Source organism: Hevea brasiliensis, chromosome 14, assembly GCF_030052815.1.
Source record: "Hevea brasiliensis isolate MT/VB/25A 57/8 chromosome 14, ASM3005281v1, whole genome shotgun sequence".
In the NCBI taxonomy this organism is placed as follows: Eukaryota; Viridiplantae; Streptophyta; class Magnoliopsida; order Malpighiales; family Euphorbiaceae; genus Hevea; species Hevea brasiliensis.
The window spans coordinates 1,621,408-1,909,765 of NC_079506.1; the positions used below are offsets into that span (position 1 = coordinate 1,621,408).

A 288,358-nucleotide genomic window follows, 5' to 3' on the forward strand; every position below is an offset into this window, starting at 1 on the left:
TCCCTTCACGTCTCAAAGAAGCCATCGCCATTGTTGAAAGATTCTTTCAGTGAAACCCTAGAGGCCAGCGAGCTCTAGATCGGACCAGTTTGCTATAGCTGCGTGCTCAGGTGTATTCTTCCGCTTTAATTCTCTTCTCTCCTTCGCTCCGTTAAAATGAAAATGAAAATAATGAAAAATTGAAAATATAGATTTAGGATATAGATTTACACGGATAACACAACGCTGCCGTTTTAATCTGTGCAGTGTTTTAAATGGATAAAAATATCCTTACGTATTTAATATAATTACTTAATTTAATTAATAATAATACTAATTAATTAATATAAAATATTAATTGAATAAAATTTAGAAATATTAATCTAATAGAAAGTCTATATACTAATATTATAAATATGTTATTTGTGTTATAAAATATAATTAAATTATTAGGAATACTAATCTAATAAGAAGTTTATATACTAATATTATGAATTTATTATTTAAATTTTATAAAATATAATTAGATTATTAATTAAAAATTAAACAATATTAAAAATTCAATAAAACCCAAGTTAATTAACATATCTTCAACAAAAAATTTTACTAAAAAGGGTAAGACTAAAAGCTATTATTGAATTTAACATTTTATATTATATTATATAAAATATATTATTTTAATTATAATGGTATGCAAATTTTGATACTTATTCTTTATACACGCAATTATAAAATGAGTTAATAATCTTTGATTTTTAAGAAAAAAAATCCTATTTTTCTTATTTATTTTCATTTTAATGTTATTTTAATATGTAAAAAAAGTTATTACACATTAATTTCATATTATCTTAAATTATCAACTTTGAATTTTAAGGTGAATAAATTTTAAAATTTTTATCATTAGGTTAAAAAAAAAGTTAAGTTTTTAATGAATTTTAATATAATTTTTTAATATAAATTAAATATTATTATATTCGATGATAATAGTTTTATACTTATCATAAAATTAAATAAATTGAATATATCCATATTTTAGATAAAAATTTACAAAATTTAAAAAAAATTACAAATTAAAGATTATAAAAATGCACGAATAGATTTATCAATATGCCTACCAATTAAATGATTTTAAGAAAATTACATGTTACTCATGTAAAATATTTATTTCAAACTATTTTACATTTTTAATGAAATTTTAATATAATTTTAATTTTTACACTATAATTTAAATATTATTAAATTCTTTAGTATTTTTTATAATTACATAATAAAATTAAATGAATTGAACTTATTTATATTAAAAAAATTATAAAATTTTAAAAAATAATTATAAATAAAAAATATTAAAAACGTAATATATTTAAAAAATAATTGTAAATAAACTTAGGTTTTTTTTTCGAAATTTTCACCTATTGAATGGTTTTTTTTTTAAAAAAAAAAAAACCTTACATATTATACAAAATGTTTATTTAGAGTTTTTCTTTTTTTTTAGTTATTTAATTTATATCAATATTAGAATATGTAAGAAATGATATCGAGAATAAAATTTCTCGCAAATATTTACTTAATTGATTTTAAATATATTTGTAAATGGATTTTGTTATTATATAATACGAACAGTTGTAACATTTAAAAGTAGTCCAAAATTATGATAATTTTGTATAATTATTCTTAATGAATTTTTAAAATAAAAAGTATGGCTTTTATTATTTGAGGTTAATTTTTTTTTATATAAATCATATTAAAAATAAGAAAATTGTTATAAAAAAATAAGTATAATTTGTCATTTAAAATCTTAAAATAATTGTTTTCGTTATAACAATATTATTTGTATTTGTTATGCATACTAGTTGTTTAAGTTTTCTATATATAATTTTTTTTATATAATATTATATTATCATAATTTAATTATTTTTAATATCTAATTTAATTTAATTTTTTTGTCATAATATTAAATCACCATTACAATATAAAATATAAGAAAATAAATTAGTAACAAATATTAAATTAATTAATTAAAATAATATAAATAAAATACTATAAATACAATAAGAAAATATAAAATTCTATCAAAATCGATATCTGCGATTCTAATTAAATATTTACTAAATGAATAAAATTATATAAATAAGTTTAGAAAATTACACTAGAATAATTACGCAAATAACAATAAAATGAGAAAAGAAATATTTGATAAATTAGCTTCTTAAATATTAGAATGATCTAAGTAGCCTTAAACAGTAATATCCTTTTTAGTTTTATTTTTGAAATTATTTTTAATAAAAATTATGATAGTTGATTTAGAAACCTGATACAATAATAATTTTATAACTAATAATTTTAATTTTTAATTTATTTAAAAATATTTTTTAAATAATAAAAAATATATTTATAAATAATTGTAAAAATTAAGGGTATTTTTAACAATTCCATTACTCTTTTTCTCACTTTTAAATACATTACAAATATTGTACATAATAATTAATTTTCTCTAATATCTCATCAATTAATTTATTTACTAAATTAATATATATATATAATAAGTTAGATATTTATAATATAAAATTTATTATTTTGATGGTTTAAAATTATTGCTTCGTATAAATTTATATTATTAAAATAATTAAAAAAATAGAAAGAGTGGAAATAAGTTAGCATATAGCATATATTTAATAAATCTTAATCAATTATTTTAACATATCAATTATTAATTTCTATGTAAATAAATTTTTTTATTTTTTTAATTGTATTTTTTAATTAATAAAAATAATATTATATCAGTCATAAAATCTATTTTAATTTTTATTATTTTTATTAAATAATTACTTTATTTAATTAAAAAATAGAACATGTAAATGATAGTTCAAAAATAATCTATATCTAAAATTTTCAATTACATTTTATCAAAATCTATATGTTATTAATTAAACCAATGAAAAAATAAAATTTAAAATGTTTTAGTAACTCAAATAAGAAAATTTTAGATTACCACTTTGGCAAATACTAAAAATTATGTTATAAAGTTTTTTTTTAATATTACAATATAAATTTTTAATAACAATAATTATTCTAAGACCAATTCATAGTAATATTTAAAAAAAATATTGAAATTCATTAAACAAATTTTAATTAAAATATTTGATTATAAATGAAAAATTAAAAAAAAAACATAGTCATAAAAAATTATCTTTACTTTGAAATTTCTCATAAAAAATTAATAATTTTATTGCAATAACATTAAATTAAACAGATCTAACTATAAAAAAATATGTATTTTTAAATTAAAATTATTTCAATGATTTTAATTTTGGTGATTTCAACTGATTTATCTAGTAAATTAAAATTAAATTTTTAATTTTAATGATTTCAATTAATTTTATCAATAAACTTATTTGATTTTATTCCATAATTTGGACATTAAACTTCTTTTTCTTTTTCATGTGGTTAATAATATTTCAAAATTATTATTTTATCACAATAAAAATAATCTCCACCTGCTTTATTTGAGAAAATTTTATAAAATTTTGTTTTCATAATTATAAAATAATATAATTATTGCATACACATTAAAGGCAAAAATTTTAATAAATTGAAATAAAAATACAGTAATATAACAGTTTTGTCAGTTAAAGTTTGAGATTTAAATAATTGTCGTCATTGGAAAAAACAAGTCTACTTATATTTTCATATAATTTATCTATAATCTATATTATATATAAATGCACGAACGAGAATGAGGAGGCGAACTTTTAAATGAATAAAATATCTTTGCTTTTTTTATATTATTTAAAAATATATATTATCTTTTATTATTTAAATTAACATTAAGTTTTAATAAATTTGAAAATCATAGCCTACTTATATTTTCTATTATAATCTAAAATAAAATCTTATGAAAAAAAATTAAAATCATAAATTTACTATTACTTAAAAAAATAATAAATTATTTTCTCAAAAGGAAATAATTTAAATTTGACTAAAACTTAAAGTCACAATCCATCAATGTTTCTGATTTTAATTTTATGACCTTTCTATTCTAAAGCCAAAATTTTTTAATTAATTATTAAATTTTATTAATTTATTTTTATCTACAGTTTATAATCTATCTGTACTATAAGAAAATATAAATGAAGTAAAAAACTTATAACTAATTAAAATGGAAATGATTTTAATTTATATTTATAAAATTATACATCATTAGAAATTATTAATTTTAACACAATTTTGTTGCTTTTTAGTGTTTCATTCTTAGTTATTATACAAAAATCCTATTATTTATATAAAAAAGTATATTATTCAAATTTAATTAGATACTCAACTCAACTCAACTAAGCCTTTATCCCAAAAATTTGGGAATTGGCTATATGGATTAAGCTTTTCCACTCTGAACGATTTTGGGTTAAATCCTCAGAAATGTGTAATACTAAAATATAATTATAAAAATATTATTATTGAAACTTGCATCCTAATCTAATTTAGATGTTATAAAACTTACTTCTTTTAAATATTATAAAAATAAATTTCAATAAATCACATTAAAATATATTTATATATTAATTTTTAACAAAATGTTAATGTGATATTAATACTAATTAAAATAAAAAAAATTAACATGATAGCATTCCGTTAATGTATACAGGGATTGTGGCATAATAAAATTCCATAGTGTTAATTTAATAAAAATCAAAATTTTGTCCTTTAAATGAACATACATTAAACTATATAGTACATTTTTTGGAAATAATCTTTAAAAAAAATTATTATAAGAGTATATAATTTTTTTAAATTAGGAAAATATTATTATAGATATAATTTAACGAAAGTGTGAGTGAATTAATCAAATGAATGAAAATTTTAAGCTAGTGGGTACATTTACAATCATATTACACAAAAAAATATATATTAATTATAAATTATTGAAATATTAAAATATAGGTACACAAAACTTTAAAAAAACTTGCATGTAATATTATTTATCATTTTAACTTTTAAGTAACGTTTTCACATATTTATAATTTTTTAAAGAGTTAATATTATATTATATTTTTTGTTTTATATTACTTAAATTAATAATTTAATTTAATATTTTATATTGTAATTATATTAATTATAATATCTAACTTTTTATAAAAATATAATAATCGGTAAACTAATTAATATTTTCTGAGATAGTAGAGCCCTTATCATACATATAACTTACTCATGCTATGCCTCTTCCCTACTATAGGTACTTTATGGCTGTGCCCTTTCATAACATTATATGTATGATAACGGGACCGTCGCATCTAATATCAAAACAAAGATATTTCTGATACACATGATCCTTTATCGAGACAAATGTAGAGCATACGTATCTCTGACTACATAAGTATAATACACATTCTATGATTTTCAGGAGAAAGAGAAGAAAATTAGAAAGCCATGGATGAAAGCGAGAGATATTATTTCAAAGAAAGCTTGGAAAAACTTGATTACAAGCGTGAGAGTCTCCTTATATAGGCTTGAAGACTCTAACTTTTATAGGCAGCGGGTAGCAACACACTCTGACACTTAAGTAAAAGATACATAAAGTAAAATAAACACACTTATTACATAATATGGCCAATGGACTTTAACTTTAATTATGGAGTTGTTGTGATTGAAGTGCAGTATTGAGTCATTTGAGTCATCAATTCCAAAAAGTCCTTAGGCCATTATCCATGTTATGTGGGAGAAGGTGGGTCGACATTATCGATGGCTTCACGGGCTTCAATGTCCACTTTGGGTCTTGGGAATCTTGCAGTTGGATTAGACCAATCTATAGGTTCATCTTCAGGGCTCCAGTCGGATGGGTCCAAGGGCGTGCGGTTCACATGAGAAAGAGCCGAGGGTGTAATTATTTATCTCACGAGATGCTCGACCAACTATCTTCTTATTGGTGCCATAGCACTCTTTTCTAGGATTGAGCCATCATACGCTTTCCACTCATATTCACAGTTTTGAGACCAAAGGAGTCCATCAGGCCTCCTGGAAAATGGCTTGTGCATGATAAACATGGTCACGATAGTGAAATTTGAGTCTTGATGGGCCTTTCTTCAATTCTATGGACTTCTATGAGTCTTTTGAAGGCTGTATTGCCATGCAGAGATGGGCTTAAACCATTCAGAAACCTAAGCGAAGAGTCATGTTTGTGTTGTTGGCGTATATTGATGAAGTGCCAAGAGAGGAAACTCTATATCCATAGAATCTGAGTGACCATACACCATAGGAGCCATAGTTCCTCGAGAACAAGGTCTGTCGGGATGAATCTTTGACGAGGTTAAAAAGTTATCGGGGATGAAGAGAGAGGAAGAAGGGAGTAATCCTCTCAAGGTATTTCTAGCACTCAAGTAATGGAACAAATGGTCTTTTGCAAATTGGGCTATCTTTGGAATAGGTTGATTAGGAGAGCAACCTGAAGGGAAACTGTCTGGTGTTAGGATGAGGAAAACAAGGGTATCTGGAAAGGATGAAGAAGCCATTAAGATTAAGGGGAATGTAAAATGTGATCTGACGAGGTGAAGTTCTCTGGGTCTAGACAGGAGGTCAGGGATTAAATATTGCTTTCCCTTTATGTGCTGGACTGTGAATTTATATTTGGCGTACCAGTCCTTTAGCCTCAACAGTTGTGGTTCTGGAAGTGACTTATTCTTGAAGTCCAGAATCTTTGGGAAATATGAGTTGTCCATGATGACCGTGAAATGGTGTCTAATGAGATGAAACTCGAACTTTTAATACCATTCACTACAAGAAAAAGGAGATTTGAAGCCGAATATTCGGTTTCAAATCGATGAAATAGTTTCTAAATACATTTAGAAAGCGATTTAACAAAATATTGATTTTAAATCATAAGTTTCTAAATAAATTTGAAAGCGGAAATGGCGTCCGTTCAAATTACGAATCTATTTTCAAACCACTATTAGTTTCAAATTTAGAAACCACATATTCGGTTTCAAATTCCGTTTTAATTTAAAAGCGATATTTGGTTTCAATTTTTTGAAGCAGAAATTCCGTTTCAAATCGGTTTCTAAATTAAAGCCGATCCTTGTGTTATTGGATTAGAAAGCGGAAAAATTCGTTTTTAATCCGTTTCAAATTACTAGTAGAAAATTTTTATTTTTTTATTTAATATATTATTTCCTGTATTGAAGCATATAATATAATATTAATTTTAAATGCTCAATATCACAATATTTATAATATCAGGCTATCAAATATCAGTCAATATCAGTCAATATTATATATAAGTATGTGATGAAGGGTTATGACAATAATATCTTGTATGGAAAAATAAAATATCATAATAACAAAAAAACAAGCTACTTGTCATCAACAAGATAATCACTCATCACCACTATCAGCCTCTCTACCATCATCTTGATGAGTCGCATGTGGAGTTAGGGCTGTAAACTGCGTACCCTGCATCATTTGTGCCATCATGTTTTGCATCATTTGTTGCATGCGCTCCTCCAGTGTCTGCTCACGTTGTCTATATCTCTCCTCTAGCATCAACTCGCGTTGTCAATCTCTCTCCTCCATTGCAACCAAACTATCCTTGGCGTTGCAATAGTCGATGCAATTGTTGAATCTCTTCCTCCATTGCCTCATTGAGCACAATAGGATGCGATGAAGATGATCCATATGATGAGCTAGGGTAAAATTGATGCTTGAGATCAATGCCATAAACCTGTTCTTCTTCTCCCCACAACTTGATAATATAGTGCGACCTCATCTACAATAGGAGGTCCTGCACCCCTCTTGTGGTTGAGGCATTTGCTCCTTAAGCGCCAAAAATGCATCTGCATAAGTCAATACACATATTTTAAATTTATTTTCTTGGCAATTGAATAAACAAACTCACTTATTCATTTTTTCATATAATTGAAAGACATAAAATACTTGTTCACTTACCTTAATTGATTGCGCTCGTGAATCAACCATATCGGAGTGCCTTTCCTAGTGTGGGTCTTATGGAAAAGTTCATAAGGAAAAGGTCTTGACCAAGTTGGGCTTCTGAAAGATATAATGATTTTAGTGATGTTTATAATAATGTTCGATTATTTGCTACTAATATGTAGGCAGACAATAACAAAACTAGTAAATATGAAATCATTACCATCCTATAGTTAATATGAAATCATTACCATTCTATCTGCGTGAGTAGCATGTGGCCAGAACCCCCTGTGTGTCTAGAGATGCACCTTTAACTCCCCTATCTCACTACAGCAGTTGCGATGAATTGATGGCTCTTGGCTTTAAACTCAGGCTACTCCATGCCTCCTTCCATTTTGCATTGTACTATTAGGCACGATGACCTTGGATTTTCCTTTCTGACATTGCACATTAGGGCCTTATAGCGCTCTGTGACCTTACGCCTCAAGCTTCCTTTACTAGTGGAGTCACCTCTTGCCAATCAAAGTATTTACGGTATAAAATAAATAAAAATTAAGGCAGTTGTATTAGTATGATAATATTTTAGAAAAAATTAATGACATTTCCCTTAATTTTGGACAATCCAACCTAGTTATTAGGTATTAATTGCACTGTTAAAAACACTTCATATATTCTCAACAATAAATAACATCCACCCCAACTACAACAACTCACAACAATATATATTTTCAATATCACACAAAATTTGTACATATAGATCATTTAAGCATTAATATACTTCAATTGTGTTCTTTTACATTAATTCACAAATTCTCATCACTTAAATGATATTTGTTCATAACATTCTTTTTTGAGGTTTCATAAACTATGCAAATTAGTTATCTGATAGCTAATATTTAAATATTTATTTTATTACTTGAAATTCATCGAGTAAAACTCTTTTGTTTCAGGCGTGATAGTTTTCCAACAGTGCCCCTCTGGGTCCATCCTCTCCTTGAAGATATTCTTCATCTTCCTAGCACATTCCTCAGATGGATGTAACCTGTACAAAAGAAAGACAACAAATATATTGATTTTATGTAAATGTAGAAACACAGTACTTCAATTCCCAATGATATGTAATACCAAATCATAGATAAAGTTAATTAATTTTAAATACTTACGTGCCATTAATGAGCTTTATTCTTTTCTTTCTTCCAAATGTAGTTAGTGATAGGCCATCCATCGATGATATTGGTGCTGCCCCAAGTGAATGACCTTCATGACGGAGAGGTTGATCAATTGCGAGCTCGAGAAGATGGGGTAATAGGTGGTGGCGGTGGAGGTGGAGGTGTGGCTCGATCTTTGTGTTGAAGCGATGAGCCCCTCTGGATGCAGTGCGACCTCCCAGTGGATCGTGAAGGAACCTAAGGCTGACCCTGTGTAGATTGGTCTAATTGATCATTGGGCTCATCACGCAGTGCTTTGCCTTGGTGAATGACCCAACAAACCTCCCTGCGGCCGTTGCCTCGCATCTGCATAAATAATTGTATTAATTAGTTAGCTTCATTCAACTTATGATACATAATACGGATGAAATTAGTTAGAGTTTATACTTCAAGTTTAGAAATATAAATTCATTAAGAGAAATACCTAATTCTAATTAGTATCACTATCATATACATCATCGCATTCCTCATCACTTTACGAGTCAATTCAAGCTCTTCTTCATCTTCAACATCCTCTTCATTAATTTCAACTAGTACCGTTTTGATCATTCAAGTATTGTTGTTGATCATCATCATCGTCAATTTGAATCAAAGGGACTTCCATTTCATCTTCTTGAAATGGTTCTTCCCGTCTTGAGGGGTTGTGACATTCACTTGCTCGGAAGATCAATAAGATCTCGCTTTGATTTTGAACACACCAATCATCCTTGTCACGTTTTAAGCTTGGATATATGGAATAATTTACGGCGGCTTGGATAGCAAGAACAAATGGTTCATACCTATTGAAGGATCTTTTATGATTAATATCCACAAGTTTATATTTTGGATGAATCTTTGTTCCCACATTTGGTGTTGGATCAAACCAATCACATTTAAACAATACAGTTCTTTTGATTGGTAATCCAGGGTACTCAATCGAAGCACTTCAATTAATTGTCCATAGTAGTCACTTTCATTAGTCTGTAATTAGTCCTTGATACATACCCCACTGTTCATCGTTGCCCTATCACGAACCATAACCTTTAGTGTGAAATTTATAACCATTAACTACATAACTATTGTAGCACATAACACTTCTTAATGGACCATTTGATAGATCCTTTAAAAAGCGGCTTGATATATTGTTGGAGGATTGTGAACATATTTATTGAACCACTTATCAAATTCACGCTCTAGTTTCTCATCAACTTGTTTATCATTGATATTTGTATTGGCCATGTGTAACTCATTAACAAAAATGCTGCACACAATGAAAATAGTTAATTACATGTTTGGAATCAATAATGGCATTGCAACAATTATAATAATTGAATATTAGAAAAACTTACTCAATATGCGGTTTTACTTCTATACAATTCAACAAGATGTACATTTGTCTTTGCTTGAAATTCTTGTTACGTGAGATATCTAACCTTTCCTTTTCCCGGTGGCCTCTCAGGAATGAGTGAAAATTGATAGATTCCCTAGATGTTCATCCATATGTTATTGTATCATCATTGCGTGGAACCTTTCGATGCCTTGTGTTGACATGGGGTTCAAAATAATGGCCTTGAGAATAGCGATGCTTCTTAAACTAAATATGCATTGCATATGGAACCTTCTACTTTGACTTTATTTTTCACATTATTTTTAACTTCCTAAGGTACTGTACCATTTACTATTTAGTCACAACAAATTTTCATTTTCCATGTAATGATAGTATACAACAATACATTAAACTAGTTGCCTCTCAAATGGATACATCCAGATATTGCCAGACCCGACAATCCATGCTTCATAAGCCAAATGCCTGGGAGGTGTTCCATGGAGTCAAAGAAACTTGGAGGAATATACGCTCTAGTTTACATAATATAATAGGAATCTCTTCATTGGTTTGTAACATGGCTTCTTCTCTAAGTGTTGTTGAAGTTAACTCTCTAAAGAAATTGCTCAATTCGGTCAATGCTTGCCACACATTTTTGGAAGCAATTCCTAAATGCTATTGGGAGTAATCTTTGCATAAAGACATGACAATCATGGCTTTTCATCCCAAACAACTTTAGTTTCGCATGTCTATACACCTACCCATGTTTGACACATAACCATGCAGGAATCTAAGATTTTTAAGCCATTCACACAACACTGCTTTTGATTGTTTGTCTAATGTGTAACATGCTTTAGGATACTTTCTGTTGCCATATCCCTCTCTAACTTCAGTGCTGTGACAAAACTCTTTCAAATCTTCCCTTGATTTTGCATTGTCCTTCGTCTTCCCTTCAACATTCATCACGATTAAAAATATTTTCAAATACATTTTCTCTATATGCATGACATCAGGGTTGTGGCGAAGCATGTTAGTACTCAATATGGCAAATCCCAAAAAATGCTCGTCTCTTCCAACGTGTTTTTGCTTTGCAGCTGTTATTCTCATCTGCACCCATATCATGACACACATTAATCCTAGATGTTCTATTTGTTCTAAAATTTCCTCACCCGGATAGAATGGGAGCACTTTTTATGCTATCTTGTTCTTTCTAAAAGCAATTTTATTAAAATCTGAAAGGATGGTTAGTGGTAAGAATTTACGGTGATTGTCAAACCATGATTGTTTACCACCCTTTGTCAATGTGAATGCATCTGAATCGCCCCTACAATATGGACAAGCAGTCTTGCTTTTTGTGCTCCAACCGGATAACATTGAATATGCAGGGAAATCACTTATTGTCCATAATAACGCAACCCTCATATTAAAATTATTCTTCTTTGATGCATCATATGTCTCAACTCCAACTTCCACAAGCTGTTTCAACTCTGCAATAAGGGATTTTGTAAGTACACATCAATTTGTCTTTTGGGTTTCTCGGACCGGGAACTATTACCGTTAGGAACATATACTCTTCCTTCATACATAACCAAGGAGGCAAATTGTAAGGAGTGACAATGGTGGCCAAGATGAATATTGTTGTCGGTGACCGAATGGTTGAAACCCATCGGTGCAGATCCTAGCCTTACATTCCTAACCTCGTGACAAATGAAGGATGTGTTTTATTAAAATGCTTCCATGTAGTTGCATCTGAACAATGACACATTACCCCATCTTCATGGTCATGCTCAGCATGCCATCTCATTTCTTTTGCTGTTGCATTCGAAGCATATAATCTTTGCAATCTCTGTGTGAGAGGAAAGTAGTACATTTTCTTATGTGGCACATTGGTTTGAAAATTAGAAGAGCCTCGACTATGTCGTTTGAACCGTGGGTGGTCACAAAATTTGCAATTCGTTAACTCACTATCTTGTTGATATAACATACATCCATTAGTACAACAATGAATCTTCTCAGCGAGTAGGCCCAATGCTTGAACCAACTTCTTACGTCTTGTAAAAGTTTTGGTCATTAAATTTTCATCAGGTAACACCTCTTTCATAAGTTGACAAATGTCATCAAAACACCTTTACGACAAATGATGTTACGCCTTGATGTTCAACATCCTTGCAACAAGCGAGAGGCTGCGAATGGCTTTCACAACTGGCCACACCTCTTGATTAGCGACTTGTAACATGTCATACAATTTTTGGTGATGGATTTGGAGGCTCCTCCATTACATCTGAAAGAAATCAGGAGCTGCTGCATCCATTACCATTTGCTCATAGGTATTGCTTGTGCTATTATCAACCTCTTGAACAGACTCCGCTATCATAACATTTATGTTTTGACTATCAATATCACTTGTGCGGGGTTCCCCATGTAGAATCCATTTATAATAATATGGCACAAATCCATGCTTCATCAAATGTAAGAATTGTATTCTCATCGGCATAATTACGATTACGACACTTTCGATGATTACATGGACACTTGATTATCCCCATCCATCCACTCTGGATGTTGCTTAGCAAATGTTATGAATTGTTCAATACCTTCTATGAATTCTGAGGTCAATAGACCATCTTTTAACCTAGCATACATCCATCTCCGATCTGATCCCATTTTGCTAATAGCTGTGTAATAATTAAGTGAATATTAGTAATGATATGTCATATATCAGAATTACATCATATCCCCAATCATGCTTTGAAAGGTAAGGCCCTAACCCAATTAGAATTGTATCATCTCTACCAATAACAGACAAATAATGACATGTCATATATTTGTAAAAATTCAGTGAGATCTCCCATTAGTTCTCCAAGTGCACAACATAAAATTTGCACGAGAGAACAATGAGAGATGTTACAAAATTTCTACAAATAGAAAAAATTATCACCTCAAAAATTGATATGCATGCATCTACAAATTAAAGCGCCATATTAAAATATTACTTACATGTGCAATCTTTGAAAGCAACGGACAAAATAACGAGAGATAGTGACCAAAAGAGAATGAGGCAATTTGTAGTTCCAAAAAAAAAAAAAAAAAAAGCGATTAAATTCTTGTATAAAATTTAACACCTCAAAGTAAATAAATAAATAAATATAGTGTAATTATAAATATAGTGTAATTTACAATCACATGGGCGACTCACGTGTAGCTAAGATCCACGAGAGAAGGGACCTAATAATTTTCACCCTCTGTTGTTTACTTAGTGGGCACCACACCAATGCGATTAGGATATCTAATCTAATCAATTGCCACCTTGTCTATCAATTAAGTAATTCATATTTAAGAGTATTTTCATTATTTTCAGATAATTAATAATAAATTAAATTAAACATATAGATCATCAGTTTGATGGAGTCAAAACAAAACAATTGATGGTCTATAAGTTAATTTTGACATAATTTAAGAATGAAAAGTAATTTTTTTTTATAATTAAATTTAATTAAAATTTAAATTAAGATATAAATTTAGAAATGACTCTATTATTATAAAATTAAATTTCATTGATAAAATATTTATTATATATTTTATTTCATATATATAATAGGAATCTATCCAAAGTCGTTTATCATTAATTAATTCCCTTCTAGTTTATTAGATTAATATATATAATGATTTGTTTCTCACAATTGTTGAATATATATATATATATATATATATATATATATATATATATATATATATATATATATATATATATATATATATATTTTTCCATGTTAATTACCCTCATAGACATAGAATATGCAATAAGGGTGGGATCTGAAATCAAGAAAAGATTGAAAAGAATGGTGAGAGAATCTACAATTCCAATCTTAGTGAGAGTAATAAAATGGTTAAATAAGACTAGCATGCACATTTGCTCATGTCCTTAGTGCTTTATGCAAAGGATATGAAGACCAAAAAAAGAAAAACCTAATTTAACCTACCTAAACCCAAACTACTCCATAAACACACTTTTCTGTATTAAAGAAAATTGTATTTTTTATACTTTTATATGATTTGTATATTTAATTTTTTTTATTTTTAAAATATAAAAAAAAAAGAAATTTTTGAATTTAAAATATAATAAAAATAATATTTTATTCATTTAACTTAATTAAAATTAAAATTTCATAAATTTAGAAATGACCTCAATACTATCAAATTAAAATTTATTAATAATATGAGCATAGCAATTTTTATGGAGGAAAGAAAATTCATTACTTCTTTGTTAAATATTGTTTCTTTGTGTTAAAATGTCATGTAGAGCTTATTTTGAGATCCTTTGTTTTCACCGCTTTGTTACCATTTCTAGTTCAAGAACTTACCATTAGGACATCTGCATGAAGCCAAAGTAACATTGGTAGTCCCAATTTATCTAACATAGGAGGATCCCTTCCTTGGCTTCATGGTTCACAAAGGAAGCTACTAAATACAAGATGTATGGTGTGACCCACATGTTTGTTATATATGAGTCTTTATGTTTGTATTTTGGGTCCATGATGGAGAGTTTTACATTAGTCTCACATGTTTATATGAGCCTTCTTTCTGTGTTATCTTCTTTCCTGTGTTCATGAGTCTCGCATGGTTTAATTGCTATTTTAAGATTTTTCCACTAATTTTCACCAAAAACTCATCAACTCCAACAAAATTCCAAAAGAACGGTTGTTGAAGCAACAAATTCAACATCATAAATGAATCAAATAGTGAGGTAAAGTACCAAACTATTTTAAATGAAGCGTTTTGTTTGATTTACTATTGAGAAGCGCATGTGGGAAACTTAGATTTACCTCCATGTGAAGATCTTGATTAATTGCAAACTATGCAAACAAATACAATGCCAGAAATTGTTTGTTAGCAAGGGAAGATATTATCTTGGAACTATTAAAAATTGCATCTTCATATTGTTTTACTTTGTAAGCAAGAGTGGAGATAATAAAATGCTTCTCACTTGACAATTTATAGCGAGAATGTAGTGCTTTTCAGATTAATAACAAGCGAGGTTCAATTTTAGGTTTGGAGTGCGACTTGGAATGTTCTTGATATAGTGAAGGATCAACCATAGTCATTTTGGTCTTGGCTGTAGGCCTTTACGTAAGTATAGCATATAGAATCAGTTTTACAAAATTTTACTGCATTATTATAATTTTTGACTTGTTTGATATTTTGAGATTAGGTTGCACAAGGTGCTAAACTCGAGAGGGGCATCTCAAATAATTGGTGTTGACACTAACCGAAAAGCATGAGAAAGGTTTGATTGGCATTCACTTTAATCAAAATTTTAAATTGTGTTAATAAGGTAAAGTAATGTCTATGGATCCTAATGGCGATTCTGTTGTGGAGTGCGGCAAGGTTTTGGAATAACACATTTTATTAACCCAAATGACTTTAAGGAACCTATTCAACGGTATCATTAAACAAAACACTTGCAATTAGGACATTGTAGAGCTATTACATTATAGACATACTTTTAGATTGATATAAGGACATTTAAAAGACAGCATAATTAGAGCATTGTGGACATTGGGAGGGAAAGCAAATACTAGTGCGCTATTGATCAACATATTGCCTCGACATACGCAATGGGAAAGCGTGAACATCAAAAGCAACGTTCATGTCATGTAGAATTCTAAGTTCTCTCTCACTAAAATAAATCAACACAATGAAAAGCATATTATAAAATAGTAAATTGCTAAATTACACTGAAAAACTACATAAATTTACTCATTTAAATTTCCTACTAATAGAATGCTTAAAGGAAGAATAACAATAGCAAATAGGTTACTCTCTCCAAGAGGGGCCTGGAACAAGATTAGAACTTGGGTCTATGCCTAGAGGGAGGTATATACACTGTTTCACTATCATCCCATTATCTAAATTTTAATTTGTTTTTCGTTATCTTGAATTTTTCAGGTTGTTAAGAGTATTACAAATGGAGGCGATTACTCATTTGAATGTATTGGTGACCTTTGGAATGATTACATGACCTTACAATCTTGCTGTGATGTAAATGCTCTCTATTCGATGCTTGTATATATATATATATATGAAGAAGTGGTTGTCTGACTTAAATTTTTTTTGTCTTTCCTTGTGGTGAGAGACCTACCCACTTTACAAAATCACACTCAAAATAAAGCTGATTACATTAAACCCACGGTTTTGGAAGCAAATCGATCGATAATGGTTCAATTGTCGGTGAGGTGCCATACACGCAAATAATCACACTCAAAATATGCAGAATTCTAATAAAGATCATGCATTGAAGCCAAATCAAACCACAATTTCAGCTCAATAAGTACTCACCGCAAATCGAGTGCAAATTCATCCACGATCTGATCTCACACCGTCGGCAAATCGAATCCACAATCATCCCCGAACTCTGTCTCTTCCGTGAAAGGAAATTGGAAGCAAGAGAAAGGAGTTGCGATGAAGAACGAAGCATCAAATAACACCGCTTCTCTGTTAGATAAGCGAGTAATGGGTCCAAACAGAAGAATATAACTAATTCAGAGGCGTCAGGCAAGCAGGGGATCGAGAGCTTGTTGAATTGTGATTAATCAAAGACCAAAAACTGGATCGGAAGATGAAACACCCGAAACCAAATCAAGAAAAACAAACTCAATTGTTTCCAACTAAAAAATTGTGATTTTGCCTAGTTTCCTTCATATATGATGAGATAACATTACATATCAACTAAAAGAAACAAAATGACCATCAAATTAAATGGCAAACCTTAAGAGCAGATCCCACTCGTGCTTCAATCCACTGACTTGAGGAGATTTGTTCTAGAGAGCAAAGAAAGCTATTTGGGTATTTGGAAGAACAAACATCGCAGAATCGAGTGATATTAGATGAGAGTTTTTTTTTTCTTAAATAAATAAATGGCAATTAGAAACTGACTAAAATCGGTTTCTAATCTACGAGTTTTTTGAAACCGAAAATATTCGGTTTCTAAATATACATAAGTATACATAAACTTTTGAAACCACACAAATCAGTTTCTAATTATAACAAAATAAATTAGAAACCGATAAAACTCGGTTTCTAATTCCTTTTAAAATTTTAATAAATAAAATAAATAATAGATTAATTTTGAAACCAAAATTAATCGGTTTCAAAATATAAATAGAAGAATTAGAAACCGATATGAATCAGTTTCTAATTTGATTAAATTTGAAATCGAAAATAAATGATTTCTAAATAAAATTAAATAACACTTTAATTTTTGAAACCGAAAATAATCAGTTTCTAAAATTAACCAAAAGAATTAGGAACCGATGTGAATCGGTTCCTAATTTGACTTTAAATTTAATCGATTAGTTTGAAACCGAAAATAATCGGTTTCTAAATATTACTGGAAATAGAAACCGATAAAAATCGGTTTCTAAGTTGACTTTAAATATATTAAATAAAATACACAATTAGATAAATTTTGAAACAGAAAAATATCGGTTTCTAAATTTCAAAAAAGAAAATTAGAAACCGATAAAAATCGGTTTCTATTTTGACATTAAAATTCATAAAAAAGTAGAAATAATATTAATTTTGAAACCAACAAAATCGGTTTCTAAATATACCTAATAGAAATAGAAACCGAAACAAATCGGTTTCTAAATTAACTTTAAAATTTATTAAATAAAATATACAATAAATAAATTTTGAAACTGAAAGTTATCGGTTTCTACAATAAACTAGAAATCGAAAATAATCGGTTTTTATTTTCACTTTAAAATTTAATAAATAGAATAGAAATTATATTAATTTTGAAACCGATAAAAATCGGTTTCTAAATATAAATAGAAAATATATTCATTGTGGAAACCGAATTCAATCGGTTTCTAAATTAAATTCAATGAATTAGAAACCGACGTTATTTGGTTTCTAATATGACCTAATACAATAGAACTAATTTTGAGCCTCCAAATTAGAAACAAAAATATGTCAGTTTTAGATTTCGGTTTCTAATCGGTTTCTAAACTGATGCTAATTTAGCATTTTGAAACCGATGTTTTTCTGTTTCAAATTTCGGTTTCAAATCCGTTTCTAATCGGTTTTTGATAAATTTAACTAGTTCTACTCAATTTCCGTTGCAAAAGCCGTTTTAAATTATAAACCGATATAAATCCGTTTCTAAAGTCGGTTTCTGTTCCGATATTTTCTTGTAGTGTGAATTTAATTAATTTAAATTTAGATTGATGATTTGTTTAAATATAATAAAGTAATATTTAATATTAACTATATATATGTGTAGATATATGAGGTGAATCAAGATAGATCATGTTCCATATATAATTATCTAGGGAAGGCCAACTAATCCAAATTATGATAATAATTTTGTTTATTTCTTTATTTGGTGAGTGAACGAGTCGACTTCAAATCAAAGAATGAATTAAAATATTCCTAATTCGATTAAAAATATAAAATAAATAAGTCAATTAATGCCAAAGTTGTTAAGCGCATGAAGTGAATGAAAAAAAAAAATTATAAAAGACAAATCATATGAGATCTTTGCAAGGCCGCAAGGGTCAACTCTGTCGTTGGGGTTTTCTCTATAGAAAGATTAATAAGTAACAAAAGTTTCTTGGAAAAAAAAGGGAGGCCATCATCTCCATGGATGAAAAATTGTTTGACGTACTGTTTAGCAAGCCTCTGACGGAGAAAACAGATCTTCGGCATCAGTTGCTTGTTCCGTCCAAGGTCCTCGCCGACGACAAGAAACCGATTGGGGGTGACTTAATCATTTCATTCGATCAGAATGGAAAGCAATGGAAGTTTCCCCTAGCCACTCGCACAACTGATCGTGGCAAACCTTCTCAATACAAGAAACCAACGATTCCCGCAGGCTCGTGGCATCCATTCGTACAACAGTTTGGCCTTCGTGCTGGTGATAGGGTCATCTTCTATACAAGGAAACGCGATGGAGCTCGTAAGATTGAAGTACTAGGCATGAGACAAGCTTTCCGGCTCATGGGTAAGACGGTTTGGAAAGAGGTGGAGAAGGTTGACAACCAGGCTTCAACATCTCAACCAAAGGGACCTGCCTAGCTTCAGTCTTGAGGCCTTTAAGACCGTAGCTAGCTCCTAAGGGATCATTATCTATCCTTTGTGTCTTAGTTTAGCTGTTTGGTTATGCATGCAAGCTATATGGTGTTATTTTTCTTCTCTTATTATTGAGAGTCGACCGGTCGGGGTTATAATCGTTAGTGTCCACTCTAGAACCGATTTTCTAGCCTCTTTCACTTTTCTTTTTTGATTTACAAAGAATGGTCGAACTTTAAAAAACCGTGTTTGGTTGTGTGTACATGTTATGGTGTTGAAAATAGATTTATCCAAGTGTGTTTTGATATTGTGGGAGCTGTGCGATATCCAGGGATGTGGGAGATTGTGTATTGTAATTGTGTTAATAATAAAATTGTACTTTGTAATGAGGAGGTTGAGGAGGTGAGCTGGTGGATAAATTTTGCTGTTGCGTGTTAGATTTTATGGAAGTGGAGAAATTCTGTTGTGTTTGAAGGGAGGGCTAATAGACCTGATAATGCTAAAGCGGCTATTGCAGTGTTCTCTAGGCGCTGTGTGCAGGCTTCTGATCTGGCTATTGTGGTATTCTGTTGTGCTTTCGAGAGATTGGGAGGTGCAGATTAAACATATCTATAGTGACTTGCCAACTTAGGCCATTCTTGCTTTTTGGGTGTTGCCCAGTTTGAAGTTCCTCCCATTGGAGTGACCAGCCTTCTCCTTCACGGCATTTGTGATATTGCTGCGTTTGTGTTTCCCCTGTTTCCAAAATAAATAAATAAATAAATAAAATTGCACTTTGTGATTGTGTTTTTGAAATTGCGTGACTATATTATATAGCAGTGATGAATAAATTATATTTCTGACAAAGTCTCCCAAATGCCTAAATAAAATTGAGAAAATGCAACCATATATTGTAGCTCCTGTTTGGTTATGCATAGAAAAAAAAAATCCAAAATGTCTCCATTTAACCAATTATAGTAGGTGATAATAATAATAATAATAAGCAAAAGTCAAAAATAAGCATGCAGCTTTTGCTGTCCATCAACTCGGGAATCTTATTGAAAATCTTGCGACTGCCAAATGCCAATGGGCCCCATCAGTGATCACCTGTGAAGAGAAATGGATTGTTGAGATTTTAAATAAAATTTTATTTTACTTATCTTACTTATTTTACTCTTAAGTATTGGTATGACACATTCAGATTTCTGTAGAAGACCATCGATGGCGGTTGAGATCTATGCTGTATGGGGGTGTATCAGTGATTTTTGTGTTTAGTTATTGCATCCACTTCTTTAACAGTCCAAATATGAGTGGCTTCTTCTTCATTGGGCATAATGCTTGCATGTGCCACTTGCCATCACAGGAGCAAGTCCTCTAAATCTTGACAAATATACACCAGAACTTACCTCAGTCGTGTTTGGTAACTATGATATGGCAAAAAGGCATCCCTAAGATCCCCATAACCAAACATGTTTTTATGCTTGATACTCTTGAGTTTCAGTAATTGGTAGTTTGGGTTGGATTTCCTCTTCTTCTTTGTTTTCTTCGTTAATGTCTTCCCCGCCATTGTCAAGGTTTTTGGGATAGGGTTGGGTTCAACTGCCATTAGAATGGAAGGAAACAGACGACGACTTGGATGACAACCACTTTCTATTTATTGGCTTTACAGGTAGGTGGTGCATAAAAGAGTTTGTCAAAGTGATGGTACCACTTTAGATTCAGTCTTGAATATTTGGCATTAAATGAAAACGTCGTCGTCATCGCGCGTGTATCTCACATTACTTTCTATATGCATATTTGTGTTTATTTGTATATGAAATTTTAAAATTTAAATGTCTAGTGGATAAAATAATTAACTGAGGTATCTATTGGATAAAATAATTTTAATGTTAAATAACTCGTAAAATTAAAAATTTATTTAATACTTAAATCAACGATTCTTATGTGTCCAATATTTCTATTCCTGAAATGCTTACAAGTTGAGTCAACGCATGATTGACGAGGAACGATAATTCTCATTTTTAATAATTAGACTAATTTTTAATTATTAAGACGATAATTAATTTTTTCAGTCATTTGTCTTATAATATAATGGATATAAAATATTGTAATTAATTATTCTAAATATTTTGACTGATCTGTTAGCCAACTCTTTTTTTTTTTAAATTATTTTTAATCAAATTTCTTTATTATAATTATTTTTTTAAACAAAAATTTCTTTATTATTTTTTGATAGTACGATTGTGTGGGAGGCGGATCCCTATCAGCCAGTTCGGGTCAGGTTTGCGGATTTTCGCTTAAAGTGGGCCAATCTGAGGATCCGATTACTTGGGCTGGTCTTAACAAAACAAAATCACAGATCCGGCCCAACTCGAAAGAGACGTAGCTTCTAGCTAGGGTTTTGTTTCTTCACTCGACGCTTTATGTCTCTAACTATAAAAACCCCATCTAGTCGCTTGCGGGGGAGAGAGGTTCTTCGTGCCAAGTGCTGCATTTCCAAGGCTCTGTAAGTTTTCCTTCTCTTTTTCTCTCCTAGGCTTCACTCATTTCCATTGGCTTCACCTTTGTTTGTACCGAGAAAAAAATGCCCTTATGAGGGGGAGCAGAAAAGAAAAGACATTAGAATTGCTTAGGATCTAGTATTAACGGATATAGAATCACTGAATTGAAATTTTTTGCTTTTTTGAGATATCTAGGGTTTAATCTCGTTAATTGTTTGCTCTATTTTTGTTGGGCATATCGTACTTTCTCATACTAGAATTTTAATGGGGGATTTTTGGTAGTATTTATCTAGGGAATCAGCAACTATAACATGTTGCTTAAACCATTATTCTCGTTTCTTTTTAAGTATATCTATTGCGAATTTCTTTCTTCTGAAGCAAGGAATTTAAATTATATTTAGTTAATTAGCTGAAATTGCATAACACTAGATGTGTTCATAATTCATGGCTTTGTACTTGTTATCTTAATTATATTTCTGATGATCTTAATCGATGCTAATTGATTGTTTTAGTTTTTCCAATTTTCATTCATTCATTTATTCTATCTTAGCTGTATGGTAGCTGTATGCAAGGTCACAAGGGTCATCTCTGTCATTGGGGTTTTCTCTATAAATTAATAATACCAGTAACAAAAGTTTCTTGGAAAAAAAATGGAGGACATCATCTCCATGGATGAAAAATTCTTTGACGTACTGTTTAGCAAGCCTCTGACAGAGAAAACAGATCTTCGGCATCAGTTGCTTGTTCTGTCCAAGGTCCTCGCCGACGACAAGAAACCGATTGGGGGTGACTTAATCATTTCAATAGACCAGAATGGAAAGCAATGGAAGTTTCCCCTAACCACTCGCACAACTGATCGTAGCAAACCTTCTAAATACATGAAACCAACGATTCCCACAGGCTCGTGGCATCCATTCGTACAAGAGTTTGGCCTTTGTGCAGGTGACGGGGTGATTTTCTTTACAAGGAAACGCGATGGAGCTCGTAATATACACGTCGCGGCGTGAGACAAGCTTTCCGGCTCATGGGTAAGACGGTTTGGAAAGAGGTGGAGAAGGTTGACAACCAGGCTTCAACATCTCAACCGAGGGGACCTGCCTAGCTTCAGTCTTGAGGCCTTTATGACGGTAGCTAGCTCCTAAGGGATCATTATCTATCTTCTGTGTCTTAGTTTAGCTGTTTGGTTATGTATGCAAGCTATGGTGTGTTATTTTTCTTCTCTTATTATTGAGAGTCGACCGGTCGGGGTTATAATCGTTAGTGTCCACTCTAGAACCGATTTTCTAGCCTCTTTCACTTTTCTTCTTTGATTTACAAAGAATGGTCGAACTTTAAAAAATTGTGTGTACATGTTATGGTGTTGAAAATAGATTTATACAACTGTGTTTTGATATGTGGGAACTGTGCGATATCCAGGGATGTGGGAGATTGTGTATTGTAATTGTGTTAATAATAAAATTGTACTTTGTAATGAGGAGGTTGAGGAGGTGAGCCGGTGGATAATTTTTTATGTTGCGTGTTGGATTTTATGGAAGTGGAGAAATTCTGTTGTGTCATGAAGAGAGGGCTAATAGACCTGATAATGCTAGAGCGGCTATTGCAGTGTTCTCTTCTGATCTGGCTATTGTAGTATTCTGTTGTGCTTTCGAGAGATTGGGAGGTGCAGATTAAACATATCTATACTGACTTTCCAACTTAGGCCGTTCTTGCTTTTTGTGTGTTGCCCAGTTTGAAGCTCCACCTATTGGGTTGACCAGCCTTCTCCTCCACGACATTTGTGATCTTACTGTGTTTGTGTTTCCCCTCTTTCCAAAATAAATAAATAAATAAATAAAATTGTACTTCGTGATTGTGTTTTTGAAATTGCGTGAATATATTACATGGCTGTGACGAACAAATTATTTTTCTGACCAAGTTTCCCAAATGCATAAATAATTGAGAAAATGTAACCATATATTGTAGCTCCTGTTTCGTTATGCACAGAAAAAAAAAATCCAAAATATCTCCATTTAACCAATTATAGTAGGTGATAATAATAATAATAATAATAATAATAATAATAATAATAATAATAAGCAAAAGTCAATTATAAGCACGCCGCTGTTGCTTGTTCATCAACTCGGGAGTCTTATTGAAAATCTTGCGACTGCCAAATGCCAATGGGCCCCATCAGTGACCACCTGTGAAGAAAAATGGATTGTTGAGATTTTAAATAAAATTTTATTTTACTTATGTCACGACTCAATCTGTGGGTCAGACCGGCACTAGGACCTGGGCCAGCCTAAAGCCCCCGAGGCCCGTAGTAAGCCTAATTATTCCTTAGCCCAACTCTAAGGCTCATTTGGATCCAATTTCAAGAAAACAACCGGACAGAATCTGGCCATAAAATAGACATTTCAACGGGGTGTTTTTGACTCATCCGACCTGTAAACACAATAAATACTCAATTGGGGAGCTCAGCTCACCCTCCACATACTCATATCATCGTAAAAAACAAATGGGAGCTCAGCTCCCTCATCCAATCCATCAAACATGCATATAATAATTTTACAGGTCCACATGACAATTTATATTACAGACCCGAATCATTTAAATATCTCTAACACATGCGAAAATTCTAGGAGTAAATAAAATTACACAAATATTGATAAACAACCTGCGAAGGAGAAAAGCAGGTTAACCACAATAAAATCCTCCTGTAGCCTGAAAAAATATTGAACAGGAGTGAGCGTTCGACTCAGGGAGTAAAATATCAATTTTAACCATAATCTCTATAACTATCTAGAACTAATGCAACCTGTGGAGTGATATGCAACAGCAACAATATTTTCACATCATAACAGCAAAAAGGTAATTTGGAGCACTCACGCACCCTGTAACATCAATCATAATATATGGGAGCTGATCCCCTATACAGCTCTCTTAAATCCAACCTGGTGCTAGCGAAGAACTCAGCTCGGACTTCCACTTAATAACCAAATCGGGGTCCCAGTGAAAAACTTAAGCCGTGTCTACCCCGAAGGACCGGGTCCCAGCGAAGATCTCAAGCCGTGTCTACCCGTCCTATCCATAGTCCACACCACATCACAATCACGCCAACGCACGCACACTGCTTCAAATTACCCCAACAACATCCATGGCACGCTAACAGTTATGAATGCAACATAAATCGTGCCTAGAGTTTAACTACATAAATATATGCATATAAGTGATGCATGGGCATGCTTGAACATATAATAATATTGATATTACAATTAAAATTAATATTTTACTCACAGATTTGACAACGGTCACTGTGGCGGCTGGGCGGAGGAAGAAGGCTGTCCCGGCTTACCTGACAATTTTATTACAATCATTTAATAAATTTGACTCAATACAAACAAAGAAAAAGACAAAATACGTCCTAAGTCGTGCCGAAAATCCGGCAGAGTCTCCCCTATACCTAGGACCTACCCAACCTGTAAAAGGGCTCAAAACACACTTTTATATCCACAATCCATATATTCACAACTCAATCACATCACACAGCCCCTCCTGGGCCCATCAAATCAGTCATCCATCACAATATGTAAAATTTCAATTTAGTCCTTATAATTGATCATTTTTGCAAAAACTGCCCAAATAAGCTCTAAAAATTCTAAAACTTTGTCTCGCGGTCCTTAGCAATATTACTAAACTATTGCAAAAAGAATCATAATTTTCTAAGCTACCACGAATATTTTATGAATTTTTAATCCTATTTAAGCACTAGAAAATTACGAAAAAAACAAGGTTCGGGTTTACCTTTGCCGATTCCGACTTCGGGGACGCGCTCAGGACGTCCGACAATGGGGGTAGCCAAAACCTCGATCCACCCGAGACTTTTCCTAGCGGTCTGCATGCCGGAAATTACGCACTGCAATCATCAAATTTTCGCAAATTGAAGATACCTACATGAAGCCCATAACACAGGGGTTAGCACATAAATTTTTCAGAATTTTCTAAGCTCATTTACTGCTCGGAAAAAGCGGTCACGAAGTTAGTGGGACCCAGAAACTGTCGAAAAAATTCGAAATTTATGTCGCCGCGAAGCTCTCGACGAGTGGAGCGCGCTGGTACTCTCGGTTTTCTTGTGAGATTCACGGTTTGTGAGAAATCTAGCCCAAAAGTCAAAATTGGCTAAAACTTCCCGGGCAAAAATTGGACAAACCGCTCAATGGATTTCGGTGTTCTTGGTGTCTATGGAAAGCTCTCGATGAGTAGATGAGTTTAGACACAAGACCCGGTCCGATTGGTGGCCGGATCGGCCGGATTTTGGCCGGGAAGTCGAAGAGTCGCGCGCGCTGCGCGTCGCTTCTGGAGCCGTTTTCCGGCGTTCCAGGCGGCGGCCGGCCGTGGGGGAGGGGTGAGGCGGCGCGCCGGCGAGCTGGGGTGGCAGGGGAGGTGGCGGCGCGGCAAGGGGAGGAGGGAGGAGAGAGAAAAAGAGAGAAGAAGGGAGAGGGGTCGGACGCGCGCGGGGAGGAGGAAGAAAAAGAAGAAGACCGGTCCGATTCGACCGGTCCGATCCGGTCCGGTTCGATTCGGCCGGTTCGATTCAGAATACAAAATTTTGAATTTTTACTCTGCCTCGGGACCGAAAACGAGGTCCAAAAATTTCGAAAAAATTTCAGAAAACTCAGAAAAATTCGTAGACTTCAAATATATTTTTAGTTTTGCCACGTGGTCTTTAAATTGAATTTTAAAAATCATCAAAGTTTATATTTTTGGAAAATCGAACCCGATTTTTAAAATCCGAAAAATCTCAAAAAATTTCCTAAAATTTAAATAAAATTAAAATACCAATAATGCTCATAAAATAATAAAATTTAAAATTTGGGGTGTTACATTCTTCTCCCCTTACAGAAAATTCGTCCTCGAATTTTTTACACAAGGCAGAATAAAGCACATGATTATACATTGAACAGATAAGGGTACTTGTTACGCATGTCCCGTTCTGACTCCCAGGTGCACTCTTCCACTGACTGACTCCTCCACAAAACCTTAACCATAGGGATCTGTTTTGATCTCAGCTGTCTCACTTGGTAGTCCACTATGGCTACAGGTTGCTCCTCAAACGTCAAGTTCTCTTTTAGCTCTATTACATCCGGCTGTAGTACATGAGAGGGATCTGGAATGTATTTCCTGAGCATGGAGATGTGAAACACAGGATGAACGTGAGAAAGGTTGGGTGGTAGCTCCAACCGGTAGGCAACTGCTCCAACTCTATCAATATCCTCAAAAGGTCCAATATACCGAGGTGCCAACTTGCCCTTTTTTCCAAATCTCATCACTCCCTTCATTGGAGAAACCTTCAGGAATACATAGTCGCCCACTGCAAACTCCACATCCCTCCGTCTGGGGTCTGCATAACTCTTATGTCTACTGAAAGCTGTTTTCAATCGTTCCCTGCGTAAAGGAACTATCTCTGAAGTGTACTGCACTAGGTCTACATCATGCACCTTCGTTTCCCCCATTTCCGTCCAACACAGAGGAGACTTACACTTTCTTCCATATAGTACCTCATAGGGTGCCATCCCTATGCTGGAGTGATAACTGTTGTTGTAGGCAAACTCCACCAAAGCTAGCTGCTCATCCCATTGACCTCCAAAATCCAAAACACTCATGCGAAGCATGTCTTCCAGTGTTTGGATTGTCCTTTCGGACTGTCCATCTGTTTGAGGGTGGAAAGCCGTACTAAAGTTCAACTGTGTGCCAAGTGCCTCCTGCAACTTTCTCCAAAACCGAGAAGTGAACTGGGGCCCTCTGTCAGATATTATGGAAGCAGGAACTCCATGCAATCTGACTATTTCTCGAATGTAGAGTCGGGCATACTGTGCAATAGAATATGTGATCTTCACTGGCAAGAAGTGAGCTGATTTAGTTAAGCGGTCTACAATTACCCATATGGAATCATATCCTCGCGTGGTACGAGGCAACTCAGTCACAAAATCCATAGTAATCATTTCCCACTTCCATTCTGGGATAGGGAGCTCTTGCAGCTTCCCTGACGGTCTCTGGTGTTCAAACTTCACCTTCTGACAAGTCAAGCACTTGGACACAAAATCTGCTATGTCTCTCTTCATGCCATTCCACCAATAGTTATCTTTCACATCATGGTACATCTTGGTGGAACCTGGGTGGACATTGTACAGTGTATAGTGTACCTCTCACATGATTTCATCTCTGAGATTGTCCACATCGGGCACACATATCCTAGAACCTTGCACTAGGGCGTCATCATTGGCAAATCCAAACTCACCACCTTCACCTTGCTGTACTCTTTCTATGATCTTCATCAATTGATGGTCTCTGTGCTAGGAAACTCTAACTCTGTCTCTCAAGTTTGGTCTCACTGAAAAATGAGCCAACAATAACCCCTCATCTGAAAGATCTAGGCTTAAACCTTGATCCATCAACTCCTGTACTTCCTGAATCAACGATCTTTTCTCTACTGAAATGTGCGCCAAACTGCCAGAAGATTTTCTGCTTAAAGCATCTACTACTACATTGGCTTTCCCAGGGTGGTACTGGATGGTGCAATCATAGTCTTTCAGAAGCTCCATCCATCTTCTCTGTCTCAAGTTTAAATCCCTCTGTTGGAAGATGTACTTCAAACTCTTATGGTCGGTGTATATCTCTCACACTTCACCATACAGGTAGTGTCTCCAGATTTTTAGTGCAAAGACTACAGCCGCCATTTCCAAATCATGGGTGGGCTAGTTCTGTTCATGCCTCTTCAGCTGCCTTGAAGCATAAGCCACTAATTTTCCATTCTGCATCAAAACACACCCTAGGCCAACTCTGGAGGCGTCACAGTACACAGTGTATCCTTCACCACTCATAGGTAGTGTCAACACAGGGGCGGTGGTTAGACACTCCTTAAGCTTCTGGAAACTCTCCTCACAGTCATCTGTCCAAATGAATGGAACATTCTTCCGGGTTAACTTGGTTAGGGGAGCCGCTATCCTGGAAAAATCTTGCACAAAACGCTTATAGTAGCCAGCTAGATCCAGAAAACTTCGCACCTCCGTAACTGTTGTAGGCCTAAGCCAATCAGTTACAGCTTCAATTTTCTTGGGATCCACTTGAATACCTTCACTAGAAACCACATGTCCCAAGAATGAGATGCTTTCTAGCCAAAATTCACATTTTGAAAATTTGGCATATAGCTGGTGCTCCCTCAAAGTCTGCAACACCATTCGCAAGTGCCACACGTGTTCTTCCTCGGTCTGAGAGTATACCAAAATGTCATCTATGAATACGATGACAAAACGGTCCAAAAACGGCTTGAACACCCTATTCATCAAGTCCATGAAGGCTGCTGGTGCATTAGTGAGTCCAAAAGACATCACCAAGAACTCATAATGACCATATCTTGTCCTGAATGCCGTTTTGGACACGTCCTCACTCCTGATTTTCAACTGATGGTAGCCTGATCGCAGGTCTATCTTGGAAAAGAATCTAGCCCCTTGGAGCTGATCAAACAAATCATCGATCCGAGGAAGTGGATACTTGTTCTTCACAGTCACCTTGTTCAGCTGTCTGTAGTCAATACACAACCTCAATGACCCATCCTTCTTTCTCACGAATAGAACAGGAGCACCCCAGGGTTAAGTGCTCGGACATATGAAACCCTTGTCCAAAAGCTCCTGTAGTTGCTCCTTTAACTCCTTCAATTCTGCTGGTGCCATCCTGTAAGGCGGCATTGATATGGGGTTTGTACCCGGCACAACATCAATGCAAAACTCTATTTCCCTTCCTGGTGGCAGCCTTGGAAGCTCCTCTGGGAAGACATCCATAAATTCTCTGACAACAGGAACATTTTCCATGCTGACACCTTCTACAGATGCATCTCTCACCAATGCCAAATACCCTTGACATCCACGCCTCAACATTTTTCTAGCACTAATTGCTGACACCAAATTATATGGAGCCACGCTCCTGTTACCATCAAAGCTAAACTCTTCCACACCAGGTATGTGGAAATACACCTTTTTGTTCCTGCAGTCTAAAGTGGCATAGTGAGTTGACAACCAATCCATCCCTAAGATTACATCGAAATCCATTACTGGTAGAGGAACCAAGTCTGCTGGGAGGATCTTTCCATCCACTACTACTGGGCTACCCGGAAAAATCATATCTACATCTATGTTGTCACTAAGTGGGGTAGCTACCGACAAAGGGCACTCTAAAGTTGTAGGGTTTCTACCCAACCTCATGGCAAACACAGGGGAGACAAATGAGTGCGTAGCACCTGGATCTATTAAAACACGAGCTTCATAGGAACAGACCAGAAGAATACCTGCCACAACTGCATTCGAAGCCTGAGCATCCTGATGGGTCAGAGTGAAAACCCGAGCTTGACCCCTACCCTGAGTGGCGTAACTCGACATGACTTTTACCTCTGACCGCCTCCAAATCCACGTCCCCTTGTCCTCGGCCTGTTGGCATCGAATCGACTACTGCCATGGAAGCACCGGATACAATCGACGAGGAACATTTGCATGAGAACCTGTGACCCCATCCGTGGCTCATCAACACGGGCATTCCCTAGCAAAGTGACACAGTTGGCCACACACAAGCATACTCCTAAACCCATCATACAAGGTCCTGAATGTCCTCTTCACACCTTGTGCACAAGGTGCCAAGGAGGATCTGAACTGCACCAGGCTGCTGTACCAGCTCGAATCGTGACTACCGCTGGGATCCATACCGGGTGCGAACTCCCTGATTTGTGTTTGAAACCACTTCTCTTATTCCTGCTTCTTCCTCTGTAATTAGTTTGGCCACCACTATCTGTAGTAGCCATGTGGGGAACACCTGAAGAACCCTCTGCTCTGTTTTTCTTTGCCCTTCATTGTCATCCACAAAGATAGCTAATCTCTATCTGTCAGCTCGATCAACTACCACATCAAAAAGCGATCGGACATCATGGCCAGGTTTGCATACCTCTGTCAAGCCCCTTTAGGAATTTCTTCACCTTCATAGTTTCGTAGCTACCGTAGGGGCATATCCGCCAATTCCGTAAATTGCAGTAGCATATTCATCTACAGACCTGTCATTCTGTCTTAAGGCCTCAAAGGCCCACTGTTTTTTATCTCTGAAGCTTTCTGGCACAAACTGATTGATGAAAAGTTCCACAAACTGAGTCCACGACAAACCCTCCATCCGAGGTAACACGTAGTCATTCATCCATTGTCTAGGCATAGGCCCCATGACATGCTATATACACTCTATTAGTCTTCTATCGCCAATCGCACTCGTTCTGCTCGTCATAGGAATCCAAAAACTGATATGCATCGTCTGACACATCATAAGTACCAGGCACCAATTTCTTGAAATTGATTATCTGTTTGTAATGTTCCCCTCTTGGTGCGGTGGACTGCTGCTGCTGTGGAGGGTGGACCATATACTGCGCCATCATATCGATGGTCTTCTGCAACCCAACTAGAGTAGCTGCCATGGGGTCCATGGGACCCTGTGCCATAAAAGACTGATCTCAGATCGGTGGCATTGCTCTTCTACTTGAGCGGCTCTAGGCCTCCTACCCCGCCTCCTGGCGGCGCCTCATCCTGTGCTGACACCTCGTCAGGCACATCTGGTTCTGGTGCAGTGGCAGCTCTCCTGCTTCTACGCATTTTCCTGAAATTCAGCAGCATTAGCCCACAAAATTCAAAACTGCACATTACACAGCTCTATAGACTCATATTTACACACAATATATGAAGCAGAGACTAGAAGCAAAGATGACAATGCAAGACGAATGTGGACCCTATTTTCCGCATGTGACTCCTATTAGACTCTTCTCAACATTTTAGACAAACATTCCCTAAGAATCTGGAGCCTAAGCTCTAATACCACATTTGTCACGACCCAACCTGTGGGCCGGACTGGCACTAGGACCTGGGCCAGCCTAAAGCCCCCGAGGCTCGTAGTAAGCCTAACTATTCCTTAGCCCAACTCTAAGGCCCATTTGGGCCCAATTTCAAGAAAACAACCGGACAGAGTCCGGCCATAAAATGGACCTTCCAACGGGGAGTTTTTGACTCACCCGACCTGTAAAGACAATAAATACTCAATTGGGGAGCTCAGCTCACCCTCCACATATTCATATCATCATCAAAAATAAACGGGAGCTCAACTCCCTCATCCAATCCATCAAACATGCATATAATAATTTTACAGGTCCACATGACAATTTATATTACAGACCCGAATTATTTAAATATCTCTAACACATGCGAAAATTTTAGGAGTAAATAAAATTATACAAATATTGATAAACAACCTGCAAAGGAGAAAAGCAGGTTAACCACAATAAAATCCTCCTGTAGCCTGCAAAAATATTGAACAGGAGTGAGCGTTTGACTCAGAGAGTAAAATATCAATTTTAACCATAATCTCTATAACTATCTAGAACTAATGCAACCTGTGGAGTGAAATGCAACAGCAACAATATTTTCACATCATAACAGCAAAAAGGTAATTTGGAGCACTCACGCACCTTGTAACATTAATCATAATATATGAGAGCGATCCCCTATACAGCTCTCTTAAATCCAACCTGGTGCCAGCGAAGAACTCAGCTTGGACTTCCACTTAATAACCAAATCGGGGTCCCAGCGAAGAACTCAAGCCGTGTCTACCCCGAAGGACCGGGTCCCAGCGAAGATCTCAAGCCGTGTCTACCCGTCCTATCCATAGTTCACACCACATCACAAGCACGCCAACGCACGCACACTGCTCCAAATTACCCCAACAACATCCATGGCACGCTAACAGTTATGAATGCAACATAAATCGTGCCTAGAGTTTAACTACATAAATATATGCATATAAGTGATGCATGGGCATGCTTGAACATATAATAATATCGAAATTACAATTAAAATTAATATTTTACTCACAGACTTGACAACGGTCACTGTGGCTGCTGGGCGGAGGAAGAAGGCTGTCCCGGCTCACCTGACAATTTTATTACAATCATTTAATAAATTTGACTCAATACAAATAAAGAAAAAGACCAAATACGTCCTAAGTCGTGCCGAAAATCCGGCAGAGTCTCCCCTATACCCAGGACCTACCCAACCTGCAAAAGGGCTCAAAACACATTTCTATATCCATAATCCATATATTTACAACTCAATCACATCACACAGCCCCTCCTGGGCCCATCAAATCAGTCATCTATCACAATATGTAAAATTTCAATTTAGTCCTCATAATTGATTATTTTTGCAAAAACTGCCCAAATAAGCTCTAAAAATTCTAAAACTTTGCCCCGCGGTCCTTAGCAATATTACTAAGCTATTGCAAAAAGAATCATAATTTTCTAAGCTACCACGAATATTTTATGGATTTTTAATCCTATTTAAGCACTAGAAAATTAAGAAAAAAACAAGGTTCGGGTTTACCTTTGCCGATTCCGACTTCGGGGACGCGCTGTGGACATCTGACAATGGGGGGTAACCAAAACCTCGATCCAATTCGGAGACTTTTCCGGTAGCGGGTCTGTCTGGCCGAAAATTCACAGACCTGGACAACTGTCGAATTTCCTCGAATTGAAGATACCTACACGAAACCCATAACACGGGGGTTAGCACATAAATTTTTCAGAATTTTCTAAGCTCATTTACTGCTTGGAAAAACGCTGCGAAGTTCCGTGAGACCCACCGAAAAACGGTATCGAAAAAATTTGAAATTTATGTTGCCGCGAAGCTCTCGACGAGTGGAGCACGCTGGTACTCTCGGTTTTCTCGTGGGATTCACGGTTTGTGAGAAATCTAGCCCAAAAGTCAAAATGGGCTAAAACTTCCCGGGCAAAAATTGGACAAACCGCTCGATGGATTTCGGTGTTCTTGGTGTCTATGGAAAGCTCTCGACGAGTAGATGAGTTTAGATACAAGACCCAGTCCGATTGGTGGCCGGATCGGCCGGATTTTGGCCGGGAAGTCGAAGAGTCGCGCACACTGCGCGGCCGCTTCGAGCCGGCGTTGCCTGTGGCCGCGCCTTGGGGAGGGTAAGGCGGCCGTGCCGGGTGGCAGGGGTGTTGGCGGCGCGGCAAGGGGAGGAGGGAGGAGAGAGAAAAAGAGAGAAGAAGGGAGAGGGGTCGGACGCGCGCGGGGAGGAGGAAGAAAAAGAAGAAGACCGGTCCGATTCGATTCGGCCGGTTCAATTCAGAATACAAAATTTTAAATTTTTACTCTGCCTCGTGGTCCAAAAATTCCGAAAAAATTTCAGAAAATTCAAAAAAATTCGTAGACTCCAAATATATTTTTAGTTTTGCCACGTAGTCTTTAAATTGATTTTTAAAAATCATCAAAGTTTATATTTTCGGAAAATCGAACCCGATTTTTAAAATCCGAAAAATCTCAAAAAATTTCCTAAAATTTAAATAAAATTAAAATACCAATAATGCTCATAAAATAATAAAATTTAAAATTTAAAATTTGGGGTGTTACAACTTATCTTACTTATTTTTATCGTCAGTGTTGGTATGGCACATTCAGCTTTCTGTAGAAGACCATCGATGGTGGTTGAGATCTATGCTGTGTGGGCGTGTATCAGTGATTTTTGTGTTTAGTTATTGCATCCACTTCTTTAATAGTCCAAATATGAGTGGCTTCTTCTTCATTGGGCATAATGCTTGCATGTGCCACTTGCCATCACAGGAGCAAGTCCTCTAAATCTTGACAAATATATACCAGAACTTACCTCAGTCGTGTTTGGTAACTATGATATGGCAAAGAGGCATCCCTAAGATCCCCATAACCAAACATGTTTTTATGCTTGATACTCTTGAGTTTCAGTAATTGGTAGTTTGGGTTGGATTTCCTCTTCTTCTTTGTTTTCTTCGTTAATGTCTTCCCCGCCATTGTCAAGGTTTTTGGGATAGGGTTGGGTTCTACTGCCATTAGAATGGAAGGAAACAGACGACGACTTGGATGATAACCACTTTCTATTTATTGGCTTTACAGGTAGGTGGTGCATAAAAGAGTTTGTCAAAGTGATGGTACCACTTTAGATTCAGTCTTGAATATTTGGCATTAAATGAAAACGTCGTCGTCGTCGTCATCGCATGTGTATCTCACATTTCTTTCTATATGCATATTTGTGTTTATTTGTATATGAAATTTTAAAATTTAAATGTCTAGTGGATAAAATAATTAACTGAGGTATCTATTGGATAAAATAATTTTAATGTTAAATAACTTGTAAAATTAAAAATTTATTTAAGAGTTAAATCAATGATTTTTATGTGTCCAATATTACTATTCCTCAAATGCTTACAAGTTGAGTCAACACATGATTGACAAGGAACGATAATTCTCATTTTTAATAATTAGACTAATTTTTAATTATATAGACAATAATTAATTTTTGTAGTCATTTGCCTTATAATATAATGGATATAAAATATTGTAATTAATTATTCTAAATATTTTGACTGATCTGTTAGCTAACTCTTTTTTTTTTAAATTATTTTTAATCAAATTTCTTTATTATAATTATTTTTTTAAACAAAAATTTCTTTATTATTTTTTGATAGTACGATTGTGTGGGAGGCGGATCCCCATCAGCCAGTTCGGGTTAGGTTTGCGGATTTTCGCTTAAAGTGGGCCAATCTGAGGATCCGATTTCTTGGGCTGGTCTTAACAAAACAAAATCACAGATCCGGCCCAACTCGAAATAGACATAGCTTCTAGCTAGGGTTTTGTTTCTTCACTCGACGCTTTATATCTCTGACTATAAAAACCCTATCTAGTCGCTTGCGGCGGAGAGAGATTGTTCCTGCCAAGTGCTGCATTTCCAAGGCTCTGTAAGTTTTCCTTCTCTTTTTCTCTCCTAGGCTTCACTCATTTCCATTGGCTTCACCTTTGTTTGTACCGAGTAAAAAAAATGCCCTTATGGGAGGGAGCAGGAAAGAAAAGACATTAGAATTGCTTAGGATCTAGTATTAACGGATATAGAATCACTGAATTGAAATTTTTTGCTTTTTTGAGATATCTAGGGTTTAATCTTGTTAATTTTTTGCTCTATTTTTGTTGGGCATATCGTACTTTCTCATGCTAGAATTTTAATGGGAGATTTTTGGTAGTATTTATCTAGGGAATCAGCAACTATAACATGTTGCTTAAACCATTATTCTCGTTTCTTTTTCAGTATATCAATTGCGAATTTCTTTCTTCTGAAGCGAGGAAAAAATGAAGGACATCATCCCCATGGATGAAAAATTCTTTAAGATATTGTTTAGCAAGCAGCTCACGGCAACAGATCTTGAGCATCAGTTGATTGTTCCAAGCGAAGTCCTCAAGAAATGTCCAATTCTTCGTCAAAATGAGTTTGTGATCATTTCATTCGATCAGAATGAAAAGCAATGGAAATTTTCCCTAGTCAACTGCAAGACGGGTAAATATCCCACGCCAAAAGTGCCTGCAGGCTGGTGGCATCCATTCGTACAAGAGTTTGGCCTTCGCGCTGAGGACGCGGTGGTCTTCTACATAAGCAAACGCGATGAAAAACCTAAGATGCAAGTTCGAGGCATGAGACAAACTATCTCACTTATGGGTACTAAGGTTTGGAATGAGGTGGAAAAGGTTGACAACCAGGCTTGAACATCTCAAGCAAGGGGACCTGCCTAGCTTCAGTCTTGAGGCCTTTAGGGTACCTAGCTCCTAAGGGATCATTATCTATTTCTGCGTCTTAGTTTAGGCATTTGGTTATGCATACATGCTATGGTGTGTGTTTTTTTCTTCTCTTAGTATTGAGAGTCGATGGGTAAGGGTTATAATCGTTGGTGTCCACTCTAGAACAGATTTTCTGGCGTCTTTCACTTTTCTTTTTCGATTTACAAAGAACGGTCATACTTTAACAACCTGTGTTTTGGCTGTTGGAAATAGATTTATCTAAGTGTGTTTTAATGTGGGAGATTGTATCTTGCAATTATGTAATAATAAAATTGCAGTTTGTGATTGTGTTATTGAAATTGTGTGACTATACTCTATATATATAGCTGTGATGAATAAATTCATTTGCTTACAAGTCTCCTGGAAAATGAAATTTCAAAATGTATCCATTTAACATATTATCAGATTGTGATGCGAAACTGATTCTTTTATCTATACAGATGAACAATTCAAGGATTTAACATATGATATGATTGTCTTCATTTCTCTTGACCCTAATTTAACTATGCCAATTGCCAATGCCAAGTGTTCTCACATGACTCATAATCACATAAAAAAGTTATTAATGGTGCACATGGGCATGTGATTTATGGTGGAGATATCATTTGAAAGTTTCCATCAAAAAGATGATTTATTTTCGACCATCTCAGTCTACCACTATAAATTTTATCAAGTAGTCTTTATTTATATATATAATAAATTTTATTATTTTATATTTTAAATTTATAATAAACCGAGTCAAAATCTTTTATAAAATTTAAAATAATACACTTTTAACTCAAAATTCAAAGCGTGTGTCTTGACACTTATTAGCACGTGACCTAATTGAATGGGTGATATACCTAGAATTGATGTGGATGACAAGTGAAATGGCCAAATATGATAGTACATGAAAATTAATACAGAGCCGACTCAAACTAATATTACGTGACAAATATTTAATTCAACTAAAAAATTTAAGTTAAGATAAGTAATTAATGATTTAAATATTATATTAAGTACTATTTTTCAAAAAAGTGTTTTTGGTATTTTTTTTAATATAATTATTATGTGTTTTTATTATTCAAATATTTTTTTTAAATAGGAGTAATATATGAGAGATAAATCTTTTATTAAATAAGAGATTTAAATTTAAAATTATTTGATCACATTATTGGAGTGTATAATCTATTTATTAACTAAGACGAATCAATCAAATTCTTTATATCATTTTTTTATAATTAATTAATTTTATTTATATAAATTTGTAATATATTAATATATCTCTCTTTTGTAATCTATTTCTAATTAATAAATTAAAATATATTTTCATTTGTATATATAAAAAAAAAAAAAAAAACATAATAACTATCCAAAGAAGGTGCATCGATTTGGTCAAAAGTTGCAAATTGTTGTTAATTGATAAGGTAAATATTTGGTCTTCAGAAATTCATAAGATCAACTTAATCTTAAATCTTAAATTAATTTGAATTTTCATGGCATTAAAATTAATTGAACTAAAATATTATATTTTTGTTTTTGAGATTTTATTTTTATCTAAAGGATATATAAAAATTTAATTTAGTTATTTCAATTTTTAAAGTAATATTATGATATATCAGCCCCAATCAACCTCCTTACTGAAAGTTTGTACTTTTTTTATCACAAAATGAGGAACAAAGAATTAAGCAAATAATCCAAGTTTAGATGATGATCAAATAATAATATTGTTTACATTCTTTCTTAATAGAAATTTCTACTATATAGTTAAACCATATGTTATATATATATATATATATATATATATATATATATATATATGTGTGTGTGTGTGTGTGTGTGTGTGTGATTTGATTAATTATATTTCAGTTGTTAAGGGGAGCATGATCAACTCATCAAATCAATCTCCTGATTGAAGGTTAGTACATTAATTGAAACAAGTAAAGCTAATAATACAATTTTAGAAAATGGTCACTTGCTCATTGTGATTACCTTGTGAAGGTTATTTCTTTTGATGCTCATTAAGAAGTGAAAATTTCTTAATATTATACAGTGCACTAGTCACAAAAAGAAAGCCTAATTTTTCAAATGGTAAATCACAATTTAATTATTGAAATTCAGTAAAATTTATAGATTAGTTCTTATATTTTTAGAACTCGTCTATTTAGCTGTTAATATTTTAATAAACCTACATGTTAATTATTATATAGACATATTTTAACACAAAAATATCCAAATTATTATTTTTTAATTATAAATAATATAATATAATATAATAATAAAATTTCCAATTAAATGCTTTTAATTTAAATATATAATGATAAAATAAAATGATAATATTATAATTAAGTAATGAATGTTATAAAATGTTTTAGTGACATGTCAGCCTACATTGATCATATATATTAGAGTAAATTGAGTTTTTAATTTAGTCAATTTAATCAATTAATTATGTGTAATGTTATATTGATCATATATATTTGAATTAATAGTGACAATTATCTTTTAATTTATTCAATTAAATATATAATTGAGTCAATTGAATAAATTTGAATATATAATATATCACATTAATTATATATTTTGATCAATTAACTCTTTAATTAAGTAAATTGAATCAATCGATTATTAGCAATGTTACATTGGTTATATATATCTGAGTCAATTGGGATAATTATTATCAAATAATTTAATTAAATATATATATTTTAGTCAATTTAATCAAATGAGTATATAACATGTCATATTAATCATATATTAATTAATTTAGCCTTTAACTAAGTCAATTTAATTAATTGTTAATGTACAGTATCATATTGATCATTAAGTCATTTATGACAATTATAATTTAATTGCTTCAACTGAATAGATATTTGAGTCAATTAAATCAATTTGAGTATATGACATATTATATTGATAATATATTTATTCAATTGAGCCTTTAATTGAGTCAATTGAATTAATTAATTATGTGTATTATCACATTAATCATATATATTTGAGTGAATTGTGACAATTATCATTTAATTGATTCAACTGAATATACATTTGAGTCATTAAAATCAATTTGAGAACATAATAAAGTAAAAATATATTATTCATTTATATGAAAAGAAATTGTATTTTTTATTGAATCAATTCAATTCATTTAAAATTATAACGTGAATGAATTAATATATATATATAGAGAGAGAGAGAGAGTAGTCAATTTATTTAATTTAAATTTAAATTGATGATTTGTTTAAATATATTTGAGTAATATATGATATTAATTATATATACGTGTAGATATATAAGATGAATCAGGATAGATCATGTTCCATAATTATGTAGGGAAGGCTATGGTTGAGTATTCGGTTCAAACTGAATCAAATCATTAAAATCGAATAAACCAACTTACCATATTGTAGAAATCGAATAAAATTGAAATGAATGAAAAATAAACCGAACTGAACCGTTATCTTTTGATTCGGTTTGAACAAATCAATTTTTGAGTTTTCATGGATTTTTTAATTTAGACATAATTTTCAAGTTATTTGATTATATTTTAACTTTGATTTGAACCTAATAATCATTAATCAATGAAATTAAATAATTTATATATGTAAAGTTACATAATTTATAAATTTCTTATAAAAATAAATCAATTTAAAAATCAATAAGTAATTCGATTCGGTTCAATAGAATTTTTTATTTATAAAATCAAATTGAACTGAACTAAAATAAACGCAATTTTTAAAATGTAAAATTGAATCGAACTGAATTATCTTAAAAATTAATCTAAATTATTAAATTAAAGTAACTTAATTTGATTTATTTGATTCAAATCGAATAATACTCACCCTAAAAAAGCCAACTAATCCAAAATTATGATAATAATTTTGTTTATTTCTTTATTTGGTGAAAGAATGAGTCTATTCAATATCAAATAATGAATTAACAGTGGTTCTAGAATATCCTTAATTCGATTAAAAATATAAAATAAATAAGTCAATTAATGCCAAAGTGTTAAGCACATGAAGTGCATCGCCGTGTAAGCCGAGGACTAATTGACAAACAATGATTGAATGTATCCTTTTATCATATATGCACAAATAAAGTAGTGCAAGAAGAGCGCATTGATATAGAATGATAAAGGGCCCTTCTACGATCCATGATCATACACCTAGTCATCTCTTTTATTAAATTAATTTTTTTTTTATTTTATCTTTATATTTAAAAAAATTAAAAATCTAGATAGGAATAATGCGTGCAGAATAAAAATTGGGAACTCAATTATTTTAAAAAATTTTATTTAAATTTAATTTATTATAAATTTAAAATATAATTATATAATATTTATATATTTAATAAATAAATTTTATTATAAAATTTATATCTTAATTTACAATAAATCAAATTTAATTAAAAAAATCCTTAATAAAATACCTTTATGACGTTGAGAGTGAAACGTGGTAGTCCTAATACATACAAGAGGCAGAAGCCAGTGATTGCTAGTGGCTGGTTAAACTAGCAGTCGTGGGTCCTCGATAGTGGGACATCATTTGAAAGTTGAAACATTGTCTTTTTTAGATTTGACTTGTATCCAGTGCATGGACATCTTCTGATTCTGGAAAAATGATTTTTTTTTAATTAAGATGGTCAAAGGATATGATATGTGCAACTTGTTTCATATGCAATAGGCCCTGCTTATTTTTAATTTAATAATATTAGAGCTATTAATTAAATTTAATCTTTAATTAAAACTAATTTAATAAATAAAAAGTTCTTAAAATTGTCTCATTCTTTCATCATTCAACATCAATTCCATTGTCTCATTATCTAGATGGATTATAAAGGTGGTAAAAAGTTTGAATTAGGTGAATTTGAGTATGAATAATTTAGATTTAAATTATTTTATATTACAAATGACTTTAAATTTTTTTATCGAATTATTAATTTGTGAAGAATCTCTAATAAAAAAATTGCTTTAATTTCATTTTTTGGAAAAAATAAATAGGAGAGCAATATCTGGTTTGCATTCACGAATCAAAAAATTGTTGAAAAATATGATAATTAACCTAAGGCCACAAGGGTTGGATATGATTTGGGGGTGTCCCACTGATTCCTATCCTTACCCAGTTTGAGTTTACACCAAAGCATAACAAAAACTAGTCAAATCTGAATTTAATTAGAATCATTGAAATTGAATTTAACTTGAATCAAATAATTTTTAGTACCAATTTTGATTCTCCTCCTATCCTGTTTATTTCTAATTGATCTCCTTTTATGATATCTTCTATTGTTCTCTATGCCTAACTTGTGTTATGTTTCATTATTTGTTCTACTATCTGTTCTATGGACTAACTTTTTTATCCATACCCGTCCATGATGTGGGAACTCTTACTCATTTAACACCACACTCGGGCGCCGGCATAGCGTGTTGCACTCTACACGCTTGCATGTTTCTCACTACACCCGGACTCCGATGTGGCACGTCATAAGTAGTGGACACCCCAATATTTATATCATAAGAATCCATATCATGAGGTGTGACGAAATTATTACGCTGATTGTCACCTACTGCAACCCTCCTCCTTATCCGGGCTTGAGACCGACTAAGCACAAACTATTTAAGCAGAATTACAAAATAAAAACAACAAAAAATATATATATATTTCATTGTAGAGACAGTAGAACATGCAAGTAGGGCCATTGGAAGATTGTTGAGAATTGAAGAGTGTTCACACACCCTATAGACAACTTGGTCCATTTTTCTTGTTTTCTTATGATGACCAAGAAAAGAAAGGGTTGTTGAGATTCAGTGCTTGGATTTGCCTGCTTCTGATATCTGTGTCCATTGAAATGAAACATCAAAGGTATCAAGATTCCATATGATCTTCAGGAGCTTCAAAATGTATGCTACAAATTATGCTACACCTTTGATCTTTTCTTAATAATAATAGTTTAATAGAATAAAGGTGGGTCTAAGTTTGGTCACTTTCTATCATAGACCAATCAGATTAATTTGTTCAGCTGCATGTGTACCTTTCCAAATCTCTAGCTAGCACCTGCAAACAAGCACAACAGAACATAAAGTGTACATAATGCTCGTGTGAAGTCACTATCATAATATGAAAAAAGAACAAAACCTAATCATCATTATCAACCATATTAACAGGCGGCTATCCAACTACCCACGAGATGTTGAATCATTGAAATTTTATTTTCAATCATTCTGATCCCCCTTTGTATATATTAATATTTTTAAATAAAAGGGATTTGATCATTAAACTATTATATAAGTCAAACTTTCGTAGCTAGTTAATAGTGATTCAATATTTTCATACTTTCTACAATTCCCTCATCATTAACGTGTAATGTGGGAACATAACCATCGCTATAGTCTATAGAGGTCCCATCATCTCAAGTTGGATTAGAATCTATTTATGTTATTAGATTCTTGGTACAGTGAACTTAAAGTCGGTTCATGTTTGACGAATTTATGTTGTTGCACTTTATAGAAACATTAAAGCAGAGAAAAGCTTACAATACATCATCTAACTTATAGTATTCAGTCAATTTTCACTATTTTCTTTTATTTTAAAAATAATTAAAGATACACAATCATGTGAGAAATTTTGGGCAATGCAAAAAAGATCCAGGTGCCATCTCTCTGTTGTTGGCGGTGCTGCATGAAAATGAAAGATTTGTCCATGATCTAGAAAGAAAGATAAGAATCTTTGAAAATGGTTCATTTTTCTCCCTATAAATATAGGAGTGAGAGCTTTCTCTATCTCAAACTTCTCGCATATTGCATATTCTAGCTGCTACCTATAGTTAGCTATAGATATCACTATTGAATTTCTTGGGGAGAAAAAATGAGGAACATCATCCCCATGGATGAAAAATTCTTTAAGATAGTGTTTAGCAAGGAGCTCACGGCAACAGATCTTGAGCATCAGTTGATTGTTCCAAGCGAAGTCCTCGAGAAATATCCAATTCTTCGTCAAAATGAGTTTGTGATCATTTCATTCGATCAGAATGAAAAGCAATGGGAATTTCCCCTAGCCACCCGCAAGACTGGTAAATATGCCAAGCCAACAATGCCTGCAGGCTCGTGGCATCCATTCGTACAAGAGTTTGGCCTTCGTGCTGGTGACGCGGTGGTCTTCTACATAAGCAAATGCGATGAAGCTGGTAAGATACAAGTTCGAGGCATGAGACAAACTATCTCACTTATGGGTACTAAGGTTTGGAATGAGGTGGAAAAGGTTGACAACCAGGCTTGAACATCTCAAACAAGGGGACCTGCCTAGCTTCAGTCTTGAGGCCTTTAGGGTACCTAGCTCCTAAGGGATCATTATCTATTTCTGCGTCTTAGTTTAGGCGTTTGGTTATGCATACATGCTATGGTGCGTTTTTTTTCTTCTCTCAGTATTGAGAGTCGATGGGTAAGGGTTATAATCGTTGGTGTCCACTCTAGAACAGATTTTCTGGCGTCTTTCACTTTTCTTTTTCGATTTACAAAGAAGGGTCATACTTTAACAACCTGTGTTTTGGCTGTTGGAAATAGATTTATCTAAGTGTGTTTTAATGTGGGAGATTGTATTTTGCAATTATGTAATGATAAAATTGCAGTTTGTGATTGTGTTTTTGAAATTGTGTGACTATACTATATATATATATAGCTGTGATGAATAAATTCATTTGCTTACAAGTCTCCCAAATGCATATGGAAAATGAAATTCCAAAATGTATCCATTTAACATATTATCAGATTGTGATGTGAAACTGATTCTTTTATCTATATAGATGAACAATTCAAGGATTTAACATATAATATGATTGTCTTCATTTCTCTTGACCCTAATTTAACTATGGCAATTGCCAATGCCAAATGTTCTCACATGACTCATAATCACATAAAAAAGTTATTAATGGTGCACATGGGCATGTAATTTATGGTGGAGATATCATTTGAAAGTTTCCATCAAAAAGATGATTTATTTTCGACCATCTCAGTCTACCACTATAAATTTTATCAAGTAGTCTTTATTTTTATATATAATAAATTTTATTATTTTATATTTTAAATTTATAATAAATCGAGTCAAAATCTTTTATAAAGTTTAAAATAATACACTTTTAACTCAAAATTCAAAGCGTGTGTCTTGACACTTATTAGCACGTGACCTAATTGAATGGGTGATATACCTAGAATTGATGTGGATGACAAGTGAAATGGCCAAATATGATAGTACATGAAAATTAATACAGAGCCGACTCAAACTAATATTATGTGACAAATATTTAATTCAACTAAAAATTTTAAAGTTAAGATAAGTAATTAATGATTTAAATATTATATTAAGTGCTATTTTTTAAAAAAGCGTTTTTGGTATTTTTTTAATATAATTATTATGTGTTTTTATTATTTAAATATTTTTTTTAAATAGGAGTAATATATGAGAGATAAATCTTTTATTAAATAAGAGATTTAAATTTAAAATTATTTGATCACATTCATAAAAGCCTGTAATCAAAATTGGAGTGTTCAATCTATTTATTAACTAATATACATATTCTGTCAATATTAACGAATCAATCAAATTCTTTATATCATTTTTTTATAATTAATTAATTTTATTTATATAAAATTGTAATATATTAATATATCTCTCTTTTGTAATCTATTTTTAATTAATAAATTAAAAGATATTTTCATTTGTATATATATATAAAAAAAAAAAAAAACATAATAACTATCCAAAGAAGGTGCATCGATTTGGTCAAAAGTTGCAAATTATTGTTAATTGATAGGGTAAATATTTGGTCTTCAGAAATTCATAAGATCAACTTAATCTTAAATCTTAAATTAATTTGAATTTTCATGGCATTAAAATTAATTGAACTAAAATATTATATTTTTGTTTTTGAGATTTTATTTTTATCTAAAAGATATTTAAAAATTTAATTTAGTTATTTCAATTTTTAAAGTAATATTATGATATATCAGTCCCAATCAACCTCCTTACTGAAGGTTAGTACTTTGTTTTATCACAAAATGAGGAACAAAGAATTAAGCAAATAATCCAAGTTTAGATGATGATCAAATAATAATATTGTTTACATTCTTTCTTTATAGAATTTTCTACTATATAGTTAAACCATATGTTATATATATATATATATGTGTGTGTGTGTGTGTGTGATTTGATTAATTATATTTCAGTTGTTAAGGGGAGCATGATCAACTCATCAAATCAATCTCCTGATTGAAGGTTAGTACATTAATTGAAACAAATAAGCTAATAATACAATTTTAGTAAATGGTCACTTGCTCATTGTGATTACCTTGTGAAGGTTATTTCTTTTGATGCTAATTAAGAAGTGAAAAATTCTTAATATCATACGATGCACTAGTCACAAAAAGAAAGCCTAATTTTTCAAATGGTAAATCACAATTTAATTATTGAAATTCAGTAAAATTTATAGATTAGTTCTTATATTTTTAGAACTCATCTATTTAACTGTTAATATTTTAATAAACCTACATATTAATTATTGTCTGAATGTATTTTAACGCAAAAATGTCCAAATTGTTTTTTTTTTAATTATAAATAATATAATATAATAATAAAATTTCCAATTAAATGCTTTTAATTTAAATATATAATGATAAAATAAAATGATAATATTATAATTAAGTAATGAATGTTATAAAATGTTTTAGTGACATGTCAGCCTACATTGATCATATATATTTTAGTAAACTGAGTTTTTAATTTAGTCAATTTAATCAATTAATTATGTGTAATGTCATATTGATCATATATATTTGAATTAATAGTGACAATTATCTTTTAATTTATTCAATTAAATATATAATTGAGTCAATTGAACAAATTTGAATATGTAATATATCACATTAATTATATATTTTGGTCAATTAACTCTTTAATTAAGTAAATTGAATCAATCGATTATTAGCAATGTTACATTGGTTATATATATCTGAGTAAATTGTGATAATTATTATTAAATAATTTAATTAAATATATATTTTAGTCAATTTAATCAAATGAGTATATAACATGTCATATTAATCATATATTAATTAATTTAGCCTTTAACTAAGTCAATTTAATTAATTGTTAATGTACAATATCATATTGATCATTAAGTCATTTATGACAATTATAATTTAATTGCTTCAACTGAATAGATATTTGAGTCAATTAAATCAATTTGAGTGTATAACATATTATATTGATCATATATTTATTCAATTGAGCCTTTAATTGAGTCAATTGAATTAATTAATTATGTGTATTATCACATTAATCATATATATTTAAGTGAATTGTGACAATTATCTTTTAATTGATTCAACTGAATATTCATTTGAGTCATTAAAATCAATTTGAGAACATAATAAAGTAAAAATATATTATTCGTTTATATGAAAAGAAATTGTATTTTTTATTGAATCAATTCAATTCATTTAAAATTATAACGTGGATGAATTAATATATATATATATATAGTCAATTTATTTAATTTAAATTTAGATTGATGATTTGTTTAAATATATTAGAGTAATATATGATATTAATTATATATATGTGTAGATATATAAGATGAATCAGGATAGATCATGTTTCATAATTATGTAGGGAAGGCAACGGTTGAGTATTCGGTTCAAACTGAATCAAATCATTAAAATTGAATAAACCAACTTACCATATTTTAGAAATCGAATCAAATTGAAATGAATAAAAAATAAAATGAACTGAACCGTTATCTTCGATTCGGTTTGAACCGATCAATTTTTGAGTTTTCATAAATTTTTTAATTTATACTTAATTTTTAAGTTATTTGATCATATTTTAACTTTGATTTGAACCTAATAATCAGTAATCAATGAAATTAAATCATTTATATATGTAAAGTTGCATAATTTATAAATTCCTTATAAAAATAAATCAATTTAAAAATTAATAAATAATTCGATTCGGTTCAATCGAATTTTTTATTTTTAAAACCAAATCAAATCGAACTAAAATAAACACAATTCTTAAAATATAAAATTGAATCGAACCGAATTATCTTAAAAATTAATCTAAATTATCAAATTAAAGTGACTCAATTTAATTTATTTAATTCAAATCAAATAATTCTTACCTTAAAAAGGCCAACTAATCCAAATTATGATAATAATTTAGTTTATTTCTTTATTTGGTGAGAGAATGAGTCTATTTAATATCAAAGAATGAATTAACAGTGGTTCTAGAATATTCCTAATTCGATTAAAAATATAAAATAAATAAGTCAATTAATGCCAAAGTGTTAAGCACATGAAGTGCATCGCCGTGTAAGCCGGGGACTAATTGACAAACAATGATTGAATGTGTCCTTTTATCATATAGAATGATAAAGGGCCCCTCCTACGATCCATGATCATACATCCAGCCGTCTCTTTTATTAAATTAATTTTTGTTTATTTTATCTTTATATTTAAAAAAAATTAAAAATCTAGATAGGAATAATGCGTGCAGAATAAAAATTGGGAACTCAATTATTTTTAAAAAAAATTATTTAAATTTAATTTATTATAAATTCAAAATATAATTATATAATATTTATATATTTAATAAATAAATTTTATTATAAAATTTATATCTTAATTTACGATAAATTAAATTTAATTTAAAAAAAATCCTTAATAAAATACCTTTATGACGTTGAGAGTGAAACGTGGTAGTCCTAATACGTACAAGAGGCAGAAGCCAGTGACTGCTAGTGGCTGGTTAAACTAGCAGTCGTGGGTCCTCGATAGTGGGGGATCATTTGAAAGTTGAAACATTGTCTTTTTTAGATTTGACTTGGTATAAGTGCGTGGACATCTTCTGATTCTGGAAAAATGAACTTCTTGGTCTGATTGCGCCACGTTAACTAACAAGAAGGCAATTTTTTTTTTTTTTAAATAAGAGAGTCAAAGGACATGTGCAATAGGTCTGCTTATTTTTAATTTAATAATATTAGAGCTATTAATTAAATTTAATCTTTAATTAAAACTAATTTAATAAATAAAAAGTTCTTGAAATGATCTCATTCTTTCGTTATTCAACATCGATTTCATTATCTCATTATCTAGATGGATTATAGAAGTGATAAAAAGGTTAAATTACAAATGACTTTAAATTTTTTATCGAATTAGTAATTTGTGAAGATATCTCTAATAAAAAAATTACTTTAATTTCATTTTTGAAAAAATATAAATAGGAGAGCAATATCTGGTATGCATTCACGAATCAAAAAATTGTTGAAAAATATGACAATTAACCTAAGGCCACAAGGGTTGGATATAGTGATTTGGGGGGTGTCCCACTGATTCCTATCCTTACCCAGTTTGAGTTTACACCAAAGAATAACGGAAACTAGTCCAATCTGAATTTAATTAGAATCATTGAAATTGAATTTAACTTGAATCAAATAATTTTTAACTGTTTTGACTCAAAATCTGAATTTAATCAGAATCATTTGAATTTAATTTAATTTGAATCAAATTATTTTTAACTACTTTGATACGATTTTTAGTCAAAAATCTGATTTTGTCTCTTTAAAAAAATTAACTATAAAATTTAATAAATCAAGTTAAACCGAATGAATTAAGTTAAAATTTAGTTGAAACTCAATTAAAATTGAGTGTTATCATTTGGTTTAATCCCAAAACCCTAACCCTTAATATCAGAATTACCAGTCTGATTTCAATTCCAATCTAGAATCAGAATGAGCTCCTGAATCAAACTCCTAATTAAAACTGGTAAATTTTAATTACAAAATGTAAAACTGTAAGATTAAGTCAGTATTCCTGTTTTAAAGAATATCCAATAGAAATATTCATCAAATGGAAAATATTTGCATTTGTGGGGCATTTCATTCTAAAAACTAGACAGTCCAACTTGGATATTCAATAATTCTTGAAAAGTGCATCGGCGTGAAAACTGGGGACTAACGGACAAACAATGATTGAATGTGACCATATATGTACAAATAGAATAGTGCAAGAAGAGGGCATTTATATAGAATGATAAAGGGCCCACTCTAATCATACGCCATTTATCATACTCGTAGTCGTCTCTTTTATTAAATTAATTTTCTTTTATTTTATCTTTATATTAAAAAAATTAAAAATCTAGATGAGAATAATTCGTACAGAATAAAAATTAGGAACTCAATTATTTTAAAAAAATTATTTAAATTTAATTTATTATAAATTTAAAATATAATTATATAATATTTATATATTTAATAAATAAATTTTATTATAAAATTTATATCTTAATTTACAATAAATCAAATTTAATTAAAAAAATCCTTAATAAAATACCTTTATGACGTTGACAGTGACACGTGGTAGTCCTAATACATACAAGAGGCAGAAGCCAGTGATTGCTAGCAGGGGGTGTAGATACGGTTGATTTGGATTTAAATCAATGGATATAATTAAAAATAAAAAATTTTAAAAATTAAATTAATATTAAAATAAAATAAAACCAAATCAAATTAAATTGATAAATATCAATTTGATTTTAAATTAATTAAATTAAATTTTATAAAATTTTATATTTTTAATATTAAATTTTAATAATAAAAATATTAAAAAAACTTAGAAATAAAAACATAAAATCTTAGGGTGCTTCGTATGCGCCTGCCCGCCTTTAGTTCGGCTGATTGATCAAGCTCAGCAAGTCATCTATTAGTATTTGATTTAGCATTCAATTTAATTGTGAGACAAATTCTCAATTAAAATCAAGAATTGTATGATTAAATGAGATTATTGATTTATAAATTCCTTGATTTCTATGTTCTTATGAAACTATTAATTAATCCTACCATTTAATAAATTCCTAGCAAAAAAATGTTCCCTTGTGAACTCGACAATAACTAACTTCTGGTTTGGGCCTAATCATATTTACTTGTTGGGCTACATTCCTTCCAAGTTAAAATATATCTATCTAAGCCAAGTTTTTCCTAAAAACCTCAACGTGAAATTTTACTAATTATTGGTTTACTAATTATTAATTATTACTTTTTCATTTTAATATTGTTATTATAATTATTTTATTTTTTAAATCAATTATCCTATATTTATGTTTTAAAAAACACAATAATAATTTTTTTCAAAAAAAAAAATCATATTTATTGTCCATTGATTTTGTGACTATTATTTTTTAACCGATGGTTTTTTTAATTATATATACGAACTAATTTTTTTTTTTTGTATTAAAGCCAATTTTTTTATGAATAAATTGAGGAATACTTTATCTTATCCATTCCTACCCTAAAACACATAATAATTATATATATATATATATATATATAATAATATTAATAAATTTTTATATATTTTATAAAATTTAAATATTTTATGAAATTATTAAAATTTTAAAATATAAATTATTAATAAAAATAATTTTAATGTAGATTCTTAATTAAAATATATAAAATTAAATAGGTTCGGGTATTTTTCTGATAATTATAATTGTATTTGAGATGAATTCGGGTATTTATTTAAGAATAAATTTTTATGAGATTTGAGATGAGTTTAAATTTTGATAATATTAATCAAGTTTAAAATTAAATATGATGATTTTTGTGAATACTCTATCTATTTCTATCCTTACTCGATTCAAGTTTACACCAAAACATAATTAAAAACCAGTCAAATATGAATTTAATCAGAATCATTTGAATTGAATTTAACTTGAATCAACAGAAGTATTCATCTTTCTAGAATTCTACTGTACGTTATGATAGACCCTAACATGCCTAATAAAATTACCTGAGCAATGCAGATAATTTTTTTTTATCAGACAGACAAAAAGTTAACTACTTCACCATATGTACATTGCAAGATAGATATTTAAATATTAAGACTTTATTTATTTTATAAAAGATAATTTATATATATAATTTTTTTATAATTTTTTTTAATAATATATTTTTATTATTTAATTATAATATTAAATTAATAATATATATTTATATCATATTTATATAAGTATTTCATATTTTTATAAAATTATCAAAATTTATTTTTTTTTTTTACCGAAAAAAAAAATTTCGGTTTGGTAAAGTCCACCTTGGAGACCAACCGCCAAGCTAAGTGGATTTGTCAAAGACGCTGCTTATGATGTAACTATGATTTGTCTGATGCGATTAACTAAAGGACAAGGTTGATGTGTTGTTCTTTATTCCATCTTAATGTGGACCATGTCTCAGTAACGGAAGAAAAATGGCCCACGTCTCTGTCTCAAATATTCCAACATACCATACTCTTTAATTAAGCTCAAAGGGTCTTTCTCTGTAGTTGATAATATATAATCGACCTAACCATTTATACACGTGATTCGAAAATTAACATTTCTTTTTAAAAGCAGTGTTGAAAAATAGGGCAATTATGGCCCCACCACAATGTGTATTAAACGTTCTTCCTTTCTTTCTTTCTTTCTTTATTTATTTATATGCCACGCCATATATAACATAGAGATAAGATTGCTTTTTAAGGCCAAGCTATTTGATGTTTGTATTTTATTTTTCTTATCGACGTGATTAGGTACAAATGCAGCAAATAACTACCAGCTATGTGTCTACCCAGCAGTCTCTTCCAAGCTCTTCAAGTCTTCAATCGTATATATATATATATATATATATATATATATAATTACAAAAGGTAATTTGATTAATTATATTTCAGTTATTTTCAAGGGAAGCATGATCAACTCATCAAATCAATCTCCTGATTGAAGGTTGGTACGTTAATTGAAACAAGTAAGCAAATAATACAATTTTAGAAAATGGTCACTTGCTCATTGTGATTACCTTGTGAAGGTTTATTTCTTTTGATGCTAATTAAGAAGTGCAAAATTCTTAATATCATACAATGCATTAGTCACAAGAAAGCCTAATTTTTCAAATGGTAAATTATAATTTAATCCTTGAAATTTAATAAAATTCATAGATTAGTTTTTATATTTTTAGAATTCATTTATTTAGCTGTTAATATTTTAATAAACCTAAATGTTAATTATTGTTTAAACTTATTTTAACACAAAAATGTCCAGATTCTTTTTTTTATGTTACGTATAAATAATATAATATAATATAATATAATATAACAAATTTCAATTAAATTCTTTTAATTCAAATATATATTGATAAAATAAAATGATAATATTATAATTGAATAATAAATGTTATAAAATGTTTTAGTGACATGTCAACCTACATTGATCATATATATTTTAGTAAATTGAGTTTTAATTGAGTCAATTTAATCAGTTGATTATGTGTAATGTCACATTGATTATATATATTTGAATCAGTTGTGACAATTATCATTTAATTGATTCAATTGAATATATATTTGAGTCGATTGAATAAATTTGAGTATGTAACATGTCACATTAATCATATATTTTAATCAATTGACTCTTTAATTAAGTAAATTAAATCAATTGATTATTTGCAATGCCACATTGATCATATATATTTGAGTCAATTGTGATAATTATCATCAAATAATTCAATTGAATATATATTTTAATCAATTTAATCAATTGAGTATAAAACATGTCATATTAATCATATATTTTACTTAATTTAGCTTTTAATTTAGTCAATTTAATTAATTTTTAATATATAATATTACATTAATCATAATTATTTAAGTCATTTATGATAATTATCATTTAATTACTTCAATTAAATAGACATTTGAGTCAATTAAATCAATTTGAATATGTGACATATTATATTGATCATATAATTAGTTAATTGAGCTTTTAATTGAGTCAATTAAATTAATTAATTATGTGTATTTTCACATTGATCATATATATTTAATGAATTGTGACCATTATTATTTAATTGATTCAATTGAATATAAATTTGAGTCATTTAAATCAATTTGAGAAAATAATTAAGTATAAATATATTATTTATTTATATGAAAAGAAATTGTATTTTTTATTGAATCAATTTAATTCATTTAAAATTGTAACATAAATTAATATATATATATATATATATATATTAATTGAGTGAATTTAATTAATTTAAATTTAGATTGATGATTTGTTTAAATATAATAAAGTAATATTTAATATTAACTATATATATGTGTAGATATATGAGGTAAATCAAGATAGATCATGTTCCATATATAATTATCTAGGGAAGGCCAACTAATCCAAATTATGATAATAATTTAGTTTATTTCTTTATTTGGTGAGAGAATGAGTCCACTTAAAATCAGAGAATGAATTAACAGTGGTTCTAGAATATTTCTAATTCGATTAAAAATATAAAATAATTAAGTCAATTAATGCCAGAGTGTTAAGCACATGAAGTGATTGGAAAAAAAAAAAACCAGCATTCGTGGGACCTCTATGGTGGGGACATAATTTGAAAGTTGATAAATGTCTTTTTAAGGTTCGACTTGATATAAATGTCCTCTGACCCTGTAAAGGTGTTCTTTTTTTTATTAAGATAGTCAAAGGATATGATATATACAATTTGTTTCATATGTAATAGGTCCTGCTTATTTTTAATTTAATAATATTAGAGTTATTAATTAAATTTAATTTTTAATTAAAGCTAAATAAATAAATAAAAGTTCTTGGAATTGTCTCATTCTTTGATCATTCAACATGGATTTCATTGTCTCATTATCTAGATGGATTATAGAGATTGTAAAAAGGTTGAATCAGGTTGATTTTAGTATAAATAATTTAGATTTAAACTAATTATTTTAAATTAAAATTAATTTAAATTATTCATCGAATTTATTAATTTGTGAAGATGTCTCTAATAAAAAAAATTGCTTTAATTTTATTTTTGAAAAAAAAAATATAGGAGAGCAATATCTGGCTTGCATCCACAAATAAAAAAATTGTTGAAAAATATGACAATTAATCTAAGGCCGATCATGTGGGACATTAAACTCATATTCTTTATTTGTTTCTGTACCACACCATATGCAACATCTGCGCTTAGATTTCATGAATTAATTAATTATGTGAAGAAAGAGATAAAGATACGACAAAGGGAAAAGAATATTGCATCTAAGCACAAGCTAATTAATGTTTTGATTAATTACTATCTGAGTTTTGAAGGTAATATCGGTTATGTTGGACTTTTTTGCTCCCTCCAGATAAAAGATGATGAAGCGGCCACACATCATTTTCTACTTCAATTTTTCTTTTATTTTAAAAATTATGAAAGACAAATCATATGAGATCTTTGCAAGGGCGCAACGGTCAACTCTGTCGTTGGGGTTTTCTCTATAAATTAATAAGTAACAAAAGTTTCTTGGAAAAAAAATGGAGGACATCATCTCCATGGATGAAAAATTGTTTGACGTACTGTTTAGCAAGCCTCTGACGGAGAAAACAGATCTTCGGCATCAGTTGCTTGTTCCGTCCAAGGTCCTCGCCGACGACAAGAAACCGATTGGGGGTGACTTAATCATTTCATTCGATCAGAATGGAAAGCAATGGAAGTTTCCCCTAGCCACTCGCACAACTGATCGTGGCAAACCTTCTAAATACAAGAAACCAACGATTCCCGCAGGCTCGTGGCATCCATTCGTACAAGAGTTTGGCCTTCGTGCCGGTGACGGGGTGATTTTCTTTATAAGGAAACGCGATGGAGCTCGTAATATACACGTTCGCGGCATGAGACAAGCTTTCCGGCTCATGGGTAAGACGGTTTGGAAAGAGGTGGAGAAGGTTGACAACCAGGCTTCAACATCTCAACCAAAGGGACCTGCCTAGCTTCAGTCTTGAGGCCTTTAAGACGGTAACTAGCTCCTAAGGGATCATTATCTATCCTTTCTGTCTTAGTTTAGCTGTTTGGTTATGCATGCAAGCTATGGTGTTGAAAATAGATTTATCTAAGTGTGTTTTGATATTGTGGGAGCTGTGCGATATCCAGGGATGTGGGAGATTGTGTATTGTAATTGTGTTAATAATAAAATTGTACTTTGTAATGAGGAGGTGAGCCGGTGGATAATTTTTGATGTTGCGTGTTGGATTTTATGGAAGTGGAGAAATTCTGTTGTGTCATGAAGAGAGGGCTAATAGACCTGATAATGCTAGAGCGGCTATTCCAGTGTTCTCTAAGCACTGTGTGCAGGCTTCTGATCTGGCTATTGTAGTATTCTGTTGTGCTTTCGAGAGATTGGGAGGTGCAGATTAAACATATCTATACTGATTTGCCAACTTAGGCCGTTCTTGCTTTTCGTGTGTTGCCCAGTTTGAAGCTCCACCTATTGGGTTGACCAGCCTTCTCCTTCACGACATTTGTGATCTTACTATGTTTGTGTTTCCCCTCTTTCCAAAATAAATAAATAAATAAAATTGTACTTCGTGATTGTGTTTTTGAAATTGCGTGACCATATTACATAGCAGTGACGAATAAATTATTTTTCTGATCAAGTCTCCCAAATGCATAAATAATTGAGAAAATGTAACCATATATTGTAGCTCCTGTTTCGTTATTCACAGAAAAAAAATCCAAAATATCTCCATTTAACCAATAATAATAATAATAATAATAATAATAATAATAATAATTAGACTAATTTTTAATTATTAAGACGATAATTAATTTTTTCAGTCATTTGCCTTATAATATAATGGATATAAAATATATAAGAGTTGATATTGTAATTAATTATTCTAAATATTTTGACTGATCTGTTAGCCAACTCTTTTTTTTTTTAAATTATTTTTAATCAAATTTCTTTATTATAATTATTTTTTTAAACAAAAATTTCTTTATTATTTTTTGATAGTACGATTGTGTGGGAGGCGGATCCCTATCAGCCAGTTCGGGTCAGGTTTGCGGATTTTCGCTTAAAGTGGACCAATCTGAGGATCCAATTACTTGGGCTGGTCTTAACAAAACAAAATCACAGATCCGGCCCAACTCGGAATAGACATAGCTTCTAGCTAGGGTTTTGTTTCTTCACTCGACGCTTTATGTCTCTAACTATAAAAACCCTATCTAGTCGCTTGTCGCGGAGGGAGATTCATACTGCCAAGTGCTGCATTTCCAAGGCTCTGTAAGTTTTACTTCTCTTTTTCTCTCCTAGGCTTCACTCATTTCCATTGGCTTCACCTTTGTTTGTACCGAGAAAAAAAAAAGCCCTTCTGAGGGGGAGCAGGAAAGAAAAGACATTAGAATTGCTTAGGATCTAGTATTAACGGATATAGAATCACTGAATTGAAATTTTTTGCTTTTTTGAGATATCTAGGGTTTAATCTCGTTAATTGTTTGCTCTATTTTTGTTGGGCATATCGTACTTTCTCATACTAGAATTTTAATGGGGGATTTTTGGTAGTATTTATCTAGGGAATCAGCAACTATAACATGTTGCTTAAACCATCATTCTCGTTTCTTTTTAAGTATATCAATTGCGAATTTCTTTCTTCTGAAGTTAATTAGCTGAAATTGCATAACACTAGATGTGTTCATAATTCATGGCTTTGTACTTGTTATCTTAATAATATTTCTGATGATCTTAATCGATGCTAATTGATTGTTTCAGTTTTTCCAATTTTCATTTATTCATTTATTCTATCTTAGCTGTATGGTAGCTTACTGGTTACAACCGAGAGGAAGATGGTCACATTAAAATGTTCCTGAGGATTAAAATGAACTTGTGTTGCACTTTCAGTGTTTGTTGGGCATTCCTTTGATGGCTACATTTCTTCCCACTTCTATGTTTTGCGCTTAAAATCTATGATCTGTCGTGTTATGTGACATGCCTTGGCATTTTTTGGAGTCAAGATTTTTGTGTTAACTCTTTTGTGTTTTTTCAGGTAAGTCATGGTAAAACATAACAATGTCGTGCCTAATGGGCACTTTAAAAAGCACTGGCAAAACTATGTGAAGACATGGTTTAACCAACCTGCCCGCAAAACAAGAAGACGAATTGGTGAGAAACTTTTTCTTCACTGTTTGCTTATTATTTTTGAGTGAGGTTCTGAATTTTGGTTTAGGTCTCACATGTGCGTTCATTAACAAAAACAAATCAGTTTCAGCAAAAAATTCTTACTTGGCACCATTGGCCAACTCATGTTATGTCTATTCTGTCTAACTGTTATCAGCTCGCCAAAAGAAAGCTGTGAAGATCTTTCCAAGGCCCACAGCAGGACCTCTTCATCCCATTGTGCATGCACAGACTTTGAAGTATAACATGAAATTGAGGGCTGGTAGAGGATTTTCTCTTGAAGAACTCAAGGTTTGCTGACTGTCTTTATTGATATATGTTAATCTTATGGATTCTTATCATATATTAATCATCTATTTTTATTTCTCACATGCCTTTTGTAATTTATATGCTGTTATTTCATATTTGTTCTTATGTTTTCGTATCTGCTTTTGAAACTACTTGTTGACCGACTTGTAGACTCCTAGCCCATCATATTTGAGCTATGCATTTTGATGGTTCTCAGTTTACAGTCTTTTTAGTGCACTCACCTGGCATTCACAAGATTGCGAATATAAACATGCCCACAGGGCAGAATGATAAATGACTATCACAAATCTGTTTGTAGTATCAAGGATGCACTTCTAAAGTGGATTTGTGAATGCAGATTATCTTTGGCATTCTACTGTTCTTAGTTTTTTAAAATATCAGTGAATATCTATCAGTATGTTCTTAACTTCGTAAATTGTCATAATTGACCTAGCTCTATTATATATGATCTTACTTGGTATTATTTGTTGTTTCCAGGCTGCAGGAATTCCAAAGAAACTTGCACCTACAATTGGAATAGCTGTTGATCATCGCAGAAAGAGCCGTTCTTTGGAGGCCCTACAGGCCAATGTTCAGAGGCTGAAGACCTACAAGGCCAAATTGGTTGTCTTCCCAAGACGTGCCTGCAAATTCAAGGTAATTGTGATTTGCTGATATTTAGTCATCAGATATGGTTATCCATTTACATTCTTAATTTTGTCCCCCCTTGGTGCAGGCTGGTGATTCTGCTCCTGAGGAGCTGGCAACAGCAACCCAAGTACAAGGGCAGTTCATGCCAATCGTCCGTGAAAAGCCATCTGTAGAGCTTGTTAAGGTCACTGAAGAGATGAAGACATTCAAGGCATATGACAAGCTGCGCGTGGAACGAATGAACAAGCGCCATGCTGGTGCCAGATTGAAGAAGGCTGCAGAGGCTGAGAAAGAAGAAAAGAAGTAGGAACAATAACAATAAAAATAACCTTGTCAACTAGCATACGAAGTTGTTGGTCTACTTTTTTTTCAATATCTGCATGATTCTGTTTAATGGAATTTTCTCAAATACATTAGTCTTCTTTAGCCTTCGGAATTTTGGTTTAAGTTTCTATGATATGCAGTATGGTTGGACTCTATTCATTTTAGTTTTTGGATCCTGTGTCGAGTTGAGTAGAATTTGACATAGTTTAATCTCTATGATAAGCATTGTTTAACAGAATCTGTGTTCTAGTACACCAAGCCTATAACGAAGGTATGAGGGATTCAATCAATGATAAATTACAATGCTTCGTTGCAGTTTAATTAATTCACTTCGGTTATTGTATTAAATAAGCTGTAGTTTTTATTTGTGGGTTATATACATATGCATAATGGTAATTAAATATGAAAAGGATATGGTGTATGTGTTTGGTTTGACACCTTGAGAGCTTTGAGGTGAGGATTCATATTTCTTGCAACCATGGTTAAATATGATGCATTTGTTGAATCTGCATAAGCAAATCCAAATTAAACCAAAATCTTTCTAAAAAAATTTGCATAAAAAACGAAACCATTCTTAACCTAAATAAAAGCGTGTTAAAAATTCTGTATAAATAATATGATTAGAAATGCCAAGAATTGAATGTGTAATGCGTAAAAGTAATAGAATTTAAAATGAGTTTATATTTAAAAAATAATATTTATGTTGAATGTAAATGACTTTAAATATAAGTATTTAGTATTTATTATTTAAATTTATTTATATAAATAATTAATTAAATATATCATGTAATCATATAAATAATTTTTTTCTCGAAAAAGAAATATGGTATCATTTTGATCTATGAGCTACTAAAATTCCAGCCTATGAAATATGAAGAATTTAAAATTTTTTCATCTATTTTTTTAAATTAAAAAAATTCATGTGTTCTCAATTTTTTTTTAATTTAAAGTTTTTATTTCAATTCATCAAAATTTATTAAATTTAAATAAAATTTAGCTTGAAAAGAATTCGTCGTGCATTTTTAATTTTGAAAAGTGTGAAATCAACATTTTTTTATAATAATATTTTATAATTTAGGCAATACTTGAAACAAATAAATAATTAATATATATATTTATAAATATTATTTAAAAATATATTAATTTTTTATTATTTAAAAATATAAAAACAAGATATATTCTTTTTTTTTTTTTTTCTGAAGATATATTTTCGTAGTTATGCAAGAATTTCCGATTAATACAATGATTCCAATTTGCTGAGAGCCCTTTGATGGTCCCATTTTGACGTCATCTTCCAATTCGCTTTCTTCTTTTGTCTTCCTTTCTTCGTGAGGAAATAATCTTATTATTCTCGGTTCGTAGAAGTTCAGCATCTTCCTCCTCCTCCTCCTCTTCTTCTCCTTCTCCTTCTTCTCCTTCTCCTTCTCCTTCTTCCATTCTGTCTGTCTGTCTCTCTCTGATTCGCGAATACACAAGGAAAGTGAAATAGAAACATGCAAAGCACTGTATACGCATGGGGAGTGGCGATTCTTTGCTTCGTGGTGTTGATGATTGTCACTCCTGCTATTCCTCAATCTGAAAAATACCACGATTTCGCTGATAAACGCGAATTCTTCGGTAATTCAACCTACCCTGTAACCTTCTCTTTTCTTTATATTTTCTCTCTATATACTTGGGCAAAAAGTAGCTGCCAATTGACTATAATTTCGTATCTGTATTGGTCGAGAAATGGAGCAAAACTAGAAGGAATTCGAAGAAATTTAATTTCATTCAAGCACCCAATACGTTTATATTTATGTATATGCAAATTGTTGAGTTGCTGAGTGTTCAGCTTTTGTCTGCATTTATTTCTGGGCTGAGTCTGATATTTTTTGTTGTTGGGTTACAACTGAATTCTAATCATTGTTGGTTTATTATAATCTTTTATTCAGGAATACCCAATACTCTGGATGTGATTTCGAATTTTCCTTTCCTTGTTATTGGTGTGATTGGACTAGTGCTTTGCCATTATGGGAATTATTTTATGCTGAGGTATGGAATGCGTCATCCATGTTTAATCCAGTTTATCAATACCCTAGAGTAAAGATTATGTATTTTTATGTATTTTGAGGTTCTTCATTGTGCATGTCTTAAAAATTTTCTGTGAACCTTTAAAAGCCTGCAAGGTGAGCTCTGGGGTTGGACATGTTTTTTCCTTGGTGTGGCTGCTGTTGCTTTTGGCTCTGGATACTACCATCTCAAGCCTGATGATGCTCGCCTTGCGTGGGATCGCCTGCCAGTGCGTTTTTCTGCTTGTTTCTATATGTGAAAAAGATCACTTTTTTTTTTTTTGAGTTGTTGGGTACTTTTTTTAACATTTGGAGTTACTAACTGTTCATCAATATATTGCAGATGACTGTTGCATTCACATCAATTATTGCAATTTTTATCATTGAAAGGATTGATGAGGGAAAGGGCACAATATCCATCTTACCTTTAATATTGGCTGGTATTACAAGCATTGCATATTGGAGGCAAGTCCTTGTGTTTTTGTTCCTTGTGAGAGTTTCTTTCTAACTTCTATATCCTTGGCTGGAATTTAATTTTGTCACTTGGATATTCTTTTTATGGTGATGACTACTTTCTCTAGATTTAAAAAAAGAGAGAAGAAAACCTAATTCTCACTGCAACTTAGTCAGAAAATATCAAGGACTATTCACTGTTGAAAGTGTTTCTATAGGTAAGGGACAGGGCAACATTGAAGTTCTTAACGGGGTTATATATACTCTGCTGTGGCATGCCCTCATTCTCTCTTGTCCCTCCTATAAAGCTGTCCCCTGTGTTGGAGTAATTGGCGTAAATCATCCTGATGAAGCATCATGCCTTTTGAAAATCTTTTAACGAGACATTACTGGGTCTATTCTACCCTTTAACGAACAACGATTAGAACCTATGACCAGCATATCTTGTCAATTGTAGTTTGTTATTGATTATCTATTGTCCATACTCCACACAGGTTTCTTGATGACCTCCGGCCATATGCACTCGTCCAGTTTGTACCTTGCATTGCCATTCCGCTGATGGTTATCTTGTTGCCTCCAATGTATACACATTCTGCATATTGGCTTTGGGCAGCAGGTTTGTGTTTCCCATGCAGCAAGTTCCTCTGTTGTATTCCTAACGTAATGTAATACTTCTGGAATGTGGAATATCCATTGTGCATCTATGCCTTGGAATGTGCAATATCCACCATGCATCTGTGGCCACTTCTACAGGATTTTATCTTTTAGCTAAGGTGGAGGAAGCAGCAGATAAACCAATTTACAGATGGACTCATCATTTTGTCAGTGGGCACACCCTCAAGCATTTATGTGCTGCAATGGTTCCTGTCTTCTTGACACTTATGCTTGCAAAGAGAAGTATTGAAACAGAGAGGTTTTTTTTCTGGCTCTTTTTCCTCCTTCATGCAGTTGTTTTAGAATTATGATCAGAGATGGTTTTGGTATAGATGTAGAAAACCCTTTTCTTGGCATGAGGAAAGAATTTCCTATAGCACATTCTTGTAGTTTGTAGATTAGAAATCCCAAGAGAAACAAATATTTGCATGCAGTTATACTGGATAAACTTTCTTAAGAGAAGGGATGCTGTTGGGTTCCGTTGGAACAACAATAGCTTCACTTGAATTTGGGCAGGAAACATTGATCATATATATATATGAGACCACTAGTCATGTGGTTCCTCTTTCCAATGGATTGAACCAAATTTTACTTCCCAAACCTGGTGGGCTTGTGATGTTGTACGGACTTGCAACACAAGAAGAGAAAACACCGGATGGATTGTCTTTGGCAACCTGTCCAATATTTAAGTCTGATCTGAGAACAAAGTAAATGGAATTAAGAGAGAAAACATACTTGAATAGTCCCTTTGGACTCTCGTTTGTAGAAGATAGAGTTCCTACTAGATAGGGAATCTAAATAGAATAGGACTTGGGAGTCCAAGATAAGTTGGGACACTTATCTGGTCAGACATTGCATCAAATTAGGACTCTCGCTCAGTTAGGCTAGTATCCAGTGCTCAATACTCGGCACCCGAATCATCCGCCTGTTTGGACCCCATGGTGGTTCGGGTCTTTGTTCAGATAACCAGTTTGGACCTCTGATTCGGGTATTTGGGTGTGTACTGTATCAGTGACAAATTGTAATTTATTGGTTTTCAGCCCTTAGCATGCAAAAAAAAGAGAAGACTCAAATGGTTAAAAGGAAGATTTGTAGTGAGAATTTCTTCTCTAGCTTATATTGTTCTGCACTGAATTGATTATTTTTCTTTTTTTTTTTTCATCTTTTCCCGAATATTATCTGATTGATTGGTCTTTTGTATCATATGTGATACTGAACAAGTGCTATGCGTTTAACTGATTGCTAGGAAATGATTATACAGATACTAGAAACAAAGGTTTTCCTTTTTTTTTTTTTGGGTTGGGGGGTGGGGATGATTCCTTTCCACCTTCCAGCAAAATATACTTGCAGTCTCTTGTTTGTTGTTTTTACGAGAGCATTTTAATTCTTAAAACTTCTATTAGTTGCTAATAAGAAAAATATGATATCTATGCATGATTATTTGTGTTTCTGTTTGATGCATCAGAAATGGATTTTCTTTCAGGACAAGTCTCTACAAGAAGTGGAAGATTTCATAGACAGGGGTCAAAGAAAATGGCGCAAAGGTTGAAAGTTGTACGTATACAAGTGTACCAGTTGCATAAACACATTAGTCTGATACACACTAATATCATTCAGTGAAATTGAGCATTTGTATGTACACCAAAACTAGAAAGTTCAGTCTAACCTGGTTGATGAAACACCGGATCAACTTACAGAATAGAATTGTTATTGTATTGCTATGAAAATTTGTGTATATCGGATTACTTCACTATTTTGTATAGAAAGAAAGAAATACATTACTATCAGACACATGGTCTACTATCAAGAAACTCCACGCGGAAACTTTGCTCTCTCGAGCTTCCTCTCATGAGCTTCCTTTTCTAAAGCAAGCAATTTCATTAACAAAAGCAAGTTACAGAGCAAAAAAATGGATCAGAATACAATCGCTATTCTCTGTGGATTACATTATTGCTCAAGAAGAGATTTGTCTACTTTTATTTGATTTTATTTAGTTTTATTATATATAATATTTTATAAGGAATTCTTTTAAATAAAAATAATATTAATAATTCTTTTGATCCTTAATAAACACTTAAAAGAAAATAAGATTGTCAGGATTTGAAATGCTGATTTCTTTTATTAAAAACAGATACTCGGACTAGTAGACTACTAGACCAATGATAATATGTTTTTTTAGCAGGAAGATTGGGAGAACGAGGACTCATTATAATAATATTAATAATACTATATAATGTTATATATATAATTTTTATTTTAATAACCCAAAATGGAAGCCAAACTCTGCTTCAGCGATATTTTCTTTTTCTCTTTTCGAGAGGGGAAAGTCATATTATGAACCCTTCAATGCTGCATTGTAGAAAATCTGATTTTATGGCATGGAAAAATAAGATTTTTTTTTTTAATCTTATTGCTTTTTTCTTTTTAAATCGTTCTTGACACTTTGTTTAGCCAGAGTTCTAGGCACATTTGCCCTTAAAATGAAATAAATTAAAAAATGCTAAATAATGTTTTTTTTAAAGAAAATAACATAGATTATTATTTTGTTGAGATGGAAGAATATATATCGATAGTGCATAGCATATTTACACATTAAATTAAATTTGTACTTGGGTAATAAATTAATTTTAATTTATTGATATTAAAGTGTTTTTTAAAGTTGTGAGATCTCAACGTTGAGTTTATGAAAATGAAAAAAAAAAAGAAAAAGCTTTCATCAATGTAAACCCCCTTATCATAGGTCTAAATCAAGTTTTAAGTTATTTTTCTTTGTCTTATAACTTTACACCATTCCCATGGATATAGGCAAATATCAAGGAAACGTCTAATCCATGGATAGCTAGATGACAAAATATTCAAGGGTAAGCCCAACATTTAGTCATTTACTCTTCTGCACAAGACTGGATGCCTATTTAATCAAACTAAATGTGTTAGTGTTTGAACTATAAGCATGACATTAGAAAAAGAAAATTTAAGGCAGTTCTCTGTTCAGAAATGAAGAGCTTGAGTATACTCTTTCCATTTTCTGTGAAATGAGTTGTCCTTTTGCTCCTTATGCGGCTCAGCTTGGAAGTCCTCTCCAATATTGATGCTGCCACGATGCGTGGTGGGAATGAGACAGATCATCTTGCTTTATTAGAATTCATGGCAAAGATTGTGCATGACCTCCAAAATGTGATGACGTCATGGAATGATTCTGCGCATTTCTGCAACTGGGAAGGTTTCATATGTGGTTGCAGACACAAAAGAGTCAGCATTCTTCATCTTCAAGCTAAAGGCTTGGTGGGTTCTTTGTCTACTTATATAGGAAACATGAGTTTCCTTAGGGAGATAAGAGTGGGCAACGACAGCCTCCAAGGTGGAACCCGGCTGAAGTTGGCCGCTTGTTTAGGCTAAAAGTTTTGGAGCTATTTATCAACCAAGTTGAAGGGAAAATTCCATCGAACTTGTCCCTCTGTTCAAACCTGACAATGCTGGTCTTAGAACACAACAAGCTAGAAGGAAACGTTCCAACTGAGCTTGCAAATTTGTCTAAGCTAAGAATACTTGCGCTTGGTTTAAATAATTTGATCGGAGCTCTTCCTCTTCTATCAGGAATCTGAGCTGATTGGAAATTTTGTCTGTCCCTATAAATTTACTTGGTGGAAGTATTCCAGATTCCTTTGGACAACTAAATCACTTGTCAGCAATTGAACTTGCTGAGAACAATTTCTCAGGTATCATCCCTCCAGTCATTTATAATATTTCTTGACATAGTGCATAAATCCATGCCAGACCCAAAAACTCGTGTTTTTCTATTTTCATGAAGATTTTTAATTCTAATAGAATTCTTTATTTTATTAGATAAATTTTATTTATATTCTATAGTATATTTAGGGCTGTAAAATACTACTATTTAATTTAGGTTTTTAAATATATTTTCAATTTAAATTAGGACTCGTTAATTATTCCTACCTAGATTAGGATTTAAAACTCTATAAATATTCATTATATTTTTATTATGTATAAGTTTTTAAATTTATTCAATGAAGTTTTCTTCTCTACAAAGCTGGTTTGTTTTATTTTATCCTTAGATTCTGGATTGAATCTTGTGTTTATTTTAATATTTTGGATTATATCTTATTTGTTTTTAAGCGTTTGATCGTGTGTCGATCCTTTTTCGCGCTATACGCTGCGTTAGGTGGTATCAAAGCAGGGATTTCACCCTCATTACGATGGCTAATACTGGTGGTGGTGGTTGTAATTAACCTCATGACGGTGATAAGGGGTTGTACGCTGTTTGTTGAGCAATCAAAGAGCAGGCTACATCTTTTTGCAACATAGGGCGTCAATTGCAAGAAATTCACCACTTATTGGGAGTTCCTAATGTTGAGAAAAGAAATCAAGAACCTATTCAAGCCAGTGGAGCTAACCATGGTAGAGCTAAATTTGATCCTGATCTTGTCAATCCAAAGAGAAAAACCATTAACATCATTGAAAGACATGATAATGACGATGAAATCTATGTGGACCTGATGCAAAGGATGAAGAGGAAGATTGGGAACAAGATGAATCAACATGCTTAATAAGGAGCTCAATGTTCATACAAAAGAATGAAGAAAAATCATTAAAAGATTTTGTAGAACAAAGGAATAATCTTGAATTTGAATTTGGCACTTTTGCAATGCCTTTTGTTATGGTAGATGATGAAAAGTTTGAAAAGAGTGTCATGGTGAAAGATCAAGCCAAGGAGATTTCAATGAAGATTGAAATTTTCTCTAACAATTTTCCTAATGTTTTTATTGATTTATTTGTGCAGATGTTCCAATAGATGCCAAAGAAAATTCAAAATTGTTCAAATCAAATTTGCTTAAGCCAATCTTATTGATATCATTTAAGAAGAAGATATGGTGTGATCTTCCAAGGAAGATTTTAATTCATCAATACTTTAAAATTCGGGGTCAAATTTTCTCGAAAGTGTGGGTGAATGATGCAGTCGCAAATCCATGCCAAACCCAAAGACTTGTGTTTTACTATTTTCACAAGTATTCCTAATTCTAATAGAATTCTTTATTTTCTTAGATAAGTTTTATTTATATTTCCTAGTATATTTAGGACTATAAAATATTACTTCTATTTAATATAGGTCTTTAAATATATTTTCTATTTAGATTAGGACTCTTTAATTTATTCTTACCTAGATTAGGATTTAGAACTCCATAAATACCCATAGTATTTTTATTATGCATAAGTTTTTAGATTTATTTAATAAAGTTTTCTTCTTTATAAAGCTGGTTTACTTTATTTTGTCCTTAGATTCTGGATTGAATCTTATATTTATTTTAAGATCTTGTATTAGATCTTGTTTATTTTCAAGGGTTTAATCATGTGCCGATTCTTTTCCACGCTACACACTCTGTCATTTCTTCCATCAGTGTTTTCTCTATGAATGCTAATTTGCTTTGTGGAAGTCTTCCATTAGACATGGACATCCTCCTACCTCATCTATGGGTACTTCAACTAGATGCTAACTTCCTCAATGGATCAATTCCAGTGTCATTATCTGATGCCTCAAAACTTCGATTAATTGGTTTAGACACAAATAATTTCAATAGAAAAGTGCTTGTCAAGTTTGGACTCTTACAAAATCTTCGATGGTTACTTTTACAAGACAACAGTCTAGGCAGTCAAAGAGATTATGATTATTTACACTTCATCACATCTATGGCCAACTGTAGCAGTTTGGTATATATGGATTTATCCTTTAATCAGTTTACAGAAGCCTTGTCTAGTTCACTTGCCAATCTCTCTTCTAATCTTTTATAGTTAGCTCTAGCTGGTAATTAAATATATAATAGTCTTCCCTTAGGCTTATTTGATCTTGTTAATTTACCAAGAGTAGTCTTGGAAAATAATCAAACTACAGGAACTATTCCCACAGAAACTGGTAAGCTACAAAAACTACTGGAACTATTTCTTGATGGAAATAGATTATTTGGAGAAATTCCTTCATCCATTGGAAACTTATCATCATTGATTAAACTTCACTTGAATGACAACAGATTACAAGGCAACATCCCTTCTAGCTTTGGGAATTGTCATAACCTATTATTTCTTACCTTTCATAGAAATAATCCTAGTGGATGCATGCCAAAACAACTTTTTCCTACTTCTTCCGTGTTAGTTGCAGTAACTCTATTTCAAAACCATTTGGTTGGATCATTTCCTTCCATTTGAATAAATTGTATATTTCTTATAACATGTTGTTTGGAAAAATTTCAAGTAACCTGGGTTAGTGCAGTAGCCTTGAGTTCCTTTTCATGGACAGTAGCAATTTTTAAGGTACCATACCCAAGTCATTGAAATCTTTAAGAGGTCTTAGACAATTTGGTCTTTCTAAGAATAACTTGTCTAGCCAAATTACAATGTATTTAGGGAAATTTACTTTGGAATATTTGAATTTGTCTTCCAACAATTTTGAGGGTCAGGTTCCAATGGAAGGTGTTTTTGCAAATGTGAGTTCAATATTTATTGAAGGTAACAAGAGGGTTTGTGGGGCATTCTAGAACTATGGTTGCCAAGATGTACCAGTGATGTATCAAAGAGAAGAAAATTCCATTAGGTTAAAATAGCTGTGATCGTAATTTCATGTATTTCTAGTGTCCTCAATTTGTCAACCTCCTTATATTGTTGGTTCAAAAAGCAGAATAGAAAGTTGTGAAACCTTCACCTTAGGCAGTTCTAAACATTCTACTGTTTCAGTGACTGATGTCTGTTCAAACAGTTGGAATGTCTAGAACCATCTTAAATTAAAGTGTGGAGTCATAATTTAAATTATATTAAGATTAATTAAGTCAAAAGTAATCAAAAGAAATAGATTAGAAATCAGTTAAATGTGCTCTAGTCATAGCGATGGGTGACTAGCTTGGAAAGTAACTGAAGTCAGTGTTTTGAATCTGCCTTTTACTCTAGTTAGTGTGGGACATTGTGAGATATTTAATTTAGACTTAAATAAGGTAAAATAAGGAATTAATGAGTTAAAGAAATGGAAAGAAGAATATAAGTTACATAAGAATACAAAAAGGGACATGGATGGTATTTTTAAGGAAGGTTAAGGACATACTTGGAACAAGTGTTGGCATGTAACTTGCACATGCAATTTCAGCTATATAACTTAAGAAATTCATAAGAAAAAGAAAGAAAAACAATAAAAGGGAGAGAGAGGAGATAGGTGGCGGAATTGAGAGGGAGAAGAGGAAGGAAGAATTCAAGCTTTCTAATTTAGTTTTTCACTCCTAAATCAAGGTAATTTGGTTCCTAATCACTTCTACACAAATAATCTCTACTTCTTTTTCTTTAAATTCATGGATTTGAAGAAGGGAAAACCTAGGGTTTATGTTAACTTGGGTTGAAATTTTGGAAGGCTTAAGCAAAGGAGAAAGAAGAATCAACAATCTAAGCTTGAAGAACCCTAATTTCCTGAAGAAAGGGTGGCAGCTAAAATTCAAGTGAGGTTAGTGTTGTAATCTTAATCTTTGACCATATTTAAGTAGGGATTTCACTATGGATAAGGTAGAAACACCTAAAAATGGAATTGAAAGCTTGAATTGGAAGCTTGTATGTTTGCTAGAACACTGGTTCTGCTAGTAGGCTGCAGGACCAGTCGTCTTTGAAAATTCATAACTTGAGTTAAGAAAATTAGATTTTTGTGATCTTTATGTCCATGGAAACCGATGAATGCTCTAAAACTTTGTAGTTTTATACTAGACCTAATTCCTCTGCTATGATGGTATTTGAGGGCAAAACTTTTTATTGCTCAAATCTGGAAAACTGGTCTAACAATTTCCAAAAGCAAAATAGCCCATTTTAAAAATTCATAACTTATGCTACAGAACTCGAAATATGGTGATTCTTAAACCATTGAAAAGCTTAATAAATTCCCTGAAACTTTATAGTTATGGCAAAGAATTGATTTGCCAGCTCCATAGTGATATTTTTATATTTCCTATTACTGCTTTGGATGTGATTGAAGTCTGAGCAGGTTGCACATTTTTATTCATAACTTGAAATGTAGACCTGATTTTGATATGATTCAAATTGGAGATTGAAATGGACATATGAAAGTTCAATTCTGGAAAAAGATGCCCTAAAACGCTTGTTGCTAGAATTTTTTGTGGAATTTTAACTTTGCTGCCCTGGTTACTGGAAATGACTAAAAATTTTAAATTGCATGTGTGGTTATTCTTTTGGGGCAGCCACTTTGGGTGAATTAAATTAGTATTAGATGAATGTTTATTGGATAATTCTAATTACAGGATTAAAGTGTTTTGGATGGAAAATACAAGATATTTTCTAGGGATCCAAAAAATAAAGGAAACTAGTTCATTTTGGCATGTGGTTGTTGCACACCAAGTGTTTGACAAAATACCTTAATGAACTTAAAAAAAGGAAGGGAAAATAATTAGATAAAAAGAATAGTTAAGACATCTATCTGAAATGCTTGCATTTCTCTGCATGACAACAAGTCATAAAGGGAAAAGTGAAGGTAATTGCAGAGGTGGTGAATTAGCTTAATTTGGAGGAGAAAATGTTTGTGCATAACTAGTATTAAACGTTTCTACATATTTATATTGATAAAATGGCTTTACTGATACATGTTTTATGTTCTTCAAAATATGATAGTACCACAACAATTGATTGGATTTCATTATGGTTATGATGAATTTTACTTGAAATTATAATTTATATTATGTTCTATTTAAAAAGTATGTGATGTTGAGATTTGCAAGAAATGGATCCAAATGGTGAATTCATGCTCATGTATAAAATAAAATGAACTTATGATATTATTTTCATATCTCATTGCTAATGCTTGACATGATTATTACCCGTCCCTCATTTGTTAAGGTGACACACTGGTGTTTGGGTGGATGTGATATGGATACCATGGTATGTGCACATTGATATGATATGGTTTTCCTCTTGTAAGAGGTGAGATGAAATTTGAAGATGGCCCTTGCAGATTAATTATATATATGGTGATATGGATGGTATGTGCACAGTGACATGATATGGTCTCCCTCACGTGTGAGGTGAGATGAGATTTGAAGATGGCCCTTTCGGATTGGTCCTGCATTAGGCTGGTGAGATTAAGAGTGGTTTTGAAATGTGCAAATGTGTTTCTAAGATGATGCCTTGTGATTAAATGATTTACATGAGACTGATTTCTACATGTGATTTACATTTTTATGTTCACATTGCAAGTATAATATATTCATTTATTTCCATGACCATTTCATGATGTTTTAATTGTTTTATAGTTTAATATTTGTTGTGCACCATTGCGTACAATTATACTCAGCGTTAGTTGTTTTCTAACTAATGAAGATAAAGGAAAAGAAAAGATTTCAGGCAAATAAAAGCAGCACTCATTACCACAGAGATCAGGAGCCGACTTGATGTAGGTGACTTGGTTCCTTGATTTTGTGTATTTATTATGTATTCCATTGGCAATAGGATATTTTGTTTTAATATCTGAGCAAAACAAGATAAAATTTTATTGTCTGTATATAAATATAAATTGTATGAAATGATTTATTTGTTAATTGATTTAAGAAAACTAGTATGCAATTCTAATACCCATGGGACTGTTGAGTTATGGACTGCCACAGGTTTCCACAGGTGTTAATTTAAGTATTATTTGAACTGTTTTAGCTGAAATACAGCAGTTTTAAAATTATAAATTATCTGATTTAAAGCTTTTCAATAGGGAAACTTATATTTGGAAATTATATCATTTTCTTAAGAAGGTATATTGCATCTAATTTTAAAACAAAATATATAGTTGCAAAGTACTTTGAAAATAGATTAAAATGAGTAACAACAAATTTTTTATTTACAGTTATTTTGATAATCTTTTTGTAGTCTGAAGTTCTGTAGTAAAATGTTTCTTACTTTATTATATTTTGAATAAAATGATTTTAAAATGATTTTAAATTGTACCCCAATCCCTAGTAATATGTTCAGCGGGTTCTGATGATTCGGCATCTGTTGAACATATTATGAGAGGCATGTTACATCTAGGAGAGGGGTAAGGCATGGCAAAAGTAATCTCTTGGTTCTTTGGAACTAAAATCATTTCCAAAACTTTCTTATCAACGGATTTTTAAGGAACTAATGGGTTTTCTACAGCAAATTTGCTTGGTGTTAGAAGTTTTGGATCCGTCTATAAAGGCATTATTGGAGAAAAAAGCTTTTTTTTTCAGAGAAGAAAAAAAAATGTTTGAAATTTTTTTGAAAGGAATATCTGATTTTCATTACTAGTTTTAACATATTTATACAACAAGTTAAACTAAAGTTTGTTTACCAAACTTCCATGATTTAGGGAAGTTTGTCTTCCAAACTCCAGCTCAAAATAAGCTCCTCCATACCTTTATAACAACTTGGATCATGAAAGATTACAAATATTAAAATGTAACAAAATATCCTAGCACTTGGATCATCTTTTGAAAAAAATAGTAGCAGCTGCTTTTTTAATCTTCAAGACTCCCGCTTGATGCAAGTGTTGCTGCAAACACAAAGACAAGATCTGAGGTACTCAGACCTCTACTTTTGTAATACCTTAATGAAAATATTTGCTGTTTACTCCTCTGTTATGCAATGCTTCAACAAAACTTCACCTTTTCTTTCAGCTTCTCTAATGGCATGATACTTAATCTTAATGTGCTTAGTTTTGCCATGAAAAAATGGATTCTTCACCATTGCTATTGCTGACTTGTTGTCACAAAGAATTTCAGTAGGATAAAGTTGCTAAAATCCCAAATCAACCAGAATTTTTCTCAACCATATTGCTTGATTAGCAGCAGCAGATGCAGCCACATACTCTGCTTCGGCAGTTGATTGTGCCACTAGGGATTGCTTCTTTATTCCTTAGCAAATAACTCCTGATCCAAGAGAAAAACAATAATCAGTGGTGCTCTTCATATCCTCAATTGAATCAGCCTAATCACTATAAGAAAATCCAAGTAACTTGACTTTGACAGATCTTCTATAAAGCAAACCATGATCAATGGTGCCATGAATGTATCTCAACACTCTCTTGGCTACCACAAGATGAATTTGAGAAGGAGCATTCATAAATCTTGACAAAGGCTTGTAACATACATGATGTCAGGTCTGCAAATTGAGAGTTGGAGCAATGAACCAATCACGTTTCTATAAGTTGATGCATTAGCTGGCTTAGAATCATCATTTTTCTACAATTTTTCTCCATGGACAGCAGGCGTGCTAACTGGTTTACATTTACTAAAATTGAACTTCCTAAGAAGCTTTCAAGCATATTTTTTCTAAGAAACAAAGCATCCCTGACTTGTTTGACAGATTTCCATACCAAGGAAATAGTACATTTTCCCAATATTATTCATTTCAAAAACTTGCTGCATCTTCAATATAAAATTTTTAATCAAATTCTAGTTGTTTCCAGTCTCTAACAAATCATCCACATACAAGGAGACAACAAGAATCTCATTACTTTGATGTTTCACATACAAAGTAGCTTCATTTACACTTCTTTTGAAACCCAAGTTTAGTAAATAACCATCAATTCTGAAACACCAAGCCCTTAGAGCCTGTTTAAGGCCATAAAGTGCCTTTTTCAATAAACACACTTGATTGCTTCCATCATTGAAGCCTTCAGGGCTGCTCAATAAAGACTTGCTCCTATAAAAAACTATTCAAGAAAGCAGATTTGACATCAAGTTGGAACACTTGTCAACTAGCTAATAATGCAAGAATTAATCTAATGGTGTCAAACCTTGCAACTGGAGCAAAAGTTTCAGAGAAATCCACTCCTTGTTGTTGAGCATATCCTTTCACAACTAATCTTGCTTTATGCTTGCTAATGGTGCCATCTGAATTTAATTTCAATTTGAAAACCCATTTTGTTCCTATCACTTGCTTGTCTAGGAACCAAAGTCCAGGTCTCATTCTTCATGATCATCTTCAACTCCTCCTCCATTGCAGCTTTCCACTCAGGAATCTCTAAGGCTTCACTTACCTGAGATGGTTCAACTGAAGTAATGTTGCATCTGTTATAAATTTCATCTAATGACCTAGTTCCTCTTACTGCTAATTCATCATCAGAATCTTCATCAATTGCAGTTGGAACTAGAGGATGCTGGATACCATTTTCAAAAACAGTTTACTATTCTTGAAAATTAGTTTGCTGATTTTGAGCAGGTTCCATCTTACTCCAACCCCACTTATTTTCTTCATCAAATTTGATGCTTCTACTAACATACACTTACTAAGTGATGGGATTCAAAACTCTATAGCCTTTTGACTCATTGCTATAGCCAACAAGCACTCCCTTTTCAGCTCTTTGATCTAACTTGTTTCTCTTTGCTTCAGGAACAAAAGAGTAGCATATGCTGCCAAGCACTTTAAGGTGAGTAATTAAAGGTTTAACTTCAAACCGGGCTTCATATGGAGTCTTGCCATCCAATGCTTTGATAGGCAACCTACTCTGCAAGTATACTGCAGTGCTTACTACCTCAGCCCATAAAATCTTTAGCAAAACTTTTTCAAACAAAGGACACCTGGCCATGTCCGTAATTGACCTGTTCTTCCTCTCACTCACACCATTTTGTTGAGATGTGTAAGTGACAGTGAGTTGATGGTGAATGCCAGCCTTCTGCAAATACTTTTTGAATTGATTATTAAAATACTCAGTTCCATTGCCAGACCTCAAGATCTTGGTCAATGAACCAGATTGAGTCTCAACAAAGGCTTTAAACTTCTGGAACATGGCAAAAACTTCAGATTTTTGCTTGAGAAAGTAAACCCAGCAATATCGACTATAGTCATCAATAAACAATAGAAAATATTTTCTCCCATTGTAGGAAGATGTGCTCATTGGTCCATACACATCAGTGTGACTCAATTCCAGCTTGGTAGTAGCTTTCCAAGCTTGATCAACTGGAAGTGGAGCCTGACTAGATTTTCCAAATTGATAGGCTTCACACATACCATAATCTTCAATCATGTGTGGCATATTAGCAACTAAGCTTTTGCGTTCAAGTAACTTCAATGTTTTGAGATTGGTGTGACCAAGTCTCTTATGGCACAAAGAAGTTTCAACATTATGAGTAAAAAAAGATTCAATCTGAGTGTTTTTCCAATCCAAAGGAAAACTTCTACCACTCATTTTTACTATAAATAACTTCACACTAGTAGGACTACTAACTTCACATGTTCTATCCTTAAAAACTAGTGTGTAGTTTTTATCAAGTAATTGACCAAGTAAATTTTGATTCAGGTTAGAAACATAAAGAGCATAAAAAATTAGCTTAGTATCTAAAAAAGTTTACAGCACAATAGCTCCTTTCCCTCTGACATCAACAAGCCTACCATCTCTAATTTTCACTTTTAAAGAATAACTTCTATCCAAGCTCTTGAAACTCTTCAAGTTTGCTGATATGTGATGTGTACAGCCACTGTTAACAAGCCACACATCCTTATCTTCAATTGAAACATCACATTTGTGAATTTCAGTATCAACAAGTGCATTATCTTCATAAGTTTTAGAATTTTCAGTAGCTTGGGTAGGCGTAGCATGTTGTTGCTGTTGTTGATTTTGATTTACTGTGCAGACCCTCTTAGTATGACCAAATTGTCTACAAATCTTACACTGAGCTCGAAGTTTAAACCAGTAATAGTTCTCAGTGTGATTGGTCTTCTGACAATGAGGACAAGATGGAAATTTATCAAACCTTTTACCTTCCTCCTATAGTTCTTCTTGTTCCTGTCTTTCTTGTCAGATTGCTTGTTCTTGGATTCTCCTTTATTTGATTTCAAATTTTGAGCTGCAATCAGTGACTTCTCCCCTATAATTTCTTCTTCTCTGTAAGTTTTCCTCTATTCAATAGCCTACAGAACATTGGAAAGCTCAGTCAAAGTGATCTGAGATATATCCCAAGTATCTTCAAGTGAAGAAATCTTAGCTTCAAATTTTTCAAGGAGAGTCACCATCACTTTCTCCACAATCCTCTTCTCTTCCAACTCTTCTCACAATAACCTGATTTGATTCACAATTTTTATCACTCTGTCAATGTAATCCTTCACCTTCTCAGTACCCTTCATCCTTAGCAACTCAAATTCTTTCCTCAAATTGAAGACTTGCATCTGATGGGTTTTATCAGACCCTTGAAACTCCACTTTCAACTTCTGCCAAGCTTCATAAGAGGTGCCACAGGCTATGATTCTTGTGAAAATTGAATTTGATATGGCTGCGTGGATGTAGGATAGGGCTTTTGGAGCTTTAGCAACTTCATCTTCATGTTGCCTGATCTGATTTAGAGTTGGATTTTGACATAATGGAGGTGTTGTTATGTTTTCCTCTACACACTGCCATAATCCCAAACCTCTGAGATAATCTCGCATCTTCACAGCCCAAACATGGTAATTTTCACCATTAAAATGAGGAGGTGACCGAGTGGTGCTGCCGAAAGCCATTCGAGATGGAAAAAAAACTTCAACAAAAAGAGTGACTGGTTGTTTATTTTCTGGTTTCTCACTGGTTTTATCTCAAACTCTTTCATAGTCCCTCAAGATCATAGAAGCTCTGTTAACACTTGTTGGAGAAAAGAGCTATTTTTTTTCAAAGAAGAAATCAGATTGTCTAAAATTTTTCTGAAAGGAAGATCTGATTTTCATTACTAGCTTTAACATATTTATGCAACAAGTTAAACTAAAGTTTATTTACCAAACTTCCATGATTTAGGGAATTCCAAACTCCAGCTCAAAATAAGCTACTCCATAGCTTTATAACAATTTCATAACTTAACTAAGATATGAAAGATTACAAGTATTAAAATGTAACAAAATATCCTAGCAATTGCATCATCTTTTGAAAAAATTAGTAGCAGCAGCTTTTTCAATCTTCAACAGGCACCCTTGAGGAGGATGGAGTAATCATTGCAGTAAAAGTACTTTGCTTCAACAGGAGGAGCCGCAAAAAGTTTTATGGCTGAGTGCAAAGTTTTGCGAAACATACGTCATCGAAATCTTGTGAGGACCATAACATCTTGCTCAAGTATTGATTTTCAAGGAAATGATTTCAAGGCACTTGTTTACGAGTATGTGCCGAATGGAAACCTAGACAAATGGTTGAATTCTAGTTCAGAAGTATATGTTCAGCCATCTGAACAATGGAGTCTGAGCTTTCTCCAAAGAACGAATATTGCAATAGATGTAGGGAGCGCGTTGGATGATCCTCACCATGGTTGCCAAAAGCCAGTAATTCATTGTGATCTAAAGCCAAGCAACATTCTTCTTGACAATGATATGGTTGCTCATGTTGGAGATTTTGGGCTAGCAAAGTTTCTCTTTCAGCTCAATAATCCAATTCAAAGCACTTCAGTCAATTGTCTATGCAGCACCAGGTAATTACTCTTGTTTCTCACCTTCATTGTAAATTCTTTATTTAGCCTCAAAATTCAATTTCTCACTGTTGTTTTCCATATTTTGTTTTGTCAATTCTAGAAAATGGGCTAGGAAGTGTGCCATCAACAAGCGGAGATGTTTATAGCTATGGGATCCTGCTGCTGCAGACGATAACAGTAAAGAAACCTACTGAAGATATTTTTGTAGAAGGTCTCAACCTTCACAATTTTGTGAGGATGGCATTGCTCGATCATGTGTTGGAGATTGTAGATCCTATTCTGTTGCAAGAAGAAGAAGAAGAAGCAAGATTTAATAGGAATCAAGGTCCAATAGAAGCAAGAAATGACTAGAAAATTGAATGCTTAATTTCGATTATCAAAGTTGGGGTAGCATGCTCCATGGAGTCTCCTCAAGATAGAATGATCATAAGTGATGCATTCCATGAGTTGCATTCAATCAAAAAAGTTATATGCGAGCTAGAACAGGTCCCTCCACGCCCAGGAGTAAGTAATTCATTACTTCTAATTGCACTTGGTGCTTTTTTTTTTTTTTTTTTTTTTTTTTTTAATTTATAAAAATGTTTAAGAAGAAACATAAAAAAATGTTCATAATATCTCTGGAGAGGAGGGTTTTATTTGTTTATTTTTTTTAATCTACTGGTTCTTCCGAAAACTTATGGTAATATGGTCTGAGTACTAAATTAATGAATTCTGATACGCGAAGAACATGAGCTCTTAACCTTAGTTGATAATAAATTTATTTAACCTTTTCCTCTTTTGTTCATCAGTTAACTTGTTATACGATCATGAAGTTGAAATTTGAAGTGAAGCAGCTAAAGGGAGCAGAGTTTATATATATGGGTAAGTCTATATCAATAGATTTACAGCCTAGTTTCACCCCATTTTTTTAATAGAAGGCAAAGCTATATATTGGAGAGAAGGGAGAAAAAGAAGAACAACTATTGCAATAGAAATAACAGAGTTCTTCTTTTTCTTTATATATTCCCTTATGTTATACGTAAATTAAGACATGAATTTCATGTATGAGTAATTTTTACATTCAATTAATTATTTATTATTATTTTAATTGAAATTATAATAAATTTCATATAAAAATATTTTTGTTGATGGGATTGGTGTTGCAGCTTGTGTAATTATGACTATGCTACAATCATTGGCCCATGCTGTCTTCTAAACATATTGCCCTCCAAATGTCTCTATCCTGAAGAGAATATAAATCTTCACTGCCAACCGAAACAGAGTGAAAGAGCATATGTATTGCATAAAGAGCAAAGCAGGATATTATAAATATAATAAAGTTGAATATGAGATTTTTTTTTATATACATAAATAAAAATTTCATTTCTATATTAATAACCAGTCAATCATCCGATCGTTGCGCGATGAAATTACATGATATACTTCAAATATTTTTTTAAAAAAGTGAAAAAAAAATATCAATGTAATATAATGTTTTCTTAGCCTAACCAAACTAAAAAACATAAATTTCATTTTGGCCAACATACAATTAAAATGTGTAATATCTATTGATACAAAATCAGATGCATAATTTAGAAAACCAAAAAGTAAAAATAACGCAAATATTAAATTGCTTACAGGCTAAAGACATAGTGAGTGACTTTCTAACTCTTATCAAGGTATTTCTCCATGTTCAAATCCTTTTTCATGTGCTTGAGAAATGTCACGTTCTATTGTAAGCATCACGGTGATATGCTCTTTGATGATGCTAGCAGCTAAATGGTGGGGGTTTTATACATGAAAGATTATTAAGGGGGAGAGGAAAAATCATTGAAACTAAAGCCAAAGAATAGGAGAGAGTGTAAAAGACGGATTTCATAATAAGAATTGAATGAGAGGAATAATGGAGAAAAGGGCTAGGGCTTAGAACATAAATGGGTAGAGGACCTTTTCTCTCCATAAGATTTTACTAGGCAAAACAATAAAGTAATCTCTTGCTAATATTGTATTAACCTATTTCAAAGTTTAGCTTTATAATATTTATATAGATATGGATTTGATTCAAGAAAAAGTGAGACCTCTTGAGCTCTCAGCTCATGTATTTTTACAGCTCCTAACATTTCAGAAAGGGCAATAAAAAGCTGCCACTGATCTTTCTTTCTTCTATTCATTATTACTTTACTTTTCTATACTACAAAATATAGTATGATATGGTTTAATTCTTAATTTTTATAGTATAGATTTTTTTTTTAAACTCTAATTCTTCTTGCTTTAGTTCGAGATAATAAAGAATCATGAACAACTCTATTAATAGATTCAATTAATATCATTATTATAAATATCATAATTTAAATAGTAATTATTAATATATTATTTTATAAAATAATCATAAATAAAAATAATATATTTAATGAAATATAATAAAATATAAATGATTCAAATTTCAACCTAATGTATTAAGTTAGTGGATTTATAAATGAAACTGTTCATAAGCTTATTAAATGAGTTAGCTCGGAGTTTTTTTAATAAACTCATAAATACACTGGTTTACAAGTTTTAATAAGTATTAATAAATCTAAGTTTGACTCATTTATTGAATAAGCCTTAAAATTAAATTGAATTTTAATTCATTAAGAAAAAAAGTAGAGACAAATTAAAGTTTTATTGAATCAAGCCTTGAATGACAAAACAATTTAATCAATCTACACTCGAATATCTAATTAACAATAATGCTTAGATTTCAATGCATTATATAATTCCCTGCACCTTAATTTTCCAAGAAAGATGTTTATCATGTCCCTTCATTGCATTATAATTTCAAATGATGAACATCACACTGATACAAGTCCAACCATGAAATTATTATTAATGAGGCCTAACACAAGCTAATGGTCAGTGCTTGAAAGTTGAAAGTTGAAACTAGACTCCTATTAACTAATTTATTGGACTACCCACTTCAGTGGCACTCTAGAAGGTGGTGGATATATGGACGCAAAGTGATTAATGTGATTCACGAACAAAGTAAATTTAACTTGCTAAACTTGTCCTAATTACAATGTGAATTATTGTTAAAAATAGAACTTTCCTTAGTGGTTTGGAAAATATACCAAGACAATATGAGAATCACATTAATATACAAGTTCAAAGCTACGAATAATGTTCTTAAGGACCTCAGAATTTTGAGTTTTTGGTTCATTATTATTATTATTATTATTATTATTATTATATTTACTTGCCTACATCTCATTTTGTTTCTTTGCCTGCTTAATGCATACATAAGTGGAAATAAATAAATAAATAACAAAGAAAAAATGAGGCCTAACATAGTCTAATGGTGAGTGCTTGGAGCTAGTCTCCTGTTAACTTACTTATTTACCTACCCACTTCGGTAGCACTTTAATTAATTAATTAAAATAAAAATTATATATTTTGAATCTTTTTGACATTGTTATTAAATATATTAATAAAATGATATTAAAAATTAATTTAAAATTAAAATTAATATATTTTAATCATAAAAATTATAAAATAATTAAATAATTTCTTTAAACTTTTTTTTATAATATTTAAAATAATATTTTTCAAATTTTTTTTCCAATTACAATCTCAAAATAGACAGATTATAATGAGATTTTTTTGATTAACTTATTTAAAAGAGTTCGAGTCAAATATTAGAAAAGGTGTTGCTGTTCTTGGCAGTGACATTTGGTATCCTTAAAACTTTTTAGTTTAAAGTTGAGATACTCAGTGATACCATTCATTTTGAGCCCGCCCATTCCATGCAAATTCCACGGGGCCATGAGAATTACTGCTTAATTAGTAAAGGTTCTATGACATATCTATTCGAAACGGCCTTTGTAATAGAATTTCATTAGATTTTTATTAATAATATGCTATTTAAGAAATTTTATAATAAAATTCATGTATTTAAAAATAAAATGTTACAACAATTAAAATAAATAATTTTAATTTTAATTTTAATTTATTTATGATTTAACACGATAATAAAAATTAGGATTAGTAGTAAAAATTTTGCAGTGTATCAACATGAATAATGGTGGCTAATGACACATAAAAAAATATGATAACAATTATTATTTGTTGTTCTTACTATTAATAAACTTTTGTCAACAATAATTACTATTTTCAATAACTTTTTTATTGTAGCCATTACAATTTTATTATAAAATATATATATAATCACAATTTTTTCAACAGTAATTTATAGCAATTCATATATTATTATTATAAATTTATGATAAACAAATTTTATACTTTTAGCAATAAAAAGTTTTATTGTTAATCTAACTTTTCTTATAGTGTGAGTAACTGTTGTTTTAATCGACTCTTACTTTAGTAAAAAGTTAAATATAATTAATTAATTCACTTGATGAAAATGTTAACTCTCATTTTCTATTTTTTTTTTAAAAAATCTCACTTTTTATTAACTAAGATTTAATTTTAGTAAAGAAAATTTTAAGATTATTAAAATTTTTAAACATATTAAATAATGTGGGGGAATATACTTTTAAGATCGCTAGTTAAAGAAAGAATTTAATTCGAACGTATATAAATTAATTTGAGGATATAATTAATGTAAGTGAAAAAATTGGCAAAAGACTAAAAAAGGAGTTGTAAGATACACCAATTAATTACACATAATTTACAATAAATACCATAGCCCACACTTCATTTTATTTTAATCAAACTTGAACAACCCAACACTCCTCATCTAAGTTGAGTAGCTCCTGCACTTATTGTGAAGTCACACATTTTGTAAAGCCACACATTTCTGAAATTTTTTTTCCAATTAATATTTGATGAAACTGCAGCCCATTGCCAGCCCAATTAAAAAAAAAAAAACTTGTAAGTCCTTCCTGCAAGAAAATCCATAACAGTGAAGAGAACCAGCATTTAAATAAAGCTCTGGGACTCAGCTTTAGTGAGACTATTCTGCTTTAGCCGGGCCATTGCAAGCATATTCCAGCCAGCCCATGAGGATTAATTGCCAAGTAAAGGTTCCATGAGACTTCTATGCTCATCTGTTTGAAACAGTTTTTATAATAGAATTTCATTCGATTTTTTTAATAATATTTTTTAAATGATTTTATATTTTGAAAATAAATTGTTAAAATGATAAAAAAAAATTATTATCTGAAACATAGAAGAGTTTATTTTTCAATTTTACTTCTAAAAAGGAGCCTGTCTTGCTTATGCAACTTAGCTAAGCTATCTGCCACTTTGTTAGCCGTTCGTTTCACCTGGTACAGAGATAAAGGACGTGGCTAGAGCTCGGATTGAAAGGATCGAAGCTTGGATTTCCAAGTCAACTTCCTAAGAAGTATTTTTGAGAGCTGAGATTACTATTGCAGAGTCCGATTCTACGATTGCTGACATAGCTCCCATGTCAATAGCTACTTGCAGGCTTCCAACACTGCTCTTGACTCGCCTACTAAGTAATCAATATCTGCGAATATCTCCCATTTTATAGGTTTCATAACTATAACAATGGAGTTTATCCCCAATAATGAAAAAATAATTTGTAACAGATGAAAGTTGAAACGGTGGACCATTAGGAAAGAGAAGAGAAAGGTTGAAACTGATGGAAAGCAAAGAGTAGAAGAGAACAATAATAAAAACCGTAGCAGATTTGTATGTTGAAAGAGTATTTATACTTAATTAAAGAACTGTTAAGAAAGAGAAGAGAAAGATTAAAACAGAAGGAAAAAGAAAGTAAGAGAGAACAATAGCAGAGGAATGATTCACTGGAATGGCGTTGGAGAATCTGTTTTCTCCATATAAGTAAGATGCCATTTGGGGAAAAAAAAAAATACTGTCGCTTGACAATATTGTGTTAACTTTTTCTAAGGTTCAGTTTTATAATATTTATATAGATATGATTATGAAAAAACCATAATTACAAATTATGTATATTCAACATTTCTTACCATACCCATAATAATAATATTGAAAAAAAGAAAGAGCATATCGTGCCTACAAATAATGCAACCTTTTGGAGTTACAACATAAAGCAAGCTGTTATCGACCACTTGCAAAGCTTGTGAACTTGAGGCACCTACGCAGACATATTGATTATCAATTAGCAACCGTAAAATAGAAAATGATCTCTTCTATGATTAAGAAATTAAATGACAAATTGCCAATGAATAAGGGAGTAACAAATGGATATATAGGAAATTTATTTCATTTCATTGATAAATTTATCTGTAATTGAACCAATTTGGTGTATCTTATTTAGAGTGATTATAGCTAATTAAAAGTAGAGACTTACTTCAATGAATGACGAGCATCAACATGTTGTAGTTTGAATGTAATTCTTTCTGATTGAATGTAAGTTGTTGAGTGCATCACTTATGTCCATTCTATCTTGAGGAGCTTCCATGGAGCATGCTATTCCAGTCTTGATCATAGAAATTAGACATTCACTTCTGTTATCAATTCTTGCTGATTGGGTTGAACCTTGCTTATTATTTGCTCTAGCTTCATCTTCTTGCAGAAGAATTGGATCTAAAATCTCTAACACTTGATCAGGAAATGCCATTTTGCAAAAGTTATGAAGGTTATGACCTTCCCCAAAATTGTCATTGGTGGGCTTCTTTCTTGTCATCATCTCCAGCAATAGGATCCCAAAACTATAGACATCTCCGCTAGTTGACACCTCACTTCCTAAACCATATTCTGTAATTGACAAAAATTATATATATATATATATATATATATAAAGATTATGAATTACCATCGATTTTAAATTCAGAAAGTAATCAATTAAACAAAAATGAAATTTGGCATATGTGAAGTGAACCTGGAGCTGTATAGCCTATTGTTCCTCTCACTCCCAGTGAGCTACCCTCAGGTGGTTGATGGAGAAACTTTGCTAGTCCAAAATCTCCAACACGAGCAACCATGTCTTCATCAAGAAGAATATTACTTGGCTTTAGATCACAATGAACAATCGGTTTATGGCAGTGGTGGTGGAGATAATCTAGCGCATTGGCAACATCGATGGCAATGTCTATTCTTTGGAGAAGGCTTAGACTGTAATGATCATCAATTGGCATAACACCTATTTTTGAAGTTAGATGCAACCACTTCTCTAGGTTCCCATTTGGCATGTATTCATAAATAAGTGCCTTAAACTCATTTCCTTGAAAATCAATACTTGAACAAGAAGTTATGATCTTCAAAAGATTTCGATGACGAACATTTTTCAAGGTTTCACACTCGGCCATAAAACTCTTTGAAGCCCCTGGTTGTTGAAGGTTGAGTACTTTTATTGCAAGAATTGCTCCATCCTCATCAAGAGTGCCTTTGTAGACAGAGCCAAAGCTTCCCACACCAATCAAATTCTCCACAGAGAACCCATTAGTTGCCTTGAAAATCCTTCCATATGAAAATTGCTGCAATGACTTTTCTAGGGAGGAACTAGGAGATTCCTCTCTTTTCTTATGTCTGAACCAGTAACACAAGAAGGCTGACATGATGGTCACAACAAAAACACATGACATTACTATTGCAATTGTTTTAACAAGATGTAACTTGCTTCGCTTTGATACATGATTGATGCATCTTGGCAGTTTGAGTTCTGGTATATCCCCACAAAGCCTGTTGTTACCTTCAATTGATATTGCACTTGCATTTACAAAAACACCTTTGCTAGGAACCTCGCCCTCCAAATTATTGAAAGACAAATTCAGATATTCTAGCTTAAAGTTCACAAAGTACTCTGGAATTTTGCCAGATATATTATTTGCAGACAAATCTAAACGTCTAAGACCTTTTAAGGATTCAAATGATGTGGGTATGGTACCTTGAAAATTGTTATCATCCATGACAAGATATTCAAGGCTATTACACTTTCCAAGGTCATACGGAATACTGCCAGACAAGTTGTTTTGGAAAATAACCAATTCATTCAAATGTAGTAAATTGCCAATTTGAGAAGGAAGGGATCCAACCAAATGATTTCGAGAAAAATCTATTGAAACTAGCATATTAGGGACAGCAAAAAGTTGGTTGGATATGGAGCCATTGAGATTGTTTTGAGAAAGGTCGATGAATAGCAAGTTTTGGCAATTTCCAAGGCTAGAAGGAATGGTACCTTGCAGTTTGTTACCTTGCAAATGAAGTAGGGTCAATAACGATAAGTTTCCCAAGGATGAAGGAATCTTTCCGGATAGTCTATTGCGGCCAAGAAACATTTGTTGCAGTTTTTGAAGCTTACCAAATTCCATGGGAATAGTGCCCGTGATTTGAGTCTCTTCTATGGCCATCACCGATAAACTATCAAGAGTTGAAAACCATGAAGGGATACCTCCATATATTCGATTTTTCCCAATTGATAGCCGTTGCAGTGATGAAGATAGATTGGCAAAAGAATTGGGCAACACTCCCTCAAGTCGATTTTGGGATATATCAAGCATGGCCAAATTGCTGCAGTTTAGCAAAGAAGTGATAAAATCCAAATCATCACCTCCCCTGCTGCCAAGGCTGTTTGCATACAGAGATAAATAAAAAAGTCTCCTTAAGGCTCCAAAATGAACAGCTACTTTTCCAGTGAAATTATTTCTTTGTAAGTCTACGTATTCAAGTTCTGAGGCATTGGATAATGATGCAGGAATCGATCCACTAAAGTGGTTTCCCCATATTTGAAAGCTCTGAAGATGAGGCAAGAGGAAGCCAATATCTGATGGAAGAGTTCCATGAAGTTGATTTTCATTCACAGAGATCACATTGATGGATGAAATATTATAAATGGCTGGAGGAATTATACCTGAGAGTTTATTCGTAGCAACTGCAAGCATTGACAAGGACTTGAGTTGCCCTAGAGATTCTGGAATAGTTCCACTGAAGAAATTTTCACGAGCAGACAAGGCTTCCAATGAGGTAAGGTTCCCCATGGAAGGTGGTATACTTCCACTCAAATAATTATCCTGAATGGAGAATCTCCTGAGCTTGGACAAAGTGCCAAGCTCCACTGGAATATTTCCTACTAGTTTGTTGTATGATACCCGAAGGATCTCAAGGTTTGAGCAGTAGGACAAATTGGATGGTATTTCCCCTTCGAAGGAGTTGTTGCCCAGATGTAAAAATTGTAGCCTAAACAATCGGCCAATTTCATGTGAGATTTCACCTCGCAGGGAGTTGTTTTCTAGTCTGAGCTCTCTAAGGAAACTCATGTTTCCTATATAAGGAGACAGAGAACCTACCAAGCCCCTGGATTGAAGGTCTAGAATAGTGACTCTTCTGTGTTTGAGACCACATGTGACACCTGCCCAGTTGCAGAAATGCATGGAATCATTCCACGATCTTAAAGCACTTTGAGGATCATCTGTAATCATTGCCTTGAAAGCTAACAAGGCAAGATGATCCGTCTTATTTCCATGGAAGCTAGCAGCAGCAGTAGTAGCAGTGGAGAGAGTTATAAGACAATGATTCATAGCAATTGAGAAAAAACATTTCAGAGAGAAAACAAAGAGTAGTCTCAAAACCCTCATTTCCGACTTTAAGATTCTACAAACACAATTTGGCTTGATTTAATAGACATGGCATGATATCCTGAGAAACTTTAAAAATGGAGGGAAAAAAAATTATGGAAAGCGATGGAACTGAAGATGCAGTTAATATAAGCAATTGTCTAAGCAATAGTTTGACTTGCATAAAGGCAGAAAATTGTTTAGTTTTCTTTTTACATTAAGATTAGAAACTTTATAATTTTAAAAATGATTTTAATATTAGTATATTAAAATTAAAATTGATAAAATAACTTCAGCATTATTAAATTAAAGTTTATTTATAAAATTTATATATTTTTTTTCTAATGTTTTAATTTTTTTAATAATTAATTGAACCCATTAATTAAAATTTTAATAGAGAGTAATTAAGGTCTGAGCTAAGTCTGAGCAAAGACTTAACTCAGCAATGTCGATAGAAAGTAAAGTCATCCTTTAAGTTTAACCTGCTTTGTTGAATTGCATGCATATATATAGATTTTTCAACAGAAATAATTAGGTGAGAAAGTGATGGAGCATATGATGGAGATAGTTTCCTGAAAATTGAAATATTCTTCAAATGCTTCTCAAGAAATCTTGTACAATTCTCAAATCATAATAATTTAGGTGATGAGTCTTGACTTGAGTCGGTAGGTTTCTGTCAAAGTTAATGACCAAAAGCACTACTCTTTGTTTTTTATTTATTTATTTATTTATTTATTTATTTTTATAATATAGTCATCAGTTAAATTTGTCATTTATTTTATTTTAATATGGTCATTAAATTTCAATTATATGTTTTACATAATAATTAAATTACAATTAAAAATCAGATACACAACTACATGAAAGGAAACTAATTTTTAAATTTTATGATGGTAATAATAATTTCATTTAAATAAAGTTATAATTGATTGATTTTATACTAGAATTTAATAATTATAAATGGGAAATGTGAACCTGGTATGTTGTGTGGATTGAAGATCATTAAAAAGAAAAAGAAAAAAAAATGGTTTAAACTCCCAATGGAGACATTTATCGAATAGAAATATTACTTAAATTTTAAATATTATGTGTTTTTTTACTTGAAAAAAATTTTCTGTTAAGTTAATAAAGTTTCCATAATTAATTAATTTTAAAAAAATTATTTTGTAAAAATTTTATAAATATAAAATCAAGTAATTATAAAATTAAAAAAATAAAAAAATAGAAAAAGAAGGAAAAGGGCAAGGAGATATTTATCATGTCCCTTCAATAGATCTTCCAGAATTTATTTTGTCCCCAAAAATGGCGAAAAATGATAATTAATTAAGTTGAACTAGTTAGATGATCAAAATAACACCAATATATGTCCACACTTAAAAATATTATTATACCTATATTTATAAATATTAATTTGAGATATCTGCATCCTAATTTAGTTTAAAATTATGATCAAAAGCATATTATTCATCTGATAAATTTAAGTTTAAATCCTTATTTTTCAATCCCTTTCTTAAAGAAAATAAGTTTCAAGCATATTACACATTATTTGGTGGATCCTATATGTAGCTTGTCATTATTTTTTTCTTTCATAATTGTAATGTTTACTTAATCATATAAATCCCATTATTTATTTATTTAGCCACGTAGTTAAAGTATGTATAAACAGAAAAAATAAATAAAAATAGTGAGGCCTATTACAAACTAATGGTGAATGCTTCTGAAATAATTCACAAAGTGATTAACCAGCTAAACTTACGCTTATTCCTCTAAATAACCAGTTCAACTTTTCAACTAGATTGACAGATAAATTGTATAGAAGATATCTCAATTTAGGGATGTGTGATAATAAAATATTTAAATTTTAATTTATAATATAAAATTATTTGATATTTAATTTAAGTAAAATAAATTTTTTATAATATTTAATAGTTAATTTTTTAAATATTTATACTAGCGTGTTATTTTTTAAATTTAAATATATATATATTTTCATGAATTGTTAATTTCGAGTAAATGAGTTTTGGATTATTTAAATATCAATTTGTATGATTTAGATAATTCAAATTATGGGTAGAAAAAAAATAATTAAATATTTTTTTTTGATAAGTGTCAAATTAATAGATGAAAAAATATAATTTTGTAATTTAATAAGTGCCACATTATAAAAATAACTTAGAAATCTAAAATTATAAAAAATTTTATGTTACTTGAATTAAAAATTAAAAAATTTTATATTATTTAAATTAAAAATTATGAATTTTATATTACAAATTAAAATTTAGATACTATAGTATTACATACTTTTAAGTTAAGGCATTACCCTTGATTGACTTGGTTTAAAGCCAGGGAATTACATTCAAATTCCAACCAGCCCATGAAGGTTATCGCTCAGTAAAGGTTCAAAAATTTTGCGTTTGGAAATAAAATGTTAGAATGATACAAATTTTATTATCTGAAAGATTGAAGAGTTTAATTTTATTTCATTTATGATTGATTGTTGTTTTATTTAATTCATAATTTTGGCAAAATAAATTAATATAATCAATAAATATGAGAACTTTTATTTTAGTTAATCAGAATTTACTTTGTTGAAAAACATTCCTATATTATTAAAATTGTGTTATGCATTCAGCAATATTATATAGAGAAATACACTAATCTCTCAAGAAAAAGAAATTAGTTTGATCATGTATATAAATTAATAGTAATTATAAATAAATAAGATACTTTTGGACAAAAAAATTGCAAAAGATAAGAAGAAAAAAGAGTAGTTAAATACTCCAATTAATTATACATGAAGAACATAATTTACAATATTTAACATAGCTCACACTTCATTTTATTTTAATCAAACGTAACAACCCAACACTACTTATCCAAGTTGAAGAGCCTCCGCGCTAATTATAAAGCAACAGTTTTCCACAACCATTTTCGATTAATATTGAAGAAATTGCAGCCCAAAGCATTTGTTTTCATCATACAACTGCAAAACAGAGCACATGATCACTATCAGTTGTTTTCCCCCTTAATGTTATTAAATTTCTTTAAAAATTTTAAACCCCTTTACCCACATAAGTTGGGCTTTTTTAGCTTCTTTGATCGACTTGAAGCTTCAACTTCGTAGTCCTGCAAGTTAATCCATAACAGCAAGGAGAACCATCAATTAAATAAATACATAGTTAGTATTTAAGAGAGAAAAATCATAAATAATATATTAATTTATTCATCAAAGAATATAGAAATCTATTATCAGTGTTAATTAGAAGAATTAATATGAATTATACTTACCTCTATATACAGAAAGTCCCATTGTACTTGGGATAAAATTGTTTCTGATGGAATTTAACTCATTGACTGCATTGCTGATGTCCATTCTATCTTGAGGAGACTCCATGGAACATGCTATCCCAACCTTGATGATGTCAATTATGCATTCAATTTTGCTGTCATTTCTTGCTAGTGCTGGACCTTGACTGTTAATCACTCCTCCATCTTCTTGTAAAAGAATTGAGTCTATGGTCTCCAACATTTGGTTGGGCAATGCCATTTTCGCAAAGTTGTGAAGGTTAAGACCTTCCACAAAAATATCATCAGTTGGTTTTTTTCCTGTCACCATTTCCAATAATAGGATTCCATAGCTATAAACATCTCCACTTGTTGATACCTCGCTTCCTAATCCATACTCTACAAAAGGAAAGAAAAACAATATGATAAATAGATATTAACTGTAGAGAAATATGAAGGAGAGAAAACATATATATATGATAGAACAAGGGTCATAATCACCTGGAGCTGTGTAGCCTATTGTTCCTCTAACTCCAATTGAGCTGCTCTGAGTTGGATTAATGAGTTGAGGGAGAAACTTTGCAAGTCCAAAATCTCCAACATGAGCAACCATATCATTATCAAGAAGAATATTGCTTGGCTTTAGATCACAATGAATGATTGGCTTTGGACAATGGTGATGAAGATAATCCAGCGCATTCCCAACATCTATAGCAATGTTCAACCTCTGCAGAAGGCTTAGACTTGGTTGTTCATCAATTTCTAAATGATCTGGATGTAGCCACTTGTTTAGATTTCCATTTGGCATATACTCATAAACAAGTGCCTTGAAGTCATTTCCTTGGAAATCAATACTTGAACAAGATGTTATTATCTTGACAAGATTTCGATGACGTACAATTCTCAAGGCTTTGCACTCGGCCATAAAACTCTTTGAAGCACCTCGTTGTTGAAGGTTGAGTACTTTCACTGCAAAGGTTACCCCATCCTCTGCAAAAGAGCCTTGATAGACAGATCCAAAGCTTCCCACACCAATCAATTTTGTTGAAGATAATCCATCTGTTGCCTTGAGAATTATTTGATACGAAATTTTCTGAAATGACTTCATTTGTAGCGAAGCAGGAGAATGCCCTCTTTTCTTCTTCTTGAACCAACAATACATGGCAGTTGACAGCATGCTTATGCCAAAGATGCATGACATGATGATCACAACTAGATTGACAAGATGGAATTTTCTTCTTTTTGATCCTTCAACAGGGCATCTTGGCAACTGTAGTTCTGATATACCCCCACAAAGCCTATTGTTTCCTACAATTGATATTGCACTAAAGTTTGCAAAAACTCCTTTGATGGGAACCTCACCTTCAAAATTATTGAATGACAAATTGATATATTCCAATCTAAATTTCTCTAGATATTTTGGAATCTCACCAGAGAAATTGTTGTGAGATAGATCAATTTTTTCAAGACTTCTCAAAGAAGCAAAAGATGGAGGTATGGTACCTTCAAAGTTGTTATGGTGCATGTAAAGGGTCAAAAGGCTATTGCATCGGCCAATATCAATTGGAATTTTGCCTGACAACAAGTTTTGGGATATATCCAATTGATTCAAATTGAATGAATTACCAATTTCTAACGGGAGGGATCCAACTAAATGGTTCTGATCTAGTGCTAAGGAAACTAGCATGGATTGGGTAGCAAAAAGTTGTTTTGGTATGGTCCCATTAAGGTTGTTATGAGAAAGCATTAAAAATAATAAGGTGCGGCTATTATCAAGGCTGGAAGGGATGGCACCTCGTAAATGGTTTTTGCTCAAATAAAGCTCTATCAGAGATAAGTTTCCTATGGATGGAGGAATTGGTCCAGTTAATCTGTTACTGTCAAGATATAATCGTTGTAGTCTTGAGAGGCTACCTATTTCCATGGGAATAGTGCCTGTAATTTGGTTAAATGCTATATCCAGATGCGATAAGCTAACAAGCATTGATAACCATGGAGGGAGGCGTCCACCTATTTGATTGAACTCCATTGCTAGCCATTCAATTGGTGTAGATATATTATTGGCCACAAAATTTGGCAACACTCCTTGAAACTGATTGCTAGCTATCTCAACCACTTTCAAATTGCTACAATTCAGCAAAGAAATGATAAAATCCAAACTGTTATCGCCCCTGCTTCCAAGATGATTACCGTGCAAATTTAATTCGCCAAGTCTTTGCAGTCCTCCAAAATCAACATCTAATTTTCCAGTGAAATTATTATCTAGTAAAGCAATGTATAACAGTTCTGAGGCATTTGATAATGACACTGGAATGGATCCAGTAAAGTGGTTTCCCCACATTTGCAACTTCTGCAAATGAGGCAGGAGGAGGCCTATATTTGGTGGAAGACTTCCATGAAGCGAATTATTAGCCACACTCAAGAGGGTGATGGAGGAAATATTATAAATGGCTGGAGGGATGATACCTGAGAGATTATTGCTGCCAAGTGCAATAGCTGACAAGTACTTGAGTTGGCCCAAGGAATCTGGGATACTTCCACCAAAGAAATTGCCACCGGCAGACAAAACTTCTAGTAAGCTAAAATTTCCCAGAAATGGAGGTATGCCATTGCTCATATAATTAAAATGAATTAAAATTTTTCTGAGCTTAGACAGAGTGGCAAGCTCCACTGGGATATTTCCAACCAGCTTGTTGTAAGCTAACCCAAGTAACATGATGTTGGAGCATTCAGACAAGTTGGACGGGATTTTCCCTTCAAAAGAGTTGTTGTTGAGATATAAAACTTGCAACCTGAACAAACGGCCTAGTTCAGAAGGGATTTCACCTTGTAAGCTGTTGTTGTTGAGGGTAATCTCCCTAAGAAAACTCATGTTTCCTACGTAAGGAGACAAAGTACCCACCAAGCCTTTAGAATTAAGGTCCAAGATAGTGACTCTTTTGTGTTTCCGACCACATGTGACTCCTTCCCAGTTGCAGAAATGGGCAGAATCGTTCCATGAACTAGTGGCATTTTGAGGGTCATGCACAATCTTTGCTTTGAATTCTAGCAAAGCAAGATGATCCGTCTCATTCCCACCAGCGGTTGTGGCACTGGCAACATCAATGGATGGAGCTTCGAAGCTTAGCTGCATAATAAGGAATAAGGGGACAATGCATACCATAGAAAAGGGAAAGGATACTCTCAAGCTCCTCATTTCTGAACAAGAAGCTGCCTTCAATTTTTTTCTTTTTTTGTGTATGGTTTTAGTTGGATACTTATAGAGGCACCGTAAGTCCATAAGAATAGTAATAAACTAATTTTAAAAAATAGTTATAAATTGATATGTGCTTCCTAACTTTCTATACGCATTACAACAGTAAGTAATATAGCTTGACTTAGAACAGTTATCTCAAAATGGTTTGCATTGACTATTTTTTTTTACTGGTATATGATATTTATAATAATATATAACAGGTATATTTTAAAGTATTTTAAAATTAAAAAAATAAAATAAAATACATTTATCAATGAATTTTTCAAATGGACAGTTATCCTGAGACTCTTGGCTTCGCTTATGTTGTTAAATAAACCCACCCAATTCTTTTTTTTTTTTTTTAAATAAGTCATATATATATTTTTTATAATTTGAACAACTTAAAGAAAATATTTTATACTTATTAATTTTAATTGAAATTTAAATTTAAAATCTTACTCCTCTCAAAATAGTAAAATTTAATCGGTCTTGTCCACGAAACCTCTCTACCTAAACTTGATTCAGGATTGAAATAATGGTTCCACCCAATTTCAAATGGAAATTGAGATAGTTTTGATTAGACTCTTGGTATTATTAAACAATAATAAATTCTCCTACATAATTTATTATTTAGTTTTTAACGTAAAAAAAAAAAGACTTCAATATAAATTAAATAAAAATTTGAAAAAAAATGTTTTTAATTGGGCCAATTCCAATCTTGATTCAAAAAGGAAAAGCCCATAATCAACCCCCTAAATTTTGATTCTTGACCGATTAAAGATACCAAATCATTGTCCCAATTCAGTCTAATCTGAGTTGATTTACTAGACGAATCGGCCTGTAGCCGGTCTAGACGAATCCGCTTGTAGTCAGTCTATCTCCACCTCACCAATAATAATAACCCGATCTCCCTGTTGATTTTATTTTAATATGAAAATAATTATAAATATAAAAAATATTATTTTATTTTAAAAACACATCATTTATTGTGTAATTTTATTTTTTAACTATATATAATTTAATAATATAAATATATAATATTTATAATAGAATATAGAAAAATGATATATTTTAAATTTTATAAAATTAATAAATAAAATGAAACATATTTATCAATAAATTAAATTTAAAAAATTTTTTAAGGAAGTAAATGGGCACTTTGTCCCCAAAGAAGGAGCCTTGGCTTCGCAATATGACATATTAAAATCAAACTAGCCATTTCATAGTGCAAATAGCCAATAGAACATTAAGTAATATGTTTTAGTAACCAAGGTGCAAGTTGGAAAAAGACGAAGAAACAATGTGCACAAATATCTCTAAAATAATCTCATCTTTCAAAAATTTAATTATATACATTTTATTGCTATTTTATTTTTAATTTATATCAATTTTCAATTTATTAATTATTTTTTGTATTTATTTTTTTATTTTTAATTTCCTTTTATAAATATTTTTTAAAATATTTTAAATAAATTAAATATAAATATAGAAAACACTATATAATTATATTTTTATTCAATTAAATAATATATCAATACGTAGACAAAAAGTCTAATTAATACTTACAGCTTGATTTAGAGCTAGTAACAAATAATTAGACTAAGAACAGTAATTAATTAGACTAAATGAAGTGCAAGTGCTCTATGTGAAATAGCAAACTAGAATATAGTTATAGGCGATAAATTTTAACTTAATTTATCAATTTGATTATATGAAATTATTCAATATAAAATGATTTGTAATTCGTTTTAATTCGCATAAAATCTGAAAATGGTTTAAATTCAAATAATTTAAAAATTTAAAAGTTCAATTAAGACTTAATTTGACAACTCAAATGATTTATTTAAATTGAATTGATCGATATGAATTTTAACTTAGAAGTTAACTTTTTTTTTTATAAAAAATTACTATTTTAATTGGAAAATATTTACAATTTTTGGTGGTTAAGCCTATAAGATTTCATTATATGAAATATAAATAGAATAGATTAATTTGAGGATAGATTAATTCTCCCTTTAGAAAAAAGTTCTATTATCGTAGCATTTTGTTCGTATTAATTAGGTTATTATATATATATATATATATATATATATATATATATATATATATATATATATATATATATATATTCATAATTTTTTTAAAAAATAATTCATATTGAGATTAGGGAATTTATACAATAAAAGAAAATCACTTTTATACTTTGATTGCAGAATTCAAAAGGCTGATTGACTAGGAAAACAAATTTGTTGGTTAATAATTGTGATAATATTACAGAGTTTGATTACTCACTCAGGTATAATATATATATATATATATTATTACCTAATTTAATAAAATAAACAACGTGTTAAACACCCTAAGTTTAAGAAAAAGAAATGACTTAACATTTCCATGCCAAATAGATTATTTTTAACCAGTATGTTTAATATAAGTTTAATTTTATATAAAAATAAGTTAAATAATTAGATTAAAGTTTCATATTAAAATTTATTAAAATATATTAATTTAAATATGAATTTTTATTTTAACAGGTATTAAATTTATTCCGTGGGCTATCCTTACCGACTCGTTTGCGAATCCTCTTAATTAATTTGAAGGTCTACCTCCACCTTAGCAACAAGACAAGGTCACCACCACTTGGAACCATTTTCTACAACATGATGGTCTTCCCCTGACGCGTCTACTACGGTTGTCCATGCGTTCAACCATTTCACATCTCCCTTCGTTTACCAACACTCTTCATTGAACAGAGCAGAATTAAATAGGGGTCCATCCCATGTGCACAGGAAAAGTCTCTTGTTCTTGTATATCTGAAAGCAAAGTCAAGAGATGGTATGGTTGATTAAATTACTGTGTTGTTTCTTCGGTTTCATTGACGCTGAAGTCTCATTGCGACAACCGTGTTCGAATTAACTTCAACAATAGAGCCCTGAGCTTTTAAAATGTAATTATTGTATTTACAATAATTTTAAAAGTAGGAATGGATGGAACAAACTGCGATAGAATGTAAAATTTTATTTTCATTAAAATTTTTATGATGATTTTTAAAATGAAATTTTTAATCCATATTCCTATTATTAATTTTTATTTTTAATAAAATTTATATATTATAAACGGATTTTCATATTTAATAATTAAAAAACATTTTTATATAAACTAATTAAAAATTTTACTTAAAATTAAATATCAATTTAAACAGTAATAACATTCGAGAAATTTTTCTATGGATCTTAACCTGCAAGCAATGTTATTAAATCTAGCTCAGAGATTGATTCGGCAAACGGACTGGGCGAATGGATTAGTAGTTCAACCACTGACTTATTAAAAATTAACTAAATTTATTAAATATTAATTAAATATAACACCTATTAATATAAATAAATAAATAAAATTAATTAAATTTTAATTACTTAAAATAAAATTTTAATATTTATTAAGTTATATTTAATAAATTTTAATAGTGTTTTTAAAATTTTATATGAAAGTTTTGAAGTAATATAATGCATAAAGATTTCTATAAATGTATATTTCTCTTTTTAATATTTATAAAATATTAAGTATGTGTTAAAAATTAAATTTAAGTATGTAGAAGGTCTGGATTTTTAAGATGGTATTTTTGTAGAAGGTCTCAACCTTCACAATTTTGCAACGATGGCACTGGCGGATCATGTGTTGGAGATTGTAGATCCTATTCTGCTTCAAGAAGAAGCAAGATTAAATAGGAATCAAGGTCCAAAAGAAGCAAGAAATGACTACAAAATTGAATGCTTAATTTCGATGATCAAAGTTGGGGTAGCATGCTCCATGGAGTCTCCTCAAGATAGAATGGTCATAAGTGATGCAGTCCATGAGTTGCATTCAATCAGAAACAATTATATGCGAGATAGAACAGGCATCTCCACGCGCGGAAGTAAGTAATTCATTGCCTCCAATTGCACTTAGTGCTTGTTTACGAAATTGTTTAAGAAGAAACATAAAGAAAAAATGTTCATAATACCTACGGAGAAGAGTTTTTTTTTTATTATTAATCTTGTTGTTCTCCTGAAAACTAGCAGTGGTATGATTTGAGTACTAAATTAATTAATTTTGATACTTGAACATGAGCCCTTAAAGTTATTTGATAATGGATTTATTTAACTTTTCTTCTTTCGTTCATCAATTAACTTGTTATAGGATCATGAAGTTGAAATTTGAAGTGAAGCAGCAAAAGGAGCAAAGTTTATATGGGTAAGCTTATACCAATAGATTTATTGCCTAGTTTTACCCGCTGTCTTTTAATTTTAGAGTTGTAATGATGGAGTTAATCAAATTGATATTGGGAAATTTTGGTGATACAAATTATATATATATATATAGCTTTAATAGTAAATAATGTTTGTTAGCCAAAAGCAGAGTTTGCTTTATGTACATGCTCATGTGGTTCATAATGAGATTGAGTGTGCAAGCATATGTGATTATTAATTAATTATGACTGTAATTATGATGAACTGAACTTAAATTACCCGCAACTCAAATCAATCAAACTCGAATTCAAATGTAATTAATATTTTGATTCAAACTATTCAATTCAAAATTTGGTTTAAATCTCATTTAAATTTTCTTTTATATAGCAATTCAAAAATAATTAATATAAATACATAATTAAAAATATTTTAATTTAAACATACTAAAAGAATTAAACCTAAATAATTCATGACTTAAATAGCTGGAATTTAAATTCTCTATCAATTTATCACCTTTTGGTATAGTAGGTTGGCATTACCTTCTGATGACTTGACTTCTTCCATTCATGACCTTTTAGTTTTCCCCAAAAGTAAATTTCACCTAACAACAGTTTGAGGTCTAATGACCTTTTAATTTTTTCCAGAAGTAAGTTTCACTTAATAATAATTTCATGTCTAATTTCATCTTAAAAATTAATTTAAGTTATGAAATTTATTCAAATTTTATACATAACATATATATCATATCTCAAATATAAGATAACACATTCTTTTTATTATCATGTAGAGAAAATAGATCGAGTTTAACTCTATCAAAAAATGAGAGAAATTTTATACAAATCTTATATACAGCACAAACACTTTATTCTAAATTAATATAAAATAAAATATACTTAATTATTTTACGGTCTAACTCTTTTTCAAATAGGCAATGAAGTCTGCCATAATTTGGCCTTTATTAGTGAAATTATGTAAAGTAATTAGACTAAAAACAATAATTAATATTTAATAGCTTGATTTGCAGCTAGTAACAAATAAAGTGCAAGTGCTCCGTGTGAAAAAGCAAACCAGGATATAATATAAAATGACTTTGATTCGGCCTTAAAATTAATTTGAAGTTATTTAATAAAAAATATTTATAATCTAATTTTGATTCATACAAATTTTGAAATGTTTTAAATAATTTTATTTTATATAAAATTTAAAATGATTCAAACTCAAGTGATCTAAAAGAGTAACCTGACGATTTAAATAATTCATTTGAACTAAGTTGATCAATTTAAGTTTTAAATTTATAATTAAATTAATAAAAATTACCTTTTGATCAAGTGTCATGCAATTAAAATAATCTATAAATATAGTGATAATGCAAAGTACGTAAAAAAGTGTCAATCAATGCTTTTTCAGTTGTCAGCAGAAGGGCGGAGGGAAGGTAGCTAGGGGAGAATTATTTAAAAAAAAATTAATATGGTTAAAAAATTTTAATATAATTTTATATGTTTAAAATTAAAACAACTCCTAATTTATAAAAATAAAATTATTATGATCTATATATTTAAAATTAAATTTATTTTCTTAAATTAAAATTTTTTGTATTTTATTAGACACCCATATCTTTTTTTTTTAAGAAAATAAAAGATAAAAGTTGTATTAAATGAAAATAGAATATAAATTTAAAGTATAAAATTACATAGTATTATAATTTTGTTTAAAAAAATTTAAGATAAATTATTTATATAAAATATAATAGTAATTATCTTTGTAACACCCCTAATTTTTAAATTTATTATTTTATGGGTAAATATTAATATTTTATTTTATTTAAATTTTAGGAAATTATTTGAAATTTTTCAGATTTTAGAAATCGGGTTCAATTTTTCAAAAATATAAAACTTTGATGATTTTTAAAAATTAATTTAAATACCACGTGGCAAAACTAAAAATATATTTGAACTCTACAAATTTTTCTTTGTTTTCTGAAATTTTTTCGAAATTTTTGGACATCGTTTCTGGTCCCAAGGCAGAGTAAAAATTTAAAATTTTGTATCCCGAATCGGATCGACCGAATTGAACCGGACCGGATTGGACCGGTCGAATCGGACCGACCTTTTCTTTTTCTTCTTCTTTCTCCCTCCCGCGCTTCCGACGTCCCTCCTTCCCCTCCCATTTTCTCTCTCCTCCCTCCGCCCCACGCCGCGCCGTCGCCTCCCCAGCCTCCCTACCTCGCCGGCGCACTGCCCAAGCGCCTCCCAACGCCGCGCCGTCACCTCCCCAGCCTCCCTACCTCGCCGGCGTGCTGCTCCAGCGCCTCCTCACAGTCGGCCAACACTCCAGGCGGCCGAAAAATGCACGCGAACTCCTCCCCTGTGCGACGCAACGCTTCACATTCTCGGCCATAATTCGATCGATTTGGCCACTGTTTGGGTAGGGTCTTGTGTCAAACACCATCTACACCTCGAGAGCTTTCCATAGACACCAAGAACACCAAAATCTATCGAGCGGTTTGTCCAATTTTTGTCCGGGAATTTTTAGCCCATTTTGACTTTTGGGCTAGATTTTTCACAAACCGTGAACCCCATACCGGAGTACTCCACTCGTCGAGAGCTTCACGACAATATAAATTTCAAAATTTTCCGACACCATTTTTCGGTGGGTCCCATGAAACTTCGTAGTATTTTCTGAGCATTAAATGAGCTTAGAAAATTCCATAAAAATAATGTACTAACCCCCGTATTGTGGGCTTCGTGTAGGTACCTTCAATTCACCGAAATTCAACAATTGCCCAGGTCTGTAAATTTTGAGCCAGACAGACCGGCTACCGAAAAAGTCTTGGAATCGGATTGAGATTTTAGCTAACCTACCTTTGTCAGACGTCCCGAGCGCGTCCCCGGGGTCGGAATCGGCATAGGTAAACCCGAACTTTACTTTTTCTTAATTATCTAATGCTTGAATTGGGTTAAAAATTCATAAAATATTCGTGATAGCTTAGAAAATTATAATTCCTTTCGCGTTAGCTTATTAATGATGCTAAGAACCGCATGGCAAAGTTTTAGAATTTTTAGAACTCATTTTGATAGTTTTTGCAAAAGGATTAAATTATGAGGACTAAACTGTAATTTTACATATTATGATTGATGACTGTTTGGATGGGCCCAGGAGGGGCTATGTGATGTGATTGAGTTGTGGGTATATGGTTTGTGAATATAGAAGTGCGTTTTAAGCCCTTTTGCAGGTTGGGTAGGTTCTAGGTATAGGGGAGACTCTGTCGGATTTTCGATACGACTTATGACATCTTTAGTCTTTTCTTTAGTTTGTATTGAGTCAAATGAATTAAATATTTGTAATAAAATTGTCAGGTGAGCCGGGACAGCCTTCCTCCTCCGCTCAGCCACCACAGTGACTTCGGTTGAGTCTGTGAGTAGAATATTAATTTTAATTGTAATTTCGATATTATTTTATGTTCAAACATGTCCATGCATCACTTATAAATATGTATCTATATAGTTAAACAATAGGCATATTTTATGTTGCATTCATAATTGTTAAAGTGTCATGGATGTTATTATGGTAATTTGAAGCAATGTGCGTGAGTTGGCGTGCGTGTGGCTATGGATAGCTTTTAGTTAATCAGAATTTACTTTGTTGAAAAACATTCCTATATTATTAAAATTGTGTTATGCATTCAGCAATATCATATAGAGAAATACACTAATCTCTCAAGAAAAAGAAATTAGTTTGATCATGTATATAAATTAATCGTAATTATAAATAAATAAGATACTTTTGGACAAAAAAATTGCAAAAGATAAGAAGAAAAAAGAGTAGTTAAATACTCCAATTAATTATACATGAAGAACATAATTTACAATATTTAACATAGCTCACACTTCATTTTATTTTAATCAAACGTAACAACCCAACACTACTCATCCAAGTTGAAGAGCCTCCGCGCTAATTATAAACCAACAGTTTTCCACAACCATTTTCGATTAATATTGAAGAAATTGCAGCCCAAAGCATTTGTTTTCATCATACATCTGCAAAACAGAGCACATGATCACTATCAGTTGTTTTCCCCCTTAATGTTATTAAATTTCTTAAAAAATTTTAAACTCCTTTACCCACATAAGTTGGGCTTTTTTAGCTTCTTTGATCGACTTGAAGCTTCAACTTCGTAGTCCTGCAAGTTAATCCATAACAGCAAGGAGAACCATCAATTAAATAAATACATAGTTAGTATTTAAGAGAGAAAAATCATAAATAATATATTAATTTATTCATCAAAGAATATAGAAATCTATTATCAGTGTTAATTAGAAGAATTAATATGAATTATACTTACCTCTATATACAGAAAGTCCCATTCTACTTGGGATAAAATTGTTTCTGATGGAATTTAACTCATTGACTGCATTGCTGATGTCCATTCTATCTTGAGGAGACTCCATGGAACATGCTATCCCAACCTTGATGATGTCAATTATGCATTCAATTTTTCTGTCATTTCTTGCTAGTTCTGGACCTTGACTGTTAATTACTCCTCCATCTTCTTGTAAAAGAATTGAGTCTATGGTCTCCAATATTTGGTTGGGCAATGCCATTTTCGCGAAGTTGTGAAGGTTAAGACCTTCCACGAAAATATCATCAGTTGGTTTTTTTCCTGTCACCATTTCCAATAATAGGATTCCATAGCTATAAACATCTCCACTTGTTGATGCCTCGCTTCCTAATCCATACTCTACAAAAGGAAAGAAAAACAATATGATAAATAGATATTAACTGTAGAGAAATATGAAGGAGAGAAAACATATATATATGATAGAACAAGGGTCATAATCACCTGGAGCTGTGTAGCCTATTGTTCCTCTAACTCCAATTGAGCTGCTCTGAGTTGGATTAATGAGTTGAGGGAGAAACTTTGCAAGTCCAAAATCTCCAACATGAGCAACCATATCATTATCAAGAAGAATATTGCTTGGCTTTAGATCACAATGAATGATTGGCTTTGGACAATGGTGATGAAGATAATCCAGCGCATTCCCAACATCTATAGCAATGTTCAACCTCTGCAGAAGGCTTAGACTTGGTTGTTCATCAATTTCTAAATGATCTGGATGTAGCCACTTGTTTAGATTTCCATTTGGCATATACTCATAAACAAGTGCCTTGAAGTCATTTCCTTGGAAATCAATACTTGAACAAGATGTTATTATCTTGACAAGATTTCGATGACGTACAATTCTCAAGGCTTTGCACTCGGCCATAAAACTCTTTGAAGCACCTCGTTGTTGAAGGTTGAGTACTTTCACTGCAAAGGTTGCCCCATCCTCTGCAAAAGAGCCTTGATAGACAGATCCAAAGCTTCCCACACCAATCAATTTTGTTGAAGAGAATCCATCTGTTGCCTTGAGAATCATTTGATACGAAATTTTCTGAAATGACTTCATTTGTGGGGAAGCAGGAGAATGCCCTCTTTTCTTCTTCTTGAACCAACAATACATGGCAGTTGACAGCATGCTTATGCCAAAGATGCATGACATGATGATCACAACTAGATTGACAAGATGGAATTTTCTTCTTTTTGATCCTTCAACAGGGCATCTTGGCAACTGTAGTTCTGATATACCCCCACAAAGCCTATTGTTTCCTACAATTGATATTGCACTAAAGTTTGCAAAAACTCCTTTGATGGGAACCTCACCTTCAAAATTATTGAATGACAAATTGATATATTCCAATCTAAATTTCTCTAGATATTTTGGAATCTCACCAGAGAAATTGTTGTGAGATAGATCAATTTTTCAAGACTTCTCAAAGAAGCAAAAGATGGAGGTATGGTACCTTCAAAGTTGTTATGGTGCATGTAAAGGGTCAAAAGGCTATTGCATCGGCCAATATCAATTGGAATTTCGCCTGACAACAAGTTTTGGGATATATCCAATTCATTCAAATTGAATGAATTACCAATTTCTAACGGGAGGGATCCAACTAAATGGTTCTGATCTAGTGCTAAGGAAACTAGCATGGATTGGGTAGCAAAAAGTTGTTTTGGTATGGTCCCATTAAGGTTGTTATGAGAAAGCATTAAAAATAATAAGGTGTGGCTATTATCAAGGCTGGAAGGGATGACACCTCGTAAATGGTTTTGCTAAAATAAAGCTCCATCAATGATAAGTTTCCTATGGATGGAGGAATTGGTCCAGTTAATCTGTTACTGTCAAGATATAATCGTTGTAGTCTTGAGAGGCTACCTATTTCCATGGGAATAGTGCCTGTAATTTGGTTAAATCCTATATCCAGATGCGATAAGCTAACAAGCATTGATAACCATGGAGGGAGGCGTCCACCTATTTGATTGTACTCCATTGCTAGCCATTCAATTGGTGTAGATATATTATTGGCCACAAAATTTGGCAACACTCCTTGAAACTGATTGCTAGCTATCTCAACCAATTTCAAATTGCTACAATTCAGCAAAGAAATGATAAAATCCAAACTGTTATCGCCCCCGCTTCCAAGATGATTACCGTGCAAATTTAATTCCCCAAGTCTTTGCAGTCCTCCAAAATCAACATCTAATTTTCCAGTGAAATTATTATCTAGTAAAGCAATGTATAACAGTTCTGAGGCATTTGATAATGACACTGGAATGGATCCAGTAAAGTGGTTTCCCCACATTTGCAACTTCTGCAAATGAGGCAGGAGGAGGCCTATATTTGGTGGAAGACTTCCATGAAGCGAATTATTAGCCACACTCAAGAGGATGATGGAGGAAATATTATAAATGGCTGGAGGGATGATACCTGAGAGATTATTGCCACCAAGTGCAATAGCTGACAAGTACTTGAGTTGGCCCAAGGAATCTGGGATACTTCCACCAAAGAAATTGCCAGCGGCAGACAAAACTTCTAGTAAGCTAAAATTTCCCAGAAATGGAGGTATGCCATTGCTCATATAATTAAAATGAATTAAAATTTTTCTGAGCTTAGACAGAGTGGCAAGCTCCACTGGGATATTTCCAACCAGGTTGTTGTAAGCTAACCCAAGTAACATGATGTTGGAGCATTCAGACAAGTTGGACGGGATTTTCCCTTCAAAAGAGTTGTTGTTGAGATATAAAACTTGCAACCTGAACAAACGGCCTAGCTCAGAAGGGATTTCACCTTGTAAGCTGTTGTTGTAGAGGGTAATCTCCCTAAGAAAACTCATGTTTCCTACGTAAGGAGACAAAGTACCCACCAAGCCTTTAGAATTAAGGTCCAAGATAGTGACTCTTTTGTGTTTCCGACCACATGTGACTCCTTCCCAGTTGCAGAAATGGGCAGAATCGTTCCATGAACTAGTGGCATTTTGAGGGTCATGCACAATCTTTGCTTTGAATTCTAGCAAAGCAAGATGATCCGTCTCATTCCCACCAGCGGTTGTGGCACTGGCAACATCAATGGATGGAGCTTTGAAGCTTAGCTGCATAATAAGGAATAAGGGGACAATGCATACCATAGAAAAGGGAAAGGATATTCTCAAGCTCCTCATTTCTGAACAAGAAGCTGCCTTCAATTTTTTTCTTTTTTTGTGTATGGTTTTAGTTGGATACTTATAGAGGCACCGTAAGTCCATAAGAATAGTAATAAACTAATTTTAAAAAATAGTTATAAATTGATATGTGCTTCCTAACTTTCTATACGCATTACAACAGTAAGTAATATAGCTTGACTTAGAACAGTTCTCTCAAAATGGTTTGCATTGACTATTTTTTTTTACTGGTATATGATATTTATAATAATATATAACAAGTATATTTTAAAATATTTTAAAATTAAAAAAATAAAATAAAATACATTTATCAATGAATTTTTCAAATGGGCAGTTATCCCTGTGACTCTTGACTTCGTTTATGTTGTTTAATAAACCCACCCAATTCTTTTTTTTTTTTTTAAATAAGTCATATATATATATATTTTATAATTTGAACAACTTAAAGAAAATATTTTATACTTATTAATTTTAATTGAAATTTAAATTTAAAATCTTACTTCTCTCAAAATAGTAAAATTTAATTCATCTTGTCCTCGAAAACTCTCTACCTAAACTCGATTCAGGATTGTCAAATGGAAATGGAGATAGTTTTGATTAAACTCTTGGTATTATTAAACAATAATAAATTCTCCTACATAATTTATTATTTAGTTTTTAACGTAAAAAAAAAAAAAGACTTCAATATAAATTAAATAAAAATTTGAAAAAAAAAATGTTTTTAATTGGGCCAATTCCAATCTTGATTCAAAGGAAAAGCCCATAATCACCTCCTAAACTTTGATTCTTGACTAATTTAAGATACCAAACCATTGTCCCAATTCAGTCTAATCTGAGTTGATTTACTAGACGAATCGGCTTGCAGCCGGTCTAGATGAATCAGCTTGTAGCCGGTCTATCTCCACGCCACCAATAATAATAGCCCGATCTCCCTGTTGATTTTATTTTAATATGAAAATAATTATAAATATAAAAAATATTATTTTATTTTAAAAACACATCATTTATTATGTAATTTTATTTTTTAACTATATATAATTTAATAATATAAAATTTTAATATAAAAATTCTAATTAATACTTACAGCTTGATTTAGAGCTAGTAACAAATAATTAGACTAAGAACAGTAATTAATTAGACTAAATGACGTGCAAGTGCTCTATGTGAAACAGCAAACTAGAATATAGTTATAGGCGATAAATTTTAACTTAATTTATCAATTTGATTATATGAAATTATTCAATATAAAATGACTTGTAATTCGTTTTAATTCGCATAAAATCTGAAAATGGTTCAAATTCAAATAATTTAAAAATTTAAAGGTTCAATTAAGACTTAATTCGACAACTCAAATGATTTATTTAAATTAAATCGATCGACATGAATTTTAACTTGGAAGTTAAATTTATTTTTTTATAAAAAATTACTATTTTAATTAGAAAATATTTATAATTTTTGGTGATTAAGTCTATAAGATTTCATTATATGAAATATAAATAGAATAGATTAATTTGAGTATAGATTAATTCTCCCTTTAGAAAAAAGTTCTATTATCGTAGCATTTTGTTCGTATTAATTAGGTTATTATATATATATATATATTTTTTTTTTCATAATTTTTTTTTAAATTATTCATATTGAGATTAGGGAATTTATACAATAAAAGAAAATCACTTTTATACTTTGATTGCAGAATTCAAAAGGCTGATTGACTGGGAAAACAAATTTGTTGGTCAATGAAGAAATGGATGTGACATACACCTAACTAATAATAGTGCTATCTTATTATTCCTCAATTTTAAATTTCAGTGCGTCATAATTACCCACCTCAATTTTCCAAGAAGGACATTACCCACAAAAAAGGTTAAAATGATGTTCAAGATGAACTGTTTATCAACCATGAGATAATAGTTAATCCCACTTACAAACATTGAAATATATGAAATATATATAAGAAAATGTCGTCCCACATCAATATGTATAAGATAAGAGTATTAAATACAAAGATTTGGACAATCTCTCCCTTGTGTTAGCTTTTAAGATTAAGTTAAGGCTATTAAATTTTTTCTGCATACTATTAAAAGTCAACTCTTATCTTAATGTTTAGTATATAAATTTCACTGGTGATAAATATAAAGACTTGATTAATCCTCTCTCTTAAACTAATTTTTCAATGAGTTATATTTATTGAAGTTGAATCACCTTCTTAAACAATCTTAAGAATTTATTTTCTTATATTGACTTATACATTCAAATAAATAATCATAAAATGTGCTCCAATAAAATTGAACCTAGTGGTGAGTGCTTGGACCTAGTCTCCCATTTATTTATTTGCTCAATTCATTCCCACTGATATGATAAGATGGTGATGGATAGTGCTGAAATAATTAACAAAGCGATTAATGTATTATATCATGATTAATAAGGAGAATATAAATTAAAGAAATAGCTATGAGTGCTTTTAACATGCGTTAATAAAATGTACTGAATTTAATTTTATTTTAAAAGCATTTTGCTAGGAGAGGATTGCTTAAGTCATATTAAACATCTACAATATAAAGTTTACAGAAATGAATATTTATAGTTGGCTCAATATCAAAACAAAATTTGACTCTAATATTGTATTAATAAAATAGATTGAGTCTAATTTCATAGATTGAGTCTAATTTCACCTTAAAAATCACCTTATAAAGAAGGATTTGCTAAGTCCAATATGAAAGCATATTGATACAGGACAACAAGATGTCTTAATTTAAAAAAAAAGATTAAATTAATAAAAATAAGGACTCCATTATGCAGAATTGAATTTCGTCCTTTGCTTTTTACAAGCAAGTCCTTCAAACTTTTTAGCTAGAATTGACGTGGTTTGAAGCTTAGGTACGCAGTGAGACTGTTCTGTTTTAGATGGCCCATTGCATGCGCATTCTAGCCAGCCCATGAGGATTATTGTAGTTCTAACTTCTATGAGTAGACCTGGCCTAAGGTCGGTTTAGGGCTGCAACTGGTAGCTCCTTTGTCTTTAGAGGTCGAATCGAAAGTGGTTCGGATTTGGTTGATTTGAACTGATTTTGGTTTGATTACGATGGCTACGATTTCGATTGGGCCCCTAATTCAACACTATTCAAGATGGTTTCAGTGTCAATTCTAGTTTTGATATGAAATTTGAATAAGCATTTTTGACAAAATTTAAATCCAAGAAAATTATAAATAAAAGATGGAAATTTATTTTTATTAATATATAAATTTATTACAACAAAATATATAAAAATAAAAATAGAGAAAATTGTTAAACATATAAGGTTATGTTTGGATTCATGGATTTAATTTATGGATTTGAATTTAGATAAAATATTTTGTTTGAAATGTTTAAAAAAAAAAATATGAATTTATGTAAATATAGAAATTTTAAAAAGCAAGGATCTGAAATAATAATATTAATTATATTGTTTTTTTTTTATTTTATGTGGTATGAATTTTGAGTATGTATTCATGAATTTAAATTGTGTCCTGACCTAAAAGTTTCGTATTACGACTCGATTGAAAAAAGTGAAATATATGATGATAGCAAAAAGCTTGAGTATATAAATATTATATTTTCTCTTCTTTGCGATAAATTTATAAGATATTTAAGAGATATATTGGATTAGAGTTTAAAAATTGTGAGTGATTATATTTTATTGCTATTTTTCACTATAGTTACTTTTTTTATCGTCTTGCTCTTGTATGTAAATTTTATAGTCGAATCAGGTAAATTTTATATTATTTTTTTTCTCTTTTATATATTATATATATTATGTGCTTATTTGATTATGTGTACTTTAAATTTACATGTCTGTTTTAATAAAAATAATAAATAAATTTGAAAATTTAAAAATGAGAAAATATAATATTTTATTATTAAATAGAAAAAACAGCATAAAAACCTCAGCAAACTATGCCAGGTTCAATCAAAAAAAGAAAACAAGGCGACCAACAGACAAACAGAGCAAATCCGGAAGACAGAGTTAAAACTAAGCTACGAACTGGTCACTTCTTGAAAGCCCATCCTGGCAAGAGAATCAGCCACCAAATTACATTCCCAAAGAGACTTACCAATATAAACTCTTCTTCTGTAGCTGCTGCACTTCAAATTTCAACTTGATGGTCCTGTAACAAGTTAATTGATGAATAAAAGAAGAAAACGTTGAATAAATCAAATAAGTTTAAGAGCTCAAGTTCTTCATGTATCAGAATTAATTAATTTAGTACTCAAACCATATCACTACTAGTTTTCAGGAGAACAACTAGATTTTAAAATTAAAAAAAGAAAAAAAAAACCTCCTCTCCAGTGATATTGTGAGCATTATTTTTATGTTTCTTCATGAACAATTTTGTAAGCAAGCACCAAGTGCAATTGGAAGCAATGAATTACTTACTCCCTTGTGTGGAGGGACATGTTCTAGCTCGCATATAATTGTTTCTGATTGAATGCAACTCATGGACTGCATCACTTATGACCATTCTATCTTGAGGCGACTCCATGGAGCATGCTACCCCAACTTTGACCATCGAAATTAAGCATTCAATTTTGTAGTCATTTCTTGTTTGTATTGGACCTTGATTCCTATTTAATCTTTCTTCTTCTTCTTGCAACAGTGTAGGATCTACAATCTCCAATACATGATCAAGCAATGCCATCCTTGCAAAATTGTGAAGGTTAAGACCTTCTACGAAAATATCATCTGTTGGTTTCTTAGCTGTTACCATCTCCAACAGCAGAATTCCATAACTATAAACATCTCCGCATGTTGATGGCTCACTTCCTAGCCCATATTCTAGAATTGACAAACCAAAATTTGGAAAACAACGGTGAGAAATTGAATTTTGAGGCTAAACAAAGAATGTGCAACGAAGGTGAGAAACAAGAGTAATTACCTGGTGCTGCATAGCCAATTGTGCCTCTCACTCCGACTGAACTGCTTTGAATTGGATTATTGAGCTGAGAGAGAAACTTTGCTAGCCCAAAATCTCCAATGTTAGCGACCATATCATTGTCAAGAAGAATGTTGCTTGGCTTTAGATCACAATGAATGACTGGCTTTTGGCAACCATGGTGCAGATAATCCAGCGCACTCCCTACATCTATTGCAATGTTCATTCTCTGGAGAAAGCTCAAACTCCATTGTTCAGTTGGCTCAACGTATACTTCTGAACTTGGATGCAACCACTTGCCTAGGTTTCCATTCGGCATATACTCGTAAACAAGTGCCTTAAAATCATTCCCTAGGAAATCAATACTCGAGCAAGATGTTATGGTCCTCACAAGATTTCGATGACGTATGTTTTGCAAGACCTTACATTCAGCCATAAAACTTTTTGCAGCTCCTTTCTGTTGAAGGTTGAGTACTTTTACTGCAATGATTGTTCCATCCTCTTCAAGGGTGCCTTTGTAGACAGATCCAAAACTTCCCGCACCAAGCAAATTTGCAGTAGAAAACCCATCAGTTGCCTTGAGAATCATTTGATAAGAAAGTTCTCGAAATGATTTTATTTCCAACGAACCAGGAGATTGCTTTGTTTTATGCTTTTTGAACCAAAGGTATAAGGAGGCTGACAAAATGAGGACACCAGAAATACAGGAAACTGTGATCGCAGCTATTTTAACCTGACGTAATTTTCTTCTCTTTGATACGACAGTGATACATCTTGGCAGCCGTAGTTCTGGAATGCCGCCACAAATCATCTTGTTACCTTCAAGAAAGACTGAACTCACATTTGCAAAAACACCTTTTGTTGGAACCTCACCCTCAAAATTGTTGAAAGACAAATTCAAGTATTCTAGGGAAAGTTTCCCTAAATACATTGGAATTTGGCCAGACATATTATTCTTTGAAAGATCAAATTTTCTAAGACCTCTTAAAGATTCCAAAGACATGGGTATGGTACCTTGAAGATTGTTACTGTACAAGGAAAGGAACTCAAGGCTACTGCACTGACCAAGGTTACTTGGAATTTTTCCAGACAACATGTTTCGGGAAATATACAATATATTCAAATTGAATAAATTGCCTATTTCAGAAGGGAGGGATCCAACCAAATGGTTTTGAGATAGAGATAATAAAACTAACTTGGAAGAAGTAGGAAAAAGTTGTTTTGGTATGGATCCACTAAGATTATTACTAGAAAGAAATAGAAATAATAGGCTATGACAGTTGCCAAAGCTCGGAGGGATGTTGCCTTGTAACTTGTTTTGGCTCAATTGCAGCCTATACAAAGATGATAAATTTCCAATGGTTGAAGGAATTTCTCCAATTAATCTATTTCCATCAAGAAGTAGATCCTGTAGTTTCTGAAGCTTACCAATTTCCGGGGGAATAGGTCCTGCAATTTGGTTGACTTGTAAGACTATTCTAGGTAAGTTAACAAGATCAAATAAGCCTAGGGGGAGGCTGCCAGATACTCGATTACTTGCAATTGCTAATGTTCGAAGTGTAGAAGAGAGATTGGCAACCGAAGTAGGCAATGCTCCTGTAAACTTATTATAGGATAATTCCAAAGATACCAAACTGCTACAGTTGGCCAAAGATGTGATGAGGTGTAAATCATCATCATATCTCTGACCTCCAAGAGTATTGTTTGCTAAATTTATGTGCTTAAGCTGTTTGAGGAGTCCAAACTGGACAAGCACCTTTCCATTGAAATTATTTGCTGATAAAGAAATTAGTATAAGATTTGAAGCATTGGATAATGACATTGGAATTGATCCACTAAGGTAGTTCTCATCCAGTTGAAGTACCTGTAGATGAGGTAGGAGGATGCCCATGTCTGATGGAAGACTTCCATGAAGCGAATTAAAAGACATAGAGAAAACATTGATGGAAGAAATATTATAAATGGCTGGAGGTATGATACCTGAGAAATTGTTGTAACCAAGTGCGAAATCTGACAAATGATTCAGTTGTCCCACGGCATCTGGAATAATTCCACCAAGGAAATTTTCTGCGACATACAAATCCTCCAATGAGCTCAGGTTCCCGATAAAAGGTGGGAGGGCTCCTGTCAAGTAATTTGAAGAGAACCAAAGGTGTCTAAGCTTAGACAAATTGGCAAGCTCAGTTGGAATGTTTCCTTCTAGCTTGTTAAATTCTAAGATTAACACCCTGAGGTTTGAACAGAGGGACAAGTTCAATGGAATTTTCCCTTCAACTTGGTTGTGCGACAGGTTCAAACCTTGTAGCCTAAACAAGCGGCCAACTTCAGCTGGGATTATACCACGGAGGCTGTTGTTGCCCAGTCTTATCTCCCTAAGGAAACTCATGTTTCCTATATAAGGAGACAAAGAACCCACCAATCCTTTAGATTGAAGATCAAGAATGGTAACTCTTTTGTGTTTGCGACCACATATGACACCTTCCCAGTTGCAGAAATGGGCAGAACCATTCCATGAACTTGTGGCATTTTGAGGATCAAGGACAATCTGTGCCTTGAATTCTAACAAAGCAAGATGATCCGTTTCATTCCCACCAACGGTTGTGACAGCATCAATGGAGGGAGGTTTGAAGCTTAGCTGCATAATAAAGAGTAAGAGGACAATGCATTCCTCAGAAAATAGAAAGCATACTCTCAAGCTTCTCATTTTTGAACGAGATGGGTCTAAGTTTATGGTTTAGTAATTACACATTTAGTTGGATATTTATAGAGGCATGATACGCCTACAATAATATATTAATATATATGAAGCTACATCAAGGTCTCATTCTGTAAACATTAATTTTAAAAAAAGAAATCGTAATATCTCGTTGATTATTTTATCTTCAAACATAAAAATTTCTACAAGTGAAAGTGACATGATTGTAACTTCAAGTACCCACAAACTTCTTGTTTGCTAATCCTTAAATTTAAAGGTCTACGCCAACCTTTGTCTTTGCAATCGGATCTCAATGCATCAAAACAAGGTCCCTGCCACATGGAGCCATTTTACACAAGTTCTCCCTAAAGTGTCAACCACGGTTGTCCGTTCTTGATTGAGTTTTTCTTCCGCCAGCACATGAAATTCCACGCTATTTCAACCATCTCACATTCAAACTAAAAGAAAATTCGCCTATATTAAGTCCTTTCATATATATTATAAATTATCAAAATGTCCCTATCAAAAGAAAGGGGAAGAAAGAGAAGAGCCAAAGTTCAAAGAACAAATGAAGGGATAAAGATAAATAAAAATAGGAAAATTCATTTTTAAATAAATATGAAAAATGAATGCTCTTCTTTTTAAATTAGTAGAATTAATTCCAGTACCTAGCTACATGTAATATTAGATCAAGAAAGATACATAGAATTCTTATATTGTTGAAATTGCAGCCAGCCAACACTCAGGCGTTTTCCCGGACCAGCAATATATGCACATATTCAACTCTGCATATGGCCTACATCTGAGAAATTACCCTTTAATTTCAATCGAATTTGTACAACCTGTGAATTTCCTATATATCTTCATGCATACTCGGAATGCTTCAAATTTAACAAATATTCTAAGAAACAAAACTAATAGATTAAGTTGAAACAAAGCTAATGGAGAAACTGAGGCCTGATATTTTATTTTTTTGGATAAATAAAGATCTTAGGAAAATCTGCATCTACCCAGAACAATACTAATATCAATATTTCTTTTTGTTTTCATTTGATTCTAATTGAAATTCAAACTCAAAATTAGAACCCTATAAATCGATGATCATTATCATATTTTTTATTAAAATAAATTATTTATTCGATTAAAAAGTTTAAGTTGAATTAGATCGAAATTATTTTTATAATGAGTAAAAATTATGAAACTATTCCAAACTAGTATTATATAATTGATTTGACTTTTTTTTAATTTTTATTTAATTGAGTAAAATTAATTTTGTGCAAAACAATAAATTTTTTTTTTTAATTTAGGACTTCGTGAATAAATAACCTACCTTTTTTAATTGTATCTAAAACACACCTCTTGAAATACAATTTCCAATTTATATATAATAACTGATAAGTGTCCGCAAGTATACGAAATCGTACAAATAATAAAAAGTGAGTAAATTATCGTTCACACGAGAATTGTCTTTAATTATCAAAATTTATGTTAATTTTATTAATATCTAGACAATCGAATTAGATTAAATTTAAGAAATTAAAATTGAACTAAAAATGAAATTAATTAAAATTGAAAATTAACTAATAAAAGCAATGAAAACTTTATATTTAAATTCAAATAAAAATGGCTAGGGATATTGATTTCACTTGATGCAATAATTAATCTCAATCAATTTTGTCTAATAATCAATTTCAACAAGCATTTAATAATTCCTTCTGGGCATCATTAAATATTCTAATTAAAGAATTAACCCTTAGAGAGATAAGAGAAGAAACAACTGATTCGGAATTTCTAACTAAATTATCTATGAAGCAATAGAGGAGAGGGAGTGAGTATTATGACATGAAAGTGCTAATACAAGAGCTTCAAATTTATAGAGATAGAAAATGATAATGGTGGTTTACCATTCTGTTGGGGCTCTTCTCATGAAGGCACACCTAGCGAGGCAAAGTGGTTAGCCTGTCTTTTTACACAAATCTATTATGGATCACGTATATAATTCATTAACATCTTTAATTTCTTATCAATCATATTCATAAATATGACATATTAATTAGATATTTTTAAAAAGATGTACCTATAAAGAGTGCGAATTCATATGAAAATGAATTTATTTACTGATTAAATTGAGTCTTTAAATATAAATTTATGCATTATATATATATATATACTTTAATTAATTTTATATATATTTTGATGTAAATATTTAATTTAATAATAATTAAATAATTCTTACATAAATTTAAACTTATATTAGATGTACTTTTTTGCTTCTATTTTTCACATTTGTGCAGTAAGGGTGGAAAAGCCTATTTTATCCACGATTCAAAGCCTTTTTGTATCAAGAAAATGACCATCGATGGAAAATTTTGATTATATTCAAATAAAAAATTAAAAAAAATTCATACAAGACAAATCATATACTTTTCAATTCAATAATCCAAAACTTTGGACATTTCTTTTATTATTATTAAGTTATAGTTGATTGATGAAAATTTCACCTTAATTTAATGATTTTATTTTATTTTATTTTAAAAGCCCCATAGAATTCATAGATTGCTGAAATTGCAACCAGCCAACACACAAACGTTTAGTTAGACCAGCTATATATGCACAAATTCAATTCAACTCTGCATTAATTTCATCTGCCATTCTTCGGATTTGAGTTTATTTCATCATTATTCCCTAACTTTGAATTGTATTATAAAATATTTATATTTTTATTTAATATTATTTAAAATTTTTCTGATTAAATTCTGTTGAATTAGATTTAATAAAAAATACTTCTCTCTATTATGCGTGAAAGACAGTTTCTTTAATTGTGGTTGAAATATTATCAATAACTGTTTTATTTTATCTAGTTATTTTTTTATTTATCTTTATACAGATTAAATCTTAAATTATTTTTTTATTGTGTCTAATCCATTTAGATATGTCTAAATCAATTTCTAATTAAAGTACTCAACAAAATCTGACTCGAAAAATTTTAAATGATATTAAATTATAATGTGAGTATTTTTTTATATAAATTAAAATTAAAAATGATAATTGAAATTACGCCTTGCATCTAACTGAGGTGCTCTGACATTTTCTTTGATATCTGAGAGATTACCCTTTCAATTGAATTTGTGCAACTGTGAATTTTCTATATAATTTCATGCATGTTCAAAATACTTCATTTTCAACAAAAATCCTAAGAAACAGAACTAATAGATTAAGTCTTAAAATGAATAAGCTGAGGTCTGATTGAAAGACGATAATAAACTAATCTTAATATATTTTTTATTTAATTTTTAATTGAAATTTAAACTTAAAATTTTATAACATAATGGATAAATTTAATATTATTAAATTAAATTGCGTCGATAATATTAAAAATACATCTTTAATCGATGAGCATTATCACATACTTCTATTAGGATAAATTATTTCTTCAATTAAAAATTTTAGGTAGACTTTGAATCTGATTAAAATTTATTTTTATGAAGTAAATAAGATACTGAGCTGGTTTATAATCTGGCCCAATATAGTTTCAGACCAGTTATGACGTTTGGGACTTTTTTTTTTCATCCGCACCAAATCTTCAAAAGTTTTTTTTTTTTAATTTCGAATTATAAATTTTGAGAAATTTTTAATCTTTTGGAAAATTTTAACATTTTTTTTTCCTTAGAGATTACAAGCTGAAACTATCCTAAGCTAGAATTATATATAAATTGATTTGATTTTCTTTATTTAATTTAGGACTTCGGTTTCATTTGTTTTATGAAAATAATTTATATAAAAAAATATTTTTTATGAAAATTATTTTATAAAAATATATTTTTCTTAAAATATTTTTTTATTATTTAATAGTAATATTAAATTAATGATAAATATTTATATTATATATGGATAAGTATTTTTATATTTTTAATAAAATTATTAAAATTTAAAAAATAATTTTTTCTTTTTAAAAAAATTATTTTCCTTTAAAATAATTTAATTTTTTGACTAAGAAAATATTTTTTGTTAACTAATTTTTTAAATATTAAAAAAACTAGAAAATATTTTTTACGAAATAAACATAACATAGCCTTAGTATATAAATAACGTATCATTCTTAATTCTATTTAAAACACACCTCTTCAAATAAAATTTCTTATTCATAATAAGCATATATATCTAACTTTGCCTTAGTAAAGTAAGCAGCCTTTTTCGACAAATTCAAAATAATTAATTGGATGAGGTCGTAATATCGTAAAGATTTAAACATCTCATTTTAATATTTTATATAGGAGATAAATATTAAATTATTAAATTATTAATTTGAATTTAGTAAGTATAGTTTTCTTGTGAGAAGAAAAGTTGAATAATTATACTTTTATTAATAATTTATAAGCTTTTAATTCTAACTAGCTATCATCAAGAATAATATATACAGAGAAAGAGTATTTTTATAATATAATTTTATTTAAATAAATAAATGTGCACAAGAAAAAGCACATATCTGCACATAGAATTTTTCTAAATAAAAAAAATAGATAAAAATAGCTAATTATACAATATATAGGAAGCACTGAAAAATAGTATTTCCTTTGACATAAATTTTTTTTTTTCTATGTTTGTAAGAGTTGAGATCAATTATTTTATATGAAAGGAGCATATATTTTAGAAGCACAAAATAATTACTTAATAAATATGCGTAGTTGATATATCAATTCATGCACTTCAATCTATATCTTTTCTTTCGAGTTAGCTTTTTTAAGGTAGCTTCAAGCTACTCTATATCTAATTTGTTGAAGGAATAATAACGGAGTTCTTCGTAATATTGGACTTGAAGAGTTCTTCAAAATCTGGTGTCACGTTAAGAGAAACTTGTGAAACTATAGGAGAAAGGGCATTCCACACTGAATTCTTAGTCGCAAGCTCCTCAACAAAAGGCCTGTAAGAAATATAATCAAAGATTTTACTATAAATTGTAATGAGTAGTCAAGTAAATTCGAAAGAAACTAAAAAAAAATTAATTACCATGTAGAAGTTAAGGTGGAGACAAACTCCATCCCTTCACTGCCAGCAACTACAGCAACAGCAAAGAATTTTGGAACCAGAAACATTTGGCCAGCTTTTATGTTGATGTCCAAGACTCGCTTACCATTGATACCCACAATTTGTACTTGTCCACTCCCTTTAACAATATAAACAAGTCGACTTGCTCCATTGGCAGTGTAAGTGGGTGAGTACATGGCACTGGCATCTAATTTCACATAGCTGACACTTAATCCTGCTTGCCCAAGAAGGGGCAATTTTGATGATGTTAGTGTCTTAAAAACACCACCCTTTTGGACATCAACGTCAGCTGATGCTGCGTCGATGTTATACACCATTTTGTCCCGAAAGTCAAAGTCGTTATGAGGTTGGGGCATGATTATTCCTTCCTCTATCTTGATGATCAACACGCCAGTTTGGCTTTTAGCGAGTTTGTTTGCTTCTTCTTGATTCTTGAGATTGTAGGCTCGACTGGTAAATTCAGATGAGAATCCTGCCATAACGCCTATGCCTCCAGATAACAAGAAGTAGGTGAATTCTCCAGGAATATAAGACTTGGAAGTTTCTCCCAAGAAAACCACAACAAATTTTGAATCTCCATTATTATACCACCATGAGAGAGTTCCCAGAGGCACAGGTATGATATCTCCTTTCTTAAGCTTTAATACTACCTCTTTTGCAGAATTAGGAAGCACCACTCCCACTATTCCTTCTGTACCTGCATGTGAGCCAAAAAAGAATTACTGTTTTGTGTAATCTCTTCTGTTTTCTTATAAAGGTATTGCTGAAACTTTTTGGTCGGAGAATTAAATAGCGGGTGGGTGAAGTGTGGAGACTTGCCTTCAAGAACATAACCAATTTTGGAGGAATCTGTATAGTGGGGAAAAGCAAAACCACGGGGCTGGAGAAGAAGCTTTCCTCCTCCAACCTTTGCCACAGCTAATTCAGAACTTGACCAAGCCTTGTATGATCCACCTTCTCCTTCAAATAATGTCTTTTGTGGGAACTTTGGTGACAAATCCAAATCCATGGCTAACACTATCCCTTTCTTCAATAATCACTGTCAAACACACAATAAAGCAAGAAATGTTTCAATTTTTAGTGGGTTGACAAATTAAATTGTTTATGCATGTACACATACCTTAGAGAGTTTAAGAGAGAGAGAGAGAGAGAGAGAGAGAGAGGAAGAGGAATAAGGTGCATACCTTAGAGAGAAAAGAAGAAACAATTGATTGGGAGTTTATAACTAAATTAGATATGAAGATTAGAGGGCAGAGAGTGAGCATTGAGATATCAGAGTGCTCATAAGCATTTCTATTTATAGAGATAGAGAGAGAAAATGATATGGAGCTCCTCTCTGAATGAAGGTAAGGTTGCCCATATTCCGTACGGCTCTTCTCGAGAACGCACACTTGGCACGTAGCTAGCCAATTGTTAATTTCAAACGTTTCTTTTATAGATTACGCTTCCCAGTTGACCACGAGTTGTTGGGAGCGATAATGGCATTGCCACGGGTAGTTGCCGCAAAAATCACTTTTTTAAAATAAATATGAATTTATTATTATTTGAATTATTTCAAATTTAATTAAAAAAAATTTTAAATTATTTCAATCTATCTCAAACTAATTATTCGAATAATAGTGTTCAATTTTATATGTTATAAATATTAATAAACATAAAATATATTTATATTTAACAATAAAATATAATATATAAAAACATTTATAAATATTATTATAAATATATATATATATATATTTAATTAATTATTTATATAAATAAATTCAAAAATAAATAGTAAATTTTTATTAAATTTTTATTTTTAATATTTAAATTATTAATGACCCATTATAATAAAAGAAATATAAATTTAATATTATACAAATTATTAAAAGGCATATAAATTATGAATATATAAAATGTTAAAAGAAATAATCATTAGTATAAACTTAAATTAATATTCCAAAAAATTATAAAAATATATTACGCATAAAAATTATTTCAAATTAAAAAAAAATAGTAAGAGAATTAACGATAAATTTATATAGAGGGAGAAATCAGATACTTTAGACTAAATTATTTCCCACGAAAAAATAGAGAGTAACTTATAACTTTTTGACATATTTTTAAAACAAAGGGCCAACTTCTCTGTTCACAGTTCACAGTCAACCACCAAGGAAGAGCTGGACTCCTACACTACTTAACAACCACAGACGCAAGTGACCAATGTTTCTCATGAAAAACTGAGAGTGATGATAGGGAAGAGTGGACGGAACGGTACCCACCACCGAGCTCTTCTCCACCAACGGTACAAGAAATTTATTTACCATTCATCTCATGACCGAGAACAGGACTCTTAATTGCTTATCCACCACCGACGCAGGTGACCCACGTTTCTCATGACAAAACTGAGAGGCAATAAATGCCTTCTTCCACGATTTCAATACGTGTACTTTCCAAATTTCATATTGAGGTGGATGGATTGCCAAAATAGTACCTTACATCTACATATTGTCCTTTGATTTCCAATTATTCAATGCAGACAATAGGAATACGGTGGTGGTGGGCAATAGGATTACGGTGGTCGTGGTGGAGAATTTGCCTACTCCATGTATGAAATTTAAAACTCTATCACGAAATTGGATGTTAAGTCGGTGTCTAAAATTTTAAATTTTGATAAAACTCCATACAATATAAATCAAATAATTTTCAATTTAATGTGGTCCAAAGACTTCACTTTTTAATTTATTTGATCAAAGTTAAATTTAAAATTTCACAGTTTTGATGGGCAATTTTAATATTACTAAATTTAAAATCATTAATGAAATCTTACTTTTAATTTAATATTTTTAAATTAATTTAACAATTATATTTTAATAGAATTCATTTATTAAAAGTAATATCGAGTCTTTGGTATGTTATAAACCCACATCCCTTATAAATAATATATTTTATAATATCATGCATAATATTATTGTAAATTAGTGTGAAAATATTGTTAAAGAATTTAAGTTATAGAATTTATACATATCATTATGTGTTTGCTGATAATTTTTATTAAGAGAATATTTTTAAAATTTTTAATAATATATGGGACATATTATTAAAATATAAATTTATTGTAGTGTTGAATAAAAAAAATTCAATATTGCTAACTTTTTTGGATATTTTAATAGAAATAAGAATTTAAGGAGGAGAGGACTATACTATTTATGATATGAGCTTCATCTAATAGAATACAAATGAAGAAGTGGAAAATAAAAATTAAATTTGATTATAATTATTAAATTGAAACTCATTTTCATATTGAATTTTTCATTGATTTATATTGTGGATTTAATTTATCATATTTTGGTTACATAAATATAAATTTATTGCAACAAGAATCCTCTCATTTGATTCAAGAAAGATTCTTGCAATAATTTCTTTGAAAATCTAAATTGGAATTAAAAAAATTAAATAATTCAATAATAGTAAATCTGATATTAATTAGATTTCCATTGTGGTCACTAGAATAAGGTAAAAATACATTTACTACAATCAAATGAAAATTCAATAATCAAATTCAATCATCACTAAATAATTTATGCTTTATATATTTATCTATTTATTAAAAAAAGCTAATTAAATTATTATTATGAGGTAAAATGTTTAATTTAATCTATGTATTTATTAAACAAATTTAATTTAGCTCGATTTTAATTTTTTTTATCTAAATTAATTAAGAAATTTTAATTTAAGTTTAATTAAAAAAATTAAGCTTCGTTAAGCTTAATATTAAAATTAAATTTTAATTTACATTTAAGCTTAATTTAATCTAAAATTAAAATTTAAGGGCTAAATTTCTTTATTTTTTAATTTTAATAAAAAAATCAATAAGTTTAATTTCTTAATTTGAGACTAAATTTTTTAATTTCTTAATTTAAATATAAAAATCAAAAAATTTAATTTCTTAATTTTTTTGATCAAATTAAATTTAAATTGAAACTTTAAGTTAAATTGAATAAAAAATTAAAAATTAGTTAAATTAAAATTTCTCAATAAATATAAGACTGTATTTGAATTTCAAGATTTTATCTTAAATATAAATTAAAAATAATTAAAATTGTTTCAATTGTAGAATTATCTTATTAATTGAAGTTTAAATTAAAATTGAAATTAGAATTATAATATAAATCATTAAAATGAAAATGAAATAAAATCACACTCATTATGAATTAAAATTGCTAGTTTCGACTGAATAAAAACAACCGAGGTTGGCACTGTGTCCACAGGCCTAGGGCCATGCCCGGCCTATGATCCTTGGGCTCAAGCCTGTTTTGTAATAAAGTCAACTTTGCCATTTGATATAAATTACAAAAATTATGAATAAAATTTATTTATTTAGAAAAATGAAAATAAACATTTCTATCATATATTTTAATATTTCCAGGTAAATGTTATAAGCCTATCTTTTTGAGCTTGGGCCTACTACCAATTTGTATCTTTACATAAGATTCCTCTATAAATAAACTTTTTCTTTGTGTTCTCCATTGGCTGTTGCTTGATGCTTGAGCAGCAGCTGAGCTCTGTATGCATGGTTGGATAGGACATAACACTCCCAAATTTTGGTCAATTTCTCTGCTGATAATCTCTCTCTGGCATCACCTCTGTAGAACCAAATTGCATTTCTCCAATGGAGACTCCATACCCAGAACCTATCTCTCCTGCCAAAACTCGGATAGGCTGGATAGGCGTAGGCGTAATGGGTGCTGCTATGGCCTCTCGCCTTCTCTCTGCCGGCTACTTCCTCACCGTATATACTCGCACACCATCCAAAGCCCTTTCCTTGCAGTCCAAAGGTGCCCATCTCGCTAGTTCTCCGCTTGATGTCGCAAAGTGCAGTGATGTTGTCTTCACCATGGTGGGACACCCATCAGATGTTCGATCAGTTGTCTTGGAAAGCCAAGGCAAAGGTGTTCTTGCAGGGCTTAATCCCGGCGGTGTTATAGTGGATACCACCAGTAGCCATCCTTCTCTTGCGCGGGAAATCTTTGCAGCTGCCAGGACGAAAGGTTGTTGGGCTGTTGATTCGCCGGTTTCTGGTGGTGATATTGGTGCCAGGGATGGCAAATTGGCTATATTGGCTGGCGGAGATGAAGGCGTTATTAAGTGGTTATCACCCTTATTTGAGCTTTTGGGTAAAGCTACTTACATGGGTCCAGCGGGGTGTGGTCAGAGTTGCAAGATAGCTAACCAAATCGTGGTGGGGGGCAATTTGTTGGGGTTGAGTGAAGGGCTGTTGTTCTCAGAGAAGGCGGGGCTAGATGTGAAGAAGTGGATGGATGCGGTGAGGGGAGGGGCGGCAGGTTCGATGGTGATGGAGTTATATGGGGAGAGAATGATCGAGAGGGACTTTAGGCCGGGCGGGTTTGCTGAGTACATGGTGAAGGACTTGGGCATGGGCGTGGATCTGGTGGAGGAAAGTGAGGATAGGAGGGTACCAGTGCTGCCTGGGGCTGCTTTGAGTAAGCAGTTGTTTGCCGGGATGGTGGCAAACGGTGATGGGCATCTTGGCACGCAAGGTCTTATAACTGTCATAGAGAGGCTAAATAGCAAGTAAGATCAATGGTCTCCTCTCGCTGGTTTAAGAACTGAATGTGTTTGTACTTTGATTAATTTAGTTTGAGTATTTGTTTGAGTTATACTAAGTTGTTTGATGAAAAGATTGATGCGACTTGCCCCAGAAAGTAATCCAACATGATTTTGTGAATAAGTTATTAATTTGGTTTGTCTTCTACAAGAATGAAATTTGTTTTGTACAATAAATTGAATCATAATTGATTACCGGTTGTGGTTTACCCATGTAAATCAGAAATTTTTTTAACTATATTTTCTTGTGATAAACATGCTTTTCATTTAAGATAACCGTTGCCTTTTTGTTTTCTTATTTGTAGTGATGCAACCTTAGAAGTGCTATGATATATGTATCCATTGCTTTTTTTTGGTTGGCATGTGTGGAGGAGGTTTTGCACATGTTTCACAATAGGATGAACTTAAAATATAAATTCATCGTTGTTAACTTGTGTCAATACATTCATTTAAGATATGATACTTTGGGATCCATGAAATGATTTCTCGGATCATAGTTCTCGAACAACACATCATTTGATTCAAAATAAATCATATTGATTTAGAATGGAGCTTGTTAATTTCTCTTCTCCCCTTCTCTATCATGAGATTTTTTTCAAAAAAAAAAATACAAAAAAAAACCTAAAACGAGCATATGGAGTTCAAGCTCATGATTAAGCAATTAGTCACCCATGATATGGCTTTGCCTTGGAGAATGAAGTGTGATTATCTGTATACTACTGTGAACTTGTCAAACACACACAAAATTGTCATTTTTGTTTTCATTATTATTTGGGTCTTACTTCAATGGCATTAATTACTAGCCCTCCTTTTAGTTGACATCCTTTCACCTCCATCAATGTCATCTTCACCTCCTCATCACTGTCACCACTAAAAAATTCTCCCAATTCAATTTCACTCCATGAATCTTCTCTTTTTCTTGGCATTGTAAAATGCTTATCTTTCAGCCTTGTTTCCACCATTTGTGTGTGATTCGTGTTATCTAGACACATTGTTGGTTGTTTCTTGCTATGCTGGCCATGTAGATAAGCTATGTTGGATGATACTTGATTCCCCACTTCTACTGATATTTCTGAGGGTATTGAATCTAGCCCATAGGCACGGTCAGAGATCTTCATTATAAGATAAGCCCCATATTTTGTGTTTGGTGATAGCATTTGAGTTCTGATTTTTCCTTGTATTTCTAGCCACCAGGTTGTTCTGAGTACAGTCACCTCTAAAAATCTGTTGAAGATGAACCATGTGTATGTTGCTTATTATTGTTCAAGTTCATGGCCATTTTTAATGTTAGGATAGCTAGTTATCTTGTATAGTATTTTATGACATTCAATTGCAAAGAAATGAAGAGAGAGGGAAAATCAACCTTGATTCAATTGTTGGCATCCAGCTCCAGTAAGTTGGAACATCACTCCACATGATTGAAAGTTCTCGTGCAGACAATGTATAGGATATTTTGCCAGACGATTTCTCTAACTTGAAGCTCTGCAGTAGAGTTTTAGAATACTTGAAAAAAATATATATTAATTGCACATATTGTTGTCAATATTTTTTGTGGTTTTTTAAGTCCTATTTGCCTATCTCATATCTCAATAGTAATGGATTAGCAATTTTATTTGTGAATTGCTATTTATAGATGGCTAAATTGAGAAATGGATATTGATTTGGTTGCAAGATCTATGAACAAGAGAGATCGCTCTTAGCAGTATGCGTCTATCATGTTTGGGGATGGATTCATGTACATTGGTTTTATTAAAAAAATGTGGTGAATTAACTCTCTGATATCACCAATTGAACTCACATGAAAATATAAACCAAATAAAATGCTTTCTTGTTGACTCAATGGTTGAAATTAATTCTTGCTGGTATACATATCATTAGACTTTGTGTAGCTTCATGCATTAGAATATAAGAATTGTTCTGTAAAATGTGGTTTTATACCCCTTTGTTCCCCTTCCCTCCCTTCAGATTTCTCCTAGTCCATAAGAAGTATATTATTTTAGCTTAGGCCTCAAAAGCAGAATTATATCACATACAAGGGAAGTGCAGAGCTTTACCTTTTTCCCAGCATCCATGAGAATTGGGTTGCATAGATGAAAAAAAAGCTCTTTCTTTGAAGAGAACTTCAACGGAGTGACAGCTCTTGAGAGAATGTCACGATAATCTGATGGCAGAAATCTTTCCCACACAGCATCAGACTCCATAGCTGATTGAAAGGTGGATGATACCAGCGATGATCTGCAAGCGTCAAGCGGAGATGTGAAGGAGAGAATTAGAGAGACACAACCTTCAGGTAACATGTTGGAGTTGAAACCTTTCTCTTTCTCATGTGTTGTCTATTCTGAACATGGGTTGGGTGTTCCTGATGGTGTATTATATATTGAAGATACAAGCAGGCCTCAACTTTGAAAGTGTCCGAGATCAAGATTCAAGCTATTCTGCTAATGAACAAAATATATGCTACATTTTAATAGAACCACCGCTTGATAAGATATGGTAAATGTCATTATCTATTCAACGTGATGTCGTCATTGAAGAAAAAGATTTTGACAAAGAAAGCAATCTTTTTAGCCCTCTTGTCCTGTAGCTTGACCAAAGTTGCATTAATTTAGACGTAGACATGTTCTTATTGGTCCATGTGGACCTCCCCTATTATTTTCTCTCTCAATTTTTTTTATCCATTTAACAGTAACATTCAAAATATTAATTTGATTCTAGAAAATTTACTAAATTAATTCTGACATATAATTAATTGCAGTCTGAATAAATATGATTGTGGAAATATTTATTTCTGCTTTATTTTTTAAGCTTATTCTGATCTGGAAATGAATTGTCAATTGGCCAACTTGCTGCATTGTCATGGATTGCTTTTTAGAGTTGCCTTTGTGCCTTGACAGGTTTGCCAAAGCCTAATCAATTCCAATTTGTCCAACTAATTTTTTCTCCAGCTTCCTTTATTTACTCATTTATTTAGCTATTAATGCAATAGTCTCTTCTTTTCTTAAAAAAAAAATTATAGCATTAATTAACATATTTAAAAAAAAAGTTTTATTATTATTATTATTATTATTATTATTATTATTATTATTATTATTACCAGTAACTCCAACACCAATGCATGCAAAACAAGGCTTAAATAGTGTGGTTTCATTGACCATGTCAAATGGGTTTAATCCGCAGGCAATTCTTTACTTCAATGGTGAGCATGGATTGGAGAATTCTTTTCGGTGTCATTAGAGGGAAAAAATAGTATTCGTGGATTCCATGCCTTGATGATAGCATTTTGCCTTGCGTATTTAATAATTTTACGTAATTTATAAATTAATCTCATGATAAAAATTATAATTTTTTAATTTAAATTATTTTTTAGATATATTTTTATTATCAAAATAGTAGATCTATTAAAGTTCACCGGTTCAAAATTATAATAGTTTAATATTTTATTATTTTTAAATAATTTAATCTCTATAATTTTAATATTATCAATAATTTAATATCTGTGATTGCGTTGATTATTTTAATTTTATGATTTAATAAAGATAGACTATTTTATCAGTAGAAATATGTTTTAGAAATTAATTTATTTTTTAAAAAAAATTAAATAATAATTTTTATCATACCTCTAAAAATAAATTATAAATTACTCAATAATTTTTAATTTTGATTTGAAATAGAATCACATTACATAAAATGACTATATTAAGTATAATTCTACAACAGGAAATAAAAAATAATATACATTTTGTTGTTTCAACATATATAGGAATTTCATTAATGGAAAATTAATGCAAAAAAATCCTCATAAACTAACAAATCCAATGCAAGGATTTTTTTTTTTTTTTTTTTTTGCCTTTCCTGAAAATTGATTTAAATTATGTATCTGATCATATAATTTTTTTTTTTTTTTAAATAGCTATAAGACACCTGACATCAACAAGAATGAAACAAGTGAATATGAATCCTACCCAAGCGACATGTGCAAACAACCAAAAACAACTTAGAGTGATCAGCATGGCCATGGGCTGGTTTTGGATTGTAGAGGATGGATTGAGGACGATTTTGATTTGATTTGAATTAAGACAATTTAATGATTAAAAATTTTTTTATTTTTTATAAAGCCGCGCAAATTGGATTGGATCATTGATTTTGATTCGGTCCAATTTAAGATTTAGTAGGGTATATTAAGAGAGTGGGAATTCAGAACCTGCTGGGTGAATATTATGCATTCAGCCTTTGTGCCAAGTCAAGGGTAAGCTTTTGATTTTTATTAAAAAAAAAATGATAAAATTGTTGGTTGTTCCATTTTTTGTATTTAACCTAAAGAATCATCCCACTCTACATTAATGGAGAAGAAGCATTGGGTTCATACCATGGAATGGATCGTTAGATTTCTTCTAGAATCAGGAGCTTAATTACCCTTGAGCATGTCATCAGGCACTATTTTATTTCTTTTCTTCCGAAATTTCTTAAACTTAGTTTTCTTGAACAGAATGATCCTCTTCACAAGAAAACATTCTTTGTAAGCAACGAGGGCAACAAAAGCCTCACATTGTTACAGTCGTCAATGGCAGGATCTACAATGCAAATATTCCTACCCTCTGAACCACTTAAAGTGCCTTCCTCTTCATTCCAGTTACAGGAGCAGTCAAGTAGTATTATCTTCAAGAAAACAATCAAATCCAACTTAAAAGGAAAAAAAAATGGTGCAAGCTTCTGTTCCGGCTTCTCCAAGGGAGAGTGTGATAGTTGTGATGGATGCTAACAGGAGTAAAGGAAGCATGGATGCACTAGACTGGGCTCTCAAAAGTGTCGTTCGCCGGCAAGATACTGTGATTGTTCTTGGAGTTTCATGTGCTTTTGGAAAGAAGAATTCTTGTTTTCCTTTGAACATGGGCATTAGCATCTCTGCAATATGTAAGATCCCATAACCTTCAACCATTTTCATCATTAGCTTTAACAGGATTTGTATGATCCTACTAGGAAACTCTTTTGAATTGAATGTTGCTGGTTTTATTTGCAGAAAGAAAAATTAGCTTTATATATGGATATTTTTCAGGGGAAAGATTGGAGTTCTCAAGCCAGGGGCAAGGAGAAGCTAGACCGAAAGAGCTTGGGGAAGAAATCGAGAGAAAAAAGAAACAATATCAGAATAACCTTCAACCATTCTACAGACTATGTAGAAAGAATGAGGTTGGCATATTCATATATTTTTAGCTAACTAGAAAATCATGTGATATATGCATATATAAAAGGATCTTTTCTGCAGGTGAACATGGAAGTTAAACTTGCTTTTGGATTTTGTCCTGAGAAAATAGCAGTTGAGCAAGCTCAAAACTCCAATCCTCGTTGGATTGTATTAGACAGGTACTCATTGAAATTGTTGAAAATGGAATGTAAGTGGCTATTGGGAATTTGGTATTCTTGACAAAGATTGAGTCATTGGTTTCTGTTTTCTGATTCATTCTAAGAAATACACAAATTAAAAGAAAATAACAGGAGGATGAAGAGAAAGCTGTAGGGTTCAGAATTCAGATGGTAAGTGAAACCTGCCAGTAGCTTAGCTGTTCAGGACCTCAAGCTTTGCACATGATTCCAAAGAAATTTTTGGATTAAATAACTAGGCCTGCAAATTCATTATAGATATCTTGTTAATTTGGATTGGTTGAGGTTTAGGAAGGAGAACCATTGTGCAGTAATTTTTCTTTTGTTTGGATGCAGCAACTTAAAGAAACACAAGGTAATCATATATGCACATGTTGGATGCAACATTGCTGTAATGAATGGGAAAGATGTAGCGACTTTGACACCATCAAGAGCTCCCCCGCCTGGAAATTGCACACCAACGGATGATACTACTTACACCACAAACCAAACTGCGGACAATCAGGATGGTTTTGCTCCTTCTCAAGACGGAGAGTCGTCAGCACGACCTCAAAGTCCTTGTTGGTATCCGCTGTCATGGAGAAATGGATTTCCTGGAGCATTTACTCAAACGGAGCTTGAAGAGATCACAAATGATTTCTCAGAAGATAATCTTATTCGAGTTGAGGATAACATAAAGGTTTATGAGGGGATATTTCAGGAAACTCCTGTTGTAATCATGTCTTTTCCAGAAAGTGATGAGCGCTTCTGGACAATGCTGAAGATCCTTTCCCGAGTACGCCATCGGAATATAGCAAACCTTGTCGGATTCTGCTGCACAGGAACTTCACTTTTCTTGCTTTTTGACTACCCCTGCTTAGGAACTCTTGAACTAAATTTGCTGAGTAAGAGCAACTTCTTTCCGCATAAATATTGCACTGTATAGAGCAAATCTTATAGAATTTTGAAAGTTTTCTGTGTGTTTAGATGACAACTTAGCTAGGAACCTGCCTTGGAAAGCAAGGTGGTATATTGCAGTGGAAATAGGTGGTAGCTTGCGCTATCTGCATGAAGAGTGTGTTGATGGAGGAGCCATTGTTCACCTCTCTGTTTGTTCCCCTCATGTTTTTTTCTCTAATGGTTGCTCTAGTATGGTAAGCATAAAGTCTTAGTTGGGGTTTGGGTTTCCAAGAACTGAAATTTTGATGAGTGTAAGATACTAAGATTTTACTTCATTTTTAGAGTTTGCATAAAAGCTAACTGTTTGCCTTCCATTGCCATTCAAGCTCTCCAACTTCACAACTGCTAGGTGGCTCGATCAAGATAATGCTCCAAGCAATGAAGATACTGTAGCTGAGTAAGAAACCAATGTTTATATTTGTGCATCTTTATCACTAATTATCTAACACACTAATGTTTAACTCCAAAAGCTGATAAAGACTCGAAAATCTGCTTTGATTCGAAACTTGAATCTTCTGTGAAGATGAATTCTCAAGTTAATTAATGTCTTGACTGCATATGTAAATCTTCTTTGATACTTGAAGGAATGCAAATCTAGAAGAAGATGATGTACGTGGTTATGGGATGTTACTGATTGAGCTCATAAGCGGCAAGAGTGCTCGTTTGCATCGAAATGAGAGCGGAGGACAAAGCTTGATTCAATGGGTAAGATCTAATGTGTTATGGTACAGCTTCAAGGATAAGTTCACATAATAATGTTCTGCATAGAGGTTGATTTCTGAATGTTTTCGGAGTAACTAAATCAATTCCCATTTAGTTTAATATCTAAATAAGCTGTTCTTTCTCTTGTAATGTAGGCACTGCCACTTCTTGAAAATGGTCAGATAAGTGAAGTGTTAGATCCTAGACTGGAGGATAACGCTGACATTAGGGTGGCTTATCATATGGTCAAGGCTGCTTTACTTTGCTTGAGAAGTGATGCAGATCACAGGATTTCTATGAGTGAGGTAATTAAGCTTTGTTCATCACTATTCTTCAGGTTTGAGATTCACAAGCATAGATCAGATCTGATATTCAAGGCTTGTTGAAACTTGTGCAGGTCTTAGCTGTGGTTCGAGGTGATCAGCTTGCCACGGCTAAATGCTAAATTCCTTAAAAATTAAGGACGTGTGAAAAATAAATGTCATACTGGAATTACTACACAGAGCATTGTTCGTGTATCAAATCAAGAATAAAGAAAAAAAAAAACTTGCTTTCAACCTTGTCATAAATAATAATTAATATACAACTCAACTCAACTAAGCCTTTATCCAAAAAATTTGGGGTCGGCTATATGGATTCTCTTTCTCCACTCTAAACGATTTTAGGTTAAATTCTAAAAAAAGTGTAATGCTTCTAGATCATGTTGTATTACTTTTCTCCAAGTCAGTTTAGGTTTACCCCTTCTTTTCTTTCTATCCTCTAACCTAATGTGCTCTACTTATCTAACTGGAGCATCCGTATGTCTACGCTTTACATGACCAAACCACCTCAATATCCTTTTTCTCAACTTATCATCAATTGGCACCACTCTTACCTTTTCTTTAATACTCTCATTACGGACTTTATCTAGTCTAGTATAGTCACTCATCCACCTTAGCATTCTCATCTCCGCAACTATTATCTTAGACACATATGACTACTTCAGTGCCCAACACTCACTACTATATAACATGGCCGATCGTATGACTGTATGGTAAAATTTTCCTTTCAATTTATTGGGAATCTTGTGATCACATAAAACTCCCGTGACACGTATCCACTTCAACCATCCGGCTTTAATCCTATGACTAACATCCTCCTCACATCCCCCATTTACTTGAAGGACTGAGCCGAGATATTTAAAGTGATTAATTTGTGATAGTACTACTCCATCCAAGCTAACTCCTTTTCTATCACCAGTTCGGCCTTCACTAAACTTGTAATGCATGTATTATGTCTTCGTTCTACTTAACTTAAAGCCCTTTGACTCTAGAGTACTTCTCCAAAATTCTAGCTTTCTATTAACTCCTTCTCGAGTCTCATCTATCAGAACTATATCATCCGCAAACATTATACACCAAGGGATACTCTCTTGTATATGTTTCGTTAATTCATCTAAAACTAATGTAAAAAGGTAAGGGCTTACAACTGAACCTTAGTGTAATCCAACTGAGATAGGAAAATCTCTTGTGTCCCCTCCCACTGTATTCACAATAGTAGTTGCTCCTTCACACATATCTTTTAACACTTGTATGTACCTAATAGATACCCTCTTTTATTCTAACACTCTCTATAAGATATCTCTTAGAATACCATCATAAGCCCTCTCCAAATTGATAAAAACCATATGTAGATCTTTTTTCACATCTCTATATTTCTCCATCAAGCTTCTAATGAGTAAGATCGCTTCCATAGTTGAACGATCGGGCATGAAGCCAAATTGATTGGGAGAGATAGAAGTATGGCTTATGAGCTTAATTCCTCTATAGTTTGAGCAATTCTGTATATCTCCCTTATTTTTAAAAATAGGTACTAAAATACTCCTCCTCCATTCATCAAGCATTTTCTTTGAGTTTAGAATCTTATTAAACAATTTAATTAACCATGCCACTCCCATATCTCCCAAACACTTCCACACTTCAATTGGTATTCCATCGGGTCTACAGGCTTTACTCACTTTCATTCTCTTACGTGCTTTCTTTACTTCTAAAGATCTAATCCTTTTAGTATAATTCACATTCTTTTCTATTGCTCTGTAGTCTATATTCACGCTATTATCATTTTGACTATTATTAAAAAGATTATCAAAATAATTTCTCCATCTTTCTTTAATGTCCCCATCTTTCACCAATACTTTTCCTTCTTTATCCTTAATGCACATAACTTGATTGAGATCTTGACATTTCTTTTCTCTCCTCCTTGCTAACCTATAAATATCTTTCTCCCCTTCTTTAGTTCCAAGTTTCTCATATAACTTTTCAAAGGCCTGTTCTCTTGCTTGACTAACCGCTTTTTTTGCCTCTTTCTTTGCTATCTTGTACTGTTCATATGCCTAATTATTATCACACATAGGTAATTTCTTATACCATTCCCTCTTTCTCTTCACTGGCTTTTGTACTTCCTCATTCCACCACCATCTCTCTTTTGAGGGTGGTCCATGTCCTTTAGACTCTCCAAGTACTTTTCTAGCTACTTCTCTAACCTTTGATGCCATTTGTATCCACATACCATTGGCATCCATATCCAGCTTCCATGCTTCAAACTCGAGAAGCTCATTTTTGAACTTCACTTGCTTTACTCCTTTGAACTCTCACCACTTTGTTCGAGCTACACTATTTCTTCTAACCTTACTTGAATTATTCCTAAACTTGACATCTAAGACCACTAACCGATGTTGACTTATTAAGGCATTTCCCGGAATGACCTTGCAATCCTTGCATAGAGCTCTATTTGTTTTGCTGGTTAAGAGAAAGTCAATTTGACTTCTATGTTGCCCACTTTTGAAAGTCACTAAATGTGACTCTCTTTTTATAAAGTAAGTATTTGTTAATATTAGGTCGTATGCCATAGCAAAATCCAAGATGCTTTTTCCCTCCTCATTTTGGCTACAAAAACCAAAACCTCCATGAACATTATCATAACCTTGCCTATCACTTCCTACATGTCCATTCAAATCTCCACCGATGAAAATATTCTCTTCATTTGGTATGTTTTGCATTAGATCATCCATATCTTCCCAAAACCTTTGTTTACTCTCACTATCTAGTCCTATTTGTGGAACATAAGCACTAACTACATTTATTATTTCTCCTTTTAGTACTAGCTTTACTACTATAATTCTATCTCCTACTCTTTTCACAGTTATTATAGCATCTTTCAATTTTCTGTCTATGATTATGCCCACTCTGGTCTTGTTTCTCTTCTTTTTGGTAAACCACAGTTTATACTTTGAATTACTCACTTCCTTGCTTTTCTCTCCTACCCATTTAGTCTCCTGAATGCAAGCAATATTCACCCTTCTCCTTTCCAAGGTATCCACAAGTTTTATTAATTTTCATGTAAGTGATCTAACATTCCAAGTACCAACTCTGATTCTCTTCCTATCCTTTTCCTTCCTAATTGATCTCCTTCTATGATATCTTCTATTATTCTCTATGCCTATCTTATATTTTATTCCACTATCTATTCTACTATCTGTCCTATGGACTAACTTTTTTACCCACACCCGTCCATGATGTGGGAACCTTTGCTCATTTAACACCACACTGGCATGGCGCATCCTTTTCGGTAAACGCCCTACACCCTTGCATATTTCTCACTTCATCCGGGCTCTGATGTAGCGAGTCTTAAGTAGAGGACGCCCTAACGTTTATATCATTTGAATCATATTATAAGGTGTGACGAAATTTTTACGCTGGTTGTCACCTACTATAACCCTTCTCCTTTATTTAGGCTTGAGACTAGCCAAGCGCAAACTACTTAGGCGGAGTCCATAAATAATAATTAATATATCTTAAAAAAAATTCATTGATTTTATTATTACTGCTAAATTAATATGGGACTTTTTAATTTCTTAATATTTAATATAGATCAACAATAATGAAAAAAAAAAGAGCCCAATGCATTTTCTGGACAACAACTTGACGTTGAAAAATCACATAAAAATCATTATCATCGTATTATCCATAGACTGAAGATATCGAATCAACAATGTGGTGACACCTTAGTTATTGATGAACTGAGCTAGAGGATGAGCTGAACTCCTCACTATGTTATTTTTATATTACCTCCATCCCTTTTATTTGTCACTTTCTAAAGTTATTTTGTCTAAAATTGTATGTCATTTTGAGAAAAATTAAAGTGTATTAATTAATTTTTTCTAATTTTATCTTTATCTCTATTGAGCATAATAATTATTTTTATAATTTTACCTTTATCTCCCTAATAATTAGATGAGATAAAGATAATTTAGCCAAATTATTAAGAATTTTATTATAATTTAGGTGATTAAATTGCTTTCTTAACCCTCATAAAAATAGACGAAGTTTATAGTTTTTATATTTCATTTCCAAATCAAAAGGCATTAATTGTCACAAATTGAGAGAGATTTTCTTGTAAATTTTGCCATTGATCTTCTGTTTCTAACAGAGTTAAGTACCTAATATGCACACACATGTGTTGTGACTAAAACAAAAGAGGTTCCCATCCCTGGAAGAAAGCTACCAGCCAAAAAGTAAGCTGAACAACTAACTAGTAAACTAATAGAAGAACAACACAATAATGTATTGACAGGTAAATTATAGAAGACATCTTGAGTATGTGCTCCTTCACTCACATAGTTGTAGAAACTAATTTTCATAATTTATGGAAGGATTCACATTTATGTGACCGCAAGTAGCACTAAAATTTATCGACAAGGCTTATGCCTATAAATGTGCTTGAGAACAATAGTAAAAACAATACATCAAAATGAAGCTTTCGACAATGGTGATTGATCTATTCACACATTTGTCCCTTCTAAATTCATCCACCTTTGCAGACCTTCCGCCCTCGTTTGCCTACTTGTTAGTTGGAACAACTTTACTCATTTTGGTTTCATGCTTTGCTCTCAAATCGAATTGTGTCTATCTCATAGACTTTGCCTGTTATCTTCCAGCTGATTACTTGCGAGCCCCAATCTCGAACTTCACAGAACATATTGAGTTAAGCGGTGTGTTCAGTAGAGAGAGCCTTGATTTCCAAGAGAGAGTTTTGGAAAGATCAGGCGTTGGAGATGAAGCTTGCTTGCCACTTTCAGTGCATGAGATACCAATTGAAACATCTTTGAACTCGTCTCGAAATGAAGTGGAAGAAGTTCTTTTCACTGCTGTGGATGATCTTCTTTCCAAGAACAGCGTTAATCCTAAAAGCATTGATATTCTCATATCGAACTGCAGCATTTTCTGTCCAACTCCATCCATTACTGGAATGGTCATAAACAAGTTTGGACTTAGGAGCAACATAAAGAGCTTCAGCTTAAGTGGAATGGGGTGCAGTGCTGGAATCTTGTCGATAAGTTTGGCTAAAGAGCTTCTTAAAGTTCACAAGAACTCGTTGGCTTTAGTTCTCAGCATGGAAGCTGTAACTCCCAATGGCTACAGAGGCCATACCAAATCCATGCTAGTTGCCAACACTATATTCCGCATGGGTGGAGTTGCTATTTTGCTATCAAACAAGAAGCAAGACGAGCAGAAAGCAAGATACAAGCTTGAGCATCTTGTCCGAACCCACATGGGAGCTGATGATCAAGCATACAACTCTGTTATTCAACAAGTGGATGAGGATGGTCATGTAGGAGTCTCCCTATCAAGGTCACTTGTACATGCTGCAGGAAAAGCTTTAAGGACTAATATATCGGAGCTGGGGCCTCTCGTGTTGCCATACACTGAGCAGGTCAGATATGGGTGGTCATTGATTCGCCGGAAGCTTTTTGCAGCAAGAAAAGATGAAATACATGTGCCAAATTTCAAGAAAGCTTTTGAGCATTTCTGTATACATGCTGGAGGAAGGGCAATAATTGATGCAGTGGAGAGTAATTTGAAGCTGCAGAAAGAAGATGGAGAAGCTTCAAGGATGACACTATATAGATTTGGGAACACTTCATCTTCTTCAGTTTGGTATGAACTCTGCTACCTGGAAGCAAAGGGAAAGGTGAAGAAAGGAGACAGAATTTGGCAAATTGCATTTGGTAGTGGCTTCAAGTGTAACAGTGCAGTTTGGAAATCCATTTCTGAAGTCCATCCAAAAGTAAGAAATGCTTGGTTTGACAGAATTCATCTCTATCCTGTAGAGATGCCAATTGTCTCATGACAATGGACTACCAATTTGATCCTACAATAATCTGCCATGGATGTGCTTTGGTTATTTCTACATCAGTACTAAATTTGAAAGATAATGGGTGAAAATGAACCTATCTATAGTTGAACAAATCTTGATCCAACATGCCTACCTTTATTTTCCTTCAGCAGCTAAATACATACAATCAATGTTATAAAACTCGAATCGAGCTAGTGAATTAATCTGGCAAACTTAATTAATCTGGTAAACTTACCAGATATAAAATTGAATCAATTCTTTAATTAAAATGGATAAGGAGATAACTAAAAAAAAATTGACCCGACAGTTGAATTAATAATCCATGTGACCCATTAGATAATTTTAAATTAAAATTTTTCAAAACCATTAATAATATTGACATTTTAATATTAAAAGTTTGAATTTATATCGAGTAAATTGATTCTATGCAGCCCCAATTGATTATATGGTGTGAACCATTAAGACACATTGTAATACTTGTAAATTAAGTCAACTTGGAATTAGTTATTAATTCTATTTTAAGCTTAGAGAATTTTCTAACATTTTTGATATCTTGGCAGCCCTAATTGACTTTATCATGTCAATAATTAGGAATTTTTTTTCAAAAAAAAAATATCATTCCCCTTAACCAATTAATAAAATTGAATTGCTAAGATATTTAAATTATATGAAACTTATAAAAATATGAATCTTTCTTAAAATATAAAAGGTGAATTTCACTTAATTATTAATGAGAGAGCACATAAAAATATCAAATAATCTTTCAAAATGGCTAATATAATATTTTTAAAACATTTATTATTTATATTAATCAACGTGGATCTTATATTTAAGAGTGTGCGGTTCCAGTTCGGTTTAGGATTTGCGTAAGAATTAAAATCAAATCGAAATTTCAGTATAATTCTGATTCTGTATGGCTCTTGATTCTTCGATTTTGGCTCAATTTAGTATAGTTTCGGTTTAATTCTCAATTTTTGAAATAATTTTGTGTAATTATTTCTTAAAAAAATTATATTTAAATTATAATTTAAGTTTTAAATTGAGTTATTAATATAATATATCATATAATATATCTTTTAGTTATTTCTTAATATATAATCCTTAACTATAAATTGCATATATAATTTAGGATTAAATATGTTATATAATATAATATAAGTATATACACTTTAACTATTTATTAATTATGAAATATTTAACACACCAATATATATAAAGAATTATAAAATAATTTAATGTATTTATAATTAAAATTATTAAAAAATTGAGAAAAATGAAATATAATACTAGGTTATATTTAGCTCATAATTAAATATACATATATAAATATATATAATTATACTAAAAGTATATAATACATCTAAAAAAATAAAAAAATATATATTAATAAATTTGGTTCTCAGTTTCTTTTTCCATGTAATACAGTTTTAGTACGATTCCGGTTCGATTCTTAATAAAAAATCAGAACTATACAAAAGTATCAAAATAACTTCAGTTTAGTGTAATTCTTTGATTCGGTTCGGAATCCCCGAGAACTATGTACAACCCTACTTATATTCACAATTTCACATTAAAAAATTATTTGTAAATTATATTAAAATTATTAATTGTCATAAGAATTATGGTAAAATGAGAATTAATAGTAAGCTTGGCTACAGTTTAATTGGAGCTTGAATTAAACCGATCGAATTTAAAATAGAAATTAATTAAAATCAATCTAAATCAATACCGATAAAAGGAGATTCATCAGGCATGTTTTCTCTTTTAGTTTCATTTATTAATGTCTTTATTAACTTAAGTATTGGACAGGTTGTGAAACCAACTTGTTCACACCCGCAAAAAATTCTCAAAATGGCATTATTTCAAACTCAAGTTCCATCATTAACATTAAATTAAAATTGATTAGACTAAAATGATATTTACCTTAATTTATAAATTAGTTTAATCAGTTTATAAGCTCTAAATATGAGCTAATTTATTTATAATAATTTTTAAATTTATAAGTGAAACTTATAAGTTAAAAAAAAATAACTTAGAAAAACACAAATTTTCATTTTAATACTTATAAATTCTATGTTTATAAGTTAGTTTGATTAAATATTTTAATATATTATTCTTATATAATATTTAAAATTTCACACACACACATACATATCATTTTTAATTATTTATTACATAAATTATTTATCGATTATTTATAAACACTTTAATTCAAATATGTAAATTCTTAAAATTTTAAATATTTATAAATTTAAATCAGTTTATAAGTCATAAGTTAAGCAAAGTATCTTCTCACTCAATGCTAGACATTATTAAATGGGTAGGCTAGAAGCCATAAGAGCTAGATTTCTCTCTCAAGGTAATTAACACGTTGCAACTTTAGTAAAATATTACACATACTTTGAAACAGAGCTTCAATGGAAGATATGCATCTACTAGTCCTATATGAACTTTTTCCCCCTTTATTTCAATTAAAAAAATAAAAATACAATGGTATATATATATATATATATATATATATATATATATATATATATATATATATATATATATCTAATTTGAAAGGCCAGCGAATGGGATTCGAATTCCATATCACTCCCACTTGAATGCAATTTCCTGAAAGAAGAAACCAAATCCCATGTTGTCTTTCTTTTTTTTTTAATAGATGAAAATGCTAAAATTTCAACTTTCACCTTTGAAAACAATTAATAATAATAATAATAATAATAATAAACTTTATAAGCTTTGCTTTCTATACATTCTTTTCACATCCAATTAATTTTATTATATTGGATTAGGGATAAATTCTATAGAATGTAATTATTCTCCCTACAAATTTATTAAATACACTCTATTTTATTCTTACTGAATTAAATTTTTTTTTTATTTTTTATTAGTTTTATCTAATTAGTTTTTTAATAAAAAGTTGAATGACCTAAAACTCAATTATAACCCTATATTTATTGGAGAAGTTTAATTTAGCCAATTTTGAATGTTTTGTCTATTTTAACATATAAGTTTCAAATTTATGCTCAATTTAGTCTAAAAATCAAGAAATTAAGTTTCTTTATTTTAGATTTAAATCAAAAAATTGAAAATTTTAGTTTCAAAATTAAGAAATTAAACTTATTAATTTTTATTTAAATAAAAAAATAAAAAATTTAGCTTATAAATTTTAATTTTTGAGTTAAATTAAACTTAAATTAAAATTTTTATGTTAAACTAAACAAAAAAATTAAAAATGAACTAAATTAAACTTTCTCAATAAATACAACCGCTAAATTGAGAATTTTATCAAAATTAATTAATCAAATTGATAAAAATTATATATTTTTATGTACAAAATATATAATAAAAAAAATTTAATTTAACTAAAAACCTATAAATCAAACTATTTTAATTAAATATTTTGATTTAAAATTTATTTCAATTTGATTTAATTACTAATTCAATTTTTTCAGTTCAATTAAACCTCTAATATAGTTTTTTTTTTTTACTTGGAACCTGTTTAATTTAATTATTGTAATAAATGGCCAGTTGTTGAGAGCCAAAAATTAATATTAAAAATTTTAATTTTTAGTAATGTAATCGTAATTTTAAATTATTATTTATTATTTATTTTTAAAAATTGATAAAAATTATATTTATCAAACATTCAAATCCTAAATTGAAAATTTAAGAGGTAAAAATTAGTTTTTAATCATTCAATTCAATAGACACTTAAGAATTTTAATTTATTTACTCAACTCAATTAAGTCTTTATTCAAAAAATTTGGGATCAGCTATATGAATTCTCTTTCTCTACTCTAAACGATTTTGGGTTAAATCATAAAAAATATGTAATACTTCTAAGTCATGTTATACTACTCTCCTCTATGTCAGTTTAGGTCTATCTCTTCTTTTTTTTCTATCTAACCTAATGTGCTCTACTTATCTAACTGAAGCCTCCGTATGTCTACGCTTCACATGACCAAACCACCTTAATCTCTCTTCTCTCAATTTATCCTCAATTGACACTACTCCTACATTTTCTCTAATACTCTTATCACAGACTTTATATAGTCTAATATAGCCACTCATCCATATTAACATTCTCATCTCCGTAACTCTTATTTTAGATACATATGACTCTTTCAGTGCCCAACACTCACTATCATATAACATGGCCGATCGCATAGCTGTACGGTAAAATTTTCCTTTCAACTTATTGGGAATCTTGCGATCACATAAAATTATCGTGGTACGTCTCCACTTTAACCATCTGGTTTTAATTCTATGACTAGTATCCTCTTCACATCTCTCATCTATTTGAAGAACTAAGTCAAAATATTTAAAGTAATTACTTTTGGATAGTATTACTCCATCCAAATTAACTCTTTCCCTATCACTAGTTTGGTCTTCACTAAACTTGTAATGTATGTATTCTGTTTTCGTTTTACTTAACAAAGCTCTTTGACTTTAAAATACTTTTTCAAAAAAATTTAATTTATTTAATTTCATTAAATTTTAAATTAAATAAATCAAATCTATCTAATATTCATTTTAAGGGTTTATTATAATGAGACAAATAAAAAAATAAATTTATTTTTATAAGATGGAGATAATTAATTTAATTTTAATATTTTTAATTAATTATTTACAAAAAAATTTTACGGCAGTAAAAAATATTAGGAAATACGGATAACAGCTGTTGTCCATGCAGAGAACCGAATTTGTTATTTTCTTACCGACCAAAACAACCGAGCTCAAGCGCAAGCATGAAACTTGTACGATGTAATAGAGGTAAAAATAATCAGATGCGAAAGAGAGAACGTAAGCTCATACAGAATCTAAGAGTATTCGAAGTGTGAGCTGTACCTTTAATACACGCAACGGACAAACAACAGCCCCACTCCCTTCCTCCATTTATGCCTTCCTTCTTCTTTCTATAATTTCTGTATAATTATAACACTCATATATATTAAAAAAAGATCTCGTACAACTCAGGAACACGCTATTCCCTGCCATGTCATCCAATCACCCCATGTGGGACCCATTAGTATATTGGATTAACACAACAATCGACCTGACATATATAATTATAATAATCAATATTATTTTATTAATAAAATGCATATTTTTCACTTAAAAAATATTTTTCTTAAATTTTTATGTATAAATAACTAAATTATTAAAATTGAATTTACACTAAAAATTCATATAAAAATTTTAATTTTTTTGCCATTTTTTCTAAACTTTTAATTGCTTTTTATAAAGATATTTATAGAGAGAATTATTGCGATTAGATATTTAGAGTATATTACAACTTTATTACAAACCAATACTCATGGAATTTAAATTGTATTTTTTTATTAATTGAAAAATGCAAGTTTTTTTTGGCCTGCCCTCTGTAGCCTGCTACCTTCTCTTTCCTTCCTATTTCCATCCTCCCCCAACTCTGGTACGTGGGATCTTTCCATAGTGGAGAAGACACATGGCAAGATTCTTGAGAGCAGGTGGTGCTCTCCTTTTCTTTTCAGTTGAAGGAGAAAGTGAAAGGGAACTTCATGCATGGGCAACTAACACTTGAGAGATTTTGCAGAAGAAAAAGGAAAACAAGGAATTTTTATTTTTCTCTTTTTGTTTTTGGAGAGAGAGAGAAGGGGAAAGTGTTCCTGTGCAGAAAGAGAAATAGAGGTGAAGTGTCAATTCCAGCAGAGGATCTGCAGGGGCAGGAATTTTCAGAAGTGGACAAGATATAGACTTTTTCACCAACTCTTTTATCTTCTTTCCTCCCCTTGTTCTTGTTGCTCTTTCTTTCGCCTTAAATTTCTGGGGGGCTTTTGTTATTTTCTTGAATCTGGGTTCATGAAAAAGAGGGGTTATCTGCTTCTTTGAGCTCACTTCCTTGGAGGATGGATTGAATTCCTTGTTTGCTTCAGGTGACTTTATGATTTCTATGTGCTTGATTTGTCTGTGTATTGTGTAGTAATTATTTCATTTGGTGCTCAAGGCTTTTTTTTTCAAAATTTGGTGCTCAAGTTTGATTCTTTTTAATGTTTTGAAATGATTGTAGTAATTGGTTTTTTTTTCCTTTTGTTATTATTTCAGTATTCATTTAGCTTAGATTGGAGAACGGTTTGATGCAAGAATTGAATTGGGTCATTAACCAGCTTTAAAGGATGAACCTTAATGTTGGCCTCTTGGGAATTTACATTTTAGTTTCAATTGGTAGTGTCTGTCAAAGTGCACTCAATAGAAGAAATTTGTTATACAAATGCAATGAATTAACTGTTAGAACAGATACATGTAAAATATTGGTTGCAATTGGTTGGTAGTTTAGTATGTGCATACATTCATAAGTAGTCTTTGATACCCAATTGCTTCATGTTTACTTTCTGGATTAGAATCTACTAAATAATTATGGTTGTGATCCAAGAAATTCCCACAACTTGTCAAACTAGCTTTTTTTTTTTTCTGAATAATGAGGAATGAGGAATTAAATAGCTAGTTGACATGGTAAAGATTCTACTTTTTGATAATTTGTAGCTGGCAGGCTAATTGCATATTTGTGATAAGAATGAAGAGTTTATTGAAATGATTTCAATATGATTCATATGAATAGTTAAATTTGCAAGAGCATGTTGAAACTATCATTTATTGAACATCATTAATTTTATTGTAGTTTTCAGAGCCAAAACCGCAAATGGTGGTCTTACAGCAGTTACTAAACATGGAAGATTCTGGAAGGTACTAACTATTCTTGTCAGCAGATTTTTCTTATTTTTCTATTATTCCTTACAAACAACAAAATATGATTTGTATCAGTTCAAGAGTACTTTTTATCATGCTAGGGTTGATAAGAAGGTCTTGTCAAATGGAGATGTTTATATTGGCGATTTTAATGGAGTGCTTCCCCATGGCAAAGGAAAATACACGTGGAAAGATGGAACAGTCTATGAGGGTGATTGGGAAGAAGGTAAAATGACAGGAAAAGGACATATAATTTGGTCGTCGGGATCAAAGTATGAAGGTGATTTTTCTGGTGGTTACCTTCATGGATTTGGCACCTTTGCGGGACCTGATGGGTCTGAATACAGAGGAGCCTGGAGGATGAATATACAGCATGGGCTTGGAAGGAAGCAATATTCTAATTCAGATATTTATGAAGGTTCTTGGAAGGAAGGAATGCGTGAGGGTAGTGGTAGGTACTCTTGGAATAGTGGAAATACTTACATTGGGAATTGGAAAGTTGGAAAAATGTGTGGAAGAGGGGTTATGAAATGGGTAAATGGTGATCTTTTTGATGGATCGTGGTTAAATGGGTTAAGACATGGTTCTGGAGTTTATAGGTTTGCAGATGGGGGATATTACTTTGGAACCTGGAGTAGGGGCCTAAAGGATGGGAAAGGAACATTTTATCCTGCTGGAACCAAACTTCCATCTTTAAGGAGATGGTCTAGTTCTTTATGTTATGATGACAATGGAAGAAGTTCATTGTCTTATAGTGCATCATTAAATTCAGAGCAAGGACCAAGTGTTAGCCAAAGTCTTTCTGAGAGAATATCAATTAATGGTATGTTGAGAAATTCTGGTCGAATATCAAACAGAACTAACTCATTAGATGAGAATTGGAGTCCTTGTGACTCAGCCAGAGAATTAATGAGTCGTGAACCATCATGTGTGCTTTCACATGCCCCTAATGAAGGTCAAAGAGGGGTGCAACATCTAAGTGCCGTGGTTTACGAAAGGGAATACATGCAAGGGGTTCTGATCAAAGAGAGAATCAGAAATACAGAACCATTGCACAAAACTAAACAGAAAAATAAATTTAATATGAAAGAAGCAAAAAAGAAGTCCTGTGTTGACATTTTTGAAGGATATCAGAGCTATTATCTAATGCTTAATTTGCAACTTGGTATCAGGTACATGGATAAACACCCTCTTCCATCTCCCTACTCTTGTACCAAAATTTCCCCACTTTTCCTTCCTGTTTTTGTCTTTTTGTTTTCCAGCTCAATTGTTTACCTTTACAAGGTAATCTTTCACTAAGATGTATTTATTTATTTATTTATTTTTTATACTCATAAATTCATGTTATACTTTCTTAAGCCAACTAATTTTGCCAAACTACATGAGAACTTACTGCATCAACACATTGTGTTAGCATATGCTCTGCACTGTGCATGATGATATTATTGAATGTGTCTTTATCCTGACTCCTGAGTCTAGCATCTGCTGCTAAATAAGTTAAAACTTTATGAACTAAAGGGACGGGAACTGTTTGTCCATTTCATTTGTAATAATCATGTTATTCAAGCAAATTACAGAGCTCTTTACTATATTGTTTGTATCACACACCTTCTTAGTATATTATTCCAACTGATAATTGTTAATCCTAAAAGAACAGTAATTTGGTTGTTGACAGTCAGCATGCTTGCCAGGTATTCAGTATTCTGTCTTTGGGATGCAACTTTAATAGTTGAAAAGGGAATTGGCATACATGCAAAGCAATTTTCTTAATAAAATTCCATTATCATATGATTTAAGTTTGCACTCCTATCTTGTGTTTGGTTACTAATTTATTACTTTATTTTCATGGTTTTGGCTTGGTTATATCACTTTCTGGTATGTGTCTTCTTAACTTATTTCTGCATTTTAAAATACTTGATTTGAAGTTCACAGGTATACTGTTGGCAAGATCACACCAGTGCCTATGCGCGAAGTTCGACATTCTGATTTTGAAGATCGAGCTAGGATAAGAATGTATTTCCCTAGAAAGGGTTCCCAGTTCACACCTCCACACTATTCTATTGACTTCTATTGGAAAGATTATTGCCCTATGGTCTTCAGGTATTCATCAATCTTATGCCACAATTACCTTAGCTCATGAAAAGAAAGCAACATTAAGGTCAGAGTCAGACAGCACACATCTTAATCATCTGGTGAACAGCTAGTCAAAGACAGTGCCATGTCTTTCAGTTTGATCTCAAATGTCTGGCAAGAGTAAATGGTCCAAGATATGCTAAATCTTCTGTTGAGAAAGTGTCTCACAAGTCACAACCAACTTTAAGAACATAATTTAACTCCTATTGGTGAATAAAGCCTTGTTCAAGGTCACATAATAGATTGAAATTTGAGTGTGATGTCCAAGCACTGTCTGAATTAGGCAACGTGGCTGGAGCACTAAGCGGAAATGGGAGACGAGTGCAAATGAGAAAAGAATGAATATTTTCCCTAAATTGATGCATGTGATCTCCTTGTTTTATATGACCTCTGCAAATAAATATTGAGAGGCAAACCACATGGTATATTGAGTTAAAGTAAAAAAGGAAGATTATTTTAATGATCATGAGAAATAAGTGGATGCATGTCTATTTGCATTGTCAAACACATATTCTTCAAATCTCCCTCTCCCTCTCTCTCTCTCTCTCTCTCTCTCTCTCTCTCTCTCTTTCGTTACAATGTTGCACTATAGACTGGAAGGTAGCTATCTATCAAATATCTTCTATCCATTACCCAAGGTTCAGACATAGGACTTGTAAGACCTGCCTGCATTTTGCGATGAAGCTTCTGATGCAACTCCTTTACGCCACTGATCATGTTATATGATTGTTGATTTGTGAATGAGCAGCACATACATTAGGGGCGATTTTATAACTTTTAGCGTCCTGTTATTTGTTCTTGGGTCAGTGACTGCCCAATTCAACCAGGCAGAAAGCTTGAATAAGTTCCAACTTAATGTGCCAAGAGATTTCCTTTTACTGGTTGAGTTTTCTCGTGTTTGTTATTCTCATCAACTGAATCATCCTAACACATTTTGGCTCCACTGCAATCTCTCTACATTCTAGTAGAATATTAAAGCTTTTGACTTTTATCACCCAATGTCAACCTTCATTTTCTTTTATCAATTCTTGAACTATCTTATTATGTAATAAAACTTGGATGTGTGAAGGTGTTGATGCATTTTACATGTCCATCCACGTTGTGGTTAATATGCTTTTTCTATGTTAGTTTTTTTCTTTTCTTTTTTCATATGTTTTTTGAATTTTTTGATCATACACAGAATTAGAAATGTGCATTTGCATTTGCCAGTTCTTGGCATTGCAGTTGTTTAGGTTATATGGCTGATTTTCAGATAACTTTCTGATGGGGTTGTAATTTCAGGAATCTGAGGGAGATGTTCAAGTTAGATGCAGCTGAGTACATGATGTCTATTTGTGGTGATGATGGCCTGAGGGAGATTTCATCTCCAGGGAAAAGTGGCAGTATCTTCTATCTTTCTCTTGATGATAGATTTGTGATTAAAACATTGAAGAAATCTGAACTCAAGGTTTGAACCCTATGTAACCTTTGTGCAAAATACTAGTTAATGAATTTAATTATTCTCCATTGTTTGGCGATTTATCCATTTGGACAACTTAGCAGTTGAAAGATATCTGTATAGATGTGTCATTTCATCATTTGACTGTAGAACTATTCTGCTCACTATTGTTTTAGGACGCTCTGATCTGTGTTTGCCTGCATATCATTTTCTTAGTAATTGTCCACTTTCTTAGTAATTGTCCACGAAACAATCGTATAGTAAGAACATGCAGATTCCATTCCTTCTGGTTGAGGTGTCCAATTGACTATATAAGTGCTAACCCAAGGGAGACACTGACTAAATACTGTTTGATTCTGCATAGCCATAGACTTTCTAGCAATATGATGGCTTACTTTTGTTACAGGTATTCATATTATTTTGGAAAACCCTCACTTAAATTGCACACCATAAAAATACTTTCATGTGATTGAAAATAAGAATAAACTTGAAAAACATATTAAGTATTTTGTGTGCTTGTGTGTTTTTTTTTTTTCAAATCATCCTTAAAGTTCTTGTAAAACAATGCCTGGTGTGTGTGTATTTTCCAAAGCAAGTTTTTAATTCATTTATTCCTAATATTCTTGTTTGTATTATGCTTCTCTCAAAAAATGATGTTACTATTTATGTGGCTTAAATTTTGGATATGTTTTTCATAGATCAAATTTGTGACCTGACTTGAAAGTTTCGCATTGTGACTCAATTCAAATCTTTTGTGATTGTATCTTACTATTTTTCATCACAGTGGAATTTTCTGTCCCTTCTTTTTCTCTTTTCTATATTGTGTGATTGTGCGATTGTATGTGTCTTAGATTTATGTGCCTATTCTAATAGATGTTGACAATGAATGAATATCCATGACTTTTATTCTGTGTAGTTTTTTCTCAAGATGCTGCCCGACTATTACCGTCATGTAGGAAAGCATGAAAATACTCTAATAACAAAATTTTTTGGGGTCCATCGAATAAAACTAAGAGGTGGAAAAAAGGTACTGCAAATGTGTTATTGCCTTACATAACTTTCTGCTATGCATATAACTTAAGATTAGTGAGATTTTTCTCTCTTTTTTTCCCCTTTTGTTATAGGTGCGCTTTGTGGTCATGGGGAATATGTTTTGCACAGAATTAAGAATTCATCGACGTTATGATTTGAAGGGGTCAACTCAAGGAAGAATGACAGATAAAGATAAAATTGGAGAGAATACCACGTTAAAAGATTGTGATCTAAAATACGACTTTCATATGGACAAAATGTTGAGAGAATCCCTCTTCAAGTAAGTCCCTTTTTTTTTTTTATTTGTTTGAACTATGGCAAAATAGATAAATCATAATGGCAGATGCTTTGATCAGGCTTGTGCACTAATTTTTAAGTAGAATCATGGACAAATACTCTCTGGTGGATTGAGTGAGAATTTTGTGAATTGTGGGGGCATGTAATTTTAGGAATTAATGTAAGAATATTTGATTTTGATAACTGAGCTGATAGTCCCTCCGTACTTTTGGTTCATTAATACATATCTAGTTTAGTTTATTCTCTTTTGTCAATGCTTCTTCGATGAGGCAGGATCATATCTTTTCGAATGCTATATTTAGTGTTTGCTAATTATATATTCCTACTTATTTTAAATCAGAAATGCTGAAACAAGCTAGTCGAATACTATGCTTGGGAATAAAAATTTTCTGAAATACCTCTTCCACCCTTGGCCCTCCATATTTTATGTCTCTTCTAGACATCAAAATACAGTTTTCTTGGGAATTTAACTCAGGTTTGGATTGTTTTGTGGCTTTGACACTCTCAAACCTTACAGTCCTCAGAATAAAACTTAATCACGCGAAAGAAGAACAGTCATTATCCTGCATCTCCTCATAAGGCTGTCTCATATTTTCTATTTTGTGACATAACTCCCAGTAACTATGTCCACTGTTTGGACATTCATATCACTCTTTGTTGTTTGCACTCTTTACTCATTAATCTTCTGTTTATCTCAGTTTATGGTTATCCTGGAACCAATTGGTAAAATATAGTGACCTCAACTGCAACACTCTGCTGGAAACATAGTCTTGAACATTAGCCATATATGTGATCTGAAGAAATCATTTCCTGCAGTATCAGTTTGTACATTAGACTGGAATCTAAAACTTAACGAGCTATTTGATATGTGCATCAAATAATGCTAGCTTTCGTAGTGTAAATCCTGTAAACTTTCATATGTGAGTTTGGACCGTAAGTGTTCACAGTAAGTTCACCATCTCATTTACTTTGTAGATACTGCAGGAGGTAGAACTTAGATTTTAGATTGACATGGAACTGAAAAATGCCTTCTCATTTGTTTGTTTGTTTTCATTCATTCCTTATCTTATTCACCTTGAAGTTTTGTAACTAAGCAACTATAGTTCTTCAGATCAAATTGATTTGGTTTACAGCTTAATATGCAACCAAATGAATACATAAAATAGCTTTTTCCCCTTTATAATTTATTGTTTGCTCAGGTCTATTAACCTTCTAATATATGTAGAAATCTTTTCCTCTTTATGCAGACAACTTTCTGAAGACTGTAGGTTCTTGCAATCTCAACAAATCATTGATTATAGCCTTCTCTTGGGTTTACATTTTAGAGCACCTGAGCAATTGAAGGCAGTATTAGAATCTTCTGGTACTATAGCCAATTATGAGAGTTCACCTTCTAGTGATGGTAGGTGTCTCTTTCGGTACAAACAGTTTATTTCATAAACTTATTTACCATTTTATTTAGATACTCAACTAAAAGCTTTTGAAATTTTTTATTGCCTCTGATGATTCATTTAGCTGCTTTTGGTTTCTAATCTTTCCTTTGTGTACATGCATGTAGTTGTGTATTATAATGGTTTTAACTACATCTAGTCCACCATATGAACAATGAGTTAATGCTCTAATTTATTTCATGTGGAAGTGGTTATTTGGTGTGAACATGCTGAGTGACGATCAATTCGATCTAAACTTTGCCTCAAATTAAAATACAAGGGAAATGACTTTACATGCTAATATTGTCTTCAGAGCTGTCTTTGTTGCAGGATAGTAATATAATATGCATTATTTATTGATTTACTCGAAACTGCAGATCATGCTGTTAAGTGATAAGCTTAGTTATGTTCTCATTGTTTTACAACTCAACTCAACTAAACCTTTATCTAAAAAATTTATTAGGGTTGGCTATATAGATTCTCTTTCTCCACTCTAAACGATTTTGGGTTAAATCCTCGGAAATGTGTAATACTTCTAGGTCATGTTGTACTACTCTCCTCCAAGTCAGTTTAGGTCTATCACTTTTTTTCTTTCTATCCTCTAACCCAATGTGCTCTACTTGTCTAATTGGAGCCTCCGTGTGTCTACACTTCACATGACCAAAGCACCTCAATATTTCTTCTCTCAACTTATCTTCAATTGGCACCACTCCTACCTTTTCTCTAATACTCTCATTACGGATTTTATCTAGTCTAATATGACCACTCATTCACCTTAATATTCTCATCTCTGTAACTCTTATCTCAGACACATACGATTCCTTCATTGCCCAACACTCACTACCATATAACATGGCCGGTCGTATGACTATATGGTAAAATTTTTCTTTCAACTTATTGGAAATCTTGCAATCACATAAAACTCCCATGACACGTCTCCACTTCAATTATCCAGCTTTAATCCTATGATTAACATCCTCCTCACATCTCCCATCTACTTGAATGATTGAGCTAAGATATTTAAAGTGATTACTTTGGGGCAATACCACTCCATCCAAACTAACTTCTTCCCTATCACTAGTTCGGCCTTTATTGAACTTGCAATACATGTATTTTGTTTTCGTTCTATTTAACTTAAAGCCCTTTGATTCTAGAGTACTTCTCCAAAGCTCTAACTTTTTATTGACTCCTTCTCGCATCTCATCTATTAGAACTATATCATCCGCAAACATCATGCACCTAGGGATACTCTCTTGTATATGTTTCGTCAATTCATCTAAAACTAATGTAAAAAGTTAATGGTTTACGGCTAAACCTTGGTGTAATCCAACTAAGATAGGAAAATCTCTTATATCCCCTTCCACTGTGTGCACAATAGTAGTTACTCCTTCATACATGTCTTTCAACACTTGTATGTATCTAATAGATACTCTCTTTTGTTCTAACACTCTTCATAAGATATCTCTTGGAATACTATCATAAGCCTTCTCCAAATTGATAAAAACCATATGTAGATCTTTCTTCACATCTCTATATTTCTCCATCAAGTTTCTAATGAGAAAGATCGCTTCCATAATTGAACGACAGGGCATAAAGCCAAATTGATTGGGAGAAATAGAAGTGTCATGACGTAGTCGATGTTCCACAACTCTCTCCCACAACTTCATAGTATGGCTTATGAGTTTAATTCCCTTATAGTTTGAGCAACTCTGTATATCTCCCTTATTTTTAAAAATAGTTACTAAAATACTCCTCCTTCATTCAACGGGCATTTTCTTTGAGTTTAGAATCTTATTAAACAATTTAGTTAACCATGTCACTCCCATATTTCCCAAACACTTCCACACTTCAATTGTTATTTCATCGTGTCCACAGACTTTACCCACTTTCATTTTCTTAAGTGCTTCCTTCATTTTTGAAGATCTAATTTTTCTAGTATAATTCACATTCTTTTCTATTGCTCTGTAGTCTATATTCACGCTATTACCACTTTAACTATTATTGAAGAGATCATCAAAATAATTTCTCTATCTTTCTTTAATGTCCTCATTTTTCACCAACACTTTCCTCCTTTATCCTTAATGCACCTAACTTGATTGAGATCTTGACATTTTTTTTCTCTCCTCCTTGCTAATCTATAAATATCTTTCTCCCCTTTCTTAGTTTCAAGTTTCTGATATAACTTTTCAAAGGCCTGCGCTCTTGCTTGACTAACTGCCTTTTTTGCCTCTTTCTTTGCTATCTTGTATTGTTCATACGCCTTATTATTATCACACTTAGGTAATTTTTTATATCACTCTCTCTCTCTTCAATGCCTTTTGTACTTCCTCATTCCCCCACCATCTCTCTTTTGAGGGTGGTCCATGTCCTCTAGACTCTCTAAGTACTTTTTTAGCTACTTCTCTAATTTTTGATGCCATCTGTATCCACATATCATTGGCCTCCACATCCAGCTTCCATGCTTCGGACTCGAGAAGCTCATTTTTGCACTTTACTTGCTTTACTTCTATGAACTTTCATAACTTTGTTCGAGCTACAGTATTTCTTCAAGCATTACTTGAATTATTCCTAAACTTGACATCTAAGACCACTAATCGATGTTGACTTGTTAAAATCTCTCTCGGAATGACCTTGTAATCCTTGCATAGAGCTCTATTTGTCTTTCTGGTTAAGAGGAAGTCAATTTGGCTTCTATGTTGCCCGCTTTTAAAAGTCACTAAATGTGACTTCCTTTTTATAAAGTAAGTATTTGCTAGTATTAGGTCGTACGCCATAGCAAAATCTAGGATGCTTTTCCCCTCCTCATTTCGGCTACCAAAACCAAAACCTCCATGAACATTCTCATAACCTTGCCTATCACTTCCTACATGTTTATTCAAATCTCCACCGATGAAAACATTCACTTCATTCGGTATGCTTTGCACTAGATTATCCATATCTTCCCAAAATCTTTGTTTACTCTCACTATCTAGTCCTATTTGTGGAGCATAAGCACTAACTACATTTATTGTTTCTCCTTCTAGTACTAGCTTTACTAGTATAATTCTATCTCCTACTCTTTTCATAACTATTACGGCATTTTTCAATGTCCTGTCTATGAATATGCCCACTCCGTTCTTGTTCTTCTCATTTCCGATAAACCACAGTTTGTATCCTGAATTGTCCTCTTCCTTGCTTTTCTCTCCTACCCATTTAGTCTCCTGAATGCAAGCAATATTCACCCTTCTCCTTTCCAAGGTATCCACAAACTCCATTAATTTTCTTGTAAGTGATCTAACATTCCAAGTATCAACCCTGATTTTCTTCCTATCCTGTTCCTTCCTAATTGATCTCCTTTTATAATACCTTTTATTATTTTCTATGCCTATCTTGTGTTCTGTTTCACTATCTATTCTACTATCTGTCCTATGAACTAACTTCTTTACCTACATCGGTCCATGATGTGGGAAACCTTACTCATTTAATACCACACTCGGGCGCTAGCATGGTGCGTCGCTTTCGGTGAACGCTTTATACCCTTGCATATTTCTTACTACACTCGGGCTTTGATGTAGCGCGTCGTAAGTAGAGGACGCCCCAACGTTTATATCATTAGAATCCATATCATGAGGTGTGATGAAATTTTACGCTGGTTGTCATCTACTGTAACCCTCCTCCTTTATCCGAGCTTAGGACCGGCTAAGCACAAACTACTTAGGTGAAGTTGTTCTCATTGTTTTACAATGTGAGAAAAAAACCAAGGTGCCATAATTTTTACAAAATTCCTTGTGTATCTGAAATTAATTTATCCAAACCACGTACCCAACATAGATAATGAAATTGAGGAATGCTCTCTCATCATGACACTGCCTTCACCCTCCATCATTCCTTAACTGGTTAAGGCTTCACAAACATGTAAGAATTCAATTTAAATTGGAATTAGAAGCCAATTGGGGCTATTTAATCCTTAATGGAGGAAAAGAGAAATGTCTTTGGTCCTGTTTTGGATATTTACATTTGAAGATTATATGTTCTAGCGATATTGTGTCACTGTAGCTGTGTGAAACACTATTTTTTCCACTTGGTTTCATAGTCAAGTGTGTGCTAGTTGATAAACTTTTCCATTTCTTTTTCACCTTCTTTATTCCCTAAGTTTTGTAATTGCATTCTCTTTTCAGGCAATAAATCAATGGGATTGTTTTTAATATTGCTCATCAGTTAGGCTTTTGTTAGATTTCTACTTCATAATGAAAAATTAGATATTTCATTTAAGGCATAATTATTTAGCTTTTTCCTTCAAGATATGGATTTTTGTTCATGTATGTGAATTCATGTCTGACAAATGTTCTAGGTGGTTTGGTATTCTGGCCTTAATTTGCTCTGAAAATTGAATATTCTTCAAATTGCCTGTAGCTCACGTCCTGCTTTCAATAGGTGTAAGTTCACAAGGGGAGCCCTTGATTCCACCAACAGGCTTGCTCCTTGTTACCCATGAACCCAGCTTTGTCGACACTGCACCTGGTCCTCACATAAGGGGAAATACATTGAGAGCATATTCTCTTGGTGCAAAGGAAGTTGATCTCTTATTGCCTGGCACTGGAAGGTAACTTTTTTAATTTTAACTTTAATGCAATAAATTGAGAAACTTGCAACTGATAGGGTTGGAAACTTTCAGCCTGTATTAACTGTTCCAAACTTCAAATATTTTTTCCTGTGTACTTGACACAAGCCATCACCAGTTTACAACCCCTAATTAATTAGGATCTTGAGTTCCTCTACAGAATACAACCATAATCTTCTTATGTGCTTGATCAATATGCCTCAATGTGATAGATTATAAATACCATATGGTTAATTATTATGAAAATTAAGTTAAAATTTAAAAGCATTCTCACCAGAGGAAATGGGAAAAAATAAGGGGTAAAAAAACTTTGGTTAGTCCTGTGCATGTGACATATTTTGTGGTGTCAATTGTGAATATATTTGTGTGGTGTCTGGCTGTACACCTTGTTTTTTAGGACATTGATTTGGAAAACGAGTAGCACAAGCTTTCCACATTAGGTTTTGAAGTTTTGTATGAGCAAGTCATCTGGTTTTTAATTTACTGGACATTCAAAAATATGAAATACTTGAATGTGTTTTTACAGATTACTCTTGATGAGCAATCTAAGCCAACAGTGGTTTCCCTCTGATGGCACAAAAATAATTGTGAAATAATATTCTAATCTTATTGAGTATCCCAGTTGCTTGTTTCATGAACAGGCTTTCAGTTCAACTATTGCTGTCTTCTCACCATTCTGCTCTAGCTAGGTTCACCACAAGTATTGATTAGAAAGCTGTGATATAAAATTTTTTCCGACCTTTTCAACCGATGTTCTTCCCCTTGTGTCATTTTGGATATGAAGAATCATTCTTCTGGCTTCTTTCTGTTCTGTACGCATCAAAATGAACAGAATTCTTGTCAGTGATGCCACATAACTTTTTCTTAGATTGATTTTGTTTTGTAATCTAGCTCCTCTAAGTTTCTACCATTTCCAAAGATTGTTAGTTATTGATGATTAAGTTGTGTGATCTAGAAGGATTCATTTAACTGCTAATGAATTGCAAATACTCAGGTTACGAGTTCAATTAGGAGTAAACATGCCCGCTCAAGCCAGTCGCAAACTTGAGGAGGTTGATTCAATGGAGGTTGAACTTTTTGAGGTATATGATGTTGTCCTTTACATGGGCATAATTGATATATTGCAGGAATACAATACGAGAAAGAAAGTCGAGCATGCATGCAAGTCCTTGAAGTTTGACCCTCTGTCTTTTTCCGCTGTCGAACCCAAATTGTATGCAGATCGTTTCCTCAAGTTCTTACAGAAAGTTTTCCCTGGGCAACCATAAAAAGATTTTGGCTTTATATGCTTCATCCTACTTGCCACTGTTGTATAGTAAGAGTTTCCCCCTTCATTTTTTTTAGCCTTTTCTTGTCTTAAAAGTGAAAATTCTATAAGTACTCTATTTTGGTGGTTGCTTCAATACAAAATTCTTTGACAATGATTTGTTTGTAAATGATATCACCGCCAAATAAATGTATCCATCTTTCCATTTGTATAGTAATATTCAGTTCAGCCAATGGTATTTTTGCTGATAATGCCTACAATGAGGATACTGATGAGCTTTTCTTTTGCCATACATAATTGAACTTTTCATTTGGGTCCAATTGAAATTTGAACTTGAGAGATCTCATAGTCATGGAGATGATTTTAGTAGCATTGAGCTAATAAAGCTCATTGGTATATGAGCAGTGAAGATGTTATCATTTGCATTTCAGTAACAGTAAATTCAAGCTTGCCATTGTCTGTGAGATTAAGATTTTTTTTTTTTTTCGATAATTATTATAAAAATATTTGTTTGTTGAGCCACCTAAGACTGGATCTTCTCTCTTATATAATTTCCCACCTCCTTAGGGCAATAGAATCAAGCAAAACCTTAATTTCAATCCTCAGATTCTCATGAGCAATTACTTTCTGATGTACTTTCACTGATCTCTAAAACCACTATAAGCACCCATGCCGCAAGTCGAATGACATTAATTATGACCAGATCAAACTAGGGTCATACAAGATCAGAGATGCTCTTGTAGCATTTGCTATAAGGGCTTTGGAGTAACATAGAATCCTTTGGGTTCCACATGTTCAGTTCAGTTCATTTGGGTTATATTAATCATACAAGTTCAGTTCATTTGTTTCTACATGAGGAGCGCTCATTCTCCTGCCCATGTTGGGAAACTGAAAAAATGCTTTTGATGGCCAAAAAATTACTCTCTGATGCCATTTTGCAACACTTCTACTATCTTTGCAGTATGGGTAGGGCTGGGCAGATTTCGATTCAAATCAAAAAATTGAATCGAATTGAGTTAATTCGGTTTAATCAGTTTGGTTCGGTGTTACATTATAAAAATTTTGGTTATTTCGGTTCGATTCTGTTTTGAAGAAAAAAAAATGGGTTAAACCGAACGGAATCGAATAGTAATTTATATGTTCAAATTGAATTAAATCGAACCAAATCGATTTTTGAATTGATTTATTTTTATGGGAAATTTATGAATTATATTTAATTTTATATATATTAATTATTTAATTTCATTGATTAATGGTTATTAGGTTCAAATCAAAGTCAAAATTAGACTAAATAAATTAAAAATCAAGTCTAAATTAAAAAATTAATCAAAAATTAAAATCGATCAATTTAAATCAAATCGAACTGAAATAGAGTGATTTGGTTCGATTCGATTTTTTATCAATTTTAGTTCCGTTCAATTTCCAAAATATATAATTCGATTTTTATAATTTAATTCGGTTCGATTCGATTCGAATCGAATGCTCACCCCTAAAAATGGGAATGGGAGTCTGTGTCAGTCTTGTCACTCATGATTGATGCTACTGTCTAATCATTCATCTAAGAAGCCAGCCCCAAAAGGTCAGCTTCTCATAAATAGCTAACTGGCATAACTAATATTAATTATCCAAAATGAGTCTCCTATACCCTTTTAAGCCCTATGCAAGCTGTATAATGCCCTTAGTTCCATTGATCATTTTCGATATATTCATTGTCATTGCTCTAGACAATCGCAACATGACAAAGAAATCTTTATAAAACACTAGCAAACTGAAACTCTTTGGGTTTTGGGTTTTAAGTCTTAACCTGCTATCACTAAATTACTAATTATTTTGCACATAGTCCCATGTGTTTCTATTGCTAACTATAACCTCCAATAGCTGTATATGTTGGTGATAAGTTGATTGGAAATCCCAACTTGTCAAAATAGTTTGCCTTTTGTTATTCATCAACACATCTCTTTAAAGCTGTAGTGATGGTAATCTCGTGCATAATGTCATCAAGTGAAGGAAGGAGAATTTGGACCAAATCTTAGATTAATTAATCATATGATTGCAATTGAAATTCTAAGTAGATGTAAGTACATATCATAGAATCTAATGACTATAAGCATTAGACACTTAACAGTACTTAAAAGAAAGATATATATATATATATATATATCTTAGAAATCATACAAAGATTCTCCTTTGAAAACTCCATCAATGGATGCCCATACCAATGAAAAAAGGTGTAGTTCTTTTTTTTCTTTTTTTTCCCTTTAAAGTATTACATATTTTTGGACCATATATGGTTGAAAATAATAATAATTTTGAAAGTTTAAATCCCCCAAGTGTCTCATCACATCAGCTTCAATGCGTTTGAATGCTCTGTCGATGCCAATCTTCTTTCCAAGACAAGCCATATTAAATTCATCGGTTACAATTCTCACCTCATTTCAGGACATCCTGCTGCTAAAATAGACAAGAAAATTACGAACAAAAGAAACAAAGGAAGTTTATGAGGTTCAGTTATCTGACGTATAACCACAACAATAGGAGTTGCACTCCCATTAGTTTAAATTAATAGAGCTTAATCGTAATGTTTGGGAGTAAGTTTTTGGAGGTTTGAGCATGAATTTTTAAAATAATAAGTTTATTTGGGAGGAAGGTTTTTTTTTTTAAAGAAATGTAAAATTTTTAAAGATTTTAAAAACTTCAAAAGCCTCACTTTTTAATCTACTAAATTACTAGGCCGTAAAGGTTTTGATATTTTCATTACATTATTTTCTTACCTTACTTTAAAAAAATCTCTATTTTTTAGGTTTTATTTGTCTCGTGAAATATAATTTGTACGTATAAAATGTTTTTCATAAAAATTATTTTTTTAGAAAATATTTTTATTGTCTGATTACAAAGTTAAACTGATGATATATATATATATATATATATATATATATACTCACACGCGCGTGTATATTTTTTTTATATTTTAACAAGATCATCAAAATTTAGAAAAATAATTTTGCTTCAAAAATGTGTTTTCATTTTCTAAAAATTATATTTTTTAAAGTTTTAATACGAAGACGAGGAGCGAGGACTCGAATTTGAATCTATTAGATATGCTTTTAGTGAAAACCTCTAAATATTTTGATATTCTGTAACAGTATATATGTACATCATTACACATTGCTTAGGTTGGAGATTAAACTTGAAGTTTAAACTCGAAAATTCATAGTTTTGAAAACACTTATTAGAGATGTCAATGTTCAAGCACAAGATTTGTTAAGGGTAAAACATAACCTTGTTTTCAAACATATTATAGTGCACGTATTCTACATACTTAACCGGTTATTAGATTGCACTTCTCATTAATTTAGATAAAATTCCAAGTTGGAGTTCTTTTTCTTTAAAAAAAAATTATATAGGGTGTTTGTTTTTAGTTGTAATTGAGTGTGGGGAATGGTGCTTCTTATTTATGGGTGAAAGAGATTATGAAGTGTGAGTGGGAATAATTGGGTAATAATTAGAAGCTACAAGAAACAAACACCCTAGAACTATAGGTATCTTGTTCACTAATTACAAAACTTTGGAAAAACTAGACTGATAGTGCACAAAGTTTCAAGCTTTTTTTTTTTTTTTTTTGGTTTCAAAGAAGTTTTCCCATTTTTTACAGTAAAGTCCATCATTCAATCTCTTATAAGAGAGAGATAGAGACTCCTCTGAGAAAAAAAATGGAAGTGGATGTTATTTATCAAGGAAAAGAATGACATCTCAAACCCAAATCACAGATTCTTTATCTTTTCCTAAACTTTGTGTCGTTTTCCCTGTGAATGTTGGAAGACAGAGAGAGAATGGACATGTATGAAAAGTGAAAGAAAGAAAAGAAGAAACCATGGTCAACCCAAAAAGGTAAAGCAGATATTAGTCAGAGGCACCTTCTGGTCTTGTTTGTTAGCATATTTGACAAGTGGTTCAGAAAATGACTCCATGCAATGTCTAACCACTGAGACTTCTCCAGAGAGAGACAGAATGAGACCCTGAGAGAGAGAGAGAGAGAGAGAGAGAGAGAGAGAGAGAACTACCTTTACCTGAAATATATGATGATCTTCTTGGATGGGAAGGAGAAGGAGAGAAATTTTAGATCAGAAATCAAGAAAGGGTTGGTTGACGGGAATGAAGCCTGGTCCGAGATTACATAGGGCTATATCTTTGAATTTTTCCAAGAAAAAAGAAACCCAGAAAAGAAAATTTCAAAGATGAAAGATCAAACCTATATCGCCTCGAGCCAAACAACATTCCCATCAACCTTAACCTCTTATAGCCAAAACCAACCAATATGATCCAAGGAGAAGAAGAAAATGGTATTTATATTGAGGGGAACGAAGCCTGGTCCAAAGCTTCCACTTCTTCTGCTTTCTTCTCTCCCCCACTTGTGAATGCTTAGAGCCAGCCAACATTCCCTTCAAAAACAACCATTAATGAGTTTTACTCTTCCTGCTAGAATCCTAAAAACCCTAATCCGTCTAGGTAAGAGAGAGAGCATACTTTCGAAAACCCTAGCCCACTTGGTTTTATAAAGAGTAAGGGTAACACCTTATGGTTTGATGATATCATATACGCTACAAAGCCCCACACAATCTCATACCGCGTGGTTATACTTCCTACCAAGAATTGTACTTAACCTGTTTTTTTAATTTCGATAATTAATTTAAGTTAAAACTATTGGGTACGAATACAAATATGGCTACAGAGAACTTGAACTCATATGAAAGTAAATTTATCAATTATTATATTAAATATTTATATATATAAATTTGTGCACTCTATATTACATTAAGTGACTTTATTTTTTTTAATTATTTTTTCATTTAATTTTAAGTTGAATTTAAATTTAAGGTTTTGAAACGACTCTAATATAATTGAGTTAAAAAAATTATTAGTAAGCAACTTTATCTTATCAATGAATTACATACTCATAATTATTAGAAATGGCAACAGATAAGATACTCGTGAAAATCACACTACCTAAACTCATTAATATTTTCAAAATTTAAATCCATCCTAAGCTTGATTAAAATTTATTTTTAACTATCCGAATTTATCCTAAATTCTATTATTATTACTGAAAAAATTCAAATCCATTTAATTTTATATATTTTAATTAATAATCTACATAAAAATTATTTTGATTAATAATTTATATTTAAAAATTAAAAAATTCAATAAAATATTTAAATTTCATTTTATATAAAATAAAATTTGTAAAATTTATAAATATTATTATAAAAAATACATATTTTATATTTAATGAGGTATTTATATATACTGGTTCAAGTAACAGATACTCAATATATAAAATTCAAACTTAATTTGAATCCATCATGGATATTATTTTTAAAACTCAAACCCATCTCAAATCTAATTATATATTACACAAACTCATGCTATTAGAGTTCGATCAAATCGAATACCCAATCTGTTATTATCCCTAGTGATTAACTAATAACGAATACTATACAATTATTAAAACTCTTAATGCATTAGACCAATGCGGAGCATGTTCTCTCTTAGCATAATTGAATTTTGATTGATAAAAAAAATGAATTCTCTTCCTAATTAATTGAAGTAACATAATTGAATACATATATTAAGATGAAATTAAATGAAAATTTCATTCATCACAATATTTTTTTTTACTGAGTAATTTTAAGGAGCATTTGGACCATGCAAATATTTCTAAAATATTAATTTCTATTTTATAAAAATAATTTTTTAATTAGAATTTTACCACATTTTCAATTCCTATTTATTGTTAACAACGTTGAGAACCAAATACGGTGAGTATTTATTATATTTTTTCCCCTTAATCTCATTTTGTACCATTTTTAAACATGAAAAAGAAAAGAAAAGTGTCGAAAAATCATATTAAAAAAAAATAAGAAGAGTAAATATAAATGAAAATAACTCATACACCGATTACTTTAAGATTGTGAGTTAAATATAGTATTAAGCTCATAATATGTTTTTCATAAGATTCATTAAGAAAGATTCTTTGCAGACGCTTTAAAATCTTCAAATCTTCAACAAAAAGTTTTATAGAAAGAAAAAAAAAACAATAGAATTATAAGGAAGCAGAAACACTTCAAATGGCATCAGCAGCATAAGAAGAGATTGAAGCTCACGCGCAGCGAGGCTGAGCAGAAGCGAGGGAGCAGGGTCCTTAATTGTGCATTTACTGAAACTGGTCTCTCTACTAAAAAGCTAACTCGAGTCGTAAGAACCGTACGCACCCACAAGAAACGTGCCGTTTAATCTCCAGCTCACCACCCTTCTATTACTTGCTACTGCCAGTCATTTAGACCTCTTCACCTGCTACTGCCGGTTGCACTTGAAGTTGTCAGGGGTAAATTACATTTATAGTACCTGAAACTTAAGAGTATAACATAAAAAATACTTCAATTTAAATTTTTAAAGTATTATCTTAAAAAATTTTTATTTTCTCATTTCAAACAGAATGCACTCCTTAGTCCTTACATGGGAAATTCCTTCATTAAATAAAGAATTTTTAATATATTATTTTTCATAAATTAATATACATATTCAATAGTAGTTCATGAAATTTTGAAAACCCTAGAAGAAGAAGGAGAGGAGGAAAACAATTAATTAAGCGCGTGAAGGAATGTCTCCCTTTTGAAGGGTAATTAATACTTGGCAGCCTCTACCACCTTATACATACATACATTACATTACAGACACAAAGGTAAATCCACCTCAATAATCGAAAATATATAAAAAAAAAATAAAATTTTTTCATCGGAACTCTCGCGCCCAGATCGGACGGTGAAGATTCGCCCATATAGTACGCCGAGTGGTGGGGAGAACGAGTACCACGTGCATCAATTTAATGCAGTCTACGTGCTGTCACCGTTTGTGTTTCAGTGTTTGGATTCCTTTCCTTCCCTTTCAAAAAAGAAAAGAAATCAAAGATTTAAGGAAGAGTTTAAAAAAACTATTTTAAATAATAAATTATTTAATTTGATATAAATTAAGATTTAATGATACATATTTATATTAAATTTTGAATTTTATAATTATTTTTTATATAATTATTAAGTAATAATAATAATAATAATACTCGACTACAAGCGGAGATGGAGGGAAAGAGGTGGATGGAAAATAATGGTATGATAATAAAGAGGCGGAGAGGGAAGGCAATCATGTGTTAATGATGAAAGGTGAAAGACGAGAGGGAAATAGATATATGTGTCTGTCAGATAAATGGCAGCTCAGGACTAGCCCTGTGGGTAGCTCCACTTTTCTTCTTATTTATGGAATTTGCTTTCAGATTTGAGTGATCAAGATGACGTCAGAATTCAATTATATTAATATTTATTTATGAAGGGCCAAGAACGAAAATTACTTCTCTAAATATTGTAACAAACCCAACAACTGATTGACAATTCATGCAACGTTCTGAAGGGGAGATGATTCTTGCCCTCGTTAATTAATTAGTAAACTTAATCTACAACTTAAATGGGTTTTGATAAATATTTTCATGGTTTAATCTACCAAGAACAGGAGGCATATTCACAGTTCAAGCAGCATAGCTAATTAATAGACTCGTCATATCAAAACCATTCTTGGGGTTGAACAACAGAACAATCCAGAACAACAGAACACCAAAACCTGGATTAACCATTTTAAAATCCTCAAAGTACAAATGAAAACAAGTAATCAAGTCCAACACATACATTTAATGTAAATGAATTTTGGTCCTCCAAGTAATTTTCTTGAGCCAAATGCTAATGACAACTTCGGCCGAGACTTGTTCTTGCTCTGGCTTAAACGTTCTTCCTCCTCTTGTTGCTTCTTCCTTCTGTCTTTGGAGATTTTGGTCCTCCAAGTAATTATTTTGAGCCAAATGCGAATGAAAACTTCGGCCGAGACTTGTTCTTGCCCAACAATTTTATCTGGTTTAAACGTTCTTCCTCCTCTTGCTGCTTCTTCCTTTTCATTGCTTCTTCCTTCTGTCTTTGAAGCTCTTCTAATTCTCGATATCGTTCCTCCTCTCTCTGCTGTTGCTCCAAAGCTTCCCTTCTCTGAGCTTCTTCCACCCTCCTCCGGTTCTCATCAAGCATTTTTTCCAACTCTTCTTCTTCTTTTCGAGCTTGTTCCTGAATATCAACAAAAATAAATAACAATCCAGAAATTAACACAATAGTAAAAACTATGATTTAGTTTGGTTAAAAGCTTCTCACATCCATCAAATCATCATGGGGGCCGAGAGAGATGGAACATCTTACTGATTATAAGGTGAAACAGTAAGACAAGATTAGATTTCTGAACAGTTATACTAAAAGAAACTAAGGGAGCCTGCTTGAAAGGTTCACAGGAAAATAGCAGAAGATAAACAGAAGCCATCAACCAAACTTGACAGTTCTGCTCTCACCTATACTAACATATTTCCTTCACTAAAATTATGCACTATTCTCTTTTCCTTCACCTATACTTGTACCCAACTTTGAACTGACCTGTCTTCTAGATACAAACAGCTATATTTTTGTCCAATCTCCAGTGGGTGATTGCACGCAGCAATGGCAAAAAGAAAACAAATAGAAATATATGCAAAAATATTTTTGATATGAACATTGGATAGTACCAATGCATTGTGAAGAGAAGCATACAGGCAGTGAACCTAACAAAGGCAACAAGATGGAGAACTGATTCACAGCAGTTTATTCACGTAAGAGTAGTTATTACCTCTTTTCTCCTAGCCTCAATAAGAGCAGCTTCTTTTTCTCTCTCAAGTTGAATGGCAACTTCTTCATGAAGTCTTTTCCTTCCCTCCTCCAAACGCCTCTGTATCTCCAGCTTGATCTCCTCAGAATTTAAGCTCTCTTCAACTTTCTTCTGTATAGCTTCTTCTACCCGCTTTGCTGTCTCCTCTTCAATCAGTTTTAGTTCTGCTTCCTGTTGACGCCTGAGAATAAATGAAATCAAGTTAGTCTAGAAAATGCTCACTCACTGACATGTGGAAGTTGTTGTCCTTATCAAACGTCCTCAAATCCACAAAAAATAAAACTCTAAAACATCAAATGACATTTCATGCTCCCTTATTTTTTTCAAATCACTTTTTAACTCTCTTTCTGTGCTTATTATTACCATAATAAATTGCAAACTAACCTTCAGAATGACAAAGGCACTATTATTATGTTTATGCATCATGATGAACTACAGCATACCTCTAACAGAATCCTGATCCAAACAAATGAGTATCAAAACTGGTGAACAGTAGATAAACGAAGCACCCAATTTCATCATCAAATATAACAAGTTGAACTATAGCAGTATCTTCCTTCAGACAAGCCTGTGGAGAAGAATGTCAAGTAACCTGCTGCAGCTTTAAAACTAATCACCGAAATAGTTTAATTCTAGCACCAAAATACAATTTGCAAATGAACATTTCTACGTGTTCTTTTTTTTTTTTTTTGGGTGGCACGTTAATAGTCAATGGCGCCAAGCCCTTAAGGCAATGACAAAAGCCAATAATTCCATGTTTAAACAGAACATATAAACAAGAAGAAACAAAGCCATAATGATGCATGTAATCAATGCAGATTGGGTATTCTAGAGGAGATAAGTTGAAGTGGGGAAGTTTGTGCCAAGAAGTGAAGTGATATGTTAGACCCATGGAGCAGAAAAAATACAATTATTTACTTTATTTAGCATGGTCATGTGTCACAAACCCAGCTTTTCTAGCTACATAAATCAAATTAACCTATAGTTAAAATTCTCTACTTTTCTACTTCACACTACATATATTATAGTTCATACCCTTTTCTTGAAACTGAGAAGTCAAATCAATCTCTCAGTGAATGGCTTAGGAAACATGTTATGCTTAATTGGCAATGGAAGCTTCTGAAGGAGCTCCTAAATGCCATCAACATAGAGTGAAGCTTGATGACCATTATTCATGTACACATTATAACAACGTGCAGTGTTAAAGAATACAACAGATTAGAAGGGGGAAATAATAAATAGAAATTCTTAATCCATGAAATATATTCTTTAAAAATTGGTTATTCTTTGCCATAAGATGTGAGAGTTAAAAATAATAACCAGGAGGTTAGATTGAAGGCAGAGAAAAGAAAAATGAATAAACTCGAGTTTATTATGATCTGATGCCTAAATAGTCAATGAAGTATTCAAGCATTTATAAGCATGTGAAGGAAGAAGAAGACTAGCATTTTATTACTTATAATTGTGGGAAAATATGCTTCCATTTAAATATCTTTCTTCAACCTTACTACAGTTGAAACATGTAAATGATGCAGCAATGATCTTGATAATGCAGATGATGATGACACAAAATATTAAGCAGATCATAACGAAAAAACATTAAATTGCACATGGTCTAGCAGCACAGGGAAAACTTATATAAAGCAACTAGCAATCAAATTGCCAATTATTTTAATTATTTTCACCCAGTACATGGCCAATCTAAAGCAATTAGCAGAAAACTTCATGTTTCAATGCAAGCCATTCGTTCACTTGCCTCCTAGGTTTTTTTTTTTTTTCTCGTCAATTTGGACCAGATTACACAAGCATCTCTTATCTCAAATAACTGCTATAGAGGCTCCTATTTTGCCAGGCTGCAGACTATTATCCTTCAGCTTAATAATACAACATACAGGGCCCAACATAATACCACTGAACACCATTATTCTAAGTCCCTCAACTTAGATCCAATAATTTAAATGATAGCAGTAAATTAATCCCTAAGAACACATTCTCTCCCGCTAAGTAAAATCCTTTCATAAATGTAGCCAAAAGTTAAATGAAACACAATTAACTGGAAAAAAATTAAAGTTAGATCCAATGCAAGGAAATAGAACTATGACAATGATCTGAACTAAATTGTCAATGCAACATATACCTCTTCTTCTCTTCTTCATCTTCTTTTCTCAAATTTTCACCAATAATTTTGCGCTCCAATGACGCAAGACTTGGACTAGAAGATTTACGAGCAGGAGACAATGAGGAACTCCTACTTCTTTGCCACTTATGACGCCTTGGAGTTGGAGAACGACTTTTACGATGTCTTGGAATTGGAGAACGACTTTTGCGACGTCGTGGAGAAATAGATCGACTTCTCCTTCTGTGTAATACAAAAGAAATTATTGAGTAACAGCAGCAAAGAGTGCACCAATAATGTACATAATAATTTGGAACCCTCCCACCATTTACAGCAATTAAAATCGAAGCAATACAGTTACCTCATACATTGTTAAGAATAACCATTGTGTGCTCCATCTTTTATCACATGAAGAAGCTAATATCACAATCAAGCAACAAAAGCACACCCATCAGCACCCATCACCTGCTCACCTCCCACCCCATATGATGAGAAGAAACTGAGTTTTTTAAATTTTCTGACAAAGGGCATGAATCCTATGGCACTTTTAAAGCTCTCTTTGTATTTTTCTCCAAAAGAATATATTTGGCATCTCTCTACCTTTCCATGCAAATGTTAAGTTCCCCAGAAGCAGAAGCCCATTGAAATATTGATAATTAATAGCAATTATTAGTTGAGAAACATAATCATTACAGACTTTAGACAAAATCAACAGTGTTTAACCCATTGGTATGGGGGTTGTCAAACATTAACTCCTATGCATCAAGAAAATACAGGAGGAATCCATGGAGAGAGGTCTTTTTTAAGAGCAAAATTTAATAAGCATGCCAAAGTAAACAATCAAATCATCCATTTCCCAATTCCCATACACTAAAAGAAGTAAAGAAAGAATTCCAAATAATGATAAGCTTCCATATAGAATCCAATTTAAAGTAGTGTTGTGTGGAATGCTCTCACTGAATTGCTAGGTGGTGAACTTTGACATATTAAATATGGGTTACACCACAGGAACTTAGAATCACATATCCAGTCCCTTTGAAAAATTTTCAACTCAACAAGCTCTTGAATGTCAAGAAAACTTGCCAAACGTTTTTAAATACAATAGGATCACAAATGAAGGACAAAAAATACATTTATTAAGATACCAAGACCATGTTTCACATTATGGGATTTTATAATCATACCAATGCCTGAAGTTGGCATTCAGTTTATCCAACTTAATCTTTTAAAAAATAAAATCAGATTCCATATTTTATCCAAGATAAAACTTTAAGCAAAATGATATAGACAACATGCATAAGAGAGGAAAATAGAGGACAGACAAGCACCAAAAGACCAATGGAGAAGGATAAGATGCGTACATAGCTACTTGAACAATTTGTATTTCCAACCAGCAACACAAATACATGAGCCGTTAATCTTTCTCACAATTCCTTGAAGATTAAATTAGATCAACTTAAATAGTGAGAACATAAAGTCATAAACAGGATCACCTGCCATAAGAATAGGATGAATATGGAGATGGGCTCCTATCCCTTCGGTTCCTCCTGCTATACCTATGCACCACTGGCGATGGTGAATGCCTTCGCCTGTATGAGGGTGACCGCGATCGCGACAAATCCCTAGGCATTTTCTATAAATTGACTACACAAAGTATCTGAGATCCAGATGAATTTTGCTCAATATCCAGCTTCAACAGCAAAAAAAAATTTCGTCCTGCAAAAATGAAAATGCTTTCAATTCAGTAATTCATATTACTTCAATCCATTGCAAAGTCTTTAATAAAAGAAAATCCAAAACAAAAGCAACCAATCCCTAAAACTCTCCACAGTTATGAAGATGATAAATTGAAACTATAGCAGACAAGAATTAGATTTCAAATGTTTGATTATATGCAACGTATTAAAAGCAGTAACATCACCAAAAATCATTAACAACTAAAAGGCTCAGGTAACCAATAGCCAAAAGTTACAAACTTTCAACAACAATCAAATGACAAAAACCAACAACAACATACTCTGGATAAATTAAAAGACAACAAATTTAATTGTGATTGAAAACACCAAACATTATATGCATACTAGGCTTAATCTCAGTACAAGGAACACATAAAATAAAATTCTGGATGTCCATTGTTTTCCTCAATTTCATCGAGAAGAAAACAAAGTTGGGTCATCGTATCAAAAGGAGCTGAACTAAACCCAATGAGCAGATGTACCTATCTCAAAATAAATCTCATCAAATATCCAAACTTGACGAGCGACCCACCGTTTCACCAAATCAAATTACTAATCCCTAGCAAGAGGAACAAAAAAAAATTAGAAATTTCCGATGAAACGAGAAATAAATAGAAGAAATTATAATCAATAGAGGATTTTAGAACAGAGTTCGTACCCAAATCTGGCAGGTGACGATAAACTTGAAGGGTCCTTCCCCAAAGCCAATAACTTTTTAGGGCATAAAAAGCATCCAATAACCTTCTCGTTAATTATTACCGTGAATTATTGAAAGAATATGATATCAGAGCAGTGATTATGAGAATTGTTAATTGTTAATGGTGGGCTTTTAAGACCCATGAGTTCTTTTTTTTTTTTTTTATAAAATTGTTGATTATGAAAATTTTATTAATTTATATAAAAAAAAATCTCACGTAAAAGTATATATATTATTTTTCTTAAAAAAATTTAATAAATAATATTTAACAAACTCTAAACTTATTTTTACAATTTTTTAATAAAATTTATCATATATAATTTACTAATTTAATATTTTTATATATAATTTTTTATTAATTTTTATATCTAATATAATATTATTATAATATATTAAATATTATTATTATTACAATATAATAAATTTTCTTTTTTATGATATATATATTTTATGTACACTTACAATTTTTAAATTAATTTAATAAAAATAAAAATATGTCAATAAAAATAAAAAAATTATATATATATATAAATAAAATTCATCATAAAAATTTTAGTATTATAATATTATTTTTTAATTAATATTTTATAAATATATAAATTTAACCATTTATTATTTTATTGTTTCATATATTTTTATGTTAAATTTTTTCAATAATAAAATTTTAATTTTATCAAGATTAATTAATTTTTAATATTTTATAATTTATATAAAATACATATAATTAATGTGAAAATTTTAAATTTTTATATAAAAGTAAATTAAATGTAATTTAGTATAATTTTATATAATGTTAATTTTTTTTAGTTATTTTCAATTTAATTTTTTTTTATTTGCTAATATATATTTGTCTGTGGAAATATTTTTCTCACATATAGACTTTGTTTTATATACATAATTACATATTATTTAAAAATTTCAAATTCAATATAATTTTATTATATATTATATACTATAATTAAATTTTTTTTATAATCAATAAATACGAATTTTTTTATAATGTTTTTCAATATATATATATATATTAATAAATGCACTAACGCAGTAAAAGAATTTTAAAAATATATCTATAATTAAAAATATGAATTTATTTTATATAAATATTATTTTAATAAATTTATGAGAAATTAAATTAAAAGAAAATTTTAAAAAATTAATAAAAGAATTCATATATTTGATTAACAAAAATTAATTTTTTGTATTTTTTTACATAAATTTACATATTATTGTATTAAAAATTTTTATATAAATAATTATAATTAAGATAAAAATAAAAATTTATTAGAATTCATTAAAAAAGTTATTCATATAAATAAAATGTTTTCTATTTTTTGTAAATAATATAAATTATTAAGGTATTTTTATAAAATTTTATTTTAAATTATATTATAATAAAAATTTAATTAAGTAAAATTTAAATACAAGTAGGACTAAGAATTTTATATTTATATAAACTCTAAAATTATGTAAACAATTAAATTTTAAGTTATAAAAATTTTAAATTTATATAAACTCTAAAATTTAATTAAGTAATAAAAATTATAATTATAAATACTATAAGTAGTGAAGGGCAATTTGGGTAAAACTAATATTTCTCTCTTCTTTCACACATTTATATATTATACAGATACATAGATTATACGTATTTTTTTACATGTGGAAACTTTTTTCAGTTAAGTTAATAAAATTTTCGTAATTTAACTAATTTGCAGGAAAAAGAATTATTTTATAAAAATCTAATAAGATAATTTATCAATCTATGTTAGCCTATTTTATTTTCTATAGTGAAATAGTCTTATTTTGTATAGAATAAGTAACCATACAATACATCTTTTTAAAAGGTTATTAAAAGAACTTATTCTTTTTTTTTTTTCTCAATCTTTACAATTGAATTTTCTCACTACCATAATTCTTTATCTCTTATTTTAAAATTATAATTTTATAAAAATTTATTCTAATTAATTTTTTATTAATCTTTATTTTTAAAATAAAGGAATTCATTTTTTTAATTTGAAAAAATTTTATATAAAAAAATAAAAATCAAACTTAATTACATGAGAATTTAATTAAAATTATTTATAGCAAATGATTTATTGTAAATAAAATTAATTATTTAGATTATATTTAGTAAAACATAATCATAAGTGTAATGTAATAGTAATTATATTGTATATTTTATGGTGATAATTACATAAAAAGAGAATTATCTATTTTGATTTATTTGATTTATTGTCACTGTTACCATTATCACTATTGTTACTACTATCATTTGAATATCACCACCATCACGCACCTATCATTATCACTATCACAATGCAGCTATTATTATTACATGGTTACCATCATTGCTATCATCATTCAATTACTGCAACCACCATTATCCAGCCATTGCTATAACCAGTCAATCATTATCATCATTATCTAGCAGCCACCACCACCACCACCACTATTATCACCATAGGCATCATCACCATAATCGTCACTACTACTATTATTACTATCACTATTGTCATCACAATCACTTTTACAATCATGATTACCATTTGGTTATTACTGTCTGTCATCACTATTCAATCACATTATTACTATTATCACTGTTCGATTGCCAATTATTATAGTTAGTATTATTTATTATTGTCATAAATAAATTAAATATTAAATTAAAAATTATCATCACATTATATTACTTTTAAAGTATGAAACATTATGAAAGAATTTAGTAGTCGTTTATGTTGATAAGAATGACATGTTGGATTTTTTATTTAAAATTTAATATATATATAATGATTAAAAAAAAATTTTTTTTGACCCAGTAAAGTTTGTTCTCTATTTTTTGGAACTAATTCTTTTTTAATGTTACGTGCTTGCTACTTTTAAGGATTAGTGGCCTAATATCTCTAATTAGTGGATTAAAATTGATGATTTTTTTGTCATTGAAAAACGCATATTTTTTCCAGTTCATGAACCACTCATTATTACCATCCATTATCGTCACGTACTCTCCACTAAATCCCATCTAACCTTTAATTTTGTTTTCTTCTATCTATCACGAATTGATTGTCATATATTCGTTCTATATTTATTTATTACATCTTCTAGCAATTTTTTTTTTCTATCAATCTTTGAGAGAAAAATGTTCGTGCTTGATTGTTGAAATGAATGTGTTGAAATCTTTGTCTAACAAACCAGAAAAATTTACTGGACAAAATTTCCTTTGTTGGCAACAACAAATGAAATTTTGGCTTACTGAATTAGGACTATTTTATGTGATTTTGACTGGATTTAGGGATAGAAAGTTTGCTTTTCCCACTGAAAAAACTGTTGCAGTTGTTTCATCCACTAGTCAGTCTACTACTACTAAGGATGATTTAACTGATAAAGATATTTTATGTCATGGAAAAATCTTAAGTGCCTTGTCTGATAATATTTATCGTATTTTCTGTCATACCAAAACTGCTCTTGAATTGTGAGAAGCTTTAGATTATAAATATGGCACTGAAGAAAAGGGTTTGAAAAGATGTTCAATTGAAAAATGGCTTGATTTTCAAATGGTTGATGGAAAAAGTGTTTCTAACCAAATTCATGATTTTGAAAACATTATTTTTGACATGAAAATAAAAGATGTTTCAATTGATGATTCTATTTTGATTACATCTCTTATTAAAAAATTACCACCTTCATGGTCCGATTTTGCTAGAAGTTTGAAACAGAAACCTGAAAATTTTTCTTTTGATGAATTGCTTGTCTCCTTGAGAATTGAAGATAGACATCGTCTTACACAACCCCAAAACCAAAAAATTGAACTTCAAGCCAAGGCACATGTTATTGAAAATTTTCACAAACCAAAATCTAAGAATTTTAAGAAGGTTGCATCCAAAAAGAATTTTAATGGGAACAACAACAATAAAATAAAAGGTAACAATTTTAATAAGAAAAAGGGTGTAGAATGTTGGGTTTGTAGAAAGATCAATCATGTTGCCAAAAATTACTTCAAGAGTCATGGTCAACACAATAAGGGACCTTCTAGTCAAAAACCACAAGCTAATGTAGTGACCATTGGAGATAGCTCCCAATCCCCATCTCACAGGCACTTTGTCTCTAACTTAGAGTCCAGTATAATTTTTTCAAATGAGTGGTGGATAGACTCTAGGGCTAATGTTCATGTGTGAGCTGATAGAAATTATTTTGCTTCATATTAGGTATCAGGCACAAGATCTGTGAGAATGAGGAATGGGAGTGAGGCTCAAGTCTTAGGAAAAGGCCAAATAAAACTAGAATTGTCTTCTGGAAATTTTCTTGTACTAGATGGAGTCTTTCATGTTCCTTCTATTAGGAAAAATTGAATTAGTGCAGCTTTGTTAGATCAGCATGGTTTTAAACTTGTTCTTGGTTCTAATAAAGTTGTTATTAGTAAACATGGTAATTTTATTGGTAAAAGTTATTTGGTTGATGGACTTTATAAGTTGAATGTAATGCCTTCTTCTATTAATGCAGTTTCTTTTACTTCTATTACTAATGTTGAATGTGATACTTTTTGGCATGGTAGACTTGGACATGTAAATTTTGATACCATGAAAAGAATGATTAGTTTAGATTTAATTCCAAAACATGAAATTAATAAAAAGAATAAGTGTCAAATTTGTGTTCAAGCAAAACAACCCAGGAAACCTTTTAAATCTGTGGAAAGGGAAACATGTTTGCTAGAATTGATTCATAGTGATATTTGTGATAGTAATAATATTTTGACTCGTGGTGGTAAGGGATATTTTGTTACATTTATTGATGATTTTTCTAAATTTTGCTGTGTATATTTAATTAATTCTAAAAGTGAATTATTTGATAAATTTAAAGTTTATAAAGCAGAAGTTGAAAATTAACTAGAAAGGAAAATAAAAATTTTACGTTCTAATAGAGGTGGTGAGTATTCTTCTAATGAAATGAATGATTTTGTGAATTGCATGGTATTATCTATCAAGTTACTACTCCATACTCACCTCAATCTAATGAAATAGCAGAAAGAAAAAATAAGACCTTAATGGATATGGTTAATGCTATGTTACTTAGTTCTGGTTTACCTAATAATTTATGGGGTGAGGCTTTGTATTCTGCATGTCTTATTTTAAATAGAATTTCTTATAAAAATTCTAGTAAAACACCATATGAATTAAGGAATAATAAAAAACCCTCTTTGAAATATTTCAAAGTGTGGGGGTGTTTAACTAAGGTTAATATTCCTATTACTAAGAAAAGAAAAATAAGTCCTAAAACTATTGATTGTGCTTTTGTTGGATATTTTTTGAATAGTAATAAAATATCGTTTTCTAGTATTACATTCTGATATTCCTGAAATTTCTAATAATATTATTATGAAATCCAAATATGCATATTTCTTTGAAAATATATTTCCTATGAAAAATGTCTTATCTGGACCTGTTAATGAGGGTCCTTCTAGTTCTAATCATAATAATGTGAGTTCATGTAAACCTAGAAGAAGTAAGAGAAGTAGAAAAACCAAAGTTTTTAGTACTGATTTTTTCATCTTCTTGCTTGAAGATGAACCTAAAACATATAATGATGCTATGATTTCTGTTGATGCTCCATTTTGGAAAGAAGCAATTAAGGTGAAATGGATTCTCTTACTTCTAATAAAACTTGGGTTTTATCTTATCTTTTACCTAATTACAAAACAATACGGTGTAAATGGGTTTTTAAGAAAAAATTAAGGACTGATGGTTCCATAGAAAAATTTAAAGCTAGTTTAGTTGCTAAAGGTTTTAAACAAGAAGAAAGAGTAGATTTCTTTGACACTTATGCACCTATTTCTAAAATTACTACTATTAGGCTTTTGATTGCTTTAGCTTCTATCCATAAACTAGATATTCATCAAATGGATGTGAAGACAACTTTTTTAAATGGTGAATTAGAAGAAGAAATTTACATGGATCAACTAGAAGGTTTTGTAGTACCACGACAAGAGAGAAAAGTATGTAAGCTTGTAAAATTCTTGTATGGTTTGAAACAAGCCCCTAATCAGTGGTATGAAAAATTTGATAAAATTATGTTATTTTATGGTTTTAATATTAATATTGTTGATAAATATGTTTACTGTAAGAAATTTGGTGATGCTTATGTTATTCTTTGCTTGTATGTGGATGATATTTTAATTTTTGGTAGTAATATCCATGTTATCAATACAATCAAATATTTTTTATCTAGTAATTTTGATATGGAGGATCTAGGTTAAGTTGATGTAATTTTAGGTATTAAATTATTGAGAAATTGTAACAACATTGCTTTAACTCAATCTCACTATATTGAAAAAATATTGAAAATGTTTGATTATGCTAATGTGTAGCCTGTATGTAGTTCTTTTGATCCAGCAATTAAATTGAGAAAAAATACTGGAGAAAGTATTTCACAATATAAATACTCTCAAATAATATGAGCATTATTGCATTTAGCTAATCATACCAGGCCTGATATTGCATAGCAGTTGGTAGATTAGGTAGATATACTCATAATCCAGACTCTTTACATTGGCATGCATTGGAAAGAGTATTTAAATATCTTAAAGGAACTATTGATTATGCTATTCATTATTGTGGTTTTCCTGCAATAATGGAAGGTTATAGTGATGCCAATTGGATTTCTGATTCAGATGAAACTAAATCAACTAGTGGTTATGTTTTTACCATTAGCGGTGGTACAGTCTCATGTAAGTCTGCAAAACAAATAATAATTTCTTACTCTACTATAGAAGCAGAATTAGTGGCTTTAGATGCTACTAGGACTGAAGTATAGTGGCTTTAGAATTTTATGAATGACTTGCCTTTCATTGTTAAACATTTACCTCTAATTTTAATACAATGTGATAGTCAAGCTACTATAGCTAGAGCTAAAAGTAAAAATTTTAATGAAAAAAGGAGGCACCTAATGGTTAGACATAAATCTATACGTCATTTGATTTCTCATGCTGTGATTTCTTTGGACTTTGTCAGGTTTGAAAGTAATGTTGCGGATCCACTCATTAAAGGACTGGCACACCAGCAAATTCTTCAAACATCAAGGGGAATGGGATTGAAACCCATAAAGTAGTTGCTACAGTGGACACCTGTCTTTAGAGGTATGGTGATCCCATGAATAAAGTTCAATGGGTAAAAACGAAACTGTATGGTAACGAGGGAGAGCACATAATATTTTTATTATTATAGAAAAATTTCAAATTCCATTCCTATGGTGTAGTGCTCTCTGCTGTGATGTATAGGAAGAATTAAATTCTGAATGAACCCAATGGCATATTTTTTTTTGTGGGCTAATGATTACAGATTGCTCTTGGAGGGTTCACCTAGTGAGTGTGGCGATGGGGTCGCCACTGTGAAAATTTGAACAATTTTCTAAAGACACTCATGAAATAGATACGTGTGCATGACCGTAAAGCACAACACTGATAGAACCTAGATGATTTCTCATACTGTGTGTGTAGTGAATTTTAATCTGGTTCAAAAAGGACTAGTTCAAAACATTTATGTTACTGTGTTCTTTCATATTAAAACTCACTAACACTAAGTGTAGGTTCAAACCCTGAAGGTACTTGACGCCTATTACATAGTAGTATATGCTTAAAATTAATTAAATTTTTGTAGAAAGAGATGATTCTCATTCATATCAATTAATCTGTACATGGGTATTTATATACAATTGATTCCTATAATTGTGTTATACTAATTAGGAAGAAATCCTAAATAAGAAATCCTAAATAGGAATACAGAATACAAAATATACACAGAAATAATATAATGATTGACTTTCCATAACACTCCCCCTCAAGTTGGAGCATAGATGTTAATCATGCCCAACTTGTTACAAATGTAGTCAATCCTAGCTCCATTTAGAGCTTTTGTGAAAATATCTCCTAACTGCTCTCCAGTTTTGATATGTCCTGTTGAGATGATCTGTTGTTGAATCTTTTCACGAACAAAGTGACAATCAATCTCAATATGTTTGGTCCGCTCATGAAATACCGGATTAGAAGCAATATGGAGAGCAGCTTGATTATTACACCACAATTTCGCAGGCTGGAGGGTCTTAAAACCTGTCTCATCTAGTAATTGAAATATCCACATTACCTCACATACTGATTGTGCCATGGCTCTGTATTCGGATTCAGCACTAGATCGAGAAACTACACTCTGCTTCTTGGAAAAGCAAGAAGCAGAGTGTAGTCCTCTCTCACAGCCTGTTTCTTCTGTCTCTAGACCTACTCGGCCTCCCGTTGTTCATGTTTATTCCAGGAGATTGGAGATTACTGACTCAGATCCTCCACCAGCTACTTCGTTGGGAGATCCTATACCTCATACTGATCATGATTCTGATCTAGATTTACCCATTGCTCTTCGTAAAGGTAAACGTTCATGTACTTACCCTATCTCTTCTTTTGTTTCTTATAATCAATTGTCTTCTTGTTCTCGGTGTTTTGTTACTTCTTTAGACTCTGTTCTTATCCCTAATCATTGGTGAGGCCTTTGTCTCATCTGGTGGTGTCTTGCTATGAAAGAGGAAATGGAGGCTTTAGATGCTAATGGTACATGAGAACTGTTGCCTTTTCCCACCGGTAAGAAAGCTATTGGTTGCAAATGGGTATTTACAGTAAAGGTAAATCCTGATGGTTCTGTGGCTAGGTTAAAAGCACGCCTTGTAGCAAAAGGATATGCTCAGACATATGGGGTTGATTACTCTGACACTTTTTCTCCTGTAGCTAAACTTACTTCTGTTCGCTTGTTTATCTCTTTAGCAGCTACATATGATTGGCCCATGCACCAATTGGATATCAAGAATGCTTTCCTTCATGGTGATCTTCAGGAGGAGGTGTATATGGAGCAACCACCTGGGTTTGTTGCTCAGGGGGAGTTGGGTAAAGTTTGTAGGCTTCGGAAGTCTCTTTATGGCTTGAAACAAAGTCCTAGGGCTGGTTTGGGAGATTCAGTGAAGCAGTACAGGAATTTGGTATGCAAAAGAGTAAGTGTGATCACTCAGTATTTTATAAGCAACTGAGGTGGTCTAATTCTCACAGTAGTCTATGTGGATGACATTATCATCACCGGGAGTGACTCTGCAGTATTTCATCTCTTAAAACCTTTCTCCAAACCAGTTTGGACCAAAGACTTGGGATTATTAAAGTATTTTTGGGTATTGAAGTTATGAGAAGTAAGAAGGGTATTTTCTTGTCTCAAAGAAAATATGTCATCGATCTATTGACAGAGACAGGAAAATTAGGTGCTAAGCCTTGTAGTGCACCAATGACTCCAAATTTACAAATGTTAGCAGGGGATAGTGAGTTGTTTGAAGATCCGAGAGATACAGGAGATTGGTAGGAAAATTGAACTACCCATCTGTCACTTGTCCCGACATTGCTTATGCCGTTAGTGTGGTAAGTCGGTTTATGTCTTCCCAAGCTGTTGCTCATTGGGAAGCCTTGGGACAAATCTTGTGCTATCCAAGGAGCTCAGGAAGAGGTTTGTTATATGGTAATCATGGGCATTTGAATGTTGAATGTTTTTCGATGCCGACTTGGATCTAAGGTTGATAGGAGGTCAACTCTGGATATTGCGTTTTTGTTGGAGGAAATTTGGTGTCTTGGAAAAGCAAGAAGCGAGTGTAGTTTCTCGATCTAGTCTTTGAATCCGAATCTGAGCCATGGCACAATCGGTATGTGAGGTAATGTGGATATTTCAATTACTAGATGAGACAGGTTTTAAGACCGTCCAGCCTGCGAAATTGTGGTGTGATAATCAAGCTGCTCTCCATATTGCTTCTAATCCGGTATTTCATGAGCGGACCAAACATATTTTGTATGGCCAGGCTCATGACAATAATAACAAATGACTCCTCTTGAGTCCTGATTAGAACTAGCCTCTCCATTACGCTGACATTACATTCTGTAATTCCTCCTCTACTTCCTCTTCTATTACCACGTTGTCCATTTGGATTACGGCTAATAAGAGCACTCTGGTGTGTGAAGATTGGGTACTCTGCATGCGAAGGACCCGTGTGAATGTTTCATGCAAAGAGGAAATCTCGAACTGGAAAGAATCGAGATTTATGATCTCATACTCTAAAGGAAGGCTGCAAGAAAACTCATAACACTGTTGCTCCGTTGGGCTCTTGAACTTTCACATCAGAACTAAAAGGCAACAATACATTAAGTTCCTCATATACCCGTTTAAAATCCATAAAATAAGCCGTGAGAGACTTATTCTCTTTCTCAGCACGGTAGAATGCCTTACAAACATCATAAATACGGGAGATATTCCCTTTACCAGAATACAGAAAATCTAAGTAATCCATCAATTCCTTAACAAATTCACGGTGATTAATTAAACTAATTACCTCACTTTGTGAATCGAGTTCAAGCCGCAAAAACAACCGAGCATCCTCCCTTAGCCAAGTTTGTTGTGTATCATCGTAGGTGGATCTTTAGTAAGGTGATCATCCTTATCAATGCTACGCAAGTAGACCCTATGATCTTACTCCACCTCGGTAATTCGAACCATTAAGTTTGTGTTCGTGATCTTAGTCATCATCTAATCACATCGTAAATAACATTCTTATTGTCCGCCATTTGTTGAGACAAAGAAAACTAACCAAACGCTAATCCAAAGTCTTGACAAAGAACAAAATAATCCAAAATCACAAATCAGTAAATACGAAATAGGATCCGAGAGCCAAACCTCGGAAGCCCTTTAATGGTGTCTTGGATCGAACAAAGACACAGTGGTGGAATGAGAGGATTGAGGCGACGCTGGCAATGTTGATCGGAGTCGAAACGGCCGGTCGGCGGCCAAGGTCTCTCCTGAGCTGGGTGAAGAGAACAAATAGTCACCCTAGATGGCTTGCTCTGATACCATGTAGAAAGAGATGATTCTCATTCATATCAATTAATCTGTACATGGGTATTTATATACAATTGATTCCTATAATTGTGTTATACTAATTAGGAAGAAATCCTAAATAAGAAATCCTAAATAGGAATACAGAATACAAAATATACACAGAAATAATATAATGATTGACTTTCCATAACAATTTTAAATCATGTGGGGGAATATTGGATTTTTTATTTAAAATATATATATATATATATATATATATATATATATATAATGATTAAAAAAATTCTTTTTGACCCAGTAAAGTTTGTTCCCTATTTTTTTGAATTAATTCTTTTTTAAAGTTACTTGCTTGTTACTTTAAGGATTAGTGGCCTAATATCTCTGATTAGTAGATTAAAATTGGAGATTTTTTTGTCATTGAAAAACGTATATTTTTTCCAGTTCATGAACCACTCATTATCGTCACGTACTCTCCACTAAATCTCATCTAACGTTTAATCTTGTTTTTTTCTATATATCACAAATTAATTGTTATATATTCGTTCTATATTTATTTATTTATTATATCTTCTAGCAATTTTCTTTTTCTATCATGACATTCGTAGTGCATAAACTATTTGTGATCAAGCATGGGGTTGACAATGGATTAATAATTTCAAGCCTTTGTACCAATGATGATTTTAACTTGGTCTACAAGAATTGTCATGTCTATTGTTTCCAACACTAATCAAATTGCAAACGACAAAAAAAAAAAAAAAAAAAATTTGAACCCTTACAAAAATTTTTAATTTTATTAATTTAATCCTCAACTTTTCACAGTTTTTCAATTAATTTTAATAATCAAATTATTTGATAAGTGAAAATAATGAAATCACTAATATGATCCGTTGATTATAATAAAAAAAATATATTTATTAATGAATTTCATATTTACAAATCAAAAGACATTTAAGTAATTTTAAATATAAATGACTCAATTATTAAAAAAAAATTGAAATCAATGTTGAAATTTAAGATCAGATCGATGAAATTAAAAGTTTTAATTATAATTAAAATATAAATAAAGAATTAGACTAATTTTTTAATTCTACTTTAAAACCTTTAAAAATAACATAAAAATTGAGAATTGAAAGAATTATAGAAAATGAATCCATTTTGGCCAAATAGAAAGCCCGCCTTTTAATGATATACTTTAGCTTTTTACCTTTTTAGGAGTGGTTTTAGTGGTATTGTAATAATCTTTAAAATTATGATTTCTGGAATTATATATCAGAAATTCAATGAAAGTAAATTAAAGTTTTGAGATCAAGCAATCTTCAGTAAAATACAAGATCAAAACCGTCCAAAAATCAAGATAATAATGGTAATTAGTTTCATTTAGTTGTTTTTTTTTTTTAATTTTCTTTAATAAATAATTCTTAATTACCTGGAATAATTAAATTTCCCAGTTCTTAAAGATAACTTTAGGGCTTTACTTTGCCATACTAATTACTTTAACAAGAAACTCAAATAAAGAACAACTATTACAATGAAAAAGAACGCTCTAGACTCTAGAGGCTCTTTCATGATTAGGGAAAGAAATTAAAAAGGAAAATTAAAAAAAAAAATAAAATAAAATTATGGATCTCTCAAGAAGGATGAACCTTGTTAGAGGAAAGTCCCTTCCAAGCAGATTTCATGGAAGCAGTAGCAGAATTAACGGCAGCTTCAATATACCTCTTAGAAGCAATAGTTGCAGCTTTTTCCATTAATTTTCCCATCTTTCTTTCAGTCTCAGCACTCTTTTCTAAGCTTTCAAGTTCTTCCTTTGCCATCCTTTCCATTTCCTCTTCGAATCGACGAAATTCATCCATAGCTTCTTCCATCACAGAATCAAGATAGTTCTCAGCATCTCGCATAGCTACTTGTGCTTCTTTCACTTCATTTTCTTGCTCAAGTTCCATTGCTGCCCATGACTTGTAAGCTTCTATCTCAAAAAGCTTCATTAGATCCTCTATCGTTGAGGGATCAAAGTTCTTGTCCTGCAAGGCTTGATCTGAGAGAAAGGTAAATTGGGAGAGGAGAGCTTCCATGGTTGTAAGGTGTGAAATGAAATGCAGATCTAGCTAGTGTATTATGAATAGACTAAAGTTGTTGGGCGTAGAATCATTTAATTTCAAGGATATGTACCCTTCTTTTTATACAATAAGTTAAGGACATAGGCATATGCCTTTGGTATTACTGTTTGAGCTCCGTTGAAAAAATTTTTCTGTTAAATATATTATTAATTTTTTAATAATATTTAAAATATATTTTTTAAAAATAATGCCAATTGGGTACCTAGGCTGATGGGTAAGCTATGATTTTTTTTTCTTTTTTTTAATTGAGGAGGTCATGAGCATCCAATTAATATTTTTACCTTGATGGCGAAATTGGACCGTTGGAGATTTACAGCATTAGTTTGTTTTTATCAATTTTGCAAGAAGAAAGAAAGAAGAATACAGGGAGGCGATAGAGATATGGATAACTTTTATTATCATGGGAATCTAGTTGGTGGGCAATGGGGGCCATGCCCTGCTGACATTGTCAAATTATTCATGAATTTGTTTGTCCTTTTGATTTCTGAGTTATGCATGCTATCATCGAGTGAAGCCTGAAACCTAAACAGTTTTGGTAATAATTTGGACACCTAATGTCCACATTAAACATCATAATTTATTTTTTAGTAATATTATTTTTTTCGATAGCAATTCTAACAGCAGTGATAAATAGGGCTGAGCAGAATTCGGTTTAAACCAAAAAATCGAACTGAATCGAATCATTTCGGTTCAATCAGTTCAATTTTAAAATTAAATCGGTTTGGTTCGATTTTACATTATAAAAATTTCAGTTATATCGGTTCGGTTCGGTTTTGAAGAGAAAAAAATTGATTAAACCGAACCGAACCGAACCGAATAATAATTTATATAGTCAAATCAAACTAAATCGAACCGAATCGATTTTTGAATTGATTTATTTTTATAGAAAATTTATGAATTATATTTAATTTTATATATATTAATTGTTTAATTTCATTTATTAATGGTTATTATGTTCAAACCAAAGTTAAAATTATATCAAATAACTTGAAAATCAATTCTAAATTAAAAAATCAAACCGATCGATTTAAACCGAATTCGATTCAATTTTTCACCCATTTCAGTTCGGTTCGATTTCTAAAATTTACAATTTAATTTTTATAATTTAATTCGGTTCGATTCAGTTTGAACCGAATGCTCACCCCTAGTGATAAATGGAAGGAAGATGACTCACCCCATTTAGGGCTGTTTGGATTGGATTTTTTGATTAAAATAAAAATGATAGTATATGATGATAATTATTTTATAGATAGTGATATGATGATAATGATGATGAGATTTTATTTTTATTATATATATTAAAAAAAATATTATATTTATTATTGTTAATATGTGAAATGACTAATAAAGGTATATATTATATAATTTATTTTATTATTTAAATAAATATAAAATTATAAATTTATTACATTATATTATTTATTTTATTATTAAATTAAATATAATTATTAATCTTTTATATTATATCATTTATTTTATTATTGAAATAAGAAAATAATTATTTTTTTAGGATAATTAAATAATTTTAAAAATATAGATAAAATAATAAAATAATTATTATTGTTAATAGAAAAATTTATAAAAGTTTTGGATATAAATAAATATTTTATATTTTATGTTATTAATAAAAAATATTTTAAATACATTAATTAGAATATTAAAATTATAAATAAAAAAATTCATTTTTTACCCATTCGGTGATATCGATTTCTAAAATTATCAATTCGATTTTTATAATTTAATTTCATTTGAGCGAATCAATTTCTAGTGATAAATAGGCTGACAGTATCGAAGGGGAAGATGACTCACCAAACCATTTACTTTCCCCTGAAGTTGAGCCACCGAAAAACCCCATTACCCATAAGATCATCAACAGCCTCGGAAGTTGGTTCATTGCAAAGCTCATGGCAATTTCATTCTCCTCTAATATTAAGGATCGGCCTTCGTTAGCTGGATAGCATAATGACCCTAGAAATACCATGCCCTTGAAGATAATAACCCTCTAAAATATCTTTAAATATTAATCATTTATAAATAAAATAAAAAGGCAATCTCATTTAAATTTATTGCTATATTTACATCCTGTATTTTTTTTTCTACCATCCTTATTAGTCAATTTTAAATGAAAATAAACTTTTTAAAAATTTTTAAGTAAAATTAAATAACATTATAACCTATAAAAAAATAATTCACATCTTTATTTTTTGATAAACATAAATAAAGGAGAATATTATTATTTTTTATTCTTTCATCTAAAGATAGAAACGAGAGATAAATAGTATGCAAATTAATATGGAGAGGTATTTTCAACTTTTTTTTTTTAAATCATCTGGGGTGTTCTAGTATTTTTTATGAATTAATTATTAAACATCCAATTCAATTAATATCAAACAGTCTTAAGATAATAGACCTAGTGAACTCAAAATTACTAAAGGCCAGCCAACAGAAGGAGCCCCATGTATTTAATTCATAAAAAGAGTAATTTGAACAAGACACACTCCTAGTGTAATAAAAATGGTTTAATATTAAAATTATTATTTTTAATATTTTATTATTTAAAAAATAATATTTCATTAAATGTGAATTTATTTAATTTTAATTTGTAAGTATGTAAACTTATTTAACTTAAAAATTGATTTTAAACTTAAATCATTATAATTAAAAGAATGTAGGCTAATTTATTATTATTATTATTATTATTATTATTATTATTATTATTATTATTTAATTTTTAAATTCAACCCGAACCGCAGCTATTTCTAGGTCCTTGTGCGAGTTGGTGGCTGCCAGAGAAAAAAGTGCCTCATCTTTAGACTTTTAAACCCGCAATGTAATGGCAACCAATCCTTCCCTACGGTAACTTTTTTTCTCCTACTTTTTCTATACACTACAGGCTTGTTTGGGAATGGGGTTGGAGTTGAAGGTTAGAAAAAGTGCTTTTTAAGTATTAGAAAAGTAATTTGGAAGAATCTATTTAATTATTTAAAATTTTTATAGTTAAAATTAAAGGTGAATATTTGTTTAATTGAATCAAATTTTTAATTAATTAAATTATTAATTAATTTTAAAAATATTAATTGAATTGAATCAAAATTAAAAAAAATAAAATTAACTAAAAATTAAAAATATTCAATAAATTATTGGTTATAACTGAACTAACAAAAAAAAATTATTTTATATTATTAATTATTTAATAAAATATTAATACAAATATATTTATATTCTTTTTTATTTATAAAAAATAATAAATATAATTTAATATTAATAAGATAATAATTATAAGTTAAATATTATTATAAAATCATATAATTAATAATTATAAATAATATAATATTAATAAAATTATAATTAATATATTAATTAATTGAAATTCGATTATTTCGGTTAGTTCAGTTACCAAATCAAAGATAACAGAACCGATAATCGAAAATCGAAAGTTTTTATTATTATTAACTGAAAATTGAATTTTAAGAAATTTATTCTTATTAAAATAATCGAATTTCATCAATTCAATTCGGCTATTTGATTATACTTGAATAATGAATACTCTTAATTAAAACGTGTTAAATTTAATTTTAAAATAATTTTTATTGCTCTTTAATTAAAATTTTTAAAGATGTATTTTTATTAACAATAGCTCTAATAATAATGCCAAATAGACTCTACATTCTATGCGAAAGATAATATTATGAAAAATGAGCACATGAGCAAAGAAAAACAATATATATTAGTTAAATTATTCACTTATTTGAGAATCAATCCATTAGTAAGATCTATACAAATTATAGAGATTAATTAAAAATAATAAAAAAATTATTTAAACTTAATTCGGATATAAATATATGGATTTTGTTTATTTGATATCTGAGTCTTGCAAATACATATTGTATCTTAAATATATATAATAATTGATTTATATAATAATTGATTTATATAATGCTATTTACTAAAATGAAAATATTACTTTTTTTTCTGCGTAATTTATATGTTTTTATTCAATTTATTAAATTCTTTATCAAATAAGAAAAATTATAATTTACTCTTTCCCTATTTAAATTAATAGCTTTATTTACTCAATTCACTTTTATTTGTCAAAATTTTAAAAATTATTTTACTCAAAATTATCTATTATTTTGAGAAAATTACAGAATATTAATTTTTTTTTTATTTTTACCCTTATCTCATTAAATACAAATAATTATTTTTTTAATTTTTTAAAACTCATTTATCACTTCTTTCTCTTTTTCTCTTAATTATTCTAGCTGTGTTGCAATAACTATTTCTACAATAAGTTGTAGATTGATGGAGAGAAAATTATTAAGATTGAAATAATCAGTGAAATAAAAAATAATTTAATTAAATTAAAAATATTTTATTATAATTTAAATAATTTATTTATCACCTTTAATATACAAAAGTGAAGAGTGGGAATAATTTTAAAGATAAATAACTACAACTCACTTATAACTTTTCCTATCCTATTTAAACCACCAATGCAATTTAATATTTGAAAATAAATAAATTAACAAAAAAGTAAAAAGAATTAGTATATATTCTTTAAGTTTTAAAAAAGTTGAAGGAAAGATAAATTTAAGAGGCACAGAAGAGTAACATACTTCTCCCTCCTTACCCTAATTTGGGAGACATTAGAAAAATAGAGAATTAAGGGATAATATATGATAAGATTTACCTTTAAGAATATAATTATTAATTGAGATTTTTAAAATTAATATTTAATTTTTTAAAAAAGCATAAATAAAGTGAAAAATTAGAACATCTTTTAAGTAGCTAAACATTAATAAAGGGTTAGAAATGATAAGGGTAACATCATCCTAAATACTCCTTTTATAACAAATGTGTACAAAAGTAATTGAATTTAAGAAAGACAAAGAAAACTGATAAATGGGTTATTTTGTTATTGCTCCAAGCTATATATGCTACTTACTAACCAAAGAGGAAATAAGGGTGAGTAGATTTTGATCTAAACTAAAAAATCGAATCGAATTAAGTCAATTCAGTTTAATTAGTTCGGTTTTAAAATTCAATTTGTTCGGTTCAGTTTATAAATTTTGATAATTTTAGTTAATCGGTTTGGTTTGGTTCGATTATTTTCATAAAAAATAAAAAAAATTGAACCGAACCCAAATTATATATATATATATATATAGGAAACCCCAAGATATTTGAGTTCTGATTTTTAAGGTTTTTTTTTTATATTTTTGTTATTGAGATTTAATGTTGAAAATGTGAAATTTTATAAAATTTGATTTGATCGATTTAAAATCGAATTAAACCGATATTTATCAGTTTGATTCGATTTAGTTTCCTCTTAGCGATCGATTTATTTAATTTTTAAAATTATTAATTTTCAATTTTATCTATTCAGTTCAGTTCAAAATCGAACCGATCATTTGCACAGTCCTTCAAGGAAATGGCACATAAGCAAACTAACTAAACATAACTAACTAATAATGAAGCTTAGCTGATTAATTATCTTACTAAGCTAAAAGTGGATAAATAAATAGTTTTTATTGCAAGTGCTTATGCATTAAAAAAAAAAAAGAATTAAATTGTGGGATTATATATATATAATAGACAAGATAACACACAACATAAATGCATGCAATGTATCATAAACAAATTTTAATCTTAATAATTTTAACTAATTTAAAAAAATTTATTACAATTTTATTTAATTAATTAAATAATCATTGTTATGTATAAAGAAATTCAATGACTATATTCAGTGAAGATTTCTCATTAAGTGAATTTTTAAGTTTATGATTTAATAATTATTTAAAGTTAATATTTTAATCTGTTGAATTTATTAAGTCTTTAATATAAAAAAATTATAAGAAGTATTAAATAAAAAATGTAACAAGTATTTAATAATTATATAATCCTCCCCTATTCTCCTGCTTCATTAACTTCAAATCCCAAAGGAATTTCTACAGAGAGTGAGAGAGAAAGTTGAATTTCAAAGAGACGCAGACTATAGAAATGGGGATGCGAGCGAACGTGCGCAGGGAGTTGGTGCTGCAATTGTTGTTAACGCTTTGGATTTGGGGAACTCTTCGAGTGAGTGAGGGAATTTGGTTAAATCTGCCGGCATCGGGGACGAAGTGCGTTTCCGAGGAACTCCACACTAATGTTGTCGTATTAGCTGATTATGTTGTCGTTTCCGAGGACAACTCTCGCCTTCCCGCCATCTCTATCAAGGTCCCGTTTCTTTATTTGATTCAATTTTGATAATGTTTGCCTTTATGTTTTGGATCTCTGAAGAGTCAGGGGATTGCGTTTTGGTTTCTGTGAGTTGGGTTTCTTTTGTATAGCTAGAAAAAGAAACGCTTTTTGAGAAATGATTTTCTGACCTTGAATTGGATGGCAATTGGGTTTTTGAGCTATTGATTTGTGATGTGATAGGGATCTATTTATTCATGCATACTGCATACACCATTGCCTGGTTTTACTGTGTAGGGATAGTGTTTAGATGTTAGAAAAATGTAAAGTTAATACTTAGGCTTTATATGATAGTAGTTTATGACTTGAAGAGTTGGTCAATTTGGCATTAGGCACCTTGTTTTATATTGATGATATGGGAGTTTGTGCAGGAAAATAATGGAGAACCGTTAGTGGTAGCATAGTTGAAGAACCTTTTATTTGCTTAGTGATTATTTCTACTTCTTGAAAATTTGTCTGCTCAATTAGCCTCTCTGGAATGAAGCAACTTTCTGCTGAATCTTTGGTATTTGTTCATGTTATGAAGAGGTGGGGTGGGGTTGTGTCAGTTCAAAACATTACCAATCAGAGATTTAAGAGAGAATTGAAGGAAATAATTCTAGTTGATGCCTAAACAGTGGAGTGTGAGGGGTATAGGAATATTCTGAAACATGATGCTTGGCTTTAGGTTAACCTGTTCAATTGGTAAACTTGAACATTTACTATTTAAGTAAGATTGGTTTTATTTTTGAAGAACCTTTTTACTTTCTTAAGAGGATGAATTTGCAAATTTCTTCTATTGGATGTATAGGAAAGCTTTAAGTAATGTTGTGCCAAATCAAATGAAAAATTAGTTTAAAAAAACTGAAAAAAAGGAAAAAGTAAACCAAGAAGATCACCAAAATTATTAAATTGTAATTATCTCATTTCATTCATCAATAGCCTTAGCTACAGTATTTAGCATAGCTGTGGCACTGGCTTAGCAATAGTCCCATATTCTTGAATGGCAAAGCAAACAATGAATTTGATTCTCGTTCCTTTTCTTGTTTGTGGAAGAACTACAGCTTTAGATCTTTTTTTTTTTTTTTTGGTTAGAAGCTGCTTTAGATCTTTTATTTCACTGTTTTATTTATTTATTTATTTAGGATAAATTTCCTATTGCAGGGAGAAAACCCCCATTAAACTCAAAAAAATTGCAAGTAAATTCCAAATAATAAAGAATTAATAATTAAGTGATCCTCAAACTTTTTTCCCTCTTACTTTTATTTGCATCATTATATTTTCTAGGCAAGAGTTCTTTCATTTGAACTTGTATGAAAAAATAGTAACTAGCATTTGTATCTTGTTAATTTGATTTCTTCTATAGGTGACGTCACCATATGGGAACAATCTTCATCAGAAGGAAAATGTGACGCATGGTCAATTTGCATTCACAACTCAAGAGGCTGGCAACTATCTGGCTTGTTTCTGGGTGGGGGCCGATAATCAAGGAGGTGGAGATGTAAGTGTCAACCTTGACTGGAAAACTGGAATTGCAGCGAAGGATTGGGAATCAGTTGCAAGAAAAGAAAAGATTGAGGTAAGCACTATAAGATTCTTTGTTATCCCTTAAACTTGACACACATGCAAAGACAAGAAAAAGATAGAGGAGAAATAGGAGAAGAAAATATGATAACACCTGCTTCAGGGTAGACATTGAGAGTGAATTCTGAAAAACAATGCATTGAGTTATTGTTTTTATCCATAGGTCAAAAACTTGCACAAAACTTTCATTGATCTGTGAATTGAATGCCTTCTTACTTAATATCATCTCAGTTCTAACTGTGGGTAATTTGCATTATAAATGAAATGGACACTGATGCTGGACTAGTATTTAATATGTTGTAGAGCTGTTAACCCAAACAAGTGTGCATGAATTTTTAACAAGAGAGGAAGAAGATGGGCTTTAATGGTCCATAACCTTTTTTTGGACAAATAAGAGGTTGAGGAAAACCTTAGCCAGATGCTAAGCCTAGAATTTTTGTTTTGGTTGATCTTGGAGTCTAGCTTCTTGTTAGGGTAAAACTTGAGAGGGTGGGAATTTGACAGGAACAAATTTTACACAGTAATGTATTTGCCTGGGCAATTTAAAAGTTTATTAAATGTGTGTGTTTTGGTGTCTGTATGCGTGTGTGTTGTGTACTTGTTCCCATATATTGAAATTTATCATGCATACATATGCTTTCATAATATCCTTATGTAGGGTGTTGAACTTGAGCTGAGAAAACTTGAGGGAGCAGTAGAGGCCATCCATGAGAATCTACTCTATCTCAAAAGCAGGTAAATATTTATTTATTAATGGGTCTATCTGATAGCGCTCAACTCCTAATCACTTTCTTTTAGTTAATATTTTCTCCCTTCTGTTGGTTATGCTGGCAGAGAAGCAGAGTTAAGGACTGTAAGCGAGACAACAAATACTAGAGTAGCATGGTTTAGTATCATGTCCTTGGGTCTCTGCATCGTGGTCTCGGTTCTGCAGTTGTGGTATCTGAAAAGTTTCTTCCGAAAGAAGAAGCTTATCTAGATATTGCTAATGAATAGTAAATTCCCCAGCTCTTTTATTTTCCTTCAATTCTTTTCTTTGTATGTTGCAGAAGAAAATTTTTGATAAGATGAATAGAGAATGTTATTGTTCTCATTGAAAGCGAGGCTCTTCATCTTTAACGATATAGACTAATGCATCCTGTCATTTTTGTTAACATCTGCCTCTGAGGGTTGCTTGATTCTATTTCGCATCTTAGCCTTGTAAATGAAAAGGTGTTATTTGTTAACAAATTAAAGCAGGAAAATTCATAATTTGGCATTCATCACCCTAACAGCAGAAAAAACAACAGATTACACTTTCAAAATTAAGTTTCATGTACTACTAAAACTATTGATTGTTTTGAAGACTAATCAATAAATATAAAGAACTCTGGTAGCAAGTGTCAGGAGCCTAAGTTTCTGGATTTAGAATATTAACTGAAGCTCATTTTCTTTCACTTTTGCTTTTTTACTGGTACCTTTAATCTAGCGATAGCTAGAGTGTTTTGAGGTGCATGGTAGCATTCTCAACAAAATATTGCCATTTGAAATCCTAGCGAAGTTCTGCTGCACACACTCTACTAGAAGAGTTAAATGACTCGTGACATTAAACAGTAAGGGGTTCGGATAAGGAAATGTTTTCAAATGGAAAGCTTCTTGGAAAGGGCTTCATATCAAAAAGCAAAAGGTAATTTGATTAAAGATTGTAATAAAGAAAAGATAATGGGACCTATAGTTTTTTAATGCAGAGTGGAGGTCAAGAAATCCATGCTATCTTCCATCCCAGGAATAATAACATTAAAGACACAAAGGGAATATATCAATATCTGAACCAGGTACCAGAGACAGTGAAACACAGCGTGCGCGTAACAGCCAAATTAAACTTCTTTAAGCTGAATAGAAGTGCAGCAGCTTCTACTATCATCCACACCATTCAAGGTACAAAACGAAGCATGCAATGGGAGAAAGAGGTTGCTTGCCTATAGAGAATGGCAAGCATGGCTGCAGCCTGCAGGTCACCATTTTTGTGTGGTAATTGTCTCACTTAATTTTGTCTCACTAACTACTGTAAAGTACATAAGAGAGCGACTTGCTGGTCATACCATGTAAGATTTATTCTATTCGGACAATCTCGCTATTCATGCGTTGAAACGTGCAGATATCATCATAGAAATCATCTGCATTGCTATGGTTGCTCAAATGAAGAGCAGTCCTTAGTACCATCGACTTTATACTCTTCCCATATTTCAACAGTGACTGAAGGGTGCTCATTTTCTGTTCAGCATTTAATGGTGATCTGATTGTGACAGCTACCTTCTCCAGACAAGGAATCACAAAGCCTGACTCCATCTGCAGAAAGACAAAATGCAGCTCCATTAATGCATGCAATGTCGAGGATTCACTTCAAGCAGGATGCATTAAAAGCATTGAAATTTTTTCAAATGCTAGTCATGTAGCTTTTGCAACTCACATTTTTCAGGCTGTTCCTATGGCAAAAAGCAGCAAACATTGCTCCATGGATATCAAACTCTTGCAGCTTGGGATGGCTATTAAAAAAATCAACAATGTCTATCTCTGGAAAGGGCTCAAGGAGGGTATCAAAATCCCCTGTAAATTCAACCTTCATGTATAGATGCTTGACCTCACTTGCCCACTGAAGCATCTTGCTTATTGCATCCCAACACCACTGGATTCCTCTAATAGACAAGAAATCTAAAGCTGCAAGCTTTCCAAAATCTACCATGTAGACTCTCCCTAAAAGCGCATTTGCAAGATCTTGATTAAATTACAGTCAATACAAATCATCAGGCAGTCTTTTGTTGGTGAGAAAGCCAAGTAAAAAAATGACATTTTCAAGGTTCATAATAACAAATTGTTGTTGGAAATCAATAGCTTACCAGCATTATTGGAAATTGAAAGTTTCTTCAAGAAGTTAGTCTCAGGAACCCTGATCCAACTACAACCATGTGTCTCCAGGAGTTCAATTTTTGGGCAAGTTACTGTAAGTGAGCAGTCACCCAAGCCGTAAAAGTCCAGCTTACACTTCTCCAAATGTGGTAGCGCGATTGAAACAGATCTTGTTCCTTCACAACCAAGTAGTAGCAAGTTTTTCAAATTAGGACATGCCTGAAGAGCAGCACATAGTGCAGGATCTTCCAATCTAGCACCTATAATCTCCAGGTTTTGAAGTTTTGGAAAGGTGTCCCACATGGGAGAGTTTATCATTAAGACTCCCCAAAGCTTTAAGGATTCCAAATTCTTTGCAGCACTGATGCAATCCAATTTTGAGGGGCTTTCGACGCAAGTTTGGTATTCAGCAAGATTGTCCATTCTGAGCTCAAGATGTTTGAGGGATGAACCTGCAAGTAGTAGCCATGAGGCAAGCCCTGTGCTTGAGAAAGGGCTATACACAACAAGCTCCTCTAATTGGAAAATGGAAGATATCATCTTGAACACAATGCCATCGGGGTGATCGATGCCAGTGTGGTTGTCAAAAGAGTTGCGAGGGAAGTACAGGCTTTTGATATAAGGCAATGAGTCCTTCCATCGCCTTGATACACAGGTACAAAGTGCCACATCCTTGGCATTCTTCACATGCGACAATATGCACTGAACAATTTTATCCGGAAGAGATTCCATTCTATGAGGAAAACAATCAAACAGAATTAGTTTAATGACCAATACTAAAAAAGGAAACATCAGCTATGTAAAAACACACAAAATAAAACTGAATCTGATCATCCATTAAGAATGAAACACCAAAAGATTTTGTGGAGACATTCATTTGCTATAGATTGGAGGGTGAAATCTACCTGAACTCCAAAATTTACCAATCTAATCTCTGTGATCATATCATATTCTATCTTTTGTCATAACAAATTGAAAATTCTGAGGGCGGCAAAAGGCGTCTTTGGAAGCCAGGAAAGCAAGCGAAGGAACAAAAAGTTAACAATTTAAGGAAGCCAAATATCCACCCGTCTCCAGTTCAATAAATTAACAATTTAAGGCCAACCCAAGTGAAATTTCAAGAATTACACTATCCCAGAACCCAAACAGAAAAATTCCTTGAAGCTTTAAATCCGCAAATTTAATCAAAACGAATTGGGACAAATATCCATCTCTCACACCCAAATGCATTTCAAACAATTTAGTCTGGGATTTTGGATGATAAAAAATAGATCAGAGCTTCTGGGTCTTTAAGGGGTATGGTTTCAAACGGAAAAAAATCTGCGCTTTCCGATGCATTATATAAGAAATGTGAAGTAAGAGACAGCAAAGAGCAGCGCGCTCATGCTACTCACTTTTTAAAATTTGAAAACTATCGAAACGGTATAAATTCAAGACTTTGAATTTATCTGCCGTTTTTGTTGTTTTCTTATAATGTAAAAGGCAGAGATTCTCTGTGTCTCAGTCATAATTGTTTTCATGGACACGTTTAGAGGTGTCATTGCATAGATATATATATATCGTTGTAATTTTTATTTAGAGCATTCATTATATACATTTTAATTAGTTTCATATAAATTTTGATATAAATATTTAATTTAATTATTATAAAAATATAGTTATGGTAATTTATAAATTACTTGTGAACTGCCAAGTCTCATAAATTAGGTTCCAATGACATACATATATTTCGACCTCCATCCCAAAAGCATATAAATGTAAGCATATCAGTTATTTTCATACATGCTGAAATGGATGAGCAAAAGAAGCAAATTCAATATGCTACTTTAATTCTGCAGGTTAAAATTTGTAATCATTGTTACCAATCCAATCAAATAAAGAATGAACAAGGTTTCAGTCAAATCAGCGGTCAAAACTGTTTATCAGTCATCAGCCAATGAAATGTGTATTGACACTACATAAGGAAGTGACTTGCTGGTCACAATGTAAGCTTTATTCTATTCGGACAATCTTGCTATTCATGCGTTGAAACCTGCAGATATCATCAAAGAAATCATCTACACTGCTATCGTTGCTCTTCATTTGAAGAATCCTTATTACCATTGACTTTATGCTCTTCCCATATTTCAACAGTGACTCAAGGGTGTTCATTTTCTGTTCAGCATTTAATGGTGATCTGACTGTGACAACTACCTCCTCCAGACCAGGAATCACAAAGCCTGACTCCAACTGCAGAAAGACAAAATGCAGCTCCATTAATGCATGCAATGTCGGGGATTCACTTCGAGCGGGAAGCATTAAAAGCATTGAAATTTTTTCAAATACTAGTCATGTAATTTTTGCAACTCACATTTTTCAGGCTGTTCCTATGGCAAAGAGCAGCAAACATTGCTCCATGGATATCAAACTCTTGCAGCTTGGGATGGCTATAAAAAAAATCAACAAAGTCTATCCGTGGAAAGGGCTGAAGGGTATCAAAATCCCCTGTAAATTCAACCTTCATGTATAGATGCTTGACCTCACTTGCCCACTGAAGCATCTTGCTTATTGCATCACAACACCACTGGACTCCTCTAATAGACAAGAAATCTAAAGCTGCAAGCTTTCCAAAATCTACAATGTAGACTCTCCCTAAAAGCCCATTTACAAGATTTTGATTAAATTACAGTCAATACTTATCATCGGGTAGTCTTTTGTTGGTGAGAAAGCCAAGTAAAAAATGATATTTTCAAGGTCCTTAATAACAAATTGGTGCTGCAAATCAATAGCTTACCAGTATTATTGGAAATTGAAAGTTTCTTCAAGCAGTTCGTCTCACGAACCCTGATCCAACTACAACCTTGTATCTCCAGGAGTTCAATTTTTGGGCAAGTTAGTGTAAGTGAGCAGTCACCCAAGCCGTAAAAGTCCAGCTTACACTGCTCCAAGTGTGCTAGCGCGATTGAAACAGATCTTGTTCCTTCACAACCAAGTAGTAGCAAGTTTTTCAAATTAGGACATGCCTGAAGAGCAGCACATAGTGCAGGATCTTCTAATCTAGCACTTACAATCTCAAGGTTTTGAAGTTTTGGGAAGGCATGCCACCTGGGAGACTTTATCATTAAGACTCCCCAAAGCTTTAATGATTCCAAATTCTTTGCAGCGCTGATGCAATCCAATTTTGAGGGGCTTTTGATGCAAGTTTGGTATTCAGCAAGATTATCCATTCTGAGCTCAAGATGTTTGAGGGATGAACCTGAAAGTAGTAGCCATGAGGCAAGCCCTGTGCTTGAGAAAGGGCTATACACAACAAGCTCCTCTAATTGGAAAATCGAAGATATCATCTTGAACACAATGCTATCCGGGTGATCTATGCCAGTGTGGTTGTCAAAAGAGTTGCGAGGAAAGTACAGGCTTTTGATATAAGGTAATGAGTCCTTCCATCTCTTTGATACACAGTTACAAACTGCCACATCCTTGGCATTCTTCACATGCGACAATATGTACTGAACAATTGCATCCGGAAGAGATTCCATTCTATGAGGACAACAATCAAATAGAATTAGATTAATTACGAGAACTAAAAAAGGAAACATCAACTATGTAAAAACACACAAAATAAAACTGAATTTGGTCATCCATTAAGAATTAAACATCAAATAGATTTTGTGGAGACATTCATTTACTATAGATTGGAGGTGAAATCTATCTGAATTCCAAAATTTTACCAATCTATTCTCAGTGCTCAAATCATTATTCTATATTTAGTCATAATAAATTGAAAATTCTGAGGGGAAAAAAAGCACCTTTGGAAGCAAAGAAAGCAAGAGAAGGAACAATGATTTTCCCTTCTTCTTTAATTTAAATTTTTAGATAATGCACTATTTGGAACCCCCGAATACCCTGCTCGGGTGGAAAGGAAGGGGGGGAACTCCGATCAGCAGGGTGAATGTCTCATTGAATTTTATGCCACTCACACATGCTAAATTCTTTGAAGCATGTCTCTGAATCCATAAACAAGAAAAAAAAAAAAAACCTTTCTTCAACCAAATCTGTGCGTGCTTGTAATACCAAAATCCAAGTAAAAGAACACACACATGTTGGAATGAATTCAAAGTATTTCAACAATCACCTTGGAACCACTTCTGGAAAATGTTTGCAATCATAGCACCAAGTGATCTATTTAAGGAACCCAAATGCACTAAAATGAATGTTAATTTTCATATGTTTAAGGAACCCAAATACCCAACTCACCCATCCATCTCCAATTCGAGAGATTAACAATTTAAGGCGAACCCATATGAAAATTCAAGAATTAGCAACATCCCAGAACCCATGCAGAAATTTTCCTTGAAGCTTCAAATCCACAAATTTAATCAAAATAAATTGCACCAAACATCCATGACTGACACCCAAAATGCATTAAAAAAAGGACATCAGAAAGACAGATAGGAAAGGCAATATGGAGCAATCAAGAATTTGAGTCTGGGATTTTGGGAAATATAGGATTAGATCTGAGCTTCTGGGTCTTTAAGAAAATGATATAGCTTCTCAAACAGAAGAAAATCTGAGCTTTCCAATTCCAATGCATTATAAAAGAATGGGAAGTAAGAGATAGCAGAGTGCGGCGCGCTCATGCTTCTCACTTTTTTAAAATTTGAAAACAATCGAAACGGTATAAACCAACCTCATTCACAAAATGCCCGCTTCCTCTTCAAGATTTTGAATTTCTTTACCGTTTTTATTGTTTTTTGAAAAAAATGAAAGGTAAAGATTCTCTGTTTCTCGCTCATAATTGTTTCGTGGACACGTTTATCATGGAGGGAAACGTGTAATATTGAATGGATATAGATCACTGTGATTTACTCTATTGGCGGGGCGGTGAGTTTTTTTGTGGGTCCCATTAATCGTTTCGGCCATCTTTGACTTGATTGGCATACTATTCCGTCACATAAACATAAATTTATTGTTTCACTAATTTAAAAAATAATTTAGTAATTTAATTTTTAATGATGCAATATAAATAGAGTATATATTAAAAAATATCTAATAAAGTTTATTATTTTAATTATATAAATTAATTTTTTTAAAGTATAAAAAATAAAAATAAATCTATTTTTATGAAATGGATGAAGGAAAATAATATAAAAAGTCAATTATAAAAAAGAAAATATAAAATTTATTAATTTTTATTATTAAATTCTGAAATTAATATAAATACTAATTAAAATTTCATATTTAATTAATATTTTAAATTAATATTATTATGAATTTATTGACAATTTAGTTTAATTAGTAATTATGTAAACTTCAACGTTTAAATATAAAATTTAATTTTTTTTTTCAGATTTTTTTACAAATAACCTAATATAAATAGCAAATTATTTTAAGTAAATTATCTTATTATTTATATTTCAACTTTCCTGATAACAACGGGCTGTCCGTAACTCAGCCAAGCAAATTTTTAACGGGACTATGGAGTATGAAGCATGAGTAAAACACAAATAGCTATATTTGGCATAGTTGCATGATCCCCATGATTGAAGCGAGCTGTTATTCCACTGTCATTTCTTCCAATGAAATATTTCTCAATTCCCTTCTGAACTCTGCCAGAAAAAGTTCCAAATAAGAAATTAAATTTATTAACTATATGGCCATGGAATAAACTGCTTCAAAAGTAAACAGTAAGGATATACTACAATGTCAGGTATAAAAAATATAGCAAACTTAAGAAAGAATTGTACTGACCTTACTCCACAGCTTGTTCCCTCTGAAATTTCCTTCGCAGCCTAGCTGTTGTCACTACCACAAACACATAAATTCTGTCGCCCATGTTGCCCAAGAAACGGAAGTAGGCTTTCCTCCATGACTCGTTGAAGACTAAAGTAGCCCAAAATCCCCAAAACCCTGTAAAAAATCCACTAGCCACGCTGATGTAGAATGAAGGCTTCTCCTTGAAAGGGTCAAATCCATGCCTATGTTCCTTTTCTTGAATTCCATCATTTTGGCCTTTTGATTTCCTGTTAGCTCTGCATTCTGTTTCTTCGAATGATTCATTTGCAGAGCAATTCTTTGCAAGTGGAGGACCACACAGGTTATGATTGCCAATGAATGCATATGCACTAAAATTATTGGGTGAGGGAACTTTACCAGACAAATTGTTATATGACAAATTCAATTCTTCAAGATGAGTTAGATTTGAAACGCTGGGAGGAATTGTGCCAGAAAGCCGATTGTTTGATAAATCTAGATAATACAATGATTTCATGGCCCCAATATCGCAAGGAATAGCTCCCTTCAGATAGTTGTTGGAAAGATTCAGACGCTTCAATCCAATTAGGGTTGTAACTTCTCTTGGGATCTCCCCACTTAGCATGTTATGTGAAAGATCCATACTCTTGGTGGAGTGATATCGACCTTGTGACTTCCACATCTGGCGTTTTAGTTCATCATTTGTATATAGAGAATAATCTTCATGAGCATTTTCAGCTTCTTTCTCAGCCATTGGAAGAAAATGATCGATGCACGGTGGAATTGATCCTGATAATGAATTAAAAGACAAGTCCAAGTAAGTTAGGTGTCTCAATTGGCAAAGCTGCACTGGTATATTTCCTTCGAAAGCATTGTGATGTAACGTAACCGTATGTAGATTCTCAGAACTTTCCCCCAACCATGTCGGTATGCTCCCAGAGAGTGAATTGTTCCCAAAAGCCAGCAGAATCAAACTTGTGCAGTTCTGCAAGGATTGAGGTATCTCTCCAGACAAGCTATTATAATTCAAAAACAACGATTTGAGGTTAATTAGATGGCCAATTGACTCAGGGATTTGACCAGACAATTGGTTGAATCCTAAATGAAGAAAAACCAAATTTTGCCCATATATCCAACAATCTGAAAGGCTTCTTGACAGATTATTTCCGTGACGTAATGCATTACTTTTATTCATCATATCACATATGGGAGAAATTGGTCCTGAAAATTGATTGTCGTCTAATTGTAGAATTTCTATTGCTGGGGGGAACTGAGGCAGGCGACCCTCAAATTCATTTCCACTTAAAACCAATGTCAACAAACTCGCTCGTGATGATAAATTAGGTAACTCCCCTCTAAGCTGGTTGAAAGAAAGATCCAAATATTCCATCGATGGAGAAATATCCCAAAACCAATCAGGTACTGTGTCTGATAAATTTGCATCAGACACAACAAGTTTCAAAATTCTGCTTTGGTTTTGGAACCATTGGGGAAATCGTGGGCCCATTTGGCAACTTCCCAAATTTATGGACTCAAGTTGAAAATCAGGAATCCAGTTTGAGCTCAGGTTTAAAATTAACCTGTTGAATGACAAGTCAAGTACCTTCAATCTACTGAAATTCTGTAAATGAGCTTCAGTGATCACACCATTCAAATAATTCCCAGCAACATCGAGCACAACTAATTCTGAAAGTTGAGGAAGCATTCTTTCTAAAGACCCATTCAACAAATGATTGTTGGAAACACGAAGTTCTCGCAAGGGTGAATGTTTGAAGTGGTGCGATTCCTGAATCAGACCTAAGGTTGCTGGTAATGGACCTTCAAGATCATTGAATGAGAGATCCATAACAGCAAGGGAAGTCATGTTCCCAAAACCATGAGGAATAGAACCTTTGAAATAGTTGAATGAGAAATCAAGCACAACAAGAGATGTAAAATTCACAATGGTATGGGGAATGGAACCTTGCAACGAGCAAGTTGTGAGATTAAGAAGACTAAGAGTATGGCTAACCTCAACCAACCAATTCGGAATCTCAGAATGATAAAAGCCATTGTAGGAAAGGTCAAGGACTTCTAGAGAAGAAAAATTCAAAGATGGCAAAGATTGTAGAAGGCTATGAAGTTGACAAGAGACTAAACGCAACTCTACCAAAGAAGGTAGCATGTTGACTGCATCTAGCCAGTTAACTACGTCGCCAAGATATACAGTACTCAGATCGAGGACTTTCAGTGAAGAGAGACCCGAAAGCCAATCAAGGGTGCTGGCCCTGAGAACAGATTGGTTATTGCTCAAGTCAAGAGTCTGCAAACTAGACAAGTTTGCAAGATGATAGGAAATGGTCCCTCTGAAATTGGCATGAGACAAGTTAAGATATTTTAAATAATTAAATTTCCAAAACTCAAAGGTTTATCAGGATTCTAACGTTAAATTCCAAGCTCATCTGTGATGTTTTTATTGATTTAATAAAAAAACAATTGATGTGTTTTATTTTTCATGAATGTCATACTTTTATATTATAATTTTTATATTGCAATTACATATTTTTATACTGCAAAAATACAATTTTTTCTCGTATTGATATGTTGAGCTACGTATTTGGAAGATTAAATGGGCCACTACAAGGTCTTTGCAAGTGGGCCTTGGTGATTATAGCTGGGCCCATAAATGATTGCTGGCTCATTTTGAATGCATTTAGTACATCTAAGTTTTTTTTTATGGATATTTTATATTGTATTTTTCTAATAATTTTTATATTCATTTCCTTTGAAATAAATATGCGTTTTAATAGATTTTAAGTTTTTATTTTCTTTGTGAGGATCTTGCCTTTAAAGTATAATATAATATGCAGATATTCTTCCATTAATAAGAGGATTAAAATTGGATGGTTACCACAAACTCTTATAAAAATTTTAAAATCAAAAAATGATAAATCGTAACGAAGAAAAGTATGCTTTCTATTGATTAATCAACTCAAATGCTTAATCAATATAATTGGATCATTTACATTAAGATAATAATAATTATTTTTTTATGCAAGCAATTTATTTTAAATTTATATTTATCTACATTAAAGAAAGTTCTCTCATTTGTTTAAAAAAAAAAAAACATTGTTTTTGCAATAAAAAAACTAATGCAAATTGAATTAATGAAGGGTAAGGATTATTTTTATATTATTATTAATATCTTAATTAAATATATTATATAAAAGTTATTAAAATTAATTAAAATTAAATTTAATATTTTTAGTTTTAAAATTTTAAAACATTTAAATGGCTTTTTTATATTGGGTTCTTTTTACATTTAAACTGAAAATCTCAAATATACAATAAGGTTGTAACTTTATTGCTGGAATCACTTTTGCTTTCTGAGTTAATAACTTTGCGTATCTAATTAAAATAGTAGTTGTCCAAATGAACTTATTAATTATAATCATTAGTTTAATCCAATATCTTAAAAAAAAACTTATATATGAATTAATTGCTTTGTTTGATTTTTTTTTTTTTATTATAGAGATAGGAGACAGGATACTTGATGTCTCAGGATATGTATATAAAACAATACTCACTATTCGTGGTTCGATATTCCACATTAGTTGTGGAGTGTGTGTGGTTATATAATAATAGAGACTTTGTTAAGATTCATGATTTTAACAGCAATCCATTGCTATTACTGATTTGTGTGTTTTGAAAAAAAAAAAAGGCCATAGAGTCTAGGTCCGATGTGGTGGCCCTAAGTGTAGGTTTGCGAGTGAGTCGGGCATGGCCCATAGATTGGCGCTTTGACATCTTACATCGGTTGTAGAGTGGATTATATAGAACGAAGACTTTGTTAAACTTTATGGTTTTAACAATAGTGCGTTGTAATCACTTACTTATATATGTGCGTTCTACTATTGAAAAGAAAAAAAAAAACTCATTTTATTTATATATTTTTAAATTTCACAAGAAGCCAAATTTAATCTTTCAGCTTGACAAAAGCAGGGCTAAGATTTTCAATAAGGGAATGAGATAACCAGAATTATAATTCATTCAACCAACTTAAGACAAGTACAAACTTGTTGTAAATAGACTATAAATAGAGCAAAACATGACAATTTTTAACACAGCCAAGCAAATTTTTAACAGACCAACAGAACATTTAAACAAGTAAAATTTGGCAAAGTTACATGATCCCCATGATTGAAGCAAGCTCTTATTCCACTGAAATATTTCTCAGCCAACTGATTGCAATCGTTGGAAACACAAATCTTCGAGTCCCTTCTAAGCACTCAATTTCTACGAGTTTGAACTCTGCCAAAATAGGTTCCAAATAAGAAATTAAATTTATTAACTACATAGTTTTGATAGATAGGGGAGAGGGGAAGAACTTGCACTGACCTTACTCAAAAGGTTTCTCCCTGTGAAATTAATAAAATAAAATTATCCAAATAATTTTGAATAGAATTATATGTGAGTCCAAATAACAGTACATATTTTCAGAAGTGTTGAGGTTCTGTGACATGAGAATACATTAGAAATTTATGACCAAAAAATTGACCCAGGTGCTCTATTTCCACAAGTCTCATTTCGAGACACAAATACCCCCATTATTTGTTGCTGAATCATAAAAGATATTTAAAATATAAAGGATTTCAACTCATAACATTGCAAAAGCAACACTTTATGGATTTAAAAGTAATAATTTTCTAATTTTGGGGTGAAATCATAATTTTTAAAAGTTAAAGAATCAAATAGTAAATTATTTGACACTGGGCAGCTTTCTCATCGCTCATTTTCAGCACATGGGCTGGATTTTTCTAGTCTCCAGCAGAGATAAGAAAAACAGGAAAAGAGAAGAAGGGGAAGTAGAGAAAAAAAGAAGAAAGAAAAGAAAGGAGAGAAGGAAAGAAAAAGAGGAAAAGAAAGAGAGCAAGGGAAGTTCTGAACTTCATTTGCATGGAGAATTAATCAATTTTGCATAGAAAATGAGAGTTTATGGAGAGATTGTAAGTTTTAGAGAGAGAAATAATAATTCTGATTAGAGAGAGAAAGTATATTTCAAGCAAAACTTTTATTTTTAACATTTTTTTTAGATTATGTAGATGTTTACGAGCATACTTAATTATTGGATTATTCTCAAATAAGGTATACATTATTTTTATGAATTTTTGAAGTTTATTAGCTTATTTTAGATTTTTAGTTTTATTGAAGTTTAATAAATTCAAAAATAAGCTTTTGGATATTTGAGTGCTAGAAATATATAAAAAGAGATTTTTTTATTGGTAAATTTTTATGAATTATTATTATTATTATTATTATTTCAGCACATGGGCTGGATTTTTCTAGTCTCCAGCAGAGATAAGAAAAACAGGAAAAGAGAAGAAGTAGAGAAAAAAAGAAGAAAGAAAGGAAAGGAGAGAAGGAAAGAAAAAGAGGAAAAGAAAGAGAGCAAGGGAAGTTCTGAACTTCATTTGCATGGAGAATCAATCAATTTTGCATAGAAAATGAGAGCTTATGGAGAAATTGTAAGTTTTAGAGAAAGAAATAATAATTTTGATTAGAGAGAGAAAGTAGATTTCAAGCAAAACTTTTATTTTTAACATTTTTTTTTATTTATGCAGATTTTTATGAGCATCCTTAATTATTGGATCATTCTCAAATAAGGTATACATTATTTTTATGAATTTTTGAAGTTTATTAGCTTATTTTAGATTTTTAGTTTTATTGAAGTTTAATAAATTCAAAAATATGCTTTTGGATATTTGAGTGCTAGAAATATATAAAAAGAGAATTTTTTTATTGGTAAATTTTTATGAATTATTATTATTATTATTATTATTGTTATTATTATTATTTGAGAGAATAGTTTACATAATAATGAGCTTTTAAAAGGGAATAAGTTTATTTTGAGTTGAAAACTAATATTGGTGAATTCATATTATGTAAAATATTTAGAAATAGAAATCAGAATTTTTATATATCTATTAATTTTTTCCCTGAAAATTTTTTGTATGTTAAAATACATATAGATGAGTTTTTTTTTGGTGAATTTCAATAATGGGTGAGCTTCAAATGAAATTTTCACCTGAGCGAGTTTACAAATTGAGTCTAAAAGGTTTTGTTAAGGGTTAGATTGCTGGACTGATGCGTGAAGGAAAGTATGTTATTGAATATGCTTGAGTTTATAGGCATGAGAATGAAAATGAATAGTTTAGATTTTTCTTTTGCTCTTTAAAGTATAAATACTTTGAAGAAATGAGAAATTTTAATTAAATAAAAAAGGTTGGTTGAGAATTGATGATTAATCTACGTTTAGCTTTTTATAAATTTTTCTTTTTGAAATATTAATTTAATGGCTTCATATCATGTCTATTGTGATTCTGAATTTTCCAATTGAAACTATATAATTGGCTTATGAAAATGAGATTAGTACCAGATAGAAGTAAATTTTTGAAAGTATGAAGCTATGTAAATATAAAACTAAAGAATATTGTATTTGTTGATTTTGTTGAGAAGAAACAATTATATTTGATATGTTAAATCAAAGTTTAAATGGTAAGGTTTAGGAATTTAAGATATTTAATGAAAATGGTAATTAGGACTTGAGTTCTAGAAATTTTAATATGGTTCTTTTTTTCTGATATATTTTTAAAATAAGTTATTTTTGAGTTAGAAAAACATGAGATTTCAGGTTTTGAATTAAATTTAAAATTACAGTTGTGTATGATTAATTTGAAATGAAGTTGGCCTTAAGTAGTTGAAAATTTTAGATAATGTAGCATGAAATGAGTTGATAAAAAGATGCATAAAATACCATGTAATTTCTTTAATTATCTTGTTCACCTAGGCCTTTCAAGTAATAAGAAATAAGGTGAATTTTATGTTTATTATCTTGAAATTTAATTATGAGATTTGTAAACCCTTGTTCAATTTTTTACTCTCATGGACCAAGTTTGGCATGTCCTAAAATTGAATTTTATGCTAAATTTGTAATGGAGGTATGTGACAGCCTTCGGGTGCAATCCAACGTAAATAACTTTATTTTCTTGTTTTAATTATTATTATTATTATTATTATTATTATTATTATTATTATTATTATTATGTGTTCAAATAGTTCATTTGCATGAGCAATTTTGAAATTTTGGTTTTAGGTTATATTAGTCATGTTTAGTAGAACTTGGGTGTAATGGTGAGTATAGAGAATCTAATCTATAACTTAGGTACTCCTCTCTTAGCTAGTTTTTGGAAATGAGTTAGGTCTAATCCATTTTCTTAAAATGGTATCAGAATCTTTCCAATTAATATTTGGACTTCTCATACGTGTTTCATGCTCTAAGTGTTTAATCTTAAAGGGATATGTTAATATTCCACATCATTTGGGATAATGATAATTAACCCTTTATTAGCTTTGGGCACTCCTCCCTCTCCAGACTAGCTGTCCAACCTTTTTGTTTTCTTTTAAGATAGATCAGTCAAATATTAAAATTAGTCATAAAATGAGAAACTAAAAGTCAAATTGGGGATAAAAAATTAGAATGGAAAACTAGATTTTTACCTTATTTAATAACTATTTATTTAAAAAAATTTCATAAAGTTAAAATATAAAACAAAATTCAATGTTAAAAGAATATATCTATCTGTCACTATTCTATATATCTATATATAAAAAATTAAAGAGTTATTATAATTATAATTTGAATAAATAATTGAGTAAGAGTTTTGTGTAATTGAGAATTTAATGGAATTTCCATCAAAGTAAGTTAGATTTTTCATTTTTATGTAAGAGTTACCTTTTTTTCCTTTTTGAGCCCGTTTATTTTGTGAAAAATGATTTTTATATGAAATTTTTATTTTATAGAAAATATTTAAAAAAATATTTTGTATAAAAATATGGTTTGTTATTTGGTTTCAACATTAAAATAATAATATGTATTTATATAATATATGTATAAATATTTTTCATATTTTAATATGATTATTAAAGTTTAGAAAATGAAATGACTTCCTCTCTTAAAAAGATGAAATCATTTTTTTTTTTAAAATAACTTAATTTTTACTTGAATAGGAAATTGATTCATTTTTTTTAGTGCTCCAAATATTAGAAAATATAAAAAATATTTCGTAGAAAAATATTTTTTATCAAACAAAATGAGCCTAATTAGATTTAAATGTATGTGTGTGTCTCAAAGTTCTAAAGACAATTTCAGTACTACAGAACTAAAGATTATTGCTTACCTAATATATTTTATCAAAATAAGGAAAAAAAAACAACGTTTATATATTAATAAGCAAAATACATGAAAGCTATGCATCACTTAACATCATAAAATTAACAAGAAAGCAATTTCATATATGACATACAAACTATTGACAACCTATAGTGCGTATCTCTATGCAGAAATTGATAGAAAAAAGTTCTAATTAGTTATTACGCTTTGAATTTGCTCCGTTGCGTAATCAGCTGCTTCTGAAGTACCCTCTACAAGATAAGTCTCAAGGTGGGCCGCTAAAGAGGACATGTCAATGTTCTCCTGATGATGGGATTTGCACACAAAGTAGAGAATTGTTTGATTTACAAGCCCAAATATTATCAGCACAGACATCAGCAAGAAGCAAAGGATTCCGATTCCAATTCTAAGTGCAAGTGCCAACACCCCATCCGTTAGCACACATACCACAAGAAGCATTACAATTATAAAAAAACAAATTCCCCACATAATAAGAAGAGCAACAGTAACTCCAATCTTGCCCTTTATCAACTTCTTGCTCTTGAACATAGCTTTCATCCCATAAATTTCCTCTAAAACAGAAACCACAGTAGCCAAATACGAAAAAATGGCAATATAAGAAAACCCAATAAAAAATAAAATCCAGAGAAGCACAATAAAAATCGCTAGAATCGCAGATGATGCATTATGATGATTATTGAGCACCAACAAGATGATTACTCCTGCTGCAAAGATCATATTATACAAGGAAATAATGGCAGAACTGCACTTATTAGTGCGCTTAAGTCTCTTCCAAACATTTGGCACTGCAGTCTTCACCTTCTTGAAGGTGATTGACTCCGAAATTTGTATGCCTGCAACAGCATAAGCAACCGCAGAAGCAGTGAAAACTGTAACGATTAGAAGGAGAGTGTAGGAGATGAAATGTAAGAGAGAGGAGATGATCTTATGGGACAGGGAGGGCTCTATGCATTTAAGGAGATCAGAGAAATCAGTTTGTGTAGGGCACTTCTCTTGGGTGCATGCAAGGGAAACATAGGATTGAGAGGAATCATTTATTGCTTTGCAGTTGTCTTGGATGCATTTAAGATAACTAGTTTGTTTTGGGCAATCTGAGCTGTGTTTTCGTAAAATAAGGAGATCAAAGAGCTGGATTGGAGCGATTAAGGAGAGAGCAAGAATAAGAATTAGGGTTATCTGGCTAAAGGTTTTTCTGCATGAAAATATGATCTTGAAGGATTCTTTCAAGATTCCAAAGAACCCAAGAGACAGCTGGAGCTCTCGATGTTCTTTGTCCATGCTGATCTGCACGCAGAATTCAGTGGTGGAGGGAAGTCCAAGGGATTAATTTATAGACTTCAATTTGGGAAATTTTTCTTGGCCTTCTTGGTATCCTCCTTCCTACACTTTTCATTAAAGGCCAAAAAATTTTACGCGTTTTGATCTACACACAGAATTCAGTGGTGGAGGGGAGTCCGAGGGATTAATTTGTAAACTTCAATTTGGGAAATTTTTCTTGGCCTTCTTGGTATCCTCCTTCCTACACTTTTCATTAAAGGCCAAAAAATTTTACGCGTTTTTGCAATTATACCCCTTTTTTTAAATTTTGACCTAATTTAATAGTTTAGTGTGAGGAGCATTGACTTGGCGGCTGACGTAAAAAAAAAAATATATATTTTAATGTATATGTTATTACTAATGTAGCAGGTAACATATATATATATATATATATATATATATTTTAATATATATGTTATTGTTAATGTAGCAGGTATGAGGGGCATTGACTTGGCGGCTAATGTCAAAAAAAATATATATTTTAATATATATATATATATATATATATATTTTTTTTTAATATATATGTTATTGCTAATGTAGCAGGTAACATGGTAGAATCTTTTATATTTTTATCGAAGTGGCACCTAACGTGTCAAAGACATTATTAGTTTATATGTTATTACGGATGTGACATAATTTTAATAATTAAAAAAATTCAAAATTTTTCAACTTTTATCAATCATAGTTAATTTTATAAGTTTATTTCATTTATATCCAATTGATTAATTTTGATATAACTTAATCAAAATTAATATTTTATTACCTAATAAAATTGTAAAAAATAAGTATTTATGTTACTTAGTATAATAAAAGAAATAATTTTCCCCTCTCTCTCCTCTCATATTTTTTTAATTTATTTAAAATTAAAAATTCATGTAAAAATGTCAATAATAATAATAATAATAATAAACTGAATGACTATAATTATTGGATGAGAGAGAGTGAGAGACAGAGGGAGGAGGGGAGGGGGAGGAGCTATTATTTAGATAGAGAAAGATGGGTGGAGGGTGTATATATACATATTATTGGATGACAATGGATAAGAGAAGAGAGAGAGAGAGAGAGAGAGAGAGAGAGAGAGACAGAGAAATAAGTGAAGAGATATTTTTAATTTTAAATAAATAAAAATTTTCTATTTTCATAAATAAGTTTCATAAATACCAAAAAGAAAGGAGAGAAATAAAAAAAATATTATTTTTTTTGTTATACTAAATAATATAAATATTTATTTTTTACAATTGTATTAAATAATAAAATATTAATTTTGATTAAATTAAATAAAACTTAATTAACTGGCTATAAATGAAATAAACTTATAAAATTAGTTATAATTATCAAAAGTCGAAAAGTTTTAGATTTTTTAATTATTAAAGTTATGCTATATTAGCGATAACATATAAAATAATAATATTTTTAACACATCATCAAAAGCATAATAGCACCTATTACGTCAGCAATAACGTATTAAAAAAATAATATTTTTTTATTTCAACTGCTATGTCAACACCCCTAAAACTCTAATTTTGACTAAATCATAATAAATATTAAACTTTCAAATTAAGCTAAAATTAACAAAAAAAGGTTTTAACTATATTAAAAAAAATGCGTAGAGTTTTGAATTTTTCTAAATATTAGGCCTTAATTAAACCAGAGCAGCAGTGCCTGAAGGGAGGGAATATTTGGATAATATAAAAAAATACTTTTCATTATTTATATTATTTATAAAAATACTAATTATTATCTTAGCAACGATTTATTTGTCATCAAATCCCTAAATAATTTTATATTAATATTATTATGATTAATATAAATTATAATTTTGATATTGTTTTAATGATAATTATACTTATATAGAAAATCTTGTTATAATTTTTAATATAATAATTCTATAATCTTAATCCTATAAGTATTATTAATTCATTAAAATTATTTAATTTATTATAATAAAATTAATAAAAAAATTTAAAGCATCAAATTTTACTTTCACTAATTTATTTTTTGATTATTCTAAATATTTACAAAATTATAATATTAATTTTAATTTATATATATAATACATAAGTCACTAACATTTTTAGCAACAAGAGGTTGATCCATAATATTTCGTCGTTGTATTTATCACTAAATCTCTAACTAAATAATTTCAATTTCTAATATTATCATACGTTACAAGAACTTATCAAAATATAAATGAATTTTACAAACGAATTTATTCCATTTGTGATTGTGGATATCACAATAAGAAAAAGAAATTATTTAATTTACGAACATATTCGAAATTTTAGTATAAATTTTGTTAATGTATTCCAACTAATTGATATTCGATTCTTTTCATTTGATGTTGTGACAAAAAAATGGTAAACAATTTCTTTAAGTTATTTTATATATCAAATTACATATAAGTTCACTTTTTTTAAATTTATACATTTTTAACTATTATTAAATAATGTTTAGTATTATTTTATTCTCATATCTTAATATTGAGGAAAAAAGAAGAAAAAATAAAATTAGAAGATAGAATTATCATTATTTTTTTTTAAATAGACTAAGAATACACGTACATGTGTGGGATAGGGACGGCACGTACCTTTAGACAAAATCATGTCAATTTTCTTAAAACATGCTAAGTCTTATATCCTACATAAATTCTATTCATAACTAATATGAGAATCAATCCAGCTACCGAAAGCAAATAATTATCATAATTTTAAATCTTGACATTTTATATTATAAGATAAACATTTAATTATCAAATTATTGAAGACCATCGAATGCTATTGCATTTTAGGAACTACAAAAGTTACTTTTCGGATAATCACCCTTTTTTAAATATAGTGAAGAAATGCACTCAGCTTAGATGAAGAATTCTTTGAGATAACGAGTATTTGCTTCCATATTTCTTAGAAACTTCATCCTTTGGACCATGTATGAGAAAGTACACGAAGACTTCATGTATCATTGACTCCAAATTAAGATCTCTATCAATTTGCAATAAATTTTAGAAAAAAACATAGGCCCTTTTCTATAGTGTAATAAATGATCTGGTCTCTTCTTAGCTGTAAGGATGATAAAAGGAAAAATGCTTGAAGCTTCACATATATAATGAAAGCCACAAAATCTTCAAGAGATTATTTTAATGTCAGTCACCATCAGAGATGACTTTGAAGCAAGTCTTGCAGATGAGGCCACATTTGCTTTTCAGAATGAATTGACAATGAAGATGTTCATATCCTACTATAATTATTGGATGAGAGAAGGGGGGGGGGGGGGCGCCGGAGAGAAGATATTATTTAGATGGAGAAAGATAGGTGGATGGTGTATATATACATATTATTGGATGACAATGGATAAGAGAAGAGAGAGATAGAGAGAGGAACAGAGAAATAAGTGAAGAGATATTTTTAATTTTAAATAAATAAGAATTTTCTATTTCATAAATAAGTTTCACAAATACCAAAGAAAAGAAGGGAGAGAAATAGAAAAAATATTATTTTTTTCGTTATACTAAATAATATAAATATTTATTTTTTATAATTGTATTAAGTAATAAAATATTAATTTTGATTAAATTAGATAAAAATTAGTTGACTGGCTATAAATGAAATAAACTTATAAAATTATTTATAATTGTCGAAAGTCGAAAAGTTTTAGATTTTTTAATTATTAAAGTTATGCTATGTTAGCGACAACTTATAAAATAATAATATTTTTACCACATCATCAAGAGCATAATAGCACCTACTACGCCAGCAACAACGTATTAAAAAAATAATATTTTTTTATTTCAACTGCTATGTCAGTGCCCCTAAAACTCTAATTTTGACTAGGTCATAATAAATATTAAACTTTTAAATTAAGCTAAAATTAACAAAAAAAAGGTTTTATCCATAATAAAAAAAAATGCGTAGAGTTTTGAATTTTTCTAAATATTAGGCCTTAATTAAACCAGAGCAGCAGTGCCTGAAGGGAGGGAATATTTGGATAATATAAAAAAATACTTTTCATTATTTATATTATTTATAAAAATACTAATTATTATCTTAGCAACTATTTATTTGTCATCAAATCCCTAAATAATTTTATATTCTAATATTATTATGATTAATATAAATTATAATTTTAATATTGTTTTAATGATAATTATACTTATATAGAAAATCTTGTTATAATTTTTAATATAATAATTCTATAATCTTAATCCTATAAGTATTATTAATTCATTAAAATTATTTAATTTATTATAATAAAATTAATAAAAAATTTAAAGCATCAAATTTTACTTTCACTAATTTATTTTTTGATTATTCTAAATATTTACAAAATTATAATATTAATTTTAATTTATATATGTAACACACAAGTCACTAACATTTTTAGCAACGATAGGTTGATCTATAATATTTCGTCATTGTATTTATCACTAAATCTCTTACTAAATAATTTCAATTTCTAATATTATCATACGTTACAAGAACTTATCAAAGTATAAATGAATTTTACAAACGAATTTATTCCATTTGTGATTGTGGATATCACAATAAGAAAAAGAAATTATTTAATTTACAAACATATTCGAAATTTTAGTATAAATTTTGTTAATGTATTCCAACTAATTGATATTCGATTCTTTTCATTTGATGTTGTGACAAAAAAATGGTAAACAATTTCTTTAAGTTATTTTATATATCAAATTACATATAAGTTCACTTTTTTTAAATTTATACATTTTTAACTATTATTAAATAATGTTTAGTATTATTTTATTCTCATATCTTAATATTGAGGAAAAAAGAAGAAAAAATAAAATTAGAAGATAGAATTATCATTATTTTTTTTAAAATTGACTAAGAATACACGTACACGTATGGGATAGGGACGGCACGTACCTTTAGACAAAATCATGTTAATTTTCTTAAAACATGCTAAGCCTTATATCCTACATAAATGCTATTCATAATTGATGTGAGAATTAATCTAGCTACCGAAAGCAAATAATTATCATAATTTTAAATCTTGACATTTTATATTATAAGATAAACATTTAATTATCAAATTATTGAAGACCATCGAATGCTATTGCATTTTAGGAACTACAAAAGTTACTTTTCGGATAATCACCCTCTTTTAAATACAGTGAAGAAATGCACTCAGCTTAGATGAAGAATTCTTTGTGATAACGAGTATTTGCTTCCATATTTCTTAGAAACTTCATCCTCTGGACCATATGTGAGAAAGTACACGAAGACTTCATGTATCATTGACTCCAAATTAAGATCTCTATCAATTTGCAATAAATTTTAGAAAAAAACATAGGCCCTTTTCTATACTGTAATAAATGATCTGGTCTCTTCTTAGCTGTAAGGATGATAAAAGGAAAAATGCTTGAAGCTTCACATATATAATGAAAGCCACAAAATCTTCAAGAGATTATTTTAATGTCAGTCACCATCAGAGATGACTTTGAAGAAAGTCTTGCAGATGAGGCCAGATTTGCTTTGCAAAATGAATTGATAGTGAAGATGTTCATTTCCTACTATTTAGCTCATGAGAAAGACTAAACTTACAAATTTTGAAGTAATGAGAACCAAAATATGTAAAATATAGAAAGCTTCAAGGGATTTTTTTTTTCAAGAATAAATTAGTACGAAGAAATTCCACAGCATTATTGTTTTACAAATTTTCCACAAATGGCCACCTTGTGCTTGAAAATTGAAGTTCTTTTGAAATCTTTTGCTTAAATTTGAAATTGATCTTCAAAAAGAAATCTTTTTCATATGGATAAATTTTAACAACTATCTCTGAACTTATATAGCTGTAACACTACAGTCTTTTAACTTTAAAATGTAACATAAAACCCCTTAAACTTTCAAATTTTGTACAGTAAAATTCTTCTGACTTTCAATTATTGATTTTTCAGTTAGAAACTGATGTGAATAGCTCACGCATGACACTTAGTCAACATTTCTCTCTTCTCTCTTATACAAAGTGTAAAATTATTCTCTTTACGCATGAAAAATTATTCTGCTTATAGAGAGAAAAAAGATTCAATTTACACATGGCTTGAGAGAGGAAAAAGAAACACTGACTAAGTTCCATGCTGGAACTGTTCAAGTCAGCGTCTAACTGAAAATTTGATAATTGGAGGTTAGAGGGATTTTACTATGCAAAATTTAAAAGTTAATGAAATTTTATGTTACATTTTTAAATTGAGAGACTGTAATGTTACAACTAGATAAGTTCATGGACAGTTATCAAAATTTATCCCTTTTCATATATAATAGTTGCCTTCGATTTTGTCAAATCATCCATAACTTTGCTTGCCGTATCTTCAAATCAAACTCATAATTTTGCCAATATATTTACAAATCATTAGTATTTTTTTTTTATAATTATTATGGATTTTTCATCCCCATAAAGTATTTAATATCTCTTTTATATGTCACAACATTTTTGACATTTCTCTTTCTTCATTTATTTCCGAAAATGACTTGAATTTGATAGCTTAATACCAAAAATTTTCTTTTCTTTTTTTTTAAATAAACGTATGAACATAAAATGAATTATAGACTATATTTAAAAAAAAAAATTAACTTGCATCATAATAATAAAAATTTTTATCATATTAATAAATTAAATAACTTAAATCCAAGATTTTTCATATTTTACATTTTTTAAAAATATAAATAGATAAATCAGGTTTTTTTTTTTAATTATATTGCATCCTATAAAGAATATATATATATATATATAAAGAGATTTTAATTATTAAATTTAGTAAATTTGTAAAAAAAAAAAATTATAGACCTTAATTTCATAATTCAACTTTAAAGCAGATGAAAGGCTCAGCAATATTACATCTAGGATTCCAGATTTATTGCCAAAAAAAAAGAAAAAAGGTTAAGTTAAATACCAGAAAATTCATTTCTGGTACAACTGAACTGCATTCAATTAATGAAATGTTTTTTTAATTAATAATTCAAAAATTAAAATGGATCCAAGTTTTATATATATATTTTTTATCTAACTAAAATGGATTAAGCAATTCATAATTTACAATGACTAAGGTATTGTAGTTTTTAAGTGGTTTGGGCATAATAATATTTTAATTTTTTAGTAAAAATTAATCTAATTAAACTGAGATGATCAAAAGTTACATTCTAATTTTGTCCTGAACGTAATTTTAAGCCTAATTGAATATTGGGAAAAAAAATTCAGAGGGCCAAAAAAAATTTTCCAATGAAAATTTTGGAAATGTACGGTTAATTGGCCGCCATTCAATAATGAGGTTATTGTATTGTTTGTTCAATTAAAATTCAATACATGAAGATAATTCATTTACCCAAGCACAAGCCTGCTTTAAATAGACTATAAATAAAGAAAATAGAACACCAGAATAAGATCTGTCTGCAACAGAGAGTTTGAAAAAGAACAATTAAACAAGTGAAACATAAGTAGCTAAATGAACAGAACCAAATGCAACAACTGATATCTAGCGAAGTATTGAAGCAAGCTCTTATTCCAATATCATTTCTTCCAAATATTTCTCAGCCAACTGATTGCAGTCACAGGAAACATATATCTTCAAGTCCCTTTTTAATCATACAATTTTTACAAGTTAGAATTCTACCAGAACAAGTTCTTGATAGATAGGGCGGGGGGCGGGGTTGGTCTTGTGCCCAAGACCTCCTCTTAAGAGAGGAGAAATGTGACTATCAACGTCGCTATACGGCCACAGAATAAACTGCTTCAAAAGTGAATGATGTTTCCTGTTTATATATATGTGTGTCTCTATGCGAGGTTTGTTTTATCTGCTTTCTTTGAATTCTCTCAATTTCTTCCGGTCAGTGACTTTGCAATCCGACGAAGTTTCTTCTTCCAGTAAAAGGTAGTGTTCTTATTTCTACTCTTCTCTTTTTCTTTGTTTGCCCTTCTTTTCTTCATTTAAGGATAAGTGATACCAATAGCCAAAGAATGACAAGTATTTTGTCCATCCAATATTCATGGAGTTTAGATGAGGATGCGGGAACCAGTGAGAGGGTTGATGTAGGTGTAGTGCAAATTGTGCCGAACCCGCTTGATTATGCTGGTCCTAGCAAAAAGAAATCTCAAAAGTCAAGAAAAGAGTCACTTCCGGTAAATGAGGTTCCCTCGGTTCTGCTATCCTATGATCTTCTCCGAATAAGTGAAAAATTCAACCTCTCAGGGGATTTGTTTGAGTTGATCAAGTGCCATGGGGACTTTCATGCTGATCATTGCTTCGATGAAGGAGATCAGATTGTAGTTTATGAAGAGTAATTGAAGGTTGGTTTGCGATTTCTCTTAGAGCAATTTTGTAAAGATGTGTTGAATTATCATCGCATCTGTATGGCTCACCTTGATCCAAATTTTGGCAGACTCTAGTGGCTTTTCGAGGTCTGTGCCAAGCTAAAAATCTGATTCCTACGGTAAAAACATTTGTTGCTTTACATCACCTTGGGAGGCAGAAAAATGAAGAGTACTAGTTTTTTCAGGCGAAGCCAAACTGCGAGCTCTTCATCGAAATCCCATCATCTCTAAAAAATTGGAAAGACAAATTCTTTATTCTTTAGAGCAAAAATCCACATAGTTTTGAGGGCATTCCGAGGAGTTGGAACTATCTGGCCTAGAAACCTCGGGAAGAGATCGTCTTAAATTAGGATGAGGATGCAGTTGTGTTGGAATTGAAAAGTCAGGCCAACACCTACTAGTATTTAAATGCCAATGTTGTGAGTGCCAAACTGAAATGGTGGTTGGCCAATGTGGTGGCTAGGGAGTGCATCCCCTTGCAACTTGTCGATCTCATATTTGGAAAGGGTAAAAACTCTAGTTCTTGATCTCTCAACTCAGTGTGAACTTACTAACTTCTTTTTATGTGCAGATATGGTTGGGACTAAAGCTGAGAAAGCTGTTGTTTGCTGGTTTTACAATCACTGCAAGTGCACGGATCGTTAACAAGTAATAAAGTGATGAGTACAGTATCGTTCCCACGAGGACCGTGTTGAGTACCAAACTATAGTGATTTTAATTATTTAGACGATCGAATTATAGAGAAATAATAATTAAATCTAAGTTAAAAGAAACAAAGTCTAAAACAATTATCTAAACTAAAATACTGATGGATGAGAACATTCTGGATCTAGGGGTTCATACTCATTCAATTATAGAATCAATCTAATTTATTCAATAAATGGGAGATTATTACTTTAATGGAAATTAATCCTAAGTTATCTTAAGTCCTCTCTCAAGGCACTCAAGGTGTATTTTAATTAACCTAAACCCTACTTTCGTGGTGATTAAATTAATTAAAACCCTTTAAGATCCTTGATTAATTTTGGAACTTCACAAAGGTCATCAATCTATCTCTAGGTCAGATTTCCTAGGTTCAAAATCTCGATTTTCTAATATTAATCTTCACCTTTCAGTCCTTCAATTAATATCTATAATCAATACTAAGTGGGTACCAACACATAGCATGCATTAAGATCACAAGAGATTAAATTAAAGAATAAAATACTCAATGTATTAAATAAAATCAAACCAGATCCATAATGAAATTGAGTGCAACACCCTAACCCTAGAATAAAGAATCTACTCACCCATTGTGAGTTTTACAATCAAGTTTCTAAAAAGATAAAGAGAAGACATGAGAAGAAAATAGAGTGAAAGAACCCAAAAAGAGAGTTCCAGCCTTGGACTTTTGAAACTTCGGCTAAAAATCCCTTCTAGCAATCTTGCAGATCTTGTTTCTCCCTTGCCTCCCTTGAAGCTGATGTGCATTCTTGAATGTAAATCGGCTCCCTTGAATGTAAATTCTCTCCCTCCTCAATTCTTGACTTGTTATATTTATATCTGGTGTAAAAACCCTAATTTCAGAGTTCTAGAAGCCTTAGGACTCCATCCGGGTCGAGTTGGAAGCGAGAAAAGTTGCATCTGAATTGCTGTCAGGGGACTTTACACGGGTCGTGTAGTGATACACGCCCCGTGTAACTTTCTGCCACTTTGTTATTCAAGTTTTCTTCAGTCCAGAGAGTCGCACGGGGTCCAGGAAGTTACACAGGGCAGGTTACACGGCCCGTGTATTGCTTCCGACCCTGTATTTTTTACGTTTTGAGCTCCAATTCTCTTCCAAACTCATCTTTGATTCTAGAATCACATAAAAATACTTGATAAAATATAAAAATCAATGAATTGAGTTGGATTAACATGCTTTCTAAAATAATAATAAAAACACATAAAAATAAATATAAAAAGAGACTAAATGCTAATAAAATGCAATGAATGTTAACCTTAAATGTCTATATAATTTGATGTAATCAGCTGCAAAGAAAAGAAAGAGAGAGCTCGCCAAACGAGTTCTTCAGAAGAAAGAGGCAACCTCTCAAGCTGCTACTGCGAAAGCTGGTGAACAACTGCAACAAAAGAGAGACCAAACTGAAGAGACGAGCTCGCCAGCTCATGTTTAGAATGAGCCTACCAATCTTGGATCCTTTGATTTAGGATCAGCCTTCTAATCAACTGCCAGTTTCTACCACCTCAGGGGGTGGTTTGTCTGCGCAACCGATCTCCAGGGGTACTCAAGTTCTTTCTTGGTCTATAGAGAGGAACCAATCTAGAAAGGGTAACATTGATCTGGCTAGAGTTACTACTGCAACCCTATGTCTCCTTGAAGATTGCCTTCAAATGGGGTAGAAAAGTATCAAAGATCTCCTTAATTAATCTATGAGCTTGAACTTGGAGGCTGCTACCACTCAACATATAGTGAAAGAGAAAGTGAATTTCCTTAAGCGAGAGATGTCTAAGGTGGTTAATGAGGCTATAGCCTTAAAAAATAACTTGACAGTTGCTGGTGCCAGGGTGCAGGAGTTAGAAGACAAAGTGCAATCTTCTGAGTAGTATGTAGCTCGACTGCAAAAGGAGCTAGAAGATGCCAAGGCGAGTCAGGCCACTAATCTTATAATCTTGCTAGATTTACAGTAGAGCTCAAGGCGAAAGAAAACGAGCTTATTAAAAAGGAGGCTGGAGGTTCTATTAGTGTAAATGATGATGTTCAATTGGGTGGGGATCCACCTGCCGAATGACTTGTACATTTCTCTCTTAGTTTAATGAAATGACTCTTTTGATCATATCTTCTTTTTTAATTGATCCTTAATTTATGCTAATCTATTGATGTTTAACTAGAGATCTCCCCTGATGTTATTGTAATCCTTTTTGGCTTGGAGGTCTTTAAAAGTCCATGTCTTGGGTAGGACCTTAAAAGGGGTTTTAATACTTTTGGGGTTTTTGGTGCCTAGAGCTTGATTTGTCGGATGATATCCCTGTGACTCGAAAATGTCTTAGTGCCTCGGACAAGATCTTTATGCCTCATATGAGGTCTTGATGCCGTAGACAAAGTCTAAGTGCCTCAAATGAGGTCTTAATGCCTCGGACAAGGTCTTTATGCCTCGTATGAGGTCTTGGTGCCTCAGACGAGGCCTTTGTGCCTCGAATGAGGTCTTGGAGCCTCAGACAAGATCTTAGTGTCTCGAATGAGGTCGTTGAAGCTTCAGATCTTTTAAAGATATGTGAAGATTTGACAACGCTTTTTGAATTAATTGAAATCTCATTTATTGATAATATTTTTTCAAGTTGCAAACATTCCATACCCGTGGCAGCTCGCTCCCACCGAAGTAGGTGATCTTATAAGCTCCTACTCATATTACTTTACATATGGTCCTTCCCAATTGCTTCTTAGTTTTCCTGCTCCTCTACCCATCCTTAAATATCTAGCCTTTTCATAACTAGATCGCCAACAATAAAGAACCTGTTTTTCACCTTCCGGTTATACATGTTTGTCATTCTCTGACGATATTTTGCCATTTTGATGAAAGCTCAGTCTCTTATTGTTTTTGCTAGATCAAGATTGAATCTGAAGTCTTCATCATTCATCACTGCTTTGGGATTATCTATTCAAGAGCTTAACACTTTACTTTCTGCAGGGATTACTGCCTTTGAGCAATATGCTAGGGAGAAGGGGGTTTCAACTGTTGTTGATCTGGGAGTTTGTTTGAAATGCTCATTGAACAAATGGGAGCTCTTTTGGCCATCTTCCTTTCGCTTTATCTAATCTTCTTTTTATCCCACTTAGGATAGTTCAATTGGTGACCACTGTTATGCCATTTGATTGCAGATAATATGTTGAATCAAATGCGAGATTAATTCCCCATTCAGCAAAGAATCCCCTAAATTTGTGTCAGTGAGGATTGAACCGAGTTTCGTTATCCGTGATGATAACTTTGGGGATGCCACCGTAATAAAAGATATTTTTCTTAACAAAAGATATAGCCTCATTGGCAATGATGGGTTGTGTGGCCTCCACCTTGGGGCATTTTAGCAAAGTGGTCTATGGTCACGATGACATACTGCCTGGATCTGAAAGCTTTGGGAAATGGTCTGAGTACATCGATTTCCCATTGGTAGAATAGCCAAGGACTTCTAATCGCTGTTAATTTTTCTGCAGAGGTGCGATGGATGAAACCATGCTCTTGGCATTTTTTGCATTGCAGAACTAAATTTTTGGCATCACCTACTGCTATAGGCTAGAAGTATCTTGGAATGCTTTCTTAATAATTGTTCGAGCTCCTTCATGACTTCCACACAGTCCCTCATGAATATTTATCAAGACCTCTGCTCCTTCTTCTGGTGAGATACATTTTAACCATGGCTGTGTGTGGTATCAGAGCCTAGTTTCAATCCAGGGACCTATGGGTATGGGCCCACCACGCTTTCACTATTTTCTTTTATCTTTGTTTTATAGGATAATGCCACCCAAGGCAGTTGGTAGTAGAGGTCGTGGTGTTAACCATGGTTATGTTGCTCGTAGAATTAGATTATCAGATGTTGGCCGACCTCATAGGGATCCTGTAGTCCCACCTTCGCCTCCAGATGAGGTGGTAGATCATGATGAGTTACATGAGGGCAGAGATAAGCATGTTGATTCCGCTTCTCATGGTATTGTATCAGGTGCATATGCAGCTCCACCACCACTACATTCACTAGCACCTATAGTAGCACCACCTGTTCCACCTATAGTAATACCCCCTATTCTACCAGTAACACCTCCTATTCCTCCAGCAGCTCCATTTCTTATGCCACTTGCAGTCTCAGCTACTCCTTTCCAACTGAGCCCTGACTTGGGTGCATTTGTGGCATAAGTGGTTACTGCAGCTGTTACAGCCAAACCTAGAGATCCGTGCGAGGTAGTAAAATGAGCTAGATGTTTAGGAGCGTATGATTTTGATGGTTCTTTAGATACAGATGCTGCAAAAAAAATGGTTAAGGATGATAATAAATGTGGTTGATCTGATGAAGCTAGTGGATGTAGACAGAGTGAATAATGTGCATGGATTATTGTAAGGAAGGGCAAATAGCTGGATTGACGGCATACGCCATAGACATGGAGTTGACTTGACTTGGGATAGATTTGTATTTGAGTTTTGGCAGGAATATCTGATAGAGAGTTATAGAAAAGGGAAGTAAGATGCCTATTTTAGATTGATACAGGGGAGTCTTACAGTGAAGAAATATATTGATCGGTTTAAGGACCTATATTATTTTGTTTCTGATATATTACCTTCTAAGGAGTCTAAGTGTGACCGATTTAGACAGGGATTGCATGTTGAGATCAGAGCATCCATGACTTAGTTCCGGGGTAGCAAATTTCATGAATTAGTAGAAGCTGCTTTAAATGTTAAAAAGGTAAAGCAAGAAGAGAAGGAATATAAGCAAAAACTAAGCAAGAAACATGGCCAGGGTTCCTCGCAAGGCTTCAGGGAGAGATCAGCTAAGAGAGGAGGTAGTTCATTTTAGCCTAGAGCTGAGTTTAGTGGCAATGGTAGGGGTTCATACTTGTGTACAGGGCAATAGATTGCTAAACCCCAGGCTAGTCAGAGATCAGTGGTACAGCCAATGGATGGTTCTTTTGGGGCACAAAAACAGAAATAAGTACAGGGAGACAGTTTTGGGTTGAATCAGAAGAAGAAATCATATCCACAATGTGTCACTTGTGGCAAGCACCACGAAGGGGAATGTAGAAAGTTTGACAAAGGATGTTTCGAGTGTGGTGATCCAAGACACCTTAAAAGAAATTGTCCTTTACTTATGACCAAAGATAGTGTTTCTGGGCAAGCTTCAGTGGCACCTAGAGGTGTGCAGAAGTCTCCATAATAATAATAATAATAATAACAATAATAATAATAATAATAATAATAATAATAATAATAATAATAATAATAATAATAATAATAATAATAATAATAGTAAGGAGGAAGAAAAAAAAGAAGCCAAAAGTTGTCCCGTTTTCTTTGTTTTCCTTGAGCAGAAACAAGGGACTCCACACCAAGCACTCCTCCTCTCTTCATTTCATTCACATCCATATTGCAAATCAAACCCATAAACCCATTCAAGCTTTAATTAAACACCTATTTTCAACACAACTCAAAACCATCTTCTACTCACAAGAGCTAATAATTTCTTTCAAGTGAGTAAATTCTTCTTTTCTTCCTTTTAATTTCTCAAGCTCACTTTGATATTCCATTGTTCTATGATAATTTTTATGGCATAAGACTAATAGGGCGATGAATTTTATTTTGGAATAATGGGTGTATGTGGGTTAAAAGAGATGTGAAAATTCTAACTTTTAGGTAGGTGCTCTTTAATGGGTTGAATTGAAAGATGGTGTTTCTATAGGAAGAGATGGATTTAAGTTGGTGTTATAAGGATTAAATTTAATTTTAATTAGAGAATATGACCCATGAATGAATAAATTTGGGATGGATGGTCAAGTTACTAATGGTTTGATAATTGTTGAGTATATTAAATCTTAACTAGAAAAATGTAAGAAATTTAGCATATTGTGTAAATAAGAAATAGAGTTAAATATTGTTTCTCTAGTATTATTGGAAGTTATAAGCTAGTGAAAAATTTCAAGTGTTGTTAGAAATAGGAAAATTTGTGAGTGGAGAGGTGGATTTAAGTTCTATATCTTAATTGTTAGGTGGATAATGAAATGTTTAAAGTATGATGTAATTATTGTGGAGCTATTAATGGAGATTAATTGTAATTAAATTAGTATGAATTTTTATATAGTGAAGGGGAAATAATTTTAGCATGAAATGCTAAAGGAAAAGAAAAAACATGTTGAATGGAGAAGGAGAAATAAATAGAGAGAATGTGAAATTTGTCATATTATTTTGTGTAGGCCACAAATCAACATTCTAAATTCATTTGTGATGTGTTGTGGCTTATTGAGAATTAGTTAGACTGTTAAAATTTTGGGGAACGTTCAGATTATGTCGAGATGCTGCCGGCTTTCTTTTAAAATTTTCATACAAAAATCATGCATTCTATATTCTACAATTTCAGATAGGATTATATTTCTTTCTTGATGCATTGTTATCTTTTTTAACTTTAGGCAAGGATCCAACTCCTGTAGTAGATACTAGGGGTGCTCCAGCAGTCTAGGCTTTAATTTATCTTCAGTACAAGTGAGTGAATAAATATATAATACTGATATTTTATTAAATGTAAATTATTTATATTATTATTTCTACGTATGAAAATGAGAAGAGAGAATGGTAATTTTATGTTTTATTATTGAATAAAATGAGATTTACAATTACAGCTGAATAAATAGCTGAATACACTCAATATATGCACTGAATAGATAACATCTTGATGACGGGTGATTTATTTTTAGCTCTGCTTATATATATACTGTCTTTGGGACAACGCTTGATATACACATAGCCTTTGGGGCGTATATCAAATGGTAGCCCTTTGGGGGTAGCTCTACACATGTGTATGACTAATATTTTTTTTTAATTACTTTTGGGTTATTGTTGTGTCATTATAGAGCCCAAGATGTCAGCATTGCTCTCAGGCTGCCAGAGTTTATTATTGCGCCTGAGATGCCAGCATTTTCTATAGGAAGCATATTGCGAGTGTATGAAGATATTGCAGATTTTATAATTTAATATATTTATTTCAGAAATATTATTACAACATGAATTTTATTTCAATTTAGCTACATAATTTGGATTAAATGATATTTATTCAGTTGACCTATTCTAATATAGCAGAATTGTTATTATTAAGTATTAAAACCTTATCTGTTCCCCTTTGTTATTTATTTATCCGCTCATTGAGTAGTACTCACCCTCTTATATTTTTTTCAATATTTCATATTTCTTTTGTTGACTCCACTACTATTAGCCTCTCTTTCAGTGTTGTCCTCTCATCTACTTCACCAACTCTAGAGTCTAGTGGAGGTCAGGCCAATATGTTGTTTTTGGATGTTTCTTTTGTTTTAATTTATTGTACATAAGTAAATACAGCTAGGAGATCTGATATGTAAATATTTTATTTTGATCCTCACGGAGAGGATTCATGTACATTGAGTATCTATTATTGTTTGATGGGCACAGAGCCATATTATATATATTAGATGTATTTCAACAGGTTCCATGGTTTCTTTTAGCTATAGAATTAGGAGAAACTCTGCCAATTTTTCAGGTTACATCAGTCCCTATAGATTAGGGACGGGTGTGACACTATGTGAAAGAATTCTTGTAGAGCCATCCATTGAGAACACTGTAGCCTAATGACTTTTGTATTACTTTTTTCACCTCCAAAGGCTCTTCGGGTAAGGTTCCATACTCAAGTAATTGAAAATTGGGGACATCCATGTTGAACTGATGTTGATTGGAAGGATCTTATCCTGGTTAATTATTGGTTAACTTATTTCCTCGAGGTGAATTGGCTGAGATAGGCGCTGCTCCTCTGCTGCTGCCATTTTGGCTAGGGCATCGATGTCATAGTTTTCTCCTCTGGGTATGTATACGACTGTGACATCTCTAAGGTTAGATCATATTTGGGCTATTAACTTTTGTATTCTAGGTTAGTATTTCCGTAAGTTTAGCTTTCGCACTTGGAAGTTACCCTGACATTGATTCACTACCAATTGAGAGTCAGAATATACAGTAACGTTAGTGGTTCTTGCATCCTTGATGATGCGTAGGATGATTAGTAGAGCTTTATATTCGGCCATGTTGTTTGTAGCTTGGAAGCTTAGCCATGCGGCATACTTTAGTCTTATGCATTGAAGGCCCTCTAAAACAATCCCAATTCGTGATCCATTGGTACCTACTACTCCATCGACCCAAACACTTCATATTGCTTTTTGTTCTGTCTCCACTTTTGGTAGTAGAGTGATTTCAACAATGAAATTGGCAAGGACCTATCCTTTTAAAGTTGTTCAAGGAACATACCTAATATCACAAGCTCCTAATATTACTGACCAAGTGGCTAGGCGACCTGACGTGTCTAGCCTCTTCAAGATCTTCCTTAAGGGGTAGTTTGTGCTTAGTTTGATGGTGTGGGACTCGAAGATGGTCTTTACTTTGTGGTTGTTGAGAGAACCACAAAAGTTGATTTCTCCAAGGTGGGATAGTTGAGTTCAGCTCCTTTCAAAACTTGGCTTCTGTAATAAATTGGCCTTTGTTGTCTGTCTTCCTCTCTTACCAGAATTAAGCTTACAGTCTCCTTTGTTATGGCAAGATAAAGATATAAGATCTCACATTGTCTAGACGAGTCTAATAAAGGAGGTTTTGTTAAAAAAATTTTTAGTTCATCGAATGCTACCCAGTAATCTTTTCCCCTTTTGAAGCTCTTTTTTGCTTTAAGTGCTTTGTAAAATGGTAGACATTTTGTTGCTGAACATAACATAAACCATCCAAGAGCTATTATTCCCATTCAGTCTTTGAATTTCTTTGATGGTTCTTGGTAGTTTCATCTCCATAATGGCTTTAATTTTTTCAGGGTTAGCTTCTTTTTCTTTTTTTGAGATTAAAAATCCCAAAAACTTTCGTGCTTTGACTCCGAATGTGCAATTTTCTAGTTCAATTTCATTCTGACTTTATCAAATCTATTGAATGCCTCTACAATGTCTATTGGGTGATCTTCCAAATTTTTGCTCTTTATGATCATGTCATCTACCTACACCTCTATCGTCTTGCCGATTAACTCTTTTAATATTTTTCTCACCAATCTTTGATAAGTTGCACTTGCATTCTTAAACCAAAAAGCATTACCTTATAACAAAATACTCCAATATCTGTGATGAATGATGTCTTTTTCTTGTCTTCTGGATCCATCTTTATTTGGTGTTGCCTAGATATGGCATCTACTAGGGAGCATACTGAATATCTTTTTGTGGAGTCGACTAGCTTGTTAATTATTGGTAGAGGACAATGGTCTTTTGGGCATACTCTATTGAGGTCGATGAAATCGACGCACATCCTTCATTTGCCGTTTGACTTTTTGACTAGGACCACATTCGCTAGCCATGTTGGGTATTTGACCTCCCTTATGAGACATGCTTTTAATAATTTTTGGACTTCTTCTGTAATAATCTACTATTTATGCACCGTAATTTTTCTTTTCTTTTGTTGTATTGGCTTGATGTTCGGATCAATGTTGAGGCTATGAACCATGAATGTAGGGTCCACTCTTGGCACTTCTTCCGAACTCCATGCAAAGGTGGATGATCTCCCAGTAAGTGTTCTAATGAGCTCTTCCCTGCTCAGACACCACAGTGCAACGTTGATCCTAATCTTCTTTCCTATGTAAAGCTCAACCTCTTCGATCTGATCTGCTAGTTCTAGAGAGGGGCTATTTTTTGGCTTTTCCAGAAGATCAATTGGCAGTGTGACCTTGCTTGCTGCTTTTGTAGATCGGTTATAGCATTCTTAAGCTAATTTTTGGCTCCTTTTACCACGGCTATTCCACCTGGAGCTAGAAGTTTCAAACATAACCAATCCATGTTAATCAAAATATTATTACCATTTAAAATTAGTCATCCCAATATTGTATTGTAAGAAAGTGGGATATCATATCCACTACTACAAACTCTGCATATAAGGATTGCTTGTGAACTTCGTCACGCAAAATTACCATTAGGTTCGTGATTCTAGCTACTAGCATGGTCTTGTCTCTTAGCTCGACCAAAGGGAATATTACTTTGGTAAGATATGCTCTTTTCAACTCGACCTTTTCATAAACTTCTAGCATGATCAGGTTAATCAAACTACCTGTATCGATGAGAACTCTCTACACCATGTACCTATTCAATAAAATATTAATTGCCAAAGGGTCAGAATAAGGCCTTTTAATATTTTCAAAGTCTCTTGGTTCGAAAGTGATCAGATCTTTAGAGAAGGATTTTGTATCAATGGAGAAAACATTCCCCGAGCTGACTGCCTCCGCTATCCTTTTACCATTATCTTTATGAACTTTCGATCCTCCTACTATAACATTAATAACTCTGATGGGCTCTTCTTTATTGTATTTTTCTTGACTTCTGTAAATTGATTTATCTTGTCTCCCTTTTGTTTTAGCAAACCTTTTAAGGTTTCCTTAATGAATGAGCCTTTTGATCTCGTCTTTCAATTGTTGATATTCATCTGTGGTGTGTCTGTGATCATCGTGAAAATGACAGTACTTCTTTCTGTCTCTTTGCTTTGCAGTTTCTGATTACATTTTCTGTGGCCATTTTTCTCTATTTACACCAATACCTGGGCTTTGGATTCCGTCAACGGTGTGTAAGAGCTATACCAATCTCATTAAGAGGTTACCGAGTCTATAGGTTCGCCGATCATTGCATCTTTTTTCATACCTCCTTTCTGAAATTTGGCCTGTTCGCCTTTCCCCTTTTAATACTATTCTTTTGTCATCTAACCTAATGTACTTTTTTGCTCTTTTTATCAATTGTTCATAATTTGTTGTCGAGTTCTTTATTAGGGAATCCATAAATCTATTATTTCTAGACCCCTTTTTTATCACCTCGCAAGCTATTTTATGGTTAAAGTTTTCTATCTATATAGCTTCTGCATTAAATCTGGACACGAACTCCCTAGGAGACTCTCCTTCTACTTGTTAAATCTTCTTTAGATCAAATGACAACTTCTTAGGTGGGATGTAGCTTGCAAACTTTTCTTTGAATGAGTTTGGTAGTTACTCAAAGTTTTCTATAGAGTCATCCAGTAGCCTTTGGTACCACTTATGGGCAAGTCCTGCTAGTGTCGTGGAAAAACCCTGTACAAAATAAAATTATTAACAATTTGTAAAAGCATTATTTTGTGAAAGTTTGCCAAATGACTTCCAGGTCAGAAGTCCCGTCATATTTTTCTAAGGCTGGTAATTTGAATTTCATGGGAAAAACTTCTGATAATATTTCGTCACTCAAAGGTGAACTGTCTCCCATTCCATAGTCATTGTCGTGAGAACTCCTTTGGAATTTTTTGATTATCCATGCAATTTTTGGGCTAAGAGCACTTTGTTTTGAATTTGATTCTTCATCATGTGAATGTTCTCTCTTTGTCTTGCCTTTGTTGTTTCCAAATTTTGCTTCTCTAACTAGTTTTCCAGATGGTATCATAGTTACGGAAAATGGAGGTGGCAGTGTCACCACCAGTGTATATGGAGTGCTACCCTTAATGTTTTGCTTGTATTTTCCCTTTAATGATTCCAGCATGGCTTCCATTTTCTTGAACTTTTTTATCATTGAATCGGGATCAGCAAAGCCTACTAGCTATGTTCCATGGGTTGGTGTGTTTGGTTATGGATTTATCACTATTAGTAGAGTATCCACGTCACTTAAAATCTTTGAAGGTGTTTTTCCAAAATTTGAACCTACATCAGCCATTATAGCATTATGAATGAGAACAAAAATTTCTAGAAAAAACAAAAATAAAGTTTTGATAAGAAATATAGAGAAAAAAATAGCCAGTGGTTTTCCCATAAATGGTGCCAATTGATATTTCCATGGATTTCTTGGATGTTGATTCTGACTGAATTAGGGGTCACCTGAAAGTCAAAGATTAAATGAGAGCCAGTGGGTGGTTAACAACCACTCCAATGCTCAAGTTAGTAATCAAGTTTTGAACTGAATGTTCCATGTAATTGAAGTGAGTATTTTCTATTGCATACCTGTTTCTGAAGCTTTACCTTATCTATATAGTGATTGCAATGATAATTATATAAAATCTCAGTTAGATCTTCACTAATTCCCCATTTAAGTTGTAATGGTACACATTCTAAAATTATGCTGGAAATTAGGCATGATTAAAGTGTGATCTTTGTTTTGTTTAAACTCAATGAGGGTACTGATCTCTCTGATTTGTCCGATCTCGCAAAATAGGTTTGTAGGTAACGAAACACTTTTAGAAATCGCCTCTGACCTCGGATCCTTTAGGTGTTTGGATCTAAGCTTAGATGGGCGAACTCTATCCAGATTGGCTTTTAAGGTCTTTTATATCAATACAACTTGTCACACCCTACCCCTCCGTAAGGCATAATATGATCCTGTAGTATACCTAATGAATTACCAACTTCGTCTACTGATAACCCATTAAATACACTACAAGGGATTTTAAAACTTTTCTTATTTTTTTTTTATAGTAGTGAGCACTATTGACAGGTGTTAAAAAAAAATTTTTTTTAAGCTGAAGTGAAACCAATAACACATTTCAAGTATTAACAATTTCCGTAAAAATTTTGGCAGAGTGTCATCTGTATTTTGAATAAAACAGTTCTTCAAAAACCTGTAAAAAGCACTTCCAATATTTTGTTCAATCCCCAAACTCCAATATCTAATCAACACAACAAGTTTCTCAACATTTGCCAACTCAAATCCACAATAATTTTCCAGTGTTTTCAAAAGCTGAGATAAAAGAAATATATCACAATTTTTACAAGCCAAAATAATTTACAAATTTAGTTTACAACTGCTCAAGACTAAGTACAATATATACATACAGTGCACATACATTACAACAAAAACTACACAATATGGTAAACTCGATATACCCAGCAGAATCTCAAAATGTGGTACAAGCAGCCTAGTCTGCTGTCCTGTCAGTCTGTCTACCTGCGATAGCAATGAAAAGCTATTGTTGAGTAAAATTTACTCAGTGGTACAAAATAACAATTTGAAATGCGATATATAAATCTTTTATTGACAATTTACAAATCAAATAATTTACAATTCCATTTCACAATTTATAAAGTTCATATAACACAAATTTGATCAAATAACTGAATAACACAGTTTTGTCAATCAATAATACCATTTGATCAAATAACTGAATAACACAGTTTTGCTAATCAATAACACCATTTGATCAAATAACTGAATAACACAGTTTTGCCAATCAATAACACAATTTAGGCCATGACAAAATTTTTTCGTACATGCCGTGTTGTACACCACGACAAGGAACACTCACCCCAATAATCGAAATCAATGAGGGAGGAAGCTAGCTAGATAATGAGTACTCATCCACACTCACCTCAGATTGACAAGTCAAAGAGGGAGGAACATAATCACACTCACCCCATAAATGGAGGAGGAACATAGTAACAGTGTCATGCCAATTGTGAATTAAAACAATTCCAAATCACAATATTTCATACAAACCACAAATCACATTTTATCTCAAAATTTCCATTTGTAAAGTAGGCAACACAATATTTTTCAAATAATATTCCCAAAGCCAAAACAATAAAAAATTACTCATAATACATGTTCAAATAAATTTTTAAGTAGAAAATGAGAAATCAAAATTATTGTGCACAAACACAATTTAAAACAATAACATACAAATAGTCATAATTTATTTCAATTGAAAAATTCAAAAGAAATAAATGTTGTGCACAAACCTTTGATATATGCCTCTTGGCCCTGACTCAGTGTTCCTTATGCTTCTCAATATCCTTTTCAACAGAAACATACAATTTAAAGTGTTTCAGTACTCAATGAATTTGTTTCTAACAATAAAATCCAATATTTAAATTTTCTTGGTACTATTCCCTTCAATTCATTTCATTAGTCAACCTATAATGTTGACCCTTGATGCACTCTAATTGAGTCAATTCTAATGTTACCAATATATCACATTTTATAGCTCTTTAGTGTTAGTATATGTTACCAAATTCATTTTCAAGTATATTGCATTTTATTGCAATTTGTCGAATTTCGGTATACTAATTTGACCTAGCAGGATGACCTAGTTCCCTCGGTTTTCGGGTTTCGGTCCAAACTACAAACTTGTAGGTCTATGTCTTATTGCACGAGAAGAAAAATTTCAGGTCATTCTGAGTTGTGTAGACCAAGATATGGTCAATTTACCAATGCTGGACAGAATGTACCAAAATGGTAGGCTTAGGTCGTTTTTAGGTCACTTTTGGTTCAGCCAATTTTGGTACCTGAACTTGTGCAAGCTATTTGGCTTGGTTCTGGCCATTGGTGTCTCCATAAGAATTGTAGATCCATGTCTAAACTATTCATGGTAAAAATTTCAAGTCAATTGGACCTGTTTTGAGTGAGTTATGGTCAAAACACTAACTGCTGCCCAAATGGTCAATTTTCAGGCTTTCAAGTCACTAATCCGGATTTGGTCATTTTTAAGGTCAGTTTCTAGGCAAAATTTTGACAACACTTCTACATGAAAGTTGGCCTATTTGGTGTCTAGTTTCACCCCCCATTGGCCTCATGCCAATTGGGTTCACAGTTTGGCACTTATGACCTAGTTTAGGTACTGCCATCAATACACAACCTGCACAAAACACATACACTTCCAATTTGATATTCCTTCTCCTCCTCATTACTTCAATATTCAATCAATGGCACTTCCATATATATATTGTACACAATTCTATCAAGCATATTGGGCAGAACATTCAAGTGCTCAATGCACAAAATTCACCATTCAAGTTCAAAATTCACTTCCACCAAAATCCAACATATCTCAATATCAATATTACACATACACTTCAATATACTCATACTTCAATATCACTTACACATGCTGCCCACAATTTAACACTATCATATTTCATTAATAAACTTCATATTCACACACAAATTCATGATATTATGGGCTGCCAAACATGGCAGTTTGCCAAAGCATCAAGGTTCCATTTCAAATCCTTAATTCAAGCATTACATACACATACTTAGATTTTAACTTACTACATCTTCCATTTGAGTTAATCAACCATAACTTCCATCCATTATAGGTAAGAAAAACTCAAATACAACAAATATTCATGGCTGCCAAAAATGAACAATTACATTTCTCACTATTCTCTTCATTTCTCTTCACCAAAATACTCACCTCAACCTAAACACAAGGTTTACTAAAGCAAGGGAGAGGTTTTGGACACTTACCACTTTTGAAGCTTATCAAAACTTCACCATATCTTGTTTTTCTTGTTGCCAATATCTTCCCCAAGGTAAGTAGGCAAGCTTTAATGAAGGAACCAAGTAGAAATTATGGCTTGATCATGCACCCATGAAGGTTGCATGTGGGGCGGCCATGGTGGTTTCCATGGTGAATTTCATTTCGGTAAGGTGAAGTTGGATGAAGAAGAAGATGATAATGAGTGCTATCTGCTGTCCCAAAGCTTGTTTTGGTGTCCCAATATCCAAGTTAGTGGAGCACTAAAATCAATTATAATGTTTGTTTAATCACATTTTCCATAATTCCCACATTTAACCTCTTTTCTTTCACTATTTAAATTATGGACCACCATTTTAATTTTTATGATATTTTCAAAGTTTAATATCATTTATTTTTAATGGACATTTAGGTCAAAAGGCAACTTGGGGTGTCAATTGACCACAATGCCCCTATTCGTGTTGCTTTTCAGCTTTTTCGGTAACACCGATTTTTATCGGTTTCTCGATTTTTCGTTTTTCTTTGTACTAATTATTTAATTTTTCTTTGACATTTCTAATATCACTTATACTTCAATAAGTATTTAATTTTATCTCGAAACTAAATTTCGAGGGTTTCCTACAGTCCTGGGGTCGGCTATTTCCTGCGCCGTAACTTCCCTGTGCGGTCACTCATCGCTGCGATGCTGGCTCGTTTAACTTAGTTTCATTTATTATTTTTCCTTTATTTTTCTTGTATTTTCATTTCTTGTATTTCATTATTTTATATCTCTTCACTAACATTTAAATGTAATTCTAGGCATCCTAGCTATCCGGACCGACACTGGTCACCGGAACAGTAGAATGCACTACTGAACATAGGGGTGTTACAATTCTCCCCCCCCCCCCCCCCTTAAAATAAATTTCGTCTCGAAATTTTACCCAATAGTCATCTCACAATAGTCACACGTTTATTTTCTCCTTTCTATATGATCGTATAATCTTCTTTCCTTTGAATTTGTATAAGACTTTTAACAATCTAATATAACATTTACTTTGTTTATATAGCACTAATCTTTTCTTACTATCATTCCATCTAATATTTCGATTCATGTTCCCTTTTTGAAAGACCATTGAGGTCGTGTTAGAATTACTTATCTACTTATAGGTCCTTTGACCATTCTAGTCAACAATCTTACTCATATTCGTAACATTTTTTTATTATATCTGAACCAACTATTCAGATTTTTACGTCCACAACTCTTTTTATCTATTAATTCTATAACTTACTTTCTTTTGTACTAAACTATAACCTTTCGATAATCTAATTTTTGAGTTTTAAATCCTTAAGTAGGATTTCCAAACTCATTTCCAACCATAAAATTCTGTCCTGGCATAACTATACCAAAACAGATGCCGTTGACAACTATTCTCATCTTGGTGTACTATCAAGTAGTACGTAGCTCTACACAATAATCTCAAGTCAGTACTATAATCTGTAGCTTACAGTACAAATATCAAGAACATTGCATAGTTACTACGATACATTCCAATAGATCAAACTTTCTTATATTTTATCCTTATTGTCGCAAGGTATTTTGCGGTCGCCTGGACGAACACTCACCGAAGTGGGAAAGAGTGAGGAGTCACCACTTTAATTTTGAGGAAAATTAAAGGAAACCATTTGTACATAAAAAAAAAGATAAATTAAAAGAAACCACTTCGAGAACGGAGATTCTAGGTTCGAGGTCCGTATACGGGCGGGGAAGGTGTTAGGCACCCCGCCTCGTCCCTCTATGAGGGTAAACAGATTTAACATTATGCTCTTCATAAATTAAAATCGAAAGTTAGGGGGGGGGTAGAATGATGATGTTAATCCCTTAGATAAATGGGAATATTTGATTTTTTACTGTTTTGGGTTACCCAGATACATAAGTACGTGAGACGACCCTTAGTGAGTCGGTATTGTGTAGCGGTTTTTGTTTAGAGGGTTACTTTGCGTATTGTAATATTTTAATTTGGATTTGAGAGAATCCGGGTAAGAACCTCTCCCGATCTCTAGGGATAGTCTGTTTAAAGTGTTGACCCCACAAGCTCAAAGGAGCATAGATTTTGATGATACCAAAACTCAACTAGAATCAAACTAACATTGTTTTAAGTATTGTGTATCTTAAAAGAAAAGTCACAAGGATTTTATGATGGATTCGTGCTTCTGAAGAAAGGATGACATTCCAAGGATAACACATGACGAATCAAAGGAGATAAAAGAAGAAAAGGTTACCTTCCAAGGCTGCATTGAAAAATCAGATTTGAAGGTACATCTAGTATAGAAGTTAAGTTTTATTGATAGGATTACTTGTGAAAAGAATTGAGGAGTAAAATTCAATGATCCTTATTTTTAATCCCTCAAATGATTTTTCTTTTAAACATCATTATTATTGGCCTAAAAAGTATTTGATTATGATTTGGTGTAAAGTTTTATAGTTTTGAAAGTTATGCAAAAAAGTTTTCCTGGTATGCTAACTGGTTTGCTACTTATATTAGTACGCTTTGCTATTTTCTCATCTCAACTGCAACATCGCGCAAAAAACGACAAAATAACGGCTATTTTCTTGAAATGTTCAAATGGGTTGGTAAAAACGTTCCAAATCTATAAATTCACCTTCCTTTGGCCATTTTGCACTTAATGAAAGTCTCTCTACTGTTCAAAATCATAAAAGCTTTCATTCAAAGTGCTCAAAGTGATTTATTGCTCATCATTGGCTTATTTACTCAACTCTTCTTTATAGATTCTGTTGTATTGAGTGAGAGTGAGTTTTAAACACATTATTATCATTTGTGAGAGGTCATTCAAGCACCTATTGAAGCTTGGTTGTGAAAAGTGTTTGGGATAACACTTGGTAGAAGTGTGAAGCTACTTGTAAAAGCTTTGTTGAGAAGATTTGTAAAGGGCTTTGTCTCTTGCCTTGAAAAGAGAAGAATAGTGGAGTGAAGACTCAAAGTGGGATCTTTGAGAGAGTGGATGTAGGCTAGTTAAAGCCGAACCACTATAAAAATTTCAGTGTTCATTTTCTCAACCCTTGCTCCTTACATTTATGCAATTTAATTTTATGATCAATATGCTTTTGCTGATATGAAAGTTGACGTCATATGCTGTTGATCTTGAGTAAAATATCCGATATAATCGCTTGTTGTTTAATTTAGTATATCCGTATTCGTTAAAAATATATATTAATGCTAATATAGTCTGTTATATCAGTATACTGAATGCATATAGCTTAACATTGAGTCAACTTGTCAAAAGAGTTATATTGTTCATATTTCACATTAGTCAATTAAGTTGAACCTAGCTGCAATTTTCAAAGGTTTTGAGCAAGAACCGAAAATTGTTTTTAAAAGTCCAATTCACCCCCCTCTTGGACATATTTTGGGACATCAATTTGGTACAGAGCTTGTCTCTCTTGCTTGAGGATTAAACCCTTAGAGTGATCCACACACATGGCTAGTTCATCTAGAAATTCTGGTATACCAAGGTTATTCCATCACTAGACCACCACTTTTTATTGTCACAAATTACTCCTTTTGTAAAAATAGAATGAGAAACTTTATATATTCTGTTTATTTTGATGCTTGGAGAATAGTTTAAGATGGTCCTTATATTCCTTATAAAAGAAGGTACAAACTGCATAAATTCCTAAAGTCAAGTTGAATTTGATGATAATGATTGGAAGAAAATTTCTACAAATGCCAAGGCTATTAACATTCTTCATTGTGCTCTTGATATTAATGAGTATAATCGTGTTTCAGGATGTCAAACTGCAAAAGAAATATGGGACAAACTAGAAGTCACATATGAAGGAACTGATGTGGTAAAAGAGTCAAAGGCAAACCTCCTCATCCGTGATTATGAATTATTTGAGATGAAACGTGAAACTATTGAGATGAGTACCCAGACCTTGTAAATCTACTTAAAGCTCTTAGAAAGAGATTTGAAGAACAAGAACTTGTAAAGAAAATTGAGGTCTCTTCCAAAGACGTGAGAAGCAAAGACTATTCAAGACACCAAGGATTTCAGAAAGTACACCTATGATGAGCTGATTGGTTCTCTCATTGCACATGAGATGATTTATAAGAAAGATGAGAATGAAGGTGATCAAAAGAAAAAGAAAGGCATAGCTTTCATGTCCGAAAAAGTAGATGAGAAGAAGAAAAATGTTGCTCTTAAAGCTAGTTCAAGTGATGATTCAAGTGCTTCAAGTGATGATGATGAAGATATGGCTATGATAGTCAAAAGATTCAAAAGAGCATTTAGAAAAGGTGGAAGCAAATACAAGAAGTTCACAAAGAAATATGCTCCAAAGACTCCAAATCATTTAAGTGAAATAGTTTGTTATGAGTGTAACAAACCAGGCCACATTAAGCCAAAATGTCCTACATTGAAGAAGAAAAATAAGTTTAGAAAGGACAAAAGCAAAAAGGCAATGGCGGCAACATGGAGTGATAGTGACTCTTCATCAAATGATGAAACAAGTGACAAAGAGGCTGCAAACACTTGTATGATGGCAATTGAAGAAAAAGGTGAAAGCTCCCACATCGAAGATAGTGAAAATGAGGTAAATCTTGAACTTTCTAATGTTGATGAATTAGAACTTGCATTTGTGAAGACATATGATAAATATAGAATATTTAAAAAGAAATGCAAAATTTTAGTTCGTGAAAATTATGCTTTAAGATCAGAAAATATTTCATTGAGTATGGTTTCAAAGGAAAATGAATTTTATAAATCTCAAATGAAATTATTTAAGGAAGTTAATGATGAGCTTCAAAGATCAAAAAAAGTGTGTGAACAACTTCTTGAGAAAAACAGAATTCTTGAAGAAAAAGTTGAATCTTTGACAAGAGATTTATCTAAATTTACAAAAGGTAAAGAAACACTTGATATACTTCTTGGGAATCAAAGATCCACAAATGAAAAATCTGGAATTGGATATGATGGATTTATGAAGTATGGAAAATACAAATAATTTTTTGTTAAAGCTACATCCTTTTCTCAACCAAGTATTACATGCTTTTATTGTAATCAAAATGGTCATATGATTAATGCTTGTCCTATTAGGAAAGGAACCTTTAAGGCAAAGAAAATATGGGTGCCTAAAGGAACTCTACCTAATGTTACTAACATTCAAGGACCCAAAGTTGCTTGGGTACCTAAGAATTTAAATGATTTTCAGTCCGCCTAAGGAGTATACATTGGTACATTGATAGTGGCTGCTCTAGGCACATGACAGGAAATAAAGGCAAGTTTTCCTCTCTTACTTTGAAAGAAGAAGGTTATGTCAAATTTGGTGATAAAAGTAAAGCTAAAATTGTTGGATGTGGAACTATTGGTAAAAATCCTTGCATTGAGAATGTTGCATTAGTTCAAGGATTAAAGTATAATCTTTTAAGTGTTAGTCAATTATGTGATAATGGTTTTAAAGTGATTTTTACTTCTACACATTGTGAGATTCATGGAAATAATGTCATGTTTGCTGGTGCTAGAATAGATAATATTTACTTACTTGATTTAACAAGTCTTGAAGAAAATTGTGAAACATGCTTTTTGACTTCAGATGATAGTGCATGGTTATGGCATAGAAAATTAGGACATGCTAGCATGAGTACACTTGCTAAACTCTCTAGAAAGAACCTTGTTAGAGGACTTCCAAAGCTAAGATTTGAAAAAGAATTTCAATGCAAAGCTTGTGCACTTGGTAAGCATACAAAATCATCTTTTAAATCAAAAAATGTTGTAACTACATCTAGACCATTGGAATTACTACATCTTGATCTTTTTGGCCCAATCACACCTAGAAGTCTAGGAGGCAAGGCATATGCATTTGTAATAGTTGATGATTTTTCAAGATTCACATGGACTTTCTTTCTTGCTCATAAAGATGAAACCTTTGATATATTTGAAGCTTTTTGCAAAAGAACTCAAAATGAAAAAGGATATTGCATTACATCTTTGAGGAGTGATCATGGAAAAGAATTTGAGAATAATTTGTTTGAAAATTTCTGCTCTCAAAATGGTATTTATCATACATTTTCAGCTCCTAGAACTCCACAACAAAATGGAGTTGTTGAAAGGAAAAATAGATCTTTGCAAGAAATGGCAAGAACAATGAATGAAACCACGCTTTACCAAAATATTTATGCTACATTTTGAACAGAGTTTCCATTAGAGCTATTTTAAAGAAAACTCCTTATGAATTATGGAAAGGAAGAAAACCCAATATTGCATATTTTCATGTCTTTGGCTGCAAATGTTACATTTTGAATAACAAAGACAGCAATCTCAAGAAATTTGATGCTAAATCTTGTGAAGGAATATTTCTAGGCTATTCAACAAATAGCAAAGCATATAGGATTTTCAATAGAAAAACATTGACCTTGGAAGAATCAATGCATATACTTTTTGATGATGCTAACACTTCCTTGCAAAGGAAAGATTATTGTGATGATGAAATTGAGCAGATTCTAAATTCAAAGAATTCGAATAATGATGAGCTTGAATCAAAAGAACAAGTAGAGGATGATCAAAATGATAAAGAAGAAGAACTCCCTTGCTCCACAAATGTTGAAATTCAAGAAGACTCTCAACCAAATGTGGAAGAACTACAAATTGAGGAACCTCAACATCAAGATATTCCACAAGAATGGAGGTACCATAGAAATCATTCCAAAGATGATATCCTTGATAGTCCATCACAAAGAATGATGACAAGAGCGCAACTTAGAAGATACTTTGGTAATGTTGCTTTTGTTTCTCAATTTGAACCTAAAACATATGATGATGCTCAAAATGATGAAAATTGGCTTTTTGCTATGCAAGAGGAATTAAATCAATTTGAAAGAAACAAAGTTTGGAAACTTGTTCCTAAACCTAAAAAGCACTCTATTATTGGAACTAAATGGGTATTTAGGAATAAGATGGATGAAAAAGGACATGTAGTTAGAAATAAAGCTAGACTAGTAGCTCAAGGATACAACCAAGAGGAAGGTATTGATTTTGATGAAACCTTTGCTAGAATTGAAGCTATTAGAATGTTGTGTGCATTTGCATGTTTCAAGAATTTCATGCTTTATCAAATGGATGTTAAAAGTGCATTTTTAAATGGATATATTGATGAGGAAGTTTATGTAGCTCAACCTCCCTGTTTTGAAGACCCTCACTTTCCAAATCATGTTTACAAGCTTACTAAAGCTCTCTATGGTTTAAAGCAAGCTCCTAGAGCATGGTATGAGAGACTTAGTAAATTTTTGCTTCAAAATGATTTTAAAAGAGGAAAAGTAGACACCACTCTTTTCATTAAGAAAATGGGAAAAGACATGCTTATTGTGCAAATTTATGTAGATGATATTATTTTTGGTGCTACTAACCACTCGCTTTGTAAGAAATTTTCCAACATGATGAAAAGTGAATTTGAAATGAGTATGATGGGTGAACTTACTTTCTTCCTTGGATTGCAAATTAAGCAAATGAAAGATGGAATCTTTATAAATCAGTCCAAGTACATAAAGGATATGCTAAAGAAGTTCAAAATGGAGGATATGAAAAGTATCGGAACTCCCATGAGCTCAACAATTAAATTGGAGAAAGATGAAAAAGGTAAAGAGGTAGATAACAAATTTTATAGAGGTATGATTGGTTCTTTACTTTACTTGACAACATCTAGACCAGATATTCATTTTAGTGTATGTTTATGTGCAAGATTTCAATCATGTCCAAAAGAATCTCATCTTATAGCTGTTAAAAGAATTTTTAAGTACCTCATTGGCACTCACAATATTGGCTTATGGTATCCAAAATGTGAATCATTTGATCTTATTGGTTATAGTGATTCAGATTTTGCTGGTAGTAGACTGGATAGAAAAAGCACTTCTGGAACTTGTCAATTTCTAGGTCATGCATTAGTTTCATGGCACAAGAAAAGCAAACCTCTTGCACTTAATATATTGTATGGAAGTTGTGTGATTTTGTGGATGAAACAACAACTTGAAGACTTTGAAATTAAATTTGATCACATTCCCATAAGATGTGACAATACTAGTGCTATAAGTCTATTAAAGAATCCTGTTCAACACTCTAGAAGCAAGCATATTGAAATTAAACATCATTTTATTAGGGATCATGTTCAAAATGGTGATATTCAAATTGAATTTGTCCTTGATATTTTTACAAAGCCACTTAATGAAGAAATTTTCTGCAAAATAAGAAGAGAACTTAGTATGATTGATGCTCTTAATTAAGTTTTGATGCATTCTCATGTTTCTATATGAAAATAAAGTGATATATGTTGGTTTGTAGTGTTAAAGATGCATTCTGATATTTTTGGTGCAATTTGAAAAATTCTGGGTTTTATCAGATATGAACAGTAATCTGCAGAATTTGATTGCAGTGGCATACTGATCTGTTTGCTAATCTCCGTGATTGCTAAATGCTTTACTACTGCTCCTACTTTATTGCACTAAAACTCTAAAAATATTTGCCTTATTTCGCATGTTTAAAGCCCATTTTACTTAAATACCCTCTACTTAAAGTATTGCATCTTTATGTATTTAAGGGCAAAATGGACTTTTAACACATTAATTTAAGGCGCGATTCAATTTTTTTTTCGAACCATCGCCTTCTCTGCTACACGCTACCTATTCCCCGCAAAACCTTGTGTCTTTTCAAGTTTTAAAATTCAAAACTTCATTTCCTTCCCTCCCAAATTTTCCTTTCCACTGCAAACCCATTTGCACCTTCCAAGCCATCGTCTCCCTTCATCATTCTTAAATATTTCCGAAACCTGTTGATAGTGAATCGATTAAATCGATTGTTTGCAGAAAGAAAATCCCCAATATTTTTCGTTACCTTTATTTTACTAAATCTGCCGAAAGAAATCATTTGGTGTTGGATATTTTTCTTTGTCGATTTGCACTCTCTGTTTCAGTATATTTCAGGTATAAAATTTAAACCTTTTAATGAAATCATGTTCTACATTTTATCTATGCCTGCTTTATTTGCTTTCGCAATGTGCTGATAATTTTTTTTATTATTTGCTCTCGCTTGTTTGTTCTGTTTTAAGCGCTCAGTTGTTAATTTTTTTTTTTTGGGCATTAACATTTCGTAAAATGTGGTATATAATATAAATCGATTGTCATGGATTCGTAAGAACCCGAATATCTTTTCTAATTTATTTTATGACTTTGCGCTATTTTGTGCTCAATGAATGTTGATATGCTTCGATTGATTATGTATATGAATTTATATTGGTCATATCATCAATTTATAATCTCTAGTTTACTTCTGAGATTGGTTATGGCGCGAGAAAAAGGAAAAGGGAAAGCCAAAATCCCCACATATTCATCATCGGACTTAACTGACGCAAGTGTTCCTGCGTCTCCTCCTCCACAAAAAGATGCTCCTCTGGTAATTGGCAAACCAAAAGAAACACCCAAGAAAAGAACTAGTGAGCCAGTGCAGGAAAAAGGAACCAAAAAGAAAAAGACTTCAAAAGCTCCAGTTGTGCATATGGAGAGGGCCATTCATGAGCCAAGGTATATCCACTGGCCTGCTTTTATTGAAGTTTCAGTTCCTTTACAATCATTGTTTGAGTATCAAAAATGGGATAAACTGTGTTCTGACACTGAAGGAGTGTATGTGGATTTAGTTCAAGAATTCTATAAAAATTTGAGAGTTGATGATTCTGACAAAGATGAGTCTTTTAAGGTGAAAATGAAAGGGAAAGTGTATGAAGTGACAGTTGCTAGATTAGCTAAAGCCCTAGGAATCCCAAACAGTGGGAATAAAATATGTTCTCACAAAGATGTTTTTGCTGTTGGTGGATTTAACAAAAGGGATTTTGAGAGTGAAGTGTTTAAAGGGGAAGTTAAGGATAAAACTAGCATTACTCATGCTCATCAACACATCAAAATTCTTCATAGTTTTATCATCTATGTGTTGAATCCTAGAACTGGCAGTCCAAACTATCTGAGTACCCTTGATCTCTGCATAATTTGGCATATTGTGAACCAAATTGAATTTAATCTTGCCTATTTTATGCTAAAGCAAATCATGAAATGGAAACCACCTTACAAGCTACCCTATGCCCATCTTCTTAATGGTCTGTTTAGAGACTTTGGGATACCTTTGGAAACCGAGAAACTTAGGACCAATATGATCCCAATCACAAGTTTGCAAAAAGATGATGATGGTAGAAAGCTTAGGTTTGAACAAGGTGCTAGTTCCAAGGATAGTGCAAGTGGTACTGTTAATGTTGAAGGTATTTTGGAGGAAGTAAACAATTTGAGAGAATTTGTAGAAATGGAACTTGGAGAGCTATAGAAATTTAGAGGTTTTCAAACTGTTCTTATGAATGCTCTTGATTCTAAAGTTGATGGGACTTTGATGTTAATGTACAAAATTGTGGAAGAATTGTTTAAAATCAAAGTTCATTTGGGTATTTCAACCACTGAGGCTGGAGAAACCAGTAAAGCTGCTACTGGTTCTACTCCTCAACCAGAAAAAGAAAAAGAGAAAGGAGAAGAGGAAGAACAGGAAACAGAAGAGGAAGAGGAAGAAGAAACAGAAGAGGAAGAGGAAGAGAAAGAAACAGAAGAAGAAGAAGAGAAAGAGGAAGAAAAGGAAGAAGAGGAAGAAGATGAAGCTGAAAAGGATAAAGATGATTCTGATGATGGGAATGATACTGGAGGCAGCAAAGAAGGCAGTGGGAAGGATATGAGTGACTCGTAATCGAGGCGTAACCACAAACCGCAAAAGGAAAAGGAAACAAAAGGAAGAAAAGCAAACAAAAAGAGGAAATGTAAAACCATCCGCAAAAGGCCAAAATCGGCAAAAAGTCCACAATTAGCGGGCTCTTATTCCCTTGACACAAATTCTTCAAACCTTGAGTGACAAAGCCCAAAAAAAATGGCCGCTCCAAGACCAATTCAAGAAGCTCTAGGTGCAAGGATAAAACTCGATTAACTTTTGTCTATAGTTTGCTACTTAGTTTGCTACTTTTGGTTTCTCCGAACTTTTAATTAGTTTGCTATATCGCCATCGCTTTGACTGCTTTATTTATCGCACTTAGACGAATTTTGACATGCTTTCTCCCATATTCTTTACAAAAGGGAGAAAAGTAATGAATGGTAATCTTGATATGTGACATAGGTTGTGATTACTTGTGGATAATATAGTTTGTGCATATTGTTGATATAACTTTATAGTGCGCATATTGTTGGTATAACTTGTGAATGATATACAGTTGGTGATTAGTGTGCATATTGTGTATATTTAGTTAGTATTTTTAGTCACACTTGACTCCCTAAGAAAATGCTTATGAATGTTTCATTGAAATTATTAAGGGGGAGTTATTTGTGATTAATTGTTGATATAAGCACATACATAGGGGGAGTTATTCTCACATACACATTCATACACATACTCACACTTATTAACATTTACATGGTGATTCAATTGAGTTTTGTCATCATCAAAAAGGGGGAGATTGTTGACCCCACAAGCTCAAAGGAGCATAGATTTTGATGATACCAAAACTCAACTAGAATCAAACTAACATTGTTTTAAGTGTTGTGTATCTTAAAAGAAAAGTCACAAGGATTTTATGATGGATTCGTGCTTCTGAAGAAAGGATGACATTCCAAGGATAACACATGACAAATCAAAGGAGATAAAAGAAGAAAATGTTACCTTCCAAGGCTGCATTGAAAAATCAGATTTGAAGGTACATCTAGTATAGAAGTTAAGTTTTATTGATAGGATTACTTGTGAAAAGAATTGAGGAGTAAAAGTCAATGATCCTTATTTTTAATCCCTCAAATGATTTTTCTTTTAAACATCATTATTATTGGCCTAAAAAGTATTTGATTATGATTTGGTGTAAAGTTTTATAGTTTTGAAAGTTATGCAGAAAAGTTTTCCTGGTATGCTAACTGGTTTGCTACTTATATTAGTACGCTAACTGGTTTGCTATTTTCTCAAGTACGCTAACTGTCTCAACTCTGCACAACATCGCAGAAAACGACAAAATAACGGCTATTTTCTTGAAATTCAAATGGGTTTAAAAACGTTCCAAAGCTATAAATACACCTTCCTTTGGCCATTTTGCACTTAATGAAAGTCTCTCTACTGTTCAAAATCATAAAAGCTTTCATTCAAAGTGCTCAAAGTGATTTATTGCTCATCATTGGCTTATTTACTCAACTCTTCTTTATAGATTCTGTTGTATTGAGTGAGAGTGAGTTTTAAACACATTATTAAGAGGTCATTCAAGCACCTATTGAAGCTTGGTTGTGAAAAGTGTTTGGGATAACACTTGGTAGAAGTGTGAAGCTACTTGTAAAAGCTTTGTTGAGAAGATTTGTAAAGGGCTTTGTCTCTTGCCTTGAAAAGAGAAGAATAGTGGAGTGAAGACTCAAAGTGGGATCTTTGAGAGAGTGGATGTAGGCTAGTTAAAGCCGAACCACTATAAAAATTTCAGTGTTCATTTTCTCAACCCTTGCTCCTTACATTTATGCAATTTAATTTTATGATCAATATGCTTTTGCTGATATGAAAGTTGACGTCATATGTCGTTGATCTGAGTAAAAGCTAAATGATATCCGATATAATCGCTTGTTGTTTAATAGTATATCCGTATTGTGTTAAAAATCCCCAGACATCGATATATTTAATGCTAATATAGTCTGTTATATCAGTATACTGATTGCATATAGCTTAACATTGAGTCAACTTGTCAAAAGAGTTATATTGTTCATATTTCACATTAGTCAATTAAGTTGAACCTAGCTGCAATTTTTAAAGGTTTTGAGCAAGAACCGAAAATTGTTTTTAAAGTCCAATTCACCCCCCTCTTGGACATATTTTGGGACATCATAAAGTTTGAGTGAGGAATCTCGGATAAGAACTCTCCTCCGAGCTCCACATATTTATTAAAATTTTGATTGAGAATCGGGTAAGACCTCTCCTACGATCTCTTTAAGTATTTATTAAAATTTTGGTTGAGAATCGGATAAGAACTCTCCTCCGATCTCTTTGAGTATTTATTAAGATTTTGGTTGAGAATCGGATAAGAACTCTCCTCCGATCTCTTTGAGTATTTATTAAAATTCTGGTTGAGAATCGGATAAGAACTCTCCTCCATTCTGGTTGAGAATCGGATAAGAACTCTCCTCCGATCTCTTTGAGTATTTATTAAAATTTTGGTTGAGAATCGGATAAGAACTCTCCTCCGATCTCTTTGAGTATTTATTTAAATTCTGGTTGAGAATCGGATAAGAACTCTCCTGCGATCTCTTTAAGTATTTATTAAAATTTTGGTCGAGAATCGGATGAGAACTCTCCTCTGATCTCTTTGAGTTTGTAATGAAGGATCTCGGACAAGAACTCTCCTCAGATCCTTTTTTGTTTGAACGAGGGTCGGGTAAGAACTCTCCCCTGACCTCCTAAAATTTAATTACAATCGTATATCGTAAGAACCTTGGACCAAGGGTTCTGGCGTCCGAAAACGCTGGGAACCCGAACGAGACTTCCCTTAACCCTTTGATACCTTATAACTAGGTAGGGGATGCCAGACTGGATTTTTACCGATCTCCTTTGTGATCGCCTTACCAGTACCTTTTGACAGGTAATGTTCGATCTCTTCTGTCTACTAGTCTAGGATCCGATCTTACCTCGACCCCCCACTATACCAGGCTATCTCCTGAGCTTATTTAGTGGTTCGACTACATAACTTTTCATTCGATTTATTGTCTAAACTTTTATTATTTTAAAGAAACTCTCGTGTTAAGATACAGCTACCAACATTTTATCAAACTACCTATACGTTACCTGTAACTAGAACACCTATATTTGAAGGTAATAAAGACTATGAATGCATAAATAACATGAACTGATGAATAAAAAGATAAACTCAAGAGAATAACCACCTACGTGGGGCTTGTTAACATAACATAAACTTGACGTAAATTACGAGCATGAAAACAAAGAAAATAAAAAAAAAATGAGCACTTGATAAAGCAATGGTCTAGACACTCACCTGTAGGGGGTTGAATCTATTTGGACTAACTATGGAGTCACAAATATTGTAGAGTTGCGAGCTAATAGTCTGGAGACTAATGCTTGCTTTGAAATAACGAATACCAAGTTAGAATGCAGTTGAGCCGAAGTGACAGTAACCGGGTTGGAATGAGATTGAGCTTGGAAGATGAAAGGTTGATATAAAGATGATGAAGACAAAACTGAAACTGAGAGATAGTATCGCAGAGTAATGAACAAACTGAAAATGAAAAGTTTCAGCGCCCAGAACTCCTTTAATGGGAATACTTTAGAAAACTGGTTTCTGAAGTTTCTCTATTTTGGAAGCTTAAAAATAGCATAGTAGCAAGACTGAATCAAATTTCAGAGCTTCTCCACTATAGTTACCACCCTTTTTTCCGTCCTCTTCACAGTTTTTTCATGCAGGTATTTATAGGGAACAGGTGCTCCCAATGAAGGGTCCGGATTTCCCCTGAGGGAGATGGAAGGTTTGGATTTTAAAGGACATGATCTAATGCCTGAGAATTGAAGAGAATCAAAATGAATGGCTGAGATCCTATTCAGAATACTTGTCCTTTCTCTTTTCTAATCCAACGGCTCAAAATCTTCTTGTCAAGGGAGATCCGAGGGCTAGGAATAAAAGGCGCCGATCTTGTCGTCTTCTCTTTGATCCAAGGGTTCCAGGCTTGTCCTAACAAGTAAGATCAACGGTGGAGATCGAGATGTACAAGACTGCCACGACATGTCTTGACACTTGTCAGCAATGCGAGCGATTTTGCAAATGAGGCGTGTGGTGGAGATTTGATCTCGTCTGCAACGCTTTAACTACCTCGGCTCTGATTATGACGATAGTTATTGGAAGTTGTCTCATCCTCTCCTTGCTTTCCGATCTCCCATTCCTTCCGATCTTTCTAATACGTTCCTTTTCCGATCTCTCATACCGGGCCCCTCTCCCGATCTCTCCCATTCCAGAACCTTCTCCTCTATCCGGGTTGATTCAGTCAAAGCATTTATTCCTTCAGTTACCGAAGCATCCGCTTCGATTTTCGCTAGTAATAAATGCTCAGACCCTCTCTATATATATGCCTTCAACGGGGCATCTTTCCGCATTTCATTTTCTCCTCTTTCCGCTTCTCACTTCTCCTGTTCTAGCTGCTCCGGCAATAATCCCGGCCATGGCGACTGCTCTTAATCTTTTTCCGATTGTTCACTTTGTTCAATGACTGAAAATTTATGACCCCGGTGATCAGAAAATCACGATAACCACCTCTGATGACAGTGAGAGAATCGGACAAATTTACCGATCCAGATCAAGAATATCGATCGTGTCGATCTCGAGTCGTTCGACCGATATAATCGGCGAACCGATTTCGGGCGAGAAGACTGCTAATTTCCCTCTTAACATCAGTGACTGCCCTCTGGAGTTCATTTGGCTCCTCACCACATCAGGCGTCCTGACTGTAGCTCGGTTCTGGTCGATGTTATTGGCGATGACTCCTCATCCTCATGAGAGTCATAGTCACTCCATCTGAGCTGTACATCTATCCGCTGTCTATGGTTAGCTTTCTGATCAGACACATCTTTTGATTCAGCCACGAGACCAGGCTTTGACATAGGTTCCTGCTAGGTAGGATGTACTGCCGATCTCTAGAGATCGCCCAAATAATGTAATCTGACCTTTAAAAGTTCTTAATGATGTAATCCGATCTCTTAAGATCGCCCAAATGATGTAATCTGACCTTTTGGAAATGAAATGAAATTTTATTTTAACAATTATCATTTTATTATTGCATTGGTTATTTTCAATCTCTAATGTGCATATCCGATCTGGTTCCTAACTGAATAGCCCTTAGCCAATCTGTAATTTGAACCTCCACCTTAATCCGTCGATCTTTAACCAGCCAATCTCCCCTTATTCATTTATGGAGTTTCTGGAATGTTCTTGCGACGTGTCAGAAAAGCTGGCGAATTCTGCTAACCGATGCGCCGCTTGGGACACTGTGAGCATTGAATGCTCAGACGGGTATAAATAGGGGAAGGGTCAGCCAGTTGCTCCCTTATGTCATTTTTAGCATCTCGCGAGCGATTCTAAAACTCTCTCGTTTCTTCAAGTTCTTCCGACACCGATCACACTCTGATAAGGGTTTTGATCTTTCTTTCAGTTAAACTTCTTCCCTTCCTTTGAAAATGAGCGGCGCCGAGGGTCAGAGAGCGGCGAGCCCCCCTTCCGTCCATGTTTCATGGTCATCGGATGAAGTTGAAGTGGCCGGACCAGTTGGGCGATCTGAACCTCCCACGACTTCTGCTTTAGTTCGTGGTCGAGCAACTCAATCAAGACAGACATCTTCCTCTAGTAGAGAAAATCTCCCTGTGGATGAGTTGCCATCGGTCCTCAAAGAAATCGATCTGCAATCCATTAGTCAAGAATACAACCTTCGAACCGATTCCTTTGAGCTTATCAGATGCCATGGCGATCTCAGAGCCAATCACTCTTTCGAGGAAAATGATGTGATCATGGTGTACGAAGAGCAATTAAAAGATGGGCTTCGGTTTCCCCTTGTCGACTTCTTCAGAGACGTCATAAAATTTCACCCTGTCTTAGTGGCCCAAGCACATCTGAACTCATGGTGGATCCTGGTAGCCTTCAGAGGCCTCTGCCGAGCTAAGGGACTTGATCCTACAGCGAAGATGTTCGCTGAGCTGTATAGACTCACTCGTCGAAAGGACGATGAGTACTGGTTCTTTCAGGCAAAACCGAACTGTGGGCTCTTTACCAATCTGCCCACCTCACTGAAGAACTGGAAAAATCACTTCTTCATGTTGAGGAGCAAGATCTCGAATGGTTTCAAAGGTTTCCCCCGAAGCTGGCAATATCTGATCCCGCCACTTCTGAAGCATATCGCCCTGAGTAGGGATGAGGGTGCCATGGTAATGGAGCTAAAGGATCAGGCGGCCACTCAAAAGTTCTCCTGCTTAGATGCGATGATGGCCGAACTGCACCATTGGATGATGCGGCTGGTTATCGGCGAAGAGCGCGGGCTTCAGCTCTCTGACCTCGGCCCCGGTATTTTCTACATCTCTGATCTCTGGGCCTTAGCGAACTCATTGACTTTTTCTTTGTGCAGGTATGGCGGGCAACGAGGCTTCCAAAGAGAGCCGAAAGCGTAAAAGGGAAGTCTCCAAGAAAGTGCGGGAAATGAAACGTGCCGAGGCCTTGCAGACGCCAAGGCATAATCCAGGAGAAGCGCCGGGGGGCTCGTCCCGACCCTCGAGACCGCCGATCCCTGAAATAGAAGTAGTTCGGTCTCCTCCTCGACAAGAAGAGCCACCACCTCCACCAGTTGCTTCGAGTGCAAAAGGGGGTCCTTCCCAATCTACTACGAGAACCCTTTCCCGCGGCGCCCAGGTCCTGATTCACTCCCTGGAGAAGAACCGATCTGTTCGGGAGAATTCGGGTCTGGCAAAGGTTCTGGGAGCTTCCATATGTCTATAGGAGGATCGGAACAGGCTGACCCAGGGCAGCATCGAAGATCTCCTGGCCCAGACGATGAGCTTGAGTGTGGAGAGCTTGGTGAACCAGCATATCATCAGGGAAAAGGCTCATCATTTGAGGCAGGAGATCCTGAAGACGGTCCAAGAAGCAGTTTCCGCCCGAGCCCAACTTTCATCCGCCCAGGACTATATAGCTGAAATTGAGGGGCGGATGAAATCCTATGAGGATAAATTGGCCGAGCAGGCTCATGAACTTGAAGAAGCTCGGGCGCTCTGAGCTGCTGATGTTGCTCGCCTCACTGAAGAACTTAGAGCGAAAGAAGAAGAGGCAGTGACAAGGGAGGCCGGTGCTTATGTGAACGCCCACGGCGACCTTTTGGCCGAGCTCAGGAGGCGTTATCCTGAGGAGGACTTTTCTTGGATGGTGGACCTGGCTCCCCAAGACGAAGAGGAGAGCGAGGAGGAAGCTGAGGGAGATAGAGAGGGTGAGCGAAATGTAGAACAGGCTGGGGGTGATCCTCCAGCCGAATGACTTGTATTTTTACTTTGAAATGAAATGAAATTCTCTCTTTTGTTCAATGACTTGATGAGATCGGAAAGTATCTAAGTTGTACAAGCGCTTGATTGTTTGAACATGTTATCAAACTTAAAAGTGATTATTAATCTAAGTATGAGAGGTCGGAAGAACATCGTAACCATGAGATCGGCTTGAGCCAAGACCAAACCCCGAACGGAACTTAAAATTATTTAAACTGGAAACCTGATTTGAACACTTAAGATCGGAAGCACCATTAAGCCGGACTGAAATCTTAACTTTATTAAGCGATTATCCACAATGTTTACAAAAGGGAGATCGGAAATAAGACTGGATGGCACGAAGACCTAATGTTGGTTTGATTTCCTTTGACAAGAGATCGGAAATGTAATTGACTGGCAAGGATACTTGATAATTGGTTTGAGAGATCGGGAATGAATCGTATGTCATGGAGACTTGATATTAATGTGATCTCCTTGAGAGAACGAAAAATGTGATTGAACAGCGTGGGGACCTGATATTGGTGTGACCTTCTTTATTAAAAGATAGGAAAACATTCGACTAGGTGCGGGATCGGCTTATTTCCTAATCAGGTTACTTGTAACCAAGGGATGTCAGTTAAGGGTCGATTTTCAAAGTTCATTGATTTTGGGGATCGGCCAAAATATGGTGTCAACACTTATCGAATTCACTAATATCAGACACTTATTCTAATTACAATATCCATTAACAATTAGAGGATATCATACCTCCTGAACAAATAACACAAGGAGATTTCCTCCCGTTAGTGCATATTTATACTATGAAGGAAAAATATTCAAATTACAGGTCAAAACAGAATTTTAAAAACTAGTTCTGATACCACTAAAACATGTCACACCCTACCCCTCCATAAGGCATAACATGATCCTGTAGTATACCTAATGAATTACCAACTTCGTCTACTGATAACCCATTAAATACACTACAAGGGATTTTAAAACTTTTCTTATTTTTTTTTTTATAGTAGTGAGCACTATTGACAGGTGTTAATTTTTTTTTTTTTTTAAACTGAAGTGAAACCAAATAACACATTTGAAGTATTAACAATTTCCGTAAAAATTTTGGCAGAGTGCCATCTGTATTTTGAATAAAACAGTTCTTCAAAAACCTGTAAAAAGCACTTCCAATATTTTGTTCAATCCCCAAACTCCAACATCCAATCAACACAATAAGTTTCTCAACATTTGCCAACTCAAATCCATAATAATTTTCTAGTGTTTTCAAAAGCTGAGATAAAAGAAATATATCACAATTTTTACAAGTCAAAATAATTTACAAATTTAGTTTATAACTGCTCAAAGCTAAGTACAATATATACATATAGTGCATATACATTATAACAAAAACTACACAATATGATATACTCAATATACCCTACGAAATCTCAAAATGTGGTACAAGCAGCCTAATTTGCTGCCCTGTCAATCTGTCTACCTGCGATAGCAATGAAAAACTATCACTGAGTAAAATTTACTCAGTGGTGCACAATAACAATTTGAAATAGGATATATAAATCTTTTATTGACAATTTACAAATCAAATAATTCACAATTCTATTTCACAATTTACAAAGTTCATATAACACAAATTTGATCAAATAACTGAATAACACAGTTTTGCCAATCAATAATACCATTTGATCAAATAACTGAATAACACAATTTTGCCAATCAATAACACAATTTAGGCCATGACACAATTTTTTCGTACATGCCATGTTGTACACCACGACAAGGCACACTCACCCCAATAATCGAAATCAATGAGGGAGGAAGCTAGCTAGATAATGAGTACTCATCCACACTCACCTCAGATTAACAAGTCAAAGAGGGAGGAATATAATCACACTCACCCCATAAATGGAGGAGGAACATAGTAACAGTGTCATGCCAATTGTGAATTAAAACAATTCCAAATCACAATATTTCATACAAACCACAAATCACATTTTATCTCAAAATTTCCATTTGTAAAGTAGGCAACACAATATTTTTCAAATAATATTCTCAAAGCCAAAACAATAAAAAATTACTCATAATACATGTTCAAATAAATTTTTAAGTAGAAAATGAGAAATCAAAATTATTGTGCACAAACACAATTTAAAACAATAACATACAAATAGTCATAATTTATTTCAATTGAAAAATTCAAAAGAAATAAATGTTGTGCACAAACCTCTGATATATGCCTCTTGGCCCTGACTCAGTGTTCCTTATGCTTCTCAATATCCTTTTCAACTGAAACACACAATTTAAAGTGTTTCAGTACTCAATGAATTTGTTTCTAACAATAAAATCCAATATTTAAATTTTTTTGATACTATTCCCTTCAATTCATTTCATTAGTCAACCTATAATGTTGACCCTTGATGCACTCTAATTGAGTCAATTCTAATGTTACCAATATGTCACATTTTATAGCCCTTTAGTGTTGGCATATGTTACCAAATTCATTTTCAAGTATATTGCATTTTATTGCAATTTGTCGGATTTCGGTATACTAATTTGACCTAGCAGGATGACCTAGTTCCCTCGGTTTTCGGGTTTCGGTCCAAACTACAAACTTGTAGGTCTATGTCTTATTGCACGAGAAGAAAAATTTCAGGTCATTCTGAGTTGTGTAGACCAAGATATGGTCAATTTACCAATGCTGGACAGAATGTACCAAAATAGTAGGCTTAGGTCATTTTTATGTCACTTTTGATTCGGCCAATTTTGGTACCTGAACTTGTGCAAGCTATTTGGCTTGGTTCTGGCCATTGGTGTCTCCATAAGAATTGTAGATCCATGTCTAAACTATTCATGGTAAAAATGTCAAGTCAATTGGACCTGTTTTGAGTGAGTTATGGTCAAAACACTAACTGCTGCCCAAATGGTCAATTTTCAGGCTTTCAAGTCACTAATCCGGATTTGGTCATTTTTAAGGTCAGTTTCTAGGCAAAATTTTGACAACACTTCTACATGAAAGTTGGCCTATTTGGTGTCTAGTTTCACCCCCTATTGGCCTCATACCAATTGGGTTCACAGTTTAGCACTTATGACCTAGTTTAGGTACTGCCATCAATACACAACCTACACAAAACACATACACTTCCAATTTGATATTCCTTCTCCTCCTTATTACTTCAATATTCAATCAATGGCACTTCCATATATATATTGTACACAATTCCAGCAAGCATATTGGGTAGAACACTCAAGTCCTCAATGCACACAATTCACCATTCAAGTTCAAAATTCACTTCTACCAAAATCCAACATATCTCAATATCAATATTACACATACACTTCAATATACTCATACTTCAATATCACTTACACATGCTGCCCACAATTTAACACTATTATATTTCATTAATAAACTTCATATTCACACACAAATTCATGATATTATGGGCTGCCAAACATGACAGTTTGCCAAAGCATCAAGGTTCCATTTCAAACCCTTAATTCAAGCATTACATATACATACTTAGATTTTAACTTACTACATCTTCCATTTGAGTTAATCAACCATAATTTCCATCCATTATAGGTAAGAAAAACTCAAATACAACAAATATTCATGGCTGCCAAAAATGAAAAATTACATTTCTCACTATTCTCTTCATTTCTCTTCACCAAAATACTCACTTCAACCTAAACACAAGGTTTACTAAAGCAAGGGAGAGGTTTTGGACACTTACCACTTTTGAAGCTTATCAAAACTTCACCGAATCTTTTTTTTCTTATTGCCAATATCTTCCCCAAGGTAAGTAGGGTAGCTTTAATGAAGGAACCAAGTAGAAATGATGGCTTGATCATGCACCCATGAAGGTTGCATGTGGGGCGGCCATGGTGGTTTCCATGGTGAATTTCATTTTGGCAAGGTGAAGTTGGATGAAGAAGAAGATGATAATGAGTGCTATCTGCTATCCCAAAGCTTGTTTTGGTGTCCCAATATCCAAGTTAGTGGAGCACTAAAATCAATTATAATGTTTGTTTAATCACATTTTCCATAATTCCCACATTTAACCTCTTTTCTTTCACTATTTAAATTATGGACCACCATTTTAATTTTCATGATATTTTCAAAGTTTAATATCATTTATTTTTAATGGACATTTAGGTCAAAAGGCAACTTGGAGTGTCAATTGACCACAATGCCCCTATTCGTGTTGCTTTTCAGCTTTTTCGGTAACACCGATTTTTATCGGTTTCTCGATTTTTCGTTTTTCTTTGTACTAATTATTTAATTTTTCTTTGAAATTTCTAATATCATTTATACTTTAATAAGTCTTTAATTTTATCTCGAAACTAAATTCTGAGGGTTTTCTACAGTCCTGGGGTCGGCTATTGCCTGCGCCGTAACTTCCCCGTGCGGTCACCCATCGCTGCGATGCTGGCTCGTTTAACTTAGTTTCATTTTATTGCTATTATTTTTTCTTTGTTTTTCTTGTATTTTCATTTCTTGTATTTCATTATTTTATATCTCTTCACTAACATTTAAATGTAATTCTAGGCATCCTAGCTGTCCGGACCGACACTAGTCATCGGAACAGTAGAATGCACTACCGAACATAGGGGTGTTACACAACTCAACTCAACTCAACTCAACTAAGCCTTTATCCCAAAAATTTGGGGTCGACTATATGGATTCTCTTTCTCCACTCTAAACGATTTTGGGTTAAATACTCGAAAATGTATAATGCTTCTAGGTTATGTTGTATTACTCTCCTCCAAGTCAGTTTAGGTCTACCCCTTCTTCTCTTCTATTCTCTAACCTAATGTGCTCTACTTGTCTAACTGGAGCCTCCACATGTCTACACTTCATATGACCAAATCTCCTCGATCTCTCTTCTCTCAACTTATTCTCAATTGACACCACTCCTACCTTTTCTCTAATACTGTCATTACGGACTTTATCTAGTCTAGTATGGCCACTCATCCTCCTTAACATTATCATCTCCACAACTCTTATCTAAGACACATGCGACTTCTTCAGTGCCCAACACTCACTACCATATAACATGGCCGGTCATATGGCTGTACGGTAGAATTTTCCTTTCAACTTATTGGGAATCTTGCGGTCATATAAAACTCTTGTGGCACGTCTCCACTTCAACCATCCGGCTTTAATCCTATAACTAACATCCTCCTCACATCCCCTATCTACTTGAAGGACTGAGCTGAGTTATTTAAAATGATTACTTTGGGACAATACCACTCCATCCAAACCAACTCCTCCCCTATCACCAATTCGAGCTTCACTGAACTTGCAATGCATGTATTCTGTCTTCATTCTACTTAACTTAAAGCCCTTTGACTCTAGAGTACTTCTCCAAAGCTCTAACTTTCTATTGATTCCTTCTTGCATCTCATCTATCATAACTGTATCATTCACAAACATCATGCACCAAGGGATACTCTCTTGTATATGATTCATCAATTCATCTAAAACTAATGTAAAAAGGTAAGGGTTTACAGCTGAACCTTGGTGTAATCCAACTAAGATAGGAAAATCTCTTGTGTCCTCTCCCACTATGTGCACAATAGTAGTTGCTCCTTCATACATATCTTTTAATACTTGTATGTACCTAATAGATACCCTCTTTTGTTCTTACACTCTCCATAAGACATCTCTTGGGACATTATCATAAGCCTTCTCCAAATCGATAAAAACCATGTGTAGATCTTTCTTCACATCTCTATATTTCTCCATCAAGCTTTTAATGAGAAAGATCGCTTTTATAGTTGAACGACCAGGCATAAAGCCAAATTGATTGGGAGAGATAGAAGTATCATGATGTAGTTGATGTTCCACAACTCTCCCACAACTCCATAGTATGGCTCATGAGTTTAATTCCCCTATAGTTTGAGCAACTTTGTATGTCTCCCTTATTTTTAAAAATAGGTACTAAAATACTCCTCCTCCACTCATCAAGCATTTTATTTGAGTTTAAAATCTTATTAAACAATTTAGTTAACCATGCCACTCCCACATCTCCCAAACACTTCCACACTTCAATTGGTATTACATCGGGTCCACAGGCTTTATCCACTTTCATTCTCTTAAGTGCTTTTTTTACTTCTATAGACCTAATCCTTCTAGTATAATTCACATTCTTTTATATTGCTCTGTAGTCTATATTCACACTATTACCATTTTGACTATTATTAAAAAGATCATCAAAATAATTTTTCTATCTTTCTTTAATGTCCTTTTCTTTCACCAACACTTTTCGTTCTTTATCCTCAATGCACCTAACTTGATTGAGATCTTAACATTTCTTTTCTCTCCTCCTTGCTAATCTATAAATATCTTTCTCCCCTTCTTTAGTTCCAAGTTTCTCATATAACTTTTCAAAGGCCTGCGCTCTTGCTTGACTAACTGCCTTTTTTGCTTCTTTCTTTGCTATCTTGTACTATTCATATGCCTCATTATTATCACACTTAGGTAATTTCTTATACTATTCCTTCTTTTCCTTCACTGCCTTTTGTACTTACTCATTTCACCACCATCTCTCTTTTGAGGCTGGTCCATGTCCTCTAGACTCTCCAAGTACCTTTCTAGCTACTTCTCTAATCTTTGATGCCATATGTATCCACAAACCATGGCCTCCATATCCAACTTCCATGCTTCAGACTCGAGAAACTCATTTTTGAACTTCACTTGCTTTACTCCTTTGAACTCCCACCACTTTGTTCGAGCTACACTATTTCTTCTAACCTTACTTGAATTATTCCTAAACTTGACATCCAAGACCACTAACGATGTTGACTTATTAATGCCTCTCCCAGAATGACCTTGCAATCCTTACATAGAGCTCTATTTGTCTTCCTGATTAAGAGAAATTCAATTTGACTTCTATGTTACCCACTTTTGAAAGTCACTAAATGTGACTTTCTTTTTATAAAGTAGGTATTTGCTAGTATTAGGTCGTATCCCATAGCAAAATCCAAAATGCTTTTCCCTCCTCATTTTCTCTGCCAAAACCAAAACCTCCATGAACATTCTCATAACCTTGCCTATCACTTCCTACGTGTCTATTCAAATCTCCACTGATGAAAACATTCTCTTCATTCGGTATGCTTTGCATTAGATCATCCATATCTTCCCAAAACATTTGTTTACTCTCACTATCTAGTTCTATTTGTGGGGCATAAGCACTAACTATATTTATTGTTTTTTCTGCTAGTACTAGTTATACTAGTATAATTCTATCTTCTACTCTTTTCATAGCTATTATAGCATATTTTAATGTCCTATCTATGATTATGCCCACTCCGTTCTTGTTTCTCTTTTTTCCGGTAAACCACAGTTTGTACCCTGAATTACCCACTTCCTTGCTTTTCTCTCTTACCCATTTAGTCTCCTGAATGCAAGCAATATTCACCATTCTCATTTCGAAGGTATCCACAAGCTCCATTAATTTTCCTGTAAGTGATCCAACATTCCAAGTACCAACTTTAATTCTCCTCCTATCTTGTCTTTTCCTAATTAATCTCCTTCTATGATATCTTTTATTATTCTCTATGCCTATCTTGTGTTCTATTCCACTATCTGTTCTACTATCTGTCCTATGGACTAACTTCTTTGCCTACACCTGCCCATGATGTGGGAACCCTTGCTCATTTAACACCACACCCGGGAGCTAGCATGGCGCATCGCTTTCACTGAACGCCTTACATCCTTACATATTTCTCACTACACCCCGGCTGTGATGTAGTGCGTCGTAAGTAGAGGACGCCTCCACGTTTATATCATTTGAATCCATATCATAAGGTGTGATGAAATTTTTACGCTAGTTGTCACCTACCGCAACCCTCCTCCTTTATTCGGGCTTGGGACCGGCTAAGCGCAAACTACTTAGGCAGAGTTAAACACAAGAAATAATTATTTGTACTGACCTTATTCAATAGCTTGCTCCTTGTGAAATTTCCTTTGTAGCCTAGCCGTGGTAACTACCACAAACACATAAATTTTGTCATCCATGTTTCCCAAGAAACAGAAGTAAGCATGCCTCCATAACTCATTAAAAACTAAAGTAGCCTATAATCCCCAAAACCCTATTACAAATCCACTAGCCATAATGATGTAGAATGAAGGCTTCTCTTCAAATCCACGCCTATGTTCCTTTACTTGAATTCCATCATTTTGGCCTTTTGATTTCCTATCAGTGCTGCATTCTGTTTCTTCAAATGACTCATTTGCAAAGCAATTCCTTACAAATAGAGGACTGTATAGGTTATGATTTCCAGTGAATGCAGATGCACTAAAATTATTACATGACGTAACTTTCGCTGATAAATTATTATATGATAAATTCAGTGTATTAAGATTAGTTAGATCAGAAATACTGGGAGGAATGATGCCAGAAAGATGGTTGCCAAATAAATCTAGAGAATATAACGATTTCATGGCCCTAATATCACAAGGAATAGATCTCGTTAGATAATTGTTCAAAAGATTCAGATCCTTCAATATAATTAGGGTTGTAACTTCTCTTGGGATCTCCCTACTTAGCATATTATATGAAAAATCGACAATCTTTCTGAATCTAAAAAGACCATTTATACCTTGTGATTCTTCCCACATTAGAATTTTTAGTTCATCCTTTGTATAATCTTGATGAAGTTCAACTTCTTTCTCAGCCATTGGAAGAAAATTATCAATGCATAGTGGAGTTGATCTTGATAATGAATTGAAAGAGAAGTCCAAGTAAGAGAAGTCCCTCAATTGGTAAAGTTGCAATGGTATATTTCCTTTGAAAGCATTGTGGTGCAACGAAATGTCCTGCAGATTCTCTAAACTTTCCCCCAACTAGGTTGGTATGCTCTCTGATAGTGCATTGTTCCAAAGATCCAGGATAATCAAACTTGTGCAATTTTGGAAGGATTGAGGTATCTCTCCTGAAAAACTATTATTATACAAATACAACCCTTTAAGATTAATTAGATGGCCAATTGACTCAGGGATTTCACCAAACAATTGGGTGGACCCTAAATCAAGATAAGCTAAATTTTTCCTGCATGTCCGACAGTCTGGAAGGTTTCCTGATAGACAATTTCCATTCAAAGGAAGATAATGCAATGCATTGCTTTTGTTCATCATGTTACATATTTGAGAAATTGGTCCTAAAATTTGATTGTCATCTAAAACTAGGTTTTTTATTATTGGGTGTAACTAAGGTAGGTGACCTTCAAATTCATTTCCACTTAAAACCAATGTCAACAAACTCACTTTTGAGGATAAATTAGGTAATTCCCCTCTAAATTGGTTGAAAGAAAGATCCAAAAGCTCCATCAATGGAGAAATATTCCAAAACCAATCAGGTATAGTATCAAATATACTTGCAAAAGACATATCAAGTTCCAAAATTCTATTTTGGTTTTGGAGCCATTGAGGAAAACATGGACCTATTTCACAAAACAACAAATTTATAGTCTCAAGTTGAAAAATCAGAAAGCCAGTTTGAGCTCACGTTTAAAATTAAATAATTTGATGACAAGTCAAGTGCCTTCAATCTACTGAAATTCTGTAAATGAGCTTCAGTGATCAAGCCATCCAAAAAGTCCAAAGCAACATCTAGGAATTAATTCTGGAAGTTGAGGGAGGATTCTTCCTAAAGCCCCATTTAAATGGTCATTATAGGAAAGATGAAGTTATCACAAGGGTGAATGTTTGAAGTGGTGCAATTACTGAATCAGACTTAGCGTTACTGGTATTGGAACTTCAAGAACACTGTATGAGAGATCCAAAGCAACAAGAGATGTCATGTTCCAAAAATTATGTGGAATAGAACCCATGAGATAATTGTATGAGAAATCAAGCACCGCAAGAGATGTTAAGTTCCCAAAACCATGTGAAATAGAACCCGTGAGATTGTTGTATGCGAAATCAAGCACAACTAGAGATGTAAAATTCACAATGGTATGGGGAATGGAGCCTTACAACCAACAGGTTGTGAGATTAAGAAGACAAAGACTATGGCTTACCTCAACTAACCAGTTCGGAATCAGAGAATGATAATAGCCATTGTAGGATAGGTCAAGGACTTCCAGAGAAGAAAAATTCAAAGATGGCAAAGATTATGGAAGGTTACGAAGTTGACAAGAGAATAAACAAAGCTCTACTAAAAAATGTACCATATTGACTGCGTCTAGCCAATTAACTACATCGCTAAGATATACAGTACTCAAATCGAGGACTTTCAACAAAGAGAGACCCAAAAGCCAATCAAGGCTGCTAGCCCTAATAGAGGATTGATTATTGCTCAAGTTAAGAGCCTACAAACTAGACAAGTTTCTAAGATGATAGGGAATGGTCCTTCTAAAATTGGTGATGCACTTGTATTATATAGATATTTTTAAGTACATTTGTATAATATTTCATAGCATTTAGATAAGTAATCTCATGCATAATCATTAATTTCATCAACTTTTATAAATTTTATTGCCAAGCTCTAAATTCCATGTTTTCTACATCATTTCAGGTGTTTGGATGAAGTTCCAAGGCATAGGAGTACAGGAGAAAGCTTGGAAAGACTAAAGGAAAGAGAAGTGTTACTGATACACTTTACACGGGTCATGTAAGCAAAGCCACAAACCTGTGTAACCTAATGCCAGGAGAAAACTAAAAGAGCCAAAGAAGAACCATAGTACACGGGCCATGTACCACAACCCGTGTAAACTATGGAGACCCGTGTAAGTCTCTGCCTGGCCCGGCTTGAAGAATTCTTTGAAGAGCAAAAGAACACGGGTCGTGTAATCAGACTCGTGTAACTAGCAATGCCCCGTGTAATCTCCTGTGCCAATACAAGATGCAACCATTCAAGCTCCAGTAAGTTACACGGCTCTGGGTCGTATATTGACACACGGGCCATGTATCATGCGGCAACCAATTTCCTGATTTGATTCTAGCTCCAGTTTACACACTCAGAATAGACTTCTAATGCCAGAAGGACTCTAAAAACCTAACCCTAGGCTATTGAATATAAATAAAAGCAGCAGATAACAACAAAGGGGAGCTTTTCATTTTTCACATACATATTCTTTACAGCTGTCTTGAAGAACAAAAGCATCAGCACAAAAGAGAAATCCTCAACCGAAGTTCCACAAGTTCAAAGCTGCAGAAAGTCCTCGTTGGTTCTTTTGTTCTATTTCTTTAAGCGGACTCTTTATGTTCTTTTATTTTATTTTCATTATGTTTGTTAAGCTCACCATGAGTGAGTAATCTCTTTGCTCTGGAATTAGGAGAGTAGCTCTTGTAATCGTTAGTATGAATCAATATTGACTTTTATTTATTGGATTTGACTTTTATTCTTTGATTTAATATTCTGTGTTCTTAATACATGCTATGTGTTGGTACCCACCTAGACATGATATAAGATACTAATTGAAGGACTGAAAGGTGAAGGTTAGTGTTGGAAAATCAGAATATTGAACTTAGGAAATCTGACCTAGAGATAGGCTGAAATCCTTCATGGAGTTCCATAATTAATCATAGATTTTAAAGGATTTTTATTAGGACTAATTGCCAACAAAAGTAGGGTTTGGTTCTAGTTGAAATACACCTAGGGTGCCTTGAAAGAGGACCTAGGATGTCTTAAGATTAATTTCCATCAAAGCAACAATTCTTAATCCAATGAATAAACGAGATTAAAATCCATAATAAGATTAAAGTGTGAAATCTTAATTATGGAATTGCTTTAATAATAAAATCAATTGTTGTCCTATCTTTTTTTATATACCATTAGCAATTATCATTCGGGTAACAATAAAAATTAATATCACTGTAAAATTTTTACTGCTATTTATAACATTTGTGATAATGAATTATTATTTAGTCCTTGTAAAGAATTGTAATGATGGATTCTCAACCTTGAATAATGACATTTTGGAAGGTGATGAGAAGTTCAGTGGCAGTGGAGTCCACAATTCCAGGAAGTCGAAAGGGATTTTTCCTCTTGTATATTAACCAAGTCAATTATCGATCATTGCAACATTGAAAAATGGTTTCTTTTTGCTAGCCACTCATACTTTTGCTCTGAAAGGAATTGTAATGGTGGTTTCCTAACTTTGAATAATGATATTTTGAAAGCTGATGAGAAATTCCTGTCCACAATTCCAAGACGTTCAAAGGAAATTTCCCCCAGTACTAATTAGACAATTATAATTCAATTTATGCTGTTCTTTATTATAGATTTTATATAAATTTGTAGCTTTTATTCAATAATTTTTTAAAGAAAAATTTTTCATACTTTATATTTGAAACACTCCATCATATAATTAAATTCATTTTCCCCTTTATATTTTTAATAAAAAAGTATATAATAAAATTGAAAGTAGCATCCGCTTCTATAATATTAATGGTTTAATCAATGAGCTTTAATTCACTGAAGTCGTCTCCAAAATTGTGAAAAAAAAAATTCATGGTTCAATTTAAAAAAAAAACATTTTTAAGATGAGATTTATTTATAATTCTCTTTGGTATAATAAGATTTACATTACTTCTTGCAATTAAAAATCATAAATTTTATTAGCTGGATAGCACATTATTCACTGTCCTAAAGTACCAGAAGGAAAAGGACCTATGAACCATGTGCATATCTATTATTACATAAAGAAAAATAAGACTAATTTTAGAAATAGTAATAAATCTATATATATCTATCTAAAGTAAAAAAGTATTCCTAGAGTCTATCATGTAGCATTCTTTTTCATGATATTGTCATGTGATTAGACAAGAAAAATCAATAATCAAATATAAGCTTTGTAATTTTTAAACAAGTGATTATATATTGAGAATACCATATACACCTTTTTTATAGGGGGATCGAGGGTGTGAAAACTTAAATCAGACCTTTGTTAGGTTTTAGCTATTGGACTAAACTAGATTAGACTATTGGACTAGACTAGATTAGACTATGGAAAACCTTGAAAATGAGAATAAAAGAAGGAAGGTTTTACAACTAGATTTTTTTTTTAATCAGATAATTCAGGGTAATATTAGAGATTTAAAGCTATAGGTTTCAAATCCAAATATCTTATATACGCACATATATATAAAAGGTTATTAATTTTGCTTTGTGAGGCACTGATATTATCAGCGCAATCAATGAATTTTCAATTTAAGAGAAGAGAAAAAGAAAAAGTATTTGATCCAATGAGGAAATTTTATTTAAACTCAGTTTATCATGAATTTAATACATAAATATGTAAGATTTATATATTTAATAAGTATATTATAATATATATTTTGTATTCTAAATTTATAATAGGTTAGGTGTAAATAATAAACTTGATTTAGAATAGAAACTCTCTCTCAGAGTTTCTTTCCATGTGAAGTGCCTCAACCGGACTAATCCAATTAATAACATTGAAAACTCCGTTTTTTCCATTATCGTGGAGTTTTTTTTTTAATAGAATTGATTTTTTACACAGTTTATCTTTCTTTTTATTAATATTATTTTATTTTTTTTCGAAAATATATCAATTAATTTCAAATTATTATTAATTAATAAATGTAATCTCTCAAACCATAATAGCGATTAAGATTAAGTGTTCCATAAAAAAAAAAGTTTGAAACATCAAAACAATTCAGTAGCAAATTATAAAAATCTTCCCCCCGTCAACTATCAAGTTATTTTATTTGTTTTATTTAATTTATTTAATTTTAGGTGGGCAATTTTTGAGCGTTGGCCTCCTTGATAATAATTTGATAAGGTTAGATGAGATGACTTGAAAAGTCTTGGTCTCCTTTCCACATGTGAATGTAAATGTATAAAAATAATAAAAATGAACTAATTTAAATTTAATGATAATTTGATTTTGCATTGTGAGGTACTGATATTCCAGTGCAATCAATGAATTTTCAATTTAAAAGAGAGAAAGGACAAAATATATGACCCCATACATTATAAGGATGCGCACTGCGCATGAAGAAAAGTTCAATACATATTGAATTATTGGAGGGAGAAAAAAAAATTAAATGATATGACAGACACTTGACAAGAACTAATGACTTTGGAGCACTCATGCCCTAAACTTAGAATTATTGCATGGAGAAACTCTCTCTCTCTCTCTCTCTCTCTCTCTCTCTCTCTCTCAGTTTCCTTTCATGTGAATGAATCACCTCCACTGGAAGTCCTCTACTGAATTAATCGAATTGATAGCATTGAAAACTCCTTTTTTGTAAAGAAAAAAAAATTGATTTAACTGGTAAATATTTAAATAATTTAATAGGTAAGCTGATCTATGGATATTCTTCATGAAAAGAAAAAAAAAATAAAAAATAATTATTATCATTTACTTTTAATAAACTCAAGGTAAAAAAATACAAGATGACTCCATTTTACGTTTCTTGAAAGTGATGGACATAATGCCAATATCAGTTTCTCATATAAACCTATGTTTTAGATGTGCAAATTTTTTATTGGTATTCCAAAATTGTCCACTACAAATTAAAAAAAAATGTTAACAAAACTCACTGGTAAATTGGATAAATTGATTAAATATTAAAAGAATATATTTTTGGTATACAAGCTAATATGCTAAATTTGATTTATAAAAATTATTTTTATTAATATAATATACTAATATTATTTAACTTATAAAAATTTATTAATTATAATATATATTTTTTTTAATTGTGAGATAAACACATAGAGTTAGAGACAAGATACATTTCATATTAAAATTATGTCAATTTTATCGAGACGCGTTAACTTATGTAAGTTTTCTACACATAGAGATAACAATGGATAGTGTAATACAAAAATTACCTTGCTTGATTTCCCTATGTAGTTGTTATCTTTCTCTTTGTGGGTGTTGTTTTTATATTTTCTACAAAAATTTATCTATTTATTTAGGAATACTATTAATCAATTTTAAATGCGATCTTCTAAAAGACTATAACGCTTGTAATTGAGAGAACTACATAAAAAAAAAAACCGATGAAATATCAAAACAATTTAGGAGTCTTGCGAAAAGGGATCGTATGTGGCATTTTAAGAAATTTATTTATTTTGTAAGATTAAATCATAATTTTTTTTAATATTAATATTATTGAGTGTAGATACCATGGGTAAAGAAGTAATCGGCAGCAATCATAATTTTTCCAAAAATTTGTAATAGATAAGTCATCAAAATTTGAGTGGCTGTAAATAAGTCAAGGTCAATATTATTATTTTTGTATACAACCTTTACTGATCAATCTGTTATTTCTATTTCTTGGCAAATTCCTCTCTCTTTCTCTATCTATTCTATTTTTGTTTGTCTGCAGCGCTGTTGTTTTGTTTCTCATGCCCTCTCTCTCTTCCAAATTAACACCACTAGCTCCTTTGAGTCAATAAATAGGGGTACGTAGTCTCTAAAGCTCTGTGTCTAGTCCTGCGCAACTTAGTGGCATAAGACACCTTTCGAATATGATCAGATCAGAATTCGAGGCTCCCCCTCCCCCTTTCCCTTTTCCCCTGTACCTTGACTAAAAAAAAAAAAAAATCTCTAAAGCTATAAAGTCCTAAAATGAAACTCTAGTAAAGGCTCAATTAAAAAAAACTAAAAAAAATAAAACACTATGACATATTCTAACCAAACTAAGTTTACTTGAGAATTTTTCTATTTGAATTCATTTTAATTTATTCTTTGTTTTACAATTTAATTCCTTCGTAAAGAAATATATATATATATATATATATATATATATATATATATATATATATATATATATTAATTTTTTATATTTAATTAGAAATATAAAAATAGTTTATCATCCTTTCAATTATCTATAAAAGTAGGTCGGCAATTTTTGAGTCTTGGCCTCCTTAGTATGAAAGAATAAATTGATAACGTTAGGTGAGATGACTTGAAAAGTCGTCGTCTCCTTTTCCACATGTGAATGTATAAATAAAATAATAAAAATTAATTAATTTTAATTTAATGATAAATTGATTTTGCTTTGTGAGGTACTGATGTTTTTGGTACAATTAATGAATTTTCAAATTAAGAGAAGGAAAGGACAAAACATATGGCCCCATGTATTTATGAGGCATTATTTTTGTATACAACCTTAAAAGCGAATATAATATTACTGAATTTCATTAGTTAATTAACATTTATGTAAAATCTAGTAAAAAATTTTTGAAAAATTTACAATTTAATCTCGAAATTTTAATATTAATCACTATAAGAAATATTAGATTTAACAGTAAAAATTTTTACTGCCTAAAATATAAAATTTATTACCATAAATTTATGGTAACAAAATACTATATGTTGTTGCTATAAAATTATGGTCTTAGATATTTTATAATAAATTCATGGTTATTACAAAAAAAAAAAAAGTTATTAGTAGTAAAAATTATTCCTTCAAAAAATTTCTATTAATAAAATCAATTGTTGCCCTATCTTTTTTTATATACCATTAGCAATTATCATTCGGGTAACAATAAAAATTAATATCACTGTAAAATTTTTACTGCTATTTGTAACATTTGTGATAATGAATTATTATTTAGTCCTTGTAAAGAATTGTAATGAAGGATTCTTAATCTTGGATAATGACATTTTGGAAGGTGATGAGAAGTTCAGTGGCAGTGGAGTCCACAATTCCAGGAAGTCGAAAGGGATTTTTCCTCTTGTATATTAACCAAGTCAATTATCGATCATTGCAAAATTGAAAAATGGTTTCTTTTTGCTAGCCACTCATACTTTTTGCTCCGAAAGGAATTGTAATGGTGGTTTCCTAACTTTGAATAATGATATTTTGAAAGCTGATGAGAAATTCCTGTCCACAATTCCAAGAAGTTCAAAGGAAATTTCCCCCAGTACCAATTAGACAATTATAATTCAATTTATGCTGTTCTTTATTATAGATTTTATATAAATTTGTAGCTTTTATTCAATAATTTTTTAAAGAAAAATTTTTCATACTTTATATTTGAAATACTCCATCATATAATTAAATTCATTTTCCCCTTTATATTTTTAATAAAAAAGTATATAATAAAATTGAAAGTAGCATCTGCTTCTATAATATCAATGGTTTAATCAATGAGCTTTAATTCAATGAGCTTTAATTCACTGAAGTGGTCTCTAAAATTGTGAAAAAAAAATATAATTAACGGTTCAATTAAAAAAAAATATATATTTTTAAGATGAGATTTATTTATAATTCTCTTTGCTATAATAAGATTTACATTACTTCTTGCAATTAAATATCATAAATTTTATTAGCTGGATAGCACATTATTCACTGTCCTAAAATACCAGAAGGAAAAGGATCTATGAACCATGTGCAGATCTATTATTACATGAAGAAAAATAAGAGTAATTTTAGAAATAGTAATAAATCTATCTATATCTATGTAAAGCAAGAAAGTATTCCTTAGAGTCTATCATGTGGTATTCTTTTTCATGATATTGCCACGTGATTAATATGTGACAGAATCTAACACGTAACATTTTTTTTCATAGTATTGTCTGGTAGCTAATACATAGTATTCTCCTTCATAGTATTATCACGTGGCTAAAACATAATATTTTATTTCATAGTATTAACACATGACATCTTTATTATATGTAAATTATAAATTATTTAATAGTTATTCTATTAATATTATAATAAGTAGTAATTATTATAAAGTAACTTACAATATATTAATATATATTAATTACATAATATATATATATATGAAATTTTTATTAAAAAGTTTGAGAGATAAAATTAATAAAAATAAAATTTAAAATAATTAATAAAAACTTTTAAAATATTACATTATTTTTATATATTAAAATTAAACAAAAATACATAAATTAAAATTATTAATAGTTACATGCATTAGTATGAGCAATTCCCTAGTTCTAATACTATAGCATATCCAAAATGGACTAATTAAATAATTCTTGGCAAAGAGTAATAGGAAATTATACAATTATCAACACACAAAACGAGAGATGATGAGTTAATGCAATCCTGGTTTAATCCCTTCCAATTCAAGGATAATTAAGAAAAATGATGAGTTACTTGTGCTATTCCATCTTCAAATTCCAGACTAAATCAGATTCCTGCAAAATAGCGCATGATTTGTTCGAACATTTTCCCATACCTTTGGTGAAGGAGGTCCATTGTCTGAAATCTGAATGTGTTCACAGATCGCAGAATTTAATGAAGGATGCTTTCCTTGTTTAATATGTATCCAAGCGCTTGGTGTAACAAAGAATTCTAGAGCCATAGCTGCACAAACATAAGGCTATTCTATGTTCAATATGCTTTGCTGTTTGAACTGGCAACACATTCTTAAACCCACTGATGTAAGATAATAAAACTCTCATATTTTTTACATTTCCTTATATTATAAAAAACCATTTTCTGAAAGTTCATGTTTAATGTAATAACAGGTTTGGTCGGAATCCTAAAGAATCGGGAGTAAAGAGGCAGTTTATGTTATAATCTTCTACATTGGTTGCTGAAAACGGGGCAGGACAAATTGAGAGCAAAAGGCAAAAGCAATTTTATATTGTCATAAATGAAATTTTGTACAAAGCACTGCAGAAAGAGGGAAATTTTCCTTTCATTGACAGTGATCATTGATTGTTTAAGGGAAGCAAAAGGGTAAACTTCCGCCGCAAAAGCGACCAATATGACAATACATTTTGCAATGATGCAACAAAGCATGACAGGAAATTTCATATGAATTCAGCAATATATAAAATTCACCAGAGTCCTGATATACTATTTGATCGATCATAGGGTAATCTTGATGAGAAGAGATGATGCTAGGATGACTTGTTATTTTTAATTTCTTTGGTCAGGCCTTGAGCTTGTTGGCCCTAGAGATTGGAGAAGCAAAACTCAAAAGCTTTAGTAACTGAGTAGAAATAAAATTAACCTTTTGCCAGTCTTTCAATTGCTCTGCACAAAACAAGGAAAAATGTCTGTTAATGTCATGAGAGATTGGACTCCATTGTAAAAGAGTGTCCCTTGTCTGCTCCGTAAGTGCAGTTTCTGAAAGTTAAATAGTAACTAAGTTGCACAGAATGAAATACCTGGACCTGAACCTGTTTTCCACCCTTTAGGGCCATTATTCAGGATCATGTAAAATATTTCTGCAAATTAATATGAACACAAGTGATAAAATCAGATACAGAAGCTATGTTGTTCTGATTGCATATATTGCATTATTGAAATATAAATTGAAAGTTGAGAAAGCAAACAATTGTTAAACATTTTTCTGTTCCACTTTTTACATGTCAGACAGTCAGGAAGTACCTGGATTAAGCAGCACAAGCTTTAAAACCTTAATTCTTCCTCTTCCTTATCACTATCTAAACTGAGACATTAAAGAAATAAATTAAAAAGTAAAATAAAGAAAATAAGCATGCATCATGAAAATTGATAATATATCTTAAGTTCTTTCAAAATTGATTTACCTTTATAACAATTGAATATCACTTCTGGAATGCAGGCTAATTCTGGCCAGTGCTGCCCTTTACCCTTCTGGCACCTTTGTTGAAGCAGAGGGCACTGGTGGATATGCAATTGCAGAAGAGAGGGAGGCAGGCTAAAACATGTCACACCTTACCCCTCCGTAAGGCATAACATGATCCCGTAGAATACTTAATGAACTACCGAACTTCACCTACCAATAACTCATTAAGTACCCTACAAGGGATTTTAAAACAATTTTCTTACATTTTGGAAGTGGTGAGCATTTTGGTAGGAATTAAAAACCATTTATTCAAAGTTTAAATACTAGTAAAAATTTTGTCCATTTAAATTTTGCCGCAATTTTTATAAAAATTTTGACAGAGTTTCCTCTGTATTTTGAGAAACCAGTTCTTTAAAGACCTGTAAAAAGCACTTCCAAAAATATTTCACAACTCCCAACCACCAATAATTCTCAAATCAACTCAATCAAGGCACTTCAAATAATTTCACAATACAAATCAAGATTTCTCATCTCAAAGTATTTAATATCTTCATTTACAAAACATAAAGTAGAAAATTCATATTTACAAATATTAAATTTACAGAAACAAACCCAAAATAATATTATTATAATTTATTTACAAATGCTCAATTTACATTGATACTTATGACATTACAGTATTTACATCAAAATAACCATAAGGGTATAAAACAATACCCGTACAAAAGCTTGATGTGATCTTCAACTCAGTAGCAGCTCACTCTGCTGCTTTTTCCTTGCTCTTATCTGCGACAGTAAATTAAACTATCGCTGAGTATAAACATACTCAGTGGTGCACAATAAAGATTTAAAATGTGATACATAAATCATTTATTGATGAAACATAATTTGAATACTTCACAATCACATTTCACAAATATCAAGCTCATAACAACTCATTTTGTCAAATAATATATTAAACAACAGTTTAGTCAAACAATTGCGTAAACACAGTGTTGCCAAAGTCGTACACAACTTAAGCCATGACACAAAATTTCCGATCAATGCCGTGTTGTACACCACGACAAAGCAATCTCAACCCCATTAATCGAAACCAATGAGGGAGGTGGCTAGCTAGCTAATGAGTACTCATCCGATCTACAACCTCAACTGGCAAGCCAGAGAGGGAGGAAAATAAACGATCTCAACCCCATAAATGGAGGAGGAAATGTGATACTGTCATGCTAAGTGTGAACATAAAATCCATTTCAAACATTTCATTCAAATATTGCATACAAAAATCAAATCAATTTCCAAAGTTACAATTTGATCACAAGGTGGCAACACAAAAGTTCATATGTTCATAATGCATGCTAAATCAATTTTTCAAGAGTAAAATGCTTAAATAGGGTTTATTGTGCACAAACCTCAGACGAGTCGCCTGTTGGCCCTGACTCGACTCCTCGGGTTCTGTCCCGGTATTCTTTTCCACTGAAACATGAAATTTTACAATGTTTCAGTACTAGAACTTAAAATAAACCCAAAATAAACTTAGCTTCACATTTACCTAGCTCTAACGTGTTAAATTCGACGTTCTCGAAATTTTGTGTTTCGGGTTACTATTCACTGCACTATTCAAGTCAAATAATTGAATTTCTAAGGATTAATAGGTATGGGAACTCCAACTTCACCCACATACCACATTTTGTTCATGAAACTTGTTGGTTTTTGTCACTTTTTCAAAGCATAGGTCATTTTGGCAAAATTGCCAATTTTCGGTTTTGTGCTCCGAAGTTGCACTATTCCATTGGTCGATCTACTGTTGGAATTTGACAAAACTTCCTTCATAGAAAATGTTCCTTATTGTCTTAAGTGTATTCTCATTTTTGGATCACCTCAATCGGAGTTTTGTAGCTCAAGTTATGGCCAAAATAAGTTTACTGTTCACGTGCACTGTTCATACTGAGATTTTGGTGCTGGCAGATTTTTTGTCCAACTTTGGTCAATTGTTTGATCAAGTTAAGTTCATAATTTGGTCTCACTTTCTTCATATGAAATGTTGTACTATGTCTTAGGTTTCCATCGGTTCAAGAATCGCCTAAATCCGAGTTTTCTAGAGAGAGTTATAGCCCTCCAAACATTGCTGCTCAATGAAAATTCTGCAGAATTTCAGTACAGTAAATTTAACTTTGCTCAATGATTTGAATGAGTTAATAGCCTAATTTGGGTTGGTGTTCTTCATGAAAGTTTTAGGTCTATATCATATCTAATTGCTGGTAAAATTTCAGGTCAATTTGACCTAACTAGCTCGAGTTATGACCAAATGAACAGTTACTGTTCATTTGGTCAGTTTTGGTGCAGGGCAGCCTGCAATCAACTCACTTTGGTCAATTGTTTCACCAAGTTTTGGTCAGTTTTTGGCAATGGTTCCTTAATGAAAATTGTGCTCTTTTATGTCTATTTTCATCTCCAATTGGTGGCATATCAATTGGACTTGTAAAATTTGAGTTTTGGTCCTTCAAAGTGGGTTTAGTCATGTTGCCAGCAGCATGACCATTGACCTACGAATTTAGCTAAATTTTCCACCATTCCCATACAATTTATTTGGTCCTAATTGATCATTATTTCATTTCACAATAGGTCAAATATGCCATTTATGCATTTCTCTAATTTTTGGTTCATAAACCCTTGCATTGAAACCCTAAACTCACTAACTCTTGCATTTAACCATAACTAATGCACTTAACCTTAACCATTTAACTAATCAAAGCTTTTAAACTCATTCTAATGCATCAATTTCATGTAAATCATACTCCTATCAAGCTGCCCAAATTTCAGTTTGGTCCCTCTCCCATGTTGGTTTCATTTAAATCAAGTTCTAAGCTCACTTAATTACCTAAACATGCATTTAAATGGAAAAATAAAGAGTTTGATATGCTAACCTCACTTAAAGCTTCAAAACCCTAACCTTTGCTCTTCTTTCTTCTTGAAATCTCCTTCTTAAGTAGTAATAACAAGCTTTAGTAGTATTTTTAGGGGAGTTATGAGAATTGAGTGGGAAAATTAAAGCTTGTATGCAAGCTTTAATGGTGGCTTTCCATGGAGGAAAATGAGAAGGGATGGGGACGGCACAAGGAAGAAGAAATGAGGCTTTTCTAATTTTTTTTTTCTTTTGTTTCCTTTTGTTTATTTTGCTTTGGAAGACCATAAATATCAATTTAATAAATATTTAACAAATTTGTTTATGACATCATTAGTGATGTCATCAACTTTGACTTTTCCATCCTTTTTCTCTTTTTTTTTTTCTATTTATTTTTCTATTAGTTCTTTAATTTAATTGTCGATTTCGAAATTTTCTTTTCTCCGATTTTATTTGACAGTTAGGTCAGGAGTCAGCTCTCGGGGTCAATTGACCAAATTGCCCCTCGCCGGTTCATCCCGGTTTGCAAATAATCCAATATTTCTTCTGGCTCCTTGACCTAATTATTTGACCGCTTATGCTTCTTTTCGTGGTTTTCTTTCCATCGTGTTCATGAGGGTCCTAAGAACCGCACGTCACTTTTTACGGTTCAAATTTGAGTTTAAAACGATTTCAGCTCGTTCGAGGAGGTCACTCGTCGCTGTGACTCTCGGCTCGTTTAACCTCTTATGTTCTGTTTTTCTTATTTATAGTTAACTAATTAAACATTACTAATTATTTGTGTTTATGGCTTCTCAAGTTGTCTTAAGTATGGCCCTAATCCCATTAATTGTCCGGACCGACACCGGTCTCCGGAACAGTGAAATATACCAGGCTATACAACGGGGGTGTTACAATTCTCCCCCCCTTAAATAAATTTCGTCTCAAATTTTACAGTATCAATGTCCGAATAGTCAGGGTGCTGTCTCCTCATGTCCTCCTCTCGTTCCCAAGTAGCTTCTTGGCCCGAATGATGGTTCCACAGCACTTTTACCAATGGTATCTGTTTATTCCGTAGCTGCTTCACCTCATATGCCAGAATCTCTATGGGTTCTTCTTCATATGTGAGGTCTGGATTCACTTCAATTTCCTCTATTGGTAGTACATGAGATGGGTCTGATCGATACCTCCTCAACATAGACACATGGAAGACATTATGTATCTTCTCCAACTCTGGAGGTAGTGCCAAACGATAAGCCAAAGGACCCACTCTCCGTAACCTCATATGGCCCAGTTGAAACGAGGACTCGCTTTCCCTTTCTACCGAATCTCATAATTCTCTTCCAAGGAGAAACCTTGAGGAAAACTTTCTCACCCACTGCATACTCAATATCCCTTCTTTTCAAATCAACATAGGACTTTTGACGGTCTGATGCAGCTTTAAGTCGATCTCTGATCACCCTGATTTTCTCTTCAGTCTGTTGTTATAAGCAAACTCAATCAAGGCAAGTGTGTATCTCAACTACCCTCAAACTCAATCACACAAGCCCGTAGCATGTCCTCCAAGATCTGAATTACCCTCTCGATCGCCATCCGTCTGCGTGGGTGGAATGCGATCTTGAAGTTCAATCTAGTTCCTGTGGCTCTCTCAAGACTACCCTAATCTAGAAGTGAACCTAGGATCTCTGTCGATACAATGGATACCGGCACTCCATGCAGTCTCACAATCTCATCAATGTACAACCCGCCAACTGTTTAAATCGTAGTCCATCCGATCGGCAGAAAATGAGCAGACTTGGTTAGTCTCACAACAATGACCCAAATCGCATCATGACTCTTCGTGTCCTCTAAGTCCCATCACAAAATCCATTGTTATTCTCTCCCATTTCCATTCTATTACCGATAGTGGATGTAACAACCCAGTGGTACTTGATGCTCGCTTTACTTGTCGACAAGTTAGGCATTTAGAAATAAACTCGCCACATCTTTCTTCATACCCATCCACCAAGAATGCTCCTTTAACCCTCTATACATTTTTGTACCACTGTGGTGCATGGCAAAAGGAGACTCATGTGCTTCCTTCAAAATGATCTGCCTCAAATCAACATCATTAGGAACACACATTCTGCCTTGGTGTAGCAGTAAACCATCATCTCTGATTGAGAACTCTGGTTTCTTGCCCTGCCGGACTTCTTCCAACAGCTTCTGATACCTTGCATCATTCTGAGCAGCCATTCTGATCTGATCAATTAACACTGGCTGTACATGCCATGCAACTGCTGCCTGCCCATCATCATTAATCTCTAAACTGGCATGTAATAACCTCAACTCATGTACCAAAGACAAAGGAGTAACCCGTAGACTTGCCATAGTCTTGCGACTTAGGGCGTCAGCCACAACATTAGCTTTCCCTGGCTGATAGTCTATCAGACAATCATAGTCTTTTATCAATTCTAACCATCTCCTCTGTCTCAAATTCAACTCTTTCTGGGTGCCCAAATACTTCAAACTCTTATGATCTGTGTAGATGTAACATTTCTCCCCATACAAATAATGTCTCCAGATCTTAAGAGCAAACACAATAGCTGCAAGCTCCAGGTCATGCGTCGAATAATTCCTCTCATGAGGTTTCAGCTGGCGTGATGCATAGGCAATGACATTTCGATCTTGCATCAACACACAACCTAACCCATTGAGAGAAGCATCGCTGTAAACTGTATATTCTTTACCCGGTGTAGGTAAAGTTAGGACTGGAGCCTCTGTCAAACATCTTTTCAATTCATCAAAACTTTGCTGGCATTTGTCCGTCCACTGAAATTTCACATCCTTTCTAAGCAGCTTGGTCAATGGAGATGCCAACATGGAGAATCCCTTCACAAATCGACGGTAGTATCCAGCTAACCCCAGAAAACTGCGAATCTCTGTGACATTTCTGGGTGGCTTCCAATTAAGGACAGCTTCAATCTTGCTAGGATCTACCTTAATGCCCTCTTCTGACACTACATGCCCCAAAAAGGATATCTCCTTCAGCCAAAATTCACACTTCGACAATTTGGCATATAGTGCTTTCTCCTCAAAGTTTGCGATAATCCGCAGATGTCTATCATGCTCTTCTGCATTCCTCGAATAGACTAATATATCATCGATAAATACCACAACAAACTGGTCGAGGTATGGTCTGAAAATAGTGTTCATCAGATCCATAAAAGCAGCCGGAGCATTGGTTAACCCGAATGGCATAACCAAAAACTCATAATGGCCATAGCGGGTTCTGAAGGCAGTTTTAGAAATACTCTGCTCTTGTACTTTCAGCTGATAATAACCTGATCTCGAGTCAATTTTGAGAATATACCGCACCCTCAACCGATCAAACAAGTCATCAATACGGGTAATGGGTATTCGTTTTATTGTCACCTTATTCAATCGCCGATAGTCAATGCATAGCCGAGAGTGCCATCCTTCTTCTTTACAAATAATACCGGGCGCTCCAAGGTGACACACTAGGCGAATGAAGCCCTTATCAAGCAACTCTTGCAACTGCACTTTCAATTCTTTTAGTTTTGCTGGTGCCATTCTGTATGGCGTTATGGAGATTGGGTCCACACCAGGCATAACATCAATTTCAAACTGCACTTCTCGTTCTGGAGGTAATCCTGGCAATTCTTCAGGAAATACATTCGGAAAGTCACATACAGTAGGAATGTCCTTTAGTGCTGGACCCCCCACTTGGGTGTTTATCACATGTGCCAAGTACGCCTCACACCCTTTTCTAATCATTTTTCTAGCCAGTGCAGCTGAAATGATGTTTGAAGGCAATAACTGCCTCTCCCCTCAGACATTACATCACCATACCGAGGAAGATCAAAAGTGATCGTTTTCAATCTACAAATCAATCATAGCATGATGCTCGCTAACCAATCCATGCCCAAGATAATGTCATAATCTCTGAAGGGCATTTCAATTAAATCAGACAAAAAAGTGTGTCCTTGGATCACCAAAGGACAGTCTCTATATAGCCTATTTACCCTGACCTCCTGGCCTAATGGACTAGTTACTAACACATCATAGTCCATTGGTACACACGGAATAGTAGTAGAACACATCACACTAGCACTAACATACGAATGTGTGGAGCCAGGATCAAATAACACATGCACATCTTTGTCAAGGATGGAGAAATTACCAGCTACAACATCTGATGTTTCAGCCTCTTCCCTTTGACGCATGGTATATACTCTAACTGGTGCGCCACTGGATGCTGGCTGGTTAACAGTGCTCTGACTTCCAGGGGTGTTACCAGGTCCCCTACCGCTCGCCTGCTCTAGCGGTGATCGTGACCCTCTGGGTGCAGAGACTTGAGCTGATCCTTCAGATGTAGTGAAAGATCCAGACCGGCGCGGACTAGTGCAATCCTTAGCGAAATGTCCGCTTCCTCCACAGTTAAAACATGCACCAGTAGCCTTGAAACAAACCCCACCATGTGTTCTACCACACGTTTCACACTGCTGACCGATAGAGATCCTGGTGCTGCTGGTCTGCCGACTGCATCGGGTGGTCTTTGGCCGTAAAATCGCCTCTGCCTCTACAGGAGCTAGATCCCCAAACTGCTTTCCTCTTCCTGCAACCACTTCGGATGTTTGTTCAAGAATCTTTTCGCTTTTCTCTTTCTCTTGTTAACCATTCTTAACTGCCCTTTCATATTCTATCATTTCTAATTCAAAGGCTTGTGAGATCAATTAAGAAAAATTATGATGTCCAAACCCACAACTTGCATTCTCAGACTCTGCCTTAGCCCGGACTCAAACCTCTTGCATCTGTCTCTGGGGGTGGAGACTAAGCTTCCAGCATAGTGGCTTAGTCTTGAAAAATCTCTCTCATATTCTGCTACAGTTCGGTTCCCTTGTTTCAAACTCAGAAATTCTTGCAACTTCATGTCCACATATGCATCGGGAACCCATTTCTGTCGGAACTCCCTCAAGAAGTCTGACCAGGTTAACACAGGTGGCTCCACCAGGCTGTGGGGGATGGTCTTCCACCATTCATAGGCATCCCCATGTAATAAGGAGACAGAATACTCAAACTTCATTTCTTCTGTACACTGCAGCTTTCTAAAAACCCGTTCCATTCTTTCCAACCACTGTTCTGCTTCCAGTGGATCCACAGTGCCTTTAAACTCGGTAGCCCCAAATTTCATCAGTTTTTCATATTGCCGAGCTGAGGGCTGTGGTTGTGCTGCGGGTACTGGCATTTGAGCTTGGGGTGGCACATTACCCGCCATTTGCTGAAAGAAGGCAGCCATCTGCTGCATAAATTGAGCAGGAAACTGCGGTGCTGGAGCAGGAGCCGGAGTGGCTGACCCACTCACGTTCGGGAGTACTGGGGCTTCCCCTTGAACCTCAGCCTCAACAGATTGTTCTTCGGAATGATCTCCTCCTTCCATTCCGTTTTTCACAATTTTCTACTTCCTGAGATCAAACACAAGGAGGTTGACCTCCGTTAGTGCATATTCATGATGTAAATATGTCATATGCATCAATTAAAGACACTTGAGCAGTTGTACTTATCAGAGAAATATTCACATGCATAGTCAAAATTTATTGCAAAACCATGCTCTGATACCACTAAAACATGTCACACCTTATCCCTCCGTAAGGCATAACATGATCCCGTAGAATACTTAATGAACTACCGAACTTCACCTACCAATAACTCATTAAGTACCCTACAAGGGATTTTAAAACAATTTTCTTACATTTTGGAAGTGGTGAGCATTTTGGTAGGAATTAAAAACCATTTATTCAAAGTTTAAATACTAGTAAAAATTTTGTCCATTTAAATTTTGCATAATTTTATAAAAATTTTGTGAGTTTCCTCTGTATTTTTATAAAACAGTTCTTTAAAGACCTGTAAAAAGCACTTCCAAAAATATTTCACAACTCCCAACCACCAATAATTCTCAAATCAACTCAATCAAGGCACTTCAAATAATTTCACAATACAAATCAAGATTTCTCATCTCAAAGTATTTAATATCTTCATTTACAAAACATAAAGTAGAAAATTCATATTTACAAATATTAAATTTACAGAAACAAACCCAAAATAATATTATTACAATTTATTTACAACTGCTCAATTTACATTGATACTTATGACATTACTGATTTACATCAAAATAACCATAAGGGTATAAAACAATACCCGTACAAAAGCTTGATGTGATCTTCAACTCGATGGCGACTCACTCTGCTGCTTTTCCTTGCTCTTATCTGCATGATAAGAATTAAACTATCACTGAGTATAAACATACTCAGTGGTGCACAATAAAGATTTAAAATGTGATACATAAATCATTTATTGATGAAACATAATTTGAATACTTCACAATCACATTTCACAAATATCAAGCTCATAACAACTCATTTTGTCAAATAATATATTAAACAACAGTTTAGTCAAACAATTGCGTAAACACAGTGTTGCCAAAGTCGTACACAACTTAAGCCATGACACAAAATTTCCGATCAATGCCGTGTTGTACACCACGACAAAGCAATCTCAACCCCATTAATCGAAACCAATGAGGAGGTGGCTAGCTAGCTAATGAGTACTCATCCGATCTACAACCTCAACTGGCAAGCCAGAGAGGGAGGAAAATAAACGATCTCAACCCCATAAATGGAGGAGGAAATGTGATACTGTCATGCTAAGTGTGAACATAAAATCCATTTCAAACATTTCATTCAAATATTGCATACAAAAATCAAATCAATTTCCAAAGTTACAATTTGATCACAAGGTGGCAACACAAAAGTTCATATGTTCATAATGCATGCTAAATCAATTTTTCAAGAGTAAAATGCTTAAATAGGGTTTATTGTGCACAAACCTCAGACGAGTCGCCTGTTGGCCCTGACTCGACTCCTCGGGTTCCATCGGTATTCTTTTCCACCTACACATGAAAATTTACAATGTGTCAGTACTAGAACTTAAAATAAACCCAAAATAAACTTAGCTTCACATTTACCTAGCTCTAACGTGTTAAATTCGACGTTCTCGAAATTTTGTGTTTCGGGTTACTATTCACTGCACTATTCAAGTCAAATAATTGACTTTCTAAGGATTAATCGGTATGTGAACTCCAACTTCACCCACATACCACATTTTGTTCATGAAACTTGTTGGTTTTGGTCACTTTTTCAAAGCATAGGTCATTTTGGCAAAATTGCCAATTTTCGGTTTTGTGCTCCGAAGTTGCATTATTCCATTGGTCGATCTACTGTTGGAATTTGACAAAACTTCCTTCATAGAAAATGTTCCTTATTGTCTTAAGTGTATTCTCATTTTTGGATCACCTCAATCGGAGTTTTGTAGCTCAAGTTATGGCCAAAATAAGTTTACTGTTCACGTGCACTGTTCATACTGAGATTTTGGTGCTGGCAGATTTTTGGTCCAACTTTGGTCAATTGTTTGATCAAGTTAAGTTCATAATTTGGTCTCACTTTCTTCATATGAAATGTTGTACTATGTCTTAGGTTTCCATCGGTTCAAGAATCGCCTAAATCCGAGTTTTCTAGAGAGAGTTATAGCCCTCCAAACATTGCTGCTCAATGAAAATTCTGCAGAATTTCAGTACAGTAAATTTAACTTTGCTCAATGATTTGAATGAGTTAATGGCCTAATTTGGGTTGGTGTTCTTCATGAAAGTTTTAGGTCTATATCATATCTAATTGCTGGTAAAATTTCAGGTCAATTTGACCTACCTAGCTCGAGTTATGACCAAATGAACAGTTACTGTTCATTTGGTCAGTTTTGGTGCAGGGCAGCCTGCAATCAACTCACTTTGGTCAATTGTTTCACCAAGTTTTGGTCAGTTTTTGGCAATGGTTCCTTAATGAAAATTGTGCTCTTTTATGTCTATTTTCATCTCCAATTGGTGGCATATCAATTGGACTTGTAAAATTTGAGTTTTGGTCCTTCAAAGTGGGTTTGGTCATGCTGCCAGCAGCATGACCATTGACCTACGAATTTAGCTAAATTTTCCACCATTCCCATACAATTTATTTGGTCCTAATTGATCATTATTTCATTTCACAATAGGTCAAATATGCCATTTATGCATTTCTCTAATTTTTGGTTCATAAACCCTTGCATTGAAACCCTAAACTCACTAACTCTTGCATTTAACCATAACTAGTGCACTTAACCTTAACCATTCAACTAATCAAAGCTTTTAAACTCATTCTAATGCATCAATTTCATGTAAATCATACTCCTATCAAGCTGCCCAAATTTCAGTTTGGTCCCTCTCCCATGTTGGTTTCATTTAAATCAAGTTCTAAGCTCACTTAATTACCTAAACATGCATTTAAATGGAAAAATAAAGAGTTTGATATGCTAACCTCACTTAAAGCTTCAAAACCCTAACCTTTGCTCTTCTTTCTTCTTGAAATCTCCTTCTTAAGTAGTAATAACAAGCTTTAGTAGTATTTTTAGGGGAGTTATGAGAATTGAGTGGGAAAATTAAAGCTTGTATGCAAGCTTTAATGGTGGCTTTCCATGGAGGAAAATGAGAAGGGATGGGGACGGCACAAGGAAGAAGAAATGAGGCTTTTCTAATTTTTTTTTTCTTTTGTTTCCTTTTGTTTATTTTGCTTTGGAAGACCATAAATATCAATTTAATAAATATTTAACAAATTTGTTTATGACATCATTAGTGATGTCATCAACTTTGACTTTTCCATCCTTTTTCTCTTTTTTTTTCTATTTATTTTTCTATTAGTTCTTTAATTTAATTGTCGATTTCGAAATTTTCTTTTCTCCGATTTTATTTGACAGTTAGGTCAGGAGTCAGCTCTGGGGGTCAATTGACCAAATTGCCCCTCGCCGGTTCATCCCGGTTTGCAAATAATCCAATATTTCTTCTGGCTCCCTGACCTAATTATTTGACTGGCTTAACAGTTCTTTTTCGTGGTTTTTTCTTTTCCACTGTGTTCATGAGGGTCCTAAGGACCGCAGCGTCACTTTTTACGGTTCGAAATTTGAGTTTAAAACGACTTGCGATCGTTCAGGAGGTCACTCATCGCTGTGACTCTCGGCTCGTTTAACCTCTTATGTTCTGTTTTTCTTATTTATAGTTAACTAATTAAACATTACTAATTATTTGTGTTTATGGCTTCTCAAGTTGTCTTAAGTGTGGCCCTAATCCCATTAATTGTCCGGACCGACACCGGTCTCCGGAACAGTGAAATATACCAGGCTATACAACGGGGGTGTTACACCATTCTTTGGAAAGTAGGCAAGCTTAGGGCATCTCTCAATCCTCAAATATTCAAGTGACGTGAGGCTTCGGAAACCTTTGTTAGAAAGGTATATCAGGTCTTGCAATCCTTCAATGGTAAGGCTGGTAAGAGAGGTAGGCAACTTCATATCTATCTCATCCTGTGGAAAGGACACCACACCAGGACATCTGCTGCATCGAGGTTACGGAGAGAAGTGAGCCTGTGCAAACCCCAATTAAACAGAGGGTATAGATCTCGACCTTATGAATACAAAGTGATGTCAAGTTGGTGTGGAAGCCTTCTTACGGAAAGGATGCAATGCCTAGGCAATTCTTTATAGTCAATGCAGGAGAGACATGAGATTGTGCATGTTATCGGGAAGGGCCGCAAGTTTGTCACAGGATTCAACTATAAGTTTTTTGGATGGGCGGTGGGCAACCCTCCACGAGGGAAAGAAGCGACACTTGGACATTTCTTTATAGTGAATTCTTGAAGAGATGTGAGATTGAACATGTTATCGGGAAGGGCCACGAGTTTCTCATGATCCTCAACTCTAAGGCTTTTCAAATGAATCAGAGGCAACCCTCCCTGCGGGAAAGAAACAATACTTGGACAGTGAACTATTGAAATGTGGTGGAGATTGGTGAGCATGTGCAAGTTCTCAGGTAAGGATTTAAGATAAGGAAGATATCCAATTTCAATAGATTCAAGAGATGTGTTGTTGTCGAACCTTTCAATTATTGACTCTAAAATTGCACCTACTCTTCCACTGTCAAATATGGAATAGTTGATAACCAGATGTTTGAGGGAAGAAGGTAACTCCCCTAAGAATGTAAGAGAGCGGCAGCCACCAATTTTCAAATGCTGAAGATTAGGAGAGTTAGTGTTGCAGCTGATACTTCCCTCATCTGTAACCCTAGAAGATGAACAAGCCTCTCCCACATCCAGCAGCCTCTGCAACTTATGGCAACGACTTATCTCTAGCCTTTCTAGAGTTGGAGGTAGCTGGTGTCTTCCAATAGAAATCAAAGATTCACAACTAAAAATTTTCAACTCCTTAAGACACAAACTGCTGTAAATCACTGCATCCGGCAAAGAAATAAGTTTTGGGCAGCATTCAATATATAGCTTTCTCAGAGACTTAAAGCTGTGAAGCCATGGCTGTAGTTTCTCAAGGCTTTTACAACCTCTTAATTCCAAAATTTTAATTTCACAATCAACAACACCCTTTCGCAACAACTCTTCATTTTCAGCGATGCCCTTTTGCGAAAACTCTTCATTTTCAAATAGCACCCAATGTGGAAGAGAGGGATGTGGGTAATCGTAATCTGAGACATAAGAACCAACAACAGTCAACTTTTGTAGCTTTCTTAGGTTTTGAAAAAACTCATTCAATGGAAATAAAAATGATTCTACATCACGAATTATCATGAGGTTTGCCGAGCTTAAGCCTCCACCCAAATTAACCTTTCTGCAACCATAGATTACCAAGTGATATATCACCGGAAGGCTTTGAAATGAAACCACCAATTGCGTACATTGTCTAATCTCAAGCTTTTGCAATGAAGGCAAATGGCTGGGTAATTTTCCGAACAGTTTGGGACACCTAACAATGGAAAGATCACGTAGATGAGAGAATTCATATCCACAAAAATTCCACTCTTCCCATTCACTCATCCAGTAGAAGTGCAGAGTCTCAAGAGCTGGAAAAGGATTTGAGTTACTCATACTCTCCCCATAAAACTCACGACCAACTGCTTTTACATTGGGAAGCCCTTTGATAAACAAGTCCTTGAGAGAGCAAAGCAGCCCAAGTTGAGGCAAGGTTGTGCATTTTGTGCAATTCCACAACTTTAGGTGCACCAGATTACAAAATAAAGGATCCCCAACCCATGATGGGAATTCGGTACCACCATAACCCCTTACAGTGAGCTCTTTCAAATTTCCATGTGGTTTCATCTTCTCTAGTACAACTCTATCATGACTTGCATTTCGTGTATTTCGAAATCCCCATTTCATCACCACCTTGTCTATTCTCTCCTTGTCCATTAAGATGGCTCCCACTACATTTGAAGCATTAGTCAGATTCTCCAAACTTGAAATGCGGAGTGCCCCTTGAAGAAATTTTAAATTCATCAAAGCTGTTATAGCGACTTTATTACCTTTCCCTACAACAAAATCAGACAATGTACAAACACTTTTCAATTCTTCTATTCCCAATGGCATCCCTTCAACAAATGTGTGTCGCATATCAAGATGTCGCAGGTTGATCAGATTCTGTATTTTTGAAGGCAATTTCTTGAGACACTCGCATCTTTTCCGTAGCATAGTTTGTAAGTTGCAAAGAGAGGTTGTTGTCTCAGGTAATGTTCTAATAGGGGTGTATGAAAGGTCAAGATACCTAAGATGCTTCAAGTCACCTATTGAATCTGGCAGCTCAGTGATATTATAATGATTGAAGGACAGAACCCTTAAGCATGGCAACTTTGATAACAAATAAGAAGGAATGCAATTTGCTAAGTAGCACTTTCGATAGCTTAGCGATAAGGGTAGAAAAGTTCGCATATGCTTGATCTTTTTAAACGGCTCAAATCTTTCACAGCGATCAAAGATGGCAGGAATGTAAGAAGAGTGGCGAGCTTTTTCTTGCATTCTTGCAGTAAATTCATCCTCCAATCTAAAATAAGTATTTCCAGCAACCACTCGAGCTAGATCATTCACGAGGTCATGCATTACAAATCCACTAGTGCTTGAAGCTTGAAAAAGTGATCTAGAACATAGGTCTTGAAAATACTCTTCACCCACATCCTCCATAAGCTGATCGTCTCGTTGCTCAATTAAACCTTCTGCCATCCATAGAAGCGCTAGTTGCTTCTTTCCAAACGCATAATCCTTGGGAAATATTGCACAATAAGCGAAACATCTCTTTAAATGTGAAGGGAGGTGATAGTAACTTAATCTTAACACAGAAAGAATTTCGTTGTTGTCAACTTGCAAATACCAGATTTTGCTATTCATTACATTTTCCCAATCCTCCCTTGGTTTTGAGCGTAGAAGGCCACCCAAAGTCCTTGCTGCCAAAGGCAAGCCACAACACTTGTTTATGACTTTTTCGCAAATGACTTGCAAATTTGGACCAGCAACTGGAACACTTCGGCTATGAAAAGCATGGTCAAGAAACAATAACCAGCAATCTTCATTTGAAATACAATTCAAATTGTAAGATTGAATTGTTTTTATCATTCGTGCAATAGACATATCACGTGTTGTCACAATCACTGTACTTCCTGGAGCTCCATACACAAGTGGAGAACACAGAGTGTTCCAATCATCAAAATTATTGTTCCAGATATCATCCAAAACAATCAAAAACTTCTTTCCTGCTAGCCACTGATGCAGTTGGAGTTGAACTTGATTGAGCTCCTTTAGATCACAAGACTGCAAAGTGATTGACTCAAGAATGCTCTTTGTTATTCTCAAAATGTCAAACTCATCAGACACACAAACCCACGCTTTTAGATGAAAATTTTGTTGTGATAACTCGTCATTGTAGACAAGCCGGGCAAGTGTTGTTTTACCCACCCCACCCATCCCAACAATGGGTATTACTCCAACTTTCACATCACTAGCTTCAATGCTCGAAATCAAATCAATTATCTTTCTTTTATCTTCGTCTCTGCCATACACTCTAGGTTCATGGTGCAAACATGCTAAAGGACGTCCCTCCAACATTTCTATTTATCAAATCCAAGTCCTTTTGCTGGTCTACAATCTCCTGAAATCTGGTGGTGATCTGCTTCATTTTGGACATCATCTTTGAATTGAACATAACAGCTACTGGATTGATGGTTGTCCCAACAGTATGAGAGAGTTTCTGGAGATTACTTGAGCTGGCTTGAGATTCATCCTCAGTTGGCATTGCAAAATTTCGGTGGCAAACTCATCCAAGATGTCCTCCACATCATAAGCCAAATCTCTGAGGCTGTCCAGCCACATCTTCACTGACTGGTTAGTAAGCTGCTTCTCCTCTGCATCTTCAAGCACAGCATGGATGTGGGTCAACGTTTTCCTCCACTTGTTAATCTTGGCAATGACTTTCTTTTTCCGAGGAAACTTGGATAGTTTAGAGAAGGCAATATTTCCAATCTTCTCAAAAAGTAACTTGACAAAGGCTGATAGAGCAGCCGTTTCAATGGCAGTAGTCATGGTTTCTAGGCTGAAACAGACCAGTTAAGGGAAAGAAGAGTAGAATACTCTGGTTTGAAAAAAAGAACAATGGCACTGCAGAAAAGGTAAATTAGAACAGAGGGAGAGAGAAAGAGAGAAAAGGCGATAGTGCAGTCTAATGGGATGGAAGAGATTGATCAGGAAACGTTCATTATCAATGGAACTCATGACAAAGATGGATTAATAATAGACTTCCCCAACATAGTGGTCCAAAAACAAGAAGGAAATTGATTAGAAAGTGCCTTTTTTAACAGGACTTGGACTTTCATCAAATGTGAATGAGAGAAAAACAAAGAGAGAGATGAAAATACTTATACAGGCACAGAAGAGATGTATAGTTATCTCTTGGACAGCTCACAACACTTGCTTTTAATGGGATAGAAGAGGTTGATCAGGAAACGTTCATTATCAATGGAACTCATGACTAAGATGGATTAATCTTAGACTTCCCCAACATGGTGGTCCGAAAACAAGGAGAAGGAAATTGATTAGAAAATGCCTTTTTTAGCAGGACTTGGACTTTCATCAAATCTGAATGAGAGAAAAACAAAGAGAGAGATGAAAATACTTATACACGCACAGAAGAGATGTGTAGTTATTTCTTGGACAGCTCACAAAACTTGCTTTTCTTGTTTTTTCTAACATCATTTTCTTCTCATGTTAGATCGACGGAATTATTAGGATAAACAGTGTAACAATTAATTATATAATTTTATATAATTTATTTTATTATTTTTTATATTTATCAATTTATTTTCTGCAAGAATTATCATCATCTCACTGCACTAAGGAAAGAGAGAGATCAAATCAACTCTGTGTAATTCTTCAGCTATGAACCCTAGATGAGTGAGTCGATCTCTGATTGTTTCTTGCAGATAAATACCTCTTACTGCAGATGCAAGATGGCTAATTAACAATTAAGGTTGAAATAAAGCCAATGCCTTTAGTTATTCCCCGATCAACGACGTCCAATCACAAATAAACTAGCTAAGTCATTTCAAACAAAAACTTCTTGCAGAAAAACTCACCTGACCCAATGGCTGGGCAATTTGGACGAAGGAAGAGGGATGGGCAGCTAATTATGGTTTCTTACCTCCTCAAGTTCAATTACAGCACCCTGTCTCGATGATGGCTTCAAATTTGTGGACGATCAGCTACAATGAGGAAGAACATTAATGGTAAACGACAGCAAATGCAAACTGAGGGAGAACATACCCGATCGATGACAATGGCTTCGAAGCGGAGAAGAGAATGAATGGTAATAGAGAACGATGGCATTCGCTAATAGGCTTTTTGGTGTTTGCCATGCATTCAGGATGGGCCCCCGTCCGGTTTTAAATTAGAATCAGATTGAAACTGAAATGGTCTAAATTTCGAATTGAAATTCAACTGAAATTGACATGAATCTAATTGTGGCCGTCTCTTCCTAAATCAAACCAGAACTGTTTGGTCTGGTTTAATTTCTAATGAAATTGGTTTTTTTTTTTAAAATGAAAAAATCTATCATTAAATTTAATTACACTGATTTAAATTAATATTCAATTGAAATTAAAATTAAAATCGAGATCAAAAAGATTGTGTTGTTTGATTCTGAATCCTTTAAACCATTAAATCAAAATCACTGATTTCAATACGAAATCAACAGTTTCAACCCCAAATCAGCCTGAATCGAATTGGGGACCAGGTCTACTTGAATGTCATTGATAAGAGATTGAAGTAAAGCACTGAAGATCAGGGATTAAAAATTTTTCCAAATCTCAGTTCCCAGTCTTTTAAGGCCAGAAAGCAGAGTCTTTTATTTTTCGATTATTTTTTCAAAATTTAATGTATAAAAATGGCTAATGTTATATGGATATTCCACGTTAGTATTTTAAATAATTTAAAAACTGAATTATCAAAATTAAAGATTTTCAATAAAATGGAGATAAGATTGTGCATATGTGTAAAAAATTAATTTGATTATTTCCTGCCTAAATAAGATTATAATAAATTCAAAATACAAACTCAATGTATTTAATAGGTAAGTTCATCTTGGGTATTGTGATATCACCCTCTTCTAGAGTAGGAAAAAGAGTTTGGACAGAGAGAAAAACAGAGGAGGACACAGGCAGGGGAGCAACAGAACATTAAGGAAGCTACAGAGAAGAGAAAAGGATTTTATACTTTGAACAGAGCACAGCTTATAACTGAGTTGATAAATAATTCGTCTAATTTT

General features: G+C 32.3%; 20 protein-coding genes, 2 long non-coding RNA genes and 3 pseudogenes across 38 annotated transcripts; 10 read left to right on the forward strand and 15 right to left on the reverse strand.

Moving 5' to 3' along the window:
- LOC131173428 (ATP synthase subunit gamma, mitochondrial-like) overlaps positions 1 to 161 on the reverse strand; it is a 6,147-nt pseudogene extending 5,986 nt beyond the window's left edge.
- A 21,709-nt stretch (positions 162 to 21,870) lies between these two features.
- On the forward strand, positions 21,871 to 59,071 carry LOC110641756 (60S ribosomal protein L13-1). 3 transcript variants are annotated; one of them, XM_058135475.1, is made up of 5 exons: positions 21,871 to 21,958; positions 57,514 to 57,629; positions 57,802 to 57,935; positions 58,431 to 58,589; positions 58,669 to 59,071. In XM_058135475.1, exons 2-5 carry the CDS (start codon positions 57,521 to 57,523, stop codon positions 58,888 to 58,890), a joined length of 624 nt encoding a protein of 207 aa, XP_057991458.1. In that variant the 5' UTR covers positions 21,871 to 21,958; positions 57,514 to 57,520; the 3' UTR covers positions 58,891 to 59,071. The 3 variants fall into 3 exon arrangements, with proteins under 3 accessions (XP_057991458.1, XP_057991457.1, XP_021649278.2); XM_058135474.1 differs by lacking the exon at positions 21,871 to 21,958 and adding an exon at positions 35,701 to 35,790; XM_021793586.2 differs by lacking the exon at positions 21,871 to 21,958 and adding an exon at positions 56,680 to 56,753.
- Positions 43,516 to 43,908, forward strand: LOC131173430 (uncharacterized). Its single transcript, XM_058135785.1, has one exon. The coding sequence runs from the start codon at positions 43,516 to 43,518 to the stop codon at positions 43,906 to 43,908; it is 393 nt and encodes a 130-aa protein (XP_057991768.1).
- Positions 59,072 to 60,190: 1,119 nt separating the features above from the next.
- LOC110641746 (uncharacterized) lies at positions 60,191 to 63,849 on the forward strand. 2 transcript variants are annotated; one of them, XM_021793575.2, is made up of 7 exons: positions 60,196 to 60,524; positions 60,839 to 60,938; positions 61,065 to 61,185; positions 61,299 to 61,420; positions 61,903 to 62,024; positions 62,162 to 62,321; positions 63,546 to 63,849. In XM_021793575.2, the coding sequence occupies exons 1-7, from the start codon at positions 60,401 to 60,403 to the stop codon at positions 63,577 to 63,579; spliced, it is 783 nt and encodes a 260-aa protein (XP_021649267.2). In that variant the 5' UTR covers positions 60,196 to 60,400; the 3' UTR covers positions 63,580 to 63,849. The 2 variants fall into 2 exon arrangements, with proteins under 2 accessions (XP_057991456.1, XP_021649267.2); XM_058135473.1 differs by lacking the exon at positions 63,546 to 63,849 and having other exon boundaries at positions 60,191 to 60,524; positions 62,162 to 63,539.
- Positions 63,850 to 65,056: 1,207 nt separating this feature from the next.
- LOC110641750 (putative receptor-like protein kinase At3g47110) lies at positions 65,057 to 97,395 on the forward strand (annotated as a pseudogene).
- LOC110641759 (putative receptor-like protein kinase At3g47110) lies at positions 83,358 to 93,435 on the reverse strand. 3 transcript variants are annotated; one of them, XM_058135472.1, is made up of 5 exons: positions 90,741 to 93,435; positions 90,429 to 90,638; positions 84,284 to 84,727; positions 83,753 to 84,159; positions 83,358 to 83,536 (listed from the first exon to the last, which is right to left on the reverse strand). In XM_058135472.1, the coding sequence occupies exons 1-4, from the start codon at positions 93,433 to 93,435 to the stop codon at positions 83,771 to 83,773; spliced, it is 3,738 nt and encodes a 1,245-aa protein (XP_057991455.1). In that variant the 3' UTR covers positions 83,358 to 83,536; positions 83,753 to 83,770. The 3 variants fall into 3 exon arrangements, with proteins under 3 accessions (XP_057991455.1, XP_021649282.2, XP_057991454.1); XM_021793590.2 differs by lacking the exons at positions 90,429 to 90,638; positions 90,741 to 93,435 and adding an exon at positions 86,252 to 87,055 and having other exon boundaries at positions 84,284 to 86,164; XM_058135471.1 differs by lacking the exons at positions 83,358 to 83,536; positions 83,753 to 84,159; positions 84,284 to 84,727 and adding exons at positions 89,836 to 89,937; positions 90,026 to 90,080 and having other exon boundaries at positions 90,243 to 90,638.
- Positions 97,396 to 101,506: 4,111 nt separating the features above from the next.
- Positions 101,507 to 105,233, reverse strand: LOC131173373 (putative receptor-like protein kinase At3g47110; annotated as a pseudogene).
- A 3,975-nt stretch (positions 105,234 to 109,208) lies between these two features.
- On the reverse strand, positions 109,209 to 112,846 carry LOC110641742 (putative receptor-like protein kinase At3g47110). The gene is made up of 3 exons (XM_021793572.2): positions 110,148 to 112,846; positions 109,649 to 110,047; positions 109,209 to 109,379 (listed from the first exon to the last, which is right to left on the reverse strand). Exons 1-3 carry the CDS (start codon positions 112,783 to 112,785, stop codon positions 109,366 to 109,368), a joined length of 3,051 nt encoding a protein of 1,016 aa, XP_021649264.2. The 5' UTR covers positions 112,786 to 112,846; the 3' UTR covers positions 109,209 to 109,365.
- Positions 112,847 to 117,503: 4,657 nt separating this feature from the next.
- On the reverse strand, positions 117,504 to 119,130 carry LOC110641743 (11S globulin seed storage protein 2). The gene is made up of 4 exons (XM_021793573.2): positions 119,070 to 119,130; positions 118,705 to 118,924; positions 117,847 to 118,582; positions 117,504 to 117,760 (listed from the first exon to the last, which is right to left on the reverse strand). The coding sequence occupies exons 2-4, from the start codon at positions 118,892 to 118,894 to the stop codon at positions 117,607 to 117,609; spliced, it is 1,080 nt and encodes a 359-aa protein (XP_021649265.2). The 5' UTR covers positions 118,895 to 118,924; positions 119,070 to 119,130; the 3' UTR covers positions 117,504 to 117,606.
- A 3,196-nt stretch (positions 119,131 to 122,326) lies between these two features.
- Positions 122,327 to 126,066, forward strand: LOC110641755 (probable 3-hydroxyisobutyrate dehydrogenase-like 2, mitochondrial). Of its 5 annotated transcripts, XR_002492338.2 has the most exons (3): positions 122,328 to 123,462; positions 125,684 to 125,785; positions 125,879 to 126,066. XR_002492338.2 is itself a non-coding variant. In XM_058134816.1 (2 exons), the coding sequence occupies exons 1-2, from the start codon at positions 122,540 to 122,542 to the stop codon at positions 125,583 to 125,585; spliced, it is 1,008 nt and encodes a 335-aa protein (XP_057990799.1). In that variant the 5' UTR covers positions 122,327 to 122,539; the 3' UTR covers positions 125,586 to 125,638. The 5 variants fall into 5 exon arrangements, 4 of the variants coding, with proteins under 4 accessions (XP_057990799.1, XP_057990798.1, XP_057990801.1 ...); XM_058134816.1 differs by lacking the exons at positions 125,684 to 125,785; positions 125,879 to 126,066 and adding an exon at positions 125,501 to 125,638 and having other exon boundaries at positions 122,327 to 123,462; XM_058134815.1 differs by lacking the exons at positions 125,684 to 125,785; positions 125,879 to 126,066 and adding an exon at positions 125,496 to 125,634 and having other exon boundaries at positions 122,327 to 123,462.
- LOC110641754 (F-box protein PP2-B15) lies at positions 124,223 to 125,792 on the reverse strand. Its single transcript, XM_021793585.2, has 3 exons — positions 125,550 to 125,792; positions 124,859 to 124,977; positions 124,223 to 124,719 (listed from the first exon to the last, which is right to left on the reverse strand). The coding sequence occupies exons 1-3, from the start codon at positions 125,790 to 125,792 to the stop codon at positions 124,263 to 124,265; spliced, it is 819 nt and encodes a 272-aa protein (XP_021649277.2). The 3' UTR covers positions 124,223 to 124,262.
- A 2,126-nt stretch (positions 126,067 to 128,192) lies between the features above and the next one.
- On the forward strand, positions 128,193 to 130,960 carry LOC110641752 (probable receptor-like protein kinase At1g80640). Its single transcript, XM_021793583.2, has 9 exons — positions 128,193 to 128,406; positions 128,549 to 128,682; positions 128,759 to 128,856; positions 129,211 to 129,758; positions 129,841 to 130,007; positions 130,110 to 130,210; positions 130,398 to 130,518; positions 130,671 to 130,820; positions 130,913 to 130,960. The coding sequence occupies exons 1-9, from the start codon at positions 128,193 to 128,195 to the stop codon at positions 130,958 to 130,960; spliced, it is 1,581 nt and encodes a 526-aa protein (XP_021649275.2).
- Positions 130,961 to 135,242: 4,282 nt separating this feature from the next.
- On the forward strand, positions 135,243 to 136,899 carry LOC110641761 (3-ketoacyl-CoA synthase 7). The gene has a single exon (XM_021793596.2). It carries the CDS (start codon positions 135,304 to 135,306, stop codon positions 136,681 to 136,683), a length of 1,380 nt encoding a protein of 459 aa, XP_021649288.2. The 5' UTR covers positions 135,243 to 135,303; the 3' UTR covers positions 136,684 to 136,899.
- Positions 136,900 to 142,009: 5,110 nt separating this feature from the next.
- Positions 142,010 to 155,851, forward strand: LOC110641749 (phosphatidylinositol 4-phosphate 5-kinase 8). 5 transcript variants are annotated; one of them, XM_021793581.2, is made up of 10 exons: positions 142,010 to 142,610; positions 143,354 to 143,418; positions 143,523 to 144,593; positions 145,354 to 145,521; positions 146,836 to 147,001; positions 147,909 to 148,019; positions 148,117 to 148,304; positions 149,569 to 149,723; positions 154,144 to 154,333; positions 155,479 to 155,851. In XM_021793581.2, exons 2-10 carry the CDS (start codon positions 143,375 to 143,377, stop codon positions 155,522 to 155,524), a joined length of 2,139 nt encoding a protein of 712 aa, XP_021649273.2. In that variant the 5' UTR covers positions 142,010 to 142,610; positions 143,354 to 143,374; the 3' UTR covers positions 155,525 to 155,851. The 5 variants fall into 5 exon arrangements, with proteins under 5 accessions (XP_021649273.2, XP_021649270.2, XP_057989236.1 ...); XM_021793578.2 differs by having other exon boundaries at positions 142,013 to 142,610; positions 155,346 to 155,851; XM_058133253.1 differs by having other exon boundaries at positions 142,013 to 142,610; positions 154,165 to 154,333.
- Positions 155,852 to 163,183: 7,332 nt separating this feature from the next.
- Positions 163,184 to 169,010, reverse strand: LOC110641747 (uncharacterized protein At1g10890). 2 transcript variants are annotated; one of them, XM_058133710.1, is made up of 6 exons: positions 168,907 to 169,010; positions 168,731 to 168,807; positions 168,006 to 168,228; positions 166,534 to 166,755; positions 164,358 to 164,577; positions 163,184 to 163,771 (listed from the first exon to the last, which is right to left on the reverse strand). In XM_058133710.1, the coding sequence occupies exons 3-6, from the start codon at positions 168,140 to 168,142 to the stop codon at positions 163,505 to 163,507; spliced, it is 846 nt and encodes a 281-aa protein (XP_057989693.1). In that variant the 5' UTR covers positions 168,143 to 168,228; positions 168,731 to 168,807; positions 168,907 to 169,010; the 3' UTR covers positions 163,184 to 163,504. The 2 variants fall into 2 exon arrangements, with proteins under 2 accessions (XP_057989693.1, XP_057989694.1); XM_058133711.1 differs by lacking the exons at positions 168,731 to 168,807; positions 168,907 to 169,010 and having other exon boundaries at positions 166,874 to 168,154.
- A 12,312-nt stretch (positions 169,011 to 181,322) lies between these two features.
- LOC131173290 (uncharacterized) lies at positions 181,323 to 181,990 on the reverse strand. The gene has a single exon (XM_058135394.1). The coding sequence runs from the start codon at positions 181,904 to 181,906 to the stop codon at positions 181,463 to 181,465; it is 444 nt and encodes a 147-aa protein (XP_057991377.1). The 5' UTR covers positions 181,907 to 181,990; the 3' UTR covers positions 181,323 to 181,462.
- Positions 181,991 to 187,869: 5,879 nt separating this feature from the next.
- On the forward strand, positions 187,870 to 190,908 carry LOC131173162 (transmembrane emp24 domain-containing protein p24delta3-like). The gene is made up of 4 exons (XM_058135081.1): positions 187,870 to 188,170; positions 189,537 to 189,749; positions 190,413 to 190,489; positions 190,589 to 190,908. Exons 1-4 carry the CDS (start codon positions 187,952 to 187,954, stop codon positions 190,731 to 190,733), a joined length of 654 nt encoding a protein of 217 aa, XP_057991064.1. The 5' UTR covers positions 187,870 to 187,951; the 3' UTR covers positions 190,734 to 190,908.
- A 492-nt stretch (positions 190,909 to 191,400) lies between these two features.
- LOC110659014 (F-box protein At1g10780) lies at positions 191,401 to 193,994 on the reverse strand. Of its 3 annotated transcripts, none has more exons than XM_058135080.1 (4): positions 193,564 to 193,994; positions 192,631 to 193,373; positions 192,204 to 192,487; positions 191,401 to 192,082 (listed from the first exon to the last, which is right to left on the reverse strand). In XM_058135080.1, exons 2-4 carry the CDS (start codon positions 193,370 to 193,372, stop codon positions 191,846 to 191,848), a joined length of 1,263 nt encoding a protein of 420 aa, XP_057991063.1. In that variant the 5' UTR covers position 193,373; positions 193,564 to 193,994; the 3' UTR covers positions 191,401 to 191,845. The 3 variants fall into 3 exon arrangements, with proteins under 3 accessions (XP_057991063.1, XP_057991062.1, XP_057991061.1); XM_058135079.1 differs by having other exon boundaries at positions 193,546 to 193,993; XM_058135078.1 differs by having other exon boundaries at positions 192,631 to 193,992.
- A 484-nt stretch (positions 193,995 to 194,478) lies between these two features.
- Positions 194,479 to 196,195, reverse strand: LOC110649125 (F-box protein At1g10780-like). Its single transcript, XM_058135671.1, has 3 exons — positions 195,414 to 196,195; positions 194,991 to 195,271; positions 194,479 to 194,869 (listed from the first exon to the last, which is right to left on the reverse strand). Exons 1-3 carry the CDS (start codon positions 196,153 to 196,155, stop codon positions 194,633 to 194,635), a joined length of 1,260 nt encoding a protein of 419 aa, XP_057991654.1. The 5' UTR covers positions 196,156 to 196,195; the 3' UTR covers positions 194,479 to 194,632.
- A 1,935-nt stretch (positions 196,196 to 198,130) lies between these two features.
- Positions 198,131 to 200,698, reverse strand: LOC110667820 (receptor-like protein EIX2). The gene is made up of 2 exons (XM_021828786.2): positions 198,368 to 200,698; positions 198,131 to 198,225 (listed from the first exon to the last, which is right to left on the reverse strand). Exon 1 carries the CDS (start codon positions 200,532 to 200,534, stop codon positions 198,369 to 198,371), a length of 2,166 nt encoding a protein of 721 aa, XP_021684478.2. The 5' UTR covers positions 200,535 to 200,698; the 3' UTR covers positions 198,131 to 198,225; position 198,368.
- A 2,999-nt stretch (positions 200,699 to 203,697) lies between these two features.
- Positions 203,698 to 204,156, forward strand: LOC131172738 (uncharacterized). Its single transcript, XR_009143240.1, has 2 exons — positions 203,698 to 203,874; positions 203,971 to 204,156. It is a non-coding gene; the product is annotated as an uncharacterized LOC131172738 (long non-coding RNA).
- A 2,612-nt stretch (positions 204,157 to 206,768) lies between these two features.
- LOC131173432 (uncharacterized) lies at positions 206,769 to 207,878 on the reverse strand. Its single transcript, XM_058135788.1, has one exon. The coding sequence runs from the start codon at positions 207,876 to 207,878 to the stop codon at positions 206,769 to 206,771; it is 1,110 nt and encodes a 369-aa protein (XP_057991771.1).
- Positions 207,879 to 258,377: 50,499 nt separating this feature from the next.
- Positions 258,378 to 258,983, reverse strand: LOC131173433 (receptor-like protein EIX2). Its single transcript, XM_058135792.1, has one exon. It carries the CDS (start codon positions 258,981 to 258,983, stop codon positions 258,378 to 258,380), a length of 606 nt encoding a protein of 201 aa, XP_057991775.1.
- A 9,908-nt stretch (positions 258,984 to 268,891) lies between these two features.
- LOC131173189 (uncharacterized) lies at positions 268,892 to 269,933 on the reverse strand. Its single transcript, XR_009143432.1, has 3 exons — positions 269,759 to 269,933; positions 269,598 to 269,658; positions 268,892 to 269,434 (listed from the first exon to the last, which is right to left on the reverse strand). It is a non-coding gene; the product is annotated as an uncharacterized LOC131173189 (long non-coding RNA).
- A 12,391-nt stretch (positions 269,934 to 282,324) lies between these two features.
- Positions 282,325 to 285,620, reverse strand: LOC131173434 (putative disease resistance protein At3g14460). Its single transcript, XM_058135794.1, has one exon. The coding sequence runs from the start codon at positions 285,505 to 285,507 to the stop codon at positions 282,325 to 282,327; it is 3,183 nt and encodes a 1,060-aa protein (XP_057991777.1). The 5' UTR covers positions 285,508 to 285,620.
- Positions 285,621 to 288,358: the final 2,738 nt, after the last annotated feature.

Coding starts and splice junctions, on each gene's coding strand:
- LOC131173430 (XM_058135785.1), top strand. CDS start 43,516: ATGGATGAAAAATTCTTTAAGATAGTGTTTAGCAAGGAGCTCACGGCA.
- LOC110641756 (XM_058135475.1), top strand. CDS start 57,521: ATGGTAAAACATAACAATGTCGTGCCTAATGGGCACTTTAAAAAGCAC. Junction 57,630..57,801: donor CAAAACAAGAAGACGAATTG/GTGAGAAACTTT, acceptor AACTGTTATCAG/CTCGCCAAAAGAAAGCTGTG. Junction 57,936..58,430: donor TTTCTCTTGAAGAACTCAAG/GTTTGCTGACTG, acceptor TGTTGTTTCCAG/GCTGCAGGAATTCCAAAGAA.
- LOC110641746 (XM_058135473.1), top strand. CDS start 60,401: ATGCAAAGCACTGTATACGCATGGGGAGTGGCGATTCTTTGCTTCGTG. Junction 60,525..60,838: donor TGATAAACGCGAATTCTTCG/GTAATTCAACCT, acceptor TCTTTTATTCAG/GAATACCCAATACTCTGGAT. Junction 61,421..61,902: donor ACAAGCATTGCATATTGGAG/GCAAGTCCTTGT, acceptor TACTCCACACAG/GTTTCTTGATGACCTCCGGC.
- LOC110641759 (XM_058135472.1), bottom strand. CDS start 93,435: ATGAGGAGCTTGAGAGTATCCTTTCCCTTTTCTATGGTATGCATTGTC. Junction 90,639..90,740: donor AATAGGCTACACAGCTCCAG/GTGATTATGACC, acceptor TTCCTTTTGTAG/AGTATGGATTAGGAAGCGAG. Junction 84,728..90,428: donor AGATGGAGGAGTGATTAACA/GTCAAGGTCCAG, acceptor TTCAACAACCAG/GGGCTTCAAAGAGTTTTATG.
- LOC110641742 (XM_021793572.2), bottom strand. CDS start 112,785: ATGCAGCTAAGCTTCAAACCTCCCTCCATTGATGCTGTCACAACCGTT. Junction 110,048..110,147: donor AATTGGCTATGCAGCACCAG/GTAATTACTCTT, acceptor TGTCAATTCTAG/AATATGGGCTAGGAAGTGAG.
- LOC110641743 (XM_021793573.2), bottom strand. CDS start 118,894: ATGGATTTGGATTTGTCACCAAAGTTCCCACAAAAGACATTATTTGAA. Junction 118,583..118,704: donor AATTGGTTATGTTCTTGAAG/GCAAGTCTCCAC, acceptor GCTCACATGCAG/GTACAGAAGGAATAGTGGGA. Junction 117,761..117,846: donor TCCACCTTAACTTCTACATG/GTAATTAATTTT, acceptor TATTTCTTACAG/GCCTTTTGTTGAGGAGCTTG.
- LOC110641755 (XM_058134815.1), top strand. CDS start 122,540: ATGGAGACTCCATACCCAGAACCTATCTCTCCTGCCAAAACTCGGATA. Junction 123,463..125,495: donor ATAGAGAGGCTAAATAGCAA/GTAAGATCAATG, acceptor ATATTATTTTAG/CTTAGGCCTCAAAAGCAGAA.
- LOC110641754 (XM_021793585.2), bottom strand. CDS start 125,792: ATGTTACCTGAAGGTTGTGTCTCTCTAATTCTCTCCTTCACATCTCCG. Junction 124,978..125,549: donor TCATGGATGCTGGGAAAAAG/GTAAAGCTCTGC, acceptor ACTCTACTGCAG/AGCTTCAAGTTAGAGAAATC. Junction 124,720..124,858: donor ATGCCAACAATTGAATCAAG/GTTGATTTTCCC, acceptor CATCTTCAACAG/ATTTTTAGAGGTGACTGTAC.
- LOC110641752 (XM_021793583.2), top strand. CDS start 128,193: ATGGTGCAAGCTTCTGTTCCGGCTTCTCCAAGGGAGAGTGTGATAGTT. Junction 128,407..128,548: donor CATTAGCATCTCTGCAATAT/GTAAGATCCCAT, acceptor GATATTTTTCAG/GGGAAAGATTGGAGTTCTCA. Junction 130,821..130,912: donor ACAGGATTTCTATGAGTGAG/GTAATTAAGCTT, acceptor AAACTTGTGCAG/GTCTTAGCTGTGGTTCGAGG.
- LOC110641761 (XM_021793596.2), top strand. CDS start 135,304: ATGAAGCTTTCGACAATGGTGATTGATCTATTCACACATTTGTCCCTT.
- LOC110641749 (XM_021793578.2), top strand. CDS start 143,375: ATGGTGGTCTTACAGCAGTTACTAAACATGGAAGATTCTGGAAG. Junction 145,522..146,835: donor TATTGCCCTATGGTCTTCAG/GTATTCATCAAT, acceptor TTGTAATTTCAG/GAATCTGAGGGAGATGTTCA. Junction 154,334..155,345: donor TTATTGCCTGGCACTGGAAG/GTAACTTTTTTA, acceptor GCAAATACTCAG/GTTACGAGTTCAATTAGGAG.
- LOC110641747 (XM_058133710.1), bottom strand. CDS start 168,142: ATGCCTAGGGATTTGTCGCGATCGCGGTCACCCTCATACAGGCGAAGG. Junction 166,756..168,005: donor TCATCCTATTCTTATGGCAG/GTGATCCTGTTT, acceptor TGTATTACACAG/AAGGAGAAGTCGATCTATTT. Junction 164,578..166,533: donor GATGAAGAAGAGAAGAAGAG/GTATATGTTGCA, acceptor ATTTATTCTCAG/GCGTCAACAGGAAGCAGAAC.
- LOC131173290 (XM_058135394.1), bottom strand. CDS start 181,906: ATGGAAGCTCTCCTCTCCCAATTTACCTTTCTCTCAGATCAAGCCTTG.
- LOC131173162 (XM_058135081.1), top strand. CDS start 187,952: ATGGGGATGCGAGCGAACGTGCGCAGGGAGTTGGTGCTGCAATTGTTG. Junction 188,171..189,536: donor TTCCCGCCATCTCTATCAAG/GTCCCGTTTCTT, acceptor TTTCTTCTATAG/GTGACGTCACCATATGGGAA. Junction 190,490..190,588: donor CTACTCTATCTCAAAAGCAG/GTAAATATTTAT, acceptor TTATGCTGGCAG/AGAAGCAGAGTTAAGGACTG.
- LOC110659014 (XM_058135078.1), bottom strand. CDS start 193,432: ATGTTTCCTTTTTTAGTATTGGTCATTAAACTAATTCTGTTTGATTGT. Junction 192,488..192,630: donor TTCAATTTCCAATAATGCTG/GTAAGCTATTGA, acceptor ATGCGCTTTTAG/GGAGAGTCTACATGGTAGAT. Junction 192,083..192,203: donor ATAGGAACAGCCTGAAAAAT/GTGAGTTGCAAA, acceptor GTCTTTCTGCAG/ATGGAGTCAGGCTTTGTGAT.
- LOC110649125 (XM_058135671.1), bottom strand. CDS start 196,155: ATGGAATCTCTTCCGGATGCAATTGTTCAGTACATATTGTCGCATGTG. Junction 195,272..195,413: donor TTCAATTTCCAATAATACTG/GTAAGCTATTGA, acceptor ATGGGCTTTTAG/GGAGAGTCTACATTGTAGAT. Junction 194,870..194,990: donor ATAGGAACAGCCTGAAAAAT/GTGAGTTGCAAA, acceptor GTCTTTCTGCAG/TTGGAGTCAGGCTTTGTGAT.
- LOC110667820 (XM_021828786.2), bottom strand. CDS start 200,534: ATGCTACCTTCTTTGGTAGAGTTGCGTTTAGTCTCTTGTCAACTTCAT.
- LOC131173432 (XM_058135788.1), bottom strand. CDS start 207,878: ATGGACAAAGAACATCGAGAGCTCCAGCTGTCTCTTGGGTTCTTTGGA.
- LOC131173433 (XM_058135792.1), bottom strand. CDS start 258,983: ATGGCTGAGAAAGAAGTTGAACTTCATCAAGATTATACAAAGGATGAA.
- LOC131173434 (XM_058135794.1), bottom strand. CDS start 285,507: ATGGGTGGGGTGGGTAAAACAACACTTGCCCGGCTTGTCTACAATGAC.